General features: G+C 41.4%; 7 protein-coding genes and 1 long non-coding RNA gene across 10 annotated transcripts; 5 read left to right on the forward strand and 3 right to left on the reverse strand.

Moving 5' to 3' along the window:
• Window positions 1–1,218: 1,218 nt before the first annotated feature.
• On the reverse strand, window positions 1,219–6,141 carry dusp6 (dual specificity phosphatase 6). Its single transcript, XM_034686650.1, has 3 exons — window positions 5,122–6,141; window positions 4,331–4,765; window positions 1,219–2,900 (listed from the first exon to the last, which is right to left on the reverse strand). Exons 1-3 carry the CDS (start codon window positions 5,522–5,524, stop codon window positions 2,587–2,589), a joined length of 1,152 nt encoding a protein of 383 aa, XP_034542541.1. The 5' UTR covers window positions 5,525–6,141; the 3' UTR covers window positions 1,219–2,586.
• A 25,632-nt stretch (window positions 6,142–31,773) lies between these two features.
• LOC117814910 lies at window positions 31,774–38,462 on the forward strand. Its single transcript, XR_004631666.1, has 3 exons — window positions 31,774–31,831; window positions 31,986–32,123; window positions 38,363–38,462. It is a non-coding gene; the product is annotated as an uncharacterized LOC117814910 (long non-coding RNA).
• Window positions 38,463–58,530: 20,068 nt separating this feature from the next.
• poc1b (POC1 centriolar protein B) lies at window positions 58,531–135,868 on the reverse strand. The gene is made up of 12 exons (XM_034684758.1): window positions 135,577–135,868; window positions 134,982–135,066; window positions 133,067–133,238; window positions 132,738–132,917; window positions 131,360–131,467; window positions 131,096–131,211; window positions 130,816–130,949; window positions 130,649–130,717; window positions 130,353–130,505; window positions 130,001–130,078; window positions 62,223–62,525; window positions 58,531–58,748 (listed from the first exon to the last, which is right to left on the reverse strand). Exons 1-12 carry the CDS (start codon window positions 135,589–135,591, stop codon window positions 58,590–58,592), a joined length of 1,572 nt encoding a protein of 523 aa, XP_034540649.1. The 5' UTR covers window positions 135,592–135,868; the 3' UTR covers window positions 58,531–58,589.
• Window positions 135,869–137,545: 1,677 nt separating this feature from the next.
• Window positions 137,546–145,750, forward strand: cep41 (centrosomal protein 41). Its single transcript, XM_034686246.1, has 11 exons — window positions 137,546–137,669; window positions 137,934–137,997; window positions 138,089–138,136; window positions 138,792–138,853; window positions 139,107–139,170; window positions 139,316–139,460; window positions 141,413–141,579; window positions 141,664–141,731; window positions 141,828–141,942; window positions 143,092–143,310; window positions 144,401–145,750. Exons 1-11 carry the CDS (start codon window positions 137,637–137,639, stop codon window positions 144,526–144,528), a joined length of 1,113 nt encoding a protein of 370 aa, XP_034542137.1. The 5' UTR covers window positions 137,546–137,636; the 3' UTR covers window positions 144,529–145,750.
• A 2,647-nt stretch (window positions 145,751–148,397) lies between these two features.
• On the reverse strand, window positions 148,398–157,294 carry LOC117814424 (carboxypeptidase A1-like). Of its 2 annotated transcripts, none has more exons than XM_034685739.1 (12): window positions 154,993–155,097; window positions 154,806–154,889; window positions 153,286–153,367; window positions 153,050–153,184; window positions 152,784–152,888; window positions 151,912–152,013; window positions 151,714–151,815; window positions 151,476–151,586; window positions 150,466–150,556; window positions 149,894–150,093; window positions 149,637–149,721; window positions 148,398–148,725 (listed from the first exon to the last, which is right to left on the reverse strand). In XM_034685739.1, exons 2-12 carry the CDS (start codon window positions 154,871–154,873, stop codon window positions 148,538–148,540), a joined length of 1,269 nt encoding a protein of 422 aa, XP_034541630.1. In that variant the 5' UTR covers window positions 154,874–154,889; window positions 154,993–155,097; the 3' UTR covers window positions 148,398–148,537. The 2 variants fall into 2 exon arrangements, with proteins under 2 accessions (XP_034541630.1, XP_034541629.1); XM_034685738.1 differs by lacking the exon at window positions 154,993–155,097 and adding an exon at window positions 157,191–157,294 and having other exon boundaries at window positions 148,529–148,725.
• A 6,145-nt stretch (window positions 157,295–163,439) lies between these two features.
• On the forward strand, window positions 163,440–183,240 carry tes (testis derived transcript (3 LIM domains)). The gene is made up of 8 exons (XM_034686591.1): window positions 163,440–163,644; window positions 170,711–170,796; window positions 173,187–173,889; window positions 174,559–174,856; window positions 175,205–175,632; window positions 179,377–179,592; window positions 179,737–179,895; window positions 182,441–183,240. The coding sequence occupies exons 1-8, from the start codon at window positions 163,618–163,620 to the stop codon at window positions 182,630–182,632; spliced, it is 2,109 nt and encodes a 702-aa protein (XP_034542482.1). The 5' UTR covers window positions 163,440–163,617; the 3' UTR covers window positions 182,633–183,240.
• A 1,508-nt stretch (window positions 183,241–184,748) lies between these two features.
• Window positions 184,749–267,613, forward strand: cav2 (caveolin 2). Of its 2 annotated transcripts, XM_034684764.1 has the most exons (5): window positions 184,749–184,799; window positions 259,014–259,176; window positions 260,950–261,785; window positions 262,031–262,218; window positions 265,529–267,613. In XM_034684764.1, the coding sequence occupies exons 3-5, from the start codon at window positions 261,636–261,638 to the stop codon at window positions 265,680–265,682; spliced, it is 492 nt and encodes a 163-aa protein (XP_034540655.1). In that variant the 5' UTR covers window positions 184,749–184,799; window positions 259,014–259,176; window positions 260,950–261,635; the 3' UTR covers window positions 265,683–267,613. The 2 variants fall into 2 exon arrangements, with proteins under 2 accessions (XP_034540655.1, XP_034540656.1); XM_034684765.1 differs by lacking the exons at window positions 184,749–184,799; window positions 259,014–259,176 and having other exon boundaries at window positions 260,819–261,785.
• A 4,143-nt stretch (window positions 267,614–271,756) lies between these two features.
• On the forward strand, window positions 271,757–284,862 carry cav1 (caveolin 1). The gene is made up of 3 exons (XM_034686523.1): window positions 271,757–272,084; window positions 273,006–273,173; window positions 282,763–284,862. The coding sequence occupies exons 1-3, from the start codon at window positions 272,049–272,051 to the stop codon at window positions 283,102–283,104; spliced, it is 546 nt and encodes a 181-aa protein (XP_034542414.1). The 5' UTR covers window positions 271,757–272,048; the 3' UTR covers window positions 283,105–284,862.
• Window positions 284,863–288,358: the final 3,496 nt, after the last annotated feature.

Raw genomic sequence — 288,358 nt, forward strand, 5'->3', positions numbered from 1 at the left:
AGCATGTATTATACTTGATATTTAGTTGAGTTGTACTTGTCCCTGTCTCATTTTCCTTTATAAAACACTAAATAATGTTGTTTTGTCCATGTTGTCGATATGTATTGATTATGTGTGATGAACCTGCTCCTGGAGGTTGAGCACTTGCTGCTTGTTTTGACTCACTCTCGCTCTTTACTTCAAATTACGGATTTCACTCCATGACAAGCATCCACACGCCGCACACATCAAACACAAAGCAGACAAAAGAGCCGAGGGTGACTCAGTCAGAGAAGATCCCTAATTAGAATCAAGTGACGCCCATTCATTTATTGACTTAGTCTTGTCTTCTTGAGATGGGTTTGAATTTCTATCTTGTTATGCATCTAATTTCCTTCATTTCTTTGTCTTATACTGATATGAGTCAAGTTCTATTTTTAAAGAACTCCATCTTTGTGTTTACGTCCTCTCTGACTCTATCCATTTACTTTACTGCATGTAAAGCACTTTGGGCTTTGTTAATTTAAGTTTAATATATCCGGTCACAGACACACACACTCTTTGCTTTGTTTGTGGGAATGTTGTTGAAGAGCAGGCAGGCCTCCGCCGAGCTGTGAAGCGAGTTGCTGCAAGCGTGTGAACCCAACGCTCCTCCTTCCCTCTCCTGCACTGTGAGTTTATCTCCTCGCGGGCCTTTAGGTCTTTGCAGGTACACTCTGCTCCCGCCCGCTCTCTCTCAAATAACACCAGATCTGGGTACTTTCAGTTCCCTTTGATGGCTGCACACAGTGGCCCCGCCTTCAGGAAGCGCCAGAGGGATTGTTTGTGTGAACCCAAAGCCCTCGCCACAAAGCAGCACCTGGAAAAACCAGTCGAGGCTGTTTACAGCGTGACCGGAATCACTTTGTACCTGTTGAGTAGCATTTTGCAGCTTGTGAATGATTGTTGCAGAGAACAGAATGTGCACTACGTTTTGTTATACAAGCATCATGGGACAGGGCATGCTAATTCTGAACTGGAAGTTTTTAAGTGGGAGATGTGTGGAGCGCTGCAGTAAATGAATAGTGAGAGCTCTGTGAACAAGCCTTGTGATTCACGGCAACTTTTTGTTTGTCGTGACTCGGCCGGCTGGTTCGCTGTACTGCGGGTGAGGAGACACTTACATAAACCTGTTACTGAGGACAGAGACACAACACCAGCAATTATGTCAATGGAAAAACAAGCAAGGAGAACAGGAAGTGTAGACAAAATAGCAATTTATTAATAACTTATCTTTTCTTTACATTCGTAAGAGAGGAGTGTAGAGTGGGGTTGGCAGAGGTTACCAAGATGGTGTCCTCTGGAAAGAGGCCTTCTCTGTGGATGGGTAACACTTTTTCCTCTCTCTCATCTTGACAAATAAAAACTGCATTTTGCAGAATTTTCCCTGAAGAGGTGAGAAGAACTGAGACTTCTCTTTTCTCTCCACATGTCGGAGACTTTTCACCCTTGTGCACAGAACAAGATTACTTCACATTAGCCTTCAGAGACCCAGACAAAGACATGTTGGCCATTCTGACTCAAACATGCATAGTGCCAAAATGAAAATTACTCAAGGTTTGGTTGGCTTGTTGTGTGATTATTTAAAAAAAAAATCTCTGGGTGGCTGTTGTTTGAATTTCTCTGGAGGCTAATGCACAAAAACCTTCTGAGGGTAAAAGTAAGGCAAACAACCAAGGTGACTTTGATTCGTGAGGGGGCGGGGGGGTGCAAAAACAAGGCCTTCGGCTGAATTCACACGTAAAGCGATTATCAAATATATTACACATTACACATTTTTGCACAATTCTTCCAAAGCCTACTTGATTTTTGGCATAATTATCTTAAACATACTGATCAATATGTTGTTTGTTTTGCTTACATAAAAGTAGAATATGAAACAAAGAATCTTCAGTACCCACTTGTTGCAAAGGGTGTATATATAGAGCAAGGCTTTTACTGTATTGTCTCTTTATATTAAGATGTATATACACAATGTATAAATGTTTGAAAAGACTCCACAAATGTAAAATCGAGTCCAGTATATAGTGTGCCACTTAAAGCTGGGGTGCTTTAACCCCACACAGGCAAGTCTTCACAGAAGACGAAGCAGACGATGCATCTTGACGTCTCGGGGTGAACGAGTTGCCGGACCCCAAAACCGACCATACAAAAGGGTTTTAGGTCTGTCCAGTTCGAACAGTCATTTCTCTTTGGCACACCAGCCCAGGAGCTTTGAAGCAAAACAGCTAGCTGTCCGACTTTGACTTTCCTCTGATAGAGCAGATAAAAAAAGAGACAAATGACCCCCAGGAGTCCAACGGTTATATAAGATTGAAGTAAGTATCTGCATTCTTTAAATGCCTCTCTTTGTCTTTTCTGTCTCTCCTCATTTATTCAAAAAGCAGCTGCGTCTCGGCCCAAACTGCTTCGGCCCTCCAGTCACCACGCTCAGCACTAGTCGCCTCAAACCTTCTGCATCAGTGCCATCTTGCCAGACGACAGAAAAAAGAGAAACTTTTTGCAGGTTTTTCCAAACAGGAGGTGCATAAACCTCCAGTTAAAGTAGAGGGGGAGTTTGTGCGGTCCTCACGTGGACTCCAGGGGGTCCAGCTGGAAGACATTGTGGTTCGTTGGGGTGGTGAAGTAAAGCGGCTGGCTGGGGGTTGCTATGCGATTGTCACATGGGCTCTTCAGGCCCAGAGTGCGCTCAAAGTCTAGGAGCTGACCCATGAAGTTGAAGTTGGGTGAGATGTTGGACTTCTTCATTTTGACGATGTCGTAGGCGTCGTTCATGGACAGGTTGAGCTTCTGCATGAGGTACGCCACTGTTACCGTCACAGAGCGGCTGATGCCGGCAAGACAGTGGACCAGGACGCCGCACTTCTGACCTCTAGCTTCATCTGGTGGAGGAGAAAAGGAAGGGAAATGTTAGAGATCTCTTTTTACAGTACACAACACTTTAAGAGCAAGACATTAGTCATCACTTTAAAGCTGCAACTGACATTTTAATAACTTTAGTTTTGCCTCTTTTGTCCAACAAACAGTCCTGAATCCCTGTAAACATTTAATAGTCTGCTATTTTCTTCTGCTCTTCACCACAAACTGTCATGCTCAAATGTTTGGAAGGAAGTCAAGAGCTGCTCAGGAGGTTTGTTTACACATTTTAGACGGACCGGCGCTTCTTTTCACAGAACCAGAACAAAGCTTGAGATAAACATCTGTGACATTTAAGACTAGCTGTGTTGGACTTTGGAGCTGATCCAGGGAAGAGAAGAGCATCGGAAGTTATTATCCCGGCTATCTCCCAGGCGCGTCAGTCAACAAACAGGGGGCTGCAGCGGTAGTGCACACAAACAGAGCCGACATTCTTTTAGTTTTTTTGGCCTGGAGTAGCCGGCTGGGAAATTGACTATTACGGTCTATTAAACCATTCTTCCGCTCGCTAGGGTTACTCCGACAATGGTGCCATTTGGGCGTGTAAACGTAGGAGTCATGAGGGCAACCCTGTCAAGGCGAACAGGATGTCAACAGGGCCTGTAAATGGCTCCTTTTGTACTGTGGAGTGGAGGGATAGAGGAGAGGGGGGGCAATGCCATGTCCTAGATTACTTTCAATGCCACTTCCTTCCTGTTGCGCTCGAATTACCGCCCTCCCCTTGTTCACTCTCCCCCGTTCTCCTGTTTCAACGTCGCCCTTTGTGCTGCAATTACACAAGCCCCGGGACAAGAGATAGGCCAGGATGTCTTCCATTGAAGTCATGGCCTTTTGTACAAACACACACACACAGTGCATTTTAGCCCGTGCACCATTAGAGGCAGGCTTGTGTTGCTCTGACTTGCACACAATGGCCCTAATCTGCCTGTTCTGTGTCCCTGCCTGAGTGACTGATAAGATCACAGCCAGAGACACCTCATCTAATCTCAATTGCACAATAAGACCATAAGAACTTCCTGGCAGTGACAAGACATATCACGTTAATAAGATTATGTCCCCCTACTATCACCTGCAGACCCTCCGCTTTGTCTGCTGATGTTCAAAACAATCACTCAAGGTCGTCAGAGAGATAAGTTTGGTAAATAATGAAGAGGATTGTCAAGCTGGTTCCTTCCTCTGGAAGAATTGTCTTTCTGTTTTTCACAGTCAAATAAATCTGGAGCTGTTTGTCAGACAATATTTGAAATCTCTAAGATACATAAATGATCCAAAAACATTTATTTGCCTTTAGCCAATTGAGAAATAGTCAGAATTTGCAGCTTTAACAGTGAAATGGAATAAAAAAAAGCCAAAGGCCTGAGGTAAAAGTATAGTCAAGAGAGTTTCATCTGCTTACCTATGAAGCTGATGGCCTCTGGGAAGAACTGGGACAGATTCTGGCTCCAGTGATCCGAGATGGGGATCTGCTTGTACTTGAACTCCCCCGCGTTCTCAAAGAGGTTAGGCAGGTTGGGAGTCACGTTGAGGATGTACTTGATGCCGTACTCCTCCAGCACGTCCAGGTTGGTGGAGTCCTTGGCGCAGCCCAGGTACAGGTGCGGAAGGATCTCCACCGGGAAGGAGGGCTGCGGGTTGGACAGCGGGCTCCCATCAGAGTCTGTGGCACTGCTCGGGTCCCGGTCTATGTCAGACTCGATATCCGAGGAGTCGGAGCTGATGCGCAGCCCGCCGAGGCCCAGCACCTGCGCTGTAGGGGAGCTGCTGTTGGAGGAGCCGTCGAGGTTTGTCTCGCACATAGAGGGGTATTCGGCTTGGAATTTACTGAAACCACCTGGAAAATGCAACAAAAAACACATGAGTCCAATGCATGTGTGTGTGTGTGTGAGATGCACAAACAAATCCATCTTGTTATTCTTAGACTGATATAGCTGCTTGTTTTTAGCTTCACTGCTGCTAATATGCGCTTTGATCACAGCTCTGCTTATTGATAAAATTAATAAATAAATAAATAAATGACATAAACATGGAAATCAAAATTGTTATGACAGCTGTAGAAACTACATGTAGCCTACCACCCTGATAATAAACCTTATAATATATTAAAGCGCCTCCCTCTGTCTCTGCAGCAGTCTGCGCGTGTGAATGAGCAGCAGGGCCCCCCTAAAAATGTGAATGAACCTCGCTCACCCTCCAGATAATAGGCCCTGTAGCCTTCGTCCTTCATCCTCCTCAGCAGCAGCCCCAGCACCGATCCCCCGTCCACATTCTCGTTCCACTCCCGGCTGTACTCATCATACAGCACGATGGTGTCCGTCTTGCACCTCCGCACGAACTTCTCCCTGTCCTCCCCGTCTGAGAGGAGAGACTTCACGGGCAGGTTTCCCTTCTTCAGCCTGCGGAGCATGAGGCTCGGGATGGCCACGTTGATGGCCGTCTCGACATGCGAGGACTCGTACAGCTCCTGGGCCCGGCAGTCCATCACCAGCAGGCCATCCCTGCGCGTCTCCAGCTGCTCCCGGAGCCAGCCTACCGTCTTGCTGATCGCCATTACCGAGTCGAGCTGGACGACGGGCTTGAGCTTGTCGAGCATTTATGCGCAAGAGTTGGGAAAGCTGATTTGGAAAAGAGAGGGTTTAAGAGAGTGTTCCCTGGCTGCAGCGCGTTGGAGGCGAGCAACCCAAAAAAATCAGAGTGGGATTTCTTCTATGTAGTCCTCTGCTTGGAGGGCCAAAAAGGTAGAAAGTGAAAAACAGATGATATAGATTCTCACTCCAGATGTGCGCAAATGTCCAGTGCGTATTTGACGCAAGGTGGATTATTAGAAAACGCGCGTCTCCTTGAAAGATTCCCTGACTGCGGGTTTCCTACTCAGGCAGTCATTCATGCATCTGTCCGGAGAGAGCTCGTGTTATTTATCAATGAGTCACACCGACCCTGCAACGACTGAAACGACTGCTCCGACGCTTCCTCTATACTGGAAAAAACACGGTTCCAAACGCGCTCCTGACTCCTTTCCTGGAGATCACAGGTGAAACAGGAGGTGCAAAAGAGGGTTCCTGTGGATGTGAATCAAGCAGGGGTTGTTTTTGAGTCTCTTCGTGCCTGCTGGATGTCTCTTGTTCCTCCCCTCTTGTCTGTGTTTGTGTGTCTGCCTCTCTGCAGGCTCTGGCTGTATGTGCTCTCTGCGGCGCCAGGCAGCTGAATGGCTACAAACCGGGAGGCGTCTCATTGGATACATTATGTCGGGCGGGCCAATCAGAGGAGCCCGAGCGGCGGTCGCCTTGGAAACGGGGGCCGGATGGAGCGGCCCCGTGTTGATGAATTGTTAATGAGTTTGTCATTCACAAAAACGGAGAGGAATTTCCGCTCCGGATCAAGTGAGTGCAAACAAACAGAAGAACTGCAGGGAGAAGGAAGGAAGGGAGGGAGGGGAGGGGAGGGGAAGGGGAGGGGGAGAGTGGCCTTTACTTACTCTGAGAGAGAGGGGGCAGAATAAGGGGCGATAATAATAAAGACCTGTAATAGCAATAGCAATAGCAATTTTATTTATAATGAACATTTCATTACAAAAAAGTTTAATGTGCTTTACATGGAGAATAAAAGAATAGAATAAATAAAAAACAGAAAAACAATAGATACATGAGACACAGCAATCAAAACAAACAGCTGCACATGCATCCAGTCACAACAGTCATTAAATCATTATATCAGCTTGAGAAAATAAATACATTTTGAGTTTTGTTTTAAAAGTGGAGACAGTTGTTATAGACCTGAGGTCAGCAGGCAGTTTGTTCCAAAAAGATGGACCACAGTAACTAAAGGCCCCTTCACCGGACTTTGATTTGACTCTGGGTACATTTAAAAGACTTCCACCTGCTGACCTAAGGTTCCTGGTCGGGTTATACACTGTGAGCAAGTCAGAGATGAACTGGGGAGCTGAACCATTGAGTGCTTTATCGACTAATAATAGGATTTTGAAGGCAAATCATGTGCTGTAAGTTATTCATTTATTGGACTTTCTGAAAGTTAGAGCACAAGACACATAAAGGGTTGTAAAAAATATTCATCAGCTGACAATCAGAATTAGAACTACTTTATTTATCAGGGGGGAATTCAGTTTTTACAGTATGCTCTTATATTAATAGAAAGACGGAATAAAAGAAGATAAAATAAATAGAATAGAATAATAATTATGTACAGAAGCGCAGCATAGTTAGAATTGGCTATGTACACAAGAGCTGGGAATGAAAGTGATATACAAGGATTTTAAAGTGTTAAAGTGGAAATGTATTGCACGGTTACTGATATAATACAGTTAGTTAAACATAAAGTTAGATATCACATTACACTTCTTGTTTTTATTTATCTAACATTTCATTTTACAAGGAAAGTCTCATTAAGATGATTAATGTATTTTACAAGATCTGCAGATCTTACATTTTAACATCTACAACAGCAAACAATCACAAACACAGGTCAACATGTGCTGGGTCACAAAACAGAAAGTCATCAGTCAAAGTACTTGCAACCTGATGCATCTTCCTCAGTCTTCTTTCAATAACACGAGTCCCTCAGACCTGAATCTAAGCTGCAGGAGCCGGGTACCTGAAACTCCTTTTCCCCATTTCAAGACGCACCCTGGGAACAGAAAGCAACCATAAGTCTTGTTATTGGGTCACAGCGCGAAAGACTGTTGCTTCTGGTGTTTTACAAATGAATGCAATTAAATAAATAAGAGGGAGGCAAGTTAAGAATTATCTTATAAGTAAGGATATGCCAGAGGTGGACAGTGCAGATAAAGCCTGATCAACGCAGAAGTATAAGAGAGTGTAGTCATTGAGAAGATGCATGAAATACAGCTAACACATGCACATGACAAGCTCAGCAAATGTATGCTGTATCACTTTGTCCACTGGGGGTGCCACATTTTACATAAACAGACAGTCTCACACTGGAGCTTTAAAGAAGATATTACATGACAGAAAGTCTCACGAGGTCTTCCGGTGACATAACATCAGCAGTTTTTCCCCCTCAAAGTGCAGACATCCTGCTGAGACAGAAACTCTTGTTTTTTCTGGCCTCCATCCTGAAAGGTCAGAGGTCAGCCAAACAAGTGGTGCCAGATCTGTCCTTGTCTCAGAGACAACTTCAGATTTCAGGAGATAATAGCTGAGACAGTTTCTCAGAAAATCCTTCCACTGAAACACAGGAATGTTTTGTCTGTTTGTCACCATAACTTAATGTCATCATGACTCTCTAGATTTGATTTAGACATTTTAGTACAGGATGTTTTGAAGCAACTAATTTCCTAGTTGCTTAAAGAACAATATAAATTCTGACTAACCAAGTAGTTCGAAGGTAAGAAAACATCTAGAAACAGTCAAAATGTATCTTCACTAATTAGATTTCTATCACTGAGTCTGCAGGTAAACAATGTTACATTGGTTGCATAGTGTAGGTAACATTAGCAGAGCTAGCACCACCAGCCTTCAGTCCTCCTTGCGGATTGATGTCCATGCCTGGACATGCCTGTGATGATTATGCATTGCTCCCATCCAGTGTTGCCAACTCCTCAGTGAGGAAAGTAGTTATTGGCTGTCCTGAAAGTTGCTAGAAGTCGCTAAATGACGTCAATAATTAATTTGCATAATTTGACTTGTAATAGGCACTGCAGGAGAGACGTGTAACGTGGAGGGAGAGACAAAAAGAGGTTAAAAAACACTCTAAATATGTTTAAAACTACACTCTGGAGCCTACAACAAATCAAAGTGAAACATTACAATTTTGAACCATAACATTTTCAAGATGTTTATTGCATACCATCTACATAAGCAATCTGAATGGACCAATAAGAGATGGGATCAGCCAGCTGTGTTTTCGGACATGCATTATATATTTGCAGTCTGAATGCGGAGGGATGAACGCCTCCTGCTCTGAATGCAGCTAGGAGGGACTCACAGCAGCATCCACTGCTCCTTGTGAAGTGTAAGAACGATACATGCTTTCACGTCAGTCTCCAAAAGTCTCCATTAGCACCAGAAAAAGTTGCTAGATTTGTCCCTTTTTTTGAAAAAGAGTCACTAGAGGGGTCTGAAAAATCGCTAAATATAAGGACAAAGTCCCTAAGTTGGCAACACTGCTCCTGTCAAGTGGTTAAATGCCAGTTTAACCAGACACAGCCTACATTTTCACGATTTAAATACGAACAAAACAACAAACCACGCTGTGAGATGCAGTCTGTTGCTGTGCTTGTTTACATCGGGGTAGCAGAGCATTAAGCAGAGCTACAGCCTTGGCTCAAAGTGGGTGGCTGCGCTACAGCTTAGGCACAACACGTGAGCGATTTCAGGACTACATTAATAAAAATATCAATAATTAATTTACCAGACTAGTAATTCTGGTGCCGAGTAGCGAGGGTGATGCTGTTTATCTAGTACACACATATATCAGAGGCTGTAAGGCTAGCTGGTGTTCAGACATATCAGTCTCAGCGTTCTGGACTGTACACATTTAGAGATGATTGGTCCAAAGTTGTTAAATAAATATAAATTAATCATAATAAGAGACTTTATATAGTTTTGTACACATATCAAATTCAGCTGTCCCTTAAGGAAAATGATTGTCGATGAATAAATGCCGTTACTGTGCGCCTCTAAATGGAGAGCATCAGAAATAATTAGTTGAATAATAACACTGTTCTGTGTCCTTGTGAGCACACAGCAGCTCTGCAGCTATTTCTGTCCGTGCAGCCTTCACTGGACTGAAGAGGTTCATTTGTGTGGGTGCTGTGTGATGTGTCACCCTCTCTTTCTCGCACCAACATGCCTCACCAGACTAGAAACTAATCAGCCTGTTATTCCTGTAGCACACCTTTTGAAGCATTATCCTCAAATTCACTTTAACATTTGTCGTTCTGTCCTGCTTTTGAAAGTGTTGAAATGTTTCCTCATCAATGGACCCAGACTTTCGGCTTCTTCACACCCTCTTAACACGGACATCTTCAGGCCATACAGAGCTCTCATGGGCATTGATTGCTTCCTGTCAGCCATTAATCGCCTCTGCACCTTAACTGAATGCTTATGCACAGTCAACAAAGGGCCTGTTTCCATTCCCTGTTTGTGTTTTTATCCCAGCAGCAGCAGACTGTAAACACACACAAAGGCCTTTAATTGATGACCTGTTGATATAAAAGGTCTGTCACTTCATGTCCAGACTCTGGAGGTTTAATTAACTCGAGACTGAAGCACAGCAAACACCATCAGATTAACAGCAGATCAAACAGCATCCATGCCCATGTGGAAGTACAAGCAACTGGCTTTTTGACAGGTGTTCCATTATGATTAAGAGTTATAATCAAGCCTCTTACAAACAAGTTTAGAGAAGTTCATTTTGCCTGATTATGATCGGGGAACATCGCAATCTGATTGATGTTAGCCCTTGAACGTGCAAAGAAGTAGATAATGAAGCAAAACAAACATCTTCTATGAACTGTACGGCTCATGAAAGGCTCATTTAACTTTAGAGTTATGCTTAAACTCCAAAATTGTGTTTACATAGGAGTTTATTGTCTCAAGAAGCACAATATGTAGAGGTATGCATAAACAAAGGTATAAAAACAGCTTGAATATAACCCTTACTTTTGCAACCATAAGTCTTAAATGACAAATAAAAAAAATGCCCTACCTTCTAGGTTTATCAATCAATCAATCTTTATTTATACAGCACCAAATCACAACAACATTATCTGAAGACTCTTTACAAACAGAGCCGGTCTAGACTGTACTCTGTGTTCTGTATTAACAAAGACCCAACATCAAGACAGGATAAGATCCAGTCCCATCTTACAAACAGGACTCAGTCTGATCTCATCTTAATCCACCATGAGCAGAGCACTTTGCAGCATTTAGCAAGTTACAGTGGCAAGGAGAAACTTCCTTTAACAGGCAGAAACCTTGAGCAGAAACTAATTTTGGACAGACATCTGCTGAATTGGGGTTGGAAAGAGGGATAGAGGAGAATAAGAGAGACAGAGACAGATGAGACGGATAGTAGTTGTTGCAGCTGAAGTCTACGGCAGAGATCCAGAGCAAATCTACGAGACAAGGGAGCTCAGGGACTCCAGAAAGGCCTATGGTTGGCAAGGACAAACTTCCTTTAACAGGCAGAAACCTCAAGCAAGAGCAGACTCATGTCAGACACACATCTGCCTGAGTTTGGGTTGGAAATACAGTGCTGCATTCAAGTGCTCTTTCAAAGCTCATTGTTTTTAACTTGGTAGCTTTCATTCAAACTTCAAGAGCACTACGATGTAATATGTAGATAAAAATGTTGTTCTGAAAGTGCTTCAGAAAGTTCCAATTGCACAATGTTATTGAGCTGAAGTTGATATGCAATCTCTGGAGAGGTTTCTTATCGTCATCAGGACACGTTATCTGCCACTTTAAGTGTGTCATGATGTTCTTAAAAAGTCAAACAACACAACTTTCTCAGGGTTTTTCAGTGGATATTGTTGGGGACTTTCCAAATGCTAAGCTAATTTCAGGTTTTTTGAGTACAACACAATATGCATAGAGCTTTTGTACCTGTACACATCTACAGTAACACGTGATTCCTTCACTGCAGCAGCCTTCAATCTCAGACCATCATCCTGCACACGATATCCCAATCACAGTGAGTCTGGATTTCTTTCAGAACCTGCTGTGTCTGTTTCTGTCCAAATATAGGCGTGTTCTCACAGCGGCCTTATTTCTCTGCGTTCTGTCTGTCTCACACCTCGGACACCAACAGCTCTGTAATGAGATAGCATCGGTGTGCAGGAGGAGTTTATCAGTCAGCTGCCAACATCCTCTGACACACGCTGAGCAGACTCATCCGTACAGACTTTTTGCTTCACGCAGTCACACATTTTATGAAACTGAACGATCCCTTGTGCTGTTAAGGGCCGGTAACACAGTGGAGATGAGGTCTCAGTTTTTGTACGCTTTTAAACTCACACGTGTGGGAAAATAAAAGGGTTAGCACATCATGCGTTCGTCACATGCACATCTGAAACTGCTGTTCAACCCCCAACTCATTTGATGTTACTCTCCGGTGAAAACAGTCAAGTGAGCGTCATGTAACACCCTCAAAATGATGTGAACCTCACGCGGTGCACCATGGGTAGTGTATGTTCGGTGCTATTATGAATCCCCAAGAGAAAGTGTAACATGGAGAAGACAGGAAAGGGTGCTGGCAGCTGGGGAGAAGTCCTGATCCTGCTGAGCTCTCAGGCTACAACAATCACAGAAGAAATGTGTGTGAGTTCCTGCAGGGACGGAAAATTGTGTCTGTTGCATGAAGGGAAAGAATATGGAAGTATGTTTAATTCATTATCAAGGGTGTGTTTGGATTAATGGAAAAAAAAGGCCGACATAAACCTGTTTCCCTGTCTCCAATAAGAGTAAACCTGAATTTCCCTCTCCTTCTCTTTCACACACAGCAGACGACTTTGTCCCACTCGGCAGCAAGTCTCCTTCCACTGACTGTGAATGCGTGTGTGTGTCTGTGTGTGTGTGTTGCATCCCATCCAGTGTCTCCGTGTTGTGTTAGCATATGAAGCGTGTAGCAGCCCCGGCGTTTACATTGGCCCTTTGGCCCCTGTGGCACCCCGCCTCCCCCCCCTCCTCTCAGCATGGCAGCGGCCCCTGTGAAAGGAGCCAAGCTGTTTCTATTCAGCTTCAAATGAAATCCTGCTCCCTTTCACCAGCAGACTAACCCCCCCCCCCACACCTTCTCCGCCACCCCTCCTCCCTGCTGGTCGCCATTCTTCTCTTTCTTCCCCCTTTTTCTGCCCTTGGCCCCTTCTTTCCTGCCCCCCTCTCACCCTTTCTATTTTTTTTTACTTTTGCCTCTGTCTTTGTCCCTGAGCTCAGTCACCAGTCTCTGAACATGTACCAAATAAAAAAAAAACCCATCAGGAATCACTCATTTGTGATGAAACGTGGGGAAATGCTGCATGTCACAGATTTTAAACTCACTCTTATCAGCTTGGTGGAGGTGTCGGGAGTCATTGTGTCCTCACATTAATATGAAAACACTCATCACACATGGGGACGACTTGCTTCCTTTGCAGCACTTTCGGGTCATTATCAGGATGTCCCATGTCCCAACAAAGGAAAGGTAACCTTCATTCTTATAATGTGGCTTTCAAACAATAAATTATAGACTCACAGGCAGTGATATTTGATGGTGTCACTTTAAAGCTGCAGGGACAACTTTAATTGTGACTATTGCTTGAAAACACAGAATGAAGAGGGACGTGTAATGGCTCGTTTCCACCAAGCGGTCTAGTATGGATCACCACAGTTTGGTACGGTTCGATCGGTAACGCCTGATCCTGCTTGCGTTTCCACAGCCAACCATGCCCTACTTTGTGGGCGGCGTGTAAGCCGAAAGCTGATAGCCGCGTAAGCTACATAATAGCATGACGTCATGGCAGCGCGACACAATAATAAATGCAACAAAGAAGAAAAACGTGAGGAAAGTCTGCACCTCCATGGTCAACCATGGAACGCTGTTTCTTGAGCCCGAAGTCCACTGGAGATTTAAACATGGCGGGGTTATGTGTTGTTCTTTATTACCGCTGTTGCACGGGAAGTGACGATTGTTTCGACCAATCAACGGACTGCAGTGTTGTCTAGCTCCACCTTCTGGGGTCGGATCGGTATGTCTGGCACCCTCAACAGAAGGGTACCAAAAAGTGGGACGGTACGGCTCGGTAATTTGGGGACCTGTCCTGGTTTTAGTCGATGGAAACGCCACAAAATGCGTGCCGTACCGAGACAAACCGAACTGAATCGGGGCTTTGATGGACTCTAATGGAGTCTTCTTGGCTCAAGTGGACACTCAAAGAACAGCTTTTTTCTTTAAGTCTGTTTTTTGTACTTTAACTGATCAACCAAGGGTCACTGCTTGGTAGACAGATCTGAAACTACTCTTGTAAAGATTTATATGACTTCCATTTGGGTTGAAAGTGGTCTATTCAGCAAAGAGTTCCACCATTGTTTCTCTGTTACTGAAGAAATATCAGGCATTAAAATGAGTTTACATTTTCAAACTTTGCCATAAAGACTTCACTTTCAAATCAGTTTTCAAGCCTCTTGCTGACAAAGTCAAGGTCTTCCATTTAAATCTGATTTGGTCGTCATTTCTTTGTATTCTTCTCCCTGGAAAACCCCATGACTTTCCTCCCTTTGTTCCTCTCCATTCTTCCCCTTCAGCCCTACAGATATATTGGATTTCCCATGAGTTACTCTACCCGTCTGTTTGTGTGTTGTTTTGTTCATCCAAAAACCTCAAAGGGGTTTTCAGGCGACTAGGTTGTAGGACTTCACAGATCTGTCGTTGTGTCTCGGTTTTGTAGACTTTAAATGTTTTGTTGTCTTTTTCAATATTGTCACTCCTTTATCCCCACACATTAACAAGTCAGTCAGCTTGCATTTGCATATAAACTGACCCAACGACTGAAGATGAGTGAGTCAAATGAGCTTCAATTACCAGATGACTAAAAGCAGAGATTGGTGACACCTCTTCGTCACCTTCATTTATCCCTGCTGGGTAACAAACACGCGTTTGCATCTAAAGCTCCATTTTACCAAGAAGAGTTTCTGTTCTGCTCTTTTTTAAATCCCAGAAATAGCCAGTCCAGCATCTTTAAGTCTGTCATATTGTGTTAAAATTTAAAACCCTGGTAGGTACATGTGTTTCTTAAAGGTCAGCTGTGTTGGACTGTGCATACTTAAAGTGAAAGGGGTATTTTGAAGTCACGTTGAAGCAGTTTCATACTCTTAATCCCCGTTTTTAAAATAAACCCCCCCCTCCACTCCTCCAACCCCACCCTGTCCCCTCATTCAGCAGCTAATCTTGTCCTCCTCCTTGTTTCTTTGCCACCGGCTGCTCGTCTCAGACGGGGAAATCCTTTGTCCCCAAACAAAGGCTCACCACATGCACTAATCAGGTCTGGAGCTGGACCTGTCTGCATGTTTTTCTGTGATAATGTGCGCACATGACACAGATTCAGGAAGTGAGTATGACTTATCACGGAATTTATTGTGTGAGAACGACAGAAAGACAGACAGTGAGAGAGTGTCTGCAGACATCGCTGTGTTGCAAAATCCCAAAGTTAGCACATGATGCACGGGAAGTGTGTTTGTGTTTGTGCCCTGAAAGAGGAAGGTGGTTTTAGGCTTAAACAGTATGGCTCAACAAACTAATAGTGAGGCAAACAACTCTAAATTTAAACACCAGTGTCAACACTCCAAAAACTATGAGATGTCTCACAAGTTTGCTTCAGTGTCTTCTCATCTACACCAACATGAGATCAGTACGTGGATGATCTGAATGTGGAAGAACATGTGGGGGCCATTGATTGTAAATAAAGATGGACAACATTTGTGGCCTCCTCCTAATGTACAAAAATGAAGCCAAAATAACCCAGTTACAGGCGCTGACAACTTGCACTGGTGCCAAGGGATTGGCTAGTGGTTCAGTGGGATTGACGTCACACCCCAACTGCTAACCAAAACAATGTTTATCGGTTAGTAACGATAATGTTCAACAACACCGGTCAATCAATCTTTATTCATGTAGCGCCAAATCACAACAAAGTTATCTGAAGCCTTTTTCCAAACAGAGCCGGTCTAGATCGTATCCTATGTTATATTATTAACAAAGACCCAACATCAAGACAGGATAAGATCCAGTCCCATCTTACAGACAGGACTCAGTCTGATCTCATCTTAATCCACCATGAGCAGAGCACTTTGCAGCATTTAGCAAGTTACAGTGGCAAGGACAAACTTCCTTTAACAGGCAGAAACCTCCAGCAGGACCAGACTCATGTTAGACAGACACCTGCTGAGACCGTGTTGGAGAGAGGGATAGAGGGAGATGAAGAGAGAGAGAGAGATGATAGTGGAGAGATGGATAGTAGTAGTTGTAGCAGCTGGAGTCTGGCGCGTCCACAGCAGCAGAGATCCAGAGGAACCTACGGGACAAGGGAGCTCAGGGACTCCAGAAAGGTCTATGGTTAGTAACTTTAATGGGACAGGAAGAGTCAAAGTAAGTGACAGGGGGTTTGGGGTGAGACAGGATGCTAGTGTGTCAGTTCCCCCTTGCAGTCTAAGCCTATAGCAGCATAACTAAGAGCTGGTCCAAGCCTTCCTTTAACAGGCAGAAACCTCCAGCAGGACCAGATTTGTGTTAGACACACATCTGCTTCAACCTTTTCTTCTAGCTCATCCTCCTCTAGAGTTATATCTCAGTGTACACAGCACTGCAGAGGCCACATTTACCAACAGAGCTGCCAATCCCTGTGTAATAAAAATAAAACATTGAACCTAACTCATCAGATCTTCAGAAGCAGCTCCACCTCACATCAGTGCCTGGACAGAGTGATGCTATTTCTTGAGTTTTGGGATATAAATCAGTGCCTTGTTGATGTAACGCAGGTCAACATGCTGCAAAGATAGTAACAATGTAAGAGGAATGTCTACTGCTCTGAAGTCAAAAAGCAAAATGTCCATGCATCATGAAGACTGTGAAAACGGCTCTGGGCTTGAGCAGAGTTTGAGATTAGCAGAGACAAAACAGGCGAAGCTGTCAGGCTCCTGCTCACAGATAAAGACCGCATGCTTCCTCCTCTTATCACGCTGATTATATCTTTACAGAGGCAAGAAGGCTCACCAGAGCAACACCCACACAAGCACACACTCACAGGTGAACAGCACGCGATGCTTTTGACATCTCGTTCTGTACTGTACACGCTGTTCTCTGGTAAAAAACATTGTCCTCTGCGGTGACGAAGGCTGTGGGTTTCTGAAGGCTGACTCAGTTTTGGGAAGCTGTGGACAGCAGCTGCCTGTAAAGGAGTTTTTTCAGCTGATGTACACTACCCAGGCCAAAATATTTACTGGATGACCCAAAAAAAGTATCTATGTCAGTAAAATTGACAGCTTAGGGATAGAAAATTGACCTCAGTTGGATTCGCCCTGGAGTTTGTTTAACTTCTTAATATTTTGTTAAATTATAGTTTGATGTGAGTTTGTAAGAATTACGAACTGCTGACAGCATACTTGTTCCTGACATTGATTGGTAATAAGCTACTAACCTGGCTGCTTTCATGTAAACACACTCATAAGGCCTTTTCACATTAGGCACGATTGTTTCATACCTAGTAACATCATTCCTTGCACTTGCGTATGCACAGTCTGATACAGTATAGTGGCGATATGCACATAGCTTGTCTGCAAATCTGCCAAGAAGACAAGAGAAGAAGAAGCAACGATGGCAACTGGGTGGCATTTGTTCATGTTCTGTGTGGACAAAGGAGTCCATCTTGCTGCCATGGATGTTTTATTTTTGTAGACTTCCACAACAATCCTTTCACCGACCTTCCTACTTCAACATCTACCACATAAAAGGGTCTTGTGCTGCACGAATACAATGTTTTCTTAAACGAAATCGAATAGTTATAACTAAATATAGCAGCCTGCTTTCTTGTTTGAGTATGGGTGCTTTCACACCTCCCACGGACAGTGCTGGAGTACATGAGTCGTGCTTGAGACCACCTCTTCAAGCTGACTCTGGCACGGTTCCAGAGTCCTGTATGATTGTGTTCAAACGGATCAAATGAACCTGACTTTTGGGTCGAGTGTACTCGGATCAGGGCCCAGCTCCCTAATGTCAAACCACCAATAGAAACTCTGGGTTGATTTACTGAGTTGATAACCAAATTTTTGAGCGCCATCTCATTTGTTAGGTTAAGTTAAGCCTGGTAACTCAACTCAGCTCAACCTTATTTATGTATAGAACCTTTCATACATACAAGCATGCAGCCCAAAGTACTCCACAAAAGAATAGAGACAGAAAACAACCGAGATCGGAAAATAATAAAAGGCATAATCATAAAAAATACTTAAAAATAAAATAAAATCAATACAATAAAATTCATAAAATAAATTAGATAAGAAAGCAAAATTAAAAATCTGTTCAAGTTAAAAGGATACGATAAATACAAGAAATAAATAGATAAATAAATAATTTAAACAATAATAAATTAAAATAAATTAAAATTAAATTAAATTAAATAAGATAAGATAAGATAAGATAAGATAAGATAAGATAAAATGAAATGAAATGAAATGAAATGAAATGAAATGAAATGAAATGAAATAAAATAAAATAAAATAAAATAAAATAAAATAAAACAAAATAAAATAAAATAAAATAAAATAAAATAAAATAAAATAAAATAAAATAAATTAAAATAATAAAATAATAAAATAAAATAAAATAAAACAAAATAAAATAAAAAATAATAATAATGCAATCCAGGGCTTAAAAAAATTACTCCAAATTAAAAGCCTAATTATAAAGGTATATTTAGTTTAGGGAAGCAAAAGATACCCTAGGTACATCACCCTAAATTGTGTACTCTAATCAGTGTGAATGTGTTCTCATATCAGCTCACAGGACTTCTCAGGGAAATTTTACCAAAGGGCTGGCAGGAAAAAATCTGCATAATGTTGGGCTAAAAAAAATATGTATTTGTTGTTGCACATCCAGCCCACAAAGAGAGAAAAACTAAATGTATTCACTTGCTTAAATTTTTTATTTTTGTTGTTGGAGGAAGATGACGAGAATCACACTTCTGGATCGTTGGTTTAAATAACAAAAAAGCCCCAACACTGTTAAAGGCAGCTTTCCACATTTAAGCACTATTTTGCATGTAACTACACCAGACTCCTCTCTCAGTCTTCAGTGACATCCCGTCTCTGCTGCACTGTCAGCTGCCGTCTCCACCACCCATCCACCGCCCATTCACATGTTAATCACAGAACCATTCACACCTACATCGCCCGGGGGACTGAGGAGCGCACGGGGTGACACACACAATAATGCAGACATACACATGCAGAGACGCAGACAAGTAGGCGCTCATGTTTCCTGTGTTGCGCAAACTTGTCTTACTCTTCCATACACACTCATGCATGCACACCCGCTTACTTCCTGTGTTGTAAGTTGTTGTGTGTTTATTGTGAAATCAGGCTTGCTCACAAACATTGGTCCTAAATCTTTTCATTTGATAGTCTGCATGCTCTCAATGTTTTGATACTTCTAAGGTATTCAAATTTTGCACAGTGAAACAAAAGAAATGTACAAGGTGTCAGTTTGTTAACCCAAAACTTAGTTTTGTACTTTTATAAATAGTTAGAATACAAGCATGTTTGGCTGCATTTAAAGAGTCAGAATGGCACTCAAGCTTCCAGGGGGGTTCCCTGCAGCTGTTTCGTGACAGCCCCAGACACACACACTGACACACACCCAGGCCTGAGCTGTTTGAAGACAATGGCGGCTCCAGTGTTATCAACAGCCCCATCATTCGCTGGCTCTGCTCTGCATCGCCTCACTGCTGTCCTGCTTCTGTCTGAGTGTGCGTGTGTGTGACGTGAGTAGCTGGGGATTGTGTAGAGGGCTGGTCAGCTTTCAGTAAATGTGTGTGTGTGTCTGTGTGTGTGTGAGGATTTCCCCTTCACTGGTTGTCCATCTCCCTCAGCCTTTGGCCCATTTCTGTCACTCCACATTCACACATACAGATACTAAAAAGGCTGATGCACTCTCCCCTCACACTCCTCTAGCTCCGGTGCAGTTTAGCACTCTTCTCACCGTTTTAACATCAGCGTAGATTTGACTGTGGTTTTCTGACGTTTCATGAAGAAGCAAAAGTAGGCCAGTCACATTGTTTACTTCAATCTGACTAACTTTATACCAAAGCTTTACATGTTGTGAAGAAGATATCATGCAGGATTTTACCTTTCTGAACCCAACATCATCTTTTAAAACCCTTCTTAAAACACATTTTTACAGACTTGCTTTTATGTGACTTCATCCTTCTAACCACTTCTACTTCTATTGTATTATTATTTTTAGTTTTTAGCCAAAATAATCAATTATTTTAAATTTTATTTTTATTATTCATTCATCATTTTAATTTTTCACTTTTTCTAATTTTACCAGTGTGATGTTGTCCTCTCATGCGCCCTCTTATTTTTATTGTTTTTATTTCTTATTTTATTTGTGTATTATTATATTGCATCTTAATAACTGTACAGCACTTTAGTCAACTGAGGTTGTTTTTAAATGTGCTTTATAAATAAAGCTTGACATGACTCATTCTGGAAACCTCTTTTATTGTCGTTTTAATGCTTTTATTTCCTTTCCATTTTTATTTATTTTATTCATTTATCCTTGAAAAACCTCTAAAACAATGATTTATCGGTCTCGTGTCACACCACTTCATTCTGTTTAATTTAAGTGTACTCTTTTTAACCTCACATTGTAAAGTTATTTATAAAGTTATTATTATTTAGCCTTTAATCATGTCTGCTGCTTCTTCTGCCACATACAAGAAATGAAAATCTGCCAAAATAGAATATAAAAAGATATCATTACATCGTCTGCATATTGAATGATGCATATAAAATGTATAATGCATGGCTCCCAATTGGGGCCCTTGTTTGTACAAGATTTAGATAGAACAGTGCTGCATGTGTGTACATGTCTGAGTGAGTGTAAGTTATATAATGCATGATTTCACCTTGCAAGACATGTCTAAAGCCAACATCATCAACCTTTAATGCTTTCTACATCTTGTGCTACACACAGAAAATAGAAATGAGACAAAACAAAATATAAAAGGATATAATCACATCATCTGCATATTGAATGATACGTACTATATGCATCATGTATGGGTCCCATTTGAGGCCTTTCTTGGTGTACACATAGAACAGTGCTGCATGTGTGTTCACGCCTGAGTGAGTGGAAGTCTTTTCTCCTGCTGTGTGTTTACACATCCTGCCTCTCGTGCTTCTGCAGCGTTGTGAAATCTCACACAGAGACAGCAATCTTATGCCCTTGTGGAGTGCAATGTGTAAGTGATGGGAGAAGTTTGGCTCAGTGCTGTTGAGGAATTCTTTCGTGTAAATGGCTTTTATAAACTTTGAGGGGCCAGTTGGAAGAGACATGATAATAAACTAAATTCTAAAGGTAATAGGTCCAAGAGATGTGAAACTAAATATGACATGCTGCAGTTCTTGTATGTGAGGGTGTAACTATTACGACACTATGATCTGAGAGAATGTACTTATGTGCTGTTATGTCTTTGCACCACTATCACAGCATGTTAGAGTTTTCTTTTGAGGAGTTGATGCAGGTCGCTGAAGATGTAGATTCATTACAATTTGTGAATAGATCTGGTTGATGTGCAGAAGAGGCTCACTCAACTTTGCATTTCCATTCATATATTGTGTTGTTTGTAACTGGGTTGATATGGCCTTGCCACTGTGTCATTCTGTGTGCTCCTGCTGAAATAAAATAGTTTCACCTTGTAGGACAATAAAGATAACCTGGATCTGAATCTTATCTGAGCATGTCGTGTTAATGTTCTACTGACGGTTTAAGTGGACAGTAGAGCAGAGCCGTTGCCCTGCACTTGCCTCCGCTGTGGTCTAAAGTGAAAACAGGAAGCATCAGCTGAAGGGCGTCCTTTGAGAGCAGGTCTGCAAACAAACACACTCACTGGAAACAGACGAGAACAAACATGAAGAAAACAGGAAACACAAACGGGGAGGGGACGGAGAGAGTTTCACAATGTTGAGCTGTGAAAGTGTGTTATGTAGGGAAATGTTGTGTGGTGTGTTTCCTTTCCTTTTTCTGAACACTATTTTAGAAGAAAGTGATGATAGAAAAGAGCAAAACAGGAAAAGAGGAAAAGATAGAGGGGAAATGTGGTCAGGGGATACACTTGAGAGAGAAAATAGAGTATGAAACTGAGAGACAATTTGTCCATATAAGGTTTTCTATCAAGCACAGGGTTACCTATTTGTCTTTTAGAAAAACATCTTTGACATTCTTTGCAAGCAGCTGGGAAGGAAGCAGGGATGTTTCACTTTCTGAACAGCTGTGCAGACGACAGTAAGTGGACTCAACGTGCAGCCAACAGTCAAAACAAGACAAAGGACGTGTTTACACTTGCTGAAGATGCTCTGTCGGATTATGTCTCTGCTTTGTATATTTAGTAACTGGATCTAACTATTGACTTAACTATTTACTCTGGAAATTCTCAGACATTTACCTCGAAGGCAGCGAGGTTCATATAAGAGACACGCTTTCACACCATAAATATGTTACTGAGTCACTTCCCATCTATATCATCTGTTGTTATTAAGACACACTTAAACCCCTTCATTTCAAGATAATTACAAGAAAAGTTCTAACTTCTTTGGAGTCACACCCCTGACGCAAGCCAGAGTGAAGCCTTGGTGTCTTACTATCTGCTGTTGAACTGAGACTTACTTGAAATATAAACAAAGAGTGTAACAACTCAAGGAATAACAGGGTTTACTTTTCAGACCTTAATGCTGCATGGAAAAAAAAGTCTTGGCTGGAGGTAATTTAATGCCAAACGCTGGCTTCAACAGAATTACAAAAAAGTTAGCATCTGTCCCCAGAAGTAAGCATCTTTATCAGACAACGACAGGAGATAATAGCCGATGGGTATTGAGATAGGCATCAGGACAACAACTTTATCAAGTACTACCATCAGTCTGGTGTCCACTTGAGGATGGACGGAAAAGCCAGGAACTCCTTGTTACAGCCCATAATGACATGGTCTGGTTTTACAAGAGAATAAACATATTTACAGCCTGATACGAAAACTGTTTTTGTCTCTTGACTTCATTTCTTAAATCTTACAAACTGAGCAGGGGGAATTTATTAGTCATTCACAAGGTGGCTACTAGGCTGCGACCTCAACTCCACCTCGTTGCTGTCTTCTAGCTGAAAGTTAGTTGGAGTCAATATTTCCAATACAGTGTCTGTCATCTTTCAATTCATCACACCACTTCAGAAACTAGCCGGGCAACACTGAGACTATGTTCATGTCTATGGTTTCACCTGATCCGTTTTATCCTCACTTATAAACAAGACCCAGAGATAATTGACCTCCTTCGCTTGGGGCAAAGACCCACTCCCTACCCAGAGGGAGCGATCAACTGGCGGCTGTTATACTGGTCCATTTTGGTGAAGAGGGAGCTTAGTCTGGAAGGTAAAGCCTTTAATTTACCAGTCGATCTGCATTCCAACCCTCACCTATGGTCATGAGCTTTGGGTAATGACTGAAAGAATGAGATTGTGAATACACATGGCCGAAATCAATCAATAAATCAATCTTTCAAATCACAATGAACGTTATCTCAAGACTACAAACAGAGCAGGTCAAGACCGTACTCTGTGTTGTATTATTAACAAAGACCCAACGTCAAGACAGGATAAGATCCAGTCCCATCTTACAGACAGGACTCAGTCTGATCTCATCTTAATCCACCAGAGCGGCAAGGACAAACTTCCTTTAACAGGCAGAAACCTTGAGCAGGACCAGACTCATGTTAGACAGCCATTTGCCTCGACTAAATTGGGGTTGTAAAGAGGGATAGAAGAGATTAAGGGAGATAGAGAGAGATGATAGTGATGAGACGGATAGTGGTAGTTGTAGCAGCTGGAGTCTGGTACGTCAACAGCAGCAGGCCGTCTACGGCAGCAACTTAGAGGAACCTACGAGACAAGGGAGCTCAGGGACTTCAGATAGGTCTAGGGTTAGTAACTTTAATGGGACAGGGAGATAAACGAGTTCCCTCTGAAGAATGACTGAGCTTAGCCTTAGAGACATGGTTTTGGCCAGAAAGAGGGATAAAAACATAGTGAAACACTCTGTATACACAACTGAGTAGTCTATTGTCTTCTTGTAATAAACTGACTTGATGTGACTTCTTGTTTTCCTCACTAATGAGGCATTCTACACCTACTCAACAAGTGCTGGCAAACAGCAGATGATGGAACAACAAGTGGAAATCTGCAGACTCAAATGCATTACAGCCAGACAACAAGGGTGTGTTCATCCATTAGACTTCAGCCAACACAAAGTGTCATTGTATCATTGTAATCTAAACTGCTGCATAAACAAGGTACACGCAGCAACACTCAGCGTCATCCCACACCGCAACCACAATGTGATGTAATTGAATTTGTCTCATCACTTCCTGATAAACATCCAGGAAACATTTAACACAGGAACACTTGAGTGAGGAGGTATGCAGCCCTGATAGCTTAGTAAGTTTATGACGTCCTGTTTATGTTTTATAGCAGTGTCTTGGAAGAAAACAAGATGGATGTTAAACAACAGGCGATTAAATTACTGGTAGGACAGGACGTGGATGAAGTAGGAAACTGGATTAGAGAGAGTAGGGAAGGACATTCAGCGAAGGGCCAGGCCTCGGTACATTTAACAATGGAGCTAAACCAGCGCCCTCTTGCCAAAGTTATTTATTCATAGGTCTACATGGTTGCAACAGTCATGAGAGTTTCCAGGTTTCTGATCAGACTTTCTGGAAGTGTTAAAAACTGCAGTACCTTGAGTGTCCACTTGAGGCTGGCTCAAGAAGTACCGGAAACCACATATACACCAATTCAAAAATGCAGATCTTTACAGCTGAAATAAACATGTTTACAGCCTGGTACCAAAAATGAGTTCAGTCTGAATAGATCATCAAGATCAAGAGCAATCAAGATTACCAGTTTTCCATAATGAGAGGCACAGCTGACTTGATTGACAGGTGGGAACACTGTAGCTGTTGGCGAGGAGGCTCAAAGCCCGCCTCTTTACCTCACACTATCTCGACAGAAGTTAGTTCAGTCAGCTTTTCCAATATGGCACCTGCCAACGATTGGCTTCAAAACAGCGCTTCAGAAACAGATGGGTGACGTCACTGATACTATGTCCATTTATTACACATTCTAAGAGTGTCACACACTTTAACCATCTGACTCTTTCCTTCTGTGGAAATAATTGTTTTTGCTGCCTCTTTAAACTGCCACAGATTTCAGACAAACTTCAGAGCAAACTGTGGTTTACTTGAGAAGCAAAGGTGGGGGCAGTTGATCAAAAGCTAAACATCGTTAACAAAGACATCACCTTCGATATTCGATAATCCATTAATTCTGTTCCAAGCTAATGGAAGTTAATGTTAAATTGTAATGCGTGGCAAAACTGAACGTATGCTAATATCGAACCCATCACCTCCTCATCACCTACAAAGCCCTACATAATCTAGCTCCCTCCTACCTCACCGACCTTCTGCAGCCATATAATCCCTCCCGCAACCTCTGCTCCACCAATGCCAACCTCCTCACCCCTCTCACCAAACCCAAGCACCGAACCTGGGGGGACAGGGCCTTCTCTGTCAGTGCCCCCACCCTCTGGAACTCTCTCCCCCAACACCCCAGATTCTCCCCCTCACTCACCAAATTCAAATCCAGACTCAAAACCCACCTATTTACAAAGGCTTTTAAACTATAATTGATTGATTTTATTTGTTTTTTTGTTTTTTGTTTTTGTTTTTGTTTTTGTTTTTGTTTTGTTTTGTTTGTTTTGTTTGGTTTTGTTGTGTTTTGCTGCTTTGCTTTCCCTTGCTTTTTTGCACTGTTTTCTTTTGCTTTTCTATTGTACAATTTATTTTCCTGTAAAGTGTCTTGGAGAAACTTTTAAAGGTGACATATCAAGCTTTTTTTATCAATATATATTGGTCTAAGAGGTCCCCAAAACATGTCTTTAAAGTTTATGCTCAAAAAAACACTTTGAAATCAGATTTTGGTCTCTCTGTATACAGGGCGTGCTAAGATCACTAGGCCAAGAGCACCCAACACACACAATCTATGTGTCTGTTACGGTAGTAACTGTCAGAAAAAGCGATCACAGAGCCGTTAATTCACACCGTGACAATAGATATGTTGGACAAGCTTATAATTAAATTATTTACTTATAACAAAGTAAATTCAATATGGTAAAAACTGCCTTAAAAGCAGCCGAAGATGGAGATTTAACTGGTGTGACAGTGAAAGCCTTTTTTTTATTAAATAGATGCATTTTAAAGGTGACATATCACACTTTTTTCATCAATATATATTGGTCTAAGAGGTCCCCAAAACATGTCTTTAAAGTTTATGCTCAAAAAAACACTTTGAAATCAGATTTTGGTCTACCTGAAAAGTCCTCTTCTTCAGTCCTCCTCAGAACACTCTGTTTTCTCTCTGGCCACGCCCCCTCAGGAAGTGGATGTGCCCACGGCTCTCCAGCACGTTGATCTAATGTTTACATGTTGGCTGAATATACACGGCTGTTCAGAGATCACATTACTTCATCTGATCCAGAATCGGATCCAGAATCGGATCCTGACGGAGAGGCGCCTGTAGCAGGACCTTCCTGAAGGATTGATCATAGATTTAGTGTTTCTTGTTGTTTTATTTATCAGTATGTCGACGTGTGTCTTGGTACACAGCTACGAACATATAGCTATGTGGCTATGCTAACTAGCGCTAGCACTTATCAATGATAAATACAAATCATCCACTAGATCTTCAAATCTGCAGACGTGGGGAGTAAAACCGACCTTTGTGTTTATTAAGACAGCCTACCACTAGCATGCCTCCCTCCTAAGCTCCTTGTTAGCACACATTTGTGCAGGTAATGAAAAACGGAGGGGGGATTCAATATTATTTTATACAGTCTATGGGCTGAACAAGCTCCGAGCTCTGACTCCGTGACAGACCGGATATTGTTGTTACGTAACAAAAACACGGAAGTCTGAAACGGCTCGTTTCACACACATTTACAGAAAGGTGGAGAAATCAAAACAGGGGCAGAATGGATTTTTTTCATTCTCGGGGGGTTTGTAGACATGCCAGGGACACATATTTCAGGTAGAGAACCATTAAAAAGTCCATTTTGCATGATATGTCACCTTTAAAAGTGCTCTTATAAATAAAATGTATTATTATTAAACTTAACATAACCACAAGTGTCAGCTTCAAAAAACACAAGAAACTGTTCTGCTGTAGATTGTACCAACTTAAGGGATCGTCGTTGTTCATTGGTAAGTTTTGGTTAGTGGAAGGAGTGTCTCCATTAGTCAGATCGCTTCTGTGCGTGTCTTAGCTAAAAAATACGTCACCTGCACAATATGTCAGCAACATTTGCAGCAGTACTTTTGCTTCATTCTATACAATGGGAGGAGATGGATGCGTGTTGTCCATATTTATGGACAATCAATGATGTGAACACACGAAATAGGATTGCACTATCGTAGGATATTTTGGATTGCAGCCATAAAAATCGAGGGAAGTTTCACCTTTTCAAAGCCAAGAATGAATCTTGTATGAGAAAATATATGAAGGCATTACAGCTTGTATATTGGGAGCATTAGCTGATTTAATCTCAACATTGAGGAGCCTGTTTAAAGAGAATCTGAGGACATCTGTATTTGTTAAGTAACAGACCTTTCAGATTAGATACAGTTCGTATATAAACAGCTACTTAGGTATTATTTACATGCTGACGTCTTCGAGGAAGTTCTTTAGGACAAAAAAGTGTCTGTACAGAGAGTCCGAACAAAAGACAACAAACTCCTCGTGATAGCAGATGATGAGGTCTGAGCTTGATGCATTCCGGCGCCGCGTGGCCTCCCTCAGCCTCAATAACATCCCTGCAGTCTTCACAACAGCAACCACAAGTCAGGAAATGAGCTGAGACCAACAAGTTCAGGCAAGACCCCTCGCTCCTCGACAGCTGTTTCTGTCCCACACGCAGACACACACAGATATCCTGGCATGTTCTGGAGCTTCCCATGCAAGTCAGGCTGAAAAGTATGGGAGGAATGCGGTAAACACTGGGAAAGGAAGGAGGCCCTGAAGCAGCGTGGGTAATGACTGGGCTGGGGATGATGGGATGGCGGGCAGGATGAGGGCCATTATGCGGTTGTTTGTTGCTGATTTGCTGGTTGTTTTGTGACCTTAAGTGAAGTGGCCCCTGTAATCAGGATGCTGTAGCAGTTATTACTATGAGTATCTGGTTAGTGGGACCAACCAGAGGAGGAAGACCTGCCATGTAGCATTTGGCTTTCCCAAACCATGAATCAGGTACATCCAGCTTTCATTTCTCAGCTTGTAAAAGAGCTTGTGACAATGATTAAGAAAAAAACACAACTTCATCTCTATCTGTCCAATTAGGTGTGAAAAGTACTTCCATTGGTTACCAATGTTTTCTGTGCATTAGGAGCTGTATACGCAGAAACATATTCAATAGGAGATGGTACAGTACCACCATTCCTGTATCCGGAAGTGACGTTTTGAGCGTCTGAAACCATGTTCCAGAGTGGAACCTTTAGAAACGCACCCTTTCTGTTGCTGTGTAAACTGGCAAATGGTGACCTAACACCACTCTGTTGAAGACCGTCTTTAATGTGTGCATCTGACGTCCATTAGTGGTGTTTAATTGTAAAAGTTATAGCGCCAACTAATACCAGCATGCATACTTAGTCACTTTTTGCGGATTTGAGCGCACATGGATTTTTTTTCACAATGTTTTCATTTAATGTGGATCTTTTTAAAACGCCAAAGAAAGACTTAACTGTTCTAAATGGGGCTTTTCTCATGTAAACAAGGCTTTAGCTACAGAATCTGTTGTTTGGTGGACAGAGTTGGTTGCCTGGAAGAACAACGGGCTATTACAGCTTGGTTTGACATCTCTGCATTCAGTTTTTATATTGCAACTATCAACAAAACTATGCTACTAACAGCAAAGATGGTCTCCCAAAATGAGTGCAAAGGATAACTTTATTTCACTGTGTTTTGGCTGACTGGATGAACAGCCACATTTATTCCTTGAAACAAAGCATAGCGAGGCTGGTGCAGTGTATTTTTTGCATAAATTGGAATGTGGTAACTACAGGAAATGCAAGATGAAGTACAGATTTTTCATGGTCAGTATTACCATTTATTAAACCACATTTTATTTAACATCTGCATACAATTTGGCCAAAAGAGCCTTACAATCAGTTTTTGCAAAATGGCAATATGGCCTAAAGTAAGTCTTTCTTTGAGCACAGGAACAGGATGTCACTTTGAATCTTAATTTTGCAAGAGAAAATTATGTTTTACATAAGTGTGTCCAGAAGTGTTGGTGCAATTTGGGTGAAGTTGCCTCCTATTCCAACATGTATGCACAAAGTGAAAACTGGTTGTTGGAAATTGATTAAGCAGCGATAAGAACAAAGTAAGGCAAACTAACTTCCAGACTTATGGGCAGACTGCATCACAGCATGATTGAGCTATCTCAGTACATCCATGAAATCACCCTTTGACTGTACACTAAACTGTGTGGTGTACAGTCGAGGGTTGATAACGGCTGTTTCATGGTGCAATTGGAACATTTCTTGCAAGTTCAGAATTTAAGATGGACAAATATATACGTAGGCTGAGTCTACTTCAGCTGAGTACCAATTTACTGTGGAAAAAAGTCAAATTCAACTTGAAACACTGTGTTGTTTTCGGATGTTCTTGCCGTGTAATTGTACTCCACAGTTATCCATTACGGAGATCTAACGCAGAGTGAATCAACTCTGGCTGAAGCTTTACCTTATGATTTAATCTGAATCTCTGGTATGTCCGATGTGTACTTGTATAACTCGGAGTTCCTCTCTCCATCCCAAGCTTTGCATTCCTCTCACATCTCATGTTTAACCAACATGAGAGTGATGTTTAAGTCTGTGTACTATTTACACAACTCTCTGAAGTGTGCTGGGTGCTTTGTAAATGTTTGTAAAAGGTAAAGAGTCCGGTTTGCACAGCAAAACAAGAACTGACTGCTTGACTTGACCCCACAACCCCCTCCAGTGTAGCATAGCTGTGGGCCACCCAGGCTGTCACTCACTCACACCACCCACACAGTGGGTCACCATTGTTCAGATGTCTGGAGTCAGTCCAGGAGAACAGGCCTTGCTCTACTCCATCCCCTTTGGAACAATTAGTGCAAGGGATGACCTTTGACCGACTGAGCGGCAGGGAAGAAATTAGCTTCAAGGAACTCTGAGGGACTTAAGCCAGGAGTCTTACACGCTTCTGAAGACAAACAATAACTTGGGTTTTTGGGCAGAGTAGTTAATTTGCTTCAGCTAAGAGGACGCGGTCTCCATTTAGCTGTTCAAAAGTTGAGATCAAAGATTCAAAGATAATCCAACATTTGCAGTGGGAGCCGCTGAACTTTGGTGCAACGTGCTTGAGGAAATCCTGTTACAAAAGATTGAAAGTCCTCCAGACAATGTGTATTGCCCCTTTTTTTTTGTTGGGACTTTGTTATTGTTTTTCTCCTCTAAGTGATGCAATACAAGCATTAGTTGAAGCACATGCATTCCTTTTTCCAATACTTAAGTTGATAGATGTTTGCGCTCTTCAGAATGCATTTTCCCTAGCAGATGTTGATAGTTCAAGAGAAGGAGCTTCATTCACAAAGTGCCAGATGTAACAGTCGGACGTAAAGCTGTGAGCTCACCTGACTGCAAAGTAACCCGTCTTTTTGTCACCATTATCTTTGGATCTAGGTTAAATGACACCATGTAAACGTCATGTGTTCCGATCGACTGACAGCAGGTTTCCTTTCAGCGTCGTAGCAGCTGTGACTGTGACACAGAGACAGTGAGCAGACTGCTGCTTTACACTCAGAGTTGAAAGCTGTTATAGCCAAATGCCCGAGATGCAGAGATTACCACTGTCACTGCTGGGCAACCTGGGCCACCAACTGTCACCACTTGTAGCCACATCGAACACACAAGCCAGGCCGGCACGTGGGCACAAACACACAAATACATGAACGGTCCAAAAAAAGAAAACATGCTGTTATTGTCTGTGTGTACATCCAGCCCTCTTTGCACTCAATTATTCATTCTGATCCATAAACAGCCCTTCTTTACAGTCATCCATACGTCATATTCATCTATCCAAGGGCACACGTGCATTCCCCTCCCCTCCCTCCACTCATTTTTCGGCACACACATATTTCCGTTCCCACAGAGGATGAAAGGCAAAATACCCCTAATCCTTGGCGTTGGCACACCATATCCACCCCCACCGGTGGTATTAAGGATTTGAACCAGACCAGAGTCGGCAACGCTGGACTACTCTCCCCTTCACATATCCCTATCCGACCTGACTCCCATTGCTGCCACAACTCTTCCAATCCCATCAGCCCTGCACAGGGCCAGCTGCCCACAGGTCTCGTGCATGGTTGCAGTGTCTTAAAGGATCTCCGTGCCGCTAATGCCACTTAATCACAAAGCGCTTCATCCGAAGAAGGCTCAGCGCTGACGGTGCCTCCCTAGAGATCAAACGTCACCGTCCCACGGCCGGCTGCTCACTGACTGGCCCTTCGCCTGCTTGGCTCACTACAGTAGACTGCCAAGACTAGAGGGGTGGGGGTTACTGTACCACAGCCAGAGATGACTGTATGGGATACAGGAGGCAGCCAGAAGGAAAGAGAGCAAAGCTGGACTGAGGGCTGATGGGATGGGATGATGAGGAGATCAGGTGTCAAGCTGCCTGCTTTCTGAGTTACTGCTTTTCTAAGAGAAACATTACTGTGTACAAAGTATTTCCACGTTTTCTACAGACATGTGATCCAAAGACAAAAATGATTCATTCACAAAATTACTGTCCCTTAAAATCTGTATCAACATGGATACTTTCGGCGCACAGTAATCTCTTGGAGAATTAAAGCTTGTCTCCAGATTTATGGGTCAAGGCTGGGTGGACTGTTGTCATGGAAAGTACCAGGATGTAGCTGATGATCATTTACCTTTAGCATATGAGTGTAGACTTAAGAATGGATCAGAGTCACAGCCAAGCCGTCACTGAATGCCAAAGAGTTGATCCATACCATATGTCATCATGGAGGAGTAATTGGAAACCAACATAAGTGAGTTATCTTATCTTAGTTACAGTTAAACTACAACCATCAGTGAACCATGTGGTGACTCGTATGTTTTCAGGTAATTGTTTGGCAGTGTTGCATTGAATGCAACGTCATGCACCTGGTCCCATTTAACTCTTTCACATAAATCTTTTATCAGACGGACTTGATTAATCCCACGTCCCAGGCTCTGGCTCAACGTCTTGGCCCTGCCCCTCACTGCTGCATGGGGAAGGGGTCCCACTTCTTTCTGGAATAAAGGGGCAATACTCATCTGGCCCTACAGATGACCCTTAAAGTAAGTTCTCAGTAACATAGATGTGAAGGGATGGTAACTGGTCCATTATAACACTAATTCATGAAAATGGAAGGGCGTGATGGCACAACAACTGTGTCTGATGATTATTAGTGACTGACAGTACAGTTATTTCCATTTGTTGAAGCCACTGTGATGAGTTTTTGGCTGGTTATGAGACAGGCTGAAATCCTTTGGATGCCTCTACCTGACCTACAAACACAAATGAGACCATCAGTGACAAGACTGACAATTTGTATGTTGTAATTTTTGATACCTAAAACAGCTTGGGGTAGGTGTCAAACAACAAGCTCTAAGAATGCAGAAGAAACAGACTTTTCACATCATATTTCACATTTAATTGAGAAAGTATGACTTCCATGTGTACTAAACAAGATCAGCAATGAGACCAGGGGTACAACTTTGTCCTCAGAGGTCGCCAAAGCTGACCTCAACTGAAAGAGCCTCACAGGAGTTTTAAATACTTGATTCTTGGTCCAAACTCAAAACAATGGTGGTTCATTCTCAACAGGAAAAGTGATGCCAGGGACAACTTGATCACACACGACGTACAAAATCAAGCTACAGAAAGAAGTTCCAGCACATTGCTCTTCTACCTGTTGACACTGTGGCAGAAACATCTCAGGCTGGTCTTGGGAGTCTGGGAATAGTGACAGCACAGATGCTAGAGCAGCCTGAGGAGCTACTGGGCCCCAACCATCTCTGATAGGAAGCAACATCCTGTCCTGCAATCCAGGCAATGATAGCAGAGTTGCTGAGAGCATATTTAAGTCACCAAGCACTACAAAGTAACTTAAACCAAGCAAGGGGTCAACATCCTGCTCACCCTATGGGATAACTTGTGATGTAACGTTCCTGAGCCCCTTCTCCTTTAAACTCTTTTCTGACTGGCTCCTAGGAATAAGGTTTCCTGAGGAGTCTGGGTTCAGGTCTTCTCTTTGCAATTCATTTTGTTTCTGTGTTAGTTTTTCCCACCAACGCTCACTGACTGACACCGCTCAGTGAGTGAGGTAACATTCAAGAAAAGTTTTGGGCTGGGTACACACAGTGACTGAAGCATACCGAAGTTGTTTAGTATTCACTGCTGATGCCTATCATTATTATTTTGTCTGTTTATGAGCCTCATGTGAACAAACAGTTCTGTGCCTCTTGCTTAAAAGTGCTGAATCCTTATTGTTTATGAGAAAAACTTCACTTCCTGCCTTCCTGGCGCCTGATCATGGCTCAGCCACAACACAGGCCTCTTTCCCATTTCCCTTCTCTGTTCAGGAAGACCGGCTGTGAGGTCAGGAGGTCACAGCCTGTTTAGCAAAGAGGGACAGTACACGGGGAGACATGGACAGGCACAGACTGTTGGGTATAATAGGACTGGAGGCTTATCAAAGGAGAAACTGAAGAAACTAGTCCCTCAAAATTCATCCTGTGAATACATTCTGATACACGGTACAGCCACTATTTGTGTATCAGGACTTCTTACCAGCTGTCAGTACCATTTCCTGTCCTCTGCATATTAGAGATCCAAAATGCACCTATAATATGGTGCAATACTTCACCTTTACATCCTTTTGCAGGCATTTCATGACGTTCACTTGTCTGTTTTCACTAGAGAGTAACAACAACTTAACTTTAACTTGCAAGTCTCTTCAGTGATGGATAATCTGAGGGAATAGAAGACTAAGGCTGTTTTTGAAGCTGCATACTATACTAGCAGTACTTACTGATTTGGCCAAAATTCAGTATGTAGTATGTGAAAAAGAACAAAATCTGCAGTATGCCAAAACTCCCCGGATGTCCACTGATTCAGGAAATTTCACAGTATGCATCGGACCAGTCTCTCTGCATACTGTTTCCCACAATGCACAGCGATCGTTCAACTTTTTATTTTTTCTTCTTTTTTGATGGGGGGAACTCAGTTTTACTCCGCTACTGTGGTAACACCACCAATTTGTTAAAATTGATAGAAATCTATGTCAAAGAGAACTCTGAGTTTCAAGGGAAAAGAAGGGAGGAGGAGGAGGAGGAGGAGGAGGAGGAGGAGGAGGAGGAGGAGGAGGAGGGAAATGCTTCAGGCAGAGTATTTGAAGAGTTCATTTGCAAAAACAGATAATTCTGGGGTTTTTTTGTTTTGTTTTTTTGTTTTTGGCCTTTTTGCCTTTATTTTATAGGACAGCTGAAGAGAGACAGGAAATGTGGGGAGTAGAGAGCGGGGGAAGACATGCAGGAGATGGTCGACAGGCCGGGAATCGAACCGGCGACCCCTGCGACGAGGACTGTAGCCTCTGCATGTGGGGCGCTTAGACCGCTAGGCCACCAGCGCCCCAGATAACTCAGTTTTTATACATTTTTAAAAAAAAAATGTTTCTTGATGATATAGATTCCTAATAAAGTTACATTTTCAAGATATCTCTGATTAGTAAAATCATTTTGACTTAGTCAAAGCCACTTAACATCAGTTGATTGATCATACCAAAAGCTAGTATTAGAAAAATGTGTTTTTTGAAACATTTTTTTTTTTATTTTTCAAAAGTGAGTTAACTGTTTTTGCAAATGAACTCTTCTGTGTAGTAACATGCATGTAATTCAGATTCAGATTCAGATTCAGATTCAGGAAGGGCAATTCATTCATAGCTTACCATACAACAACCATACAACATCTAACATATACAACACATCCATCATATATACATGCTACAAGTCATGCACCGGGTCTGTACACGGGACTAGAGGGTCTGTGGAGGACAGCATAAGTAATAAATGTAATAAATAAATAACAGTAAAATATGACAACGTTTAAAAGACATTATAATCTCTTGTCATACCAATGTTATTTAAAATGACTAGAAAGACTGCCGTCTGAGTTTAAAAGCCTGATAGCAGACGGGATAAAAGACTTTGAATACCGGTTAGTTCTCCTCACGGGTGCATAAAAACGGCGAGCTGAAGGCATAAGTACAAACTTGGTACGAAGGACATGTAAGGGCTGGCCGATAATGTTTTTCACTTTCTTCAGCGCCTGGTTCTCCCAGAGGGAACACAAGTCTCTCTGTTTAACTCCTGTGATCTTGGAGCAAACTTTTACAATGCTCTGCAGGCTGTTCTTCTTTTTGATAGGTAAGCCCTCGAAACAGCAGACAAAAGAAAAGGTTAAAAGGCTTTCAATAAAAGAACAATAAAAGTTACTTAAAATCCTCTTACTGACATTAAAAGAGTTCAACTTCCTCAGCAGGTAGTTGTAATACATCAAAGTACACAAGATACTTTTAATAATAGAAAGTATCGGTATGGATATCGATGATTCTGGCCTTGTGTTACTTGGTATCAGATTGAAACCATAATGTGTGGTACCTAGTAGTATGCAGTAGGTACTGCCTACTACATTCGTAGGTAGTATGTAACAGGCCATTTTCGAAAACAGCCTAATAATGCTTTATGAATGATTTTCTGATACTGGCCACATCATTCTCATGCCAAAGAGTGAATAAGATGAGTACCAGCACTTATATTTTCCATTTTGAGCACTGGACAAAACAATAATCTGTCCTTCTTGGTTTTGTTCCTGTGCTTTGACGATCAGAACATCCTGATTAAAATTTGTCGTGTCTGGAGTAAAGTCAATCTGGAGAAAGTCAGAGAGTTCACAGAGGATAAAACCGCCTGATGAAAATAAGATTTCCTGGTAATAAAGTGACCAGCTAAAGCAGGGGGGGAGAAAACAGTTGTGCTGGGAATCAGAGAGGAAGACACTTTATCAAATCAATCAATCTCCTGAAGAGGGATTCCCCTTCATTGGTCACGGTATTGATGGCTATTCAAACGGGTGGAATCCGCCTTGTGCCATCAATTGCCGATTGATCTCTGGTCCAGTGGGACTTCTTTGATGTAGAGAACAAAGGGTTCCTATTGGGTTACACAGGTCACGATTGATGATGCGTGAAATCAAGGCCTCAGAGGGGAAAACAGGGGAAGACGCTCATCTTCCCATGGGAAGATCACCATGTCTCCAGAACATGCCTTTCTGAGAAATCACTCTGGAAAACCGTTTACGTCTAAAGAGGTAGACAAAGAGATAAAAGTTAACTTAAAAGCAGGACTCCAGGTTCTTCTGTTTTATGCAAAGAGAGCTGCAGAGAGGTTGGATGATGGCATGCCTTGAAGTCACTAGATGTACGGCCTCTTACCTTTTGAGTGAATGTGTAATTCTATTCATCAAATCTTGGAGACATTTTTGACAAACAGGGCCGTCTCATCGGAGGCCTTTGGCTACTCTTCTCACTTTCTTTCGTCTATCATCTCCTTCCTCTCTTCCCTCCCCTCCCTTTCTGCAGTCTGGGGATAGACTCGCTGACAGATGGACCTAGGACATCCGGACGCTGGAGTTTGGATGGCGGAAAGAGTGCAGATGAGGGAAAGAGGAGGGCGAGAAGGGTTGATCTGTAAGGGAGGGGGGGCCAAAAGAAAGCCAACAACAGCACAGGCTGCCAGAAACAAAGTGTTTCTTCTCGCCGGTGGGGATGAGATGTCTGATTCCAGGAATGGAGGCATGATGAAGTGGAGGAGGGAGGAGAGGAAAGAGAGGGTGCAAGTGGGGGGGGGGCAGTGTGTTGGCTTGAGCTCCTCAACACCTGGTGGGGATTATAGGGAGCAGGATGGGTAGGCGTCTGGGGGGGGGTTAAAGTTGTTGGCAAGTCTCTTGACAAGAGGTAGGAGTGGATATTGAGGAAGTAGCTATTCCAAAAACACTCAAGAAGCAGGGTTATGAAGAGGATACAGTGAGCCGTGAGGTTATTGTTCTCAAAGATTTCATCGCAAGTCGTCATTGAAGGATGAGGCGGATGTTTGACTGCTCCTCCTGTCTTAGGCTGACAAATCTATGTTGGCTGAAGCGTCTGTTCTTTTAGTTGTGTCTGTAGTTTTTTATAAAACTTCTATTAAACAAGGCTAAATGCAGGACTTTCTTGGAACTGTGTATGGTTTATTGCAAACTTGGTGCTTTGGTATATTTGGCAGACATGTTTTAGAATCACAATCAGAATCAGAATCAGCTTTATTGGCCAGGTATGCTTGAACACACAAGGAATTTGACTTAGGTAGACTGTGCTCTCTTTGTACAAGGCAATCAATGAAAGAACAATACTTGGTCAGATTATTTTATCACCCAGTATTAAATACTTTGTTCTGATTGGTCCAAACCAGAGATTGTATGGAACAAAGACGTGATTGGTTTCTGAAGCAGAGTTTTGAAGTTTATTGATGACAGTTTTGGAAATGCTGACCCCATTGGCATCTCTTTTTTTTCCACTCATTGCAACAATTCAGGACTTATTTTGACTTGCACTGCCTTGACCTGGGACATCTATCTAGACTTCTAATAATAAACATCCATCCATCCATCCATCCATCCATTACCTTGACCACTTATCCCATTAGGGGTCACGGGGGGCTGGAGCCTATCCCAGCTGGCTACGGGCGGAAGGCAGGGTACACCCTGGACAGGTCGCCAACCTATCACAGGGCTCTAATAATAAACATGAAATAAATATGGCTAATTTCAAGTCGGTGAGATATTTCCTTATTAGAAATTAGACAAAAAACACAAGCTTAGTTTGAAGTTTTTGCAGTGTTGACGTGGACTATAGAGTTTAAGTCCTTTTGTCACAATGCATCTCCAATAATTTAATTTGGATAGACATGTTTCTGTGTATTTGTTTGAAATATATAAATCTAGTGGTAGCTGTAATTATTGCACACATTCTGATCTACCAAGAATACTTGATGGGTTTGTATCTAACTAAAACATCTGCTTGGGGGTAGGTGTCCAACAACAAGGTCTAAATGCTGAAGAAAAAGCTTTGTTATACACATTTCACAACAGATATTCAACATTTGACTGAGAAAGCAAGACCCGCAGGTGTACAAAACAAGATCAGCAATGAGATCAGGGGTTTGTATCTAACTTCAGTGAAACTAAACAGACTCTGACATGAACAGTACAATAAAACTGCTACCTCAAAATTTGCACATTCAATTGCACTATTACAAAACAACTCAATGAATCTATTCCTCACATATGCACAATATTTATATTTTTATATGTATTATTGTTGTCTTCTTATTTTAATTGTGTGTTCTTATTGTGGATTTATACGGGACCTGAGAAACAAAATTTCCTTCCATCTCATGACAGCTTGTGATTAAAAACCTTGAATCCTTGAATCCTATAGTGACTTCGACAGGGGCCCGGTTTGGAGAAGATGAAGGTTTTTTTGTTGGGAGAAGAGACTGGAAGATTGGAAGTGACTCTTCCGTCGTGGCATTCAGTGAAAAGGTCAACAAACCATTAGAGTGATGAGAAGAAGCGAGCTGTGTCTGTGTCATTAAAGCCTTGCTTATTAAAGTCTTTCCCCCTGAGCATGATTATTTGTCAGTGTGCATTCAGGTGTGTGTTTTTAAACTTCCTGCTGTCGCTCTGTGTTACTAAAAAGATGCTTTTATCCAGAGGCACAGTGGGGTGTTTCCCAGCGTTATCTGATATTATAGTGACTTGCTGTGAGCTGTGATGTTAAGATGAGGTGTAGTAGGAGAGAATCCCTTACAGTCTGTCTGTCTGTCTGCAGACACCCCCGCTTGAACCAAGTCAACATTGTGTTACACATGGCACACTCCTGTTTCCTGCTCTTTTTTAATCTTTTTAATTGGAGGGTTCACATCCACATGGACCTTTCCAAACACACAGCTAATTGCACGGAGGAAATGACAGCTGCATTCATGGTTATGGCAGTGATGCACAGAAGGCTTGGTAACAAATGTAGACCCACAAAAAAGCATCCCTCTCCTTTTTAGCTCTACCAAAACATACATATATCATGGTGAGGTGTAGAAAGTAACGTCAGGGAAAGACTACAGTGAGAAAAGTGACGGTATGTAAGAGTGGAAACAGTATCAGGGAGATCAGCAGGTAAGGTTATTAGTGAAAGCGCTTCACAAACAGCAGAATGAAAGCAGGCAGGTGTCCTTTCAATCCAATCAGTGACGGTAAGGAGGATGGAGGGATAAGAGAAGGTGAAAGAAACGAGGGATCAGGGCAGCGTGGTGGCAGGAGACACTACAGTCACGTACAGGGAAGTGGGCTACAACACAGGTGCATTGTGGGAGCTGACCCAGAGGCTGAAGGGAGGACTTTAGCTTAGCTTGAAGGACTAGAATGGAAGAACTGAGCTGCAACATCCATTCAGGTTTATGTACAGCCACAGAGTGTTGTTTTATGACATAATAAGCCAATATAAACTGTATATATCATTATTTAAGTAGCTAACACCCATACTCAAACTATTATATGTACACAGTTTGTATTGAATCAATACAAACAATGTTTTTGCAATAAAAATGTATCTGTTTGCAGTGTGTGAGACAGAATGAGTTGCTTAAATTATCACCTTATCACATTCAAATCAGCCGTTTTATCACCTTTGAGCTCATCATTTTGGATTTTGTGCCTTCAAAGAAATGCACAAGATGCCAAACACAGGAACTGGGTCAATAAAACCACATAAAACAGTGAATACTAGTCTTGAATAGTCTGCTATCCTGTGTTTTATCTCATGTAGTGTGTCATAGTAAGCGAAAATCAAGGCCACAACTTGGCCCCCTTCTGAAAGAAAGAGTAGCATGTTGGATTTTTCTCTCTGCCTTCTACAGCGTGTTCCATCACACCAGTGAGGTTGACCATGACCAACATAGAGCGCTCTTCATGCTCAAAAGTCACAGGCATAGACGAACAAAAGAGCAAAGCACAGGAAGAATTATAAAGTGGGTGCTGTGATATGGAAGTAGGAGACTGTGCCTTTTTGATGAGTCATAGAGGGTCGACTATGACTGAGCGGAAGAAGAGAAACATTGGTGGGAAATGTTAGACACACTTCAGGAACCTGGTGAGTAAGTGCAGTTAACATTTTAGATGTCGTGGAGCCAAGCCCCTCTGCTTTCCAATGTCAACACATCAGTCATGAGGAAGTGGGTCGGGATGTGATGACTGGTTGGGTACCGCCGTGTAGTCTGACTGATAAATAAAACAACAAGAAACACTAAATCTGTGACCAATCCTTCAGAAAGGTCCTGCTACAGGCGCCTCTCCGTCAGGATCAGATTCTGGATCAGATTCAGAGGGTTGAAGTAACGCGGGTCTGTGAGCAGCCGTGTATATTCAGCCAACATGTAAACATTAGATCAACGTGCTGGAGAGCCAAGGCCACATCCACTTCTTGAGGGGGCGTGGTCAGAGAGAAAACAGAGTGTTCTGAGGAGGACTGAAGAAGAGGACTTTTCAGGCAGACCAAAATCTGATTTCAAAGTGTTTTTTTGAGCATAAACTTTAAAGACATGTTTTGGGGACCTCTTAGACCAATATATATTGATGAAAAAAGTGTGATATGTCACCTTTAAAATGCATCTATTTAATAAAAAAAAAGGCTTTCACTGTCACACCAGTTAAATCTCCATCTTCGGCTGCTTTTAAGGCAGTTTTTACCATATTGAATTTACTTTGTTATAAGTAAATAATTTAATTATAAGCTTGTCCAACATATCTATTGTCACGGTGTGAATTAACGGCTCTGTGATCGCTTTTTCTGACAGTTACTACCGTAACAGACACATAGATTGTGTGTGTTGGGTGCTCTTGGCCTAGTGATCTTAGCACGCCCTGTATACAGAGGCTATAGTCCTTGTCTTCCCACACTCTCTACTCCCACCCTTTCCTGTCTATCTTCAGCAGTCCTATCAATAAAGGTAAAAAAGGCCTCAAAAAATATAACTTTTAAAAAAAGGATTGTGTGGTCTGACCTCGGCATGAGTGGTTTTGTGTTTCAAACAAAGTTGTCGGTCATTTCATGAGCCACCTTTTCATTATTTTTCTCAAAACACATTTAACTTTTGAAAATAAAACTTAAAGCATCAGACCGTTTTTTAATATTTAGGTTTCCGCATTGGATTGACAATGTTACCTTAGCATTTTTTGAGTACAGAGAAAGCAGTTTTAAAATGTATTTAATCAATAAAAAAAAGGCTTTCACTTTCACCCCATTTAAATCCCTTTTTAGGCCACTATTAAGAAAGTTTTTTACCTATTAAACGTATTTTATTATAAGTTAATAATTTAATAATCTAGTCACGGTGTAAATGTACGGCTCTGTGATCGCTTTATCTGACATACTGACTATTGTAACAGATGAATAGATTGTGTGTGTGAGGTGCTCTTGGCCTAGTGGTCTTAGCGCGCCCTATATACAGAGGCTATAGTCCTTGTCTTCCCACACTCTCTATTCCCACCGTTTCCTGTTTATCTTCAGCTGTCCTATCAATAAAGGCAAAAAAGCCCCCAAAAATATAACTTTAAAAAAAGGTTAATTGGTGGTCTGACCCCAGCATAACTGGTTTTGTGTTTCAAACGAAGTTGTCATTTCATGAGTCACCTTTTTGTTCAATTTGTAAAAACACATTCAACTTTTGATTTTTTTTAAAGGCATCAGATCATTTTTGTCTATTATTTAAGTGCAGAGAAACATGTTTTTTGAAAGAATCTATTTATAAAAAAGGCTTTCAATGTCACATCAGTTAAGAGCGATTTTAGGCTGCTTTTAAGAAAGTTGTTACCATATCAAACTTACAGTTCTGCTCATAAGTTTACATACCCTGGCAGAATTTATGTTTTCTTGGCCAATTTTTCAGAGAATATGAATGATGACACAAACATTTTTCTTTTCACTCATGGTTAGTGGTTGGGTGACGCAATTTATTATCAAACAACTGTGTTGTCATTTGCGTAGTAATGGCTTTCTTCCGGTGACTCGACCATGCAGTCCATTTTTCTTCAAGTGCCTCCTTATTGTGCATCTTGAAACAGCCACACCACTTTTTCTCAGAGAGTTGTGTATTTCAGCTGAAGTTATTTGTGGGTTTTTCTTTGCATCCCGAAATTTTTTCCTGGCAGTTGTTGCTGAAATTTTAGTTGGTCTACCTGACTGTGGTTCGGTTTCGACAGAATCCCTCATTTTCCACTTCTTAATTAGTGTCTGAACACTGCTGATTAGCATTCCCAAGTCCTTGGATACATCTTTATATCCCTTTCCTCTTTAATACAGTTCAGTTACCTTTTCCAGAAGATCCTTTGACAATTATTTTGCTTTCCCCATGACTCAGAATCCAGAAGCATCAGTGCAGCACTGCATTAAACATGCAAGGGTCTGCAAATCACTGAGCTTTTAGATACACACACTGATTACAAGCAAACAGATCACAGGTGAGGATGGTGGCCTGTAATAGCCATTCAAACCTGTTTGTGTCAACTTGTGTGCATCAGGCCAAAGTAACCAGGGTATGTAAACTTTTGATCAGGGTCATTTGGGTAGTTTCTGTTGTCATTATGATGTAAAAAGAGTAAACGCAGTTGTTTGACAATAAATGGCTTCACCCAACCACTAACCATGAGTGGAAAAAAAGTTTTTCTCTTATCATTCATATTCTCTGAAAAATGGCCAACAAATTCTGGCACGGTATGTAAACTTATGAGCACAACTGTATATTATTATAAGTGTGTTCCTTCTTGTGTAACTTCCATTAATAGTGCGCTTTTTACGAATATCAAAGACTCTTTCTCCTTTTTACTGCCCTTCATTTTATGATTTCATGACGCATGTAGACTATGTGGCAAATGTTTCATTTTCAGCAGGTTTTTGCACTTTCACACACCGATTTAAGAAACTGAATCCCTGACCTGCAGGTAAAGCAGAGGAGTGTGAAAAAAACAAACATTACCGGCTGTGACCAGGATGAGTGATCTCTTCCTATCCACACCTTGGAGGCGGACCACTCAGGGACACACTGTGACAGCCGGCTTAGAGAAAAAACCATTAACCAGGAGAGGATCCTTGAGTCTGGAGCCAAACACATGACTGAGCAGACACATGGGGGCCCGACGAGAGAGAGAGGGAGGAAGAGGTTGAGGAGAAAGCAGCGAGGGGACAGAGGGACGGAGATGATCCAAGTGGCACAGTTACTCACATGAGGAGAGAGACAGTGTCGCCCGTACAGGATCTGTCACGTCGTCTGTCCATCACACAGCAGAGGGCAATATTAATGTGGGAGGTCTGTTGTTGATGGCCAGACACAAGCTCAGGCAAACAGTTTTTTCAGTGGACCAGTTTATCACATCACTGGTCCGGACCACAGAACACGTTCCTGTAAAAACAAGCAGTCTGCTTCCAGCATGCAGTGTGTGTGAGATTATCAATGGAAAGCTGGTGAGCATGTTTACCTGACTGAGTAAGCCTCTTATCACCACTGCCAAGTGAGAGAAAATCCTCCAGGAAATCTTTAATCAACACTTTGTCTTGATATTTTCATTGTTGCTTGATCTCTTTGTTTTTTGGATCGATGGATTTCAGTGAGAGGAGAGCTAGAGATGTGAATTTAGCAGAGAGAAAACTCAATATCTTAATCATTAAAGCAAACAACAGAACTATAGAAGTTTGCTTTTCTGATAGAGTCATTAGAGGACACCCAAATGCCCTAAATATTACAGAATGATGTGTTTACAGACAGTTATTATGAAGCGAAAACTTCTATCAGGTTCATAAAATGGTTTGAAAAATGTAGGTCATTGTACATAAAACAGCAACATTAAGTCTCATGTTGTGTGAAAAAGGGAAAGTGTGTGAATCTATGTGTTGATTGTGTGAAAGGTATTGAGGATGTGCCAGACACATCAGCCACCCACAATCCAGGTGGCACTTCCTGTAAATCTGTGTTCCTCTGAATCAGCTGGAGCCAAAACACACACTTCTTCTGTTTAAACTATAAAATCAAAACACAGTATGAGCTCCTCTGGCTTTAATTATGATCAAGATACATCATACATTGTTTCTGATTCCAAATGAACACTCTTCATCATTACAGACCTTGAATGAAGGCAATATGTTGAGTCAAATGAAAAACAGGCACAAACTTTAAATACTAATGGAAACAATGGTTAACTAGAGTCAGTTTCACACATGCACTGCACCCAATATTTACAATTTGTACAGGCACTCCTGCATATTTCCTGATGTTGAACAGTGTTATCCTTTGAAGGTGTATCAGTGCAGCATGTATTAAATCTAAAAGTCAAGATCAAAAAGAACATTTCATTATCTTTATTTGACTCCCAAATTAAGACACGGGTAAGGATGGTTTAACGTTGAAAATATGGACTTAAAAACATACTCTATTAATTATGATAAAAGCCGTTTTAAAATGCCAAATGTTTGAAATCTAAACATGCAATTAATCAAGATTAACTCTGGAAATTCTGTGATTAATAGGGATTTAAAAAAAATAAAGAATAAAGACAAGGCTTCGAGGTGTGTAGGAGAGAAGGTGTATTGGTATGTGCTACATGTGTAAGAGATAAACTCTGATGCCACTGACATCGTCTGGAATTCACGTGTAAATGGGTTAGGATTGTCAGTCAATCAATCGTGAGTTGTATAGCGCCAAATCATGACCTAGTTTTCTCAAGACGCTTTTCCAAACAGAGCAGGTCTAGACTGTTCTCTGTTATATTATAAACAAAGACCCAACATCAAGACAGGAGAAAATCCAGTCCCATCTTACAGGCAGGACTCAGTCTGATCTCATCTTAATCCACCATGACCAGAGCACTTTGCAGCATTAACAAGTTACAGTGGCAAGGTCAAACTTCCTTTAACAGGCAGAAACCTCCAGCAGGACCAGACTCATGTTAGACACACATCTGCTGAGACTGAGGTGGGGTTGGAAAGAGGGATAGAGGAGATAGACAATGGCATCCTGAATCATTTTATATGTTTATATGTTTGTATGTTTAATATAAATTCAAGATATCATCAGTTATTTGATTGATTAGCTTAGATCCTGTCTTCTTATTGTTGTTATTGTGTGTTGCCATTGTAGTTGTGTTTCTTAAGAAAGGTGAGGTCCTTCTGTGTAAGTCTGGTGGCTTCTTGACCTCTCCTGATACACCTTTCTTATTTCTTTTATATACGAGATCTGATGCAATCTTATGTGTGCAAATAAATACATAAATAATATAGAAATAAAGAGACAAACAAACAATAATAAAAAAACACAAAAAAATAAAGAAATAAATAAAAAAGAAAGACAGAAATAAAAAATAAATACAGAAAAAAAATGAAATAAAATAATAAAATAAAGAAACAAAGAAACAAAAACAGTAAAAAAAAAAGAAAGAAATAATTAAGAAAGAAAAAATAATAATAATATACATAAATAAATGATAAAATAACAAAATACAGAAATAAATGAAATAAAAAAATATATGAAAGGAAGAAATGAATACATACAAATAAATAAATAAATAAATATAGCTCCAAAGACTTTAGATCTAAACCTTGTATATGTTTAAGACCTAAGGTGGAAGGCTTTTCTTGAATGATTTAACTATGGATTAAACATGAATGCATCTAAGTAATACGTCTCTCGTCAAAATCTGTAAATAATAATAGACAAAAAATGTTTGCTTGACCACCGAAGCTCCTTTAGCACTTCCTGTTGAAGATGGCGCTGGTACACCTTATATGTAGCCTTTTAGGTGGAGTTCTTAAATGTTGAGAGAGAAAAAACATCACATTTATTTTGTTAAAGGAAACAATAATACAAGGAATTGGAGCTTCAAGATTTTTCAGTCTAACAGGACTTACCAAACAGGTTGTGGACGGCCAGGAAGGAAGGATGTATGATCCACTAAGGTCACCTCTGACCCAAATGGCTCCGGACCAAAACACACCAATATGCCAGGAAGTGCTCCACTTCCTTATCAGAGGAACAGAGAGCGTTCCCACGTTTGGTCCCTGTCCTGGAGAAAGAGGAACCAGATAAAACAACTGAAAATGGAGCCATGTCGGAAGCTGGCCAGTGTTTATGGGAAGGGAGGCGGACAGATTTGTTTTGTAGTTTCTGGAAAAGAGTCATAAGGTGGTTTGACTTTCTCAGTTTTAGTCCTTAAGTGTTATGAAATCATGGCATGAGAAGTTTTGCTTTCAAAGCTTTGTTAAGAGCGTCTTTCACCTAAAAATGCACAATATTCAGTGTGCAGCTGTGCAAGTCTGATTTTCAAGCTGTATTGTTGTTGGCCTGAATCTGAAAGTGAGAGTTCCGGATACACATATTTGAAATGATGGTTGTTTTCCACCAGATTTGTCTTTGAATGATGCCAATGAAGCGCTCTGAGGTAGTTGAGATAGCTGTTTGCTCTCTGTGGAGGCATGCACCGTTTGCTGACTGAGCAGAAAGGAAAGCAGCATCCAGGAAACATTTCATGGTCACAAGACGCGTTATGTAAATATCTTCAACAAAGGATCATAAGAAGGAAAAGGCATCCAGTGCTTAATGCAGGTAATGACTTTTTCCTAGAAAACCAACAAGGATTTAACAAAGAGCACGCTTTGTGGCTCACTGGGGTGTAAGTCGGTTATGGACATTAGCTGGTTATATGACATGGAAGTAGAACTATTCAGAGTTCAGTACACAGTGTGTCCAGGATACAGGAAGTCTGAGGAGAAACAAATAAGGTTTTATTGGCCCACAAAGGAAGGGAAGAGGGTGAACCTGCAGCCAGAGGCCTTGTGTACATGCATCCCTCTGTTTCCTGTGAGTGAAAGAGAGGAACAGGAAGGCTGAAAGAGACACAGACAGATAGAAAATCAACTCAGGGATCAAATGACAACAAACAGATCAGGCAGGAGCGAGGTTCCCTTTGAACCTTCCCCGGTGCGGAAGTCAGCTTTTTTTCCCCCCTGTCCTCGCTCTCTCTTTCCCCTCACTTTTTTTTTTTTTTTTCATCCACCGACCCACTCCCCCTCTTTCCACCGGAGATGAGCTTTCAACACGCTAAGCCTTTTAAAAACAGACCACGAGTGTTTAAGCTGAGACCAGTCTGCAAAGATGTCCCAACATGCTACACTGCAGAAGGCTAACACAGCTCAGGGCCGCGTGTGCCTGAAAACATGTGCTTCCTCTGGCTGAGTGACCATCAACTGTTGTCATTGTTTCAGGAGTCACTCTGGGGGATGTGCAGCATGCATTGTTGACTATTAAAAGGTGCATCATGACTGTTGTTAGTCTGGAAGTTCACAACAAGGAGTTATTGATTGTGTTATGAGTTGATCTTCAGTTTAGTTTCATGCCTTGGTTCCTCCCTGTGTTTATTCTGTTATAAGCTCTCCTATGTCATCCTTGTGTTATTAGTGATCCATGTCTTGTGTTGTTGTCCTTTGTGTATCTTCTTGTGTTTCTTAGTTTAGTGTTTCCTGTTTCAATTTGTAGACCTTGGTCCCTGTGTTTCCAGTTTAGTCTTACTTCCTGTTCTTGTGTGTTTCCCTCCTTTTTTGATTAACCTCATTAGTTTCACCTGTGTCCTGTGTTTCCACACCTGTGTTAATTACTCTGTGTATTCAGTTCCTCTGTTTCCCTTGTCCTGTGTTGAATCATTGTATGTCTCTCCTGTGTTCTCTGTGTGTCAGTCTTCCTTGTGTTCCTTCTGTTATTTTGGACTTTTTGGATTTAGTTCTTTAGACATTTAAGTAGATATGTTTATAGAAGGTTTATAGAACCTTTCTATTTTAAAATCTGCACTTGGGTCCTCCAGACTTTCCCCCCAACATGACAGATTGATCCCTTCTGCAGGCACCCATCAGTGTTTCAAATGTTGCAATAAATGTTGCATGTAGTTTCATCTAGTGGAAAACAACAACTTAAGTATTTTAACTATATAATCCACACACAGTATGAGCTCCTCTGGCTTTAATCACAATAAAGATACATCACATTTCTGAAAAGAATACACTTCACATGTGTTTTTAACTCCTTGTTAAAGTCCTTGTTTCTGATTCCAAATGAACAGTCCTCATCATTACAGACGCCGAAGAAATGTAATATGTAGTTCTATGAAAAACAGACACAAACTTACCTATTTACAATTTGTACGTGCACTGCTGCATATTTCCTAATGTGTGACAGTGTAATTATTTAAAATAATATAGTATTTTTGACAGAATAACAGTTTGAAGCTACCTCTAAGTCTTGGTTTCAGACCACACTGGTGCAGCAGTGCAGCATTTATTTGAATATTAAATGTAAAAGTCAAAATCAAAAAGTATGTTTCATTTCTTTCATTAAAGGTGACATATCACGCTTTTTTCATCAATATATATTGGTCTAAGAGGTCCCCAAAACATGTCTTTAAAGTTTATGCTCAAAAAAACACTTTGAAATCAGATTTTGGCATGCCTGAAAAGCCCTCTTCTTCAGTCCTCCTCAGAACACTCTGTTTTCCCTCTGACCACGCCCCCTCAGGAAGTGGATGTGCCTCGGCTGTCGAGCACGTTGATCTAATGTTTACATGTTGGCTGAATATACACGGCTGCTCAGAGATCACGTTACTTCAACCCTCTGAATCTGATCCAGAATCTGATCCTGACGGAGAGGCGCCTGTAGCAGGACCTTTCTGAAGGATTGGTCACAGATTTAGTGTTTCTTGTTGTTTTATTTATCAGTATGTAGACGTGTGTCTTGGTACACAGCTACGAACCATGTAGCTATGTGGCTATGCTAACTAGAGCTAGCACTTATCCATGATAAATAAAAATCATCCACTAGATCTTCAAATCTGCAGACGTGGGGAGTAAAACAGACCTCTGCCAGAAAGGCAGCGGGACCTTTTCTGAAGGATTGGTCACAGATTCTGTGTTTCTTGTTGTTTTAATTGTCAGTATGTCGACGTGTGTCTTGGTACACAGCTACAGCTACAGCTACAGCTATGAACATGTAGCTATGTGGCTATGCTAATTAGCTCTAGCACTTATCCATGACAAATAAAAAACATCCACTAGATCTTCAAATCTGCAGACGTGGGGAGTAAAACCGACCTCTGCCAGAAAGGCAGCGGGACCTTTTCTGAAGGATTGGTCACAGATTCTGTGTTTCTTGTTGTTTTATTTGTCAGTATGTCGACGTGTGTCTTGGTACACAGCTACAGCTACGACATGTAGTTATGTAGCTATGCTAACTAGCGCTAGCACTTATCCATGATAAATAAAAATCATCCACCAGATCTTCAAATCTGCAGACGTGGGGAGTAAAACCGACCTTTGTGTTTATTAAGACAGCCTACAACTAGCATGCCTCCCTCCTAAGCTCCTTGTTAGCACACATTTGTGCAGGGAATGAAAAACGGAGGAGGGATTCAGTATTATTTTATACAGTCTATGGGCTGAACGAGCTCCGAGCTCTGACTCCGTGACAGACTGGATATTGTTGTTACGTAACAAAAACACGGAAGTCTGAAACAACTCGTTTTAGACACATTTACAGAAAGGTGGAGAAATCAGAACAGGGGCAGAATGGATTTTTTTCATTCTCGGGGGGTTTGTAGACATGCCAGGGACACATATTTCAGGTAGAGAACCATTAAAAAGTCAATTTTGCATGATATGTCACCTTTAATATTTACCAAACTTTGAGCTTTTACCTACAAAACTGAGCTTCCACACTTAACCATCACGTACAGCAGTGTGAAAGCAATTCAACATAATTTCTGACAAGTACTTGGATGTGGCTCAAAGTTCACTGTGGGAAATGTAAATCACACATTTGGTCACAGTTTTGTTTTGCACAGCGGGTCAACGCTCGGATACAAAAATACAGAGCTCTCTGTGTAGAAAAAAGACCGAACCTGTGCACATTTGTCACCTGTTTGGAAAACAGGGGTTTTATTATACCGGATCAGCAGTAAGGACTTTAACTGCCAATCATGTCAAAATGAAAACATGTTTGTTTTTTTATGAGCGAGGCAACGGAAGCAGGCTGTTAAACCCTTCTGGCAAACAGACGGCTTTTTATCCAGCTGAGTAAAAGTCAAACAGAGGTGCAGAAAACAAACAGAGGAGCCACTAGTTGAACAGTGTGCAGGTTTCAATATTTACCTGCCCCCTTCTGCACCTATTTGAACAGGTGTCACTGTGTGTGAGGAGATGTGCACATTAGATAACCTACAATCAATTACTGCTCAGGCCACATCCTGACTTCACAGATACACTCACTGTAACTCAATAGGCGTGGGTGCAGGGTCTTCCTCCCCTCCTGCTCGTCTTCCCTCTCTCCTTCTTTCTCTCTCTCCACTCCCTGCTCCTTTGTCCCTGGCCTCCGTTTATCGCATCATCCCCTGAAGGGGGTTAAGGGGGAATTTCCAAAAAGATAATCCTCCTGTTTTTCAGAGACAGGCAGGAAGCAGCAGAAAAGAGAGAAGAGGAGGAGGAGAGGAGACTGTTGATTCAAGAGGGAGCTCAAGATAATGTTTACCTTCCGTCTTGTGCCGGCTATGAGCCAACAGTTTTACCATGTGGGGTAAAACGACGCTTTAAATGTTTGTTGTTGTTTTTTTAAGACTGATTTCTGTAAAATAATCGTGCAAAAGAAGTAAGAAAACAGAATTTTCTTCATTTCAAGCAGAAAACTTCTAAAACAGACTGAAGAACCACAGGTGGACTGACACTCTAGTGACACGTGGACACATAAACTCCATTTAAGTTACAAGCTCTTAAAAGAGAGGAAGACTGTTAAACTGTAAACCTGTAAACCTCCCTCATTGTTGTCTGTTAAGGCCGGTTCACCCAAATAAACAGTGTTGGGACAGCAGGCCTCACTCTCCAACTAAACTTAGGAATAAATGATGTCTTAAAACCTCGTCATGCAGTTTTAAGAAGATCCACATTCATAAAATTTCTGCTCTTGGCTAAGAATAAAAAATCTACAAACACTCAGTGGTTAGGTGAGACTTGCACGGCTATAAACTATGGAAGTATAAAATAAAGTGTTTGTTTAATTCGGTTGAACGGATGCTTTAATAGAACATCTGACAGAGACTACAATTCAGAAGAAAGTCACAACTTTCGTTCTACATTTCTTCATCATCATCATTTTATTAATTTAATGTTTTATATTGATTTTAATGTAGTTTCTTTATTATATGTATTTAATTTATTTTTATTTTTTTCCTGCTATTTTAGTGCCTTTATTTATCTTCAACTTTTTTGACCCTTTTTTAAAATGTATTTTAACTATTTATTTTTTTAATCTTAATGTTATCAGATCAGAATCAGAAATACTTTATTTATCCTGGGAGGTAAATTTGGTCATTACAGAGCTCTTATAAAAAGCATGTAAGAAAGTCAAAATATCAATAGAAGAAGGAATAAAATAAAACAAAATAAAATAAAGTTAGATTAAATTAAATTAAAATAAAATATAACAATAAAGGATACAGAAGCGCAGAATAGGGAATAAGGAATAAAGAGATATATATATAAAAATGTTAACATGGTAAGGAAATTGCACACTGTACATATTATCTTGTTGCTTTATCTTATTTTTAATTACATATATTTTGTTGTTGGTGGTGTGCATTGATCTTGTTTTTAATCGCTTTAAATCACTTCACATTCCATGTGATTTGTACAAAAGGTGCTTTATAAATAAAGTTTAATTGATTGATCAAAATTCCAACACATCAGCTGAAGACAGAAAGTGTCTTTTACCAGTGAATATCTGGTAAAAGGTCATTATCAGTTATTGTTAACTAGCTTCCTTATACTTTCTTATCCCCTGGCTGTGTTAAGTCAAGTCAAGTCAACTTTATTTATAAAGCACATTTAAAAACAACCAGTGTTGGCCAAAGTGCTTTACAAGGTAAAAAGTAAAAATGACATGAAGACAACAATAAACAACAACATAACAGGATGTTAATGTCCTCTTCACAAGGAGAAGGCCAAAGAGAAGAGATGTGTCTTCAACAAAGATTTAAAACTTTCAACAGTTGGCGCCGATCTTAATTGGAGTGGCAAGCCATTCCAGAGCTCGGGGGCTGCGGCTGCAAAGGCTCGGTCTCCCCGGGTTTTAAGGCGACTTTTAGGCACATCCAGGAGCAGCTGGTTTGTTGACCTCAGTGCTCGGGTTGGGTTGTGAGCATGGAGAAGATCAGCCAAGTAGGATGGAGCCAATCCATTTAGGGCCTTGTACGTTAAAAGTGCAACTTGAAAATCAATCCCGTGACGGACTGGGAGCCAGTGGAGAGCACGCAGCACAGGTGTGATGTGCTCCCTCTTTTTTCTGCCAGTCAGGAGGCGAGCTGCCGCATTTTGTACAAGCTGCAGGCGCTGAATAGACGCCATGTCTAAGCCCACATACAAAGAATTACAATAATCAAGCCTAGCCGTAATAAAGGCATGTACAACTCTCTCTAGATCCCTATAGGGAGATATGCCTTCACCTGAGTCTCAGCTGGAAGAAGCTGGACTGAACCACAGAAGAGATTTGTTTCCCAAATTTGAAGGCACTGTCAAAATGAACTCCAAGGCTCTTTACAGAGGAGTGAACATTTGCTGCGAGAGGGCAGAGAGTGCTCCCATCGAACTGTTGGGGCTGTCCAAATACAATGACCTCAGTCTTTTCCTCATTCAGGTGCAGAAAATTTAGGCTCAGCCATAACTTTACATCTTTCAAAAAGTTGAACAAGGACTGCAGGGAATACTTGATTCTGATTGGTCCAAACCCAGAAACAACTGTGATCAATTCTCAACAACAAAAGCGACATTAGGGACAACCTAATCACACGTCATATCAAATCAATCTGCAGAAAGGATCCCGGCACATTTCACCTCTGCCTGTTGACACTGTGGCAAAAATGTCCACTTCACATCAGGCTCCTGCTCACCCTGTTGGGATTCTAATTTGCAGGACCACCAGCTTATTATATCATCTAACACCTAACACTGACACACGTGTGAGGGTTGCACTTCCATCGCCTGTAAACTCAAGGACAAACATATAAACACAAACACACGCAGTTCAGCAGTTAACTCAGAGCATGGGCTCAACCGGTGGCCAGAACTCCTTCCTCAATATCAACAGGAAGCCCCTCCTCCAGGAAGCCATTAACAGCTTATGGGATCATGTTCACAACACATAAAAGACACACACAGACACACACACATAGGAGTTTACACCATGCTGTTGTGTGTTCACTGCAAAGCGAGGCCTGTGTGCACTTAATGAGGCTGAAGTGGAAGTCAGGCTGGAAATTGCTCGTTAAATGTTTGCTCGTGACTTTGGGTGCTGCGCTTGTACACAAAAGGTTTTACAGCCCAGTTTGTTTGTCTCTTCTTGTGTTTCCACTTTTGTCTGGAGCCTGCAGGGTGTGTTATCTGCAAAGTGAGGTCACTCTTTAATTTCTTGAAGGAGTCATATAAGTTCAGCTTTACAGCAAGTGTCCACATGCAGTCATATGCCCAACATAAGAAAGGAAAGACTTTGTAGACGTCTTTAGGCATTTATTCACAGACTATAAGGGTGGGATCACTTGATGTCTTCGTAGTTACAGGGGAATAATTAGATTACTGTGTAGATTATATCGCATTGTGCTTCTGGTGACAATTTCAAAGAAGAAAATAATGATGCAGAATCAGAAGAAGTGTGTTTGTGAGCATGGTTATGTTTCCCTTCATTCTAACTTTGAAATACCAACTGCACAGACACCACAACCTATTAATCTGTGTTCATTTTTTTCTTCATATTCAGACATTGCTTGCAGCTCGTGTGTGTGCAGTGGTTACGCCCATTATGGCGTCCTCTGCATAGCAATCACACATGCACTGCACTCCTGAAAACTGCCTTAGTAGGCTGCATGCGTGAATGTAGAGGGGCACATTTTTCACCTAGGCTGTAAGCAGACTTTTTCCTACAAGCCCAAGTCTGAGTGAGACTGTGTGGATGCAGCCAGTAAAGGCACAAAAACCTGAAGACACTTGACTTGAACTTGCAAAAGTGACCTCAAAATTATACTCTTAACAGCCTTGCTTATCCATACATCACAGATCTCCTGTAATTTTATGTTCAACCATGCTCACTGAGGTCCTCGAATGCTTCCCTTTTAAATGTGTCTCACACAAGCACTGGCCTGAGAGCTTTCTGTTTTGCCCCTTAACTCTGAACTCTCTGCCTCTGGACATTAAAACGGCGAGCTCTCTGGGGGGTTTAAAAGTAAACTTAAGACTTATCTTTGTAATCTAATTTTTAACTTGGAGTAATTTATTTTTAGCCCTGGACTGCATTATTATAATCATTGTTTTAACATTTATTTATTTTATTTATTCATTTATTTGTATTATATCTATTTATTTAGCTTAATTGCTTACTTACTTGCTTATTTGCTTTCTTACTTTCTTACTTGCTAGTTTGTTTGCTTGCTTAATTACTAACTTATTTATTTATCTATTTATTTCTTGTATTTATCTTATCTTCTTAACTTTAACTGATTTTTAATTTTGCTTTCTACACTTATTTATATTATTATATTTACTGTATTGATTTTATTCTATTTTTTAACTATTTTTTGTATGCACATGTCTTTTAGTATTTTACCATCTCTGTTGTTTTCTGTCTCTCTTTTCTTTTGTGAATCACTTTGGGCTGCATGCTTGTATGTATGAAAGGTGCTTTATAAATAAAGTTGAGTTGAGTTATGACACACTCTAAGGGGGTGAAAATACTTGAAGAGTTGTTTGATGTAGGATCCGAATTAGACAATCGTAATTTAATGATGTTCAGTGTATTTCATATTTTCAGACTTTTCTTTCTTCTGAATACTTTGAGACAACTTTGGATATCAGTCGTTGTATCGATCTCAGCTTAAGACTTTGAAGAAAGTGTGACATGTACAGAAGTTTCACAATGAATGAGTTAGCTGGCCTTGAGTCAAGCTAAGCTCTGAATGTTAATTTCATCATGTGGTCTTCTCTGCTGAGGGACATATCTTGTCTTTCTATGACAAAAGACATCCTGTATGACTGGTTAACAAGGTCTATTGGGAGAAAAGACAGTGGGACATGAAGCCACATTTACTTCTGGAAGGTTTTCCACATGCAACAGAAAAATATCAGCTAATAAAACAAAACCTGAAACAGGCCTTGGGATGAAGTCTTTCCGTCGTATAAAGGACATTTTGGTAAAATTATACTGTACATATAAAGCTAAATTTAAGGCTTGGATTATGTCCTTGTGTTTTATTAGTCTCTGTACTTATAAAACTGTCAATATGAGAATATTCCATGTATTAAAAAAAACTGTGTGGAAAGAAGACGGATGTGAAAACAGCTGGATGAGTTGTCCTGAAGTTCTTTTTGTTTCTTGGAAATCTGTTTTAGCACTTTACCCTTTGATGCCATCTCTCCCTTTAATGTCTTCTGAACCTCAAGGTCTCCAGTAGAACCGGTCCCCTCTCTGCTCAGGCGGGCACATCTTTATGTAACTGTTGGAGAAAAAAAAAAAGAGGCAGGAGGAGGAAAACCAGTAAAGCCAGAGAGGAAGTGAAGGATGTGGTGTGGAGAGCAAACAGCAGCCAGCGGAGAGCTCCCTCTTTGTGTGGCTTTTTTACTGCTTCCTCCCGACCCAGCCGCATCGCTCACCACATGTCCGCCGCTGGAAAAACATCAACAGCTACAGTCTCCACGCTGGGCGGTAGCAAGACAAAACATTTCACAGAGAACGAGAGGCACAATGACACGTATCACATGAACAAGGTTTACAAGATAACACCCTGGAGCTACACGGCTTTTCGGAAACCAGTGACACCCTGAAATGTGATGATTACAAACGACAAAATGATTTAGGAAAATTACAAGTTAAGAGGGTAGTCGAGTCAATAATGTCACAGTACTTGGAATTAAACTGCAATATTGCTCTGACCTTCAATGATCATTTAAAGACACTAAATCAACAAGATTTCATTACATAGCCTGACTTTATACTCAATGTGTTGCAAACACTTAAACTGACTTCAAAGTGACTTAAACAGCCAATCAAATGGGTTAAAGGCATGTGAATGTGTAATTTTGTGAATTAAAAACACAACTGCTGATTTGACCTTTGACTCCAGAAATTGATCAAGCACCTTGCCTTATGTTGCCTTTTATAGTTCTAATAGCATGCAAGAGAAATTGTATTTTAGGTGTCAAAAGTCAAGTGCAGATGATGTCGTCCTATTGGCTTCATCGAACAGTGACCTCCAGCTCGCACTGGGACGGTTTGCAGCTGAGTGTGAAGCAGCGGGGATGGGGATCAGCACCTCCAAGTCTGAGGTTATGGTGCTCAGTCGGAAAAGGGTGGCTTGCCCTCTCCGGGTCGGAGGGGAGTCTTTGCCCCAGGCGGAGGAGTTTAAGTATCTCGGGGTCTTGTTCACAAGTGAGGGGAAAAGGGAGCGGGAGATTGACAGACGGATCGGGGCGGCATCTGCGGTGATGTGGGCGCTGTACCGGTCTGTCGTGGTGAAGAGAGAGCTGAGCCAGAAGGCAAAGCTCTCAATTTACCGGTCAATCTACGTTCCAACCCTCACCTATGGTCACGAGCTGTGGGTAGTGACCGAAAGAACGAGATCGCAAATACAAGCGGCCGAAATTAGCTTTCTCCGCAGGGTGGTTGGGCTCAGCCTTAGAGACCGGGTCAGGAGCTCAGACATCTGGGAGAGGATCAAAGTAGAGCCGCTGCTCCTCCGGATCGAGAGGAGCCAGATGAGGTGGTTCGGGCATCTGGTTAGGATGCCTCCCGGGCGTCTCCCTGGGGAGGTGTTTCGGGCATGTCCGACTGGGAGGAGGCCACGGGGAAGGCCCAGGACACGCTGGCGAGACTATGTCTGGGAGCGCCTCAGTATCCTCCCAGAAGAGCTGGTGGAAGTGGCTGGGGAGAGGAGTGTCTGGGCTTCCCTGCTGAGGCTGCTGCCCCCGCGACCCGGACCCGGGTAAGCAGAAGAAGATGGATGGATGGATGGAAAAGTCAAGTTGACTTTCGTGACTGTAGAATCTAAAATCACCAAATCAATAGATGCAGATAACAGAGCACAAGTGGGATCACTTCAGTGGCTACATTAATAACATAGCCTTCAAAATTCTGTTTCTTATTTCCTTTTTAACACTTGCTTGATGAACTTCGTCAGTTATATACCAAATAGGGATGGGCAAAGATTTTCAAATATTCAAATATTTATTCACTTTGTAAAAATCAAAGTTACTTTGAATATTTTCTCATTTTAAAAGTACAATTTTTCATCGTTTCACCGGTGCCTGGTTGTAATACAGTATTCCCACCAGGCGGTGGCTACAGAGCGTCTTAAAGCTGTTTGCTAATCGCAGTAAGTAACAAAAGAAGAAGAATGTTAACTGCATTAAATAGCAAAAGAAGAAGAAAACATTAGCGACAGTCGCAGTGATTTTCTCTGTTTCTGAATCTCACACTACTACACACGTATTTCCAGAGACTGAGCATGGCTGTAAAATGTAAGTATACACACCACGCTGCATCACAGAAACACAGACATAAAGATTGAGACAGATGCTGACAGAGACCGCTACTAACACCACCTCGTCCTACAGGTGTGTGTGTGTGTGTGTGGGGGGGGGTAATTATTTGAATAATCGTCAAATAGATGCTAACAATTATCGAAGAGTGTTTTGGCTTGAAATGCCCATCCCTACTCCGCAGACCAACAAAGAACACCTGTCTCATGAAAAAGAAGGACGCTTATAAGTGCCCCTTTGCTGGACAGACAGACAGACAGACACGTCTAATGACATCAGTGAAACATACTGTGGTATATTATTTATTCATATAAATCTGTTTCATATGATGTGTATCTGAGGCGTTATAAAGCACATCGTTGTTTTAAAAGTCCAACAAAAGACGCAAAGATATAATAATAGAAGAGTGCAAATGCATCCGACTGCTAAAACACATCAGCTAACACACACAGGTACACATGTAAACACACATATACACACACACACCATACACACACACATACAGAGGTCATACAACAGACATGCACCATCTGTTTTCATAGCTGCAGCTGTCTCTATTGGATGTAACACCCATAACAAGAACACACACTCACACACACACACACACAGGCAAGTGTCTCAGCCAGACTGAGTATGGCTTTACAGCTGGAAATCTTTAAGAGGTGGAGAAAGACATGGAGAAAAGATGATGGTTGCACACACACACACACACACACACACACACACACACACACACACACACACACACACACACACACACACACACACACACACACACACACACACACACACACACACACACACACACACACACACACACTCAAAGCTCTGCCCAAATCCTAATTAGCCTGCTGACCCTGAGAGAGACCACCTTGGTGGACATAGAAAACCCCAGACAGAAACACACGTGTGCATGAAAACACACACACACACACACACACACACACACACACACACTCTTTGGATTGAAGCAGTATAATTGTCCATCCTGCAGCGTTAGGAAGGGGCGAAGTCGTCCTCATGTGGAATCTTCAGGTGATCCATCCGTCTCCTCGCTCTCCGTCCTCCGCCTCTCCCCCGAGGACCGAACGTCTTTGAGGATCTGGGATTGGTTGAGGAGACACTCCTTCAGCTTGTCCTCAGTCAGGGTGAGACGCTCCTCCAGCACCGAGACAGTCTGTGTTGTTTGAGGGAAGGGAGGGCGGGAGAGAAATTATAAAGCAGACAGAATAATTATTGAAGAAGAAAATCAGAAGATCACTGAGAGCCTTGAAATCAATCCTGGTGCCATTACGTAAAAACACATTAAAGCTGACGAGAGACAGAAAGGCTTTTTAAGTTCAGGGTGTTTTCAGGACAGCGAACTGTAGGCCTTGATCCTGGGATTGGTGAAACAGTGTCAAATCTACCAAAAGAGTCACAGCCTTTCCTTTTTATCAACTATTTTAAGTGTCAAGAAGTTTTAAAGTACTTTTCTAGAAGTAGATAATGCCACTTTCTCATAAATACAGACAGAGCACAATCACCCAAAACAAGAGAGGGAAACAATTCATCACACTCCATTGCCTTGGATTGTTTGAAGGTGCCTTCTTGTCACTTTTGTCTGCAGGCAAACAACAGAAAAATGCCTTTCAGCTGCTGTGTGGAGTGATGCACGGTAAACAGCGTAAACAAGGAGTGCATCTCTGTAACCGTCCAAACAGAGAGGGTAAATATTTGGTAGGTGTATAAAGGAAACAGGTGATGAGATGAGAGGTCTGCAGAAAGGCTGGGACAACTGTGGGACTGTTGAGGTTGAAGATGAGCCTTTTCTACTTTAGGTCTGGGTGTTAATACAGTAATGAATATGATATATGACAATCATAGGCTGTTCAAAGGGATCAATAATTATTCACAAGGTAAAGAGAAGGACGCTGGGGCAGAATGACAACACTGCGTCGTTCAAAATAGCTTTCATTGTTTTGTTTGGCAGACAATAAATCATCCCTGACAAGCTGAAATTCTGTGTTTGAGCTTCCTACAGGCATTTCGAAGCGTTTCATTTCTTGTTTGCATAAATTTGGTGCCGATTGTTTTCCCTTTCTGTGGTCGCTGCTTTCAGAATTTTGACACATTCTGTTTTCAAACCAAAGACATTCAGCAGCAAATCGGTGCGATCTCGTCTTTGTCTGCAGACGGTTTTTCTCATATATATGCACAGGGAGCTCAAAATGTACGTCTTTGTCTGCTGCGTTTTAAAGCATTTATTCATGTTTACTAAGATGAAGGTAAAAACACAAGATGTGGAAGAGGAAAACGTTGAGACAGGGCTTCTGTTCTGGTTTAAACTCTGTGCCTTATGTCTTGTTTTGCACTGTTACTCTTTGTAAACAAGATACCTTGAATTTTATGTATTTGATCATTTCTAATTCCCGACTACTGTAATGTCATAGTCGTTTAAATGGAAATTTCAATTCTGACAAACCGATGAGCCTACATGTTTAGAGACAGGAGAAAAAGCAAACCATATGTATTAACAGAGCCGAACACAGGAACACAAAGTCTGCAGGGTGAGCGATGTCAAATTGGTTTGCATAAAGTGGCTAACATTAGCAGAGCTAGCTCCTCCAGCTTCTGATCTTCCTTGCAGGTAAACGTCACAACTTACGTACAACTTTACTGACAAACCGTCCTGTGCTGAAAGAAGTAATCTGTCATCTGTGCTTGTTTACAGCTGGGTAGTAGAGCATTTAACCACAGCAGTAACCATTAATCATAGATGCAGCCCCAGCTAATGCGGCAATAGCTCAGTCCATAGGGACTTGGCTTGGTCGCTGGTTTGAGTCCCGGTATGGACAAAGTTTGGTAAGTGGACTGGTGGCGGGAGAGGTGCTGGTTCACTTGACTGGGCACTGCCGAAGTGCCCTTGAGCAAGGCACCGAACACCCAACTGCTCGGGGTGCGCTGGTTGATGGCAGCATCCTCACTCTGACATCTCTCCCTAAGCATGTTCACTGTTTGTATGTATATACCAAAAAAAGAAAACTGTATGTGTAGCATGTCCAAAAATAGCATGAGTGAAAAAATTGAATTTCCCCCCTGGGGGTTAATAAAGTACCTTTCTTCTTTTTCTTTCTAATGGCAGGAGGCTGTGCTACAGATAAGGATCCAGACTACAGCTACTACTACTGCTACTACCACTTAGCGCCGCTCGAGTGGCTGCTTGTTGCAGCAGCTCTCTCTTTGTTGTTCTTTTTCATATCTGTTTAGTTCTCTTTGTATTTGGAGCCTGTCATGACTTTTAATGACTCATTTGTTGGCCATGGACACCAAACTGGCTACGTTTGCAGTGGTGTTTTTACTATTTTTGTTGCTGTGTGTGTCAGGAGATCCTAGTGTAACCATGGTTGCATTGTTTACATACAAGCTCAGCTGTTAGCAGCCCGTAGCATGTCGATGCTAAACAATGCTAGGCCTGATGTTCCCTGCGAAATGAGGAGAAGGAGGCAAGGATGACGTGCTGGTACTGAGGTGCAAGTTAAAAAAGTTGACATTGACCTGTCCTTCCACCCACCGTTATGGGGAATGTAAGATCTATCTACGATAAGGTGGACGAGCTAACCCAGCACCAGAGTAGCATCATGCTAACAGAGCTAACACCGGACACGAACGCCACATTTGAAGGATTTCACCTGCTGTGGGCGGACAGGATACAGGAGAGCGAGACTGAACTAACTGGTGAAGAAGGCCAGCTCAGTCCTGGACCCTGTGGAGGTGGTGGCTGACAGGAGAATTATGGCCAAGCTGTCGTCTTTGATGAACATTTCTTTTCTATATATATTCTTGTACTGTACACCTTCTTGTTTGCTGCTGTAACTCCATGAATTTCCCGTTGTAGGACGAATAAAGGAGTATCTTATCTTATCCGTCTCTTTCCAACACGGTCTCAGCAGATGTGTGTGTCTGGTTCTGCTCAAGGTTTCTGACTGTTAAAGGAAGTTTGTCCTTGCCACTGTAACTTGCAAGGCAAGGCAAGGCAGCTTTATTTGTATAGCGTATTTCATACACAACTTGCGATCAACTTGAGATCAGACTGAGTCCTGTCTGTAAGATGGGACTGGATCTTATCCGGTCTTGATGTTGGCTCTTGGTTAATAATAGAACATAGAGTACGGTCTAGACCTGCTCTGTTTGGAAAGAGTCTTCAGATGAAGTTTGTTGTGATTTTAGGCTATATAAATAAAGATTGATTGATTGCTCTAAAAGTCAGGAGACACTGAATAAAACATGAAGACAGTAGGGAAGAAAAAATAAAATTTCAACTGATAACATAAATCCTCTTGTCATAAAAACATCCATATACAGCTCCTTGAATAGGCTCTTGGTTTGAAATGTGTCATGTACATAAAGCTTCTTTGTCTCTGTTCAGCTGCTGGTGACACCTGTTCTATCAGGTGCATGTGGGGCCAGGTAAACCATCAAATCCTCTGTCTGTGTCTACAGTTCTTTTATGAAAAAGATTAGTTATCTGCTTCAACGAATGGTTCCACTGAAAAATGTATTCATGGATCTGAAGAAGGATTATTTGCTTGCAGTCGCATCCTGTCACTGTTATGAAGTTGAGACAGATGTTGTCTCAGTTAGTCGGTTTGGGTCTTAACTATCTACTAACCTGTGTGAGAATATCCAGCTGCTGAACGATGTGGCGCAGGGTAGATTCCAGACACGACGGATGACCAGACAGCACTTCCAGCGGTTGCGTCTGCCCTCTCTCCTGCTCCTCCTCATCCTCCTCCTCTCTCCTTCCCCTCCCTCCCCTGCGTCTCCCGGAGGTTGCACCTGGCTGATACACGCTTTCCTCCTCCATCCATCCTTCCTCTGCTGACGTAGCCGCGTGACTTGCTGGCAAACCATTCGAGTGTTGACTGTTGGTGGCGGTCTGCATGAGCGCCGAGTGTGTCCGACTGTTGAAGAGCTGGAGAGCGGAGAGAGAAAACAAGATCGATCAACCGGCTGGATGAGCTGCAGGGCATTGTGAGCTCCTACAATTGTGCAGGTGTGATCTTTGACTAAAGTCCTTCTCTAAGGGCTGCCATGGATTCTGTCCTCGTCAAATGTCAAGGTCACACTCCGTCAAATCTCCAATGTGACATGACGGCATTTAACTAAGGATGCGGCAATGAAAGAAGGAGGCATTTAAAATAATATCCCATAAAAGTGCTCCTTGGTGCACAGCTGGCTTTAACACCTCTCTGTAAACATACATGAAGCAAACCTGCATCACTGTCCTGTTTGAAATGCACATGGATCAAAGTGGGAGGGAGAAGAATGCAAAGGTGTAGTAACCGTTCTGGATGAAACCGCCATGGTGATGCAAAACACTGCAGGGTTAGCCCTCCTGGTGCATTGTTGTGTGCAGAAGGCCTTGAGCCTGTTCTTACTTGGCAGACTGAAGGAGGTGGATGACTCACACGGCTGATTTACTGACTTAACGGCTAGCTTTATGAACGACTGACTAACTTGCTGGATAAACATAAGTTCAGGAGGTTATTATGAATCCAAGGCCCGTTGAGCTAAAGCCACAGAGAAAAACAGGGAACATTTGATCTCCTCTTGAAAAAGATTTTCCTTTTATGAGTAAGTGAGGACACGAGGCAGGGAGACTGAACACAAAGAAAGAACATGGTGTTAAGTTTGTCCAGGGACACATTCTCCTCATTTACCATATTTCCAGGCAGAGACAACTGAGTGTGACTTTTTTTTTTACAGTTTCTCACAACACTTTCTGAAATTCAAGATAATGACTGAAGAACTCTGAACAAGAACTTTGTCTGACTACACTGATAGTTTACTTTATTGCCAACTTCTATGGCAATAAAGTCAAGTCATAACAAACCGTGTCTTATGGATTCATATGCACTTTTTATGATAAACAGATTAAAGCTGGGGTTGGTAGTCTCGGAAAACCAGCATGAATTTGAATGTAGCATTTCCCTATGACTCCGTCTAACCCCTCCCCTCCTCCCTGGGAGCTCCTCCAAAACGATGCCCCCCCCTGCTCACATGCACGAGCGCCGCTGATTCTCGACCATATGATGGTGACTGACTCAAAACCGGTCCTCACCAAAACATTATCATAGTGAAAGTTAAAAACACAAACAAACATGGCTGCTGTTAGCACTCACAACTATCATGCTAGCATTATCCAGTTGTCCTGGTGACACGATATCAGGAGAAAAGTTATAACACATTTAATACTGTAACAGCTCTACTGTTTGTTAAACGTGTTCAGTGTAGATGTTCTTAATTCCTACAGTGTTGACGGTCAGTGAAGGCATCAGGAGAGGTGTAGAGTGTGCGAGTGGGAGAGAGGAGAGACAAGAGGAGAAGTTTTTCATTCATTCAAACATTGATTGTTGCTTTGTTGGTTGGCGTGATCACGGCCGACAGTGACCGGTTATTAAAACTCAACGTGTTCACGAATCGGCTCGTCATCACTACAGCGTCCGGACGGACGCTACAATAAATATATATTTTCTGTAGGACTTACTGAACGTCATTAATTATTCTGCTTGTTGGTGAGAGCTTTTTAGACTCTGATCCGGACTACAGTCCTGAGCAAAGCACCTCTTCAGGTCAGAGGGGACAGGCCCGAGGACGAGCGAGAGGGGCAGTAAATAGAGTCAGGGGAAGTAGAGGCAGGAGACGGGGACTCGGAGGAGTGCACGCCGGGGAAATGTACGCGCAGGAGGAGGGCAGAACGGCTGGACGGGATATGATTGGTTTAAAATTTGGGGAGCCAAAAAACGGTGATTGGTTAGTGTTTTCCCAGGTTTACTCCGGCTGTAGATAGCAGCTTTTCTTCGCTCTTTTTTAAGAACACATTATGTAATGATTGCCATCAGGACATAAAGATCATTTTAACCAGTATAACAAAAAGTGTATCTAAATCTGATTACCAACCCCAGCTTTAACAGATAAGGTATTAACTGAATTTAACAGGCATCATTGAAATCAGCACACAGCCCCACCAGAGTGTTGGAGCTCTGGACATCAAAGTGTTGAGCTCTCTGAAAACTAAAGCTACACCTATGGCTTTAAATTTGGAGTCATTTCTACATTATTATTATTATACTCAGTGTTTTAACAAAATGTATTTATTGATTAAGTTATCTATGTATTTCTTATATCTATCTTATCTTTTTAACTTTCATTACATTTTAATTTGGGGATCACAGCGAGAAGGTTACTGGTTGTAGTCCCCAGTCGGGCAGGTGCCTTTCTGTGTGGAGTTTGCATGTTCTCCCCCTGCATGCGTGGGTTCTCTCCGGGCAGTCCAGCTTCCTCACAGTCCAAAAACATGCACAACAGGTTAATTGACCACTCTGAATTGCCCATAGGTGGGAGTGTGTGCGTGAATGGTAGTCTGTCTCTCCATGTTTGCCCTGTGATAGGTTGGCGACCTGTCCAGTGTGTACCCTGCCTTCTGCCCGATGTCAGCTGGGATAGGCTCCAGCCCCCAGTGACCTTGAACAGGATAAGCAGTCAAGATAACGGATGGATGAATTTAAATTTTGCTTTCTAATTTTACTTATTTTATTGATTTGACTATATTTTTTTATATGATCACCATCTCCTTTCCTGTTTTAGTCTTTTATTATTTACCCATCTCTGTTATCTTTTGTGAAGCACTTTGGGCTGCATGCTTGTACGTAAGAAAGGTGCTATATAAATAAAGTTGAGTAGGGTTGAGTTGGAGAGACACTGTTTCATCATGAATCTATTCTTGTCAGTGAATTTACCTGTTTTGAGTAGTGGACTTTTGAATAGAGAGGATCTCTTTGGATAATTGGCTCTTAATAAACATATTAATCGATGAATACTGAAATCAACCTTTCCTAAAACATGCTGAGCAAAAGGAAACAAGCTAGTGTCAGCTCAGCTAACAGCCTCTCCTATGCACTGAGACAACGATTTTAAACATGAGTTAAAGTATTTTCTCAACTTGTTTTAGAAATTGGAGGCCTCTGCTCACACGTCTTGTTACTGATGATGAAAAACAAAGGCTTTGAAAGAGGATTTGTGTCACGCCGTTGTTATTGTGTTGTTCTTTTTACCACAATTCAGCTAAAAACCAAGAGTACAGAGATTTTGGTGACAAAATGTGAGCCAACTAAAGATGTTCTCAATTTTTGGGGGGTATAATCGACTTGCAGTATGGTACAACGGGGGATTAGGACCACGTTAGGAATAAAAAAAATGGACCTCAAGAATAAAGTTGTAACTTTACATTAATAAAGTCATAAAATTATGGGAATAAAATCAGTTTTACAAGAATAAAGCCATAAGACATAAAGTCATGTATTAATGAGGATAAACTGATCCAAACTGACATAAAAACTCTGAGCACAGACTTTGACACTCTGAACAGCTGAACCAGATCAGCGCCGAGACGCCACTCTGTAACAGCAACAAGTGAAGAAAAGTTGGGAATCCGCCCAAAATAATAGCAGGGTCTTATGTGAAGGTGGAGGGCGGCAGGTGGTGTATGGAGAAAAGAAGCAGAGGGAGGGGAAATAAATGAGGGATGTGTCAGGAGGATGGAGGAGGAAGGAAGAGGAGGGTGAAGAGGAGGAGGGTGTCACACATTCCTGGCCTAATGCATGGAGCAATCGATTCCGGCTTGCTTCCTGCACACTGTCCTCACTTCAAAGAGAGCATGGAGGGAGGCAGGAGAGGAAGGAGGGATGGCAGGAGGAGGAGGAGGAGAGGTGGAGTATATGAGTGTGTGTGTGTGTGTGTAAAGAAAGACAGGGGAGGGAGGGTTACGCTTAATTCCTGGGTAGAGGTGAACAAAGCTGTCAGTGTGTGGCTGGCCAGTCTCTCTTTTTGCTATCTCTGTTCATTGCTCTCTTTATTTTCTTCTCTCTTTATCCCTCCACTTTGCTCCTCCTCGGCGACATCTGGCCAACATCTGCTCAGCTCATTTACACTCGACAGACACAGACCTCCATCCCTCTGCATCCCCTCCACTCCAGGAAGTTTGGGTGCAATCAGGCATAAGCAGGAAGGATTGAGTGTCAAATGCATGCAAAAACACCAGCTTTGCAGAGCACATAAAAACACACACAGGGTAGTTTACCTTGAATCACTGCAAGACTTTGTTGAATACTGGATTCTGATTGGACTAAAGCTGTAGCATTCTAGAATCATGTCTTAAAGAGAGAGCTCTCTTTTTTAAAGTGGGGTCGTATGAGGTGCTGGTGAATAGTGAGTGATTCACCCAGAGGGGATGAAAGGTAGCTACTGCCATCATGAGTGGGATCTTTCTGAATCAGAGGATACCAGCGGCTCACATGCAGCCGCAGACTGCATCACTCAGCATCCAGAGTTCCCTGCTTTAATGAACGCTGCTGTTTTACCAACTTTCTTCAATTTTTTTAGAAGTTATGTTTTTTATTGCATAATGACACAACCCATGGTCCGTATGATATGTTTGCCTTATCAAAATACACTGTTCTAGCTTTGCAAGTAGGGGAGACTGACCTGAAATAAACTCATGGTAATGTGCAGACTTCAAATTACCATAAAATCCTGAGTATAATATATAAGCTGGCATGTCAGAAGCAAGCGGCAACTTCTGGTCTCAAAATATGAAGCCCGTGCGGAAGTGCTAAAAACTGCAGTTCATGGAGCGTCCACTTGAGGCTGGCTGCAGAAACACCGGAAACCACATACACACCCATTCAAAGAAGACGATCTTTACAGCAATAATAAACATTGCATGTTACCTTGGGATGCTACCTTCGTGTTTATCATCCATGCTAGTTTGGTCCTCTGGAGCACAACACACAAGATCCACTAATTGGCTTACTCTCCAGGTACCTAGAGTGAATTCAGAGCTGGGAAAGCCTGCTTTTGTTGTTTTTTTTTGCACCATCTGCATGGAACTCCCTTCAAAGCACTTAAAAAATGAATGCATCGGTTTCTTTTAGTCAGTTTAAATAAATAGTTTAAAACTTTTTAACCTCTGATTGCACCTGTTTTAACTGAATTTGTGTTAACATTACTTTTTTAATGGTTTTAACATTACTTTTTAATTGTTGTCTGTTTTTAATTGATCATCATTCTTTTAAGGTCTTACCTTTTCATGCATTTTAATGTTTCTTTTATATGCTCAACGTCATTGTAAATGAGGGCTTTGCTCTCCATGATTTTCGTGTTTAAATAAAGACAACTATTATGTTTACAGCCTGGTACAAAAAACGGTTAAGGTCTGAATAGCTCATTTCTCTATCAGCACACACTGTACGGGGGGGGTAAATTTTTTTATTACTCAAAGATATTCAATTTACAAGTTGTGCCCAAATAAGAATATAGCTGACTTGATTGACAGGTGGGCACCCTGTAGTTACAAGCAAAAAGGCCAAAGGTCATCTCTTTACCTCACACTAGCTTGGACGAAGTTAGGTTGTGTTCAGCATTCCAATATGGCACCCACCAACGATTGGCTTCAAAACAGCGCTCAGGAACAGATGGGTGACATCACGGATACTCCGTCCATTTTTTATACAGTCTATGATAAGAAGCAGTCTCTGTGTGCAAGACACAGCAGAGAACAGGGCAAATACTGCTAGCTGAATGGCAGTGTATCTGTTTTTTAATAGACAAGTTGACAACTAAGCATCAAATATAAGTAGCTACAACATCTGGCATGCTATTCAGAAATAAGAAGCAGAGGCAAGATGCAACTAGTAGCTCTACACACTGTCAGGGAAACAGAAGAGCATGTTAAATCCTGAGAAAGTTGACTTAAACAGATGTACGTCATGTTATTGATGACAAATCAGATAGAAGCTCCAGAAGGATGCTTTGTTTGCAATCTAAAAATAAGTCTTAAAGGAGGATAACACGTATAGCCTGCTACCTTAAACAGAAACCTCAGTGTTATAATCTCTGATAAGCTATGTGGAATGTCAGGGGTCACGGCTCGCTGTAACCACGGCCAGTGGTGACGGGAATGTGGTGATGGCGTTCTGCCAGCGAGGGTCTTATGTGCGATGGGAGAGGAGTGGGTGGTCAGGCTTGGGTGGCAGAGCAGAAAGTATCCACTGGAATAATAAGAGTGACGTGACAGTGAATCACTCACAATGAGCATGTTGTCTGTAAGTGATGTTGGAATTTAAGGACTGTTGAATATTTAGTCAGATACCAGACGTGTGTGGAGTTGAATGGATCATTATCAGGTCAGAGAGAGAGCAGGAAGTGGAATATGTGTGTTAAAATGAATGAATACGCTTTGTGTTTTTACTTTTAACAATACACACTGCAGAATAATGGATAATAGTGCATTACATGACATTGCTATATCTTTATTCAATACTACCTCATGGCTGTGTTATGTGCTTGCCCCTTGCATTCCTCTTCTTCTCTATTCATCTGTTATCTCCCTCTCAGGTGCTGCTGCTCAAGTGATAAGAGGTAAACCCCACCCCATTTATTCAACCCATTCATTTAAGGGAGGTTCAGGCTCTCCCACAATTGGAAGCTTTCCCTCCTATCCTTTATCTTTATTAATTCCTTTGAAAATGGAGGTCTGGTAGTCCAGCTTGCTTTGGTTGCAAACTGCAGAGGAGGGACATACAGCCTCTCTCACGGCTGGCTCCCACTTACCCCATCTTCCTCCTTGAATGTGTTGCTGGACACAATATTGACCTCCTTGATGGTACGCTAATCATCCTATGTAAAGTGAGAGAGGGATGATGAATAGAGCCACATGACTGCGGCAGGTTTACCCAACATGTCCGTGTCATCTGAAGAAGAGCCCGTGTTAAAATGTTAACGGTGGCTGTGATGTTTACGATCAAAAGGATCCTCAAGAGAAAACAGATCAAAAAGCAGCCCTCCTTCAATTTCTAAATCAAATCACAGATGTCTGATCAAAAACATGATTACCATCAGCTCCAGAATTAGCTTCCCCTTGCTCTCTCTTGGCAGGAAACCTCACACACTGTGACCCTCACATAAAGGAGCTGTTTGATCTTAATTGAAGGGCCTCTCTGATGTCGTGCCTTCCCTCTCCACCTCCTCTGCTCTGCTCTACCTGACATCCATACTCATCTTCAAAAAAGTACGACCTGATCTTTATACTGAGCACTGAGAAACAGGCCGTTCTTTTTAACCGTTCTTACTAAAAAGCTGCAAAAAGTAATTAACAAAGTAAAGCCAAATTATTTAGAGCTCCCTCTGCAGACTGGCTGCAGTATCGGTCATAAATCCCGCCTCCTCCATATTAACAGATGGGACATGGGTGAAAGCAATAAATCTAAATGCATGTCCAAGAAACTTTTCTCTGTCACGTTATCTCTCACTATAGTTAGTCCTTACCAGCTGACTTATGTCAAAGTGTTCATTTAATTAATTACTTGATGCTATAAAAAGCAGGTACAAAGCTATATGACTGACAGCTCTGTTGACTTGTGTCTCCTTGTGCACCAGATGAGCAGAGGACTGTCAAGAGAAGACACGAGAAATACTAACATGTGCTTTAGTGAACTTTCCACAAATGTGTGTGCGTGTGTCAAACTGATAAAAGAATCTGTCACATTGCAACTTTGCCAACTGTACCAACCAGAAAGATGTTAGCTGTTCAATCACTTAGTTTATGCATGTTTTAGTTAGCAGAGATCCTGTCACTGTTGTGCAGACATAGCATGAGATGTCGATGCCTGTACAGCTTACAATGGAGGAGTTTCATGCAGAAGACGGAATAGTCTTTCAAGATGAGTTGTGAACTACGTGGATATCTCACAACCAGGGTGGGATTTTAGGACAAAATACAAGTGTGCATGTGTGACTTTTGATGTTTGTACAACAACCATAATGGAGGACGCCAAAAAAAATTCAAAAAAAGTTGTTGAATATAACTCATTAAGGCTTAAAGCTGGGGTTGGTAATCAGATTTAGATACACTTTTTGTCATACTGGTTAAAATGATCTTTATGTCCTGATGGCAATCAATACATGATGTGTTCTTAAAAAAGAGCGAAGAAAAGCTGCTATCTACAGCCGGAGTAAACCTGGGAAAACACTAACCAATCACTGTTTTTTGGCTCCCCAAATTTTAAACCAATCAAATCCCGCCCAGACGTTCTGCCCTCCTCCTGCGCGTACATTTCCCCGGCATGCACTCCTCCGAGTCCCCGTCTCCTGCCTCTACTTCCCCTGACTCTATTTACTGCCCCTCTCGCTCGACCTCGGGCCTGTCCCCTCTGACCTGATGAGATGCTTTGCTCAGGACTGTAGTCCGGATCAGAGTCTAAAAAGCTCTCACCAACAAGCAGAATAATTAATGACGTTCAGTAAGTCCTACAGAAAATATATATTTATTGTAGCGTCCGTCCGGACGCTGTAGTGATGACGAGCCGATTCGTGAACACGTTTAGTTTTAATAACCGGTCACTGTCGGCCGTGATCACGCCAACCAACAAAACAACAATCAATGTTTGAATGAATGAAAAACTTCTCCTCTCCTCTCTCCCACTCGCACACTCTACACCTCTCCTGATGCCTTCACTGACCGTCAACACTGTAGGAATTAAGAATATCTACACTGAACACGTTTAACAAACAGTAGAGTTGTTACAGTATTATATATGTGTTATAACTTTTCTCCTGATATCGTTTCACCGGTACAACTGGATAATGCTAGCATGATAGTTGTGAGTGCTAACAGCAGCCATGTTTGTTTGTGTTTTTAACTTTCACGATGATAATGTTTTGGTGAGGACCGGTTTTTAATCAGTCACGATCGTATGGTCGAGAATCAGCGGCGCTCGTGCATGTGAGCGGGGGGGCCTCTCTGAGGGAGGAGGGGAGGGGTTAGACGGAGTCATGAGGAAAAGCTACATTCAAATTCATGCCGGTTTTCCGAGACTACCAACCCTAGCTTTAAATAGAAGTACAAGGAGGAATCAAAAAGGAGCACACAGGTAATGTGAGAGTAAAAGCCCAACGATGGTTAAAGGCTTTAAGGTCAATGACTTCCAGCACTGTCAACAAATGATTGATGACGGTATCGCCACTTGAATAAAGGCAAGACCAACATATTATTATCTTGAAATTCTTATTGAGTCTGGTTCTGCTCAAGGTTTCTGCCTGTTAAATGGACGTTTTTCCTTGCCACTGTAACTTGCTTAATACTGCAAGGTGCTCTGCTCATAGTGGATTAAGATAAGATAAGATCGAGTCCTGTCTGTAAGAGGGGACTGGATCTTACCCTGTCTTGATGTTCGGACTTTGTTAATAATGTAACACAGAGTATGGTCTAGACCTTCTCTGTTTGTAAAGAGTCTTCAGATAATGTTTGTTGTGATTTGGCGCTATATAAATAAAGATTGATTGATTGACTGATGGCTTTGAAAACCCTTGTTTCAGCTTCTGTCTCCTTAAACTAGGATGAAATTCAGGTGAGATGTGGATGCATGTGACAAGGTGATCATGGCATCTGGATTGGGTTCTTATTTTTTCTCTCTCTCTCTCTAAAGAGATATACAAGAGCAACATTTGGCCAGTGACTTCAGTTTTCATCGGTAAATTGTTCATTTGGAAATTTTGGAAAGAGTCTTCAGATAACGTTTGTTGTGATTTGGCGCTATACAAATAAGGTTGATTGTTTGATGATTATTTTATTGTTAAACTAAACTTCACATTGCATCCCTTCATTAATCAAATTGATGAATCTAATTCTGGAGGTTCTCACTACTCTCAAATTCTGCATAACCAACAACATACATGCAACCTTCTTTAAGTGTAAAATACCTCTATGCTATATATTTCTCACTTATGGTCAGGCTTACTTTCTGAGTGTCACCAAAAAGCTCAAACATTAATAGTAAATTTAAATCCACTGGGCGACCACAGCTCATCAGATGGTCCGTCACATTGGTCAGAGCTTCCTGTCTGCTGGAGGAGAGACAGATGGACTCTGAAGCCTCATGGTGTTTAATATTCAAACTGCCTGCCCCTCATGATGCCCAGCACTGACTGTGTTTACCATAATGCCACCAATATCATCGTCAGTACTTAAAGAGAGAGCGTGACAGCGCTAACTCTTTGAAGTGGTACTTCTGGAATAATCTATGTGACATGGGGTTAATAGATAAATTCAAAAGGAAATTATAAACAGAGAAGCCTTTGGCAAATAGAGCTGCTCAAGGCTAGTGCAGGCTGTTTTCAATAACAGTTCCTGCTTAAAAGTTATGCACTAACGTTTTCATATAACCCACACAATCATGAGTCAATATTACCAGCTGGAGACCATATAGTGTGCTGCGTAGGCAGACAGGGACGATGTGTCGGTCAGAAAATCAAAAATTACAGGTTGAGACATCTTTGAACCCATGATGGGACGTTTCCTAGTTTAAACAATATAGTTTTTATTCCTAAACCTTTATGACAATACAATAGGTAGTCATATGAAAGTATAAGGTGAAGTTAATTTAACGTTTGATTTTCAAACAGAGTATATACGAGTGTATGTTGACCAGTGAGACTTATTACACTATTTTTACACTATTCTTGAATGGTTTTGAGGAATCAGCTACTAATGCCTCTGAGCAGCAAGAAGGCGAAACATCTGGTGGTCTGAATATTTGATATATTTTCATTAGCTCTTGTAGAAGGGCTGATTTTTTTCATCACTGTGACTAGTAAAAGGATGGGCTAAGCCACCAGGATACCCCTTATATCACTGAAAATGTGATCTGACTGATTTTTAATTCAACAGCATAGAAACAATAATATACTAAGGCTCTGGTGAATATTAAGAATTCACTTGACATATTGTCCTTCTGATAGCTATGTTTGTAGCTTAACACGATTTAGAGTATAAAAAAATTCTGTACTTATCTCAGAGTCTTTGAAAACCCTAATTTCAGCTACTGTCTCTTTAAGGCACTTTAAAGCACTCCAGAACAAAGCACTCCGGAACGCAGCACTACGCAATGCAACTCTCTGGAACTCAGCACACTGGAAACTTAGCACTCCAGAACCCTCCTGGAATGTAAGTTAAGTGTTAGATGTATTATACCCTTTTAAGGAGATTCACCAATTTGTGATGTCACAGATTGAGCAAATCTCGTGTGACTCTCTTAGTTCTCCTGTGACCTTTTGAATAAGCTGTTCAGAGGGACCTGCAGTCTCATCTGGGGGTCACTCAAACACATGTTTGTCTAACAATTTGAAACCATGTCCACATTTAGTTTTGACCTCCAACACTTCCACTTGATATTTTTTTGCTAAATATGAGAATAGCATATTCTTCTTCTTGTTCTTCTCCTCCTCCTCCTCCTCCTCCTCCTTCTTCTTCTTCTCCTCCTCCTTCTTCTTCTTCTCCTCCTCCTCCTTCTTCTTCTTCTTCTTCTTCTTCTTCTTCTTCTTCTTCTTCTTCTTCTTCTTCTTCTTCTTCTTCTTCTTCTTCTTCTTCTTCTCCTCCTCCTCCTCCTCCTCCTCCTCCTCCTCCTCCTCCTCCTCCTCCTCCTCCTCCTCCACCGGCTCCTACTCCTCCTACTCCTCCTCCTCCTGCTTCTTCTCCTCCTGCTTCTTCTTCTTCTTCTTCTTCTTCTTCTTCTTCTTCTTCTTCTTCTTCTTCTTCTTCTTCTTCTTCTTCTTCTTCTTCTTCTCATCCTGCTCCTTCTTCTTCTTCTTCTTCTTCTTCTCATCCTCCTCCTGCTTCTTCTTCTTCTTCTTCTTCTTCTTCTTCTTCTTCTTCTTCTTCTTCTTCTTCTTCTTCTTCTTCTTCTTCTTCTTCTTCTTCTTCTTCTTCTTCTTCTTCGTTTATTTTTATTTCATGCTAGTCAAGTTTCCTGAACGTGGGAGTTTCTGCTTTCTGCTTTTTCAATCATCTCTTTGTGTTCCTTGTTTTTGCACCAAAACAAAGACAAATATCTTGTAATTGAATTCTGTTATAAATCTGATTCAGATCAAAAAATCTGGAATGCTTTTCTTATTCAACACAACCCACAACCCCACAGACATCCATGCTCGATGACACTGTGTCGCTGTAACATTTCTCTGATATAAACCGTGAGTACAAAAACTAATAAGCAGAGCTGACACTCTCACACATACATGCAGTTTGATTAGTTACACTTTCAGCAGAGTAGCATAAACGCTTCAAACACTCAGCCTAACAGATCTGTGGGTGGTTCGCTTTGTTGCTTGATGTGGTTCACACAGGCCCCCCCAGACTCTTAGCAACTTTCAAGCCCCATTTGTGAACGAAGTGATAAAAAAAACGCTGCTCTCCTTCTTTTTTTGGGCCTTTTATCCAATATGTCGTACTAACATGGCACCATGACTTTCAAAAAGTGACTTATCAATGTGAGAGAATCTCTTGAAAAATTAAGAGTGTTGGTGAGAAAGCTTGGTGCATCTGATATCTGATACTGGCTGCTTTAGGTTTGAATTTTTAGATGAGAGTCAGTTTGATTAAATACATATTCAACGTATCATGTAACTCTGCATGCAACACATTAAAACGACATTCTTCTAAAGATACAAATTAATCATTAGGATGCTTTTTAGGGAAAAAATGTCAAACTCGATTATACTTGGACACAACTTTCTTTCAAACTTTTGCATAACTCCACTATGAAACTATTAAATAACTTAATTTCCTCCATTAAATAGTTTGTGTGGTCCTGTGATGGTACAGAGGGGGAGGTTTCCTGATCACAGGATGCCATGTAACGCCGTTAATAAAGCCTGTTCCATGGAGGGAGGAAATCCTTGTTAAAAAATCAAAGGATGCGTTAACCGTCCCTGACCCTCCGTCCTGCTCTCACTTTTCTATTTTTGACGACAACACACACACAAAGAAAATGGCTGCCCCCTGGACACACATACTGCTGGCTGCCATCTGTGCCAAAACACGAACACACACACACGAAGAGTTAAACGCTCAGCAATTACCACCACACACCCACAATCAACTCACAAGCTGGAGTCGCTCTCCAGGCTCCTTGATCCTCCCTTGACTATTAGCAGCAGTCAGAGAGCTCTCTAAAGTGCAGTGACAAATGATGCCAGGTGCTGTGCTGGTGCGGGGTGCTGTTGAAGGTACCTGTGAGATAAGGAAACAGTATCCAGGGTCGCCAGTTTGGCTGATTCTTTCATGTGTGTGAAATCTCACCAGACATCAAACTCTGGTTGTAAAAAAGATCCCTGCTGGCATTTCTACAAGACACATCACCATCATCACCCTGACTCCCCCCAGCTGCTTACAAAGAGATGTCCAAGTCCAAACAGTCAGCACTACAAACTGCTGCACAGATGTGGAACAGAACCTAAAACCATCCCTTCAGGCAACATGGCTGCAAGTCATTACAAGAAAATTGCAGTCAAGTTGAGAATTAAGCTGTAGATTAAGGCTGATGTTGAGACCCTCTGAAGTCCTGAATGGTGTTGCAGGAGGGCCAAAACAGAGACTGGGGTAAGAAGCAGAAAATCAGGGTTGTTGTGCAAAAAGGTTTGACAGTGATCAACAATCCCTGCAAGGTAGTGCATCATAATAAACAGAAGGCATCTGAAACAGTGGAGCTGTCTTAGTGTCATCAATTAAACACCAATATTCATTACAACAGTACACTGTGTCACTTCTCTGTAAAGTGAGTGTGCCCCTCATGGGCGAGGCCAGCTGAAGGAGAGACATGGGGGCCAGAGCAAAGACCTACAAATGGAGGTCAACTTATCAGACAACTGAGGAAGAGTTATGTTGCCTTTTAGACAACAGTTATCAGTAGAGCAGAGACTTAAAACAACTTTCATACAGACAGAAAACATGGTGTCATTGAGGGTATTTTTAAAGGTGGCGAGTACAAAAAGTCTTAAATTGTCTGTGTGAGTATAAAACTGAATAACTGACCCAATTGACTTGTCATCCCTCCTATGGCCTGCAGATTATTTTAATTCTAATGGTTTTTAAATCCCAATGTAGGACGAGCTTTATTTAAAACACGTGACCATTTTTAGTTCTTTTTAAATGTGATGATTTAATTTGAAAGATATTGTAAACGTGATTCTATTCAAAAGGGGTTAAAAATGACAATTAACCCTGTTTTAATGTATGAGTTTGTAATATATATTTTTCTTATTAAAAGAGTTTTCTTTATAAAAAAAACAAAAAACAAGAATTTGTCCTCAAAAAGTATTTTTCTATAAATTAGTGTTAAAAACAGGAGGCTGTCTTATAATCAAGGTGGTCAGATTCTGACCAAAATTGTAATTAAAACAGCTCCCTTAGCTATAGTGAGGCTTAAGGGGGCTCCTAGAAAAGTTTGCTAACATTATCAATCAATCAAATCACTTAAGCTTTATTCATATAGCACCTTTCTTATGTCTCAAATGCAATTGTTAGTATTTTGCAGCTATTAAAAACAAGAAAAAGTAAAATATAAGGACAGAACATGGGACAAATGAAAACAGACATGGAAGAAGTAGAAGTAGAACTAATGCACACCAATAAAACAAATCATATGTAAGTAAATAGTAAAATAAAAGAGTGGCACACAAGTTAAAGCATAACAAGGCCTCAAAATCACTAGCTAGACTCTTCTCTTCTGTTGCCCCTAAATGGTGGAATGAATTGGCCAACTCCATTCGATCTGCAGAGTCCCTCTCTACTTTCAAAAGACAGCTAAAGACCCAGCTCTTTAGGAAGCACTATGCACTTAGCTAGACTGTTCTCCACTGTTGTCCCCAGTGGCAGATCATGTCTTCCAGCTACAGTTGACTCACACTGTCCTGCTCTACTCTGGGAATCTGTGTTCAGGTCTGGAGTAACCCAGCACTTGGTACTTTGGTCATTATTGTGGTGAGGTTAATTGTTGATGATGATAATGGAAGGTCTTAAATTGGTTGGTTGCTTCATTGTACATGTTCCTTATTTCGAAAAAAAAAATAAAAAAAATTCTTCTTTACTTTTGTGCATTGCCTTTACACTGCTTGGCAGTACCTGCACCCAAATTGACTTGAAGCACTTTGTTACCCGTACTGATCTTGTTTCCTCTTGTCTAGATCTTTGCTTGTGTTGTTCTTGTTCTCGTATGTACGTCGCTTTGGATAAAAGTGTCTGCTAAATGACATTGTAACATTGTAACATAAAAAACACAAATAATTAAGATAATTATACTACAAATAAACATTACCACTAATGGATAACATCCTCTATTTGGTTGAGTAGCTTTAAAAATGCTGGGGAAGTGATTTAAAGAACCAAGTAAAGCTTCCTGTAGCAGTACCAGCTCTACTTGCAGTCTAGTTATTAGGTGCTTGTGAAACAAGGAGCAGAAAGTGTAGAGTTTGCTGTAAAAGCAGCAGCAGGAAACAAAGTAAGTGGCCTGCTAGATGTACTAAAAGCAGCAGCAGCAGCAGCAGTACTCTATGTTCAGGCGGACTGCTAAAAATGGAAACAAATATACAAGGAAACCTGCCTCCAATGTGGTCATGACCAGAACACACACAACATCCTCCGCCTGTGACCTCTAACCTCAGTCAGGTGGAGGGTAGAACTGGCGAGAGATCAGAAGCGTCTGAAGGTTGCTTCCTGTCGGCTTTGCCAAGACGCCACATCAGAGGATTCATTCTCCATTCATCTCTGTCACACCTAATTGTCATGTACCCAGGTGCTCCATCCACACCCACACTATTGCACTGTAGCTGCATTACCAAAACACACACACACTGCTGAGGATGTTCTCACCCACATAGAGAAGAGCTGGTGATCACACAGACGCATGAAAACAAACACACAGATACAAGAAGTGTGATTTAGCTGCAGCCACTGATCTGATGGTGCAGGGTCTTTGTCAGAAATGTAGTAACATTGATGTTTTTTTAAAAAAAGCTTGAGCTGACAGACGAGCAGGAAACCGAGAGGAGGTTCATGTGGCATGGAGGAAGTTGATACATCCTCTTTATTTCTCACTCTTCCTCCCTCTCTCCTATCTGTCTGTCTCTGACATCCGTACAGCAGCCGCCCACACGCTGAGACGAAAATATCCTGCTCAGCAGCGGATTGCCATTAAATACAGTGTGTTTTCTGACTGCATCGCACACACACACACCAATGGAGACAGTAAACACCTCGGCCATGGGTGATGGAAGAGAAGCAGCAATGACCTGCATGGTTTCATGTCAGCTGAGCCGAATATGAAAGGGACTGGTGTTCACACACACGGAAACACACAATCAGAAGATAAAAGCACCTTTAAATAAGAATGTACCCCTGAAAACACACACATGCACACACACACACACACACCATATAACACAAAAGGACCGTTCAAGTGCAAATACTGCCACACTAACACACACATGGACTCTCAGAGGCTCATTCTGCATCTTCTCTTGTAATGACCGAACTGGTAAACTACAAGACTGACACCACCGCATTCACACGTCTGTACAGAAACACACAAAACAACACCCCACACACCCACACACCCCTAGAATTGTGTGCTTCTCACATTCTGCAGAAATACATGCAAGTATGCATCACACCGACAATAATTCCCCCATTCATTCAAATTCTATTGAATGAATGGAGCCAATCACTCATCACAAACGCTTCTCACTTTGAATTTTTACATAACATGAGCCCATGTTTGTTCTGCTATTGTCTCGCAGTGTCAGCGTTTGTTTGATAAGTTATGCATAATTACCACTTCTGGATGGAAGGTGTGGGTTCATTTTCATCCAGACTGGCAGTATTTCTTAAAATGTGAAAAAAAACTGACAGTGGAGGGAGAAAAAAATGAGATGTTGGGGAAAGGAGAGTGTTTTATAATATAATGGACGATTCCTTCCATTGCAAAGACATCCATCAGTTTATTTTCATCCATCTATCTAGGATCTGGTCGCTGTTGACAGCAGGATAGGCAAGTTATGGTTCAGACGTTCCTCTCCAAATCAAATCTCCTAAATCATGCAGGAGGGATTACATATCTGAACAAATTTGGAAACACCTTGGGATCCACTGGAGGAGGTGGAAACTTGCAAAGCTTGCTGCAAATGCAACCATGCCACAGATAACAGAGAGGACATGGATGGATTGAACATTGGCTGTTATAATGCATGTCCTGCACAAAGCAATCAATCTATTTAAAAACATACAAAGTAGTAAGAGAGGAAACTGTATTTACATATCAGCAAATGTCTCAAACTGGAGCTTTATAGAGACATCCGTCGCGTTAAGTCATGCAAACACATAAATTGCCATCTGGGGTGATTTTGTGGTTTTGCAGCAGTATGTCTTAACTCATAAAAAGTATTCCCCCAACACATTTAACTCATCCACAATGCCAGAGTTGTGTTTCTAATGACAAGTGAATTTCTTTTTTTTTAAGCTATAAGTTTTTGGGCATTTGTTTTCTGCCTTTATTTGATAGGACAGCTGAAGAGCTATGAGGCTGACAATAACCTGCAGGTTTTATCAACAGTATTTAAATCCTCAAGTCAAATTTAAGTGCTTCATTTAAACAGTGACCATTGTTAGTTATATTTTAATGTGATGAGTTAATTTTAAAACATATTGTAAATGTGATTTCATTAAAAAAATGGGTTAAAAATGACCATTTACCCTGTTTTAATTTTTGAGTTTGTATTAACTTTTTAAACTAAAACAGTTTTCTTTATCAAAAAAACAAAAACAACAACATTTGGTCCTCAAATTTATTTTTCTTGTTGTTTTTTTTTTTTTTTTTTTATTCCCTTCTTTTATTTGTTTTTCTTACTTTATTTATGTATACTCTGTCTTAAGCGAAGAGATGTAGGGGAAGTTAATAGTTTTCTGTGAGTGTTTTGCACTCATAAATATGAAAGTAATAAAAATCATATTGAAACAATATATTTTCTATAAATTCATCTTTAAAAGTGGGGCTTAGCATTAGTGAGGCTTAAAGCTGGGGTTGGTAATCAGATTTAGATACACTTTTTGTCATACTGGTTAAAATGATCTTTATGTCCTGATGGCAATCAATACATGATGTGTTCCTAAAAAAGAGTGAAAAAAAACTGCTATCTACAGCCGGAGTAAACCTGGGAAAACACTAACCAATCACCGTTTTTTGGCTCCCCAAATTTTAAACCAATCAAATCCCGTCCTGCTGTTCTGCCCTCCTCCTGCGCGTACATTTCCCCGGCGTGCACTCCTCCGAGTCCCTGTCTCCTGCCTCTACTTCCCCTGACTCTACTGACTGCCCCTCTCGCTCGTCCTCGGGCCTGTCCCCTCTGACCTGATGAGGTGCTTTGCTCAGGACTGTAGTCCGGATCAGAGTCTAAAAAGCTCTCACCAACAAGCAGAATAATTAATGACGTTCAGTAAGTCCTACAGAAAATATATATTTATTGTAGCGTCCGTCCGGACGCTGTAGTGATGACGAGCCGATTCGTGAACACGTTGAGTTTTAATAACCGGTCACTGTCGGCCGTGATCACGATAACCAACAAAACAACAATCAATGTTTGAATGAATGAAGAACTTCTCCTCTCCTCTCTCCCACTAGCACACTCTACACCTCTCCTGATGCCTTCACTGACCGTCAACACTGTAGGAATTAAGAACATCTACACTGAACACGTTTAACAAACAGTAGAGCTGTTACAGTGTTATACATGTGTTATAACTTTTCTCCTGATATCGTGTCACCGGGACAACTGGATAACGCTAGCATGACAGTTGTGAGTACTAACAGCAGCCATGTTTGTTTGTGTTTTTAACTTTCACTATGATAATGTTTTGGTGAGGACCGGTTTTGAATCAGTCATGATCATATGGTCGAGAATCAGCGGCGCTCGTGCATGTGAGCGGGGGGGCGTCGTTTTGGAGGAGCTCCGAGGGAGGAGGGGAGGGGTTAGACCAGGGGCGTCAAACTCATTTCAGTTCAGGGGCCACATACAGCCCGAGTTGATCTGAAGTGGGCCGGACCAGTAAAATCAGAACATAATATATAAATTACAACAACTCTAAATTGTTCCCTTTGTTTTATTGCTAAAAAAGTACATTCTTAAAATGTTCACATTTAATGAACTATCTTTCTATAAAAACAGCTGTTGTATTTTTTGCAATGATGAGTCTCATCGTGGGGCAGAATATTTTACTCTTTAAGCCCTGAAACCTGCTGCAAACACACCAAACACACACGTTACCCATTCACCTGACACAGTGTGTAATGTTTACTGCAAAAGAACAGATAGATTATAATAATGAAGAAGGTAAAGTTGACTATTTTGGACCCCTCTGCTACAGCATGAACAGTTTGCTTGCTGGACAGTGTTGTATGCAGGGGTCCAAAAAAAAGACAATGATTTCCACTGGATTATGCAAACTGCAAATATTTCCTCATTTTGAGAAAAAAGGTCTCGGAGCGCCGTTCAGGTACCCCCTGTGAGCCGTTTGATTAAAGACAAATTTGAAATATTAGTTATCTTTACTGAAAAATTGCAGTTTATGACTTCTCTGTAATTTTTTACCTTTGCAAAGTCACCCCTTGGGCCGGATTGGAACCTCTGGCGGGCCTGTTTTGGCCCGCGGGCCGTATGTTTGACACCCCTGGGTTAGACGGAGTCATGAGGAAAAGCTACATTCAAATTCATGCTGGTTTTCCGAGACCACCAACCTTAGCTTTAAGGGGGCTACTAGAAAAGCTTGCTAACATTATCAATCGATCAAATCACTCAAGCTTTCTTCATATAGCACCTTTCAAATGTCTCAAATGCAATAATTAGTATTTTACAGCTATTGAAAACAAGAAAAAGCTAAATATAAGGACAAAACATGGGACAAATGAAAACAGACATAGAAGAAGTAGAAGTAGAACTAATGCACACCAACAGTAACAAAGTATATGTAATTAAGTGAAGAGAGAGACAGGAAATGTGGAGGGTAGAAAGCGGGGGAAGACATGCAGCAAATGGTAGAGGTCAAGTTGAACCCGCGACCGCTGCAACAAGGACTATAGCCTCTGTATATTGGGTGCAGGCCTATATCGATAGGCCTACAGCACCCCTGACAAGTGAGTTTCCATTACTGTGGTCCAATCAAATGCTCTAGAGATGCATGATTGAGATGTGATTGATTTCTACTTTTGTGTTGGCTGTATTTTTGGAAACAAGAAACTTACAGATACAACAATACAGATTTCAGTATAAATGAAAAAGTCTTGGAGGAATTACAAAAAAAGAAACTGCAAGAGACAGAAAAGGGAAGACGGCTGTACATTAATGTACATGAACAGGATGGGTGAGTTAGCGTCTGTCTCCGGATACCACCATGACTGACCATGACTCACAGCCTGGCACTGCTTAGTGTAGCTCCCAGAGAGACGGGTGAAGAGAGGTCATAAAGGCATGCAGAGAGGACAACAGGGGAGCAAGATCGTTTACCCAATTAATGTTTTCCTCTTATCTTAGACCAACATGTTCAATCAGAAGGAATGATGATGGCAAAGGTGTGTGGGACCCTCCAAACAGCTCTTTCACACATTTCACAGTCATTTTAAATGAATTATGAGCTTTCAAACGGATATAGGTTTAAGGTTGAGGTGCCAAGGTAATCTCAATGTTCTGTTAGCAAAAATCCAACTTCAAATGGAGCCAGAGTTGGTGGAGACCAAAACAAAGCTAAAAGGAGAGTCAATATGAGATTCACATTCATCAGCTAAATCAGAAACATGACTCTGGATGAACAGTGTCAACTGAGTGTAGTGTTGCCTTCAAGTGGCAACAAACTCAACCAAACCAGCTTTAAATATTTCATTATTAAAGTCTCAGAAGATTATGTGGGAGGATACTGAAGCAGACAAGATATTTAGAGATTCTAAAAAGGGCCTGCAGGACCCAAGCCCTTGACCTCTCTGGGTTTCAATTTGACTGGATGCAAAAAAAAAAAGCTTACCAATTGGCATGCTTTTGCTAATGTGCAAAAAACGTCCATCTATGAAGCTCATTTTTCTGCTGTGATACCTGGGACATTCATTGCTGTATCAAATTCTGCTCAACTTCTCTCCTTGTCAGTTTGATTGTGTTTGTTTTACAGGATACAAGTTGGTCCTCCATTTCCAACATCTGTTTAAGTTTATGCTTCATGTGTATCGAGTCAACATGCCAGCGTTTGTTGCATTTCCATCTTCAGTCTGCTTGCTTCCTGACTGGCTATCGCTTCGTGCACATGACACACGGAGCGTGTGCTCAGCTTTCCTCAGATTTCCTTTCACACAACGGGATATCTCAAAGGATATCCTGGACATCCTAAGATACAGGATATTTCTATCTATATTTTGATATCTCAATCTCCTGTCCCCTATCACCAAGTCCAAGCACCGCACCTTGGGGGACAGAGCCTTTGCCATTGCTGCCCCAATTCTCTGGAACTCTCTCCTTCCACACATTCTCAACTCTGACTCACTGCAATCATTTAAAAACCACCTCAAGACCTTCCTGTTCAAAAAAGCAAACAATAGATAACCTCTATACTCCCACCTCACCTCTGTCTTTGTTCTGTTCTGTTTTATTTATTTGCTTTCTTTTTATTTTAATTTTTCTGTAAAGAGACTTTGAATTAAAGCGCTATACAGATCATATCAATTATTATTATTATTATTTCAAATCTGTGTGGCCACGGTCTTCTTCAAGGGGATGTAAAATCCCTCTTAGCCCACTTCACACCACGGAAAAAACTGGCATGATAATATTTGGAACCATGAAAAAATAAGGGACTTTACTGAATTATCAGAAGGGGGAATGATGCACAAAATCTGCCTAGTTGTCTTTTTTTTCAAATGTTTTTTAACCAGGCTGAGAAACATATAAAGTTAAACAGTATTTTCAGTTCTAATATAGCAGCAATTTCAAATAGTGCATAAAAGTTTTAGTCTATTCTATTGAGGCTTAATGGATAGAACGCAGCTCTTACACTGATAGGGTTACAGGTTCCCACTCATGCTAAAAATGAATGCACTGTTAACACTGGAGGGCTTCGGTTGAAAGCATCCTCCAAAAAAAGCTTGTTCAGTGTTCAGTGATTATGGTCGAGCACTTGCAGTGTTGGCTTGGAAACAGGCTTTGTTTGCTTTGATCGTTTTCGGACCACCTTCTCTTCATTCGCCACTTCGGGTCTGAAGACGCCTTCAGTTTATCTGCTCCTCTTCCAGGGGGATGAGTCACGCTGGAGCGCGTCGTGATCTGGACCACTGCCTGTTATAAAGACCTAATTATCACCAGTTGTCTGGCTTAAAAACAACAACAACACATTTGTGGTTGTGATGAAGGGATTACAAACCCTTGATAAGATCAATTCATGGCATGATGTAAGGAGGAGTTTCAGAACGGCTGCAAATGTCCAACTATGGAGATTCAATTTGTGGAAGTGTTTTTCTGTGCCAGTTTAGACTTCATATAAGAGAGAGAGTCAAAGTCATAATCTTATGCAGCACAGATTGTGACGGGAAGCAAATTGACAGATGAAGTCTGCAGACGGTGGAATGAATCTGTAGTCAGATTTCCATAAGTCAACCAGGTGTGGATGCAATAAGTCAAGCTCTCCTGCTGTTGTTAAAAAAGCATCTGACTTTAACCTGGTGTAACCAGTTTAAGTGGACTCTCCATCCGCTTATGTAACAACACTTTGCCGAAGATGAGTCATTGTCATGGGACAAGGAGGTTAAGCTTCCTGCAGCTTTGATGAAAACACTGATAGCTATTTTGCAGTGCAGCTGAAAACTTACAAACACAAGGATATGGAGCCATGATGCACATGGACACATGCACAGGGGAATACTTGTTCATACGCACAACACACCAGCACATGCTTACTGGTACTCACAAGTACATCAAGAAGCAGCAGAACAGACAACATTCAAGGATGTCACTGTTGTGCTGCTTCGAGTTAAAAGAACAGTCATTCTTATCGCCTGATTTGAAAGACTTGGCCAAAGGTTTTTTTTGGTTATAGAAGCAGTTTACTCTGTCAATGAAGTGCAATCTTCAGTATTAGTGCAATGAAGCATGTTGTGATTAGCTGGTCCTCATTTTGTTTCCTGAGTTCCTGAGTTGGAGGCAAACGTGAAGAAGTGTTGCACTGATAGCTGCTGGTTAGGCCATATCCCCTATTGACAGCCTGAGAGTAAGGTCAGTTAGAGGTGTAGTGGTTGTGAAAAAGGGTGGAGTAGAGACACACACGCACAGCAGGAAGGAAGAAGTGAGACTTAATCAGCTAACAAACAGGATCCTGAACCTTCCTACATGTTTGTGTTGAGGTGTGGACTTGTTTGAAAGTTCTTTAAAGCATAACCGCTGTTGCGCAATCAGGAAACAACGTCTTAATTCTTTATTTGACTGCTTTGTTTATTTACCTGTGCTCCCTCTGTTAACTTAATCTGTATGTCAATCCACCACTGCTGATATCTCTCTCTTCTTCTCCCTCTTTTGTGCTTGCATCAGGTAAAAAATTCTAGTGTAGACTTTTTTTTGTATTTCCATAAACTTTGGTGCTTTTTAAAATTATTGCAAGTAAAATAAAAGACATTTTATATTCTTAAAGCACATTGTATTAAGGACTTGGAGGTAATTTAGGGCGGCAACTAGCCAATTATTTCATTTTGATTAAAGGTGACATATCACGCTTTTTTCATCGATATATATTGGTCTAAGAGGTCCCCAAAACATGTCTTTAAAGTTTATGCTCAAAAAAACACTTTGAAATCAGATTTTGGCATGCCTGAAAAGCCCTCTTCTTCAGTCCTCCTCAGAACACTCTGTTTTCTCTCTGACCACGCCCCCTCCGGAAGTGGATGTGCCTCGGCTGTCCAGCACGTTGATCTAATGTTTACATATTGGCTGAATATACACGGCTGCTCAGAGATCACATTACTTCAACCCTCTGAATCTGATCCAGAATCTGATCCTGACGGAGAGGCGCCTGTAGCAGGACCTTTCTGAACGATTGGTCATAGATTTAGTGTTTCTTGTTGTTTTATTTATCAGTATGTAGACGTGTGTCTTGGTACACAGCTACGAACATGTAGCTATGTGGCTAAGCTAACTAGCGCTAGCACTTATCCATGATAAATAAAAATCATCCACTAGATCTTCAAATCTGCAGACGTGGGGAGTAAAACCGACCTCTGCCAGAAAGGCAGCGGGATCTTTTCTGAAGGATTGGTCACAGATTCTGTGTTTCTTGTTGTTTTATTTGTCAGTATGTTGACGTGTGTCTTGGTACACAGCTACAGCTACGACATGTAGCTATGTAGCTATGCTAACTAGCACTAGCACTTATCCATTATAAATAAAAATCATCCACTAGATCTTCAAATCTGCAGACGTGGGGAGTAAAACCGACCTTTGTGTTTATTAAGACAGCCTACAACTAGCATGCCTCCCTCCTAAGCTCCTTGTTAGCAAACATTTGTGCAGGTAATAAAAAACGGGGGAGGGATTCAGTATTATTTTATACAGTCTATGGGCTGAACAAGCTCCGAGCTCTGACTCCGTGACAGACCTGATATTGCTGTTACGTAACAAAAACACGGAAGTCTGAAACGGCTCATTTCAGCACACATTTACAGAAAGGTGGAGAAATCAGAACAGGGGCAGAATGGATTCTTTTCATTCTCGGGGGGTTTGTAGACATGCCAGGGACACATATTTCATTATTTTTATCCAAAACTCATAAATCATTGTTTATTGTTTTATTCTCACAGAAGAGAAAATAACTACAAATGTGAAAAAAAGGAAACAGAAAAAAGAAAATAGTTGGCAATCTACTTCACAGATTATATTCATTTTTGTATCTGTAATTTAAACTATGCAAGGTCTCACAATGTTTGTCAGGTCTAAGTTATAGATTAAATATTCAGAGACTGCTTGCTGATTGCAAATACTGAAAGAATAAAAAAATAGAAAATGTGAGAGTTAAAGTTAATTCTTAGTTTTACCATATTACACATTCTACATCCATGGAGGCAACATCAAAGATGGAGATGCCTTTGTGATAACAAAATGCATCAATAAAAATTGTAAAACTTTGTTAAACTGCAAGCAGAAGCTACAGAGGGATACTTAGATACTAGTTTTATTATTCCAAGTTAATCTTTGTCTTCACTATTTTACATTCCTCTTCAGCATGAGTAATAACAAGTCTTTTTCACAGCAATCTAACATTTAAAAATATTATTGTTAAAGATGAACATGCATGCTGTGTTTGCACACTTGCATGTATGTTTTTGAAAGAACACGAAGGTCATTCATGTACCAGTGAGGGGTAGGCGGGCAGGCTGTGGCGGAAATAAGCAAGCGTGTGTGGCAGTATGGCTGTATTACATGAGAGCAGGAAGCTATTAACATGGCATTACCAGACCAACAAGGGGCAGGAAATTAAATTTGGCTGCCTCTGAGGAGGTTATGTCCCAGCCCTCCCTCTTGGAGGGTAATTGATTATTATGGTTTTCCACAGCTTCTGTTATATATGTTTTCCACTCCAACATATCCACACATGGAAGAAGGATCATCTCTCAGAATTGTACAATCTTTTTCCATTCTTTATAAAAAAAAAAAATGAGCAACTTGTCCGTGATAAAGCTCGACAGACATGAGCTTCACTTGATGACAAGTTTAAAAAGTGTGACTGGAGAAATACACTACCAGTCAAAAGTTTGGAAACACCTTCTCATTCAAGGGTTTGTATTTATTTTAATTATTTGAAACACTGTAGATTAATACTGAAGACATCAAAACTATGAAAGAACATATATGGAAATATTTAATTTTAAAAAAGTGTTCAACAAAGCAGAATATGTTTTATATTTTAGATTCTGTAAAGTAGCCCCCTTTTTCCTTCATGACAGCTTTGCACACTCTTGGTATTCTCTCAGTCTGCTTCGTGAAGTGGTCTCCTGGAATGGTTTCTAATTAACATGAGCCTTGTCAAGAGTTCATTTGTAGAATGACTTGCCTTCTTAATGTGTTTGAGACCATCAGTTGTGTTGTTCAGAGGTAGGGTTAGCACTCAATGGATAGCTCAATTTAACTACTGTTGTAATCCAGATTATGGTAAAACCAGATTATTTCATAGTTTTGATGTCTTCAGTATTAATCTACAATGTGGAAAATAATTAAAATAAATAAAAACCATTGAATGAGAAGGTGTGTCCAAGCTTTTGACTGGTAGTGTATGTGACATTCTGTTATGTTGTGTTTAAGGACATCAGTTTAAAATGAAAGGGCGGTATTCAGGGTTAATTGAATTTACAGTATTGGCTATGTTTGATTTTAACCTTGAGCAAAGACACAGAAGTCTTTAATGCTTACCTCAAAACTGAAGAGTAAGGATGTTGACTGAACGAATGAATCACCCTCGCTAGGTTCACCAGGTTTAATGATCGGTGAAATAAATTATCAATATTTTTTTATTAGTGAAGGCCTGAAATACCGCTCCTACTGCTGTCAGTATGACAGTATCCTGCAGGACTCTTAGGACGCATAGAGGCAGAGGAGGCATAGAGCTACGAGGGAGGAGAGCTGGTACAAGAAGAAAGAGGTTTATGAAGAGGAGATAGAAGCTGTGTCTCTCCTCTCTCATCATGGGCAACGTGAGATCTCTGGCTGATAAGATGGACGGGCTAACAGGACTAACCAGGAGTCAGACAGAGTTTCAGGAGTGTAGCATGGTGTGCTTCACGGAAGCATGGCTGCATCTGGATATTCCCAACCACAACATCTCCATTGACGGCTTCCAGACTGTCCGGGCAGACCAGGATAGCACTGAGAGCGCTGTGGGCCCCTGACCATATTATCTGCACAGGGAGATCTCACATGTCATACTGGTAGCTGTTTACATCCCCCCCTCTGCCAACCCGACTACGGCGTCCATCGTTCTCAACGCTGCCATAGCCAGACTCCAGACAGACCCCCAGTAAATTGAAAACTCTATAACCATTGAGTAAATTCTGAAGGAGTGGCATTTCCTGTGGTGGAGCAGACATTGTTAGAGCAATAAAACAACTTCTCTGCTGAAATCATATTTAAGATTAATTTACATAATAATCTTCTGTCTACCTTTGAAAACATTTAAAGCTGCAATTATGCAGCTCCAGCAAAGGTCAGGCAACGGTTTACATTGTTCCTCCTTAAATGACGGCGACTATTACCTGACAGAGAGCTTGTTGATTAAAAACAATGCTCAAATCCTGTCACGACTTTTCTCAAGAGGACAAAGAAAATCACAACCCACGCTCAATCAAATTATGACAATGCAAGAAAAGAGCACTGAAATGTCTATACCAAGCATGGTGAAGGTTTTATGTTAGATTAGATTTACAGAGTCACGGTCTCTACAAGGGAAATAGAGCAGTTCTAAATGTCTTTGGAAATGTGGTTTAATGATACTGTTAATCTTAGATCATAACTGTATCTTCCCTGCAGCAATATTGAAGACATCAGACAGACATGCGTGAAGAGACTGAGATAAAGGGGGGGAAAGTAAGCCAGTCGTTCACCAAGAGTATGGTTAAAGGTGACATATCACGCTTTTTTCATCAATATATATTGGTCTAAGAGGTCCCCAAAACATGTCTTTAAAGTTTATGCTCAAAAAAACACTTTGAAATCAGATTTTGGTCTGCCTGAAAAGCCCTCTTCTTTTTCTTGTTGTTTTATTTATCAGTATGTAGACGTGTGTCTTGGTACACAGCTACGAACATGTAGCTATGTGGCTATGCTAACTAGCGCTAGCACTTATCCATGATAAATAAAAATCATCCACTAGATCTTCAAATCTGCAGATGTGGGGAGTAAAACCGACCTCTGCCAGAAAGGCAGCGGAATCTTTTCTGAAGGATTGGTCACAGATTCTGTGTTTCTTGTTGTTTTATTTGTCAGTATGTCGACGTGTGTCTTGGTACACAGCTACAGATATGACATGTAGCTATGTAGCTATGCTAACTAGCGCTAGCACTTATCCATGATAAATAAAAATCATCCACTAGATCTTCAAATCTGCAGACGTGGGGAGTAAAACCGACCTCTGTGTTTATTAAGACAGCCTACAACTAGCATGCCTCCCTCCTAAGCTCCTTGTTAGCACACATTTGTGCAGATAATGAAAAACGGAGGGGGGATTCAGTATTAATTTATACAGTCTATGGGCTGAACGAGCTCCGAGCTCTGACTCCGTGACAGACCGGATATTGTTGTTACGTAACAAAAACACGGAAGTCTGAAACGGCTCGTTTCACACACATTTACAGAAAGGTGGAGAAATCAAAACAGGGGCGGAATGGATTCTTTTCATTCTCGGGGGGTTTGTAGACATGCCAGGGAAACATATTTCAGGTAGAGAACCATTAAAAAGTCCATTTTGCATGATATGTCACCTTTAAGGTGACAAAATCATGCCTCCCTGAGAAGACTGTATTTCCCTCTCCAAACACCCACAAAGCAAATACACTCCTCCAGAGGGGAGGTGTGCTTTGGATGCACACATTCACTAAAATCCACAGTCACACCTGGCACAACCGTGTACACTATTACATGATCACACCCATGCAAATACACCCACAGGAGCTTCCAGCCGTTGTCCTGATGCTGTTAATTGTGTTCACAGGGAGGTACAGACTCTCTGTTTTATGTGTTTAACATAAACCAGTTTTATTATTTCCCAGCTTCCCCTCACCTGTTACATTGGACTGTTGCCATGGCAAACACAAATTGCCTCTGCCTCCAGTATGTCTTAATTTCAGCCAGGTTCAGTCTCTGGTAGTCTGGATGCTCATTAGCTGTCAGTTTGTTGTTGAAAATGTAAAACCAGGCAGCCTCCTCTACCTCGAATGATAACCCAGATTCTTCTGGATCAGAGGTCAGACTCATTAAACGAATCAAAAAGTCGCCCTGAAAGGATGAAAAGCCAAACAATTTATCACACTCCATCCAATTTTAAGAATTTTCACCTGAACAGGAGATTAAGACTGCAGCCAGCATCCAGATAATGAGTACACACTGCATATTGTGCCTGAACAACACCAAGTGGCAAGTTCAGAGTCTGTGTTTGTAGGCTCAAAATAATACTTGAATGTGCACAGAAAAGTGCACTGGTTTCAGCCATAGATATCATTGTCTGACTGATATTTATGAATATTAAACTGCATTATTCTATACATCATAACAGAGATTATATTTAACTCTAGCCTGTAACTGTTTTAGATGTATCTAGAAAATGAATGGTGGGGCACCAGCTTGGCTTTAAGTTGTGTGCCCCGTGTACAAGGCTGTGGTCCTGCAGGCACAACACTCCCCGCCCTTTCTTACGATTTCCCCCTCCTTCCAGTGTCCTGTCCTCTTTAAATAAAGGCACAAAAGCCTAAAGTATAAACTTCAGGAAATACAATGGGGACATCGGCCTCGCGAGCACAGGCATCAGCCCATCCCTGTTGTTTCAAAATGCCATTAGTCGGCAGTCTATCTCTAGTCTGTTCCCTTTTTTGGGGGAAAATTCTCCTCATTATGCTGCTATAGGCTTAGACTGCCTGGGGAACTGACACACCGACAGACTGGGATCCTATCTCACCCCTCTCCTCCCCATCATTTCCTTTGAGTCTTCCTGTCCCATTAAAGTTACTAACCATAGACCTTTCTGGAGTCCCTGAGCTCCCTTGTCTCGTAGGTTTGCTCTGGCCTGCTTCTGTGGACGTGCCAGACTCCAGCGGCAACAACTACTACTATCCGTCTCACCACTATCATCTCTCTCTCTTCCTCTATCCCTCTTTCCAACCCCAACTTGGTCTCAGCAGATCTCTGTCTAACATGAGTCTGGTCCTGCTAAAGGTTTCTGCCTGTTAATTTAAGAGTTTTAACTCAGATACAGAACAATTTGTATTCTCAGCTCCTATTCCAAACTTCAGTAAATTGTGTAGAGTATGGCAAAGTAGTGTATCGTGACTCATGTATCATGATACATATTGTATTTTGAGGTCTATATCAATACCAAGGCCTGGTCGAAAAGTGGTTAAAGTGGATGAAAACAGATCTTCTGTACTGAATACCTCCAACAAGAGCTTCAGATGGCAATTCCACTTGTCACATCAAACAATAAAAGCACAGTTATGGTCCAGAGCTGGAGCCAACAATGCTAAAAACACCATAGCTTACTAAAAATGAAGTCATCTCTAATTCTCTTGAGCCCTTTTTAGCTGTTTTAACAATCTTTACTTACAAACTCCTTTTGAGAGTGAAAATCCTCTTTTCTTTTGCAACTGCTCCTCAGGGAGGTCAGAGGTCAGGGTCAGCAGCAGAACAGTACGGCTGGAATAATCAGTGGTTTTGCTCAAGGACACTTTTGCAGGATGTTTACTGTCACAGGAACTTAAACACGAAACATAGTTCACATGTTAGCAGCAGATTTAATCAGTGTTGAACATGTGGAGGAGATTTAAAAGCGACCTTTCTTCCAAAACATGAACTCCAGTAAATGAAGTCATCAACCCAGACACTGCAGAACAGGGTTATTTTTTCCCTGTGTTGTAACTTTCAGTTCCTCTTTTTCTCTGACTCTTATCTTTGTACATCCAATGAGTCAGTCAGCAAATCTGCTTCCTTGTATTTCATCAGGACCTTATTTTTCACCCCCTCTGTTCTACTACACTTCCCTTTTGTTCCTTCCACTTCTCTCTGTTACGTGCCAAGTGGCATGGGCTCTTTGGCTTGTTATCTGATTCCCTGTGTGAATGGGTATGCCCTACTATACAAGTTTGATAATCACCGATGTAGGACACCTCTGGCTGAACAGCCCAGTTACAAAATGGGCAGGCTGTGATTAAAGGATGTCGGTCATTGTCATCGCAACAAAGTAAAACCATAATTAGAAAGCCGCAAAATCCCTGTCTGCTGTGACTCACTGCAACACACTCAAAGACAAGTCTGAGGTTCCTGAGCTTTGTGTCACTTAGGTAATGTACTGTTGACTTTTTATGTTCTCATAGTGATGTAGAACAATGGCTTTGGTTATTTTAAGTTATGTTCACCTGTGTTGATTTTGTTAATGAAAATTATGACGATAAATGTTCGTCAACGACCCATTTTTTCATGACGAAAACAAGACTATGATGAGCTAAACTGCATCACTGATAATAAAAACTCTGATGAACATATGTTTAGTTTTTGTTGACGAGACGATAACTTCAGTGGCGGACCGTCGGACATTAAAGGTGACATATCATGCAAAATTGACTTTTTAATGGTTCTCTACCTGAAATATGTGTCCCTGGCATGTCTACAAACCCCCCGAGAATAAAAAAAAATCCATTCTGCCCCTGTTTTGATTTCTCCACCTTTCTGTAAATGTGTCTAAAACGAGCCGTTTCAGACTTCAGTGTTTTTGTTACGTAACAACAATATCCGGTCTGTCACAGAGTCAGAGCTCGGGGGTTGTTCAGCCCATAGACTGTATAAAATAATACTGAATCCCCTCCTCCGTTTTTCATTACCTGCACAAATGTGTGCTAACAAGGAGCTTAGGAGGGAGGCATGCTAGTTGTAGGCTGTCTTAATAAACACAAAGGTCGGTTTTACTCCCCACGTCTGCAGATTTGAAGATCTAGTGGATGATTTTTATTTATCATGGATAAGTGCTAGCGCTAGTTAGCATAGCTACATAGCTACATTTCGTAGCTGTGTACCCAGACACACGTCAACATACTGACAAATAAAACAACAAGAAACACAGAATCTGTGACCAATCCTTCAGAAAGGTCCTGCTGCCTTTCTGGCAGAGGTCGGTTTTACTCCCCACATCTGCAGATTTGAAGATCTAGTGGATGATTTTTATTTGTCATGGATAAGTGCTAGCGCTAGTTAGCATAGCCACATAGCTACATGTTGGTAGCTGTAGCTGTAGCTGTGTACCAAGACACACGTCGACATACTGACAAATAAAACAACAAGAAACACTAAATCTGTGACCAATCCTTCAGAAAGGTCCTGCTACAGGCGCCTCTCCGTCAGGATCAGATTCTGGATCAGATTCAGAGGGTTGAAGTAACGTGATCTCTGAGCAGCCGTGTATATTCAGCCAACATGTAAACATTAGATCAACGTGCTGGACAGCCGAGGCACATCCACTTCCTGAGGGGGCGTGGTCAGAGAGAAAACAGAGTGTTTCCAATATATATTGATGAAAAAAGCGTGATATGTCACCTTTAAGAATTTATATTTTCCATCGCTATGCGTCTAATCTTTAGAAATAAAAGCGATGCATTCCTGTGACAGGCTGAGTTATTATCTGAGGGGCGCAGTGTTAGCTTGGTCTCTACCTGCAGCAGGTGTGCTTTATGAACCAGCTCTTCCCACCTCTATGCATCTGTCTCAGTTTCATTGAGAATTTTTACCCCCCGGTGTGCGTCAGTGACAAAGACACAACTGGGGGACGTCTGTTTACTATTTGACGTTTGCAGTTTTTGCTGCTATTACCTTAAAAAGCTCTGCATCTACAGCTTGATTTGTTCCAGTTTGGTGAAGCATCAGACACATTTAGTAAGTTTTGATCAACTCCTTGTCATCAGAGACAAGTCACTGCCACTGCAGGTGCATTCAGGGACCGTCGTAAAAGTACAATACAGCCCTTATATTGTGTTCATGGCATTTTTATTTGAATAAAGATAATTAAAATATCTTCATAGTGGTCACATCAAGAATATTTTCTTTTCACTTTTTTTGCAGAGACAGACTGAATCATTTAACTTGAGATATTACACAAAAGTGTTATAAGAGTGAAATATTAACTGTTTGAACACTTGGTGCAACCCTGATACTGATATCTGATCGACTGCATGAATTATTTTAAAGAGCGAAAATGTTTTTGGCAAAAATCTATAAAGGGCTTTATATAATTATATTGTAAATGTGCAGGTGATTCTGTATTTATCAACCTCTACAGGTATATAATTATGCACAGGTATGCACCTTGTTTTCCCAGTCTCATTGCTGTGTTTTTTCTTTTCTCCATTTAAATAACAAATTTAAAAATGTAAACTTGTATGCAAATTACAATGTCATTGAATTTTGCTCAATAAACAGAACTGGCTAAAAAAAAAAAACTATAAAGGGCTGAAAAGACTAAAATGTGACTAAAACTAACCGGCATTTTCGTCTAAAGACTAAGACTAAATCTAAAATAGCTGCCAAAATTAACAATCATGTTCACAAAGAAATTCAACAGAATCTAGGTGGTTTCATTCAAAAGGGAACTATCAATTTTCTGATATTACGCAGAACATTAGCTTAAAGGTACAACTACAACTCAAGCAGTTTAGTGTCAATGTTACGCTTATAGCTTTAGTATGACACTCAATAACACTGAACTGATTGATATATCCAGTACAGGTCCCTGAGAAGAGTCTCCTGTCAGAGAGCAAATGAGGGTTTCACTGAGAAGTTCACCAACTCATATCCCAACCTGAGGTTTTTTTCATCACTTTCTTTCCCACCAAAGTCTCAAGTGGAGGCGAATCCTTTCACAGTGAGGAAGTGAATGAGCTTCATTGTGGCTTTGCATGGGATTAGCCCATTTTAAAGCCCCTTAGTAAGATTTACCCACATTATTCACATTTTAATGGACATTCCCACCCACACATACACATGATGCCTAAAAATCAAAATCCGTGGTAATGAATAAGGCTGCGGGAGGCTTAATGCAAGGGGGGACATTTCAGGGTTCATTGACCTCACTCACTGTTGTGCACATACAATGAGAGTATTGACAGGATAACAAATATAGGCATTGTACCTGTGTGGAAGAGCTCACATGAACACTCATAATTATGTTGATTTGAAACAGAAATATCACACATTTGAAACAAGTCTTAACATCATGTTTCAATCTGGCAAAACACACCATATATAACTGGTTGAGGTGACCAGCCCTTGGGTGGGATGCCCATTTACACCCTGGACACAAGTCCTTCTGCTACAGATCATTCTACAGCCAATGGATGCACTCTGACCAGAGCAGGACCCGGTAAACTTGGCCTCTTAAAACAAGCAGAAAAAGTACAACGCAGCTACCCTCAGTGCAATCTCTTCCTTTGTTCTTGACAATGACCTGCTGCATTCAAACAGTAGTGAATTTGGATACAGGATTTGTATTTTCAGTGATATTGATACCATAATCAAGCCTCCTTAAAGATCTGAGTCTTTGTGGACCTGACCTGACCTGACCTTGAACACATCACAATGTAACATTATGTCAGCTTGCTTACTATGCCGACTGACTTTAATCCTGATTTCAGAGTAGGTTTCAACATTGGATTACTATTTTTAATTTACAGGACTTGTGACAAAGTATGAGTGGGATTACTACGGCTGCTTTGAGTGGAGGAGGAGGATGACTACAGAATCCTGCAGCAGCAGCTGGAGTTGACAGTCAAAGGTACTGCATTCAACAAGTGGCAGAGGATGCAGTGGCCTCCATCTGGCCAATTGTTGAGTGCAATGCTGAATGATTTGATTAGAAAAAATGGATGCCAGACCTAATGCTCAGTAAAGAGATTGTTTACAGTATAAACAAGGTATTTGAGATTAAATGTTTAGGATAAATGAGGAATAAGATATGCTTTTTGGTCTATATCGCCATGCCATAATAGATAAGCTCAAACATCATCGATTTTCTGGTTTGTGGTAAAGCATGTTTCATGTCTGGTTCAACTGATTGGGACATTTGAGTTCTCACAAGCAGGTCCTTTGGGTAGCATCCCAACCATAGACTGTATAAAAAAATGGACGTAGCATCCGTGACGTCACCCATCTGTTCCTGGGCGCTGTTTTGAAGCCAATCGTCAGCAGATGCCATATTGAAAATGCTAACTCAACCTAGCCTAACCAACTTAGCCTTTTCGCCAACAGCTACAGGACGCCCGCCTGTCAATCAAGTCAGGCATGCCCTTATTTGGGCAAAACTTGTAATTTTAATATTTTCAAAGATAACGAGTTGAAAAAAAATCAACCCCTGTTCAGTGTGTGCCAATAGAGAAATGAGCTATTCAGACCTTGATCCCAACAGGCTTGGGAATTTACTGCACCTGTTAAAGGGGCTACAAAGGCTTCACTCACTGTAATGGGATTGTTGTAGTTTTGTACACCATGTTGGCTTGGCGACAGTCAGCCATGCAGAACCAGTGACGAGAAGAAATGTCCCCTTTGCATTCCCCATTACATCAATGAAGACTATGAATGGTACATAATCATCCACTTCATGAATACTTGTCCAGTATTCATTTTCTTTGCACGATGGTGATTAAACACTGGCTGAATGACAAAGTTGCTGCACTCATTTAATGAATTGAGTTTGCCCCCCAGCTCAATCGCTGCTGTGTTGTTGGTATGTTGAAGTACAATCCTGATTTAATTAGCAGCTTTTCTCTCCCGTATGACAGCAGAAGCAGCACCAGATTAAAGTGTAACAGTTAATGATGTCGCAATTTGCCGAAAGTTATCTTTATGTATCTATTGTGTGCCTGACAATGAGATACTGGGCATGAAAAATTAAATGTCAACAACAATCCACAGACAGCTCTAATAGCCTCCAGCCCCCCTCCAAAATGCCAACCTGCGGGAAACACTGATAGCAGGAGGCTAAATGAATGACAAGAAAGGCCAAGCTGATTGGAAGAGAGGGGCCTTTCAGAGAAGAAGCAGCTATAGCAGTGCAGCATCAAAGGGGGCACTGGAAGAGAGAGAGCAGGGAGGGTTACGGGGCTGATTGGCAGCTGGAGCAGTGGGGGGGTTAGAGGTCATGCTGTGCCTTTGCCCTTCAGTGTACGGGCAGGAGGGAGAAGAGAGAGCTGCCCTGGGCCCCGGCAGCCACAGGTGGGCTTTGTGGTCTGCCATCATGGGTCCTGTAGCACCAAGCTGCTTCTCAGCCCGCTATCAGAGGAACAAACAACACGCAGGCTTATCTGTCCATGTGTGCGTCCACATATTACCATATGCATATGTGCATGTGTGCATCCTCACAAAATAAAAAATATTGCTTCACATTTTTGTGTGGATGTTCAATATGATGATCATGCATCAGAGCTGTGGCGGGTTATGACAGCACGCCTACATTTGCAAATCAGGTTTATAAGCCTTTTCAGATATTGCATTTGTGAAGTCCTGCATCCATATGTAATTAATCATTTTCCCTTTCCTCCAGCTGTTACACGTTTTCAGAGCTTTAATGCTCATTATGTGTCTGAGAGAAGCTTTTTTCTGCATCATCTCCTTAAAAACATCCCATTCTGGCGGCAGCTTCGAGGTCAGATTAGACCTCAGCTTGAAGGGCTAATATAGACTGACTTCTACTGCTTAGACTTTGCACATCAAACGATGGGATGCACGAGGTCTACGACAGATTCTCTGTGAAAAGGAGGTACCATGTAGAGAGTCTGCATGCATGTGGGCTTAAAATCAGAGAAAGCAAGAGTTTACAAAGGGCACACTAAAAAAAAAAAACAAGAGTACAGGAGCTGTGCAGGCATTTGGGGTTCTGCACATTTATGAGTTATGGTAATGATTCATGAACAATCAAAAGCATGTGACCTCAAATAATTTCCGGCTAACCTTTAAGCCGCAGATCTCAGTTTGCACAAAGCGCCTCATTTGGGATGTTTGAATTCTTTCTGATTAATTTGTCTGTAGTTTGAAAGAAGTCGTGTCTGGACAATGGTAAGCCTGTATAGTGTGCACTTCACAAGATTACCAAAAACAAAGAGATTAGCAATTTAATGGCACACCAAGGCTGACTAATCCAAATGGCAAAGCCAAGTTCAGCTCATTTATCTGAGCAGACCATTTTGCCACCAATCAGAGCGAGACTCCAGGAAAAGAAAGAAAATGCATACAGTTATCACTCAGAATTAATTATGATGTTTTAATGTGTTATTCAAAAGTACAGGCGAGGTCAGGGTTGCAGAGATGATCATTAAGGTGAGCTTGAACAAAGCTGGAAGTGGGAGTCGGAGGTGGGTGCCTCAGAGGTAGAGGACTATTTTCTTTTAATTGCTGGCGACATGATGAGATGAGCTGGCTTGAGAGGCCTTTTTAAGTAACCCCAGTGACTCTCCTGCGCTCACCCACCTCCTCTTTCAACAAACTCAGGTTTCTATGTGGGTGTCCAGGTTTCAGAACACAAGAGATAGTTACATCAGATTCTGTGTGTTGCTGATATATCTCATTTATTTGTGCCTTGAAGGCCCGGACATCAGGGTGCCCAGGTGACTCTGAGTTTGCCTGGTGCTCAGAGTTGGCACTTTCAAATTAAATTACTTGCTGCTTCAAGAGGTCTAAAGTAGGGCTGCACAATAAAGTATATCATCATCATGATTTGGATGTGCAAAATAAACCCACTGCAAAAGATCTTGTAAATATTTTACCTTCAATTCAGGTGAAGCCCCAGCTTACCACTAGCTCTGCAAAAGATCAATGGTGGCAATGTCATGGCAACTTGGAGATTAGCAAGCATTATGGGTGAGGATGAAGAGAAGCAAATGTGGTGGACAATGACATTAGCTTTTCCAATATTTGACTTATTTCAGAGACATGAGTGACAACATGTTTAATAAATGTAACACAGCAGAAAGACAGAGGTCCTTTCAGGTTACGTCTCCCAACACTTCAACTGTTTTATTAGAGCCCGAGCACCGCTGGTGGCGAAGGCCCTATTGTAACCCTAAAGGGTTTCATATTATAGGAGATGCAGTTTTGGACCCCTGAAGGTTAATGAAAGCGCAAGTATTTTTGCACACTCATCGGGTCGGGTGAAAATTGCAAGTTATTATAGGTCTTGCAAAAAAAAATTCTGTAGCGCCCCCTAGAGGTAAAAATAACACCCTACGCATCGAGATTTTTGAGCTACATGCATGAAAAATCTTACACATATTTATGGCATCAGGACGCACAAAAAAGTCAGTGGCACCCATATTCAAGACTCAACAGGAAGAGCGCCACCTAGCTTTGAACATGAAAAAATGGGCCAAAATGGGTCCGTGCAAGGGTGCATACTTTTGCTAATCTCTCCTAGAGCTTTTCTCCGATTCAGTCCAAACTAGGCACATTCTATAGTAAACCCATTGACGATTATTACAAAGTAAAGGCATTCCGTTCAGACGAAAGATGTGGGCGTGGCAGACTTTGGGGCGGGGCATCAAAAAAAACATCGGAAAGTGGATTTTTGTGACTTTAAAATGCACGTAATTTCACCTCATCCAACACACTCCTCATTCCTGGGAAAAATTGCGACATTTTATGGGTTTCGCAAAAAAAGTCGAAAAAATTTGCTCACTAGCGCCCCCTACAGTTTTCAAAAACCCCTCCCCATAGGGGTTATTTTGAGCTACATGCTTGAAGAATTTTATGCATATTCATGGCATCAGGACGCACAAAAAAGCCTCTTGCACCTTTATCCCAAACTCAACAGGAAGAGCGCCACCTAGCTTTGAACATGAAAAACGAGGCCAAAATAAGGGTGCATACTTTCGCTATTAACTTCTAGAGCTTTTCTCTGATTCAGTCCAAACCAAGGGCAACCTATAGTAAACACCTTGATGAGAAAAAAATATCAGAACAAATTTTGATCAGACAAAAAATGTGGGCGTGGCAGGCGTTGAGGCGGGGCATCAAACGCACATACAGCTTTGAATGTGAAGAATGACGCCCAAATAAGGGTGCATACTTTTGAGAGCTCCTCCTAGAGTTTTTCTCTGATTCAGTCCAAACAAGGCACATTCTATAGCAGACATATTGACAATTAAATTATTGTTAAAGGAATTCTGCTCAGACTAAAATTGTGGGCGTGGCACACTGTCAAGTTTTGAGGTTTTCTTGGCAATCTGCCAAAAACTTGGAACATTTGCACCACCTGAGGCAGTATATACTCTCAGATTTGCTTTCGCATCATGTGGTGGCAAATATCAGGCGACGGTTTACATGTGGCGGCGGCGCGCGTAGGCGGCAGCTGCGGGTGTGCGAGGGCCCGTTCATCGCCGCTTGCGGCTTTAATTATAATTATAATTATTCATCTTTAAATCTCATGTAGACATATTGTCAAACATCTGAGAGCATGGCATCATTGAAGCAGTGCTGGGACTTAATCAATACTGAAGCATTTCAAAATGAATCAGACTTAGGGCTGTCACAACATCACATTTTCACCTCATCATTATAGGGACCAAAAAAACATTAAATCACAATATTATTACAATATGTTTGGAAAATGTAGGGAAATAACAATCAGTCACATTAAGGAAAGACAAGACAAGGATTGAGCATCCCAGGCCATGTGACAGAAACTTCTTCAGTAGAGATTGCCTCAAAACGATCGTTTTTGATGCTTTTATTCTGACATTTTTACTGTCTTTATTTCCTGTGTTGTAAAAACATGCTTTTATTTTGAAATAAAAATGTGCTACTATTGAAAGTCACAACACAGAATAAACAGAGCTATAAGAGCGGCCAGGAACTATAAACGTTCTATGTATAAGCACCTCCCAAAGAGGCACAAGCTCTTACGTTGTTTGTGGATTCACAATCATTTTGGAACATCAAGTTTAAAATTGTCTGACCATTTTTCAAAGGGCTGTTCAAGCTTCGTAGCTAGTTGCTACTCCTGCTTCTTCTCTGCCTCTGTGATGGGAAAAATACAGACATGGAAGTATCTTATTCCTGTGCCGACTAGGATTTAGTAAGTCACACACACACAGACTTTCTGGGATTTGTATGTGTTCATATGGCTGAGGAGGAAAGCAGGGAGTGAGAGGTCCAGAAGGTGACCACGAAGGGAGAGGTTGTAAAAAGCTCTCTGGTTTGTCTCACAGCTCTTTGGGTTTGTTTAAGGATGAGGTCATCTCATACTCTGAAGACAATAAATACCATGCTGAATCTTCACTCTGGGTCAGTTGTGCAGACCGCTTTGCAAAGCTCACTGACGGCCTAAACAAAGCTCACAAAGACAAACCCTTGTTGTTTGAGTCTTTCATTTTCAGATTTCCATCACTCCTTTGTTCTATGGCAGGTGGAAACCAGTATAAAGAGCCATCACTGCCCCTTTCTGTGAATCAATTATGTACACGGTAAAATGATAAGCCTTCATTGACGGTCATCGTCAGTACTGTACATTGCTGCAGACCTAATCTAACCATCCAGATAACTGTTAGCTGAACTGGAGTCATAGTGGTGTTATTGTGGTCCCAGCCACCGCACCCACATGCATGCAAACTACCAGAATATATGGGCATACAATTGTGTACACAGATGCTAAGGTATGATCTGGGTCTGCATTAGTTCCTAAGGAATGTCAAGTTTTATCGAGTTGGAGAGTTCAACAGGACATGTGATGATGGTGTGTGCTCTCTAGCACCGCCTGAAATGTGCGCTGGTGTGTTTGTGTTGGTGGGGGAAGTAACACCACAGTCATCTATGTCACATTGTATTCATTATTATCTTAAGGATGGACCGATGCATATAAATGCTTTGAAGAAGACTTTGCAGAGGAGGGAAAAGACTCCAGCTGTAGGAGAGGCAATCTTCTGAGATTTCCATGAAACATTTTCAGGACAAGGAAAGCGTTTCAAACAGTAGAGCCCTTCTCGTCATTTACATCGTACCACCTCCACAAGGGTGAGGGGTTAACGTCAAACAAGCCGAGCCTTCAAGCCCACTCAGTCCTGAAACAGGTGGATCAACAGACTGTCAAGTGTTTCCTCCTGGGCACTTCTGAACACCAAGGCTTTTGTGCTCCTTGAGTATCGAAATAACAGCGAAAACATGGTCCACTGTGAAGGCAGCAACTTCCTACTGCTTCTGACCAAAGACAGGGAGAGGATTCGAACGTGTCGTCAAGAGAATTACAGAAAACAGCTACTTGTGTGTGTACTGTAGAAGCAGCATTTAGCTTACAGCTCGTGAAGCTGTCTAAGTTTCCTTTATAAGACTTTGGCTTGGGCTTCTGATGAGGATACGTCCCCGATGCCTCCTTTTGGAGGTTTTCCAGCAATGTACACCAGAGCTGGGACCCTGTGGTGGATCCAGTTTGAGGTGGAAAACATTGCTGAGTAGAGAAACTTCTGTAACCCCTTTTATAAAGTCCACTTCCATAATGACCTGGCCTTGGATAAGCTGAAGAGGATTTGATAAACTGTCCAATAATGACAGTGCTGAAGAAATCTCTCAAGAAATGATGCAAAGATCTCTTAGGTATATCCTAATCAAGCAAATTTTCCATCCCAACCAAAGATGACCCAAGGCGGATTTATATACAGACACATACATGGTGAACACAGATAAAGGAAGAAGTTTTTTATCTTAGAGATAGAAAATGCCACAGCCTTACATTTGCTTAAAGGTGACATATCATGCAAAATGGACTTTTTAGTGGTTCTCTACCTGAAATATGTGTCCCTGTCTACAAACCCCCCGAGAATGAAAAAAATCCATTCTGCCCCTGTTTTGATTTCTCCACCTTTCTGTAAATGTGTGTGAAACGAGCCGTTTCAGACTTCAGTGTTTTTTTTACGTAACAACATATCCGGTCTGTCACGGAGTCAGAGCTCGGAGCTTGTTCAGCCCATAGACTGTATAAAATAATACTGAATCCCCCCTCCGTTTTTCATTACCTGCACAAATGTGTGCTAACAAGGAGCTTAGGAGGGAGGCATGCTAGTTGTAGGCTGCCTTAATAAACACAAAGGTCGGTTTTACTCCCCACGTCTGCAGATTTGAAGATCTAGTGGATGATTTTTATTTATTATGGATAAGTGCTAGAGCTAGTTAGCATAGCTACATAGCTACATGTCGTAGCTGTAGCTGTGTACCAAGACACACGTCTACATACTGACAAATAAAACAACAAGAAACACAGAATCTGTGACCAATCCTTCAGAAAAGGTCCCACTGCCTTTCTGGTAGAGGTCGGTTTTACTCCCCACGTCTGCAGATTTGAAGATCTAGTGGTGGATTTTTATTTGTCATGGATAAGTGCTAGCGCTAATTAGCATAGCCACATAGCTACATGTTCGTAGCTGTGTACCAAGACACACGTCGACATACTGATAAATAAAACAACAAGAAACACTAAATCTGTGACCAATCCTTCAGAAAGGTCCTGCTACAGGCGCCTCTCCGTCAGGATCAGATTCTGGATCAGATTCAGAGGGTTGAAGTAACGTGATCTCTGAGCAGCCGTGTATATTCAGCCAACATGTAAACACTAGATCAACGTGCTGGACAGCCGAGGCACAACCACTTCCGGAGGGGGCGTGGTCAGAGGGAAAACAGAGTGTTCTGAGGAGGACTGAAGAAGAGGGTTTTTCAGGCATGCCAAAATCTGATTTTAAAGTGTTTTTTTTAGCATAAACTTTAAAGACATGTTTTGGGGACCTCTTAGACCAATATATTGATGAAAAAAGCTTGATATGTCACCTTTAAGTTTTAGCCAGGGACAAAACTTTTACAAATGCATGTATGGCCACATTTGTACAAACCGGAAAGGATCCAAATCTTTTCAATCGCTCTACCTTTAGAATCTGCTTTCTGATAGTCTGAAAGCTCCTGAAGACCCTACTACAGTCTTTAGATCTTAATGTCTTTGTTCAAAAACATTAAGGCCCCTGTCCTGAGTGGTTTAGGAACTGTCTTAATTCAAGGGGAAAGTTGGAGCGCTTGCATTATTAACTCCTAATTCAATTGATGCATTGCGTGTGCATGCGCTAGGTTTCTTATCAATTGCCCTCACATGAGCCATTCCTAGCATAGCTCCGTCTGTGTGACACTAGTTTACTGAATCTGTCTTATCACAGGCCGTGATTTGCAGCTCAGGCCGAGGCCTTTGAAGTGGTGCAGCTCATTCATCAGAGCAGCAAAGGGACTTTCTAAGAAGAACTGAGGGAAATAAATGGGTGACTTATTTTCATTAGGCTCACTTAAGCGCTCAAATATAGCTGGTCACATGGGAGCCGTCTGCACAAAGGTGGTATGTGGACACTTTAAAGAAGAAGACGGCGGTGGGTCAGATTTAGAATATTTATCTTTAAATATTCAGTTCTGACTCATAGTTCAGTAGTTTCATGGTAATGATGTGTAACTGAAGAAATAATTCTGGGGATGTCACACATCCACTTCTAGAAACTTCATTATCCTGAATTAACCTCCAGTTTCAGATCATTGCAATAACGACAGAGAGGAACATGTAATATGAAAGGCCATCACTGTTTACTTATAGAGAGTCAGAAATTTCAATTTGAACTCTAAAACATCTCCAACATACATCTTGAGTTTTACTCTGACATCTTTACCACGTCAGTTTCAAAGGATTCTTCAGCAAGAAGTGAATTCTTGTAAGAAGAAAAACCTGATCCATGCTCCATGAACAAACTGTAAAGCCAAATTCTGAACATTGGGGCCAGGTACTTACACATCAAACAGCCTCCTCTGTTGTTCCCATTACTTTTTACTTTCTTTTAAACGTGACATATCACACTTTTTTCATCAATATATATTGGTCTAAGAGGTCCCCAAAACATGTCTTTAAAGTTTATGCTCAAAAAAACACTTTAAAATCAGATTTTGGTCTGCCTGAAAAGCCCTCTTCTTCAGTCCTCCTCAGAACGGTCTGTTTTCTCTCTGACCACGCCCCCTCAGGAAGTGGATGTGCCTCGGCTGTCCAGCACGTTGATCTAATGTTTACATGTTGGCTGAATATACACGGCTGCTCAGAGATCACGTTACTTCAACCCTCTGAATCTGATCCAGAATCTGATCCTGACGGAGAGGCGCCTGTAGCAGGACCTTTCTGAACCATTGGTCACAGATTTAGTGTTTCTTGTTGTTTTATTTATCAGTATGTCGACGTGTCTTGGTACACAGCTTCGAACATGTAGCTATGTGGCTATGCTAACTAGCGCTAGCACTTATCCATGATAAATAAAAATCATCCACTAGATCTTCAAATCTGCAGACGTGGGGAGTAAAACCGACCTCTGCCAGAAAGGCAGCGGGACCTTTTCTGAAGGATTGGTCACAGATTCTGTGTTTCTTGTTGTTTTATTTGTCAGTATGTCGACGTGTGTCTTGGTACACAGCTACAGCTATGACATGTAGCTATGTGGCTATGCTAACTAGCGCTAGCACTTATCCATGACAAATAAAAATCATCCACTAGATCTTCAAATCTGCAGACGTGGGGAGTAAAACCGACCTTTGTGTTTATTAAGACAGCCTACAACTAGCATGCCTCCCTCCTAAGCTCCTTGTTAGCATACATTTGTGCAGGTAATGAAAAACGGAGGAGGGATTCAGTATTATTTTATACAGTCTCATCATCTTATTCCAGTGATTTTCATGGATTACCTCTCAGCATTTTAATATTCACATTCTGGTGAGTTTAATTTCCTATCTTGAGTTTTGACATCTTATTTTACCTCCAGTGTTTCCTTATTAAGATATCATGCATTTCCTCACTTAGTCAGCAACTTCTTTTTTTTTTTCTTTTTTTAATATCATGTTCTTATCTTCCTTTTTATCTATTTTGTATTTATTCTATTCTATTACTTCCATTATTATTTTTATGTGCAGCACTTTGTCTTAGAATATTATTGTATGAAAAGAGCTCTACAAATAAAGTCCGAATGATCGATTGATTGATTTATAGGCCAAACATTCAACATTCTTTATCAACATGCATCAACAGAGATCACATCCCTTGTGAGTCCCCATCTTTGACAAATAATTCAGATCAGTATTTAAGTTTTAAGAAGCAGACCCACTAAATGAGGGCCCCTTTGTTTCTGGGGAATTAAATTCCACTCAACTGGGGCAACACAAACAGCTCTCATGCTATAAATCATGCACTTCCACAATTAGTGCATCTTCTTTCCAATAACAAGGCCTTCATGTCTGAACTGTCAGACAATCCTGATGTAACAGGAAGCCAAGCGTAACGCAGCCCATTCACAAGTTGTGCTGTTCTTCTGAGCGACAGTTACATAACGCTGTGCAGCCAGAGAGAGTAAATACTTAAACGACTGCCTACAATACACATGAGTGGAGGAAGAAGAGCCAGAACACTGACTCTGACATTTTAAAAGTACTTATTTCTGTCTTTGTGTCTTTAGAAACTTGGACATCGGCTAAAATTGGTGCGCTCTAAAAAGTTCTCCCGCCCCATGGAAGATTATTGATGTCATCATTTGATAAAAAACAAAACAATCAAGAAGGATTTCTTTTATAAGAACCACATTGAAGGCTTACATGTATGTAGGACAGGAGGAAATGTATCTTTCCTTGTAATCTAGACACATATCAAACCAAAGGCATGACTCATATCCACCTGGAGATTCCTATCAGCTCATGAGAAGAAGAAGTAGAGAGATGGACAAAAAGCACACATGGTGATTTAAAATGTAATTCAAATGAAGTACTTTTTCATTCCTCAACCATTAGAGTTGAATATAAAAGCACAAAAGTAAGAACAAAATCATCTTAATAGGTCCGAAAATGCACTGAAGGAACTATTAACCTCTTTAAGGTAACTGCTCACATGGTTGAGCCGGTCATAGCTTTGTTAGACTCACATAACTTTACCAGAAATTCAAGGCAACATCCCTAATATCTCTTTCTAACTTCCAGGAAAAAGTACAAAATGACGCCAAGACATCTATTTGGTATTTGATGTGTCATAAAAGCTGCATCATGTCTATGCCTGTGTCACTCAATGGAAGTAAGGGGCTCTTACAGGAAAATGGCAGGTATAAGGGAGATTAGAATGAGCTGCATTGCCACACAAATACCTGCTAATCAGCTTCAGCACTTAAAGCTAATACCAAAAAGACTGCAAAGTACCTGTGGGAAACTCATTCGCCATTCAGAATAAGCCCACTGCTAATTGCTAATTGTTTCCCTGTAAGACAATGTGAGCTCAAGGCTAGCCCTGATCCCCCTCTCAGACTATGCTAGCAAACCAACCTCTCCCACGTTCCAACACATACCGGGCTGACTGCCAGCGCAAAATACTTAAGCGTCTTTCCCCAAGAGCATTGCAACTGAAACTTGAGTCAAACAATAATATTGCAACAAAAAGCTGTTAGAACTCTAAACCAAATAATATGAAAACATGCAGTGGAAGCCATAATCACAGATTTTTGGCATGAGAATAACATTCTTTGCAAGCCAAGGATATATCTGATTATGAAATTATTTTCTCACAAGATAAACACGTTTCTGCAAGTGGCCAAAAATGTGTACAATAGCTAGCTTGGAGAGCTCTCGCAGACACAGATGTAGTTTTTCTCATAACAGTTGCCTGTTCCTCACCACATATTACTTGATTGTACTGACGTGGGGAGTAAAACTGACCTTTGTGTTTATTAAGACAGCCTACAACTAGCATGCCTCCCTCCAAAGCTCCTTGTTACCACACATTTGTGCAGGTAATGAAAAACGGAGGGGGGAGTATTATTTTATACAGTCTATGGGCTGAACAAGCTCCGAGCTCTGACTCCGTGATAGACCGGATATTGTTGTTACGTAACAAAAACACGGAAGTCTGAAACGGCTCGTTTCACACACATTTACAGAAAGGTGTAGAAATCAAAACAGGGGCAGAATGGATTTTTTTCATTCTTGGGGGGTTTGTAGACATGCCAGGGACACATATTTCAGGTAGAGAACCATTAAAAAGTCCATTTTGCATGATATGTCACCTTTAAACGACTTGACAGATATGAACCTTGGATCTCCTTAGTGCAACCAAACATCTACACAGCTTTAGTATAAACTTGAAATCAAACTGGTTTGATGTAGACACTGCACCATAACTTGAGGAGCAGCAGGCGGCTGCTGGTGGCTTTGATTTGCAGTGTAAGTCTGTTTCTTCAAGTAGTGCTTTGAATTCAAATCACTCCACGGATCTCACCTCTTGTGTTTCTCCCAGAAATATTAAATCCAGCCATTGTCTTTTTCTCTTTTCAATGCTGGTTCATTGTGAAGTGCCTGTATTGTTTTCAGAGCACCCCCAGGTCTTTCACTTCTGTATTTGAATTGGCTTGCAGGTTTAGAGAAAATGTTTGAGTGATTGTACAGCTGTCAGAAACTGAAAATGTGCATAGAGGAAACTGAAGACTGTGGGAGGGATTGTTGATCGTCTGAGACCGTCCTTGAACTCATTGCCCTATTTGATCCTGCAGCAAAACCATGTTCCGGTGTAATTCTACATATGTGAAACGGAAATGGGAGGTAGTTTATGAGGTAAGACTTAAGCAGATAAAGTAAAGAGATATAAAGAAAGAAGATTAGATTTGGAAAAGGAAGAGGAAGCGAGTGGATACATCAAACAATAAAATCCCATTAAAGCCATCCATCAGTGCAGCTGTGGTCAGAGGTGGGGGATCCAGTTATCCCTCTCCAGGGAACAGAGAGATGAATGACTTCCTAACAGGTGGACTATGAGCTTAACATGAGGGGGTGGCAGTGAGAGGAGGTGAGGTTTAACCTGGGACTGAGGCGGTGTTCGGTTACAGCTGCACCTCCGGAGCGAAACCCTGACCCCGTGGCTTTCTCCACTCACAGGAAATGGATTTGTTTTCGGAGACCTTTCCCACTAATCCTCCCTTCACTCACATACGTAAGGGTGTGTAGACACAAGTAAGAAGGCTCACACACACACTGACTTCACATGTTTGTAAGGAAGAAAAAAGAAAACTTCACAGATGCTTACTTCAGAAAGAAAAATGCCACACACATTCGTGTGCATGAAGCATGGATTCAGGAGTTTCATAAATAACAGACATCTGTAGTTGAGCTCTTCCACAAACAGCTCAAACACAGATTAAGAGAATAATAAGTCGGTGCCTCTCCCTTTGGCAAACAAACGAGACAGACACGATTTTCTAAACCCACCACCCTGCTCCAAAAGGCTCAGAAATCCATATCTGGCTGCAATGAAAGTCTCACTCAAGGAATAGTTCATTCTAAGCCAACCTTTGCCCCAGTCACTAAAGGTCTTGGAGGAAGAGGTCTCTCAATTGGAGGAAAAAAAAACATATAAAAAATGATTCTGCAAAATCAATAATTTCAGTTTAGTACCGCAAGCCTGGATGAACTGTGCAGAAATAAGCCTGGCCGGCAACAGAGCCATGAGGCGTCTGATCTGCCTACGCGGTTCACCGGGCCACATCCTCTCTGCCTCCACTCGGGGAGAAAATAGCATCAGCGAGCAACACTGCCAGATATTGAGGTAGCCTGTTATTTCCACAGGCACAAAAACACACCAGTGGTATCATTAGATTTCTGTAGCAGCAGTCGCCTACTGCAGTTGAAGGAACATAACACAGAGAGTTGAATCTTTGGACTTATTATCCATCTTTAGAACAGTATAAGGTCAATAAGAGACAATCTACAGGCGTCTTTTAGTCTTCGCATGACAATCTAATAGGGAAGCAATAATCCTAATGAGAGCACCTGAGTAGACTGCAACTGAAATCCCCTGTGTGTTCTCATCCAGTCAGGAATCAGCAAGAGATGTCAACCAGCAGTGGAATGCTGGGTTTCAAACATTGAGCTGAACAGTCAGGGAAGAAAATCAGCTGTTTTCTTGACTCATTGTCAACAAGGATCACCAAATAATGACTTTAAGACAGCACCCCTTAGTCACTGCATTGCATCTGTTTCAAGGTGCCCTAAATCGTCTGTTTTCTATCTTCCTTAGTTTTCTTAAAAAGGTGCCTTTCAGCATCTGCTCTATTTGTTTGTGGTGGAGTCTCTTTTAGGTGCCCTTCATGTACTGTGTCCTTCCTTTCTTCGGTGTGTTTTGATCACTTTTAAAGTACCCTTTCAGATTGTTCAGTTTTATTCTAAGCATACTTTTAGGTCAGTTTATTTTGATGTCCATTTGTTAATTCTGTTGGGTCTGTTTTAAGGTACCCTTTAGTGTCTGTTTTCTTACTTCCTGACACATGTTTGAGGTTCTTTTTTGGGTACCCTTCAGCATCTGTTTTCTTCATTTGTAACACGTGCTATAGGGTTTCTTTAAGGTACCCTTCATGTACTGTTTCCTTCCCTTCTTTAGGTGCTGTTAGATCTGTTTTAAGGTACCCTTTCAGATTCTGCTTTTTTATTTTAAGCACATTGAAGGTCAGTTTGGGGTGCCCATGTGATGCCTATGAAAAGTATATTTTGGTGTCAATTTGTTACTTTGGTTAGGACTGTTTTAAGGTACCCTTTAGTTTCTGTTTATTACTTTCTGACACATGTAACCTTCAGCATCTGTTTTCTTCCTTTGTAACACAATTACAGATGTGTTTTTAAGGCCCCCTTTTTCAGTGCCCTTTCGTCCCTGAACTACATCTGTTTCAAGGTGCCCTTTAATTGTCTGTTTTCTATCTTCCTAACCTGTGGTTAGTTTTCTTAAAAAGTTGCCTTTCAGCATCTTCTCTTTTTGGTTGTAACATGTGGGAGTGTCTTTTTAAGGTACCCTTCATGTACTGTTTCCTTCCCTTCTTAGGTGAGGTTTGATCCTTTATAAGGTACCCTTCATGTACTGTTTCCTTCCCTTCTAAGGTGCTGTTAGATCTGTTTTAAGGTACCCTTTCAGATTCTGCTTTTTTATTTTAAGCACATTTAAGGCCAGTTTGGGTCGCCCATGTGATGCCTATGAAAAGTATATTTTGGTGTCAATGTATTACTTTGGTTAGGACTGTTTTAAGGTACCCTTTAGTGTCTGTACTCTTACTTCCTGAAACATGTAACCTTCAGCATCTGTTGTCTTCCTTACTACCACAGTTACAGATTTGTTTTTAAGATCCCTTTAAAACACTTTTCTTTTTCAGTGCCCCTTCGTCCCTGAACTACATCTGTTTCAAGGTACCCCTTAATTGTCTGTTTTCTATCTTCGTAACCCGTGGTTAGTTTTCTTAATAAGTTGCCTTTCAGCATCTGCTCTTTTTGGTTGTAACATGTGGGAGGGTCTTTTTAAGGTACCCTTCATGTACTGTTTCTTTCCCTTCTTAGGTGAGGTTTGATCCTTTATAAGGTACCCTTCCAGATTCTGCTTTTTTATTTTGAGCACATTTTTAGATACATTTTAGGGTACCTTTGGGATGAATATTAAAAAGTATATTTTGGTGTCCATTTTTCAAATGTGTTACTTTGGTCAGTTCTGTTTGAAGGTACCATTAGGTGTCTATTTCCTTCCTTTCTAACACAGTGACAGGTCTGCTTTTAAGGTCTCTTTAATCTAGTTTTCTTTTTCAATGCCCCTTCTTTGTTGCACTGCATCTGTTTCAAGGTGCCCTTATTTGTCTGTTTTCTATCTTCCAGACTTCTGGTTAGTTTTCCAAAAAAAAGGGGTGCATTTCAGCCTCTGCTCTTTTCATTTGTAACATGTGGTAGAGTCCCTTTAAGGTACCCATTTTATGCCTTTTCAGAGGTATATGTTGTTATCCATTTCTTAAATGTGTTACCTTACTTAGGTCTGTTCTAAAGTACCCTTTAGAGTCTGTTTTCTTACTTCCTGATACACGCTTGAGGTCTGTTTTAAGGCACCCTTCATCATCTGTTGTCTTCCTTTCTAACACAGTTACAGATCTGTTTTTAAGGTCTCTTTAATCCTGTTTTCTCTTTCCTCTAATGCATGTTTTACTGTTTGTTTACTTCATTTTCGAACGCATACAGTAGTTGTGAATGTCTTCAGGCACCCTCTAGTGTCTGTCTTCTTTCTAACACACAGTAAATGTGCATCAGTCTATGTTTGAACCATCTCTCACAATCCCCATCCCAAGCAGACATCACCTGTCTCTCTATTCCATCAGCTCACTTCAAACAGGACGGACAACCTGAGTGCTGCTCTGAGAGTTTAATGATGCTGATTTTGACAGGATATTCTCTGCATCTGTGTTTGTATTTGATGACTTGTGAATGAAAAGAGAAGAACAGTACAATGCCAAACATCTGACAGTTTATTGTCACCCATAAGGCAAATCTAAAAATCATATAACACGTGGAATATGTTTTTTTCTTTAGCACATTTGAAAGAACGAATGTGAAGCCTGTTACGTTTTATCAGAAGAGTAGCTTTGTTGGACATGTCATGGTCATCTTACTTTGTTCATGAGGAAGGATGTTCATCCTGCAGACAATAAATACATAGAAACTGCTTCATGTAGTTTTCACAGCCTTCACTGAAGCGTGAATGCCTGACAGTGAGGAGGGAAAACAAACTGAACGACAACAAGAGCAGAGTTTCAAAAAGCACGCAGGGATCTTTGGATAACATGATCACAAGTGGAAGGCAGGAGCACCATGAATGTTTTTGCTCCTTGTTTTCTCTCCCTGCCTCATAATCAAATCTTACGTCTCTTTTTTTCTTATCTTATCAGACTTCTATTTTCATCTTCCTCCCCAGCCTCATCCTATTTCTTCAGGCAGGGATAACGACAAGCTGGGAAGTAAACACAACACATCATCATTTGCCTTTCAGGTGTCCTGGTACCTGTTATAGACCTTCCTGGCTATTTTTAGTCTCCCTGCATGGACCGACTGTCAGCACGTTCTCGGTAAAGGCCCCTGAGGATATGAGCGGTACCCTTGAGAGAGCACACTCAGAGAGCAGGGGGTGGGATGTAAGGATGGTGGAGGCGGCATGAGGAGGAGGGAAGCCCTTGGGTTACGCAGGAATAATACGTGTTTGAAAGGAAAAACAAATAGCTTTAATATTGCATGCTCATTACTAACATTACATGTATGCAGTTAAGTGTCTATTACTTGCAGATGATATGAATTTGCCCACCACATTGGGTCCAAAGTATCAGGGGTAAGACTGGATGCAAGTGAAAAAATTACCACCAAAAACTGAACTCACTGACCATATGTTCTTTTTTGTATATTTCTTTAGAGAGAGAGAAAAAACAAGGTCCTAATCCAAATTTCATTATCCCCTTGTCACATGTATCCACATCTCACCTGAGTTTCATCTTAGTTTAAGGAGACAGAAGCTGAAACAAGGGGTTTCAAAGCCATCAGCCTGAGATAAATAAAGTTATTTCAATTAATCAATCTTTGTTTGTATAGCGCCAAATTACAACAAACGTTATCTCAAAACTCTTTCCAAACAGAGCAGGTCTAGACCGTACTAGACCGACAGGATAAGATCCAGTCCCATCTTACAGACAGCACTCATTCTGATCTCATCTTAATCCACCATGAGCAGAGCACTTTGAAGAATTTAGCAAGCTAGAGTGGCAAGGACAAACTTCCTTCAACAGGCAGAAACCTCCAGCAGGACCAGACTCATGTTAGACACACATCTGCTGAGACTGAGTTGGGGTTGGAAAGAGGGATAGAGGAAGATGCAGAAAGAGAGAGATGGACAGAAACAAGTAACAATGACAACATCAACGTCACAGGCAGAAACCTCCAGCAGGACCAGACTCATGTTAGACAGACATCTGCCTATGTTACAAAACAACTGATATTTCAAGGTTTTGGTAAAAGGCAGACGAGCACGGGCAGCTAGTTGAAGGTCCGTAGAGTAAACATGTTTTTGAGTGTACCTATCTCGTCAATGCAGCACCACAAAACCGTAAGTTTGAGGCTGAGTTCTCTTTATCAACAACCACCTTGTTCCAAGGAAAAACTTCCTTTAACAGGCAGAAACCTTGAGCAGGACCAGACTCATGTTAGACACACATCTGCAGAGACTGAGTTGGGGTTGGAAAGAGGGATAGAGGAAGATGCAGAAAGTGAGAGATGGACAGTTTGACAATATCAATGTCATAGGCAGAAACCTCAAGCAGAACCAGACTCATATTAGACACACATCTGTCTATGTTGCAAAACAACTGGTAATTTAAGGTTTCGGTAAAAGGTAAATGAGCACGGGCAGCTAGTTGAAGGTCCGTGGAGTAAACATGTTTTTGAGTGTACCTATCTCGTCAATGCAGCACCACAAAACCGTAAGTTTGAGGCTGAGTTCTCTATATCAACAACCACCTTGTTCCAAGGAAAAACTTCCTTTAACAGGCAGAAACCTTGAGCAGGACTAGACTCATGTTAGACACACATCTGCAGAGACTGAGTTGGGGGTGGAAAGAGGGATAGAAGAAAGAGAGAGATGGACAGTTTGACAACATTAACGTCATAGGCAGATACCTCGAGCAGGACCAGACTCATGTTAGAGAGCCATCTGCCTATGTTAGAAAAGGATTGGTAATTTAAGGTTTTGATAAAAGGTGGTCAAGCACAGGGAGCTAGTTGAAGGTCCGTACAGTAAAGATGTTTTTGAGTGTATCTAACATGTCAATGCAGTGCCACAAAACCCTGAGTTTTAGGCTGAGTTCTCAGTAGCAACAACCAACTTGTTCCAAGGAAAATCTTCCTTTATCAGGCAAAAACCTTGAGCAGGACCATACTCATGTTAGACAGCCATCTGCTGAGACCGTGTCGGGATTAGAAAGAGGTATAGAGGAAGATGCAGAAAGAGAGAGACAGGTAACAATGACAACATCAACGTCATATTTGAGCTGGAAAGCGACTGCAGAGATAACAGAGGGACATTACCCCCTCTTTAAGTGTCCTGCTACTGATATTTCTCCCACCCTGTAACATCCTGCCAGAAACCTCTGGGGCCTTTTTAATATTTTGGTGCATATTCTATGTAGACTGTGTCTTTGAAAATGCAGAAGTAGCAGTTCTCACTCAGGGTGGCAAGCACAGGTCTGCCATCATACAGGCCGTCTCTACAATACTGCAGGTAACTGGAACAATCGTTGCTTATTTGTGTGGTGTAAAAAAATGGCACTTACTGTATGCAATGTTAGATAGATTTTCAGAGATGACAAAGCAATTACAGAAATACTGTACCCTCTTTTCCTGATGCTTACATTGACAAAGTGCCCTGCCTGGCCCTTTAAGAAACCAGCTGCATCCTTTAGGTGCGTGTTGCATAAGGTATAGATGAAAGAGAGGAGTTAGAGGAGGGGAGAAAGGGGGAGGGACAAGAAGGTTGAGAGAGGTGAGGCAAGGGAGAGCATGGGAATGTGAAGAGAGAATCCTCTTGAATAAATGATAAGGTTTGCCCTCCTCTTGTATTTTTGATGAGGAAGATCAGGTTTTTGAACACTTGCATCCAGCGCCAAGAAGACCGGAGCCACCGCGGGGAGTCTCACAGCAGAACGCTACGGGATGAACAACGTGTCCAGAGTCGGCTTTTCACGTTGACTCCGCTGTCTCTGTGGCGGTGGTTTGGGCAGGAGGTGTCATGTTATGCTTTACTTATGCAAGGTTGCATCAAATATACAGCTGCACTGAGCATTTCCTGCCCATTGAAAGAGAAGAACTCACATGCCGGATGTAGTCTCTGTGAGAAGAAAGATCAATCTACTCCTCCAGGAGACACCTGACAGAACTCATCTCTTGATCTCTGGTTTACACAGTTCCTTTCACCTGTCAAACTTGACTTCCTACTTCAGCTCTTGTGTGCTGGGCTGGTAGTTAGCCAGTGTAGCATTTCAATGAAGAGCGCTCGAACAAAAGGCGTACGGTCTTTAAGCAGTAAGTTTGGCCGAAACCTTACTCTGGTGACTCAACCTTTGTCATGCAAAATCATCTGTCAACACATTCTACTGCCTGATCAGACACCTGTAAGTGTAGCAAGTATTTATACATAGAATACTATACCATAGACTGTATAATATAGGACATAGTAGCAGTGATGTCACCCATCTGTGTTTTAAGGAGTTGTTTTGAAGCCAATTGTCGGCGGGAGCCATATTAAAAATGCTGCAGTCAACCTAACTACTGTCCAGCTAGTGTGAGGTAAAGAGGCAGGCCATAAGCCTCCTAGCTAACAGCTACAGTGTTCCCGCCTGTCAATCAAGTCAGCTGTGGCTCTCATTATGCAAAACTCGCAATCTTAACATCTTCGAAACTGCTGCGTTATAAAAAAATCCAACCCCCGTACAGTGTGTGCCAATCAAGTAATGAGATATTCAGACTAAACAGTTTTTTGAACCAGGCTGTAAACATGTTTATTTCTGCTGTAAAGATCGGCTTTTTTGAATGGGTCTGTGTGTGGTTGTCAAGTGGCCGCTTGAAGAACTGCAGTTTTTAACACTTCTGCATTGGTTTCAGGACGCATAGAGGCAGAGGAGGCATAGAGCTACGAGGGAGGAGAGCTGGTATAAGAAGACGGAGGTTTATGGAGAGGAGGTAGAAGCCGTGTCTCTCCTCTCTCATCATGGGCAACGTGAGATCTCTGGCTAATAAAATGGACGAGCTAACAGGACTAGCCAGGAGTCAGACTGAGTTTCAGGAATGTAGCATGTTGTGCTTCACGGAAACGTGGTTGCATCAGGATATTCCCAACCACAACGTCTCCATTGACGGCTTCCAGACTGTCAGGGAAGACCGGGATAGCAGCGAGAGCACTGTGGGCCTCCGACCATATTATCTGCACAGGGAGATCTCACACGTCATACTGGTAGCTGTTTACACCCCCCCCTCTGCCAACCCGACTACAGCGTCCAACGCTCTCAACGCTGCCATAGCCAAACTCCAGACAGACCATCAGAGTTCCCTCTTCCTGATCTCTGGGGACTTCAACCATATTTTCTACATAGCTTATTATTGTATTTGAATAACTATTGTGTATAGAGCAAGTATTTCTGATTCTGATTCTGATACTAACCCCTGAAGTCCCAGTGACGTGGGATAAGCACTCATCATTGAAAAGGCTTTTAACAGGCATAGATTTATTTACAGGAGGTCTCCTGCACCCCTGAACATTGGACCAGGTGTTTAAAACTTGAGATAAGACTGAATGAAGATGATTCATGCTCAAAACAAGTGTCTCTACAACATTTCCTTGGACTAACGTGAAATGAATCTGCTTCAAACACACTTGTGATATGAAAACTGATTCATGGTATTTAGGCTCTGTATTAATCGTTCCATGTTTCATAGAGTTTTTCTCAAGCAGCAACTGCCTGTGTTAAAGCTGCTGTGAGGAACTTTTGTTTTGTATCGATTCTGGCGCCCCCTTGTGGACAAAGAGATGCCTCTTATCTCTTGTCCTAAACATGCAAAAGTAGTGTTTTTAACAAAAAACTCATCCTGTTGTCTTTTGACAGTCAACTTTATCAGGCAATGTGATTATTTTCCATGAAAACGGTCAAAGAAAGGCTGTTTCTGAAGCAAGATGTCCATCATCTGGTCTGACACCTACCCCCTCACGACGGTTTCAGGCATTAAAAATAACAACAGAGAAGGTATCAGTATTGCTGCTGATGGTCTTGTTTGCTATTGAAGGTCATAAAGAGGCATCAGTATCATTTTCAGTCTGTTTCTCAGCCAGTTCAAAACTCCTCACAGGGCCTTTAAACAAATGAAGCCAATGTGAAAGTGCAAGAAACTGTAGTTCCTCTAGTGTCCACTTGAGGCAAATTGCAGAAGCCAAGGAATCCCCATTAGGTCACATGATTTAATGTCAGCTTTTACAGCAAAACCAAACATGTAGCCTGGATCATTTATTTCTATTACACACTGTATGGGAGGTAAATATTTCAAGAACATTTGCAAGAAAGAAATATATGACGATATAGAAAAATACCACTTAATTGTATAATAATAAATCATTTTGTCCACCTGCCACTGTGGCTTATGGGTTCAAAAACCCACCAACTACTCATTATGTTTACCACACACTTTCTTTAAACCAACAACATTGTGTAATGACATCTATCATAATAAACAAGGCTTGTAGTATTCAAGCGCTATCTTGAATTTGAACATTAATTGTCCATGAGAGTAATTGTGAGTCCAGCAGTGAATGGAAGACCACAGTAGGAATGAATGAGTCTGCGTTCACTGAGTGTGTGTGCTCGAGTGTAACAGTGTACGTCTGTGAGTGTGGGCATGTGTGTGTATGTGTAAGTGTGAGGGTGTTATGCAGCCTCTGGGAGTCCTTGTCCTGGTGGAAAGTGAATCCCCTCCCCTGCCCCCCCAGAGCTGTTACTATCTTTAGCTCGTTTCCGCCGTGTCTTGTCACTCGTGTTCTCCTCTGCAGCACTTAAATCTGGTATCTAAACCTCCGGGCCATCCAATATCCTGTACTTCCCCTGAACAGGAAGCTAGAGAGGACTGTGTGAAGGAGAGGGGGGGTGGGGGGGGGGCATAGGCATGAACACACTGCGATACCACAAAAATGCATGGCTTTGTAACTTTGTATGTTCACTGCTGAGCAATGCACCTGATCACTATGAGGATGGCAGAGTGCAGTCAATTTCACACGTCACATATTTCGCTCTCTTTCATGCTCGATGGAAGGAAACTAAACAGAAAAACAACAAACACACAAACACACACACACACAGGACAGCACACACAGAGGTGTGTGACAGGAGACCTGTCAGCAGAGAACACCTTGTCTAGTCAAACTGGCGTCACAGCTAACGTCTGCAGGGACACAAGAGATGCAGCAAGTAACCAAATCTGCTCGTCTGCTATCTAATCACCTCTTACACACATGCATGCACGCACACACACACACACACACACACACACACACACACACACACACACACACACACACACACACACACACACACACACACACACACACACACACACACACACACACACACACACACACACACACACACACACACACACGCGTGCAATGCAAAATCTTTTATCAGGAGAACTTTTAATTCAGTAGGTAACTAACCTTAACTGAACTAGCTTGAAACCTGCCCCTTTGTAGAACTCAGAACCTGCTCCCTATTCATGAATGCACTAATGTGCAGATTACAGTCCTTATAAAGACAGGCACACCACGCACAAACAGACACACACAGACACATTAGAGCGCTCGGCTGTCTTGCTTGGCCTCATTTCACGCTTGCCATTCTTCATGTGTTTCACAGCTGACTTGATGTCTGCTCGGTGGGATGGGTTTGACACTCTGCATGCCTTCGCCTACCCTCTGCTGCCACTCATCTGAGAAGCCCAGAGACTGCAACGCTTTTTGAAGAGACAACCAATCACACAGTTAAACATTAAAAGCATGAAAATGAAACAGAGTGCTTGATTTGAGGTTTGAAAGAAGTCACAAAGGGCTGCAAGTTCATGTCAGGCTAACTGAGAGCACCTAAAGGGCACAGTGGCTCAGTCTTTAGGGGACCTGGCTTGGGAGTCAGAGTAGTTTACCGGTGCCGTTCACTTCTTGGACACTGCCAATGTGTTTTGAGCAAAGCACTGAACCCCCCGTTTACACGAGGCACTCCATGTGCAGCTCTCTCACTCTGACATCTCTCTGTGAGTGCACGTCCACAGGATCCTGTTTGTGCATGCATATGTGCATAACATAAAGACTATTTCAATCTGATGCTGTCCGGAGGCACCTCAACGTGGGCTCCCTGAAACTGAAATGCAAGAAATAAAAATAAAAGTGATGCTTTTGCAAATCTCTGTTTTGCACAACAGTTTCTAAAAATAGCACAAAACATGTCAGTGGTCAAGGACACACACAGCAGCAGTTATGGCCGTCTGTGTTTTTTTTTTTTACATACGTCACTTTGGGGCTACTCGTGTGTCTGTCAAAGCTCTGTCAGAGCACCACCCTGGGCCTCTGTGTGCTCTGTAATGACATAGTGTTTGCTGATAACACTCCATTCAGAAGCACTGAGCCCTGCCAGTGCCTCTAGCTCACTGCAGAGCTGAATGGTTGATGAAGAGGGAGAGAGAGAGAGAGAGAGAGAGAGAGAGGGAGAGAGAGAGAGAGAGAGAGAGAGAGAGAGAGAGAGAGAGAGAGAGAGAGGACAAAGCCACAGCTGATGCCACATGAGTGTCTTCATGTCTTCAATGACATCACCTTCCTGAGCAGTGTGTAGACATGTTTGTTTTCAATCATACCTCAAAGAAATCTGAACTACATGACACTGCAAAGATTGTATAACACAAGACTTCCACCAGATCCAAGTCCAGTCCATCTCTGATCCGCTGCGGTCCGGCTCCGTGCTCTCTCGTCCGTCAACACCCACTGGTTGCGTTTTCGGAACGCAGCACAAAGCAGGACCGCCGGACAGCTGGAGTCATGTGACCAAGGTTCACCCAAGGTAATTACTGAATCAAGGATTCTCCTCCTCCTCTCCTCATCCATGTTGTCTTTATGGTCCTCTGAAAAACCTCAGACCCGTTGACTCCAGGCCTGCCTCCACTCAAAAATGACATGTTGTTGTCATAGTTAAGTTAACCCTACTGTTATGTTGCGGGTCAAATTGACCCATTCTAAAGTTCAAAAATGTAAAAAAAAACAAAAAACAGTTAAAAGTAATTTTCGCTATGAAACTTCCTCTGCTTGGCTTAATTAGTGTGAAAAACCTATAAAATGAAAATGGTTCATTTCACACATTTGCAACCCCTCCTGCATGTTTTTATCACATTCTGATCCTGGGTCAATTTGACCCAGCAGTCAAAGGGGAGGCGAAAAGTGGTCAGAAGTGTCAAATACTAATCGTTTTTTTGCAACTATGTGACATATTTCACCCGAATCACTTTCGGACCAGATCCGGTGCTGTGGAGACGGACCGAGCACGGATCTGATAGAATTTGGCCGTAAGATGTGCTAAGGGAGGAAAAGAAGGGACAAAGTAAAGTTCTGCATAAGTGATGTCAGGAGAGGCCACTGAATGAGGTACAGAAAGGTCATCAACGGGAGCAGGAAGTAACTGTGAGTGCAGGAACATCCCCATCAAGCCACCCACGTACCCCCTTGGGCCGTTTGCATCTCCCGTCCCTTCCCTCGTTTCGTTTCCGCCCACATTCAGACCCATTAAGGCAATGGGGGGGAAACACGGTGCAGAGGCGGGAAGGGAAAGCTCTTAGAGGACATCAGCAACAAGGAGGTACAAAGGAGGAAATGACTAGAGGGGGGAACCGAGGAGGAGAGGAGAGCACCTCAGTGATGGGAACACAAGCTGACAGGAGGAGTAGCACTGGGGGGCACCACGCTCTGAACCGAGCTAAACAGGAATGACTCTCACACGCACATTCACACTCCAAAACTCAGTGACTCATGTGTGCAAATAAACAGACCCCCGGTACATGCAAACACACACACAACTTTGCACATTTTGCACATGTCTGACATGCACAAACATGCATGCTTGTTCACTCGTTCACAAACATTCACACAGAAGACATGAGGAGCTGCAGAAAGCAATGCAAAGAGAAGGATTTGCATGAATGAACGAGGAGCTTCGTGTGTGCATTTTTAAATTTGGTGCATTTCATTTGTCTGTAGCTGGAAACAGTGAGTAGGCATGTGCAAACCCAGCTTTCATGTTTCTATTTTCAGCAAGTCTAAAAATGATGTTTATGTATTAAATGTGTGTGACACCCGGGTACAGCGAGTTAGTCAGTGAGTTAAACAGGCAGGCACAGCTCCAGCTAGTCTATTATTAGAGCTGCGGCTGCTGCGGCGGCTGCTGCTGTTCCCTGGAACGGGCCCCCCTCGAGGGCCAGTGCACCGGCACGTGGATTCCTCCTCCTCCCCCCCCCCACCCATCTCTCTGATCTCTATTCCTCCCCATTTCTCACTCTCACTCTCTCTCTCTCTCTCTCTCTCTCTCTCTCGCTCTGATCTCTCAGGGGTCTTTCCATTCAGGCGTGCTCGGCTGATTCATGCGGGGAGCGAGGACGAGCTCCTCCTAAAAGAGGAGAAAAGGAGGGAGACGCAGAGAGCTGCATCTGAGAGAGACTCTGCAGTTCTCTGCACATGTTCAGAGGCTGAATGAACAAGGGCATGACAATGTGCAGAACAAGGACGCTGTAATATTATGTGATCATCTGAAAACTCCTCTCAGTTTCTTGTTTTTTCTTATCTAAAATGCAGAATCTCTCTGCTGCAGTTTCACCTTCTTTGCAGAATATTGAGGCTGCACACTTCCCTAAAATAGGCACATTAACATTTCTTATTTAGACATGCATTACACCCACTGAGGCTTTCAAGAACAGTGATTTGTTTTGTATGAAAGGATGCATTAAATGAATTCACACAGTCATTAAATGTGTATTCGTCCGTATTTGCTCTCTGCAGTCCGTTTATTTACCTTCCTGCGTTTGATATTTTACTGGAAATGACGCTTAACTTCAAATCTCTCCATCACAGACGCAACGTGAGTGAAAACTACTCCCTTCCTCTTCCCATTCATCGACGTGCTTCCATGTTAACATCAGAACATTTCACGTTATGAATGGCTGTTCTGCAGCCCTGTGTTTACAGGAGTCCTGAACCAGAACTACTTATCTGACTTGGCCATCCTGACTCTAAATGACTTCCACTTGGCTTGGTCCATTCATGGCTTTTCCTCCCACACAGCCGCCAAAGGCACAGAAGGAGACACTAAGAGAAATAGGGCAGCAAGCTACAAAAACATTACTGGAGCCAGAGTTCACGTCCACTGTTTTCTCAATTATTTTCTTGGTTGGAAAATGAAGACGGGAAGTATTAAAATGTGAAACTTTTGTAGCAAAGACAGCAAAACAAAGAAAACAGTTTTCCTGTTTGCCCCTGAACTGTGCAAGGAACACAAAAAACCTCAGAGCAACTTTGATGTTAGTTTAAAAAGAGTCACAACACAAAAGACGAACACTGTACAACATTACAAAAAGAAACTACGCCTCAATGTAGCAGCCATGAATGAATGAATGATTTGAAAAGTGTTTTTTGTTTCTACCTTTGAGGTTTAGGGTAGGTTATAGTTTGTATTTTTTTGTGGTGTTATTTTTGTTGGTGTTCATGATATGGTTTATTGTGTGGTCACGTTCATTATGTAAATAGTAGGGATGGGCATCTCAAGCCAAAATACTATTCAATAATGCTGTATGCCGGATGTTTATGCTTCTGTTTATAGTTTAACTCTCAGTAGAGTCCAGTAATCATGCTGTGTGTTGTTTCACACAACCATCTCTGAAAAACTCACACAACAGATCCATCTGTCTTAAGCCCAATGTCACATTATGAGTCTTTGTTAATGCTGCATTTGTGATTCCTCTTCATTCCTCACTTGAGGTAGGTTCCAGTGATTGGAGAGCTACTGCCTGATGTGAGCAGGTGACCAGCTTTAAAAAAAAAAGCTGCAGGAAAATGGCCGGCCCTCTGTTCTGTTCTGTTTTGTGACCCGAGGCTGGGAGAAGAGTCTTCGTACTTATGATGTTAATTTTTTAACCCAACAGATTGTGTGTTTCCCTAAATATGCATGGCTGAATAAAATTTGAGGCTACACTGCAAGGACAAAAGCCTGGTTGCAAGTTTTTTTGTTGTTTCTACTCACACTGCCTGCTTCCCACAGTATAACATCATCTTCAGTTCACCAAATGTCACATGGACATGTAGTGTTACCCTCAAACTTCCAACCTAAAGTTGTTGCACAGGCGAGTGTAATCTCTGAAGACAGCCATAAAAACACACAAACCTCCCCGTGTTTCAGTGATATGAACTAATACAGCATGTCTATAACGGTGGATCAAGGGTGACTTAACGCATGAAGAGCTTTGGTTGGTTGTCATTTTCTTTGCCCGTTCAAGCCTGCCTTTTTTTGTAGCTCGTTTTTTGTCTTGGTAAAAAAGTAAAATAAAATTGAAGTTGTGAACTGAACACTGACAGAACCTATTTTTTAACTGGAATCCCAATTAAGATGTGATTTTACCACTTCTTACTGGTACTATAGCATAGTAGTAACATAGTATAACACATCTGTGTGCAACAGTTTCTTATGTGTATGTTTCGCACCACTGTCCATTTCTTACTCAAGCAGTATAGGGAAGCAACATTATCACATACCCTCGGTGTGATTTGGGCAAGCATGTTTTTGGACTGTGGGAGGAATCCTGAGAGAGCCCACGCATGCACAGGGAGAACATGCAAACTCCACACAGATAGACTCCTGCCCAGCCTGGGGTTCAAACCAGTAACCTTCTTGCTGTGAGGCAACAGCCAACCACTGTACCAGCTGTTTGACCATATATATATATATATATATATATATATATATATATATATGTTATTTATTTATTTATTTGTTTGGGTAAGAAAAAATACACATGGATAAATTGAAAAAAGCCACCCATTGCTGGTGTCATAGTGTTTATAGTAGATGCTGATTTACTACTCCCATGGCAAGACAGGCTTATGTGAGAATAAAGATTGAAACAGTAAGTTACAGGAGAAATGAAGAGGTGAATTGATTAGAATATGAAATAATAAAAGATGCATTTAGTGGAGACAGGATTGAACAGGATATTTTATACATATATATATATATATATATATATATATATATATATATATATATATATATATATATATATATATATATGTGTGTGTGTGTGTGTGTGTGTGTGTGTGTTTTTTATTTACTTAATTGTTTGGGTAAGAAACAATACACATGGATAAACTGAAAACAGCCACCCAATGCATGTTAATTTTTTAACCCAACAGACTGTGTGTTTCCCTAAATATGCCTGGCTGAATAAAATGTGAGGCTACACTGCAAGGACAAAAGCCTGGTTGCAAGTTTTTTTTGTTGTTTCCACTCACAGTGCCTGCTTCCCACAGTATAACACCATCTTCAGTTCACCAAATGTCACATGAACATGTACTGTTACACTGAAACTTCTATCCTAAAGTTTGGCACCTGTCTAGCAGAGTGTAATCTCTGAAGACAGCCATAAAAACACACAAACCTCCCTGTGTTTCAGTGATATGAACTAATAAAGCATGTCTATAACAGTGGATCAAGGCTGACTCAACACATGCAGAGCTTTGGTTGGTGGAAAAAGTCAAGCCAAAATACTGTTCGATAATCATTGCTATCTATTCCACAATATTTGAATAATCACCCCCCTCACACACACTTGTCCCAACCGCGTTAAAGCTAGGGTTGGTAGTCCCAGAAAACTAGCATGAACCTGAATATAGCATTTCCTCAGGACTCCGTCTAACCCCATCCTTGCTACATCTGGATTATCTCCCTAACATTAAACATGAAAAGCTCAGGCTCTGGTTGTGTCTGAGTTGCCCGTCTGATTCAGAGGATTTGGTTTTAAAACAGACATTATCTTTGAATGCTGCTTTCAAAGTCCAATTTGCAACACTTCCTCAATCACAGAGATAGAACCGATGATCGTCACCTGCACCTGACAGATTTTTTGGACGTCATTTACAGAGCAATCTTCTTATGATTCATAGTTGTGATTGTTTTATGGTGCAAAGCTGGAGTAATGGCTGAGGTACATCACTGCAGTTTATTCTTAACTAATTATAATCACTTCACTTCACTAAATCATGATTGAGGGGTTTCAAATGGTCTAAAGGGGAGCAGACTTACACATGTGCATGTATCTTCTCTTCATCTAACTTTATTTTGTGACCCACTGTGTGATCTTTTAAAGCCCTGTGACTCTTTCTCTACATCAGCAGGGGGCACCAGCTGCATGCAACTTCTTTTGGAAGCTCTGTTAAGACAGACAGCTAATCCAACTCTCACTGCTCAGTAACCACACTTGTTAGCTGTGATATTTTAATGAATGCATTTTTAGAATCCAATGAAAACATTCAGATGATTTGGGGTGCCAGTTTTGTTTGGTGGTCAAATCTTGGAAGAAGGCGATTCTGGCCTGCGCCTCCGCTTCATGTCTCTCCCTGTATCCGATCCTCTTAATGAAGCCACTAATAGACTTAAAAATAATCTAAGTCTTTCACTTTCATATTGTTTTGTTAAACCTGCATACACATTCACCTCATGATTCTACAGGACACGTTTATCCAGGATCAGCAGTTGTGGGGTAAGCGGATAGCGCTAATACACATCCAGGATTTCACCTTGCAACATATCGTGAACTTGGCTGCAGCTCAAGTTCAAGGCCGGGTCACTGCCCTGCAGCCCGAGATCAATCCTGCTGAGCAACAGTAAAAAACTACAGAGGGGAGTGATCCGGAAAACACAACGTGCAGAGGAAATGCAGAAAACACTCAGGTGGAAAAGCTGGAGGAATAGCTTTGTTTTAGTGAAGTGTGTATTTCACTGCAGCACAGATACAGACTGCTGTGGATGTTTAGAATATACGTTGTGACAAAGTTCAGAAGCCACAGACGATTAAAGAGACATGGTTTGAGTTCAAGTTCTTACCGATTATAATACAGTTTAATATACACAATATAGGAGTGGATATAACCTCTGCATTGTCCTGATGGGCTGACACTCTCTGAGAGTCTTTCTGAATGTTATGTTCGACAATAACAAACACAAATTATACAGTAAGACAGACGAGTGTGGCTCTCTCTATCCATCATCTATACCTCTCTTCCCATTAGAGGACCTGGGGCCAATCCCAGTAGAGGTGGGGTTCACCCTGAACAGGTCAGCAGCCTATCACAGGGCTTACAGACACAAACATCCATTCATGCACACTCACACCTACGGGCAAATTAGAGCCACCAATTATCTTAACAAGCATGTTTTTGGACTGTGGGAGGAAGCCTGAGAGAGCCCACGTGTGCAAAGGGAGAACATGCAAACTCAACACAGATAGACTCCTGCCCAGCCTGGGGTTCAAACCAGTAACCTTCTTGCTGTGAGGCAACAGCCAACCACTGTACCACTGTGCAGCACGGTGGGCTGCACAGTGCTGCTCTTTGCAGGCATCAAAGAGTCTGAGACAAATGAGCTGCTGGCCTGTAAGCCAGGAGTCAGGGCTGGAACAGGGAGGGGAGCTTTCAAGCAGTCTGCACTGCCACCTGGTGGTCATGGGGACACTTCCTAAAATAGACTGGTCATAACAAAATAACAGGCACGTGTTTTCGGTTTCATCCTTAAAAAAGGAGCAATCTGATTTTTTTTTAGCAAGGAGCACCTGGATGTTTATGCTTCTGTTTCGAGTTTAACTTTCAGTAGAGTCCAGTAATCATGCTGTGTGTTGTTTTAGACAACCATCTCTTCAAAACTCACACAACAGATCCATCTGTCTTAAGCCCAATGCCACGTTATGAGTCTTTGTTAATGCTGTATTTGTGTCAAGAGGAAGATGCACATTCCTCTTGATTCCTCTTCATTCCTCACCTGAGGTAGGTTCCAGTGATTGGAGCTACTGCCTTATGTGAGCAGGTGACCAGCTTTAAAAAAAAAGCTGCAGGAAAATGGTCCTCTGTTCTGTTTTGTGACCCAAGGCTGGGAGAAGAGTCTTCGTACTTATGATGTTAATTTTTTCTCCAATTTTTTTTGTTATCACAGGGAACCCATCAGACTGTGTGTTTCCCTAAATATGCCTGGCTGAATAAAATTTGAGCATATACTGCAAGGACAAAAGCCTGGTTGGTTGCAAGTTTTTCTTTTTGGTTTCCACTCACACTGCCTGCTTCCCACAGTATAACATTATCTTCAGTTCACCAAATGTCACATGGACATGTAGTGTTACCCTCAAACTTCCAACCTAAAGTTGTTGCACAGGCGAGTGTAATCTCTGAAGACAGCCATAAAAACACACAAACCTCCCCGTGTTTCAGTGATATGAACTAATACAGCATGTCTATAACGGTGGATCAAGTATGACTTAACGCATGAAGAGCTTTGGTTGGTTGTCATTTTCTTTGCCCCTTCAAGCCTGCCTGTTATTTGTAGCTCGTTTTTTGTCTTGGTAAAAAAGTAAAATAAAATTGAAGTTGTGAACTGAACACTGACAGAACCTGTTTTTTAACTGGAATCCCAATTAAGATGTGATTTTACCACTACTTACTGGTACTATAGCATAGTAGTAACATAGTATAACACATCTGTGTGCAACAGTTTCTTATGTGTATGTTTCGCACCACTGTCCAGTTCTTACTCAAGCAGTATAGGGAAGCAACATTATCACATACCCTCGGTGTGATTTGGGCAAGCATGTTTTTGGACTGTGGGAGGAAGCCTGAGAGAGCCCACGCATGCACAGGGAGAACATGCAAACTCCACACAGATAGACTCCTGCCCAGCCTGGGGTTCAAACCAGTAACCTTCTTACTGTGAGGCAACAGCCAACCACTGTACTAGCTGTTTGACTGAAAACAGCCACCCATTGCAGGTGTCATTGTGTTTATAGTAGATGCTGATTTACTACTCCCATGCCAAGACAGGCTTATGTGAGAATAAAGATTGAAACAGTAAGTTACAGGAGAAATGAAGAGGTGAATTGATTAGAATATGAAATAATAAAAGATGCATTTAGTGGAGACAGGATTGAACAGGATGTGACGGCTCTCTTAAAAGCGCTCAAGTTTTCAATGAGTTTAAAGAGATCAGATAGAGAGATCAAGGATTTTTACTCCTCACAGAGAAAGTTGTCTGAGCTTACCGTGTTGCTGTACGCAGCTTGGCCCAGCTCTATGACACGAGGATCTGTGGACTGTGTGTCTGCAACTGTTGGACTGATCTGTGAAATGAAAGAAAGGGAAGACGCTTTATTCTCCACTTTTCATATTTTTTTACTTTTATTCTGAATGCTGATTTTGATTTTTCTTTATTTTAGTGAACTCACCTAATATTCAATCATTTTGTGTTTCTATGCTTGTGCAAAAAATATTTCTTATTATTAATTTATTATAATAATTATTATTATCTTGATTTTCCTCCTGGACTTGTGAAATCTTCCAGTTGTGGATGATGCTGCAGATGTTTTAGTTCGTACCAATCCATCCCTGACTGACCTGTATTGCTCTGGGCTGTGGGTGGTGAAGGTGTGGTCCTCTGGGGTGGATGTCAGCCACGTGGGGCAGTGGATCAGGGGTGGACCTCCGGCTGTGCTGCTGCAGGACTTCCTGGTAAGATTTGGTGTCAAAGTTTGTCCTCCACATCAGCACCTGGTGGAGTGAGGGATCAGAACGACTTCACTGACACACATTTTTTAGATTTCATGACACAGACAGTCAACATAGAACATTTAGGTTTAGAGTTATTGAGAGAACGGGAACACAGGGTCATTCTTTAGACAAATAACACCAACCTGACAGTCGACTCCCCCCGAGGCAAAGAGGTCTCCAGTCCTGGAGAATGCTACAGTGATTACAGCGCCCTGAAACACAAAGCACAACAAGTCAGGACTCACAAAATCACAGTCTGATAATATATTGTCTATTTCTAATCCGGAGTGTGTGGGGTGTAGTGCTTCACCTTGTGTCCATGCAGGGTGTAGATGAGGCGTCCCTCCAGCAGGTCCAGGATCTTCACGGTGCTGTCACTGGAGCCACTGATCAGGTAGTTGCTGGACGGGTGGAAGGAAAAGCTGTTGATCCCTGAACTGTGGACTGAATCACCAGGTAGAAAAGAAGGTCAGACACTGACACTCACACGAAGGCAGAGACAGCAAAACATCTGAGGGGGTTTAACACAAGGGGTTTGACTTTTCTAAATACATATATGATGTAATTGTGTCTGTGACGTCTTCAGATACCTTGATACTGCTGAATCAGCTTGTTGGTCCGTAGATCCCAGATCTTCAGTGAGCTGTCAGCTCCTGAGGATGCTATGCAGGTTCCATTGGAGTTGAAATCAACAAACGTTGCTGATCTGGAAGAGCAGTGAGAAGTTAAACCATGCATCAGTTAAGCAGTCTGGTGTGTAAATCTAACAAAACAATGCCATCTACTGTATGTGAGAGGGATAGCAGTGACTACCAAGCTGCTTTCTATCAGTTCTAAGATGTTGTAGGACTCACCCTCCAGAGTCAGTGAAACAGTTGATGCAGTGTTTGGTGGACGTGTCCCACAGTCGGACCGTGCGGTCGTCCCCACAGGAAGCTATGAGCCGCCCGTCTGGAGAAAATCTGTATTAAGAAAAGACATCACATGCTTGTTAAACCAAGAGAGGAACTTTTTAGTACTTTTATAATTGAGACTCTTACAGTTCAGCAGCCAAATCTGATAATGAGATTTAATTTCCTCATATCTTAAAGTGACTAACAATGGTTAGAGTATCCATAAGGCAACTGGACTGGTAGCTGCCTTACGGACCAAGCTTTGAATTACCATGACCTGGATGACTAGAACCTCCACAGACAATGGTTAGAGTACCGAATGTTAGGAGCTATGTATTGTTCAGTTCAGTTTGGGATTTTTTGAGGACTTTTATTTTTATTTTTATTAATATTAATAATAATTGTATTATTACATGTATTATTATTATTTATTATCATTATCATTTATTATCATTATAATCATTATTATTTGTATTAATTATTGGTATTATCATTATTATTATCACTATTATTATTATTATTATTATTATTATTATTATTATTATTATTATTATTATTATCATTATTATTTATTATCATTATCATCATTATTATTTGTATTAATTATTGTTATTATCATTTTTATTATCACTGTTATTATTATTATTATTATTATCATTATTATCATTATTATTTATTATCATTATTATCATTATTATTTGTATTAATTATTATTATTATTATTATTATTATTATTATCATTATTATTTGTATTAATTATTATTATTATTATTATTATTTTTATTATTATTATTTTTATTATCATTATTATTTATTATCATTATTATCATTATTATTTGTATTAATTATTGTTATTATGATTATTGTTGTTATTATCATTATTATTATCACTATTATTATTATTATTGCTATTTGTTGTTGTTGATATTATTATTATTATTATTATTATTATTATTATTATTATTATTTCTATTGTTGGAGTAAAAATCTATCTGGCAAGGGAAGCAGCCCTCTGAGTATCTATGCATAGTGCATAATGCAGAATGAGGCAATATTAATGCATTCACCTAAAAGAAGTTCCAGTTAAAAAATTCTTCAAATTAACCTACATAATTATAAATTCAAATAAGCTCATCTAAAATCATTATTGGTCATTAAAAAAAACATTATATTTGTTAAAGAAAGTGGTAGTAAAAGTAAGTTTCTTTATCTCTACTCTGCAAAATGACCTCATTCCAGAATGTTCAGAATCTAGAATGTTGTTCTGAAACTTTCTAGATTACCTCTCAGATCCTCTCACACACAAACACACTACAGCGTCACGGGTCAGAGAGGCTACCTGGCACAGCGCACCCAGTTTGTGTGCTGGGTGAGAGAGTAAACGAAGCACTGCCGCTGAACGCTCCACACTTTGACGGACTTGTCGTCGGAGGCGGTCACCAGCCTGTGTCCATCCTGAGAGAAGGCGACACTTCTTACGGCGGCTGTGTGAGCTTTGAACACCGTCGACTCTCCTTTCCTGGGACACACAGACACATCAGAGCAGATAAAACCGATTCAGAATAAAGCATGCAACAATCATGTATAGTCTCAGTCTGTTTGTATGCGTCTATGAGTCAATAAAGAAACAGCCCCTGATGAAAGTGTGAAAAAAGGATGTGAGCCTACATTGAAGGTGTCCACAGCCTGACTGTTCTGTCTTTGGAGGAAGAGGCCACGAGGTTACCGAAGGGAGAGAACTGCACTGATGTGATGGCATCTTGGTGGCCAACATAGCGGAAAGCTCTCGCCTTTGGAGCCAGATTCCAGATCATGAGGCTTTTATCCGCTGACCCAGAGGCTACAGAGAGACAACAAAGGAGGCATGTAGATTAAAAAAACATGAGACAGCAGAGATTTCCTGTAGTGGAATAGTGATGTTTAATTATCAGTATTTAGAGAGGATATGAGTGAATGAAGTTAGCACAGTAAGGCTTCACTGAAACAGCTGTTGGAGAAACTTCTACAGAGTAAGGACGAATGTGGAGGTCTACTTGAGTCTTATGACTACTTCTTCAGTGGAAGGAGTGTTTCTGTTTTGTTGGTGTGTGTGTGTGTGTGTGTGTGTGTGTGTGTGTGTGTGTGTGTGTGTGTGTGTGTGTGCGTGCGTGCGTGCGTGCGTGCGTGCGTGCGTGCGTGCGTGCGTGCGTGCGTGCGTGTGTGCGTGTGTGTGTGTGTGCGCGTGTGTGCGTGTGTTTCTGTTTTGTTAGTGTGTGTGTGTGTATCTTTTTTTTTGGTTTGTGTGTGTGTGTTTCTGTTTTATTGGTGTGTGCGTGTTTCTGTTTTGATGGTGTGTGTGTGTGTGTGTGTGTGTGTGTGTGTGTGTGTGTGTGTGTGTCTCTGTTCTTTGGTGTGTGTGTGTTTCTGTTTTGTTGGTGTGTGTGTGTTTCTGTTTTGATGGTGTGTGTGTGTTTCTGTTTCATTGGTGCGTGTGGTTCTGTTTCATTGGTGTGTGTGTGGTTCTGTTTTGATGGTGTGTGTGTCTGGTTCTGTTTCATTGGTGTGTGTGTGGTTCTGTTTTGTTTGTGTGTGTGTGTTTCTGTTTTGATGGTGTGTGTGTGTGTGTGTGTGTGTGTGTGTGTGTGTGTTTCTGTTTTGTTGGTGTGTGTGTGTTTCTGTTTTGATGGTGTGTGTGTGTTTCTGTTTCATTGGTGCGTGTGGTTCTGTTTCATTGGTGTGTGTGTGGTTCTGTTTTGATGGTGTGTGTGTCTGGTTCTGTTTCATTGGTGTGTGTGTGTTTCTGTTTTGTTGGTGTGTGTGGTTCTGTTTTGATGGTGTGTGTGTGTTTCTGTTTTGTTGGTGTGTGTGTGTGTGTGTGAGTGTGTGTGTGTGTGTGTGTGTGTGTGTGTTTCTGTTTCATTGTTTTGTGTGTGTGTGTGTGTGTGTGTGTGTGTGTGTGTGTGTGTGTGTGTGTGTGTGTGTGTGTGTGTGTGTGTGTGTGTGTGTGTGTGTTTTATTGGTGTGTTTTTCTGTTATGTTGGTGTGTGTTTTGTCAGTGTGTGTTTAAGTTTTGTTGCTTCATGTTTATTTGGTTCAGTTCGGGACATATCTCTTGATTATGCTGAACTTTAATTCGCTAACTTGCACTTTAGTATAACTTCTATATGCTCTTGTGATGTATTGTTGTTTCATTGTCATGATTTTATGATGTGCTGTTTCCACATGTTATTTATCTTGATCATTTGTTATGAACTCTTTGACCTGCCGGGGACTATGGATGAAAATTAGCCTTATAGTTAGCTCTGGCATATTTACATTGATGGGACGCTGAAATGTTCATTAATATGCACTGTCCCTTTAAATAAATAAATAAATAAACCATCTGTTTTATACTGTCAGTGTGCAATGTGACAGCATGTTTGCAGTCACTTCCTGCACATGCATCTCGCACATAAAGTTGTTTGATCACAAAATAAAGAGCCCAGAAGTGTCTGATTTTCTTAAATAAAATAGTCACAGCACATCAGTTTAACTTTTCTCTGATTTCATGATCACATCTAACAAGTTCCTACAAATTTGATCTTGCAGGGGGAGCAGAAATTACCCAGTTGTTTGCGGTTTGGATTGAAGTCAGTGCAGGTGACAGCATCTTTGTGCCCTTTGAAGTGTCGCTCGAGGGTTGGATCCTCCTGCAAAGACAATATATAGTAAGTCAGACTCAGGAACAACCAAGGAAGTTTTGACATTTTTATGCAAGATGTATAGTTTGCAGAAAAAAGTGTGAAAAGAAATGTAATGTAAATGTATATTCATGCAAAAAGTCAGCACTGAGACTCTGCTGCATGCTTGTGTGTGCATTCAATTGAGCTCTTATTTTGAAAGTGTGACCAAACTTTAGCTCCTCTAGCTGAGGATGACAGATGTGTTTGTAATATAAGAAATGACAAGAGGGATTGTCTGCCAGTGCAAAAACAAGGCTAAAGAATATAATGCACCATCAAGTGATCTACTATGTCGTAAAGACTTCACAGAGAGGACCCTGAATGTTTCTGACAGCCCCACTCAACAAATCCAATTAGTGCTGCTGCAGCTAACAAACTCGCCGACTCAGCGACCACTCACACCAGTCTACATTGTCATACTACACACACACTTCCATGCACCAGCCTTTACTAAAGTACTGCACAATAAAATCTTACCAAAACAGACGCCATCTGGTAAAAGAGCCAATGTTGTCAAAGGGAAAGTTGATCCGTGTTTCTGCTCATGGCTGTCAAACTGTGCGCCTTCTGCAACTCAGACCAGATCTATCGAGCTCAGATCATGCATGCTCCATAAGACAGTCCAAAGCTTTGTTGATGTTTGATTACATGGTCTCTCAGTGAGAACTCAGTTGTTTGCTTGCGTAAGAAGTCGAATCAGAGTCGCTACTCCAAAAGCTACACAGATGAACACAGCTATCTACATGAGGAAGAGCTCTGCAGCAAGGGAGAGTACTGCTGCGTTCACGAGCCACATGAAATCAAGTAAATTAGACAATCTAGAACGGAAATATGAGTAAAAACAACATAATAGCCTATTTCTTTGCTAGATTCAACCTGTAAATAAGAATTATAGCTTACTGTAAAATGCAGAGTTAATCAAAGCTTTTCTTCACATCAGTGTTGTTTTTTAATTTACAGGGAGAAGTCATCTGCTGAATACTCACGACTACCAGTCAAAAGTTTGGAAACACCTTCTCATTCAAGGGTTTGTATTTATTTTAATTATTTGAAACAATGTAGATTAATACCAAAGACATCAAAACTATAAAAGAACATATATGGAATTATTTAATTTACAAAAAAGTGTTAAACAAAGCAGAATATGTTTTATATTTTAGATTCTGTAAAGTAGCCCCCTTTTTCCTTCATGACAGCTTTGCACACTCTTGGTATTCTCTCAGTCTACTTCATGAAGTGGTCTCCTGGAATGGTTTCTAATTAACATGAGCCTTGTCAAGAGTTCATTTGTAGAATGACTTGCCTTCTTAATGTGTTTGAGACCATCAGTTGTGTTGTTCAGAGGTAGGGTTAGTACACAATGGATAGCCCTATTTGACTACTGTTGTAATCCAGATTATGGCCAAACCATATTATTTCATAGTGTTGATGTCTTCAGTATTAATCTACAATGTTGAAAATAATTAAGATAAATGAAACCCATTGAATGAGAAGATGTGTCCAAACTTTTGACAGGTAGTGTATATTATTTATTTGTTTATTTGGGATTGATACAATATACATAGACAAACTGTATATACATATTTTTTTTTTAAAAACAGCTAAACATTTTATATAAATCTGACATTTAGTAACAATAATAGAGTGTTTAGATGTCTCCATACGCAAAAAAAAAAGAGTCATGATTAGGGTTTTTTTTAATGAAATTTGTATTGTTATTACTGAAGAAGATTAGGGCCACTGAAAACAAAATTACATATTTTTTATTGCAATTCTCAGAATTCTGACTTTAATCTAAGAATTCTGACTTTTTTCTCAGAATTCTGACTTTAATCCACTGAGGGAAAAAAATAAGGTCCAATATATTTTTATTATTGTGATTTGGCGCTATACAAATAAAGATTGATTGATTGATTGATTGATTGATTGATTGATTGATTGATTGATTGATTGATTGATTGATTGATTGACTTTAATCTCAGAATTCTGACTTTTTTTCTCAGAATTCTGACTTTAATCCACTGGAGAAAAAAATTTGAGATCCAATATGTTTTATTATTATTATTATTATTATTATTATTATTATTATTATTATTATTATTATTATTATTATTATTCTGAGAAAAAAGTCAGAATTCTTACTTTTTTCTCATAATTCTGACTTTAATCCACTGGGGAAAAAAAATTAAGGTGCAATATAATTTATTATTATTATTATTGTTCTGTAATACAAAAACAAAAACATTAAAAAAATATATATTGGACATTAATCTATTTTTTTTCAGTGGCCCTAATCCTCTTCTATATGTTCCCGCTAACTGAAATCATAATTTCCATGAGCCCCTGAATGCAGCACAACAGTAAGGTGGAGCGTCTTCCGCTGCTAAGCAACTAGCTCGCCATATCATATGAAACTGCTCTGACGGGGACTTGACGCAGTACCGGCGTCTCTGATTGGTCCGTGAAACTGAAGCAGCGAATCAGCATCCAGATTGTTAAACCAGGAATTCAATGTTATTATTTCAGTTTGAAAAAAGATGTCGCTGACCCGGGGCATCGGCAGTGTGGAGGTAAATATGATTAAACCACAGCAGTGTTTACATATTTAAAACAGGGGACTTGTGTCTCTGTGTGTTTATCATTATGTTCACTTTGAATTCAGCTTTAGAAACAAACACAGACCTGCTAATACAAAGTAAGCTAGCTAGTTAGCCACAGTCAGTGTGAAGTTACCATATCAACGACAATACACCTGTATGTGCAACACTAGCTCTTATCAGAATCTCACATCTCCCATCTAAACTTCACAATCTGTTGTTTCTCTTTCTTTCTAGTACATGAGAAAAAGGATACCCAGAAATGCAAAGTATGAACACGTTAAAACAAGACTGGACACAGGTAAGCTGTTCACTAACAGATGAACACTAATGTTATAAAGTAGTGACATAAAACAATGACTGCTTTTTAACTTTGAACAATCACTTCACAGGATGCAGTTTCACAAAGTATATGGAAAGACTGGAGGAGATCAAGAAAAGTGAGTACCTCTTTTGAGGAGAAATCAGACCTGGCAGGGTTGGAGAGGTACTCTTGGTACACTTGATACATTCCCCCACAATGATCTCAGATTATATAGGATCATAAACTGGAAGAAAACCATATAATGAGACATTACAGGGTCTGATTGACTCACATAAATCCATAAAGGCAGATTAATGTGATTGTGAAGAGTAATAAGAGTCTATTATATATCTAAATTCCATTGTAACATTGTATATGTCTAAATTGTATTCTAGCTTTATTTATCTATTTTTATTTTTACTTATCTTTATTTCATTTTATTTAACTTATTGAAACTTCTTCTTGATTGTACTTATGTCTGGGTTGCTGTAACAACTGAATCCCCTTGTTCTGTCACCAATAATCCCTTTGTGTGGCTGGACACAGATTGGGACATACTTTTCAGCTGCCAGCAGAGTAAAAGTGTAAACTTGAAAGGAATTAATACACAGTGGATTATCAATAGCACAAATAAAACAGTCTAAATAGCCAGATTGAGGTGTATAGATGGAAGCTTTGGCTGATGGTAGTGAGGAAACAGACAGAGTGGAGCTTAGCTTATGTAAAGCCTACAAAGAGGGTGACATCACATGCTTAAATCCTAGTTCTAATTTCTCTTCTCCTTCCTTCAGATTACAGATATAGAAAAGATGAAATCTTCAAGCGGTTGAAGGTGACAACATTTGCACAACTGGTAAGTGTTCATGTTCAGCTCCTGGCTGTACTGTGATATCCTTCAAAGCTGACACTGAGAGAAGTTTAGACACATTTAGAGAGCTTGATATTGTCAGATTAATGGTTTGATTAGCTCTGGATTATATTTGCTTGGTGTGTATCCTTCATTGACAGGCATCAGGATACTATTCTTTTTGCACCTTTACTCGCAAATTATCTTAATTTTTCTTCTAAGCATCTTTGGTTTCCAAACCTTTTTTCTTCTTCACCAGATTCTTCAAGTAGCCTCCATATCAGAGCTGACAGAGAGTGAAGCCGATTCACACGTACCAGAAGGTAACGTAGCAAAAGGCTTCCTTGCTCCTCCAAGTAACACTGTGACATTCTATTTATCTCCAAAACGATGTCTCCAAATGTGTCACTGACATCACATTGCTGTATACGCTGACATGAATAAAAATGACGATCTGTGGATTTGTAGATGGTGTGTCCGTGGTATCCGATGCAGACCTGGAGGATCTGTCTGAACGCACCAACGGCTCCCCGCAGGCGTCACCGCTTTCAGATCACCAGGATGCAGGAGACAGCAAGGAAATCTGCTACACTGCCAGGTCAACATTACTAAGGTACTGTGCAGCTCTGGACCCTGTAAACACTGAACAGCTTCACCTCTACACATCCAGTATGCATAATTATGAGGGTGAATACTGTCAGTGGACTTAGATGAAGGCAACTCACCTGAAACAAAACCACATTTCTGACCCTGTCTGAATAATCTGATGACACAAACAAAACACTGGGAAGACTCATCATCAGCCAAGATTGCTTCCAGACACCTTCAGTCACACCCATCAGCAAACCTTCACACCTGTAACCTTACACCCACCACATCTCAATCAGCACTGGAACATACTGTGCTTCTATTTCTTGTCCCTAAAGACATCTCCCTGCCCCACGCCCCCCAAACTCCTCACAATAACCCCCTCAATTTAGTCTTAGCGTCTCTTCCTCACACCTGCGTCCTCTCCCCCTCCAGCTTGAACATGAACCCCAGGAGTGTAACTCTATCTGTGAGCTCTCCAGGGGGGCCACAGAACTGGGCCTCTGTAATGACAGAGCTCTGAGTTTACCCTCACCTTGTGGAGGACAGGTAGACGGAGAAATAGGGCAATGTTGCTGCAAGGGGGAAAGTGGTGAGCCTCTGCTGTTAAAGGTTGGATCAGCTCCAAATGCACATTTGATGCAGACCAAGTTACACCTTGATCGGAATGGAACGGATGGAAATTGTCCAGATTAACTCTTATAATAATAATAACTTTATTTATATAGCACCTTTTAAAACAAATGCTTTGACAAACAAAGCTTGGTTTGAATAACAAAGTAAACATTTTAACAGACAGGGAGGAGGAAATTTAACAATGCAAAACAGAATACAACGTGAGGTTAAAAAGAATACACCTAAATTAAACAGAATGAAGTGGTGGAACAATAGGCCAGTAAATCATTGTTGTGAGTTTTTTTAAGGATAGATAGATAAATACAATAAATAAATAAAAATGAATAAGTAAATAAAAGCATTAAATGGACAATAAAAGAGGTTTTCAGAGTAAGAGGACATCACATGGGGAAAATTAGAAAAAGTGAAAAGGATAAATTAGGAACATTAAAATAATAAATGAAAAAATAAAACAATGAATGATCAAATACAATTTAAAACAATTAATTAGTTGGACAAAAGGTAGAAATAATAATAAAATTGAAGTAAAAGCGGTTAAAAGGATGAAGTCACATAAAAGCAAGTCTGTAAAAATGGGTTTTAAGAAGAGGTTTAAAAGGCGTCACTGACTCTGCGAGCTTTATCTCCTCAGGGAGGTTGTTTCAAAGTCGAGAAGCTTGATCCCCTTTGCATTTGAGCCTCGACTTTGGAACAACCAAAAATGTCCCACCTGAGGATCTTGACTGCTTTCAGGATCAACCCTGGTCTTTACTGAATCATCACTGAGTGTACTAGAATTGCATAAAAGTCACAGGAGAAGAAGAAGGAGAGCTCCCAAATTATTCAACATTAAAAATATGAGTACCTCCAGCCAGGAGGTATCAATATATATCAGAATTTGGGATTGTTCAAAAAGTTTAATCCACTTTTAAATCAGTGCATAATGTGGACCAACCTTCATTAGACTAGCTATAAAGTAGAAATACCTTTATTCATTGTTTTAAAACAGTTTGGAGTCAACAACAATTATTTATTTATTTATTTATTTAGAACAAAGTTTATTTATTACTTTTTCTAATACAACAATAATAATTCACAGTGATGACACGTGCTGATTAATAGAAATCTCCCATCCAAGGTACATTTAGAGGGAAAACAACTCAATATAAAAAGATAAATATTAGGAGTATAATAAATAAAGTAAAATAAATACACACATACAATAAAAAAGGACAATAAGAACAAATTGAATCCTTATTCATATGGTTCAAATCAGATACAGAGAGATGTGGAGAACTGTTTGACTGTCACAGATAAAGATCAACAACATTAAATCAAATGTGCATCTTTTGACCCTTTCAGTGTTATTAGCGGTGTCGGAGAGCTGAACCTCGACAGGAACAATCAGAAGAAGGAAAGTGAGCCTGTGTTCAGCTGTGAGTCAGCTGACAGGCCGTACCCAGACTGCCCGTACCTGCTGCTGGACGTCCGAGACCGCGACTTATACGACTGCTGCCACATCATCAGCGGTGTGTACAAGAACATGAAGAACATTTAGCTTCCATTGGTCAAGATATAAACTGTAGTTTCATTCATCTTTCTCTCTCCTACAGCACACAGTTTACCCATCTCCATGATGTCTCGGACCATGAACCCCTACACTAAAGACGTGCTGGAATATGTATCCTTCAACACAAACATTTTTCTGTTTGTTTGTTTCTTAATGCAGCTACAACTTATGTTTGAATTATCTGAACTTAACCCTTAAACTGTGCAGAAAAACGCAGCAGGGAAAATCATCATCGTGTATGACGAGGACGAGAGAATAGCCAGCCAGGCAGCCACCACCATGTGTGAACGAGGGTTTGAGAATCTGTTCATGTTGTCTGGAGGTGAGGGAGCACTCTAAGTCCTTCACAAGTGATTCAATGGGTTCCATCCTGAGGGAGCATGGCATCTCCTTTCATTGTTATGCTGACGACAGTCAAATATATGTGCCTTTAAAAAAGAGTAATGCTTCCTCCCTCGCACCACTTCTGGCATGTCTTGAGGACACCAAAGCCTGGATGGCTTTTAACTTTTTAAATTTCAATGAAAAGAAAACAGAAGTGATGGTGTTTGGTCCCAGGGGCCCATGTGAACCTCCTGTTGACTTGGGCCCTTTGGCAGATTATTTGAGGCCAACAGTCTCAAACTTGGGTTTTAAGATGGACAGTGATTTTAAATTGGATCGTCAAATTAGCTCTGTAGTGAAGTCCAGCTTTTTTCAGCTTAGGCAGCTGGCAAAGTGAAGCCTTTTCTTGCACAGCAGCACTTTGAGACAGTAATCCATGCTTTTATTACTTCTCGGTTGGATTACTGTAACGCACTTTATATTGGAGTTAGTCAGTCCTCCCTCGCACGTCTCCAGTTGGTGCAAAATGCAGCCGCTCGCCTCTTAACTGGAGTACGTAAGAGGGAGCACATTACTCTGATCCTGGCCTCCCTCCACTGGCTACCTGTGCACTTCAGAGTCCATTTTAAGATTCCGTTATTTGTATTTAAATCTTTAAATGGTCTGGCCCCGCCTTACCTCTCTGAGCTCCTTCACCCCTACCTTCCTGCTCGGTGCCTCAGGTCAGCTGATCTGCTGCTCCTGGAGGTACCGAGGGCAAAACGGAAGCTGAGAGGGGACAGAGCTTTTTCTGTTGCTGCTCCAAAATTATGGAATGAGCTTCCCCTCCACATTAGACAAGCCTCCTCACTGTCCATTTTTAAAACTCATCTTAAAACCCACTTTTATTCCTTGGCTTTCAACCCTGCATGAGACTCTGCTCCTGTTTTAGTGTTTTATGGCTTGATTTTATTTATTGTTTTATTGTTTTTATTGTTTTATTATCCTGTGGTTTAATTGTTTTTATGCCTGCGTTGTTTGTCTATTTATGTACAGCTCTTTGTTCCGGCTGTGGTCGTTTTAAAGTGCTTTACAAATAAAGTTGAGTTGAGTTGAGTAAATCTGTTGTACGGGTTATAATGCAACTTTGCTGCCTTCCCTCTTCTAGGTCTCAAAGTAATCGCTCAGAAATTTCCAGGAGGCATGACCACAGGTTCCATCCCCACATCCTGCTTGTCCTCTCCGACGTCCCTGAGTAGGAAAAAGAGCTCCGTGCAGCCGCAGCAGACGGTGCAGGCTGCAGAGAAGAGGTGGAGGTTTACATCAGATGAGCTGAACAAGATCCAGGAGCAGCTGGAGGAGGTTCTCATCCCCAGTAACACCAGCAGTAAGAACACACTCCTTACAGACCTTTAGTCGGCACTAGAACATGTGTTTGTGTGACTCTTTAGATAAGCTGCATTTAAAAACAGCAACCTTCTGTGGACCATTGTGTGATCCTTGGCAAAAAGGTTTATTGTTCTTCTAGCTCAAGATGATCTACACACATCTCTTATGGGTCAGGATGTACAATTCAGCACAAAGGTGAACTGGATTGTATGCTTGAGCTGCCATGCTGTGCACTAAGACTGTGCTAAAAATACATTTGAATTGCACAGATGATCCCAAAATCTTCCAAACTATCAAGTTTTCCAACAAATAAACCAGTGATTGAAAGAGTTATGGACTATCCATCCATCTTCCTCCGCTTATCCGTGTCCGGGTCGCGGGGGCAGCAGTCTCAGCAGAGAAGCCCAGACACTCCTCTCCCCGGCCACTTCCACCAGCTCTTCTGGGAGGATACCGAGGCGTACCCAGGCCAGCTGAGAGATTTAATCACGCCAGTGTGTCCTGGGTCTTCCCCGTGGCCTCCTCCCAGACGGACATGCCCGAAACAGCTCCCCAGGGAGACGTCCGGGATGCATCCTGACTAGATGCCCGAACCACCTCATCTGGCTCCTCTCGATCCGGAGGAGCAGCGGCTCTACTCTGAGCCTCTCCCGGATGTCTGAGCTCCTGACCCTCTCTCTAAGGCTAAGCCCAGACACCCTGCTGGTGCTCATTTGGGCCGCTTGTATTTGCAATCTTATTCTTTCGGTCACTACCCACAGCTCGTGACCACATGTGAGGGTTGGAACATAGATTGACCGGTAAATCAAGAGCTTTGCCTTCTGGCTCAGCTCTCTCTTCACCACCTCACTTGTGAACTTAAACTCCTCCGACCTGGAGTAGGTTATAGACAAGTCTTACATCAAAAGATAGGGCCCCAGTGTCTCAAAGTGGCTCATCCCACCTGACTGAGTCTCTAGGAGTGTCTATTTTCTGGCAGATTGAAGTCATGGATCAGAATTTAAGACCATTGAATTAACCTGCACCAAGAAAAGATGATCATATAATGTTTCTTTTTAAGCTCTCAGTAATATTTGTCTTCATTGCAGGCCGCATGTCCAGCCGCATGTCCACCAGCAGCTCCCAGTCCAAAGCATCCAGCGCTCAGAGTCGACAGAGCTCCTGCACGAGTGGAAGGGACAGCGCCAGAGTTCAGAGCAGCAGACCCTGGAAATAACACCCAACACACACACACAACCTGCTTCAACTACACAGATAAAAACATGCAAACATACCTCCAGTAAAAAGTCCAGTTATTTCAGGTCACATGTCTCCTCTGTTTAAGTGCTCTCATCCTGAAACAAAACCCTCCTTGAAACAGGGTTTACACAGACCCATGTACATGCACTAATGTCTTCTAAGCGCTTTCCTTCAACTTTAATTCAGTATGTCCTCTTAAACAGATCCTGAATGTGGAGAGAAACAAGCCTTAACTTTTAAAGAAGATTATTAAAATGGACACAAATCATAAAATAATTATAATTCTAGACTCGAGGGGGTTCCAGACTTTAGCCTCTCTGGAGTTTCAGGTCAGACTGCAACTTTTTCACATTTCACTTTATTTTAAAATATATTTAATAACAATGTGAATTTGAATGTTTGCACACTGCATCATCTGTGAACCTGAAAAGTGATAGATCCATTTGCACTCAGCTTAATTCTTTGATAACACTCATCACATTCATTTTCCTTTAATCAGGCAATGAACATTAGAAATAAACGCCCATTCATTTTCCCATCCATAGATATGTCCGTATACACTCCTCAGCTAAGTGACATCCCCTAAAGACCGGCATTTCTGTTCCATTAGGTGTACGACTGAATAACTGAATGTTGATATGACATGAAGGATATGTAATTTATATGATTGAAACGCTCAGTCTAACAGAGCTGGTTATGTAGTCATGTAAGATAAAGAAAAGCTGGAGTGTATTTTAAAAGTCTCTTCACATCCCCATGATGTCTTACTGTGACTTCTGCACCATCAGCCTAAGTGTGCAAATTCTTTTTGGTCCCTTCACGCTGTTACTTGATTTCCTTTGTGTGTGCATGAGTTCACTGACTTGTTGAAGCCTTCACACAGACAGATTATAATTACCACAGAGTCACTGAAGAAGAAGGGAAAGGGTCATTTCGTTACCTCTGTTACAAAATGACCAACAGCACTTGAGTACCGATGGTTGCATTTTTTTAATCAGTATTTCTAATGTGTGGCCTTTTGTTGTAGCGTGGTTGTGATTCGTTGCATGGTTTTTTTGAAGTGCATATATTTAAATGATGGACCCATCAGCAGGCCTTGTTTGTGACTTGTTTTCACCATCAGTCTTATCTCACACTAATGATCTGATGATCACATGGTTTTGTTTGTAAATGAATGTTGAATAAAGAGTATGATTGTATGATGTATCCCGGTTTTTTCTTTGACTTAACAACAGCTGTGAGCACATTCAGGGGACGGCCCTGGTAGCTCTGACCAATCACGATCTTGCTGGCGAGGTTGGGGTTCTCAGCCACCATCATGTCCTGGAAACTAGATCTAGACAAGAAGCATGCAGGCCTATAGAGATAACTTTGACAGAATATAAAACGATGACTGAATGATTTATTCTCCTGGAATTTTTTGTTAAACCTTCCTGAGTTTTCTCTCATTTAGAGAGGGGTGGATAAATTAAATCATGCATGCTGTTTGCACCTTCAAGACAGATCAGAGTTTCTTTTTTCTTTTGCATCAAGAACTGCTTGTAGAGTATCTAAAAAGCATGCACACTTTAGCAGAGAGAGTGGCAATATGAGATTATAATAGAAAGCTCTGTGAGAAGTTTAATCTGGTAACCCCTTTAGATTAAATTTTAAATTTTCTTGAATGAAGACTACGTTTCCCATGAGCACCATCACCCTCTGTCAGATGTGGCTCTTTCCAAAGCCTGCATTTGATGAAAGAACCAATGAATGGGATACAGATCAAGAGAGTACTTCTCTTTGTTCAAGACTATTAAAAGCTTTAAATAGCTAAATAGCTTCCTTGGGGTCACCCCTTTCAACACATCCAACCATTGTGAAATGTTTACTGAATATATATAAAGATGTACATTTGTGATGATGTGTGTGAATAAACTAAACTAACTAACTCAGACAACTTTTTTGCAGGATGCAGAGATGATTTGGAGCAATGTGAAATTATTAACTGTAACATAACAACAACTAAACTTTGTAAGCTCTGATTTATTATCATTTGTTAGCTTAAAACAGGTGAGCAGACGTACTGGTTTAACATTAACCGTCACCGCCCCAGTGCATGATGTGCACTCCAATGTCCCAGTACATGAAATAGCATAAATGTGCACACGGTTTAACTCTCCCTGTACTCAAAGAGCAGAGAAGCATTCACACACCAGAATAACATTTAACCATCAATCACTAACCAACTGATACCGGCCTTTCCCCCCCTGGACACAATCACAAAAACCCAGCATTAAGAAATAACCAATCTTGTTGCTGAAGACTTAATTTTACTACGTCGTTCATGGAGAGGCATCAGTATTAGATTGAGGCTATTTTAGAATCAGTTAAAAATTCCTCACTGTAGCTTTAAAGGTGACATATCATGCAAAACTGACTTTTTAATGGTTCTCTACCTGAAATATGTTTCCCTGGCATGTCTACAAACCCCCCGAGAATGAAAAAAATCCATTCTGCCCCTGTTCTGATTTCTCCACCTTTCTGTAAATGTGTGTGAAACGAGCCGTTTCAGACTTCCGTGTTTTTGTTGCGTAACAACAATATCCGGTCTGTCACGGAGTCAGAGCTCGGAGCTTGTTCAGCCCATAGACTGTATAAAATAATACTGAATCCCTCCTCCGTTTTTCATTACCTGCACAAATGTGTGCTAACAAGGAGCTTAGGAGGGAGGCATGCTAGTTGTAGGCTGTCTTAATAAACACAAAGGTCGGTTTTACTCCCCACGTCTGCAGATTTGAAGATCTAGTGGATGATTTTTATTTGTCATGGATAAGTGCTAGCGCTAATTAGCATAGCCACATAGCTACATGTTCATAGCTGTAGCTGTAGCTGTAACTGTAGCTGTGTACCAAGACACGCGTCTACATACTGACAAATAAAACAACAAGAAACACTAAATCTGTGACCAATCCTTCATAAAAGGTCCTGCTGCCTTTCTGGCAGAGGTCGGTTTTACTCCCCACGCCTGCAGATTTGAAGATCTAGTGGATGATTTTTATTTATCATGGATAAGTGCTAGCACTAGTTAGCATAGCCACATAGCTACATGTTCGTAGCTGTGTACCAAGACACACGTCGACATACTGATAAATAAAACAACAAGAAACACTAAATCTATGACCAATCGTTCAGAAAGGTCCTGCTACAGGCGCCTCTCCGTCAGGATCAGATTCTGGATCAGATTCAGAGGGTTGAAGTAACGCGATCTCTGAGCAGCCGTGTATATTCAGCCAACATGTAAACATTAGATCAACGTGCTGGAGAGCAGAGGCACATCCACTTCCGGAGGGGGCGTGGTCAGAGGGAAAACAGAGTGTTCTGAGGAGGACTGAAGAAAAGGACTTTTCAGGCATGCCAAAATCTGATTTCAAAGTGTTTTTTTGAGCATAAACTTTAAAGACATGTTTTGGGGACCTCTTAGACCAATATGTATTGATGCAAAAAGCGTGATATGTCACCTTTAAGATCAAACCACTACATCAAAGGTTCACTGACGCCACACACACATTTTAATTGCCTCTTTATATTCAGGGTTAAAAAGGGTTTCTAGGTTAGTCTATACTTTTTATAACTCTGTTATAGTGTGTCATCCTGGTAAAATATCCCTCCATACGGAGACTTTAAGCGCAAAAGACTTCCTGATTTAACTAAAGTCGACTAAAAAAGAGTGTATGTCTCTTTAAAGCAGATCGATTTGATTAATAATAGTACTGTAGTAGTGGTTCAAAGGATCTGGAAACATGCAGATCATGCGTTTAAGTGTTTCAAACATTCAGATTGAAAGATTTGAAATGACAAACAAAAGGAAACTGTTCTCCAGTGTGTTCTTTTATTTGTCTGTTTGTGGTCTAATACATCCAATAAGTCATGATGATGATGATGAAGGTGATGTTAGTTTGAAAGAAATAGTTTGGAGGTGTCATTCCTTTTATTCTTACACACACAGATTAGTAGGGGTTCTTGAAGGTGTGGTCCATGATGGCCATCAGAGCCAGCCAGGTCTCTGTGGCGGTGGGGATGATCTGATTGGCTGGCAGGATGAATCCATAGCGACCGGTATCCCTCAGCTCGAAGGTGTAGGAGTACTTGATGCCCTCATCGTAGGTCCAGTCGACGGTGCTGCCACTAGCCTGGTCTGTGGTTTCAAGAGGAATTTAGTCTTATCATATCAAATATCAACTGACAGTCTCAGATGGATTCCAATGATTTATGTTGAATTTAAAAACAATATTTGGAAGTGAAATATTTCTGACTTTGGCATCCTCCGGTGTCGATATGAAAGAAGGTGCATATCCAGCTGGTTAGTGGGTTAACTACCAAACCTCATTATATACTGTATATAAGCAATCAATGACCCCTTATAGTGTATCTACAAACTGTGGCCAATGGAGAAATTGATTTAACATGCATGCATTATGCATTCTGACTAATTCCCAGCAGGGAAAAAGTCTAACTATTTGTAATTAGAGCCAAAAATTGCCCAATTTCTTTCTTGATTCAGAATGTTCCTACTGAACTTTAGGTCTCTGTCACTAGTTTTAAGTCACCATCCGTACAGAATCATGTTCATTTAGTTATTTATGATTCTACTTGGTTGGACCTTAGGGAGTGGATACTTTGTTATTAACAGGTTAAGAGGCAACACAACACAAGACCCCTCTCATCCAACTACAATAAACTCTGGTGACAAAAGACAGGATGACCACCAAAATGCCAAACCTGAGGCTTCCAGTCAGTGGTCCACAAACCAATGACTTCTCATGTCTGTTTTTAGACTGAGAGGATGTTTAAGAAACTACATACAACATGTTTTAAAGGAGCTAAAATATATAGGAAAGCTTTCTGTGTCACTTTTTCAATTAAAGAATTATCTGAAAACTGAACAGTAATACTGAAAGTTGCTGTTGACATAGATAAATACAATTCTATTTAGCTGTTTAGTTTTAAACTTATTTCTTCCTCTGTACACATGTGAGTACAAAGAATAATGTTTCTTGATGACAAAGTGAAAATAAAACAATATAAAAGTAGAGTGGTGAAACTTACAGATGGTGTTGATGATGCTGCCGTATCTGTAGCGAGTACCGTACAGAGTGGCCAGGTCAGTGATAGCCGTCTTGGCCAGGTTGTGCTGTAAGAGGTCACAATCATGGTCACGTCACCTCTGAACATATTCTCTATTATATATCTACATTTCAAACCTTGAAATAAAAATTGAATGAGCCAAATGAAAAGATCTTTCATCTGTTTCCCTGTTTGGTCTCATGTTGCCGTCATGAAAGGCAAAAGGATTGTTATTTTACCAGCTCAGCCTGGTCCTTGGCGGGAGTCCTGGTGTAGCCGTAGGGGTACAGGAGCATCTGGGAGTAGGCATGGATGGAGACGAAGGCCTTGATGTTCCCGTGGGACTTCACAAAGTCCACAATGGACTTGACCTCGGACTCAGAGTGAGCTCTGGGTCCACGGTAGGTCTCTGAGCAGGGGTTGTTACTGGCACCAGGTGCTACAGAGGGATGGCAAGAGGGAAAGTGCAACATTTTCAACACTTGATTCCATAGAAATACTCATGTTTAAAGTGTCTCTATTAAAAACAATGCCATACATTAATATGTTGTATGCTCTGTCATAGGAAACCCTGTTTAAAGGCCCTGTATGTGGAGACTCTGGCACCATCTAGTGGTGGTATCATTAATGACACTGGCAGATTGTTAAACTCATCCAGCAGTTTTTAGAAGTACAAATAAAAAGTACAAATCAGTAAGAGTTTTTGTTCAAAACAACAGCATTTCAACAATAAATTTGGAGTTTCAAAGAAAAGTATCAAGAAGCATATTTCCTTGAACATTCATTTTCAGCTACAGGATAAAAGCATTACCTCCAAAGCCAGCATCCCAGTTCCTGTTGGGGTCAACTCCCACACAGCTAGATCCGGGGTTGGGCTTCCTGGTCTTACGCCACATACGGTTCTGGAAACATCAGAGTAACTCATTCACATTCATGTGACAGGTTCAAAGCCACCTTCCCTCTTATTATAAGTCACTCTTCATTTATTTTAGCAGGATTTCTTTGAATGAGACAAAACACAAACTCAAATAAACATTATTCGATCTGTTCTATCGCCCAAAAAGTCTCAGCAAAGTTGCATTTTGTTTGTCCGTACACATCGTTGTTTAGCAGATGTTACATTTGAACCTGAAATATTCTGGTGATCTATCCAATTCTGGATATATTCATATTCTTTTTTTTTTTTAAAGTTATATTTTTGGGGCTTTTTGCCTTTATTCTATAGGACAGCTGAAGAGAGACAGGAAGTGTGGGGAGTGGAGAGCGGGGGAAGACATGCAGGAGATGGTCGACCGTCCGGGGATCGAACCGTCGACCCCTGCGATGAGGACTGTAGCCTCTGTATGTGGGGCGCTTAGACCGCTAGGCCACCAGCGACCCCAATATATATTCATATTCTGAGTAAGTATCACAGCATGCAGATGTTTTGTAGAAGACAAGTTATGTTGGAGTCATACAACGCTATCTCTATGAGCAAATATCTGAACAGCAGGAAATCTGGTATAAATAGAGAAGAAAATGCTGCCAGAAGTTCTGTTTTTAATGCAAAGAGCTATTGATCAGCTATTTGTTTAAGGGGGGCTTGGATGTATGCAGGAAAAAACAATCTATGGAGGTGCAAAAGAGGCCAAACCAACTGGTCTATCCAAGAACCCAAGCTGTGGCTGACTGAGATTGAGTCTAAGTAAACTCTATGCTAAGATATCAGCTTATGGATTCATAAACACATCTGGTCGTACATGTTGCCTCTCAGCTACAAGCACAATAAAGGAAGTCTGGACCCTGATGTTCATTATCTGTTATCTGGATGTAGAGACTCACGCCGTTGTGGGTGTAGTAAAAACCATCAGGGTTGGTCACGATCTCCAGGAAGATGTCCATGTTGTTGAGGATGGCAGTGAGAGCAGGGTCAGTTCCATAGGCAGTCACAATCTACCAATAAGAAGAGTTGAAAGACAATTATTCAGAGCATCACATAGGAGGTCAGACACTGCAAAGACAATGAGGTAAAAGAGAGAGAGAGAGAGAGAGAGAGAGAGAGAGAGAGTCAACAAAGCACCTTCTTGGCGAACCAGGTACCGCTGGCCTGGGTGACCCACTCTCTGGAGTGGATTCCAGTGTCGAGCCAGATGGCGGGGCGGTTAGATCCTCCGGTGCTGAACTAGGACACAGGAAAGAGAAAGATGAGTCAAGCAAAGCCACACATGAAGAAGAGATGAATAAACATACCTTTAATAAAAAGGCTCGTTATATTTACCTTGAGCACATTCAGGGGACGGCCCTGGTAGCTCTGACCAATCACGATCTTGCTGACAAGGTTGGGGTTCTCAGCCACCAGCATGTCCTGGAAACTGTAGATCTAGACAAGAAGCATACAGGTCTTATTTAATTAAGGATCGCAGACCGGCAGCCAACAAGTACCTCAACATCCAAAGGGCTTTAGCTTTGGTGGATACTGAAGCAAAAACCTAGGGGTTAGGGGACGCGGTAGGGAAAGACTTTGGTGAGCACTGACTCTTTGTAGATCTTGTCACTCTTCCCCAGAAGTTGAAATTTAGAATGAACATTATTAGCTTTGATTAGGAGGTGGCTAAAAGAGCATGATCAAATGAATGATGAGTATGGAGCCACTGCTCCTCGCCAAACGGAGCCAGTTGTGTTGGTTATAGCATCGGATCAAGAATCCTACTGAGCATGATACCAAGGAATTAATCTGGACACGAGGAAATCTCAAGCCTCATGCAGCTCAGCAAAGCCTCAAGATGCTCCAGGTGGAGATGGAAAACATCTCTGGCAGTGTTGAACTACCTGCCACCATGATCCAGCTTCATAAAATTGGGTAAAAATGAAGGTGGGCTTCTAAATTTGGGATGCATATGCTACTAAAATGGACAGGGTATAAGTACCTTCTGAATTTGTACTATTTGCTGTGATATTGCCACAACTGAGGAAAACCTTAAACACTTAACTTTCAATACAAATCCAAACAGGTATTTAAAATCTTGAGTTCCCCACAAGTAAAATAAATTGGTCTTCCTTGTTAAAAAAATAAATCAAACATAATCTAAACATCCATTTAAAACATCTGTAGTAACATTAAAGTGATACAGGCTGAGTGTTGGTCCTCACCTCATCAATGGTGTGGTACCTGGAGTAGTCAAAGCTGTCAGTGTTTCTTGGCTGAGCGTCACGAGCAGCAGACTCCATCTGCTCCTTCTCCACATCCAACAAAGCCTGCAGAAGACAGATTATTCATATTTGAGCTAAGAAGTCAACGCATTCTTTCAAATCCACAGATAGAGGGAGCCAAAGTAAAGCTGAAACATCTCTAAGATATAAAAATCACATGCAGTGAATTCAGGTTTGGTTCTCCAGACTTGTTCTTGGTCTCTTACCTGCAGATCCTTAATCATGACGGAGTAATCAATTTCCTGAGACTCCAGGTAAATCTTGACGGACTGCAGGCTCTCGAAAGGAACTCTGATGTCCACTGGAGTGTCAACATCGGTCACTCCCCTCCAGATGTCCAGCTGAAATAAAACATCAATATCATACAGATACCAAAGTAGAGAAAATGTGTCATTTTACATAAGTTCTGTGAGAATTTTCAATGCATGGAAATTTCAATTACATCAAAATGGATCATGTCCTCCAGGTCCTTGATAAGAGCCAGCTGGGCTTCATCCTTTGCAACGATGCGAAGCACCTGCTGCCTGCAAAGAGAGAAGCATGATTCTTCATATCCTTTTACACAAGATCCCAAACCAAGAGAGACATTGGTACATATAGAATGAAGTAAGATCAGTCAGGTCTAGCTGATGCAGAAGTTGTACAGAGATAACACAGTGATCTGATCATACATAGTTCTATTAGGGGAAAGCCTGGATTTGGGGTTTATCCTCTGTTTTAGTTTGCTATAAGTTGACGTGTGTAACACTTTGTGGCCAAACACGGAACCAAGGTCAACTTAAATTTAATTTCTCACTTTATGTTTATTAGTGAAATGGTTACATTACACAGACAAATGATGACCACATTTCAGAATATGTGATGGGTGTAGATTATTAAAGATTGCTGCATGTTTTACCATGCTTCTGTTTAAATCAGACTTCAATCAATCAGACTTTATTTATAAAGCACTTTTCATACAATTACATTGTAACACAAAGTGCTGTATATTAAAACAAATTAAAATAGAATATTTAAAAAAAAAGAAAGATATATAAAAATAAAAATAAAAAGACCTCCCCATCCTAATCCTAACCCCAGCCCCGACTCCAAACCCAACCCACAATCCTAAGGTTAAGAACACAATATATGCAACAATAATAATAATAACAATGAAAATAAAACAAATAAATAAATGAAAAAATAAAGAAGGAGCTGAAAAAACTGAGGAATCGCTCTCATGATATATTAATGAGGAAACACTGGAGGTAAAATAAGATGTTAAAAGTCAACACAGGAAATTAATCTCACCAAAATAAAATACATTTCTAAGATAATAAAACCCTAAAATATTAAATCATTCAAAGAAAATACGATGATATACACAAAATAGATAAATAAATAAAATAAAATTGACTTAAATTTGATAAATAAATAAATAAACAAATAAATGTGAAATAAAACTGTTATGAGAATAAAACTCAGTTAAAAGCAAGACTAAAAAGGTAGGTCTTGAGTTTGTTTTCAATCTTTACTGATTGAGCTCTTTGTGAATGTCTGACACCAAACAAAATTTGATAATAGGTATAAAAAGTGAGCGAGAAGAGAGTTGGGAATTAAAGGTCAAGAGAGTAGTCAAATAATGACAGTGTAATGATTGATGCAAGAGAGTCTCTCAAAAAGGGCAAATTAAAAAGTAGATTACAAAAATCCATGTCTGAGATTTTACAGTGGATGGACTTTTTTGAAAGCTTTGAATATTATTTCAAAGCTTCTCAATCTTTGCAGTTGCATTGCCACAGAGGTAGAAATAACATGAAAAAATGATCTGCACAGCTGGACAAGCTCAGCTATAAAGAATGCACAGTGCTGTGTTTTTGATTGCACTACTTGTGGATTCATCATTATTTCATATTTATGCACACACCTTCATATAAACCACTTTTCACTGAGCGTAGTAAGAGGCTGTGGCGGACCACTTACCCCTCAAAAGTCTCCTTGCCGAGAACGGCCACAAACAGCGCGGTGAGTGCGAGCAGCCCCCTCATCATGACCAACAGTGTGAACCTGGCAGGATGGAACACATGCATTTATAACCCAGTGTGAAAGCTCACATGACCAAAACCACAACCCTTGCTTAAGGTGAGAGAGGTGTGTCAACGGCTGGTACCTTTCCCAGAGAGATACCAGACCAGAAGTTACACCATGCACTCAGATGTTTTTGTCATATGTGTTGTTTTTGAAGGAAAAGGAAGACAGCTCAAGGTCTGCTGGGTTTTTATTCTTCAGATCTGCATACAAAGAAGGATCAAGAGGAGGCCCATTTACACTACTTTATAACTCCTTACAGATATAACCTTACTACTCTTAATAATCTGTTCACAAGTTATTCAAAAGTGCAACTTAACTGCAAAAACTCAAAATCTTACCAAGTGAAATCTCATTTTTAGTCAAAATCCCACTTGACTTAAGATAAATTTACTGAACAAGTAACGTTTTAACAAGATAGAGGGACTTCTTTTAAGACAATGCATCTTAAATGTCTTGTTAAGTCAAACAATCTTGAAATGATCTTGTTTTGAGTTGTAATTTAGAAGAAACAAGGTTTATTTTACATTTCATACATTTTTCAAGCTGAGATCTTATTTGTAGAAGACGGATAATCTTGATTTAAGACAAACCCTTTACTTGATTTAAGTTAATGCATTTTATTGGATAATCTATCAGAAAACAGCTCCATTGATAAAAGAAAGAAAGAAAGAAAATACATTATATATCTCAAAATGCTCAAATTAAATTTTGTGATCTTATTTCAAGTACAAGATGTTCTTAAACCTAGAGAAGTGCCGCTATAATACAACTCAAATTAAGGTGAGTATATCTCAAATGAAGATGTTGACATGAAATGTATTAGTGCAAAAGTCTTATTTTTAGTGAAAAATTACTAATTGTTAGCATTCCTGGCTTATTCTGAGACACTAAGCTTTAAAATACTGGTACTGGTATTGAATATTGCTTAAGTTTTCCCTGCTAATTCTAAGACCACAGTTTTCTAAATATTACATCTTATTTTAAGAAATCTTACAAAGCAAGATTGTTCCATTGGAAGATTTTTTTGCATATTTCAAGGTAAAAGTAAAAATACGGGGGGGTTTCTTATTTTTGGAGGGGCATTTTTTCCAGTGTTGACACAATGAGCTAACTACCTGTCTGAATTCCTTAACAAATTAGCTCACAAGAGTTAGCTACCCAAAATAATAAGCTAATTGATAGCATTAGCTACCTGTTGCCTGACAGAGTGAGCTACCTCAACTGACAGAAACACTACCTTTCATGACAGACTGTGTTACCTGAAAGACTAAGCTAGCTGGAAGGATATGCTAGTTGACAAAATTAGCTTCCTGACCAAATGACCTCTTACCTGACAGAATGAGCTACGTGGCAAAATGAGCTACCTCCGAAATCCAACAAATCACACAAACTTGTTGAATTTTTTGTTTCATTTTACCAGATACTGCTGGATTTTCTGACTTTTGTTGCGTGTAATCTGACATTAGCTCCCCCATGCTTTCATATCACTATTTCTTGTGTTATTGTTGTGCATGTAACTAAAGGGTGAATAAGGAAAAAGCAACACTTGGACACAGTAGGTCATACTGTACAGTCAGCTGGTAACAAGTGCTGTTCTTAACTTTGTTTATAGCTCATGGAAGTATATATTTGCTTCACAGGAAGCTGCAGCCATCTTCTGTTTGTTTCAGCTTCCTCTTTGTTTCTATTGGGGCAAGAATTAGCAACGAGCTAAATTTAAACCAGCTGCTGGGATACAGAACATCCCCTGTGAACTGTGAAGATAACATGTAAGCAGAAAAACACCAGACGGGGGGCAACTTCAGATGTCAGCGCGCAAGAATTCACATCTGGTGCTTTCACAAGGTTTCACTGCAAAATGAGATCCACCAAAACATGTGATACCAACACTGAGACAGAGGAGTGCATGAAAGTAACACACAGTATGAACATGAAGAGCTGACTTTGACTTCTAAAACACTAATATTTAACCAGGTATTGTATCTGAAAATGTTTGAATAGTGAAGAATAAACATAAGATAACATTTTCTGCATATTTATATGATGCACTAACTTACTTCCTCATAGATATATATATGAATACTAACCACAAATATAAGAATAAGGTATTTTAGAACAAGTTTATACTATAGAGAGGTAAAGATCCTCCACATTCATTCATTCATTCCCCAGAATCTGCAGGTTTGTTATGTAACCCGGCTGATAAAGTAAAGAGGCAGACACAGAGGCAGGTGTGGAAAACACCTGTTGGACAGTTTCTGATTCACAGTGACTTACAGCAAAGCTGGCAGAGTTTTCATCCCCATCCATGTGTCCTGCTGGAGTGTTCATGAGAAAGACACTGAGCTCCTGCATGCATCAATGAAATGCATGAAACAAAGGCATGTACAAACTATGCTTTGCCACAGTGAAGCAGCATTTAGGAGGTGAGTGACTGTAACTTCCTTATTTTGATGCAGACTCTTCTGCTGAAAGATGCAGGCAAGAAATACACACTTAGGCTGTATATGAAAGCTTGAGGTACATTTTTACTTAACTCTCTCTGCTGATGGTGTCAAATATGGCCCAGCCTTCAACTGACCACAGTTATGCTTTAAAGCTGCAAACCACAGCTTTTACTCATTAAAGCTACGGAGAAATCTCCATTAACCATTTAGGAAAGTATTTGATTGTGTTGTTGTTGCTGCTGCTGCTGTTGTTAAGCAATAAAATGGCATGTAATTGTATTAATTACTGAAGTAATGAGGTTTGAAACCACGGATAAAACAAGCTGTGGAAGTGTAGTGTGTGTTGGCATGTGATCAGCACATATAGTCTCTGTTGTGAAGAAACCTACCTACAGACAACACCCATGAATTACAGGAAGTTAACATGTGACTGATACTATCTGTATCTCCCTGCAAGATCTTTAAGCTGTCCCAAGAAGTCCTCCAGCAGTCGATTCCTAAGAAGGCGTTTCTTCACAAACACAAGCTTACTAAGTCTAAGATATTCCTCAGAAGTTGATTGCCTCTAAGATACATCCTCAGATGCACTGGGACACATCATCAGTTATGTTCCTGAGGTCATCGGGTTTCTCAGGTCTCTCAACATCACACACCCTCGCTCAGGTGACCCAGCCTGGGTTGATTAGACCCCTGGCTTGTGTCCCAGCAGCACTTGCCCACGGCTCACTCCTCCTGAGCCACAGCCATCTGGAGGCCCTTTCCGCTGCCTCCACGGCAGACTTGTTGGCTTTCCTCATGGCAGCCCCAGTGATCCCAAGTAGTGTGTAGACCCTACACAGTGACTGACCAGCAAATCCTCTGCACCCCACTTCAATGGGCTAGCGAGTCTTCCTTCCATCCCTCTCTCCTACACTGCTCCACCAGCTCCTAGTACAGTCCTCCCAGGGCACTGTCAGCTCTATCAGGAGCACTTGCTTTGAGGCAGTTGAAGTATACCATAAATGTAATGATCTGTGACTTTAGTAAACTAGCCAGTAGAATTACATTGTATTACACAGCTCTTCATCATAAATATGTACAAGTTTTTCTGTCTCTCCATCATGTAACCAGGCTGTTTGTGTGAAAAATGTAAAATCTGAATAATGTCAAGACTGCCTGATTAAGGGAGCTTCATCAGCAGCTGTCCAACATCTTAATCCATCTATTACACACACCGAGTTACCAATGCAGTAATAGCAGCTACACAGCATGGCAGAGCAGCCACATTTGATTCCCAGATTCTTCTATATAGACACACTAGAGGCAACTCAAAACATATTTATTTTCTCAAGCGTATGAATGATATGATGACCAGAGGTGGGTAGTAACGAGTTACATTTACTCCGTTACATGTACTTGAGTAGTTTTTTCAAAAAATGGTACTTCTGAGAGTATTTGTTTTGCAGAGTACTTTTTACTCCTACTCAAGTACATTTGTGTTAAAAAATATGTACTTTTACTTCGTTACATTGGGCTGTCCAGTCGCTACTTTTACCGTTCCTTTTTTTCTACATTTTATATGTTTTATACTCAGCCGATCTCTCACGCAGCTCCTTCTGATCCAGAGCTATAAATAGCCTCAACACTGAATGAACGGAGAAGTAGCTCCGCCCCCGCCTCCACCTACAGCTGGGGAGAGAGGCTGCGTAATACCTGCGTCCCCTTTGGAGGAACATGTTTACCCTGTACCCAACATCCAGACTCTCTCATAACTTCTAAATGACGAGGAGAAACAGTCACATTATGCGCTGCTTACTTTGTCTATACGGTGGAAATCTTGAGCTTATAGAACAATTAAATCTTAAAAACATGTCATGGTGAGTTATCAGTTAGGTAAGCTAATGATCATACAGGGTAATATTAAATCTTAAAAGCATGTTATAGTTAGTTATCAGTTAGGTAAGCTAATGATCATACTAGTTAATATTAAATCTTAAAAACATGTTATAGTTAGTTATCAGTTAGGTAAGCTAAGGATCATACTAGTTAATATTAAATCTTAAAAGCATGTCATGGTGAGGTACAGTTAGGTAAGCTTAGGATCATACTGGTTAACATAAAATCTTAAAAGCATGTTAGAAATGTTGGAAAGTAATCTAAAGTAACTTATAAGAGCAGTAAGGTAGCATGCTAATAAAAACAGCTGCTTCTGAAGCCCAACAGTCACCTCAGAGAGATTCTTCAGGACTGAGTTCATGGCCTTTTTAAACACTTCCAAGTTGTTTTAGTATTTTCAAGTTATGTTTTTAGTAAGATGTACTGAAAATAAGTTAAAGGTTAAAAAAGAAAGTTTGGAAGGCATAGATATATGTTTTATTGTAATGTTGGAGTATTAATGTTCTGGAGTTCTGATGACATCTTAGACAGTTTGAAGTTCTAGCTTGTTTTAAAAAATGAAAGCGGTTACATTAGTTTGTGCACATTGCAGCTTCTCTTTCTTTAATGTTTGAAAGTAAACCATGCCTAACAGCATTCATTTTGGCATTTTCCTATTTATGTCACTTTATTAAAGGCAGTGTGCACTTCACATTGTTATTAGCATTTCCAATACAGTACAATTTTATATATGATACTACTCACAAGTTACTCATTACTTGAGTAGTTTTTTTTTAGGTACTTATTTACTCTTACTCAAGTACTTATTTCTATGAGTACTCTTACTTCTACTTGAGTAACATCATTAGAAAGTAACAGTACTTTTACTTGAGTACTGTTTCGGTTTACTCTACCCACCTCTGATGATGACTGATGTGACTGGATGCATGTGCAGCAACACTTGCTGTTTGTTTGAGTGCTGTGTCTGATGTATGTTTGGTGTAGCTATTGTTTTTCTCTTTTTATTTATTCTATTTATTTATTTTTAAAATGTTTTTATGTTTATAATTCTCCATGTAAAGCACATTGAGCTTACGTGGAATGAAATGTGCTTTATGAATAATATTTCTATTGCTATTGCTACTAGTTAAAGATAACCTGGGAAGTGGAGGATGAAGTGAAGGTGGTCTTAATGGTCATCTTAGTGCTATATTTGATCACTGCAGGAAATCAAGTCCTCTAAATATACTTACTTAAATATAAAGAACACTCCATAGTGATCAATCAATATGTGCAGACAAAAAAACACATTAAGACAGTAAAAAAAAAATGTAACTTTGGTCAATTTAGGAAGGGATATGAGTTGTAATAAATGAAGGCATCATTGTAGGAAGTGTGATGAATAAAGCAGCAGGTTAATTTTTCAGGTTTGGTCTTGGGTGCCACCTACAGTCAGGAGCAAGAGCAAGAGAGTCAGCTGACCGACATGTGTGAGAGGAAAAAAACCTTAATCATGATTACTGAATTGTTTGTATGGCAACCTCCACCATGCTGTGCAGATAGATAATATACCATAAGTGTAATTATTTCTAAACATACAATTTTACCTTTATGCTTTTGTAAACTACTTTCTGATTGCAAAGAGCGAAGGTCAGGTGATGGTAATTCACCCTGTCTGCAGGCTTATGATTTGTGAATCATGCTTAGAAGTAGGGCCTAGTCTTATAAACCAACATGGTCTTGTTCCGGCTCACGTGAGTTGACATCATTGCCTCTCTTTTAAAGCAGAGACTTTATGCCTTATGTCATATCAGCTGCACAACATATGGTGAGTCTGTTTTGAACTTTGTTTTCCTCAGGAGAAATGACGACATCTCTAGCGATGAGGAAAACAGCTGTGTGAACATTTTCAAAGGATGCAAGACGACGGGATATTTAGTGTTTTAGATGTTTATAGCAGACAAAGTATCAAACATCACATTGAAGCAGAGTGTGGCTGAGAGACAGCATCCACATCACACCCATCAAACCCACACCCCTGACAGATAACACCCTCTGACCTGTCAGGGTGTCACAGTGTTGTTTCCTGTGAAGAGGCCAGCAGCAGTTCACAGGGGAAGTGACTAACCGCATTGTTTCCTGTCACCAAGGCAATGTGTGGCTGTTTGACAGGCTGTTTAGCACAAATAGGGGAGTGTTAGATTATAAATAAAAATAGAAACAGCTGTGGTGTGTGTGGTATGTCTTTCACATATGTGGTTTTACATACAAAAGAGTGTTGTTTGAAACGAGAGCACATTTCAACATATTTATAAACACTTTTAGTTTAATTTTGTCCCTAAAAACTGACTCAAATCTAACTTTTATTATAATAAATGATAAATGATAAATGATATCATATTTGGTTCAGCTCCACAGCAGGTTGAACATGTCAAATCACTGCTATATCCTTTGTTATGACAAGATGACGCCCATTCTGCTCTCTGATTGGTTGTCTCGCACTGTAGGGCCCACATTCTCTATTCCTATTGGTCGGTGTGAGAATCTATCAAAGCGGAAGTGCCGCCTCGAATATCAATGAAAAGTAAACGGGACCTCCAGAGTGAAAGCGACGTGAGGCTGGAGAGAGACCACAAGGATTCACCGGAATAAGAAGACATTTAATCCACAAAATAAAACACGTAAATTTAAAAGACTGAAATACAAAACTGCTCTTTTAAAAATGTTCTATTTATTTATTTATTTATTTATTTATTTATTTATTTATTTATTTATTTATTTATTTATTTATTTATTTATTTATTTATTTATTTATTTATTTATTTATTTATTATTTTTTATTTATTTTATTTTATTTTAACCTGCGGCTGTATTTATTTGGCTGCCAACTGCTTCTGCATAATATTAGATTCCAATATTTTACAATGACTTCCTCAAATTAATGAACTATTTTTTGTTGTATTAACAAATCTACGTCCATCAATAGGCCAGATTTTTAAAAATAATTAATTTGTCATTCTTAGGGCTTTGATTTCTAACATTTGGCAACTGTATGGAGATTTTTTTTTTCAAAACATTTAAAACCTGAGCACTCTTAGTGAATATTAATGTGGTAAATATCAGATTTCATACATTTTATAGGCCTATAAATTAAAAGCATCCATTGCAATCCTAATGGGACAACAAAAATAGGCCATCCCTACTTGCTTATTTCTAAAAAAAAATAGCCTAGAATTTCATTTGGGCATTTCCTCATGCAAAAATTATGATTATATTACATCAATCAATCAAGCTTTATTTATATTGCACCTTTCATTCAAATCTAATGTGATTCAAAATGCTGTATAGCGATTTAAATAATAATCATAATAATAATAATAAAATGAGAAAAAAAATCGAATATATCATGACAAAACATATCACTAAACATAAAGCAGAAATGGATAGAAGAGTAGAGACTAAGTAGAGACTGATGCACACCAATTGCAATAAAATGTATAAATAAGCAACAAGGGGAAATAGATAAGAAATAAGTAAATAAAAGATAAAACATGACTAGTTTAGACAAAAAAAGTAAACATAAAAGTCTAAGATAAATAGATGTACTACAATAGCAATACACATTGTAATAAGATAACAAATATTGAAACGTTAAGAGTTGTTTATAAAATGTTAACATTAATGGCACACAATTGGCTATAAATAAGCCAATCATTCCCGTCTGTTCATCTTACCCTAGCTTTCTATCCAATCATTCTCTTTTTTAATTTTCAAAAACATGTATGCTTGAATATATTTGTCTTTGTTTGTTAGCTTAATACCATGACTCCCATGTTTGTCATTATCTATGATTCAAAATCACAAACTGGTTGTAAACTTCTCCTATTTGAATCACACTGTGTTTTTCATACTATTTACTATGTATTTATTTTATTGTATCTTATTTTATAATCACTGTATCATTCTTACTATTATTATTATATATTATTTGTATTTTATTATATTTTATTTTGTTTTATATTCACATTATCAATATTACTATTATTATTATTGTAATTATTATATTTTATTTTATTTTATTTTATTTTAATATATTTGAATTTAAATTCACCTTATCATTATTACTATTATAATTATTTTATTTTATTTTATTTCAATTGTAAGGTGCGAGGGAAAGTTATTTTATTTTGAAAGGTCTGACCGGAAACCACTCTCTTCACTCTGTTGAGCTTGACGTTTTGCGGAGCAGGAGCAGGACATCCGAGGAGTGAGCCCTAAAGGAACCTGCTTCATTGTTGCTTCTTGTTCTCTCTGGATCAGTTTCTGTGTTTGTCAGATTCTATATCAGCGGCTCTTCTGTTCGCCTCGTCTGGACCTTGGATCCTGCACTGACAGACTCAAACATGGAGATAGAGAAGGAAATAAAGAAGGTAAGCTTTCTCTGGACTCTGGGTCTCAGACTGACCGGGGAACGCCCTGAAAAGGTGTGCTCTGCACGGGGCAGGTGGCGAGAAAAGTTACAATATCATAGAGAGACCTTTTCTGTGCGTGTCTGCCTTCACTTTGAGGACTTTCAGAGTCTTTTATTCTGCTTTTAATTGATTAAAGGGATTTTTTACTTCCCTTTTCGCCCAGAAGCAGCGCTGAGAACCCAAAGCCAAACTGTGTTTGAAATATTCCCACTTCAGTGTCATCCTTCTATTTAAGAGAAACCACAAACTCTTTATCAATTAAGTGATTATCTACAAGAACAGTGAAACACATCTCAAAATTCGGCCATGATATTTTGCTTGAGTCAGTTTGTATATTTATATTATTGATGTTTCAGTGTTGGTGCACATTGATCTACACTATGGGTTCCCAAACTGGGGGTCGGGACCCCCTGGGGGGTCGCCAGACGCTAATTGGGGGTCACAAGATTTTTTTTTTTTTTTCAAAGTTTTGATAATTTTTTTTAATTTGATGACTTTATGTCGAACATTTAAAAGTAAAAATACAATTAAAAAAAGAAGGAAAGAAGAAAGAGTTATACAAACATACAAGAATTTTTTTTTAAAAAGAAACAGTTTTACAAAAGAAACAAAATCAGTATTAGCAAGCAGTGAAACAATTTACTTTACATGTGCGAAAAGGAGTAGGAAGAAGTTAAAACTTATCTAATCCTACCCCTCTATTCACTATTTTCTGCCATTATCCGAGTGCAATCCCACACGTCAAATCTTCAGATATTATCCTCATAGTTACAATAACAAACAAAAGTAAACCCCTTGTGATTCTCAGCACTAGTCTTCCTCCTTGTACCTTATGAAATCATTTCTTTATGCTTCTTCTTGAATTGAATTATGTTCAGACATTGATGTAGCTCCATATTGAGACTGTTCCACAGTTTCATTCAACGGTTTGTATTTATTTTAATTATTTGAAACAATGTAGATTAATACTGAAGACATCAAAACTATGAAAGAACATATATGGAATTATTTAATTTTTAAAAAAGTGTTAAACAAAGCAGAATATGTTTTATATTATAGATTCTGTAAAGTAGCCCCCTTTTTCCTTCATGACAGCTTTGCACACTCTTGGTATTCTCTCAGTCTGCTTCATGAAGTGGTCTCCTGGAATGGTTTCTAATTAACATGAGCCTTGTCAAGAGTTCATTTGTAGAATGACTTGCCTTCTTAATGTGTTTGTGACCATCAGTTGTGTTGTTCAGAGGTAGGGTTTGACTACTAATGTAATCTATATTATAACAAAACCAGATTATTTCATAGTTTTAAAGTCTTCAGTATTAATCTACAATGTTGAAAATAATTAAAATGAATAAAAACCATTGAATGAGAAGGTGTGTCCAAACTTGTGACTGGTAGTGTATCTGTTAGGGAAGTAGGGAGAGTCTGTGTTTGGAAATATGGATTACACTCAGGATTGGAATCAGTATCATGTTGTATAACTTGCCTAATAGAATCAGACTAACAGCTTAGACTGCAAATTTACCCAGTCTACTATGAGACTGAACATGTCCATGTGTCTCCTGATAGTATAGAATAGACTGCACAGTGTATATGCATGTTCTCTCATAGAGGATGAGGGGTGAGGCAGATGCACATAATTCCAGGACATATGTTGCATAGGATTGGGTTTCTTGCATTCCTTGCATTCCTTCTGCTCCGTCTACTTATAACCCGTGGATTATTCACTTTTGCATAAAACAGTTTCTGTTGGCTCTGAAAACAACTGAGTGCAAGAGGTGAACATGATTTTATAGGTTTATTGACTTCATGTTATGCACACTAACATCATTGTCTGCAGATTAGGTTTAAAGACAATGTCTGACTTGTTCAAATTGCACTTCTATGATCACATATGTCTAATTCTAGATGAATCAAAGCCCAAATAGCTTGCAATCTGTCATTTGCGTGGGGTCCTTTTCAGTTGTTGCAATGTGGATTACTTCCATAGAGTTAGTATGAAGTGAGGCTGCAGCATCAGTCACTAAATAAGCTGTATTGTTAGAATTTCATCACTTTTGCCTTCATGCAAGTGCACAAGTTCATTTAAATTGACAGTGTTTGCAGATAAGAGTGGAGCAGGATCACCAACTGAGAAGCTATGCTTGTAAGAAAAATATATCACCATCATTACTTCAGCTCCATTAAAGCACAGAAAACACAATCACACAGTACAGACAATGAGCTGATGCTGTAAAGTGGGTCTGAGCAGCTGGGTGACCCAGACAGACCCGCTCTGACATCTGCTTCTAATCCCCGGAGGAGATAAGTCGTCAGCGGCTGCAGGGTCTCTGTCGCAGCGACTCCAGGGTCTCTGTCGCAGCGACTCCCGGTCACAAGGAGTGTTTCAGTCACCGAGAGTTTTTCTGTAATTACTGTCAAAGTCTAACTGCGCTTTTCAAGAAAAGCAACCTCTGTGTTTTGGTCATATTATGCTCAATTAAGCTCATGCAGTCCCCCACAATGAAAGACCCGGCTGAGGTAATAAGTTATGACTGTGAGCACACTGTGTTCAGGCCGGCAGATCGTCTGTGATCACTGGGATTCTGCTCACTTTCAGATGTTTCAGCTGATGGGACTCTGAGGCGCTGATCTCATTTTGAGTCATGTTCTTCTCTAAACATCTGAACGGTCGTTAAAGTTACAGAAACAAGAGTTCAGAGGAACGAATGCAACAGAGAGGAGTGATGTAATAGAAATTAGAAGAAGAAGAGAGAGGAGTTAAATGAGGTAATAGTTGTTTGTGTTAGTGACAGCGCTACATTTGAGCCTCTTTTCTCTTGCCCATCAGTCGGCCTGTCTCTTTCTTGTAACTGTGATGAGCAACAGAGAGGTGATGTCATCAAATCTGTCAAAAACATCCAGAAAGAGCAAGAAATGAATCAATCAGAACGACGCCAGAGTCTCTTGAGATATCTTTATCACCATACAAGAATATGTCATACACTTTATGAAACAAATATCTGACAAAATGGTCTTTTGGATTAATTTGTAATGTTTTATTACTCAAAGGGTCAAAGGTAGGGATTCGGGGCGCTGGTGGCCTAGTGGTCTAAGTGTCCCACATATAGAGGCTATTGTCATCGTTGCAGAGGTTGCCGGTTTGACTCCCGGCCGGTCGACCATTCACTGCATGTGTTCCCCCACTCTCTACTTCCCACATTTCCTGTCCCCCTTCAGCTGTCCTGTCAATAAAGGCAAAAAAGCTCAAAAATATAATAAATAAATAAAAAAAAGGTAGGGATGTAAATTTCAAGTATTTGCCGTGATCATTCTTGGAAATGTTAACAATCAATTATCGATTATGAGCCTGCTCCACACATTGATATTCAGCGCGTTTAACATTTTGAACACCTCAATATGATCCGTTGCTATTAGGGATGACCACAATTAATCGATTGTCGATTAATTGATTGATAAGAAATTACTCGAAACACGCATTTTTGTTATCAATTTTCCGTCACGTGGAACAAACATCATGTGGTCTCATATTACACTCATCTATCAGGGAGGTGTTTTAAGTTTAAAGCATGTTTGGATGTGTATCAGCTGTTATCAGCGGCTGCGGCTGCGCGTCAGGTCTCCCCGTGCGCTTTTTTAAAAGAGGATCAATACAAAACTGCTGCCAACAATGACACAGACACGAAGGTTCACAACTATAAACAGGACATTTCCCACCTTTGGATACGAAGGCAACAGACAGGTGGGAAATTCAGGTACGCTATGTTTGCAGACCAGCAACATCAGAGCCGTCTGAGCTTTTCTGCAGCTGGACTGATTATGACCCGGTTGCTCTCCCGGCTGACACCTGATTGAATACACGTTTATTTTCCTCAATAAGAACGAGTAGACAGAAAACTGGACACTGGGAGTCTAAAGTAATTTTCTGTTAGTAGTCTCAGCCTTCACTTTATAAGATTATGTCCGCGTAGAATATTTTTATGAGCCTGATCGTTGATAATCTGCGTGTCAAACATATACCCGTATTCAATCCTGTTATTTATTTGCATTTTGTTGCTGTAGAAAATATCATTTAGGGGGAAAACAACGTATTTGGCATTGTTTTTGACGTAAGAATAATAATGTTTTTGTTTTTTTATCAATTAATCGATAATTGATCGTTAACATTTCCAAAAATCGATCACGGAGAATACTTAAAATGTACATCCCTAGTTGCTATTCACTACTGTCAGTCATAGACATTGTGTCATGAAAGAAAATTTGATTCAGGGGAAAAAACACATTTGGCATTGTTTTGACATGGAAAACAGTCAAAAAAGTGAAGGCTCAGACTACAACATGTGGATTTACTGCAACAAGGGAACTGACCAGAACATATTTTAGACTCACAGTGTCCAGATTTCTGTCAACTCGTTCTTATTGAGAACGACATCTGGACATGGCCAATCGTCTGTGGGAGCCATATTGGAAATGTTGAACTCAACCTAACTTCTGTCAAGCTAGAGTGAGGTAAAGAGGCAGGTGTTGAGCCTCCTAGCCAACAGCTACAGTGTAAATCAAGTCAGCTATGCCTCTCATATTGGAAAACTCATAATCTTAATATCTTTGAAATTGCAGTGTTATGAAAAAATCCACCCCCTGTACAGTGTGTGCCCATTGAGAAATGAGCTATCCAGGCTGTAAACATGTTTATTTCTGCTGTAAAGATCGGCTTTTTTGAATTGGTGTGTATGTAGTTTCCGGTACTTCCGGAGCCAGCCTCAAGTGGACACTTGAGAAACTGCATTTTTTAACACTTACACTTTGGCTTCAATTCTGGCTTCTATCTTCCCTTTCTTTAATCCCTAACATGCCTGTCTTATATGCTGACACTGGAGGGTCTACAGTCACAGGCTCTGCAGAGACACAGAGGAGGTCGCACCACAAACACTCTCACAGGAGGAACATAATATCAGAGGACGTCTATCTCTCTCTCTCTCTGTTTACTATAATTTCACTCGTTTGTTTATTTTGGGAAAATTACATCTTTAAAGTACTCTCAATGACCCTCATTGACCACAGTTACTCTGTCTCCCTGTGGGAAACAGATGGATGGATGCTTGACTTTTACTGGAGGCATAAACTAGTTCATCATCTTCACCTCGCCCTGATACTGAGGTGAAGGAAGTCTTATTAGGAGGAGGAGTGTGATATTACATTGCACAATATGTAGTGTTGTGAAAAAGCTGCTGCAGTGTCATGTAAGGAAGTGCAACTTGATTCTAAGTTCACATAAAGAAAGTAGTTTTAAATGGGACTGGCAGACTTAAACGCAGCTGCAGGAACTGTGCTGCTCTACATCTGAACTGAAACATTAAAGACTCTTGATGTAAATAAAAAAGAAACCTTAATAACAGGGAAGTTTCAGAGTCAAATGTCTGATGTGTTTCAGATGTCGCAGGAACAATCTGTCTGAGCTCTGATGGTCTGCTGAAGCTTAAAAGGCTCAGTCACTCCTGTCATTACAGCCGCCCCCCCCTCTCTGCTGCTGCTGCACCAAAGTGACTCATGTTGTGACTCACAGGCCTGAACAGCACACTCTATGTCTGAACAGAGTCTCAGCTGAGTTTGTCACTGGAAATTATCAGCCTGGTTAGTTATACTGTAATACAAAGTCACTGATCAGACACAAACTGAGTGACCTTTAGTGGATGCGACTGATCCGTCGTTCTCTCTGCGTCTGAAATCAACATTTACACTTCCTCAAACAGCTGAAGCACCGATCGCTTGGGTTGATTCAAATCTTAGCACACAGCTGTTGCTTCTGTTTATCTGATCTGCCTTCAAGTTAAACAACACATAGTTTGAAACTGAAAGATCACAAACTTTAAAGGAGAGGATTTGCAGAGTCCTATTTTAACTTCAGATATCATACAAAGATAGGAAGGTGTCTAACTTCCTTGGTGCACGTATGTCTCCTCTTGATCAAATAAAGTGTATCAACACTACCCTTCATAACCAGATTTCCCTCTCACTACACCCCTCTCCCTCCCTCTCTGCTCCTATAAGCACCGCCCACAAACAGATCGTAGTGCACGCTCAATCAGGACGATGTAGGAGGACCAATCAGGAGAGTGGCTCTGATTGGTCAGAGCTGATGGGAGCAATTGGAATTTATAGATTGCTGGATACAGAGGCAGAGGAATAAACAGAGATCTCGCCATAATCTCAAAATACCTCATTATTAGGCTGTTGATGAGTGTTGACTTTTTTTTGCCAAAGACAGCACAAAATAAGTACAGTTTTTTTTTTTTACCCCAATCCAACCAACTGCAGCTTTAAATGATAAAAAAGACAGCATTATTAGAAACATGCAGAAGCATATTAGAAGGGAGTGTTGTGTTCCAGTTTTAAATAAATTTCTGCATTGAAGTAATCATCTTCTAACATTTGTTCTAAAAGCTAGCTCAACGATTTCAACATCCTCTTTATCCTGCAGACCGCAGAGTATAAGACTCTAAAGTTACACACACAGCTTGGCTGAGATCCGCCGCTGTGCTCGCCACTTTAATCATGAAAATAAATCAGAGTGAAGACGTCATTCTTAACGGCTCCCACGAGGAGAGCCTCGCTGCTTGGCGAGCTTTAATGGACAGGGAAATATTGTCGTCTTGGCTCGGCCGGTTAAAAACAGGAGTCACTGTCTGCATTCCTCGGCAGTGAGAGTCTTTCTGGTCAAAAACATCCTCTGACAAAAGAGCCGCCTGCTGGGATCCCACAAAGCTTTCAACATCATTGACCAGATGCCCTTATATGGTCATACACAGCAGTAATGGCTTCAGGCTGAGAGGGGTATTGTTTGACTCTGAGGGTAAGGAGAGGGACAAATGTGCAGATGATAAGAGAGACTTGAGAAAGGTTAAATATGTGATTGAAATTTGGGGAATTCATTATTTAAAAATGTGCTGCAAGTTTTCAAAATGTCAGTGTTTAAGCCATCAAACTGATCCATGCAGCAGCTGTAACCTCTCGTGTTTTGTTTTCACAGATGACCCTCGGACACGAGTTCGGCGCCGGAGCGGCCTGCTTGAAATGTGGAGACAAGTGTGAAGGCTTTGAGCTGCACTTCTGGAGGTGGGTACAGCTTCTGTCAAGCAGGGTCCCCTTCCACATGGGGGCCGCCATCTTTCACCGCCATGTTTCTACAGTAGCACAGATTGGACAAACTTTTTACAACCGTGTGCGTATCTGTATTTTGGACGCCAGTGTTATTTGCCAGGTTGAAAGATGAAGATGAAGAAGGAGGGAGTGGGAGTGGAAATAATTTGTATTGCAAGGAGTCTTTGATGGTAAAAACTAGACAAGTAAAGGATCATACTTATCATGCATCAGGAGCTTCTTGTCCTCAAAGGCCACCGTGGCTTCACTGATGGGAGGGGTGAGCAAGGGAGCGTCTCAATCTCGACTCTGAGCTCTAGATATCACTAAATAGTCCCTTTTCTACGTACTGTACCTTTAAAGCAAGAAGACTTGAGACTCACAAATACATCAGTTATGTTGGTTTGTGCTATATTCTATGTATTTTTAATCTATTTTTTTGCTCATTGCACTTTTATACCATGCAGTTTTTAGTTTTGATCTTAAAAAAGACAATAAAGAGATGTAATCAAGAGTAAAAAAGAAAGAAGGATGATAAGTAAGTAAGTAAGTAAGTAAGTAAGTAAATTTTATTTAGCATAGCACCTTTCACAGAATAAAATCACAAAGTGCTTCACAGGAAAATATCCAACACATTAAAAGAAACAGACAATAGCATAAATAGAACATTAGTCTGAACACAGTGAGTCGAAGGCCTGTTTAAATAAATGTGTCTTCACAAGTTTTTTAAAGGCGACAACAGATATAGCAGAACGGACATTTACAGGAAGAGCGTTCCACAATGTCGGTGCCACAACTTCAAAAGCACGGTCACCTTTTGTTCTTAAGCGCGCTCGAGGGACAACCGGCAAGCCCTGGTCAGAAGACCTGAGTGGCCTACTGGTAAGGTAGGGGTGGAGCAGGTCGACGATGTATTCAGGAGCCTGACCATGCAGAGCTCTATACACGAAAACGAGAACTTTAAAATGAATCCTAAATTTAACTGGAAGCCAATGTAGGGAAGCTAGAATCGGAGTGATGTGGGTTGTCCGGCTGGACTTGGTCAACAGCCTTGCAGCAGCGTTCTGGACTAATTGAAGACGATGGAGGGACGATTTACTGAGGCAGGTGAAAAGTGAGTTACAATAGTCCAGTCGGGATGAAACAAAAGCGTGTATGATCATTTCCAGTTCGGGATGTGACACAACAGACCTGAGTTTGGCAATGTTTCGTAAATGGAAGAAGCATAACCGGGACAACTGTTTTATGTGGTGATCAAAGTACATGGACTGATCGAATATAACTCCAAGATTTCTGAGTTTAGACTGGACAGCAGAGGAGAGGGAACCAATACACTGAGCAACCCTGGAAGCTATAGTATCGGAACCAACAATAAGGACCTCTGTCTTGTCAGCGTTTAGCTGCAGGAAGTTGTCAGACATCCAGTCCTTAATGGCAGTCAGACAATCAAGCAAAACTATCAGCTTGTCTGTGTCATCAGGCCTAAAAGACACATACAGCTGGATGTCATCAGCGTAACAATGGTAAGAAATACCTTTGAATTTACTGATAATGTGACTCAAGGGCAGCAAATACAAGGCAATAAAACATGAGGACATTAAGAATGCACCTCAGACATGAGCTTCTAATAAATAGGAATAGGAATACAAACAGCAGCAACATTAAGGTCTTGCATCATATCACATTTCCTCACATGCACACTTTACAAAGCTTCTCCTGAGCTTCACTCTGCAGAGGAAGATCTTTGGAGCAGCCACATGAAGCATGAGGGTCATGCTGAAGCACGCCTGCATCGTAAATGATGTCAGAGTTACTCAACAGATATGAGCAGGTTGTGTTGAGGCTTGTGCAAAGAGAAGGTTTTTTGAGTCTCACACCCTGAGTGTTGTATCAGTTCAGCATCGTAACAAAGTTGATTGTGATTGTTGAAAATGTGAAGGAATGCAGAATTAAATTACATCCATACCCTCTGCCGGTTTGGTGAAACCATTAAAAACATGTATTATATCTGTTCCGCATCATTTATAATCATTCTTTAACATTTACATATTAAAAGTGAGGTGCCCTGGGGCGCTGGTGGCCTAACGGTCTAAGCGCCCCACATACAAAGGCTATGGTCCTCATCGCAGAGGTCGCAGGTTCGATTCCAGCCTTGACCATTTACTGCATGTCCTCCCCATCTCTCTGCTCCCCACATTTCCTGTCTCTCTTCAGCTGTCCTATCCATAAAGGCAAAATGCCCAAAAAATATAACTTTAAAAAAGAAGTGAGGTGCCCAGTTTCAATATTTTCCCTCCACATTGAAAAACTTTTCACCTATATGAGACTTTTATAAGAACTGTAAATGTTCCTCTTCTCCTCTGCAGAAAGATCTGCAGGAACTGTAAATGTGGCCTCACAGAGCACAACGTGCAGATGAACTCGGAGGAGAACAAGAAGGTGGGGAAGCTGTTCGAAGACACGAAGTACACAGGCCTCATCGCCAAGCTGAAGAAGGACGGCCTCCCCAGCTACAAGGGCAACATGGTGACCATCACTCTGCCCAGTGCTTCCACCGCCTACGCTGTACCACCAAGCTTTTCCTCCACAGTAGTGCCCCCCTCTGCAGCAGCTGGTTCTGTGCTGCCTGCTGGAGCTGCTGCAGGTTCAGCGCCCAACAGGGGTCAGGGTGCAGGTCAGGCTGCAGGTATGGCTCCAGGTCAGGCTCCAGGTCAGTTTCCAGGTCGGGCTCCAGGTCAGGCTGCAGGTGTGGCTCCAGGGCAATTTCCAGGTCGAGCTCCAGGTCGAGCTCCAGTTCCGGCTCCAGGTCAGGCTCCAGGTCAGGCTCCAGGTCTGGCTCCAGGTCAGGCTCCAGGTCAGGCTCCAGGTCAGGCTCAAAGTCAGGCTGCAGGTCAGGCTCCAGGTCGGGCTCCTGGTCAACCTCTACCAGCAGGTGTCACACCCCTCAAAGCCAACAGAGTGCCGGTTTCTGTCAGCTCCACATCAGTCAACGCTGTCCAAGTCCCCAAAGACGTGCCAATGACGTCCGTCACCTATGATTGGGCGCCACCTGTAGCCAATAAGTACATGGTAAGAGTTCATACTACTTATAAAGTTATTGTGAGAGTAAAAGTAGAAATAATGTAAACATTTGAGTAATTTATGAAGCAACATTTCCACAAGCTGTTTCTAAAAAAGGGATGATTTGCTTCTTTTGTTTTTATTTGTATAAGTTGAATATTTGAGGTTTTTACAAAGCCAGACAAAACTAGATATTCAGACAGACTTAGGGTCAGGGAACGTATCTGTTCTGTTCCCTCTGAGCAGCTCCATGAAGAAGTTAATCTCTTATAAGGAACTGTGGAGCTTCATATAAAAGCTTGGGCCACAAAAAATCCCAATGAATGCCAACCTATTTCAAGAATGTAACCTAAAAAGTGATATGACCATAAATGAGGATTAAAAGGAAGGAGAGATATTTTATGCTAACTACTTTTCTTATCTCCTGTTTGGACTGTGGTTCTGGAAGTCTTGTATCCTCATGTTTAGTCTAGCATTGCTTCTCTATCTTTGTTTTTCAACTCTGTCCAACAACAATCCCCTTCTTTTAGAAGATTACTCACAGAAATTCAAACAACTCATCTCCCTGATTGGTCCTTGGCATCTCTCTGTGTACTTTCCCATCTCTGTCCTTCACAGAGTCTGTCCTCAACACTTTACAGGTTGACAGTTTCCTCTTTCTTTCACCTCTGACTCCAGGCGGTGCGTTACATCGAGCTGCTCCCTCCGGAGAAACGTCCTGTCGCTGGTTCAGCAGGAGCTGCTTACCGCCGGCAGCAGATGGCCTGCCAGCTGCCTGAGCACGACCAGGACCCGTCCAAGTGCCACGAGCTGACCCCCGCTGAGGTCAAACAAATGCAGCAGTTCGTCCGCAAGTACAAGGACGAGGCCCTGGGGGTGGGAGATGTCATGCTGCCAGAAGAAATGGCTCTGATCCGGGCACAAGGGCAGGGTGGAGTTACCGCTGGGGCTGGAGGGGCAGGGCTTGGACCTGGAGGTGGTGTTGGGGTTGGTGGTGGAGCTGGAGGAGCAGGGTATGGACCTGGGGGTGGTGTTGGGGTTGGTGGTGGAGCTGGAGGAGCAGGGTATGGACCTGGGGGTGGTGTTGGTGCTGGTGGTGTAGCTGGAGGGGCTGGGTTTGGACCTGGGGGTGGTGTTGGTGCTGGTGGTGTAGCTGGAGGGGCAGGGTTTGGACCTGGGGGTGGTGTTGGTGCTGGCGGTGGAGCTGGAGGGACTGGGTCTGGAGCTGGGGGAGGTTTTGCATCTTGTGGTGGAGTTGGGACAGGGGCTGCAGGCCCTGGTTTTGGGTCGATGGCTGGGGCAGGAGTTGGCGCTGGCGGTGGAGCTGGAGGGACTGGGTCTGGAGCTGGGGCAGGTTTTGCATCTTGTGGTGGAGTTGGGACAGGGGCTGCAGGCCCTGGTTTTGGGTCGATGGCTGGGGCAGGAGTTGGCGCTGGCTTTGGACCTGGAGCAGGAGGCAGGGGAACTGGAGCTGGAGCTGGCATGGGCACTGGGGTTGGAGCTGGTGGTAGCAGAAATGGGGTTGGGGCTGGAACTGGGGCTGGTGGAGTAGGTGTTGGAGGAGTATGTCATGGAGCAGTGGATGTTGGAGCAGGTGGTATTGGAGCTGGTGGTGCCGGATCATTCTCAGGTCCTGGAATCGGAGCATCTGCTGGTTATGGGCCAGCAGGGGGAGCCATGGGTACCACTGCTACAGCTGGAGCGATGGGCGTCCCTGGAGCTCAACAAGCTGGACTACCTCAACAGAGCTTTGTGAGTTCAATCAATCAATCTTTATTAATATAGGACCAAATCCCAACAAACGTTATCTGAAGACTGTCCAAACAGAGCAGGTCTAGACCGTACTCTATGTTCTATTATTAACAAAGACCCAACATCAAGACAGGATAAGATCTAGTCCCATCTTACAGAGAGGACTCAGTCTGATCTCATCTTAATCCACCATGAGCAGAGCACGTTGCAGCATTTAGCAAGTTACAGTGGCAAGGACAAACTTCCTTTAACAGGCAGAAACCTCCAGCAGGACCAGACTCATGTTAGACACACATCTGCTGAGACCGTGTTGGAGAGAGGGATAGAGGGAGATGAAGAGAGAGAGATGATGGTTGTCATCAGCCTTACTGTAATATTTTCTATGGAGTATTTCACTCCACTTTTAATGAAAGGGTAGCTGTGTGTGTGTGCAGTTAATAACCAAAGATGTAGTTTAAAAGTTCCACCCATGAAGAAGGAAAAGGCGATGCCTCCATTTCTTTTCCACCCACTCACTCCAGTGTGATTATCTGTGGAAATGTGCTTCACCAACATAACACGCCTGACAAACAGTCTTGTCCTGGATTCAGTTGATAGAAGAGTGGAAGTGTTGACACAGACACTCCCTCAGTGAGCAGACTGAGCTCAGGCTCCTGTAAAAAGGTCGGTCTTGAGTTTGCTTTTCAAAATGTTGATGCTCTGTGCAGCCCTCAGATCTTCAGGTAGGGTGTTCCACAGGCGTGGGCCAAGATGATAAAAAGCTGCCTCACCGCGGGTCCATTAAAAGTCCACTACCTGAAGACCTGAGGGCTCTCACTGGATCATATGATAAAAGCAAATCTGATAAATAAGAAGTAGCAAGACCATTAAGAGATTTAAAAAACTACAATGCAAGGGAAGAGTGTGCAACCTGATTAGACAGTGAAAGTAAATATAAAGATGTGCTTTATTTTGATGTCAGTGATACTTTAAAAACAGTTACAAGTCTGTGCATGACTCTGATGTTGTGAAAAACTGTGTAAGGCCAAGATAAGCCACTAGATGGAGACACAGACTTAGCCTTCTCTGCACATGATGTCAAATACTGATCTAAATATGTGTCATGAGTCACTGCTCCTGCTTTTCAAATCTCATCATTTCCATGTGCACAGCTCACTCTCTCTGTACGAGCTCTCACAGTTGAATCCTGCTTTACTTCAGCTGTGACTCATGTGCTAAAAAGGCTCTGGAGATTGAAACAAGATGCAGCAGAAGTTATGCAAGATTAATGAGGATATAAGCTACAGGATTCCCTTCTCACTGTATTTCCTCTGTGACACTCTTCATCCATCCTTCCCTGTGATTCGTCAAGGTAATCATGACTGCTCAGTATCAAGCTCAGACGGACAGTGTCTTTATAATTGCTTATCTCTAAATGAACGGCACTAGCATTGGTCAGTGTGTTCCTCTGATTTGTAAAGTTACATTCCAGACATTTCAAGCAGTAAATTGTGCCATTTTTCTAAGATCTAAGGGAAAAATTCCAATGTTCCCTCATAAAATGACCCATTTCTCAGATGAAAGGAGGTCCACTCCACTTTGAACAGGACTCAAAGAGAAGGTCATTGTGTGAGACATTTGAAAAGTCCTGGAAGTACATCATCATTCTTTGTTATGACTGAAGGGGATGAAAGAGATCTTTGTGGGCAGGATGCAACTAACACAATATTAGTTTACCTACATTGTTGATTAAATGTGTCATCCATTAAATTCATGCATTGAGTCATAAATATGAGAAGCAAATAACAGTTTAGCTGATAAAGAGAACAAACTTGAGCGGAAACAAGTTTTGGATTAAATTGTTAAAATGCCCAAAAAATGCAGAAACACTTTTGATAACAAAAAGATCTATTAAGATCAATAAACTTGAACTCCAGGATCTTAGTTGGCTGCTTTACTTTTATACAATTTAATACATTCCCCTGTGGAAGCTTTGATGCAGATCAACTCTTCAAACTCCCTAAAAAGTCCATCAGACGACTGCAGCTCATACAGAATGCTGCTGCTCGAGTCCTAACAAGGGCCAAAAAAGTAGACCGCATCACTTCAATTCTTAGATCTCTACACTGGCTTCCTGTCTGTCAGAGAATAGACTTTAAACTCCTGCTGATGGTTTATAAAGCCCTGAATGGTTCAGGCCCAAAATACATTGCTGATCTGCTACTACTTTATGAACCACCTGGACCTCTGAGGTCATCAGGTACTGATCTGCTTTCAGTCCCAAGAGTCAGAACGAAACATGGTGAAGCAGCGTTTAGTCATTATGCACCACATATCTGGAACACACTCCCTGAAAGCTGTAGGTCCGCTCCAACTCTCACCTCTTTTAAATCAAAGATTAAGACTTTTTTATTTGCCACTGCCTTCCTATCTTAGCTCATTTTAACTCACTTTAAATGCAAATTTTAAATTAAGTTTTAATATATTTCTAATTATCCTATGTTTTATTTTATTTGTCATTTTAATTGTGTTCTTTTATGCCTGTCTGAATGTCTCCAATGCTTTTTATGTTTTAATGTAAAGCACATTGAGTTGCCCTTGTGTGTGAAATGTGCTATACAAATAAAGCTGCCTTGCCATCAAAAGTCAGGGCTCTGGCCTAGTGGTCTAAGCACCCCACCTAAAGAGGCTATTGTCCTCGTCGCAGCTATCCTGTCAATAAAGGCAAAAAAGCCCAAAAATATGACTTAAAAAAAAAAAACTCTTCAAAAGTCACAAATCAGCCTCCAACCTTCATCCTAACCACCTTTCCTTTAAGACAATTACAAAGTCCGCCTACTATCACCTTAAGAATATATCAAGGATTAAAGGACTTATGTCTCAGCAGGATGCAGAAAAACTCATCCATGCATTTATCTTTAGCAGACTAGACTACTGTAACGGGGTCTTTACAGGACTCCCTAAAAAGTCCATCAGACGGCTGCAGCTCATACAGAATGCTGCTGCTCGAGTCCTAACAAGGACCAACAAAGTAGACCGCATCACTCCAGTCCTTAGATCCCTACACTGGCTTCCTGTCTGTCAGAGAATAGACTTTAAAATCCTGCTGATGGTTTATAAAGCCCTGAATGATTTAGGCCCAAAATACATTGCTGATCTGCTGCTACTGTATGAACCATCTGGACCTCTGAGGTCATCAGGTACTGGTCTGCTTTCAGTCCCTAGAGTCAGAACGAGACATGGTGAAGCAGCGATTAGTCATTATGCACCACATATCTGGAACACACTCCCTGAAAGCTGCAGGTCTGCTCCAACTCTCACCTCTTTTAAATCAAAGACTAAGACTTTTTTATTTACCTCTGCCTTCCTATTTTAGCTTATTTTAACTCACTTTAAATGCAAATTTCAAATTAAGTTTTAATATATTTCTAATATATGTTTTATTTTATATGTCATTTTAATTATGTTCTTTTATGCCTGTCTGAATGTCTCCAATGCTTTTAATGTTTTAATGTAAAGCACATTGAGTTGCCCTTGTGTGTGAAATGCGCTATACAAATAAAGCTGCCTTGCCATCAAAAGTCAGGGCGCTGGCCTAGTGGTCTAAGCGCCCCACGGAAAGAGGCTATAGTCCTCGTCGCAGCTATCCTGTCAATAAAGGCAAAAAAGCCCAAAAATATAACTTAAAAAAAAAAACTCTTCAAAAGTCACAAATCAGCCTCCACCTTCATCCTAACCACCTTTCCTTCCTCCTCTTCTTCTCAGACCTGCCAACACTGCCAGCAGCCGATGGGTCGGGGCGAGCCAGCCGTGTACGCTGAGCGCGCCGGATATGACAAGCTGTGGCACCCAGCGTGCTTCGTGTGTTGTACCTGCAGCGAGCTGCTGGTGGACATGATCTACTTCTGGAAGAAAGGAAAGCTGTACTGCGGACGCCACTATGGAGACAGTGAGAAGCCACGCTGTGGAGGCTGTGATGAGGTAAAAGAGGGAGGGAACATTTAAAGTGTTGTGTGTTGTAACTTTTAAGTCTTCTTTTGAATGTTAATAGCGCCATAAGTAATGTGTGACTTTGGAAGCTAAATGGAAGCAATATTCAATCTTCATTTGAATGTGTGTCCACAGCTGATCTTCAGTAATGAGTACACGCAGGCCGAGGGACAGAACTGGCATCTGAAGCACTTCTGCTGTTTTGACTGTGACTGCATCCTGGCCGGAGAGACGTACGTCATGGAGAATGACAAGCCGGTCTGCAAGCCGTGCTACATGAAGAACTACGCAGCGGTGAGACAGGCCTTCTTTCTCTGGGCTTCTGTTTGTTTAAATGCCTGACATTTCAGTGTTTCTTTGTTTACACTGTTCTGCAAACCCAAGTTTAGGCAGCTGGTGTCATCCGGTGCACTCCTCCGAATGAGAGTCAACCCCCAACTCCAGCAATGAGAGCAATGTGTTTACATTTTTAACACATTGACTCATGTGGATTTAAATATGTCTGGATTTAGCTGTTGATCTACTTCTACATATTGGATCCTGGTGGTATTATCCAAAAGAAAATTCTAGCTGTGGTTGTGCAGATAATTATGTTGTTATCCGATGAATCGTGAACACTGACCGCCCAAAGTCAAGAATGTGAAGCACTCAGCATGTGTTTGCATGATGTGTCCAACACAATCCCCTGCAAAGCCTCTGGCTTTATGCAACTTGATACTTTCCTTCACTTCTGACTCTGACAGCAAGAACTCTGCTTCCTTCATTCATTTATTCAAGTCATTAAAGATGGACATTAGACTGAGTTATACACCTCAAAGTAAAGATTTGATTTAGGGAATATATCCTGCGCCACTTGAAGTTAAGTGCTCAGTAAATCTAGCATATCAAGATCATATCCATAGGTATATCATAACTAACATATCTACAACAGCTATGCACAGTCATTAAATGAGTCTCTCTCTCCTAGTGTTTGCAGAAGGTGCAGGGGGAGTATTTGAATTATCAGCTGATAGTAACTCATGACTATTGAGTAGTATTTATTATTGAAATGCCCTTACCTATTGTATATGCATGCATCCTCATCCACTTTGCAGACCTCTAACTAAGTGTTTCATGCATTTCTTTGCTTCAACTCACAAATCCCTCACTCACCTTTGCATCCTTTATTATTTCTATTTAGAAAGGGATACTGGGAAAACTTCCATCTTACCTCTGTACCCCTCTATTTCAGCTTTACTTGGTACCAGTCACAAACTTACAAACTTAATTTGTTCCTCTTCACTGCACCCTGAGTTTTGACCATAGACTTGTCTGTGAGGGTTCTCAGTCATCCAGGTCATGGTAATTCAAAGCTTGATCCGTAAGGCAACTGGACTGGTAGAAATTCTTGAGGACGTTTCACCTCTCCTCCGAAAGGCTTCTACAGTTCTGACCAGACTGGGGAAGAGCTAGAAAATATAAGCCTCTAACAGTTAGGGGTGCAACGGATCAAAAAACTCATGGTTCGGATCAGGTCACGGTTTTAAGTCACGGATCGGATCATTTTTCGGATCCTCCATTTATTTTGTAAAACACTTGTAAACTTTTGCCCATTACATAAAAACAGCATTCAACTCAAAATGTACTGCATGTGCAAAGCACCCTATCTGTGGGCCCAGTCCTGCCTCATCCACTGCATTTCATAGCATGACAAGTGAAGGAGCAGAGGAACCTCAAAAGTTTCACTCCATTCTTCTTTCAATCACTGATTTTCACCGTCCACTTTTCTTTGAGATGCAAACTGAACACGCAGTTTTCGTGCATTCTAGAGTCCTACAGCTGGCAAAGTGCCAATATGCAAACTGCTCCATAAACAAAAGTGAAAGTTAAAAATTGCACTCGCAGCATTGGACTCCAAGTGACCCAGTAACAGCCTGTTTGCGTATTGTTGACATGGAGACAAGTCCTGGTAAACACGAGGTGACCCGACCAAAACACAGAGTGAAGGAATAACAGTTCGGGAGCCACAAATAGGCGGCCGGATGTGGCCCGCGGGCCGCGTATTGACGGCCTCTGGTCTACTGGGTGCGCAATGGAATTTCATAACGTGGCTCAAGCACATTCGGCAAGTCCCTCTGCTCCTTCACTTGCCATGACTACCGCTGCGCTTGATGAGTGAGTGTGGATTACACATGCGGTCATCACGTGAACATGCACAACTTTTTTCATCAACCGATCCGCGGACCACGTCTGTGCCGAACCGTGGAGAGGCATCCGTATGGATCACGGATCAACGGTGATCCGTTGCACCACTACTAACAGTCGTGGGTGTGTCCAGGTAGTCACAAAGGGTCCCCCGTACAGTGTGTGCCGATAGATAAATGAGTTACTCTTTTTTGAATGGGTGTGTATGTTGTTTCTGGTGTTTCTGCAGCCAGCCTCTAGTGGATGCTCAATGAACTGCAGTTTTTAGCACTTCTGCATGGGCTTCATATTTTAAGAACAGAGGTAGCCACTTGGTTTTGACAGATATTGGGTCGGTGTCTAGGTGCCTCCCAAACTACCAGCCCAATTTCCATACTCTGGAACTTCAACTGGTGATCCTTCAGTACCCAAGCCAAGTCCCTACAGACTGAGCTACTGCTGCATCTGTATATTTGAGGACAATGGGATGTTTCATATGTTTGTACTTGATGTCTTTTCATAACTGTCTCATCTAAGTTAACAAAAAGGAGATCAAATACAAAAACAACAACAGATGAAATACCAGTAGGAAGATGAAGGGAGGAAAACACTGATGTAAAATCCAGTAGGAAGACAGCTTTGTGACTTGATATCATTATTTCCCCTGTCGTCACAGAAATGCTCGTCCTGCCAGAAAGCGGTGGAGCCAGAGGATCAGCGGGTTTCCTACGGCGAGCATCACTGGCACGCTGCGCCCGACTGCTTCAAATGCTCCGGCTGCGCCAAGTGCCTGGTGGGCCAGCGCTTCATGGCGGTGCAGAACCACCTCTTCTGCTCCGTGGAATGCAAGAAGAAAATCATGGCTTAGATGGCCAAAGTACGCCCTCCATCTTCTCCACAACCACATGTGAAACCAGGACGGACTGAGCCTCGACTAGAACCAGAGCAGTGGAACAAACACACTGTTGAAGCTGCGGAGATGAGGATGTCTGATACCTTTAATAAAGAGACATACAGTAATAATGAGGCCATTAGCATTTGGTGCTCTCTGTCAGTGATTCTAATCTGACACCTGAGCTTCTGCCTTCCAGTCTGCCTTATAATGTGTCTTTTTTTTTAACAAGAACATTATGTTGCTTTTCTTGCACTGTATTTTCTTACTGAAGAGATTAAATTTTGTATTGTTTTTTGGAAAAAATCCAGTAACTTTGCCTTAAAACTCCTTTTCCTTCATGGTGCTTGTTTGGTTGTATTGTTAATTTAATCTGCCCCCTGATCATGCTTCCTTTAAAAGTTGAACTACTGATCTTTACTCTCTGTGCAGCAGCAGGATCATCAATATTAGCTGGATGTAGGGGGTGATATCTTCCCAGTGCACTGCATTTCAGATCAAATTATTGCACTACTCTCAAACATTTTTATCATTGATCTAAGGAATTTAACTTCATGCATAAAGGTGGAGTGTTTGGAAGTAAAGCAGCTCCCATGAGCATCAGCGTCTTGTATCTGTTAGTCAAAGAAATGCATAGTAGTATTTACAGTCAAAGTATTTGTATGAGTAAAACCCTCCATTATAGACCACCAGTCAGAGGTTTAAGATGTACCTCTATAGAAACAAGTGATGGAATAAAGATGAGTGCATGTTAGGTACTGTATTTCTAAAGTCTTCCCTCGTGTGTTTGTACACTACCAGTCAAAAGTTTGGAAACACCTTCTCTTTCAAGGGTTTGTATTTATTTTAATTATTTGAAACACTGTAGATTAATACTGAAGACATCAAAACTATGAAAGAACATATATGGAATTATTTAATTCACAAAAAAGATTTAGATTCTGTAAAGTAGCCCCCTTTTTCCTTCATGACAGCTTTGCACACTCTTGGTATTCTCTCAGTCTGCTTCATGAAGTGGTCTCCTGGAATGGTTTCTAATTAACATGAGCCTTGTCAAGAGTTCATTTGTAGAATGACTTGCCTTCTTAATGTGTTTGAGACCATCAGTTGTGTTGTTCAGAGGTAGGGTTAGTACACAATGGATAGCCCTATTTGACTACTGTTGTAATCCAGATTATGGTAAAACCAGATTATTTCATAGTTTTGATGTCTTCAGTATTAATCTACAATGTTGAAAATAATTAAATTAAATAAAAACCATTGAATGAGAAGGTGTCAACAAAGTTTTCACTGGCAGTGTATAAGTAGATGAACAAAGTGCACCAAAATGGGATTTCTCATGCATGTGGGTTAAAATTAGATTATCTAATAAGTCTTATATTCTCTCAAATGTCCAGCAGCTCTGTTAAATTTGATTGTACTACTGTTTGTCTCAGGACCACAAATGCTTCTATATGTTGAGTCATTCAAGTAATTATTGCAATAATGATAAGATATAGGATTTAGTGTGAATACGTACCTTCATTACATGCAGAAAATGCATACTCCCCTCTGTAATGACTTAGAGTCATAAGAGTGCATTTTTTATCAAAGTGAGCCTCTTTGGTCTTCCAGTGTGATCCTGATGGATTGAATTTGATGTAAAGCAATAATTGCAGGTTTGTCACGGTACCACAGAAACACTGGAAATTGCAGCACATCAGTGTCAACTTGTTCTTGTTGTGCCCTGTACTTTCATTCCAAGCAATAAACTGCACTTTCTATGTGTTTTTATGCCAGTAGTCGTTTCTGTTATTAACTCCTGCAGCATCAGTTAGCCTCTGATACAGAATAAAACAGAATTTAAGCCAGCAGCTAGATAAAGCACCAATAAAAAGGGGGGTCAACTACTCCTGAATAAGCTGTGTGTGTTTAGACAGCATAGTATACACTTATTTAGTGAACACTGTCAGTCTTATAGGTATAATGTGCAGGATTTAGGGGCAGACTCAACAGTATCAGCTAACCCTCCCTTCAGAATCACTATTCATGGCTGTGATACCCCCTAAAATCTCAAGAGGTCTCTGTGGAGCCAGGGTTCAGTTTGTCCATTCTGGGCTCCAGTAGGAACATGGAGGTGAGAAGAGGAAAACCTTATTCCCAGGTAAAGCAAACACAACTCTTCTTTTAAAGTTATTGACTAAGTTGTGAACAAATTATGTTTCTGTCATCAGATCCTCCTAAATCCTTTACAAAGGTCCTGTTATTGTAGCTAAAGGTTAGTGGTTGATGTAACATCACAGCTAATCACATGTTCATGGTGTCCAATCGTGCAAAAATTAACAGAACAACGCACACAATGCATCACAAACTCACTGAAATAATCCAGTTTACCATTCCTGTTGGCCTGAATGCAAAATCAGAGACTGCTTGAGTTAAACTCAGTCACTGTTTTCAGTTACACCTCTGCTTTTTCTATAATGATGTGCATTAGTCCCTATGGGTGCTTCAGTGTGGTGACCTCCAGTTATTCCAAACCTGACTAGATAGCTCAATGCATAAATCTTCCTATCTTAATTCTAAGGACTTAATGACTAAAAGAGGATGTTTGTGAAAAGCCAAGATTTAAAGAAGTGAAAAAAGAGAATGTGCTGTATTGAAATGCAAAGGAAGCTACCATGAGCCCTGCGTCTTACAAGTCAAAAAAACATTGATAGTTTAAGATTTTGGTGTGGTTCATCAGCTTTCAAGGGTTTCCATGCTACCCCTCTGGATATGTCCCTGATTCCAATGCATATGTATTAAATGCAGAGTTCCAAAAACACCACACGTCTTACTATAAGCGGTAACATAGATGCATCACATCAATTGGCATGCTTGACTTGTGCTGTTTTGAATCCTTAAGCTACTGTTTTCCATCCTTCAAGCAATTCACGCAATGAGCCAGGATGGATGTATGAGAAAAAATGTGAACATTAAAGCTCAATGTTTTGAAGACAGAAAATGTCCCAATGGTTTTCATACTTCATGCAATGTTCTATGTTCTTTAGAGCAGTTGTTCTCTAAGTGGGGTCCTGGGATCCCTGGGGGTCCGTGAAATAATTTAAGGGTTCGTGTTCGGATTAGGGTTAGGATTAGGATTAGGGTTCGTGTTCGGATTAGGGTTAGGGTTAGGATTAGGATTAGGGTTAGGGTTAGGATTAGGGTTAGGGTTGGATTAGGGTTAGGGTTAGGGTTAGGGTTAGGATTAGGGTTAGGGTTAGGATAAGGGTAAGGGTTAGGGTTAGGGTTGTGATTAGGGTTAGGATTAGGGTTAGGGTTAGGATTAGGGTTAGGGTTGTGAATAGGGTTAGGATTAGGGTTAGGGTTAGGGTTAGGGTTGTAATTAGGGTAAGGATTGGGATTAGGGTTAGGGTTAGGATAAGGGTTAGGGTTAGGGTTGTGATTAGGGTTAGGATAAGGGTTAGGGTTAGGATTAGGGTTAGGGTTGTGAATAGGGTTAGGGTTAGGATTAGGGTTAGGGTTGGATTAGGGTTAGGGTTGTAATTAGGGTAAGGATTGGGGTTAGGGTTAGGATTAGGATTAGGGTTAGGATTAGGGTTAGGATTAGGGTTAGGGTTAAGATTAGGGTTAGGGTTAAGATTAGGGTTAGGGTTAGGGTTGTAATTAGGGTTAGGGTTAGGGTTAGGATTAGGGTTAGGGTTAGGATTAGGGTTAGGGTTAGGATTAGGGTTAGGATTAGGGTTGTAATTAGGGTTAGGGTTAGGGTTAGGATTAGGGTTAGGGTTAAGATTAGGGTTAGGGTTAGGGTTAGGATTAGGGTTAGGATTAGGGTTAGGGTTAAGATTAGGGTTAGGGTTAAGATTAGGGTTAGGGTTAGGGTTGTAATTAGGGTTAGGGTTAGGATTAGGGTTAGGGTTAGGATTAGGGTTAGGATTAGGGTTAGGGTTAGGGTTGTAATTAGGGTTAGGGTTAGGATTAGGGTTAGGGTTAGGATTAGGGTTAGGATTAGGGTTAGGGTTAAGATTAGGGTTAGGGTTAGGATTAGGGTTAGGGTTAGGGTTAGGATTAGGGTTAGAGTTAGGATTAGGGTTAGGATTAGGGTTAGGGTTAGGGTTAAGATTAGGGTTAGGGTTAGGGTTAAGATTAGGGTTAGGGTTAGGATTAGGGTTAGGGTTAGGGTTAGAGTTGTAATTAGGGTTAGGGTTGTAATTAGGGTTAGGGTTAGGATTAGGATTAGGGTTAGGATTAGGGTTAGGGTTAAGATTAGGGTTAGGGTTAGGGTTAGGATTAGGATTAGGGTTAGGATTAGGGTTAGGGTTAAGATTAGGGTTAGGGTTAGGGTTAGGGTTAGGATTAGGGTTAGGGTTAAGATTAGGGTTAGGGTTAGGATTAGGATTAGGGTTAGGATTAGGGTTAGGGTTAAGATTAGGGTTAGGGTTAGGGTTAGGATTAGGATTAGGATTAGGGTTAGGATTAGGGTTAGGGTTAAGATTAGGGTTAGGGTTAGGGTTAGGGTTAGGATTAGGGTTAGGGTTTAGATTAGGGTTAGGATTAGGGTTAGGGTTAGGGTTAGGGTTAGGATTAGGGTTAGGGTTAGGGTTAGGGTTAAGATTAGGGTTAGGGTTAGGGTTAGGATTAGGGTTAGGGTTATGATTAGGGTTAGGGTTAGGGTTAGGGTTAGGGTTAGGATTAGGGTTAGGGTTAGGATTAGGGTTAGGGTTAGGGTTAGGGTTAGAACCAGACCTAAACTTAAGCAAACAGAACCAGAACCAAACTAAAGCAAACAGAACCAGAACCAAACTCAAGAAACCAGAACCGAACCCAAACCGAACCCAAACCGAACCCTAACTGAACCCAAACCGAACCCAAACCGAACCAGAACCGAACCAAAACCAAACTCAAGCAAACAGAACCAGAACCAAACTCAAGAAACCAGAACCAAAACCCAAACCGAACCTGAACCGAACCGGAACCGAACCAGAACCGAACCTGAACCGAATCCGAACCTAACCTGACCCGAACCTGAACCGAACCTGAACCGAACCTGAACCGAACCAGAACCGAACCAGAACCGAACCAGAACCGAACCCGAACCGAACCCGAACCGAACCAGAACCGAACCGAACCTGACCCAAACCGAACCTGAACCGAACCCGAACCGAACCCGAACCGAACCCGAACCGAACCAGAACCAGAACCGAACCAGAACCAAACCGGAACCGAACTCAAGCAAACCGAACCAGAACCGAACCAGAACCGATTAGGGTTAGGATTAGGGTTAGGATTAGGGTTAGGGTTAAGATTAGGGTTAGGGTTAGGATTAGGGTTAGGGTTAGGGTTAGGATTAGGGTTAGAGTTAGGATTAGGGTTAGGGTTAGGATTAGGGTTAGGGTTAAGATTAGGGTTAGGGTTAGGGTTAAGATTAGGATTAGGGTTAGGATTAGGGTTAGGGTTAGGATTAGGGTTAGGATTAGGGTTAGGGTTGTAATTAGGGTTAGGGTTAGGGTTAGGATTAGGGTTAGGGTTAGGGTTAGGATTAGGGTTAGGATTAGGGTTAGGGTTAAGATTAGGGTTAGGGTTAGGGTTAGGATTAGGATTAGGGTTAGGATTAGGGTTAGGGTTAAGATTAGGGTTAGGGTTAGGGTTAGGGTTAGGATTAGGGTTAGGGTTTAGATTAGGGTTAGGATTAGGGTTAGGGTTAGGGTTAGGGTTAGGATTAGGGTTAGGGTTAGGGTTAAGATTAGGGTTAGGGTTAGGGTTAGGATTAGGGTTAGGGTTAGGATTAGGGTTAGGGTTAGGGTTAGGATTAGGGTTAGGGTTAGGTGAGGGGAAGCGAACCTGTCCCCCGTAACGGGGGGCAGGAGGTGCACGGTCCTTCCCCCAAGGTGCCCCACCCCACCCGCCCCAAGTCGGCCGGGGCCGGTATGGTGGTGGTCTACGGTCATCGTGGTCAGTACGGTACTGGGGGCGACCCCCCCTCTTCCCATACCGTACTTCCTGCCACTCACCATGAGCCGAGCTCATGGTGACGCTTTTATCGTTTTTAAACTATATAATTTTTTTGTCTTTTTTGTTATTTTTTATATTTTTTAATATATTTTTTATTATTTTATTATTTTTTTATTTTTTTAGTGTTTTTCTGAACTTTTTATCAAAAAATGAAATCCAAAATAAAATAATGCAATTAAAATTAAATTGCAAGAGTTTTTAAACAAAATTAAATTCCCTAAAACTAAATTAATTTATGCCCATGCGCAACGTTTCGACCCCTTGGGTCTTCTTCAGGCCAGGGCATAAAGTACTAAAATGAATGCAGGCAAAAATGGAGCAGTTCTCCTATAAAAGGCCAGAGCAAAAGTGAGAAAGGCTCTCCCTTTCCTTTTAATTTATAGGCCTTTCTAAAAAGGCAAATGCAACACAAGTTTATTTTATGCATTAACCAACTTGCTTTAACCCAGTAATGTTAACCCCATAGTTGCCAACTGTTTTTAATTTCTATTACTATAATGAATTAATGAAATAAATACATTAATTATTTATAAGCTATTTTTAAAGACTATTAATATATGGACATAACTTAAATTAATTTATATATTTGTTTATTATATTTAAAATTATTAGTTAATATCAAATTTAGTATTGGGGGTGGGGTTAGGGTTAGGGTTAGGGTAAGGGTTAGGGTTAGGGTTAGGAAAGGTTGGGGTTAGGAAAGGTTAGGGTTAGGGTTAGGGTTAAGGTTAGGGTTAGGGTTAGGGTTAGGAAAGGTTAGGGTTAGGGTTAGGGTTAGGGTTAGGGTTAAGGTTAGGGTTAGGGTTAGGGTTAGGGTTAGGAAAGGTTGGGGTTAGGAAAGGTTAGGGTTTTTTAGGGTTAGGGTTAGGGTTAAGGTTAGGGTTAGGGTTAGGAAAGGTTAGGGTTAGGGTTAGGGTTAAGGTTAGGGTTAGGGTTAGGAAAGGTTAGGGTTAGGGTTAAGGTTAGGGTTAGGGTTAGGAAAGGTTAGGGTTAGGGTTAAGGTTAGGGTTAGGGTTAGGAAAGGTTCGGGTTAGGGTTAGGGTTAGGGTTAGTAGGGTTAGGAAAGGTTCGGGTTAGGGTTAGGGTTAGGGTTAGGGTTAGGAAATTAGGGTTAGGGTTAGGGTTAAGATTAGGGTTAGGGTTAGGATTAGGGTTAGGGTTAGGGTTAGAGTTGTAATTAGGGTTAGGGTTGTAATTAGGGTTAGGGTTAGGGTTAGGATTAGGGTTAGGGTTAGGGTTAGGATTAGGGTTAGGATTAGGGTTAGGGTTAAGATTAGGGTTAGGGTTAGGGTTAGGATTAGGATTAGGGTTAGGATTAGGGTTAGGGTTAAGATTAGGGTTAGGGTTAGGGTTAGGGTTAGGGTTAGGATTAGGGTTAGGGTTTAGATTAGGGTTAGGATTAGGGTTAGGGTTAGGGTTAGGATTAGGGTTAGGGTTAGGGTTAGGGTTAGGGTTAAGATTAGGGTTAGGGTTAGGGTTAGGATTAGGGTTAGGGTTATGATTAGGGTTAGGGTTAGGGTTAGGATTAGGGTTAGGGTTAGGGTTAGGGTTAGGATTAGGGTTAGGGTTAGGATTAGGGTTAGGGTTAGGGTTAGGGTTAGAACCAGACCTAAACTTAAGCAAACAGAACCAGAACCAAACTAAAGCAAACAGAACCAGAACCAAACTCAAGAAACCAGAACCGAACCCAAACCGAACCCAAACCGAACCCTAACTGAACCCAAACCGAACCCAAACCGAACCAGAACCGAACCAAAACCAAACTCAAGCAAACAGAACCAGAACCAAACTCAAGAAACCAGAACCAAAACCCAAACCGAACCTGAACCGAACCGGAACCGAACCTGAACCGAATCCGAACCTAACCTGACCCGAACCTGAACCGAACCTGAACCGAACCTGAACCGAACCTGAACCGAACCAGAACCGAACCCGAACCGAACCCGAACCGAACCAGAACCGAACCGAACCTGACCCAAACCGAACCTGAACCGAACCCGAACCGAACCCGAACCGAACCCGAACCGAACCCGAACCGAACCAGAACCAGAACCGAACCAGAACCAAACCGGAACCGAACTCAAGCAAACCGAACCAGAACCGAACCAGAACCGATTAGGGTTAGGATTAGGGTTAGGATTAGGGTTAGGGTTAAGATTAGGGTTAGGGTTAGGATTAGGGTTAGGGTTAGGGTTAGGATTAGGGTTAGAGTTAGGATTAGGGTTAGGGTTAGGATTAGGGTTAGGGTTAAGATTAGGGTTAGGGTTAGGGTTAAGATTAGGATTAGGGTTAGGATTAGGGTTAGGGTTAGGATTAGGGTTAGGATTAGGGTTAGGGTTGTAATTAGGGTTAGGGTTAGGGTTAGGATTGGGGTTAGGGTTAGGGTTAGGATTAGGGTTAGGATTAGGGTTAGGGTTAAGATTAGGGTTAGGGTTAGGGTTAGGATTAGGATTAGGGTTAGGATTAGGGTTAGGGTTAAGATTAGGGTTAGGGTTAGGGTTAGGGTTAGGGTTAGGATTAGGGTTAGGGTTTAGATTAGGGTTAGGATTAGGGTTAGGGTTAGGGTTAGGGTTAGGATTAGGGTTAGGGTTAGGGTTAGGGTTAAGATTAGGGTTAGGGTTAGGGTTAGGATTAGGGTTAGGGTTAGGATTAGGGTTAGGGTTAGGGTTAGGATTAGGGTTAGGGTTAGGGTTAGGGTTAGGATTAGGGTTAGGGTTAGGATTAGGGTTAGGGTTAGGGTTAGGGTTAGAACCAGACCTAAACTTAAGCAAACAGAACCTGAACCAAACTAAAGCAAACAGAACCAGAACCAAACTCAAGAAACCAGAACCGAACCCAAACCGAACCCAAACCGAACCCTAACTGAACCCAAACCGAACCCAAACCGAACCAGAACCGAACCAAAACCAAACTCAAGCAAACAGAACCAGAACCAAACTCAAGAAACCAGAACCAAAACCCAAACCGAACCTGAACCGAACCAGAACCGAACCAGAACCGAACCTGAACCGAATCCGAACCTAACCTGACCCGAACCTGAACCGAACCTGAACCGAACCTGAACCGAACCTGAACCGAACCAGAACCGAACCCGAACCGAACCAGAACCGAACCGAACCTGACCCAAACCGAACCTGAACCCAACCCGAACCGAACCCGAACCGAACCAGAACCAGAACCGAACCAGAACCAAACCGGAACCGAACTCAAGCAAACCGAACCAGAACCGAACCAGAACCGAATCAGGACCGAACCAGATTCGAACTCAAGCAAACAGAACCAGAACCAAACTCAAGAAAACCCAACCAGAACCAAACTTAAGCAAACAGAACCAGAACCAACTCAAACAAACAGAACAAGAACCAAACTGGAGCAAACATTTTTAATGTCCTCAGGTTGGCATTGAGAAAAATCAGATGCCTCAGCTTGGATGGGCTGATCCAATTTCTCCTTTCAGTGAGTATTTGCCCGGTCTTCGAGAAGACTCTCTTGGAAGGAACAGATGAAGCCAGGATACACAGCCTCCCCTCCATCACCTGTATCCTATATCCTCACATGTGATTGGCTGCATGGCCGCCATGCTGACCAATCAAAACAAAGTTCTGCTGTGAGCTCTCTCTCGATGCGAGCCGGCTCTTCTGATTCACTATAAAGCATTGACTCTCAGAGCTGCAGCTTTTGATCATGACACATCACTAATGTGCTTAATCTGTGTTACAATTATGAGGGGGTCCTTGGAACATTTTCTCACCTGTAAGGAGTCCCTGGTTCCAAAAGGTTTGAGAACCCCTGCTTTTGAGGCAGAACATACTGTAGTCAAAAGAAATGCAGGAAATGTTTTTGGTTTCCTGCCTTAGTGATGAACCTTACCATTTCTGTTTGCATAACATTTTGGGATGATAGACTTTAATTCATTGTTGTTTTTAAAGCAAACTTCTTCCACAGGTCAACTCAAAGTTTTTTACTGTCAAACAAAGAGATACAATGAGTTTGAGTTTGAGTTTGCAGACAAATCTGAAAACTAATCTTGCACCAATTGTTCCAACACACACATGCATGCCCAGGATACATGTCATAAACATCAATATCAAACAAATGGGTGTACAAATATTCCATCATGTTTAGCCTTAAAATACCATAAGCTATATTTTATAGGTTAAACATGTTGTTTGCCCTGACTTCAGCACAGAAACACTGTAAGCATAAAGCATTCACCTCCTCTGATTAATAGCCCAGCTCAGGGTGAGTCCTCTTTGACGTATCAGCTGTTCCACTTGGATGGGAACTCTGAGGCAGAACCAGTCCTGATGGAAAAACCACCTCCAAGGGGCTCGTGTTTTCATTCACTGTGTGGAAACTGTGGACAATTCAAGGAAGCTCCATCTCCTAGAAGCCCCATTGTCTGAAGTGGCACTTGGCCCAAAGCATCTCTGCTATTTCCCCTCTTTCAACCAGAACTGTACCAGACCTGATGTGACCGAGTCACCTGGCGAGCTCCAGGATCACTCGGTTGTAACCTCTCTAACCTCAAACAGCCTGTGTCCCTGCTTTAGTTGAAAGTGTCAGAAATTCCTTTCTGTACATTTCTGTCATCACAGGAACTCAGAGCCTTTTTGTCAGTAAGTCTCTGAGAATCAAACCTTTGTGTTCTCTGAGTACAAAGATGTGGACATGGTTTGAAACTCTGGGTGGGGTCCTCCTCTTGTAATACTGTGCGCTTGTTGGAATTTGCATGGGATTTTTTTCAGACTTGAATTTGCATTGTGCTGCAGTTCAGCACAGGGATTTGCATTGTGATTCATTTCTAGATGGAATATGCATCATGTTCACATTTATCTTCTTCATGAAGAAAGGGAGCTGAGACATTGAAGTGCTGATTTCTCTGTGGTGTGTCTCACTGATACTGATATGTAGTAGAGAACTGACAGTCATGGATGATAGACATAAGCAGCATTCTCTGCCTTTAAGTACCATCTGAATTTAAACAACCACTACAGTTGTATTAGAAACAGGTAACACCAATGAGTACTTTAGATGGGCATTGGGAAAGAGACATTTTAGTGTACTTTGAATTGTTTAGCCAAAGAAGAAGTACTGTAAAAATTTGTAATATAAGTTGCACCATGTTTTTTGGGGCTCTTTCAGTGGGTAAGGCTTTAAACTGTGCTCCTGCATTAAGATTGTGTTCTGCAAAGTGCAGTTTCTATGCAGATGTGTAGCTCTGCCTAGTATGGTCTGTTATCGCCACCTGAGCTCAGCCTACAGTCTCGTCAAAGGTAGTGAGCCACAAATGGACTCACTGCCTGCAACCAGTTCACCTAGACCCTCACCACCCCCTTCCACTGGTCACTTATTGTCTTAAATACAGGACTTTTCAGTCACACCAGAACTCCACAAGGTCTAGTTTCTTAACAGTATACAACTATTTCTGTAAATGCATGATTATGACCTAATGAGGGTGAAAAGCTTTAAAAAATGACCCAACTAGACTGGTCCACTTTGCTGTGTATCCAGTATGCTTTGCACTTTGAAGCAAAAGCACCATAACAGAACCTCTCTGCATTTTATACTGGTGTATTGTGAGGGTTTGATATGTGGTGGTTGGGTCACTCTATCAATAAGAAACAGCAGGATTGAGACAGATAACTTTGTCAGGAGCACTTTACTGTAGCCACACTGGATCGGCATAAGATCAACACTTCCTTGTCACTCAATAACATATCACAGATCCAACCAATCAGAGGCTAGACTGACCGAGCTCCAGGTAAATGTCATGAGAACCACATACTATAAGTACACTCAATGTTTTGGTCCCAACTACAAGATGCTGTAGAAATAATCCTAAAATCATAAATACACAAATGATAATTTTAGGAAACGTTTATGTAAATAGGTCACCGTATAAATAATGTAAACATATTTGAACCTTAACTCAAATTACAAACTGACTTTCCTATTAAAGCTTACACTGGTATACTGGTTGCACTGGTGTATAGAATGCAGCTCACTTTCTTGATGACATAGGAGGTATTACAAGAGTGTCTTATACACTGTATTTTAGGGTAATTAGATTCTGGTGCAAAGAGTGCTGCCTGTGGCTATTTTTAAACAATTTTTGGCTCACTTCACCTTGGCCACAAACACTTAATGTAATATTTACAGCATGGATCATAACAGAAGTTGATTCCCCAAGAGAATTCCCTGGCTCTGATCAGGGAAATAACCAGTCTTCGTTTAGAGGTATGGGCTGCCTGGTGCCTGGAGATGTTTCTGAGTTAGGGGCTATGCCACACAACGCCATGCCCTGGACAATCTGCTGGATGGATTGCAATGACACAGAGTAATCATTTCATATGGTTATAAAAAAAACCTGGCAATGGGCCAACAGAACAACATGGAGTTGAGTGGTGCACAGTGGGGGTAGTTCCAGGACGCTGTCTCTACTGTCAAGCCCCTGAGCCCGATGCCAGATGCGATAACACAATCGTATTTTTGCATACACAGTAGATTCTTCCCCGGGATTTGAATTATCATGCAGTCTGGTTTATTAGGACAAAATTTTCTTGGTGTCCAGAAGGATACTTTGCAACAAGCTCCATGTCTGACAACATCTGTGTCGTGCAGCTGTACAATGACTGCTCACTTTTCTCGTGTGATGCCAGATATGTTCAAACTTTGTCCCAAAACAAGTGTGAGAGTTTATCCGTCTCAGTGGAGTCTGTGTAGAAAGTCTCTTGCTCTCAGTGTCATAAATCACAGCCATAAATGAATGAATGGGGTGCAGCCTCTACACAAACTGTATCCAATGTATAAACAGTGAGTCAGAGTCACACGCAGAGAGCCGGGAGATTAAATCAAGATGAGATTTTGTTAGTTATTTGGAATTTCCACAGCCTTCAGCTACAGTGAGACAGAGTGGAGACACCACATCAAACACGGCAGACAAGCCTGTGTCAGGCCTTTATTCTTACATTACAATGTTTTAACAGAGTGCCATTTGTAGCAGACTTTGTTAAAAGCAACTATAAATCCTTGTATTCAGTGTAAGTCCTAATAAGACATTGTGTTACTTGTTATGAAGAGCTGAAAAGATCACTTTTTATGTGTAGACTAATAAAGCATTCTTTGATTTAGTGCAGTAGGGCAACAATTATATCTTCATTCACTTAAAGCATGATGGTATGAGGCTATTATGGATTTTATTTGATACAGCAATAGGACGGTTTACTCACGCAAAACAAACACTGGGACCTCTTTAGCACTAGGCTTCATAATTTGCCTTAAAGTTAAGATTCTGTTCATAAATATCTGAAGGATTAATGTGTAATATGTGTTGTCAGTCTCCAGAGCAATGGATGATAAGACACTCCCAAAGAGGCCGGGTAGCAACACCTGAACATCATCTCAAATCACATTCCTTAGGTCCCGCCCTGCATCCAAAATCAGAAGCAGTCATTAAACGTTATAAAAAAGCTCCAGCTGCAAAAAAAGGAGAACAAACCGTACAGAGGCCGAGTCAGGACACCCTGACAACAAACCCACAACACCAGAAGTGAAGATCGGAGTGAAGGCATGCAGAGAGATGTCTGAAATCACTCTGATAAGAGCAGAACAGAGAGCTTCAGATGGATGAATAATGACACACTGGAATATTAAAGAAGGTTCTGAACTTATAGTAAGGGTTTAGTAGCTGTCTGACTTCACAGTGGAGTACATTCCACACCTGAGTTATGAGTAGGGTTATGATTAGGGTTAAAATAGAACCAGAACCAACTCAAGCAAAAAGAACCAGAACCAAATTCAAGCAAACAGAACCAGAACCAAATTCAAGTAAACAGAACCAGAACAAAGTCAAGCAAATAGAACCAGAACCAAACTCAAGCTAACAGAACCAGAACAAAGTCAAGCAAACAGAACCAGAACCAAATTCAAGCAAACAGAACCAGAACCAAATTCAAGTAAACAGAACCAGAACAAAGTCAAGCAAATAGAACCACAACCAACTCAAGTAAACAGAACAAGAATCAAACTCAAGCTAACAGAACCGGAACCAAACTCAAGCAAACAGAACCAGAATCAAACTAAAAAAAAACAGAACCAGAACCAAAATCAAGCAAACAGAACCAGAACAAAGTCAAGCAAACAGAACCAGAACCAGAACCAAACTCAAGCAAACAGAAACAGAACCAAACTCAAGCAAACAGAACCAGAACCATCTCTAGCAAACAGAACCAGAACTAAAATCAAGCAAACAGAACCAGAACCAACTCAAGCAAACAGAACCAGAACCAACTCAAGTAAACAGAACAAGAATCAAACTCAAGCTAACAGAACCGGAACCAAACTCAAGCAAACAGAACCAGAACTAACTCAAGCTAACAGAACCAGAACAAAGTCAAGCAAACAGAACCAGAACCAAACTCAAGCAAACAGAACCAGAATCAAACTCAAGCTAACAGAACCAGAACCAAGTCAAGCAAACAGAACTAGAACCAAACTCAAGCTAACAGAACCAGAACCAAGTCAAGCAAACAGAACCAGAACCAAACTCAAGCAAACAGAACCAGAATCAAACTCAAGCTAACAGAACCAGAACCAAGTCAAGCAAACAGAACTAGAAGCAAACAGAACCAGAACCAACTCAAGCAAAAAGAACCAGAATCAAACTCAAGCTAACAGAACCAGAACCAAGTCAAGCAAACAGAACCAGAACCAACTCAAGTAAACAGAACAAGAATCAAACTCAAGCTAACAGAACCGGAACCAAACTCAAGCAAACAGAACCAGAACCAACTCGAGCAAACAGAACCAGAACCAAACTAAAGCAAGAGAAGACTCTCTTGGAAGGAACAGATGAAGCCACAATACACAGCCTCCCCTTCATCACCTGTATCCTATACTCCACATGTGAACATTCAAACTGATACCAATACGTCAGATACCTATAACAGTACCAGCTCTACCGCGACCCTGAACGGAATAGGAGGTAAACATGATGGACGGACGGACGGACGGATGGATGGATGGATGGATGGATGGATGGATGGATGGATGGATGGATGGGCCTGACCCTAACTTGGATTCAGATTTTGGTAATGGAGACTCAGCCTTGACTTACATTCTCTTTTGGTGACTTCAACACTGATGACTGGAGACTCTAGACTACAACACTGCAGATATTGGTGAGTGCACCAACCAGTATACCAGGAACCGCTTAATAACGTGGAAAGGAGAAACCTTCAGTCAAGCAGGAATCCAAACACCTGTGCTTCTACTGCCAGCTTTCTGAAACTCTGATAACTCACCACCCACATTCCTCCTGAGAGGGAGCAGGCAGCGAGCAGGAGGGATTCACTTTTATGGAATTTCATTATAGAGGAAGTCTGCATGGCGTTACAGGCTGGGATCCAACCAACAGGAGCGATCATGTTCAATGATACAGTCAGACGAGCCGTGAGCATGGGTGGCTTTACTCCTCATCTCACTCAGAGTCACTGCTGTACTTTTCCAGAACTGTGAAGGATGATTCCCACTCATCTTTACAAGGTTAAAGGGTCAGGTCACCAAAAACACAAAGGTGAAATATGCTCACATATCTTGATGATGTAGACATGCGTATGGTTCTGATGCAGGAGAAAGTGGAGTCTTCTGTTTGTGGGAGAATATAACCACAGCATGTACAAGGGCGTATCAGTGATACACATGCAATAGTGGAAAACACTATTCGTGCAGGTCAGGATCAGTAAAGAGTGCAAAGCCGCAAACTGTGCAACCAGAACCTCATCATCTTGACTGGATAACTGCCAGCTGCATTGACACATCCTTCTGTGGACATCTTGCAGACTTGGCACTAATGGGCTGTCTAATGAGTCTGCTCAAAGTTACAGTCAGTGGTTGTGAACAGATGCATTCTCACATGCAGCCTGCTGCTGTTCCAGCGGAGGATACACAGAGTCCAGTCTGCAGAGTTTCACTCATCTGCACTGGGTCACTACATGACAGCTAATGGGAAAAGCATTCCTACGTGCCTGTGATGCACAGGACTCATCGGTGCTCATATGACAGAAGTTTTACTGAAGGCTGCAGAGAGATGGGAGCTGACTGAAAAGGCCTGGCTGTAGATATTCCAAACCTTTAAACCTTCTCATCCCTGTTTTATCAGAACACTGTGATCCAAAAGTGCTTTGACGTGAGTTACTGCTACCAGGTGTAACTTTCTGCAGCTCTGACCTCTGTCTCAATACCCTGAGACACTACTGAATGGATTAAGGTGCAGATACCTGTTAGTCTGTGGATCATGTGGCATCCACATTTTAACTTTCTTCTTCATCCTCTGTCCAAAAAACGAGGCAAATAGAACATCCTGATCCCGGTTATTACACCATGATCTTTCTCTGACACTACCTGTTAATAAGGCTGGCAAGTTTTGATACTATGAAGTCTCTGCAAACAAAGGTAACCCCCTTAAATGCAGCATAAAGACAGGAATAAAGAAGGAAAATTGGGGGTAAAGGTATGACAAAGATACAAACAGTGTTGGGAGGTCAATCGCCCCTCCCTTGTGTCCTCATGTCTGATAAAACACTGCAGGTGTGTCCTCTTAGAGGCCTTTGTAGTAGATAAAACATTATAAAATGCCCTCTGGATGCGCTTCCAGTGGATATAGTGTAATAACATTCCCCCTCAGGTGCCCTTTCATAGATATTCCCTGCAGCAGAATGCAGGGAGGTAAGTGATGCTCAAGATTTTTATGTGCAGGTCAGTGCATTATTTCAAGCAGCAAAGAGACCAAAAATACACAGATACTCAAAGCATGACTCACACTATGTGCCACAGGGTTTTATTTAACGTTCAGAACCCTAACTCTTCAGTTTAACGCACAGGTTCTTGCTCTGGTCCAGCAAAGAAGACTTTGGTAAGGTGTGGTTGTCTCCAGTAGGAGTCACTCTTCCCTGCAGACATGTGCTTTAATAATCAGAGCTCAGGCTTGGACTAAGCAGGCTTTTAAAGTCTGCAGGAAGACTTTGAGGGTTTACAGTCTGCTGCCTGACAGTGTGGAGCACCTGTTGAACAAATGTCGAACAGATTTCCATCTTTACAGCTCTCGCTATAATCCTGCCTGCCCAGATGTTCCTTCTTCTTCTTCTTCTTCTTCTCCTCACTGAGAGCTTTCAGTTTGTCTGCGTCCAGTTTGAGGTACAGAAATATTTTCATCGCTCACATTTCAGAAAAAGACACATGTGATATCAGCTTGGGAAGGGAGATAGCTCCTCTGTTGCTCATTGTTTGTTGGCATTCATTAATTAGTCAGCACCCTTGATTGAGGAATTCAGACTGTGCTTGTTGCCAGGAGTCTGATGTTGCCATAGCAGTGTGGACAGGCCCAGGCATCTTGATTGTGTTTACTTGTAGAGGAGTAGATTATTGGTTAGAGAACATTCAGTCACTGAGGGTTGTTATATTCGATCCCTGCAGCAGCTACTTCAAGTCAAGTCATGTTTAAGTGTGTAAAACTAAACACTGATCAAATATGATGTCTCATTGGGCCTTACAGGGACATACTTAGTAAAAAGTACCCACATAGCAAGCTAACCTGGTGGGCTACTGCAACCAAAGTGTGTTGTGTTGGATATCTGTAGGTCTGTGCACATGGACACAATATATTCTTCCATTATGCACAACTAGTTTCCAAAATGTGTGGCTTTTAGTAGATAGTTTGATGCCTAAACTTAACCAAACTGCAACTGCTTCTTATTTTAACAACTTCAGGCTAAAGCAGTGAGTCTAGCTGACTTGTGGTTTCACCTGGAGGCAGTGTTCTTGATCAAAGAAAAAACTATCTAGCAGAGAAAGCCCCAAAGGAATCATTAGCTACCACCACACTTGTTAAATACACATATGAGAACACATGATGGCTCCCGCACGTCCTCAGTGTTGGTTTGGTGTGTCCGCCATCCATGTCCTGATAAATGAAATGCAAGGTCTGTTAATCAATCATCAATCAATCTTTATTTCTATAGCACCATATCACAACAAAAGGTATCTCAAGATGCATTACAAACAGAGCAGGTCTAGAACGTACTCTGTTATATTATCAACAAAGACCCAACATCAAAACAGGATAAGATCCAGTCCCATCTTACAGACAGGACTCAGTCTGATCTCATCTTAATCCACCATGAGCAGAGCACTTTGCAGCATTTAGCAAGTTACAGTGGCAAGGACAAACTTCCTTTAACAGGCAGAAACCTCCAGCAGGACCAGACTCATGTTAGACACACATCTGTGAGACAGAGTTGGGGTTGGGGTTGGAGGGAGGGATAGAGGAGATTAAGAGAGAGAGAGAGAGAGAGAGAGAGATGATGATAATGGTGACGTGTAGTATCCACATAAACTGTTGTCGACAATAACAGATCCTCACTTCTTCTACTCGTACTTTATTGACCGTAACCTGCTTCATAATGGATTTAGTGTTTCATGATCCCTGTTGACATTTCATGATAAGCTCCTCAGGTAATGACTGTCTTACAGATGGCAGTATTTGTTTCAGTTAAGCTGCAATATGATCTATTTACATTATACATCTATTTACCACTAGCATGTTGTAAAGAGGGTTGTGAGAGGGTTGTAAAGTCCTGGGTGCATTATGGATGATACTCACTGTATCAATTATTAATACTTAGCAGTTCTCATGTCTTTATCAACAGGATGATTAAGAGTGGAATTAAAGACCTGCTGCACTTGTGAACTAGGGATGGGCATTATTTGAATAATCATCAAATAGATGCCAATGGTTATCGAATAGTATTTCGGCTTCAAATGCACATCCCTATATTGAATGTGTCTAAAGATACCTGCAGAAACAGCATAATTAAAGCTAAAACAACAGGTCATATAATCAGATATACTGCTTTAATTGATCTATCACCAGCAGCAGTATTTTCCACATAAGAAGACACATTACAGTCCATGTGCATTGTGTCCAAATGTTCTGTGATATCAAGAATAGAACTGCAAATGTGGAAATCTTCTACCCTTTAGTGACTGCTTTGTCCCGGCTGCTAACACCACAGCCAAACTTTTCATTAGTAGTTTCCCTTTCCTCCCATTGTCAGCCTCACTCTTCCTCTTTTCAGTGCCGTATGTGTGGAAAAGGCCACAATCAAGGTTATGGAGCTCAGTGAAGCAGTATGAAAAGATGATGGTGATCAAATTAAAGTTTAGTTTGCAGAACTTTGACGTTTCGTTCAACAACAGTTGTCTTTCATAAATGTCACTGTAGATTTTACGTTATTTTTTTGAAAGCTCTCTTGTAACAAAGGGACCAGTATTTGGCCTTGAACGCATCATTACTTTACGTGCATGACTCACTCAAACCATTTACACATCCAGTGTCCTCACTTCCCCCCAACTCTGGATTCGACTTTTTCCAATGCAGCTGTCCCACTAAGTAAATAGTGTTTTATCAGAGAGCCTTTAAAGCATTGTTCTGAGCTCTCTCTTAAAATCTGAGTCTGTCTCTGTAATATTTAACATTTCACCTGAGCACTAACTGTGTAATTATAGTGAAGAAGTAAACAGAGTTAATGGAAAGAAGGTATGATAATTACATCTGACAAGCAAGGACCAAAGACGAAAAGTTAGGCAATGCATTTCTCCTTCTTTTAGAATTACAAGCATGCACATAACACAGTGATACTTAACACAGTGAACAGAGAGGTTTTCTTCCAGCTTGTCTTATGCTTTACCAGAATCATGCTCCCTGAAGCTGAAGCCAGAATGTTTAGCACTCCCCCTGCTGGCTGCCTGCTGTATTGGTCCTAAAGCCGCCTGGCACATGGGTCAAACTAGAAAATTGAAATACATGTCAAATACATTTTATTAGCTTTTATCTACACACTGTTTTTCCCTGAGCAGGTGCAACAAGAGAGTGAAGGCACTACAGACATGAGTCAAGATGTACACACACAACTGTACACACACAGAGTCCTTAGAAGAGACACAATCTGACATTTATGGTCAGTGATAAAGAGGTCCTGTTTTTGCATGCAAGGATACACATATGTGTGTGTGTGAGTGTGTGTTGGTGTTAAAGCTGGTTGGACTTGTCTCTTGTTACATCTGGCTTTAATGAGGGGATTCCACTGCTGTGCCAGGCAGAGCAGAAGAGAGCAGTGAAAAATAATGCACATACACACACACACACACACACACACACACACACACACACACACACACACAAAGAAGAGACTCTTAACTCATGACATGGAACAGCGCTCTGATTCTTAAGAAGTGTATGTGTATGTGTGTGTGTGTGTGTGTGGGAGTCTAAGCTGACATACCGATGTCTTCCCTTAAGCTAACATGTATTGACTCACTGACCCCCATGTATATGAGATCTTGACCTTTTTGACATCATTTAAGAAGAATTACCTCCTCATTATCGTATATCTCCACCAACCAGTCTGTTTGTATTTAACATTCATCAGTGTTTCCATCACTGACAGTCTCACTCTCATATATAACCAATATGTTGAAGAGAACCCTAAAAACAAAACACCACTGGACTAGGCCTTTATTGAAAGGAGAGGTGGCACCATCATCATTCATATCAATGTCCTTCCCTGATAATGATGTTGTTGTGACAGCCAAGTCACAACAACATCTCTTCTGAGGAAGACTCCAGAAAGTGTGGTTGAAACATGTCAAGGTGAAAATAAATCACGCTGGTGTAGTGACAAGAACTGTTTCATGATTATAAGGAGAAGGCAGTCTGCAGGAAGTGGAAGAGACCTGTGCAGGTGTGCTTTGTTTCCCCTCTGAGCCAAGCCTGCTCAGGTGTGTTTCATTACTGGCAAAACTCTCTCTGAGGCTCCACCCACAGCTCGACCATTTTTCTTTTGCATGTGTTTTTCTGAATTTGCATTATTCATATATTCCCAGCGTGTTTGTTGAAGCAGCTGCCATTTTTATCCCATCTTGATTTTGGTGATTTACCAGTCAGGGTCTGTGAGGCAGAAACCCTCTCTACTTTTAAGATTAGGCTTCAAACTTTCCTTTTTGATAAAGCTTATAGTTAGAGCTGGCTCAGGCTTGGACCAGCTCTTAGTTATGCTGCCATAGGCTTAGACTGCTGGGGGAACTGGCGCACTGACACACTGGGATCCTATCTCACCCCCTTCCCCCATCCCCCTCATCACTTACTTTAACTCTGCCTGTCCCATTAAAGTTACTAACCATAGACCTTTCTGGAGTCCCTGAGCTCCCTTGTCTTGTAGGTTCCTCTGAGCTGCCACTGCGGACGTTCCAGATTCCAGCTGATACGGACGTGCTGGACTCCAGCGGCAACAGCTTCTACTACTCGTCTCATCACTGTCACCGCTCCCTCTATCTCTTACTCTCCTCTATCCCTCTTTCCACACCCAACTCGGTCAAGGCAGATGGCTGTCTAACATGAGTCTGGTCCTGCTGGAGGTTTCTGCCTGTTAAAGGAAGTTTGTCCTCACCACTGTAACTTGCTAAATGCTGCAAAGTGCAATGCTCATGGTGGATTAAGGTGGGGTCAGACTGAGTCTTACCCTGTCTTGGTGTTGGGTCTCTGTTCATAATTTGACAGAGTACGGTCTAGACCTGCTCTGTTTGTAAAAGCATCTTGAGATAACGTTTGTTGTGATTTGGTGCTATACAAATAAAGATTGATTGATTGATTGATTGATTGATTGATTGATTGATTGATTGATTGATTGATTGATTGATTGATTGATTGATTGATTGATTGATTGATTCACTCACTTGCAGCACAGTTCTGGATTTCTGGATTTACAGCACCTGACAAAGATCATGTGGGCTGTTGCAGATCAGTTAGCCTCGTTGGCCCCCGTAGAAATAGGACAGGGCTGTGCTTTGATAGGGTAGGTGTTGGTGCAATTTTGGTGCAAGTATCTGGATGATATCAGGATTCAGAGATTTGAGCTCTACTCAAAAATGCTCACAACGTTGTAATGCCAGTTTCTTTCCTTCTAATGTTTTGAAACCCCTCCTGTGCATGTTTTCAGAGATCTGCAGACCTTTGAGATAATCCAACCCAGATTCCCAAAATAATTATCATGAATCCATGGCTACCTATCATCGTCTACGCATGGAGCATGTTTTCACTGGATCCAATCAGTCACTGGAGTCAGTCATCCTCTCAGAGGAAGCTTTTCATTCCACATTTACACTCCCATACACATATTTAATCTCATATTCCCTCCACCCTTATTTGTTCCCATTAACCTTTTCACACACACTCACTCCTCCTTCCACCACTCATCATGCTCCCATAACTCCCTCCATACAGTATAAAATAAATACATGTCCTCTCCTGTACTGCAGCCAGATAAGAAGTCCTCCCCAGAGTTTTGGCAAGCACCAGGAACAGAGTTTAAGAGCCTGTAAATGTTGGAGGCAGGAATGTGAGGCAGCCTTGTATGGTCATAAGAATTGACTGCTGGTTCTTTTTTTATACTACTTAAGTCCTTTTTTCCCTGAGAGGATCTAGGCTGGCTTTGATACACTTTAACAGAGGAGTGCTGGAGGAGGATAGAGGCAGGGAGATAGAGGAGAAGGTGAAGGTAAAGAAGGGTTCCCTGACCATTCCTGTCAAGGCCTGAAGATTGGGTAAAGGAAATGTGACATGGAAGTACGGCAATCTTAATTTTTAATATGAGAAAGTCTGATTTTGTGATTAAGGCTTGCTGAATGTGTCAAAGTAGAGATTCCATTTTATAGATTACTTGTTGGATAAACTTAAACCTGTTCCTGAATCACGCCAAGGAAACTGGTCCACAAGTCCAGCGAACCAATCCTTCCATCCTTTTCTGTACTTATCTGGGACCAGGTCACAGTGGCAGCCGGCAAAGCAAATTAATCCAGTGGACCAATCTCCCCTCAGTAACATTCAAGCTCCTCTTGGGGCGTCCTGAAGTGTTCCCAGGCCAGATGAGATTAATAATCCCTCCAGGGTAGCTCTGGCTCTCCGTCAGAGTCTCCCAGTCAGATGTCTGAACTATCTGTACTAGCTTCTCTTGATGAAAAGAGCAGCTCCTCTTCAAATGACCTTCAGAAGTCCAACTCCTTCCCTTCACATTCATTTCTATCATTACCCAAAGCTCATGATCATAAGTGACGTAAATCGAAAGCTTTGCTCATCTGGTTCAGTTCCCTTTTCACTACAACAGTCTGGTTCATCACATGCTTCGCAGCTCAATCTGCACCAATAAATCTGTCAATCTTACAAACCTTTTTTCCCTCAATCATGAACCAGATCCTGGAAAAACCAAAACTCCTTTGCTTGAGGTGAGACATTCTCTCCATACAGAAGGAGCAGCCCAAGATTTTCTGGCAGAGAACCATGGCTTCTGACTTGGAGGGGCTGGCTCTCATCCCAACTGCTTCTCACTAAGTAAGCTGCAAGCTACAGTGATGAAGCATGATGGAGTAGAATCTGTCTGCAGAGCTGGAGGCTGTAGATTGAGGACTGGAACCACAATTGTAAGACCATTGTTTGAGACGGCATCATATAGTGGTCACCCAGATCCTAACTGCAACAACTTCAGGGTCCTATAGGTCAGTCCCAGAACTGCGGTCCTGCAACTGAAGCTTCTGACTCTGCAGACCAATACAACTGAAATGAAGCAAATGCATAAGTGCAAAAGCTGCAGTTCCTTGAGTGTCCACAAGGTTGGCTGCAAAGCCATGTAATCCCCATTTGGTGCCATGTTTAAATGCCCATTTTGACAGCAGTAACATGTTAACAGTCTAGTATGAGAAACCATTTTTATTTGTGCATAAGGTACAAGATGTGAATTTTTTGTACCTCTTGGATTTTGATTTATAGAAGGCTAAAAGTCATGCATGTTAACTAGGGGTGCAGCCTAGTTGACAGACATTTGAGCACCTTGTAGTTGTTTGCTAGGAGGCAAAAAGCCTGCCTCAACTTTGCCTGTTTCTAGTTGACTGAAAGTTAAGTTGACTCAGAATTTTCTAATGTGGCAACCATAAAAGTTGTACCTCATAACGCCTTTCAGAAACAAATGTGTGACATCCTGAGGCTACATACAGTCTATGTTTCACACTCAGCTGTAAACCACCCTTTGCCTGCTGGAGGTCCCAGCTTGATGAAGCCAACAGAACCTCATCATCTGCATAAAGCAGCATTTCTCACAAGCAGGATTAGTGACAAGAGTCAACCTTGGCAGAGGCCAACACCCAGTAGGAATGTGTTTGTCCTTGTGCCTCAGATGCTGATAAAGCTCTCACTTTTGTTTTGCCAGGGGTGGATTGTTCTTAGGAAGGACCCTGTTTACTCATATTTCCACAGTATTTTCCACATGATGCCTAAAGGACATGATCATAGGTCTTATCTAAGTCCACCAAACACATGTAGACTGGAAGAACAAACTACTTTGCATGGCTAAAAAGTTGGTTCACTGTATTACCACCAGGAGGGAATCTACATTGTCCCCTTTGTATCTAAGTGTACTCCAGTCAGGAGCCTCTGAAGCGTGTAGGAGAACTATTGAAGCTGCCATGAGTTAGAAGTAAAGAGCTTGTTGGAATCAAACTTATTCATTAGCTATAGCATTTTCACATCCCCAACTGCTCTCCTGTTCTCTGAACCAAAGTCTTCACATGCTTCATGGACCCTCCCACAGATCAGTGAGTAGCTGCTGCTTCTGGTTGGAGGCCAGAGCCTTATAACCCGGGGTATGTGCAGTATGTGTGTGCAGCACGCTGGGTGGTTAGGAGGGTGTGATGTTTACAGATCTGTCCAGGATCAGTTCTCTTTCACTCTCCTCCCTCTCTGCTTTCACTCTCTCTCTCTATTCAGTGTTTACCCTCTTACATTGTCTTGCTGTCAGATTAGGAGCAGTTTTAATCCCTTTGCTCTTTACTTTAACTTTAATCATGAGAACTACTTACCAAACTTTGACGGTGGCTGAATCCAACAAGTCTAAAGGATTCAAATAATGTGTTGTGAGACACAGTGCAAACAACTAGATATCAAAACAAAGAAAACAGCTGAATTATTAAATACTGTAGTTCTTCAGGTGGCCACTGAAGGCACGTTCCAAAAGTGAGCAAGTACATAAGGCACTCAGTATTAAAGCTTCTGTGAGGAACTTTGAGGGTGTGATGATTTGGCGCCCCCTGTGGACAAAGCAGGACTTTTAAATTGTGTTGATTTGATTGTGTACAGCACATATCTAAGAAGTTTTACCAAGAACTTACCCTTCTTTATTTTTAATGTATCACTGAAAATCTATCATTATATCTGGGAAAAAAAAGGAGAATAACTTTTATAAACGTAAATTGCAAGCAGTGATGAAACACTTCCTGAAGTGTGTACAAAATGTTGAAATATGTTGAAGAAAGTTGTTATGCTTGTACATTTTTTTAACTTTGTATTTGTTACAGAGTGTTGAGTGTACATGCCATATACTGTTTATTACAATGGACACCATAAGTCTTCTCTGAATGTGAAGCCAAGAGATTTAGAGCTCCCCCTGCTGACTGGCTGCAGTATCGGTCACAAGCTCCGCCTCCCTCATGTTGACAGATGGAGCATGGGTCACACTATGAAGTTACAATAAACGTTAAATAAATGTTTCTGTAATGTGGTTTCTGTCTTTAAAATTAGTTTGTACCACACTGATGTATGTCCAAGTGTTCATTTTTCTGAGAACATTAGTTCTGATTAGTTATTTCATTGTATAAAGATGGTTGATTGACAGCTCTGTTGATAAATGCATCTCCTCGAGTGTTCTGTACTGGATTAGCAAAGTAGATAAAGAGAAAACATTTTGTCAGCGACAATTGAGGCCCATCTCACAATGGGTGGAAATTAAGGCATGTTGTCCATTCTGTATACAGTCAATGGTCTGTACATTGCTTTAAACTGTAACCTTGGAAGCTGTGAATCACTGTTGAATGAAATAATCACGAGGACACAAAATTATGAGGAGCAAACTTTCTTTAATTTTTCCACACACTCGCAGAAATTCCATGACAGAGCAGAAAGATCTGACGTCCAACTTGGCCCTGCTTTCACCTTGTGACCTTTGACCCTTGACAACACCCACCTTCTTTGCCGCTGGTTGGTGCCAAAATCCACACCTCTCCTGTTTGAGTGAGGTAACGTTTCCATGAACTGCCCGGCACGGTTGGCTTTGATGGATTGCTTAAGGAAACTCACGCACACACTTACACTACGAAGGAAAACAAACGATTCACTCAGTCATCGAGGATTTGTTTGAGTTTGGAGAGAAATGTAGACGGAGATAAGAAGGCACACGGTAGATCATACTCTTATCTCTTTCAGCCCTTAAAGAAAACTCTCAGAGTTCTTATTATTTTACACATGCCTGTACCTGTGTTTGTTTCCCTGACGTGAGCACAGGCTGCTGAACTGTTTGATGACAGTATGGCTGAAATGATCGCCTTCTTTTATTGCTTATCTCAATGGCTGAGCTGAGACACAAATGTCAAGGTCTCACTCGCTCTGTGTGTTGTTTTTGGTAAATTGATTGTTGTCACTGCACATGTTGGACTCTCCTTTCATAGATCATATCAAAAACTCACAGACCTGAACTTTGACTCTCTGTTGACACTGTTTGGATGTCACAGCTCATCTTTTCCTTACTATAGCAAAAGTCAGTTCGACTTGTGATCAGTGTTGGACAAGCTACTGAAAACTAGTGATCAGTTACTTGTTACTACTTCTACTAGTACAGAGTTATTGCTTTCTGAAAGTAATAAGTCACCTTGGAAAAAAACTTCATAGTGTCACATCTTTTTGCCTCAGTGCTCTTATAATTATACCCTTCCTCTCGTCTAACAGGCATGTAACCTCAAAACACACGTGCTTCTTTCATATTTGTGATACATTTTAATTTAATTTGATTTATTCTTAATTTAACATTTACACCAAAGATATTGAAAATATTAAATTATAAAATATGTTAAAAACAGCATACTTTGTTTAACTCAATGCGTTTCTATTATAGATAGATAGATAGATCTTTATTTGTCCTTAATAAGGAGATTTGTTGCCACCGTCTGTACAGGAATACATGTATGAACACAATAACCATAAACATCCACCCAGCCTCACAGCAATGGTGCACCACATCCCACAAATATACACACCAGACACATATGCACACACTGGGCACATATAAAACACACCGAACACATATGAACACACTGGACACATATAAACACACCGGACACATTACAGTGGCATTCTGTTTAGCAGTGCTATGGCCGATGGGACGAAGCTTCTGCCAAACCGGGCTCGCCTACAGTAAGGGGATCTGTATTATCATTATTATCTTGATAAAAACAATATACAATAGGTATAACACAACATATTTTTCTAACAACTAATCTTGAAAAGATTTAAAAAAATATATTTCTACATTATGCAGGAAATCCTGTTCCATCCCAGCACACATTTTAAACCTCTGTGTTCTATTAATTGCATTATTGGAGCATTTTTTGTCCTCTCACTCATGACCACACAACAGAACCAATAATATTTAATTTAACTTTTTCTAGTAGAAAAAAGTAATAACAAATTTAATATTTATTTATTTATTTTTAAAATATTTTTCTCTAAGACTGTTGGCCATGGTAGCTACTCAAATATGTTTTGTGATGTGCCATAGTAGTGTAAAGCAGGGGTTCCCAAAGTGTGGGTCAGGACCCCCTGGGGGGTTGCAAGACACAAATGGGGGGTTGTGAGATGTCTTCTACAATTTTTTTTTCTTAATTATCTAAAAAAAGCACATTTTACCCATTAAATTAAAAATGTTTGACAAAAATAGTAGCTTAACTTGAAATAAAACATTGAGATTAGAAAAGGTAATGAGTTTTCTGCCTTTCTTTTTGCCAGATGACTCCTGAGTTTAGGGTTAGTGAAGAGTTAATTATCAAAAGCATCAGTAGCAGCAGGTTAATTCATAACGGCACAGGAAACACAGCCGCATGCTCATATAGGGAGGCTCATTTTCTGCAGACTAGATAAATGAAGCCACATTAAATCACTTTGAGGGACAGTGGGGGTCGCAAGTCTTTGGCACCTGTATTTTGGGGGTCATGAGCTGAAACGTTTGGGATCCACTGGTGTAACGGAAAGCTTTGGAATTTTTTACAAAAACCATAACCAAAGATAACAGAACAAGTGCATGTAGATGTAATTCACAGAATTATGACCAAGACAAATAACACATCATCAATCCACACAAGTGAGATTTACATTAAGGTTCTGCACTTGTTTTCCACAGCTCCCATTCTTTGCATGCCTCTCGTGTTTACACTGTGTCGTACATTTCCATGTGATGAGCTCCGACTGTCTGTTTCTACATCTGGTCCAACCTGCTCTGCATCATCTGTCAGTGCTGTAATCCCAAACACCAGCTTCCTTTTGAATAACTCTCATACTCAAGAGGTGAAGGAAGGGCGTAAGTGCTCTCCCTGCATGATGTAAAGCCGAGTATGATCTTTGGCTTCTCAGCAGAGAGGTATCACTAATCAAGAGTATATTTTTCTTTTTGGATTAAGAAATAAAACCTGATGTCAGAGATCGTACGCTCGGGCCAAGCATTTGAGAAAATTGTGGGTTAATCCTTAAGGGTGTGCTGAGACTTGGCCTGCTTTGATCTCTCTGGCAGCACTTATTTTTCTGATACAGGTGAGACATATCAAAAGCTTTCTCTTGGCACCTCTTGTATCCTTCCTCTCGTTCTTTGTGAGTTAGGTAATCACCGGGACACATTCAGGCTTGATGGGCAGAACTGATCTTGTCTGTTCTTTTTAGTTTTGTCTGCCGCATAACTTTCCTCAAGGCATCGAGAGTACGGCACAGACAACAGCTTCAAGTATTCATTCAGTAAGAATGCAAACAAGGAAGATAGGCCACACTTTGATTCTATTCAGAGTTTTAAAGCTGTGTAATCTTCTCTTATGAATCGCTGAGCATGAATGTGAACAGGTAAAACCTTTTGTATCATGAGAACATATTTTGAGTTCCCAGCTTTCAATCCTCTTCTCTTCCAGTAGCTTTCTCAAGATAATGCAACACAAGTACGATTGACGATCCATTATGGAAAGTATTGATAACATTAAAATTATTTCATTCTCATTAAACAGATATTTCTTTCCCCTAAGGGCTTGTGCCACTGAAAGAGTTTTTTGCACTGACAATACTCATGACTCCAATTTTAGAGCACTTCTCACGATGCTCACTGTTTCTAGGTTAGCTTAGTTGTCCCACAGCTCTTCTGCTTCCCTTTGCAGTGACCGTTAAGCTTCAAATTTGCTTTCATTCAGCTGCATTTTAAAACAACAACATTAAAACAACTGATTGAAATCAAACTTAGCATTTGGAGCAGCTCTAGATCTGGAAATGAGTTTCTTCCTTGCAATTTTTGCCAAAAAAAGTTGATATCAAAAGTCCCACCCCTTCTTGATTTTTAGTCAGTAATAAAGGATTCACACTGATGAGTTTGCAATGTATTAAAAGTTGAATTGTTTCAAACTGAGAATGTTTTGAGCACAGCTACAAAAATAGCTGTCATTGAGGGTGATTGAGATGGTTTTAATTGCTGAGAGCACAGTGACCGCTGTTAGTGGACACAGGCCCTAACTCATAAAAATACAGTAGCGTCATCAGTGCCCCAGCACTTCAAAATACAAAGCTATAGATTCCCCCTCCAGTGACATTCTGCACACTATTATCTGGCTTCATGTTTTAATGTGACCCTTAAGTGAGTTAATGTTCTATACAGAGCATGATAAGTCTGAATGGAGCTATGGAATTCTCTAAAAAGCAGAGGCTTGAACCAGAAGGACCAGGGTGTGCAGTCGATGCAAGACAGTATTAATGAATACAATCCCCAACCATAATTCTCCTTCCTCTTACATTATGAAGTATTTCTGCTAATGTTTTGAGACCCAAATACAAACCATTTATGACTGTTTCACAGTAAAATGTGAAGCTTAACGGAGCATGCTCTATTTAGAAAGTCTGATCAAACATTTTTAATTCATTATACCAGATGGTGCATATTTAATTTACTAACTTAATCCTGGAGCCCTGCAGTTTATAAAGTGTAGCTAAGAAGTATGTTGACTGCCTTTGATGGAGTTTTACACTTTAGGCTTGTTTAGACACAATGCACATTAATACAGTTGATTAATGGTTCATAATGAACTTATTAGGATGCTTCACTTTGTATTTTCAGCATGATGCTTGAACACTAGCAGCATGAACAGTCAGACAAGCTTCAGCTAAGTTCTTCAGTATAAAAGTTAGGACAGATTTTCTCTTATAAGTGAAATGTAATTAGTATAAACGTTGTGAGTGACTAAGTTCTGTGGTTGTGTTCTAATGAGGTTTAAATATTCAATGGATGGTTTTAATAACCATTCCTGACCGCTGCCTGTGTTTTCACTTCAACATGTGGTCAGAATAATTGGATTAAAATGGAACTTTGTTTAAAAAGGTTAAAGTTTTGGTCAAGACTGAATGTGAAATAAAACAAATACCACCTACACAAATAAGATCCAGGTTGTAAAAGCAAAACTTTCCTTTGTGTCCTTGATCGCCAAAGTATTTTGCAAAGATTTCCTCTTTCTAAACAGATCTCACTCATTTTGACAAATTGCTTCTCATGTTGATCTGGAGCCCAGACCTGCAGTAAGGTGACCCAGGCAGGCTCCTGTTCTGACTGGGTCATGTGTTTCCAGCCGTCCAGACAGGCGGTCAGACGGCGGTGCGAGGCCTGTTACAACATCCCAGTGTCCCTGAAAACATGCAAACAGGCAACTATTGAGCCAACCTGCACACTTTCCACACTGTCATGGACTGATTCATGTCAAAGTGGGGCTCCCGCTCCATGATTGGACTCAATTAAAGCCACTGAGGCGTGAAAGCAAAGCCCAGGTTGGAGAATGGAAATCCCATGTGTACATGTATGTCATAGTTTTTGTATACTTGTTGAGTTATGGCTCTTTCCTTTAGAGAAAATGTTTCCCCCCTCAAATAACCATTCTTACTTTACACACATTCATTTGGTAACTTTGCTTAATAAATATCTGTTGTTAGAGTAATTTAACACATTATGCATTAAAAAAAAGTTCAGTAATCTCTCTAACTCTCTCTGAAAGGTGTTCCCCAGATGTACTCATCAATGCTTATGATACAGAATCTCATCAGTAGGAATTTAACACCCCCGCCATGCCACATGGTTGCCCCCTACCACCTCCCCCTGTCTCCTTGTGGTACATCCTTCTTCAGGGATGGTCTGTTCAGATTATGCACGTACTAACATATCACTATCAGTAGGTGGACAGCTGTGGTGATGATGTGAAGCAGCTGTTGTTTAAAAGTGTGGACTAATGAGCGGATACCTCTGCTGCTTCATGTATGAGTTATAGTCCATACTGTACTGACACACTGAGGGTGTTTGGCAACCAGAAGTACTAGAAATAAATCTTAAACATTGTGTTTATTCTTCACCTTCACATTATAATGAGCAGCAGATGGGTTGGATATGGTGAAGGGTATTTAGGATGATGAGGAAGACAGTAAAGAGGTAGACTTTCTGAGCTAGCTGCACTTACACTGTAAGTAATAACTGTGGGCTGAAAGCAATGGCCAAATTCCACCAGGTCCGTGTCTGGTGTACAGTATAGGATCTGATAGGTTTATATTCTAGTCAATGTGTTAACTTCCACTGGATCCACTCCGTTTGCGTTCTGGCTTTGTCTCTGATCCCTCAGAGCCCTCCAGATCAGATACGTAAGACTTCTATTTTTGCTGGATGCCGGAGCACGACGCATCAATCTCAACAGAGCAGATGAAGCAGGACAGGAAGTCAGGCACCAAAACAACATTAAACATCCGGTTAATTTTCAGAATAAAACACTCTGTGTTATCACCAGATCGTATTTCACTTAACTACAACAACAAACAGTCATGATGAGCGGAGCCAGGCCTGGAGTCAACAGGTCAGAGGTTTTCAGAGGACCAGAAAGACAACATGGATGAGGAGAGGAGGAGGATATTCATTAATGCAGTAATTACTGCAGGAAAACCTTGGGTCACATGACTCCAGCTGTCCTGCGGTCCTGCTCTGTGCTGCAGTGTGAAAACGCAACTGGTGGGTGTTGACGGACAAGAGAGCACGGAGCCAGACCGCAGCAGATCGGAGACAGACCGGACAAAGATCTGGTGGAAGTCCCGGGTAAGAATATCTGGCTAACCTCAGGTAAACGTTTGCTAAAAGTAACAGGCAGCTGCTAGCTAGTAGGAGGTTTTGCCGACATCGGAGAGTAAGTAACGGATGATTTCTGTGATTCGTTCATGGTGACTGTTCTAAAGCTTTTGAATACTTTTGATTTGCTCACAATCAAGGTGCTAACACAGCCCATTTTTGAACGTGCATACCAATTTTTTACAGTAGATACGTGATGTAGTGGAAGATTACTAGAAAGCACTTTTCCCCATCTCTGTTGTACATGTTCGTGTGCTGGTGAAAGTTTGGCCTTGGGTATAGCTGTGGGAAAGTATACTGTGTCTCACGCTCTCAAGACAGGTGCACCCATACATGGGCTGGATCATTTAACTCTTTCCATGTTGTTTTTCCTATTTTGTATATAATATCTATGCACATTCTCCATTTGGTCACTCACCTTCTACAGACCTGATGCTCTGTTGAATGTTTGACCTTTCGCATGAGAAGTAAATAATTGAAAGAGAAGCTCTGCTGTTCAAGACAGTCTGTATTACAGTGGACCAAGGCATTTGTACATTTCCAATATTTTTACATAGGTAACAGGAAATTACATTATTTTGACCTTCAGTAATTAGCAGGGGCAGCAGATGAAATCCCTGGCTGCTTATAACTGATACTGGAGACGCTGTTCTGGAAAATCTGAATTGAAGGGCCCCTCCTCAGTGTTTTTCCCATGGTGATGGTTAGTTATTAGCTCTACAGTAAAGCCCTTGCAATTCCTCTTCTAGCAGGACACATGAACAGGACTCTCACTGTTTCTGTGTGGCTTTTGGAAGAATACACTCGGCCCCTCTTGGGGCAATAAATCGTATCTGCTCACAATGTGCGGCTCCATGGAGCTGTGGGTGGAATTGAGGCTTGTCGCGGTCACAGAGGCCGTGCATGCTTGAGACTCTCGTCTCTTCCAACTGTGAGCTCACTCTCTGTGTTAGTATGTGCGGATTCGCAGGGGGAAATTGTGCGTAGCCTACATGTCTTTGTACCTGTTGCATCCTGAATGTGAGCATGACTGTGTGTGTAAAAATTCTACCTATTATGACACTGTGTTTTTTCTTCCACACCCACAACTGCAACCTTTCCAGATGAACCGAGCAGCCTGCATTAGTTAAAGACGTCTCCCCTCACATTATCTCTCCTCCTTTGTTTTATCTGTTTATACTTCCACCAGTTTAGGGCATACTCTGCATTCCACATCGTGAGGTTCGTGTCAGGTGCGTTTGCTCATCTAACATGGAAAGTTTACTCTGTCTCTCAGCCGCTCCGCTGACCCCCATCCATTAACCCCCAGAGGAGTCCTCTCATGTGTATAATATGTTATAACTCAGCAAAGATGAATGACAAACAGCAGCTTCAGAACATATATTATCAATAAGAGCATTCTATTCATTGTATTATCTTGATTTGGTGAGGTACCTTGACATTTTTATAACACCTTTGAAACAGAAAGTGTAGCTCTACAAATGTTCCTCTGTTACCAGAAGAAAAGGGAGAATGAATCAAGACATTCAACACAAGAAGAAGAAGAAGAAGAAGAAGAAGAAGAAGAAGAAGAAGAAGAAGAAGAAGAAGAAGAAGAAGAAGAAGAAGAAGAAGAAGAAGAAGAAGAAGAAGAAGATGTGACATTAAGGTCATGTGGAAACTTCTTTGAGGATTTTATTTTTGTTGATTTTGGCGCCCCCTGTGGACAAAAGTAGTACATCTTCACTCTTTGCAGATTTAAGGCTGGTGTATACTTCTGTATCGCTCCTACGCAGCAGGGGCTGACGCAGACATGAGCACTAAATACTTCTGGGTCAATGTGTCCATGACGCGCAGCAATACTCCGCCAAAATGCTTGAGGGCAGTGTGGTCTCTCTGATAGTCCGGTCGCCTGTTTCCGGGCCTGCTACGATCTCTGTTTACTTTTCCACAGCCATTCAGAGTGTGTTATGTTAATTTAGAGCTGATACATGTTACTGTTTATCATACAAACATGATTACAGGGAAGAATAGATGAGATGAAATACACGGCTGATGTGCGGCCAATTAGCAAGGATCCTGGAAGTGCTGTACATGCGGGAAATACAATATTCCAGAGCCGACCAATCCCAGGGCTTGCGTTCTGATTTGATTTGATGTATAGTTACATTTTGGAGGAGGTGGGCATCAGCTACGTGCGTAGGCTATGCCGTCGATTCGATGCAGAAGTACAAATCAGGCTTTAGTCCTGCAAACTAATCCTGCTCTCTGTAGATGATCACTTGTAACACTCTTTGTGAGTCCTTGCTGTAAAAATTATAATCAACACCTTTTCTGACACTGACCCTGAGGGTGCGGTCACAGACATATACAGCTATATCAAACTTTTTAATGACCATCATTTAATCTAATCTGTGCGGTTACATTAGTGAATATTAGAGTTTGTCTCCACACCTTTTTATTTCCAAAGTGAGCCAAGATTTTTGGAATCTGCCCAGTTTTTTCTGTCAAGCAGTCAAATCCACTCCCCTTATTCCACTCCAGTAGTTGGTTGTGATATTGCTTCCTCTTAAGCTGGTTTTCCAACCACTATTAAATGCTCGAAGAACGGGAAGTCCACTCCCTACTCACTGTAAGAGGACTGTCACAAAATTTGCATGTGTTTGGGGAAATTATCTAACCCGGTAACACAGCAGAAAAGGAAATAGCAGGATGAACTGGCCCTAACAGTGCAACAGGATTTTATTACCTTTAAAAAGCATCCTTATACCCTGATTCATATAAAAAAAAAAGAAACACATCTTAACTTCTGGTTTAACTTATGGTAGCAGAAAGGCAATGCCTTTTATTTCCAATCCCCTGCATTTATGCATAAGAGGAAACAGACCCAGCGATGGAAACCTCTAAATTAACTCCAGACTTCAGATCGTTAGCAGTGCAGGAACATTTGGTGAATGAGCAGGTCATTCAGGGACAGCAGGCCATACTTTGATCATAAGCAGAACAAGATTAACCCCATAAGTGAACTAATTAGAAACCTAGGCTGATCTGGGCCTGAAGCCAGCTACCTCACCAACGAGAGAGAGCGAGAAGACGTGGACCACATATATATACGCCATGATTCTTTATTATGGACTGCCTTCTCCGTCTTGTTTTTAACCCTGGTTTTCCCAAAGATAGTGATTCTACTGTAAAGCCCTTGAGGCAATTGTTTATTTACCAGCCAGCTGCTAACTAGAAGACTGTAATGTTGAGCTTGATGTTAGCAGTTGTGTCAAACTTTAGATCAGAGCTGTAACAGTTAAAGAAAAATGTGTGAAAGACTATTCAGGGCTGCAGTAGCTTAGTCTGTACACAGACTTGGCTTGAGGACCAGAGGAGCTGTAGTTCAAGTCTTGGTGCGTGCCAAAGTATGAAGATTGGACTGGATGCTGGAGACGTGCCAGTTTACTGCCAAGGTGTCCTTGAGCAAGACACTGCAGTCCCCTCACTTTGGCAGGTCTCCATCAGTGCATGTCTATAGGATTCAGTTTGTGCATGTGTGTGTGTTTCTGGCCTTTGTGTGTGCAGCAGGGTTATGTTGCAGTTTTTAATTAGACAACTTTATTGCTGTGATTTAGAGAGTGGTGACAGTTAAAACAAAGCATATAAGTATACTGCCATCCATACTTGACAGGTCATACAAAAAATCCTTTTTTTGGCAGATTCATCCTCGGGGAGAAATAATGGAAAACCTTAAAACCATTGTAGCTCGATGTGTTAAATATCAAGTCTCCCAGGTTCTTTTGCAAAGTTGTAAACATAGACAGTTTCCCAATGAACAGTCAACATCAACAAACAGTCCACAAGCAATCACCCCAAGTCCCTTCAGATATAGATTTGGGTTCACCTCCCAATGTACTGTAGACACAGTTTTCCAACAATGACAAACAGTGAAGTGATTGGTTAGGCACTTGGAACTGAGAAGAGTCTGCTTTCTCAAGCTATCTTTCTTACATCTGCACTTATCTTCTTATATTCCATTTGTGCAACCAAGTTCAGGACCTTAATGGGTTCCAGGACAATCTGTCAGAAAGAGTGAATGACTATTCTGCTATTTCAGCAAATGTGTCTTGCCCCTCTGTGACGGCTAGTGTTGAAATTGCCATAGATACTTCAGACTTTGCACGGGTGTGTTCAGACATTTTTAACTTGGGTGGCCCATCTTGGGCACTGACATATTCAGGGATGGTAGGTGTTTACTAAGCTAATATCATTGAAGTATTAAGCAGTTTCCAACTTTAAAAAGAAACAGAACAGAGTGCTGAAAAATGTATTTACTTAGTGTTGCGGCAACACTGTCCAGAGTATGGGGTGTGGCTGTCGAGCTACAGGTGGGCGGACCTTCCTGGTCACGTGACCAATTTATCAATCAGACGGTGACGCTGTGGTCTTGATTAGCTCAGGCAGACACCTGCTAGAGAGGCGAGAAGAAAGAGACGCCATTGTCAGAAGCCGTTGAAAGACATTCTTGCAAAGTTTTCCCCTTTTCCCTTTGAGTTTTGTCGTGTGTTATATATGTCAACTTAAACATGAACTGTCATCCGAAACCCTGAGGGGTAACGAGAAGGAAGCAGCGTGAGCTGGTCCCGGAGCCGTGAACGGTGTTCTGGAAAGAAGTCGGCACAGGTAAGGTCCGCCTTTTCCCTTTGCCTTTTGCTCGACAGCCACCTGATTCCTTCTTTAGTATGGCACGGGCAACCAACGCTTGGATGCCCTAGACCGAGCTCGTGCCAGGGTTGTGTTGCCGTGACATTAGCCTGATTCTTTAAGGATGTCAAAATGTTTTTCTAAAGTCATAATTTAAAATACTTTCAATGAAAGTAAAGAGAATTGTAAAGAAAAGCGACAAGGAGCCATATTGTAACACAAACAAAAAAGCTGATTAAGATATAAGTCCTGCCTCTGACAAGGCAAATCGTCAATCATAGCATAGGACTTTGTGGTGGCACCTGGGAGGCCAGTCCGTTTCTGAGGGGGGGCAGTACCACCGCTGGCCGCATCCCTGTACACACCCCTGGGTCTTTGGACTTGGTTGGAATACACATTGTCTAACTAAGATAATTTTTTGGATCATACTTGTGCATCAGCAATTTGAACCTTCCACATATCATATTTTCTCTATTTCACTGAGGGGAAAATCCATGAAATAAGGAAAAAGATGAGTCTAACTTTTACGAAATGAACCAAATAACCCTGCAGGGAGGGAGCCTAAAACAAAAGGTATGTTTAAGTTACATGTACAGAATCTCTCAGAGGAAACCCGGCATGACTTTAGCTATGTCATAAGGAAACGCATTGTTCTGCAATGACTGTTTTCAGGCACAAGGAAACCCTATCCAATCACAGCAGCCGTTTCTCTGGCTTTCCATGACACAGCTTCCCCTGTCAGCTCAGAGGAAAAAGCACACAGTGTGGTTTACGCCCTCTGGGATCATTTCCCTCATCGTGTTCTGATATTTCCCCTCTTGATTAACTTGCTTAAGAAAATCATTAGGGGTAGTCCTTGCCAAGCCTTTTTCTACTGTACCCCCCACCTCTTGTCTTCCCCACCCCCCAGTAGGGACAATGCACGGAAGCAGCCAGCTGAGGCCTATTTGGGAAACAGGAGAACATTCTCTGGGGTATCGTTTTCACATCCAGAGCTCCAAAACATGCCGTCATATCCTCACTGCTACCAGACGGCATACAATACTCTGACACGGGACACTGTGAGCCAGAGGAACAGGGCGTGTGTCGGCATGACCGGGCTCATGGACAGATTTACACACATCAACTGAAGCCCCATTAGCAGAGCAACGTTCCACTAACAGTCAGAGGAAATCCCTGCTCCAAACCCCTACGTGTCCAGCTTCAAAAAATATGTTACAACGCAGCACTCGCCCATCTGGACTGCACCACGTGGCTGTAGGGGAGTCCTCTGACATGCAGGGATGCTGACGTTCCCATTTGTCAAACAACTGCCTCCACTAGATTTTTCTTTCCACGGGGTTCCCTTCTTACATCATCTACTGTCACTCATTTGAATTCTATTGTGTGGATGTGTGAGAGTGTGAATATGTGAGTGTAGGGCCTTTTGAATGCACGTCTTTGTACGTTTCAGAGTGAGAGTGTGTGAGTGTGTGTGTGTGTGTGTGTCGGCATGTGTATGCCTCTGTGTGTGTGTGTGTGTGTTTGTGGTGAGAGGCTTTGGAAGGAATTTCTTGGGATGATAGGGTTTCCCTGTCAGGCTTTTGACAAACTCCCCTACATCCCACGGAATTCCCTCACATGTGGCAGACGACATCGCCAATCTTCCAACTCAGGCCTTTTCCTGCTGAATTCCTGATACACACAGGTCCTGCATTCTTTCCATCTGGTCTGACTGTCCGCTGGAGAGTGAAATATTTCACAAAACAATGACCACAAAATACAAAACTGTCATGCCGTGCACATTTGACCGAGCTGTGTTCCAAAAGTTTGGACAATTGAAATAACCAAATCCACGGTTGATGGGGAATTGTTAGTTGCTAGGTGGTTTGTGTCTTCTTGGCTCTCTATATTTTAATGAAAGCTCAAAGCTTCATCTCACTGTGTGCCATCTTTCTGTGTCAGTAAAGCTGAAGACCAGTATCACAGAGAGAGACATTCTTAATGGCTAGTTTTCTGGAGTAGCATACATGTGTAGTTCCACAATTAATGGAGCATTGACTGTAATATGGACGGTGCACGATTAACAAATCTTAATACGGTCATGTTTCATATGTGAATGCACATCAATCAATCAATCTGTATTTATACAGCGCCAAATCACAACAAACGTTATCCTCAGACTCTTTCCAAACAGCAGGTCTAGACCGTACTCTATGTTCTCTTATTAACAAAGACCCAACATCAAGACAGGATAAGATCCAGTCCCATCTTGCAGACAGGACTCAGTCTGATCTCATCTTAATCCACCATGAGCAGAGCACTTTGCAGCATTTAGCAAGTTACAGTGGCAAGGACAAACTTCCTTTAACAGGCAGAAACCTCCAGCAGGACCAGACTCATGTTAGACACACATCTGCTGAGACCGTGTTGGGGTTGGAAAGAAGGATAGAGGAGATGAAAAGAGAGAGATGATAGTACTGAGAAGGATAGTAGTAGTCTTAGCACATTAGGTGTGCAGAAACGAATATCAGTAAAGCCACCCTGTTAAAGAAAACAGTTTAATTTGAGTTTTTGATTGCTATTTGTCTATAGCCTTGCTCAGAAACAAAGCACGAGGACAGAATACATTGATACAAACAACTTCTTTTTGCAAACTACTCACCAGTTAGTGATGGTTCCAACTCGCATTGTACTTTTAAAAAGGTAGCTTTCCTTCTGGATATTTGGCAAAAGTTATCCTACTTAAAAATTATAATAATGATCATACATGTATTTATATAGCACCTTTAAAAATGTGGGAGTTTACAGACAAGAAAAATATACAATGTCTTAGTCTCTCCTCTTCTTCTTCCCCTGTCTCCCTAACTGTCTAACTGGTCCTAAGTGGTGAAGACACAAAAGAACTAAATCAGAACCCTAACCCAAAATTATATACAACATAAAGACCCAGCTACATATGGACGTGCCAGTGCTACAGCTACTACTATCCATCTCACCACTATCATCTCTCTCTCTCTCTTCATCTCCCTCTATCCCTCTCTCCAACACGGTCTCAGCAGATGTGTGTCTAACATGAGTCTGGTCCTGCTGGAGGTTTCTGCCTGTTAAAGGAAGTTTGTCCTTGCCACTGTAACTTGCTAAATGCTGCAAAGTGCTCTGCTCATGGTGGATTAAGATGAGATCAGACTGAGTCCTATCTCTAAGATGGGACTCAGTACGGTCTAGACCTGCTCTGTTTTTAAAGAGTCTTCAGATAACATTGTTGTGATTTGGCTCTGGACACACTGTCTGGTTTGGATTCAAGTAAACTGAGTAGTTTCTAAGAACCTGAAGCTATTTGCTGATGAGTTTAGTTTAAATTTAGAACTAATATTTTGTAATCTTAAAAAAAAACCTTGAAGCTTCTGATTCTCTGCACATTTTTCCAGAATACATTTGCTTGCAAGATTAAGGATTTCCCTCCAAAGTTTCTTTTAGCTCTGGTTCTTCCCCAGAGTTTGCACACCGCCACTATGTTGCTGGTCTCTCTCTGGTCTACAACTGTCACATCATTTTTCCACCAAACATGTTCTCTTCGTAATAAACCACTCTTTAAAATACATTCAAGGCCAGTTTAAACTAAGCGTATAAAAACGGGCTTGTCATTTGCTCTCTCTGTGGAGCTCCTTTCCTCCCTCTGATGTCTTATTTTGGAACACAACTTTCCCCGTCTGGCGCGAATCGGCCATGTTGTCCCAGAGCCCGGTACAGTATCCAAACCCGCAGCAACCAGCAGGAGGGGGAGTGAGGGAGAAAGAGTCAGTCATCCCAAACTTATGTAACTTTTTGTCAAGGCAACCTAGTTTTGTCATAGCAACTCGCGCCAACAGTTACAACTAGAGGAAAAAGGAGGAAACACCGGTGTTGACAGGAAAGGATCCTTAGCTGTATTCGTGACAGAGGAGGAGGTTCGTCATCTGTAGAGTATTCTGACTGGTGCTTTGTGGTTTAACAGTGGTTGTATAAATATGTGAGTGGGTGGGTGGGTGTGGGTGTGTGTGTGTGTGGGGGGGGGGGGGGGGGGGGGGGGGGGTCGCATTGCTTGATGACTTCTCTTGAATGAATAAACTTTGCAGTTATTTGTCGAGTGTTTTTGGACTACAGTTTTGCGTGTTTATCACACACCGTCTGTCTTCATGCATGCTCGAACAGACTTGCCATTTATTGGTCGCTCTTGTGCCTTTAAGTGTGTGAGAGGTTATAAAAGCTGAGTTTGGATCAAGTGTGGCCTCGTGGTCGGATGGCGTGCTGAGTGAGGAAACCCAGTTGGCATCAGAAGAGAAAAGAAATGCCAAAGATGGCCGCTGCGGGATGCCGGATTCAAACGCGCTTCCAGTAAGCAGCATCTATGTTGCCTTCCCGGCTCTAACAAAGTGATATTTAAACTCATGCAGCCAGAGTTTTGTTCCCTAAATAGGCTCCAGCTAGATTAGATAGATCATCTAAAAGCTAGTTTTTCTCTCAAGCAAACTTGCAGACATTGGTACTACTCCAAGAATCATGAAATTATTCATCTTTACCGATACACTCTGAAATCAGTATACCATAAAGTCTTTATTTCATACCATCCCTAAGGTTTCCTCCTTTGTTGAAGGACGTGAGTGCGTGCACACTCTGAGAAAACACATACTGTACTGGCCGGCTACACAAAAAGGAAGAAGGGAACTCTGTTTTTCAAAGGCAAGACTGAGTCACTGGGAACTGAGGAACACCAGAGAGGAAAAATGCACCTCTTACTTCACCGCTTAGGACCAGTTAGACAGTTAGGGAGACAGGAGAGACTAAGACACTGTTAGCAAAGATAAACAGATTTTAAAAATAAGGTCAGAGTGAAGGACAGATGTGAGAAAGGCAACAAAAAGAGGAAGATGAGAAGAAGAAGAAGGAGGAGGGGAGCCACAGAAGCAAAAAAGAGGACCTTCCAGACATTCGTTCGATGATGTCATTGTGTTTACTCATCTTTAGTTTGATTTCCTGGAGCAACATCTGACTGTACTTACTGAGAATAGTGAGTAATGGGAGTTTTGAGAGCTGATCTGTGGCCGAAGGTGACCTAAAGGCTTATTAATTACAGTAATATTTGGTGTTTAAGACGCACTTTAAATACCATTTTTGACATCTAAGAAGTGATCCACGTCCTGAACACTGGTGCGACTATTATACCAGTAAAAAATGCAGAGAAAGGGAAATTGTGTTGCAATATATTATCCAGAAGATGGTGCTCGAAGAAGCTGCTGAAGCATGCTGGATACATAATGAGGAAGACGAGCTGAGCGGTTCCTGATCAAGCTTTTAAAGAAAACGTGGGTATCCTTATAGTAAATAAACCTTTGGTCATGTGCATTGGGTCAGTTAACCACAAACACTATTTCTACTGAGCTCACCTACTGCACAAGTAGCTAGCAGCATAGCTTCAACAGATGGAATTACAAAGAGATTCACAGCTGCACGAAACTGCACATTGTGGAAAGCAAGGGAAGTCTTCACACAGGATGAGGGCATCCCAAAAACTCAGTTGGACTTACGGTATATGCCCGATATTATGGAAACTAAAATAGCTATCACTACAAAAAAATATCTTGTCAAACTTGATTCTTTTGCACACATCAGGAGCAGAAGAACAAAGGACGGAGTTACAAAACAAAGAAGATGACTTAAAATAACTTGAGACGGCTGTATTTCTGAGGGGGCAATGAAGTCTTTCAGTATTTGCTTCTATGCACTAGCTAGCACAGACATATAGTGTATAGGAAACCTTATTTTAGCTCACAAACTATGTATAGCTAGTGCAAACCCTGATGTGTTGCTAATAAGTGCATTCAGTTTCATTCAGTCAAAGAGCCCACGCCCCTAATTGGACTTCCACCAGATCAATTTCCGTTCTGTCTGCGATCCACTGTGGTCCAGTTCCATGCTGTCTCATCCATCAACACGGGCTGCGTTTTCAGAACAGAGCAAGGGGCAGGACCGCTGGACTCTGACGTGCCGGATCAGACATGCAACTGGAATGCAACGGAGCAGAGCCAGTGGAAGTTAACACATTGACAAGAATAGAAACCTATCAACTCTGGTGCCGTGACAGATGAGACAGAGACCGGACGCACACGGATCTGGTGGAATTTGGCCTAAAGGATGCATAACTTAGCATCAAAAATAACATTTCAATAAATGCATTGTTCAACAAATCTACCCCTTGTACAGTTTTCATGGATGTTTTGAGCTACAGAGCCAGTCATTTTTTTTAATAACAGGTTTTAAACATGTTTCATGCTGCTGTAATGTGTGGCATTTTAACATGGAGCCTGATGGGGGATGACTCACTGCTGGATATAGCCTCAAGTGGTCAGTCGATGAACTTCAGTTTGACACTTCCTCATTGGCTTCATTTTAATCCAAGGCAGTTGCTGATTGGTTGTCATGCCAAAAACAATGATAACAACAGGTAGCTGATAAAATCTATGTTACAGGATACATATCAGATTACAGAGCAGAGTGAATAAGGCAAAAGAATCATAGTACACGTTTGTTTCTCACACTGTGTCCTGATAACAAAGGCCTTCAGAGTTAACCAGATCACAAAGGCAGGCAGTGTGTGTGCATTTGTCTTTCATTCTCTGAATGTGTGCGAGTGATTGTGTCTGTGTGTGTTTTTGTGTGTTTTATTATTGTATCCAAGGCAAAGCTAGCCGTCTCTAAGTTTCCATCCTCCTCCTCCTCCTCCTCCTTTTCCTCCTCCTTCTTTGGAGCAGCAATTTCCTGAACCGAGGCCAGGAAACTCTGCGTCGTTCTGCTGGGCTGAGAGGCACAGAGGATTGTGGTAAGGGGGGGGGGAGAGATGGGTAAGGATTTTATACAGTAGGCACTTCAATAGAGTTTATATCTAAGTGCCTACAGGGTGTGTATAGAGAGGAAAGCAGGGGGAGATAAAATAAAGAGGAAGAGAAACAGGAGTGTGACGAGACACAAGTGGGTGAGAAACGTTGGGGAAGGGCGATGAGAGGAAATGCAGAGGTGACGGGGTTGGAGAGAAGAGTAATGAGGCTTAAAATGACAGAAGAACAAAAGAACTGCAGAGAGAGAGACGGTTAATGAAGAACAGACTGACAGAGAATGGACATTGATGATTGAGACCACCTGAGCCCCCTATCCCACACTCACACCTCAGATAAATGAGGAAGGTTGCCTTATATGACCACCCATGATTTAGTACAACTACATCTATGTTATGCATCACTCATTGGTTTACAATAGATCACCAGGGTGTGTCCTGGTATCTCCCCTGGTAAGACTGATGACTCTGCATCAAAGCTTTTATTGGCCCCCTTCTCTATTTGTATTGCCAAACAAGCTGGTGATGTGTATAGCAACTCAACCAACAACTTCCCGTTAGATCTTGTGCACTAAAACTGAAGCTCTGTGCTGCTTTCAGCTCTTCAAAGAACACTTATCACTTCCACACTCCTAAAAGGCGGGTTATAAAGACGTCTACCGCTTCTACAGCTGCTGTTCCTCAGCCTGACCTCTGACCCTGAGTTTTCCTGCAGGGATCAATTAAAGAATGTCGACCGGAGACCTGAGGGTCTGAGATAACGGCTCTAATTTCATGTTCAGCTGCACAAAGAAAACAAATCTTACACACTTCCTGGTTGTAATTAATTAGCCATGGCTCGACCACTTGTGTTGCTTATTCAAGATCTTTTGGCTGATGTGCACGCAGATACACGCACACTCAACTCTACATCCCCCCCCCCCCCCCCCCCCCCTCCTTTCCATTTGCTTGTTATCTAGCTTACACCACTTCCTGAGTGGCTGTTGAGGAAACCTTGTCTCACTCTGGCACAATGTTGATATCCCTGGCACAGCGTGATGCAGCGTGTGTGTGTGCGTATATATCTGTGCGTGTATGTGTGTGTGTGAGTTTTCAAGAGCAAGACAGACTGAAAGAGAAAGAGGAGAGTTGAGATTCCTGAGGAGTGTTATCATCTGAGGCTCAGCGTGTTTGAAACTGAGCTGTAGCTAATTATCTCTGCTCGGTGTTGATGCTAACCTGCAGCTGTTACTGAGACAATGGAGGACTGGCATTGGTTTAAAATGATGAGTGGATGATTGCTCATGAGAGATCTGTGACAAATTTCTGTGCCTTTTGTTAACATGGTATGTATATTTCAAATGTAGGATTGTAAATCTCCACAATACCCATAAATATCCCAAAGTCAGTCTATTAATTTAGGGATGTATCATTAAATGTAGAGCGTCCATCTAAGCCTGGCGGTGGTCGCCATTGTTGTAGTTCTTGAGTCCAGGACTTGGCTTGGACTTGGACTTGAGTGTTGACTTCATTCAAACTCAGTAGATGGAGGGGAGGACTCAGGGGCGTGTGTTCCCCTGCATGTGAGTACATGTGCTCTTTTATTCAGCAACAGTTCCTGCCAGGAACTCTAAAGAGATGACTCGAATCATCCATCCATTATCTTGACCGCTTATCCCGTTAGGGGTCACGGGGGGCTGGAGCCCATCCCAGCTGGCTTCGGGCGGAAGGCAGGGTACACCCAGGACAGGTCGCCAACCTATCACAGGGCTAACACAGAGAGACAGACAGCCATTCATGCACACACACAAACCTAAGGGCAATTTAGAGTGATCAATCAACCTGAGCATGTTTTTGGATTGTGGGAGGAAGCCAGAGTACCCGGAGAGAACCCACGCATGCACCGGGAGAACATGCAAACTCCACACAGAAAGGCACCCGCCCGGCCGGGGATTCGAACCAGGAACCTTGTAGCTGTGAGGCAACAGCGCTACCCACTGCACCACCGTGCAGCCCGACTCGTATCATGTGTTTTGCTTTTGAAAATTCTAGAGCAAATTCAAACAAAAGCAGCTCAACAGACATCTTACTGCACCAAGAACAGTCAGTAAGAAGCTACAGTCACTTGGACTGTTACTGGAAGCAAGCCGCTTGTTACCATCAGCCTCTTATGTGACTCAACCACCAGGTCAAAGATGTTTGGCTAGTTCTAATCCAGATAAATATCAGGTGGGGTACAGGTGTCTTTGAGTTTATTAGACACCTGCAGAATCAATGAGTGTGGCATTCAATCAAGACAGGTGTGTCTGTCTGTGTGTGGCTGATTGGCCCTGATTGAGGCCAGGTGTGAGTAGTTTATAAATACCCTAGAGTTTCATTGCTTTGTGCTGCCTCATTGTCTCACCTTCAGAGATAGTGAGAGGTTCCCTCTGTGAGTATGAACTATCAAAGTGTGTCTCTGTATGAATTGAAATAGTATCTTTTTCTGCAGGTTTGACGACAGTTTCTAATTTCTATAAAACATAGGTTGGTTGTTGTTGGGCCCATTTTCCCCCAACCCTTCTCTGTTCACCCTTTAAGCCCCTTGGGCTGTCCTAAGGAGTTTTTTCAGGGTCTCCTTGAAAGTTTGCTTTCTGGTCAACTGCAGCAGTGGTGGTTTAGTTTGCCTTACCCAAGTTTTGTTTTGGTTGTTTCTTGCTCAATATTGTTCCCTCTCCTTTTTGATGTCTTGCTATAATGATTTTTCCTCTAGGATAACTTGCAGAACCCTCTCCCAGTCCTCAATTGTGTCCCAGTCCCCCGCTCCCTGACACATTAATGCCTTAAATCTCTAGACTGGATCTGTCAGAATTTAATGTTAATAAATGAAAATGAGTGAATACATTTTTATGTTTGGTCACCCAACTACAAGATTGGGGCCCTCTAGTCCAGACAGGGACCTCCTCTTCTTGCTCCTCTGTGTTTTTTTGTCTGGGGAATTGGCCTTCTTGATAGCAGTGTCCTCAGTGGGGCAGCCAGACATGATTGGATGGATGCTGATGGGCCCAAAGTTTCTTTAAAAAAGTTTAAAATGTTGCAAAAGTGGTTGAAATTGAAGCAGGAGAACCAATCACATTCATGGAGAATCTTGGTTTTACATGTAGTATCATTAGTTGCTGACTACATGCATGAAAACTGCAGATCAGGTCTTCTTTATAATGCTCCATATAAATTCTCTGGATGCTTAAAAACAAACCAATAAAAATGAAGAACTCTAAATGCGAGACATTCTCACAGCTGTTTATCCTGTGATGTGGAATGCCTAAAATATGGAGGAAAATAATCAATTTCCACCAAAAAATCTGGTTGGACCGTCTTCTAAACCTGATTGAAGTCTTTGGATGTGAAGCAGAGTGTTTTCATCCAGTCTGCCCAGAATATGACAGATAATGTTTATTCTCCCAGCCTCGCCTGATCCCACGAGGAGCCCAGATTTCTTTCTTTCTTTCTTTCTTTCTTTCTTTCTTTTTTACAGTTTCGACCTTTTGGGTTAAATGTGAAACCTAATTTGAGACAAGTGCAGTCATGAGTCTAAAAATAGCTGACACTCAAAATACACTCTCTCACACTCGGGTTTGAAGGAGAATGTCAGAGTCCATGTGCAGCATGTCTGCCGGAGTTAATTTCTGTATGACGAACCCATGAAGAATGTCCTCTATAAAAGGAGCAGAGTGTTTTAGTTTGCTGCTGTTTTAAATCTGCAGTTATCCTCTTGATGATGAATGACTACAAACAAAACAATCAATGTTTGAGGAAGGAAATGAATGCCTGAAGTCAGCTTTTGGCTCAGATGCACACAAACACACATGTAAACACAGAAAGTGTCAACATAGACTAACAATTGCATGTACAATTTGCAGTTACTAGCTTCTCTGTCAGGACAAATGGCTACATAGCATCAGTCTGACAGTTTGGAGGTGTTACAAGGCTCAAGTAAACACTGAACACAGCAGGGATAAACAGCATGGACAACAAAGCTGTAACACGACAAGAGCCTGGCTTCTGTGCTGAGCAGAAGGTTTTCTTTTTCCATTTTTAAATCCTTTATCATCGAAAACTTTACCACCGTGGTGCAACTTCAGGTCAGTTTGAAGAGTAGGGGTCTATGAACAGAGGATGCATGTCTGTCCCAACATTTTCTGTCTCTCTCAAGCTTTCCAATCAAAAATGAATGCAAAAAAGTCCCCAAATATAATCATTAAAAACTTTACTGGCATCAAGTACTTCATACCATGCACTTGAAAACAACTGCTGTATCACTTTATTGTTGGCTGCCCTCCCTGACAGTTCAATAACAGCATCTTAATCTGGAATGAAAATACCCTGCATCAGATTTATTAAGTTATACTGTTTTGTCACCAGAAATAAATGGACTCTGAATTAGAGCCAATAATTCTCTGGGCAGTGCTCTTGATAATGAAAACTCACTGAAATGAGCTGAGCCAAAACTTAAACCTATAAACTTATCTCTTCAGTCCTATCAGTTTTGTATCAGGACGTACCCCGCATGAGTCTTTATTTTGGCAGAAACTCTGTCTTAAAATGTTCTTTGCCAAATGGCACAGAGTCAAAACTGTCTCTCTAAAACTCAAAACTCAGTATGGCAGTCTTGTCCAAAGCCTTGCTAGAGTTTCTAACATGCAGTCCATACGAAGTGCTGCAAATAAAACCTCAGGAGTAACCATCAGCAGTTCCTGCAGACCTGCTTGTACACCTTCTGTAAGGCACAGTGAACTGCAGAGGAAGGTATCAATCCTGTAGCATCTACACCCTCGTCCCGCCTCCAGCTCTCATCAGCCAATGAAGCCTGACCTACTGACACCAATCCCAATTAACTCTCAGCCCAGAGACAAACTTTACTCAGTCTCCATCATTACAGTGTGTTATATGTGTGTTGGCTGCAGTTTTAAGAGGTGGAATGTAGTGATTTTGAGAATAGTTGTGTGTGCTGTCGTGACTCTCTAGTTGAAACTAATGACACAGTTTATTACAGTTATTATGTAGAACAGCTTGCAGTGTTATTCATCCTCAGTTTTGCAAAATGTCCAAATATACTAGTTAGAGGACACACACTGCAGCAGGCGTTTTGCATTTTGTGTTTGGTATATTTGCCTAGAGTGCTGTTTAGTAGCATGGTGCTTTGCAATTTAAAGGGTCAATATGGCAGTCTGGTCCAAAGCCTTGCTAGAGTTTCTAACATGCAGTCCATACGAAGTGCTGCAAATAAAACCTCAGGAGTAACCATCAGCAGTTCCTGCAGACCTGCTTGTACGCCTTCTGTAAGGCACAGTGAACTGCAGAGGAAGGTATCAATCCTGTAGCATCTACACCCTCGTCCCGCCTCCAGCTCTCATCAGCCAATGAAGCCTGACCTACTGACACCAATCCCAATTAACTCTCAGCCCAGAGACAAACTTTACTCCATCATTACAGTGTGTTATATGTGTGTTGGCTGCAGTTTTAAGAGGTGGAATGTAGTGATTTTGAGAATAGTTGTGTGTGCTGTCATGACTCTCTAGTTGAAACTAATGACACAGTTTATTACAGTTATTATGTAGAACAGCTTGCAGTGTTATTCATCCTCAGATTTGCAAAATGTCAAAAAAAATACTAGTTAGAGGACACACACTGCAGCAGGCGTTTTGCATTTTGTGTTTGGTATATTTGCCTAGAGTGCTGTCTAGTAGCATGGTGCTTTGCAATTTAAAGGGTCAATATGGCAGTCTGGTCCAAAGCCTTGCTAGAGTTTCTAACATGCAGTCCATACGAAGTGCTGCAAATAAAACCTCAGGAGTAACCATCAGCAGTTCCTGCAGACCTGCTTGTACGCCTTCTGTAAGGCACAGTGAACTGCAGAGGAAGGTTTCAATACTGTAGCATATACACCCTCGTCCCGCCTCCAGCTCTCATCAGCCAATGAAGCCTGACCTACTGACACCAATCCCAATTAACTCTCAGCCCAGAGATAAACTTTACTCCATCATTACAGTGTGTTATATGTGTGTTGGCTGCAGTTTTAAGAGGTGGAATGTAGTGATTTGGAGAATAGTTGTGTGTGCTGTCATGACTCTCTGGTTGAAACTAATGACACAGTTTATTACAGTTATTATGTAGAACAGCTTGCAGTGTTATTCATCCTCAGATTTGCAAAATGTCCAAATATACTAGTTAGAGGACACACACTGCAGCAGACGTTTTGCATTTTGTGTTTGGTATATTTGCCTAGAGTGCTGTCTAGTAGCATGGTGCTTTGCAATTTAAAGGGTCAATATGGCAGTCTGGTCCAAAGCCTTGCTAGAGTTTCTAACATGCAGTCCATACGAAGTGCTGCAAATAAAACCTCAGGAGTAACCATTAGCAGTTCCTGCAGACCTGCTTGTACGCCTTCTGTAAAGCACAGTGAACTGCAGAGGAAGGTATCAATCCTGTAGCATCTACACCCTCGTCCCGCCTCCAGCTCTCATCAGCCAATGAAGCCTTACCTACTGACACCAATCCCAATTAACTCTCAGCCCAGAGACAAACTTTACTCAGTCTCCATCATTACAGTGTGTTATATGTGTGTTGGCTGCAGTTTTAAGAGGTGGAATGTAGTGATTTTGAGAATAGTTGTGTGTGCTGTCATGACTCTCTAGTTGAAACTAATGACGCAGTTTATTACAGTTATTATGTAGAACAGCTTGCAGTGTTATTCATCCTCTGATTTGCAAAATGTCCAAATATACTAGTTAGAGGACACACACTGCAGCAGGCGTTTTGCATTTTGTTTTTGGTATATTTGCCTAGAGTGCTGTTTAGTAGCATGGTGCTTTGCAATTTAAAGGGTGGCATTATTCAGTGAGCGTGTAATGTAAATAAATGACATGTGATTCCTTCACACCCAAAAGGTTCAACACAGTCAGCCCAAGTTCATAGGGTGAAGCAGCTGTCCTTGATATAATCAGTATCAGAATCAGAATCAGAATCAGCTTTATTGGTCAGGTATGCTTGAACACACAAGGAATTTGACTCAAGTAAACTGTGCTCTCTTTGTACAAGGCATAAGAATAAGAATAAGACCTACAAATAAAAAATGAAATAAAAATATAATAATAACATCAGCTATGAATAGAAAAAAACAACAAATAGGCTTGACTAATATGTACAGGCTAAAATAATATGGTAAAGTGCAGTGGTGAGTTAAAGAGGTAGTTTTTACATTATAAAAATAGTAGTTAAATAATACAAAAAATAGAAATATGGAATTCTGCTTGGAGAATTGTTGCATTGTGTATTTACAGAGAGTATTGATCCAACAGGTATGACACTGTTAGGGTTTAGTGTTCATCAGAGTGACAGCCTGGGGGAAGAAACTGTTCTTATGGCGGGTTGTTTTGGCGCACAGTGATCTGTAGCGCCTGCCGGAGGGGAGGAGTTTGAAGAATTTGTGTCCAGGGTGTCAGCGGTGATGCTACCTGCCCGTTTCCTGGCCCGGGACTGGCACAAGTCCTGGATGGGGGGCAGGTCTACACCGATGATTTTTTCTGCAGTCCTTATAGTCCGTTGCAGTCTGTGTTTGTGTAGTTTGGTTGCAGATCCAAACCAGACAGTGATGGAGGTGCACAGAACAGACTGGAAAGGAATATATAATGCTTATATATTATATAGAATGACTTTTTAATCAATATGTTTTAATTATTTTCCAGGCAGTAACACGGGTAGGATTTTCTAAATGAATTCTATATTTTTGTATTTCTACATGTTATATTTTTGATTTTTTTTTTAGCTTCTAATCTTATATTTTGTTGTTTTTAATTCATACATTTTTTTTAATTTCCCTTCCTTTCCATTTCCTTTGTCTTCCTCACATTTCTCTTTCATTGTCTTTTAGTTTCTTTCTTTTAAAGCATTTTGTAGTCCTGTTTTGAAAAGTTCTTAATTATAATAACTTTATTTATTTATTTATTAATTTATTATGAGGACCTGACCTGTACTCGACTCAGATTGTTCCTGGTCTTGAATAATGAGGACTTTAGACTCTGAGAAAACAGGGTTTGGTGACTTGACAACAACCCTGATTTGTTTTCTGCAGTTATTGGATTTTTATATTTGGTTAGGTCAACGTGAAGCATACTTTTGAAAGGCCTGTTTGTATTTGATCAGTAGTTCAGCTGCATAAATCACTTGGTGTTGTGGATTTCAGAGTCTGGTGGAATAGTTCACACCCCACACAAATATGACAAGCCTTTAACAACCAAACCCAATCCCCAATCCTCATCCAAACCCTTACCTAACTTTATATCTGGCTGAACACTCACAAGGTGCTCTAAAACTTCTGGCTTTTCTTACAGCAGCACTCAAACACATGTAGGGATAAACTCTTCTTTAAAGTCTTTAAAGGAAACACATGCTTTCATTCTGAACAGGTTACTCTCCTTCCCTCTCCTCTTCTCTCCTACTCTCTATGACTCTGTCTGGTTTCCTCCACCAGAGGTGCTGATTCCATCACATTCAGACCTCTGACAGTCCCTCTCTCTGCCTCCTGATAAACTCACACTATGGAAAGAGAGACGATTTTACCACAGGAGTAAATCCTCGGACTCATATTTTATACTTCATGTCATTACATACAGATTTGATTTTTCCCAGCTGCTGTGTGTGTGTGGTATAAAAGTGGTTTTCTTCTATTTATGGAGATTGTGGCTATAGTTTCCAGGGTAGACCACGATGATGTCAGTTTGAACCTATATTGAGCTAATGTATATTGTGCATGGGAGTGTGGGGGGATTTTTGTACAGCTCAGGGTGTTTCTTTAAGTTTCAAACCTGGCATTGTCAGGTATCATCATCATCACAAGAAATTTTAGTTGTCGATACAAAGTGAGATGAAAGCTCAGAAAATAGTTCGGCAAAGATTTGTTGCCCACTGAGAAAGAACATCTTGACCTGTCCTATTTCGATAAACTGGAATCACCTTTGTATTTTATTACCCAGCTGTTTTTGTTTGAGGTTGTTTTTCACTATTGACATGAGCTGGAGGACGCAAACCAGTGTGGATGAGTTTAATGATCACCTGGCTGTCGCTCATTACAAAGGATGTTCTGAAGTTTCCAACGAAACAAACATGCAAATTTGCTTTCAATCACAACTTAGTCTAAAGCTAAGAAAACACTGCTGTGGTTGGTCCCACACTGTGGATCAGTCTGCCTCTAAATATCAGGACTGCACAGAACATTGAGTTTTAAATCATTACATAAAACACACCTTGTTGCCTTGACTTTCAATACCTGTTGAGTGAGACATCCCAACATTTTACTTTGCTTTTATTTATTGTGGCTATTTTATTGTGTTATCTATTTGTTTTTTTAACATCTATTGTTTTTTTACATTTTATGAAAAAAAGGGAATAAAGATACAAAAAAAATAAGTAATATAAATTGTAATGGAATTGGAATTCACAGTCAATATCTATTGTTTTTAACTAATACCTGTTTTTATTGATATTGTGTTTTTAAGCTTATACAGCACTATGGTCAACAGCAGTTCTTTTAAAATGTGCTATATAAATTAACTTTGACTTGACTTGACTCAGAAAAAGGTCAAAATTGAGCACAATATACTCAACACAGCATCACAAAGTCTGTCGGTAAACAATGTCATATTGGTTTGCTGAGTGTGGCTAACATCAGCAGAGCTAGCACCACCAGCTTTCAGTCCTCCTTGAAGGTTAACGTCAATTGGTTTCTGTTTAACCAGACAGAACCTCCATCTGTCATCTGTGCGTGTTTACATCTGGGTAGTAGAGCATCAGCTACAGCCCTGGCTTGTGGTGGGTGGTTGCACCAGTCGAGTGGTTATATGCCAGTTTAACCAGACACGGCCTAAAATGCAACTTGATCTCTCTTTTCTAAATCAAAATACTGACAAACCGCGTCACGCTACAAGACGCCATGTTTCATCTGTATTGGTTTACATCCAGAAATTAGAGCATGATGACAGCACCCATTCATCAGAGCTACAGCCCTAGATCATGGTGGGTTGCTGCACTCTTACAGCCTTAAAGCAAGAGGAACAGGGTGCATGAAATGAATAATTTAAACAAAAGTAAAGGGAATATCAGTGCCGAATTTAAAAACCTGTTATTAGACAGAGCTTCTGGATGATCTGCCACCACAAATCTGCCTCTTTCTTTGTCTATTATGATGAACAGATGATACACTCCAGCACTCAAACTGCTACAACAAGCCTCTCCTCCAGGTTAATGCTTCAGTTTATTTGTGGTCTTTAGAAAGTGTCATTGACAGAGTCAGGGCCTTTAATTCACTTACACTTACATTTTCCATACCTGTAGTAATCTGCATGTTCAGCTCAAACAGTCTCTAAATAGCAGCCTGTGCTGCAGTTACACTCTTTGAAAATCCTCTGTGTAAATGACCCCGCCCAGTCTACCACTCCCAAAGTGAGTTTAACTTCACTCCCTTCCTCCCTTCTTTACTTCTCTCTCTCTCTTTAGCAGTCAGCACTTCTCTGCCAACCTGTCTGCACAGTTCTGTTAAATAACCCATGTCCTAAGGCAATGATTTTTCCACTTATGAAGCTCAACCGCTGTGTCATTCCCCCATTCAAAACCTCTGAAACATGCAGCACAACAAAGCTGTGTGCCACTGCTTCCAGTAAGGCTGCGGAGGGGGGAGGAGGAGAGGATAACAGCATATGAATCCTTCCTGATCTCAGCTTCATCCTGTCTTTTCTCCTCATCCAGTGTTTCTCTCTCTCACCTGACTGAAGCAGAGTTGTAACACAGTTTTTGTTAAGATACCAGGGCCCTGACTTTTGTATATTTACTGTGTTAATCCTCATGTCAGATGAACTTCATACAAGTCTCTCTGCTATCTGATAATGCCATCACTGAAAATGGAGCTTGTACTGGATTGAATGGACTGTCTCCCCTGAATTTCCACGGAAGATATATCATCACTGAGTCTTTTGTCATTCCCGATATTACAGCCTTGTTTGTCTTCCCTGTCATGGATGAACTTGCTGGAACTTGAGTATATCTCCAGTATTGCTCATTTGGAAACAACTCCTTATCTTTTCCTGTTGTATTAACTCTCTCTGTGTCTCCAGACACCTTGTACACCCCTGGCCAGCTGCTCCCCTACAGCAACAGATATCTCTTCTCGTCCTCCTCCTTCTTTTCCTCCTGCGAGGAGTCACCGGGTGTGGCCTTTGAACTGTGAGCCGAGCCCGTCCTCCCACCCGAGCTGCAGGTTGTGTTAACAGAGGATTCTGATGTTAGCCGCTCTCTCTTTTACTCCTGTTTTTCCCTGAATGCTCCTCGGCTTACATGCTTGTAATAATGAGACTCAAAAGGTCAGGACCACGCCCTCTAACACAAAGGCTGGATGACTGAAAGGTGGAACGCTTTCTGTGTGCTTACATGTTTTATTTCATCCATTTGGACTTAAAGAATGATCAGATTGCACATTAAAAGTGCAGTTTCAGTGTATTTAAGTTGTCAGAAATCAAAGCTCTGAACTTTAGCTTTTATGTGAGTCTGCGCTATTCCACAGTTAAATTACGGCTGCAGGTGGAAATAGCAAAATCTAACTGAGAGGGCATGTTATTTTTGGGAAGCATGCAATTAATAGCTGAGGCTGCAAAAGAAAAACAAAAAACTAACAGAATCATAAACTCTAATTTTTTAAATGTACTTATTATAGAGCTCAGCATCGACACTGATTACTTGAATTAATTCAATTGCAATTCACCAGGTCCTTATTCAATATATTTTCTGATTCTATTTGATACTGATTTCAGTCACTATCAATTTTGTTTCTATATGAAAGAGATTATCAGAGAAGTAATGCTGTTTATGATAAGAGGAACCTTTTAACTGAGTGCATTATCAAAATATTAAGGTTTACATTAAGAATTGACCTCAAAGTCTTTAAAGAAAGACTTATTGTGCCACGAGCTGGTCTCAGGCTGGAGCAACCACTCTAAAACCATTATACACCCTCTACAAACAGTCACTGAAAACTCTAGATAAAAAACCAAGGAAGTACCACCACTGTAAAATCATTACGAAATATAACTTAATGACCCTTGACAGTTTTTTTTGTTATGTAGATATGTGTCTGATATATAAATTAATTAATGATCAGGCCCCACCACCACTTAAACAATGTGTGTTACTCTGCAGGAACAATCTTAGGGAGACCAGGGCATCAACAAGAGGAGACTGTTCAGCTAAACGTAGGAATACTGCATTTGGACAATCTGCATTTTCAGTCAGAGCAGCAGGAAAATGGAACTCAATCCCGACCCACATTAGAGACTGTACAAACCTCAGTGTTTTTAAAAGTAAACTGAAATTATGGCTCAAGGAAAAACAATCATGTGATCATCTGAATGCATCAAATTAGAGACAATGAAATGTAATTTTAAATGTGTTGTTATTAGTGATGGACTGTGTTGAGTAGTCTATGTATTGTTTTAAATGCTAGTATGTTTTATTTATTTATTTTTTCGTTTGTATTGTACATTTGTTAACATCTTCCTGCCCAGGGACCACAGATGAAAATTAGCTTATAGCTAACTCTGGCTTGACAGTTTTTGTTTTGCATGGCCCCTGTCAAATAAACTAATAAATAAAGTGCTGTTTTTAAGCATGATGACCAACACACTACAGTAGTCAAAAAGTAGAATATTGCTAAGTCCTACATTGACTTTAAAGCTTATCAATATTCTACTTTTTAGTGTTCATTTAAAAAGCAACAAAGTATGCTTTTCACTCTTTCTTTCATATATTAAGTCCTTGCAGCAACTTATATATCAGGGCACAAACTCGGTCCGTCTAACATGAGTCTGGTCCTGCTGGAGGTTTCTGCCTGTTAAAGGAAGTTTGTCCTTGCCACTGTAACTTGCTAAATGCTGCAAAGTGCTCTGCTCATGGTGGATTAAGATGAGATCAGACTGAGTCCTGTCTGTAAGATGGGACTTGATCTTATCCTGTCTTGATGTTGGGTCTTTGTTAATGATAGAACACAGAGTACAGTCTAGACCTGCTCTGTTTGGAAAGAGTCTTCAGATAATGTTTGTTGTGATTTGGTGCTATATAAATAAAGATTGATGGATTGTCTGAGCACTAGGACATGCCAAACCTTAACAGACAACATAAAAGTGATAAAAGTTTTAGGGCTTTCGTCCCAATACAGTTTTTGGTTTTGGCAGAAGCCAGACCTCAATTTGAGCGCTCTTCTTGCTGGTCTTTCTCAAGTTATGAAAGTTGTCTCATGGCACTTCCTATATCCCTTCAGTAGTGACCATTGAGTCTGTTTTAAAATGCTCTGCCCTGTTCAAGGACTGTAATATCCGTACATGGGGTGCATGATTTAACCGCTAAGCTCATTTTCTTTTACTCTAAGAAAAGTCCCTTCCTAAAAGTAAGACTGAAATTGAGTCCAAATGGCAGCAGATTCAGTTTAAACATGGTACCACACTGTTCAGATCTGGTCTTCATCTTGTCTCTGTTGACGAAGAAGGCAAAGCAAACTGCCACACTCGGTCGGGGGGCTGAACCGTGCATGCCAGATGAGGCTGTAATGAGAGAGTGAATTGAGTTTTCCTGCTCTAGAAGTGGAGTGGAGTGCTTGTTTGTGGAACAAGGTGGAAAGAAAATGGGAGGGAGGGGGGGTTGACTCCCTAAAAATATCGTCCAGTAGGTGTTTTGTCTGAAGGGTGTGTGTGTGTGTGTGAGTGGAGGGAGCAGGAAAAGGCAGAGAGAAGGTAACAGAGTAGGCAGTGTCTGGGCTTGAAGAGAGAGTGAGTGAGAGAGGAACTGAAAGTGAGCGAGTGAGAAATCAGGCGTAATTACAGACAAACGGCAAGTGAGGACGGTTTTAGCGAGGGAACTCCGTGGACTGGGGAGAGGACGGGAGAGGGAGGGAGGGAGGGAGGGAGGGAGGGAGGGAGGGAGGGAGGGGAGACCGTGTGTGTGTGACTCAGAGAAGGGATGTTTGTTTGCTGGCCTTGTGGTTGCTGCCCAACATGGCAACCGCCTGCTCGCAGCATAGCAACCACTCCTTCCACTCATCCACCACGGGGAGATTCCTCTGCATAACGTATCATTTTGAAGAAATGGGAACCAGATACTTTGTCCTTATCGTCAGTGTTACCAGGGCAACAAGCTTGGCTTCCCAGGACACACAAATGTACTAAACACAGAAAACATAGTGACAGACAAAAGTAACCAAAGTGTAACCTGTCCAGACCTGGTGTATTGTGTTGTTTGGTGCTAATGCTGCCAGACTCCAGCTGCTACATCTACTACTATCCATCTCACCACTGTCATCTCTCTCTCTCACCACTATCATCCCTCTTTCCAACCCCAACTAAGTTTCAGCAGAAAAGAAAAGTTAGTAAAAATTTATTTTTGGTGCAACAAACACAGAATCTCTGTATTGTTGTGACGTCCAAGGTCAGGGCTGGTTGGAGCCCAATGGAGCATGCAATGGCTGAAACATGGAAAACAAACAACTTTAATTATTGTCATAAGTATTAGTTTTGAAGATATTAAGGTTACAAGTTTTGCATAATTAAGGGTACAGCTTACTTAAGTGACAGGCAAGAACACTGTAGCTCTTATCAAAGGACGCTAAAGGCCCGTCTCAACTCCACCTCTCTGCCTCTTGTAAGTTCTTCCCAAAGTTAAGCTGTCAGCATTTCCAATTTGGTGACCACCATCAAGAGACTACATCCATGTTTTATTCATTCTATAGTTGGGTTTCGATTTTTTGCACTAGACACAATGTTATTGTGCTGAAAGAAAGGATGAGTGCTCAGTGAAGAAACCCACCCCACTTTGCCCTCCACTGACAAGTTTAGTACCCTACCCCATAGCTCCTGATGTCCTTCAAAGCCTGAGATAGAAAGGACAGCAAGAGCCATCAGCACATCACTGAAGTTATCAAGTGTGCTCATCCCTGGGGCGCTGGTGGCCTAGCGGTGTAAGCGCCCCACATACAGAGGCTACAGTCCTGGTCGCAGGGGTCACAGGTTCGATTCCGACCATTTCCTGCATGTCTTCCCCCACTCGCTGCTCCCCACATTTCCTGTCTCTCTTCAGCTGTACTATCTAATTAAAGCAAAAGGCCAAAAATGTAACTTTAAAAAAAAAAAGTGTGCTCCTCCCTTCACTGCTGTTTCCTTTAGCTCTGCCCATGACACCTCAGAGAGGCTAAAGAGTTAACTCTGGCGTCCCAGAACAACCCCCTTCCATGCCAGCTCCCACGATCCATCATATCCACCAGCAGAACACCCCAATTTAATAACCCAAACCAAACATACCACTATCATCTCTCTCTCTCTCTCTCTCTCTCTCTCTCTCTCTCTCTTCGTCTCCCGCTATCCCTCTTTCCAAGCCCATTCAATCTCAGCAGATGTGTGTCTAACATGAGTCTGGTCCTGCTGGAGGTTTCTGCCTGTTAAAGGAAGTTTGTCCTTGCCACTGTAACTTGCTAAATGCTGCAAAGTGCTCTGCTCATGGTGGATTAAGATGACATCAGACTGAATCCGTCTCCCCCCCATTCCCAAGATATTGGTACTGAGGTTGCTTTGGACCCAGTTCACTGCTCCCTGTCACCACTCTGTCAGACACTTTTTGCGTAAGAGTTTAAATAACTTGAGAAAAACAACAGGGGAAGACAGCTCTGACTGAGATTTGTGACCACCATAAACAACTGGCCATGTCTCCTTTCCAGCAAACTGTCATGACTTTGATTCACCATTAAAAACTGACTGATGGCGTAACCGCTGTAAAACCTTACGATGAATGGCTGGCATCATGAAAGTTTTAGGAATGAGAAATCAGTATTTACGTCTGATTCCCTTGGAAAGATTTTATTTTTCAGATTGCTGTTTCACTGGATCAAACTTTCACCTCAGTGTTTTCCTCAGGATGTGAAGTGTTGATGGAAGTGTATAGCAAAGTCAAGAGCACATAGAGGTATAAGGTGGAATTAAGCTTCACTGCCATCGATGTACTTCCACTTCAAAGACCTTCTTGTATTTTTCTCAACATCAAACTTTACAGACCTGAAGGGTGAGAGTAGAACACCTGATTACAGTGAGAGCAGTGTGTTGATACATGGCTGCTGTGTCCTGCTGTGACCTCCATCAGAGTGTTTTCCTCAGAGGGTGAAGAGATGTCACAAGTGAGACGTATCTGGAGGAAGAGGTGAAATCAAAAACAACAACACAGATCCAGGAAGTTTGATCTATTTTCCCAAACTTTAAGGCCTTACTCCCAGAGGAAAATTTTACTTTCTCAAGGCTTTCTCTTCTAAGTCTCCGGAGACAAAATTGAGATTCTCACTTCAGCCTCATTCAAGTTTCAAATTGTTCTCATTAGTTTCTCCTAAAATTCACTAGGAGAAATAGTTGAGACCATGACATGAGTCTTATTTGAGACTTAAATGAGAGATCTCATTAATGGCTCATTTTCTTCTCTTTTTTTAAATATATTTTGGGGCTTTTTGCCTTTATTTGACAGGACAGCTGAAGAGAGACAGGAAATGTTGGGAGTAGTGAGCGGGGTAAGACATGCAGGAAATGGTCGATCGGCCGGGAATCAAACTGGCAACCCCTGTGACGAGGACTGTAGCCTCTGTATGTGGGGCACCTAGACCGCTAGGCCACCAGTGCCCAAAAGAGTCCATCCCTTTAATTGTAATAATCTGGATAAATCTGGTCAGTCCTTTTGCGGCCCATATTTTAAATAAATGGTCTGTCATACCTGGTATGAAATCTCTATCTTTTGCAGTTTCTCTCAAATCCACTAAATCTTTGTGAAGTTGTTTTGTTCCAAACAGACTTGTAAAGGAAGGACCATATTGTGAAATCAAAGAAGAGATCATTTCACATCTAAATAGCTGATCTTGAAGTGGTTCAAATGTTTTAATGAGAATTGTAAGTTTGTGGACAATTACATTGAAATGTAAATTTTTGCAGGGCACTATAAATGTTCATGAAAAGATGAGCTCAGGCTCTTTCTTTGCTCCATCTGAGCTCAGCTTGAGACACAAAAACGGATGAGGTTAGATTGAGACAACTTAGAGAGCTCCCTGATTTCTCCACCTGAGCTCAAAAGGAGTCACAACAATTGAGAAATACCTGAGAATCATTTCAGATTCTGACCAGATCTCCTTTTGAACTGAAAGGTAGACTAAGCTGGGACTTTTTGAAACTTCTTTCTGGAGGCAAGAATGAGAAATAGGAGACATAAGCTGTAGTCTCATTTTGCTTTCAATCAGATCTCATTGTTGTCTAGGAGACATAAATAAAACACTTTTGAGATCTCCTCTCTAAATTTATTTTCCTATGGTCTTCCCCTGGTTTTTAATATCTGTAGGAACTGTAACCTGTTTATAACTCACTGAATGCTCCTTTAAAGGTGTTTGGATCAATGCCACTGAGATAAACTCCTCCATGTGGATTGACTGCATGACTTCAAAGTGTCTCTACCATCCAAAAATTGAAGTACAGAGGATAAGTGTGTGCAGACAGCTCCAGACAATGCAGTGCTATATTTGTAAAAGTAAACTGGACCCCATGCTCTGTCTTGAGGGCGAAACCGGGCCACAAAGTAGCATCATTAAAACCCGAGATTTCTGCCCTGACGTGTTAAAAGACAGCTTTGTGCCGTTTTTGAAATCTGTCCAGCGGTGGCCATTTTGTGTGAAAGCATCATTCACGTCCCGGGTTTAGATTTCTGTGGAAAACTACTAGGGAGGCAATGTGTGTGTGCGTGTGTGTGCGTGTGTGTGTCAGCAAGCCAGTGTGTCTATTGGCTCGTAGCTTCTCCAGCTCACCACACCCTCCATGTGTGTGTCAGGTGTGGAAGTACCTCAGGAATGAGAATAACTCAGCACACTGAGAGCAGGGAACCTGACACAGTCGATGAAGAATGTGTGTTTAAAGCTTTATCTGCAGAGTTATTGATCCTCTCTGATCGTACACTGGTCAATATCTACGACACAGAGGAGAGTTCAGTCAGCATTTGTGAAGGCTTATCTTCAGGTGTGTTCACTCAGTAAGGCACTGTGATCCCTCGGTTATCAATGTAACAGGAGATTGTCACACAGACACTGATGTGTGTTGTGTTTAGCTTGAATTTGGGAAACAGAGAACTTTGGTGTCACTAATTCAAAAGGCTGATATTCAGATTTCTCAATTCAACGTGAGGGTCTTGACTTTTGGCAGTCTTGGCTCACAAGACAGCTAAATTAGGACCCCACATGGTTTACATTTCATTCGTAAAATTTGATCTGTAATTATTTCATTACTTGTGCTTTTTTTTCTCCAATTGTTGCTTAAATTTTCTAACAAAGCTGCCAAGGTTCAGACTTAACATGAGGTGAACTTGTGTTGTCCCTCTGTAGTTCCTTTGATTTACAAGAAAGTCATCAAGGCTTTCTGCTCAGTCCTTTTCACTCGGGAGATTTATTTCTCAGTCTTCTCTTGAAGTCTTTGTGAAACCAGATGTCAGTGTTCACATGTTTTAGCCCAAACTATCATCTATTCCTGCACCTTACAAGTTCTAGCCTAGATCAGCATCTCATCTGGGCTCTGCCTCCCCTGTCTTCTTATATCTAGCTGCAGACTCTTCTTGATGGGTGGTAGGTATCAATGTTGTCACTACCTGGAGCTTGCATGTTCGCAACCTGGGTCTGTTGAACATGGCAGTACTGTATCAATCCATCTACTGTATATCTATATAGCACCAAATCACAACAAACGTGATCTCAACACTCTTTCCAAACAGAGCAGGGCTAGACCGTACTCTATGTTCCATTATTAACAAAGACCCAACATCAAGACCGGATAAGATTCAGTCTGATCTCATCTTAATCCCCCATGAGCAGAGCATTTTGCAGCATTTAGAAAGTTACAGCAGCAAGGACAAACTTCCTTTAACAGGCAGAAACCTCCAGCAGGACCAGACTCATGTTAGACACACATCTGCAGAGACCGTGTTGGAGTTGGAAAGAGGGAGATGAAGAGAGAGAGAGAGATGATAGTGGTATGTCTGGGTTGGGTTGTTAAATTGGGGCGTTCTGCTGGTGGATATGAGGGACAGTGGGAGCTGGCATGGAGAGGGGTTACTCTGGGACGCCATTGTGAGGTGTCATGGGCCTACAAACATCAGTGAAGGGATGAACCCACTTAATAACCCCAGTGATGTGCTGGCTCTCGCTGCCCATCTGTCCTTTCTATCTCAGGCTTTTGAGGGACATGAGAAGCCATGTGGTAGGCTACTAAATTATCAGTACAGGGCATAGTGGGATGGGTTTCTTCACTGAGCACTCATCCTTTCTCTCAGCACATACTTTACCTAACCATAGACAGAATCACACATTGATGTAGTCCCTATTGGTTTCTTATGCGCAGTTCTGAAGCCTATCCATGGTGGTCGCCATATTGGAAATGCTGACTCAACATAACTTTTGGGACAACCTAACAAGAGGCAGAGAGGTGGAGTTAAGGCAGCCTTTATCGTCCTTTGCTAACAGCTACAGTGTGCCCGCCTGTCAGTCAAGTCAGCCATGCCCTTAATTATGCAGAACCCATAGTCTTCATATATTCAAAACTAATTAGTTATGAATTCCCATTGCTGAATATGTTTTTCTATGTTTGTGTGAGAAACCTGTCCAGGATGTTTCCATGTTTTGTTTAGCCAATGCATGCTCCATTGGGCTCCAATCAACCCTGACCTTAGACAGTACATCAATAAAGAGATTCTGTGTTTGTTGTCACCAAAAATAAATTCTTACTTCCTTTTATTTTATGTTCCTCTTTAATATTCCACTATAGCCAATAAATCAAGAGTAAACAACCACACAGCACGCACATGATGAGCAGGATGACAACACATCTGTCAGGAAAATAATTCTGATGCGTCTGCTATTTTTATCGGTTGCATAGTTGCACAAATCTTGTTTTTGCCAAGTAAAAGCCAAGCCCTCACATTCCTCTGCCTGCTGGAGGGTGATGGAGCATACAGGGCTGAAAAAAAAGAGAGGAAGAAAGAGAGAGAGAGAAAAAGAACACATCTTTAAACAGTTATTCAGGCCTTCCAGTTAGAGCTGCTGTGGTTTGGGATGTGTGGGCTGGTGCAGATGTGTGTGTGTGTGTGAGTGTCTTGCTGGGGATGTGCTGATTCTCATGGAGGAGCTGGGTGTGTCAGGCCCAGCCCATATTTGTGTCAGCATGAGTAAGGCTTTATGGTGAGAAGAAGAAGTGGGAACCTCCTGAGCGATGGGGCTTATGTTAAACACATGGAATCTTTACTGTGGCAATAATATTATTAGATATGATTTGATTTATTACTGTGTCAACTTTATTCACACTGGATTCATCTGTGTCTGGATGGAGTTGTAACATTTTTGGTGCATAATTTCAGTGTTTCCTGTTTTATTTTGAATTACTCGTTCCTTCAGTCTCTGGTTTAGTTTTACTTCCTGCCCTTGTGTGCTTCCCTCCTGTTGGATTCCTCCATTAGTTTCTCTTATGTCTTTTTTTCACCTGTCGTCATTACCCTTTGTGTATTTATGATGCCTTCAAATGGAACTCATAAAGTTGTGAAGTCGTGGGAATGTGTGGCTTCTCTTTGCTTTATAATTGGAAATGCTAATATTGCTATTTTTTCCATATGTGCTGAAATGCCATATGGCGGTATAAATCAAAAGACAACAAGCTTAACAATCTAGATTAACACTTGCAATGGCTCCCCTTTGTCCTGTACGCGGCTAACGTTGATAAAACCATGTTGTACAAGCTGCACTCTCGCTTATTTCGCTCCTCTAACTACAGACCGTATCAGTTACATAATAATGTAATGTATTTGAGTGAAACTGGAGTCCATGGGCTCCACCATCTCTGTCACAACTCATGAACTTGATGCTTTCAGAAAAATTTAAGTTACGAAGTTGTGAGTACGTTAAGAAGGGGTCGTTCATGTGGTCATTTCTCGACCCCATTTGAAGGCACCATTAGTCTCTGTGTTTTCTCCCTACTGTGTCAGTTCATTGAGTCTTTCTCAAGCAGCAACCTCCAGTCTTACAATATGAAGCCCATGCAGAAGTGTTAAAGACTGCAGTTCATCGAGCGTCCAAGAAACAGTTTAAGTCTGAGTAGCTAATTTCTCTATCAGCACACACTGGAAGGGGGTGAATTTTTGAACAGTGAACTCTGTATTTTCAAAGATATTAAACATACAAGTTTTGCCCAAATAAAGACATGACTTACTTGATTGACAGGCAGGCACCCTGTAGCTGTTAGCTAAAGGGCTAAAGGCCTGCCTCTTTACCTCACTGTAGCTTGGAGGAAGTTAGGTTGTGTTCAGCATTTCCAATTTGGCACCCGCCGACGATTGGCTTCAAAACAGCGCTTCAGGAACAGATGGGTGAGGTCACAGATACTATGTTTTTTATACAGTCTCTGGTGTTTCTCCTGAGTCTTGCTGTGTCTTCTGCCACTTTGGATTTTTGTATTAAATACGTTTTGTTTGGTTTTGGCTTTTGTTTCTGAAACCCTTTATTTTTAGCCTGCATTTTGGTTCCATTTCATACGTTTTGCTTCAAAACATGACATTTCTGCCCTGATCTTACATTAAACAAGCGCAACAGTGCACCATTCACCGACATATCTGTCACTATTAAAGGGTCAAATTGAACCGCCTACATATCTCTCAAATGTGGTGTTCCTCAAGGCTCTGTCTTTGGTCTCCTCCTGTTTTATATTATTAAGAAATGGAGCAGGTTTCATAATTTGGCAACACAGGAGCATCACTTCAATCTTTTAAACGTTGTGAATTGGTCCAGGCTACCTCTCAACGGCTTGATTTTGTCAGTGTTTGTGCCACACTAGATAAAATGGGAACATCAGAGCTGGTGCAGTTTAACCTTTGGTAAAGTGCAGCCAACAGTGAAGAAACTTGGCACCATTTCACTTCGTCTGGTTGTGAAAATCAGCAGCTGCATCACTGAGTGACTTAACAAACAATTTCACTTTTGACCCAAGTTCCAAAAAAAGTTAGTCTGTGCTGTATCTGTCTGGAGATGAAGCCTGACATCAAGACAAGATGGCAGTTTTATGAGAAAACAAGTCAGGGCATAGTTTGAAGCATGATGAACTTAGGTCATAAGATGAGATCTGAGACAAGTATGCATTACATTCTGACAAAGCTGGAAAATACTTTGATATAATTAAAATATTTGTAATTCAACGTGGGTGGTTCTACTCTGCACAAATACTTGTTGGCTAACCAAAGTGCACTCATGCAAGATATTTAACTTTGGCTGTTGATCTTGCATTGAAGTATTTTACTTAGACATTATACTTTTGCACTTCCAAGACAAAGGAGATTTCATCACCTCAATGGACGCCATTTTTTTAATCTTATGTTTGGGGAAATGTTGTCGTCTGATGACTCCAAATGATCAACACGTCAGATTTAATTACAAGAAAGGGGATACTATCGCCAACACTGCTACTCTGTTATTTTCATTCCTCAATGGCGATCTCATAAACAGCCATAAAAAAAAACTTCCAATTGTTCTGCTCTTGCTGACACAACACTAGAAACATTGTACCGGTGTGGCACTGTGCATGACTCGACAGCTGCTCCACATACCTTCCAATGCTGTCATCCTCCACGTGATAAGCAGCCACTAAATTACTTTCAAGGAGGGAGAAAAACATCAGTGTCTCTCACCTGGATGGAGCCAAGCACTCATCACTTGAGAGAGTAATTCTTTGTGTGCCATCCATGAGAGGAAATTACATCCCTTTGGCACGAGGCGTGAAATCTCTATCTGTCCCAGGATGACAGGGTGTTACCCAAAGATTAGAGGGAATGCAACACAAATGATGCTGTTGCTATTTTGTCTTTGCTGAGTAGTGACTGTGTAGTTTCACTGAATACTAGCATAACAATTTGAACAAGTCATGAATGCTCATTTCCCCCTTGGGGTCTTTGTAGTTTGGAGTGTTGTTTTTTCACTTGAGTAGGAAAATGCTGTGGCACATGCACACAATGCTCTTTTTAAGTGTGAGGTAATGTTTTCCATTTTGTGAGGTTAAAAAGCCCTTCAGGGTGATGACAGCAGAGGATAGTTTGTGGGTTATGCTCCCAACCCAGAGGCTGGCATACTTAGAGAGCTATTCAAATGTTTTCCTGCTGACAGGTAAGGGATCAAAGCTACAATGATGACTTTGTATTGTGCTGATTGATTAATAGTGTCATTCATAGCTCCACACGCTGCTTTGAATGGGTTTCTAAATCAAGACATTAGATTACACTTTCTCATTGAATCCTTGGAAAAGTCTTTGTTGTAACCGAGACACGTGGCTGACATTGTTGTGTGTTTTTATACCAGTGGGTGGGTGAATGGCTTGGTAATTAAAACACCATAACTCCATCTGGGGATGTTGTGATTATGCAAACGTGGAGATTTCTCTTGATTCTTTGTGTAACCTTGGTGAGGTTTCTTGAATTGTGCTGCTCATGGAGGAATATGCACTAAAAGGTATTTCACTAGCAAGGACCACGCCACACAAGGATATAACATGTAATGAATTAGTGCATAGTGTACCCAGCAGAAGGAGACTCAGGATGGGGGTTCCATCTCAGCGTTATCCTGCCAGAGCTGATCTTGACCCAGGTTGAACCTGGAAGTAGACAGGGCATAGAAGGAGCGAGCACAAGATGAATAGGCCTCTCTACCCCTCTAGAACTCTACGCTCCCAACATGCAGGCTTGCTAGTTGTACCTAAAATCTCTAAAAGTAGTATGGGAGGTAGAACCTTCAGTTATTCCTTTGGAATCATGTACCAGTCAGGGTCCGGGAGGCAGGCACCCTCTCTACTTTTAAGAGTAGGCTTAAAACTTTCCTTTTTGATAAAGCTTATAGTTAGAGCTGGATCAGGCTTGGACCAGCTTTAGTCATGCTGCTATAGGCCTAGACTGCCGGGGGAACTGGCACACTGACACACTGGGATCCTAGCTCACCCCCTTCCCCCCAACCCTTTCATCACTTACTTTAACTCTCCCTGTCCCATTAAAGTTACTAACCATAGACCTTTCTGGAGTCCCTGGGCTCCATTGTCTCGTAGATTCCTCTGAGCTGCCGTAGACGTCCTCCTGCTGCGGACGATCTGGACTCCAGCTGATACGGACGTTCTGGACTCCAGCGGCAACAGCTTCTACGACTCGTCTCATCACTATCACTTCTCTCTCTTACTCCCCTCTATCTGTCTTTCCAGACCCAACTCGGTCAAGGCATGATGGCTGTCTAACATAAGTCTGGTTCTGCTGGAGGTTTCTGCCTGTTAAAAGGAAGTTTTTCCTCACCACTGTAACTAGCTAAATACTGCGATGTGCAATGCTCATGATGGATTAAGGTGGGGTCAGACTGAGTCTTACCCTGTCTTGAAGTTGGGTCTCTGTTCATAATTTGACATAGAATGGTCTAGACCTCCTATGTTTGTAAAAGCGTCTTGAGATAACGTTTGTTGTGATTTGGCGCTATACAAATAAAGATTGATGGATTGATTGATTGATTGGAGAGGATAAGAAAATAGGTTAAGTGCAGTAGAGTAAGGTGAGGGAGGGTTGGTTCATATAAGAGAAAATGAAATATTCCATGAGGCTCGACAAAGACTTTTCATAAAATAAAGAGTCCCTTTCTGAATTACATTAAAGAAAAAAATCACCTGCCTGCAGTTCCAAGTGATTAGCTTCTGCCCTCTTAGTTCAGAAATATTGTAACCTTACTCAGTCATCACAGGACTCCAGGCACCTAAAATTACAATGCCTAGATGTTTTTTTGTTTGTTTCTTTTTAATTTTTTCTTCTATGTCCAATATTTTTTCTTTTACAGGGGTAGTTTATCTTAATGTAAATTGCATATTTCACATTGTTGATGATTGATTCCAACCTCCAAAATGTCTCGTTTTTGTGTATGCATTTTACGGAAGAGGATTAGGGCCACTGGAAAAAACAAATTAAGGTCAAATTTTTTTTTAATTAACATTATTTTGGGAAAAAAGTAAGGATTCTGAGATTCAAGTCAGAATTCTGGGATTAAAGTCAGAATTCTGACTTTTTTCTCATAATAATAATAATAATAATAATAATAATAATAATAATAATAATAATAAAATGTTGACCTTAATTTTTCTTTTTTCTTTGGTGGCCCTTATCCTCTTCTGTAGCATTTATCTGTTTGTATCTTAAAAAAAAAAAAAAAAAGTAGATAAATGTTTTTCTTTTACTGAACTGCAAAGTAGAACACATGCATGCAAGATGAAGCCAATGTGGGAGTGCAAAATCTGCATTGATGTATGATTTCTGCGTTGTGATTCAATGCAAAGCGATGCTAACCAATTCAAACTGTTGACCCCAGGAGAGTTGGACAACTTCTACTTCTGCTCCAACGTTCACAGCTTAAACAAACACACCAAACTCTCAGCTTAAAAGGCCTTGGGTCTGATTAAAAAAGTACTCTGCAAAACAGTTTCAAATGTAAAAATGTGCAACAAGATGCATCCTAACACCCTGATTGACATATGATTCTGGCCTTTTGTAGACCTTTACTTGTTTCTGCACTACAACCATTAAAAACCAGTTACTCTGCAGGCAGGGAGACACACATTTCCAGCTCCATGCTCACATCCTGTGTGACAGGAACACACCTGCAGCTTTATCAGAATCTAATGCAGAAGGAAAACGCTCCCATCAGCTTTTATGATGTTTGTTTTGTACCCGTCATGGCAGCAGATGGTCCTGCTGTCTTCCAACAAAACAATAGGAAATGATGTCACTGAGAGCTGACGAGCACTGAGAGGACCTGTGTGAAAGCAGCTGTTTGTCTGAATTGAAAATGTCTGTAAAGGTGAAGTTTAATGGGCAGAGGAAAAGCCTGTGTTATCACCCTTACTGTATAAAGGTCACATCTAAACGCTCACAGCTGTTACACTCAGAGCAGAGCGGAGCGACAGGTGACACTGAAGTTTACAGAAGGCGTCCAACTTATTGCCCGACAGATTCGGGCTATTTTGGAAAATGGTTTGAGGGGCTCTCAAGCTTGTTGTGAAATTTTTCCACTGCCAAGAACAAATGTGACAGTCAGAGCCTCAGTATGCCGGGGCCTGTCAGGACATTCCTCCCTCTCAAACCGACATCCCTCTTTTCCCCCTCTCATCCCTCCATCCATCCACCAAACTGAAGGCTGAGCAGGAACGGAGGTGCAGATACCTGTGAACCTTAAAAGCACTGTGGGGAGTATTTGACTGATTCTGAAATAGTGTCACTCCAAAGTGAGGCCTCTTCATGACCTACAAGTGACAAGGTTATTTCTTTATACGGAATTTCAGCGCCTGTGTTCAGGTTGGATTGTCAGTGAAAAAACTGGGTCGATTTTCAGCACTCAACCTGAAGTGTCCCTGTTTTGAGCTCTGCTGGTAAAGTTTGTCAGAGAGAAGTAAGCATGAGGAGTTTTTCTTTGACATATGTTTTGTCCTCATGGCTGATACTGGAGCAGGGAGTATTGTTTCAGATGCAGAAACTCTATAACCAGGGCTTTGCTAGCTAAAAGAGCTAAACGTCTATGAACAGGATTTAATGTTTATGCTAGTGTGTGAGTGTTTAACTGCTCTGTGAGGATTAAAGAGTTAAACCATGTGCATATTTACAGTATTCAGACATTTATTGGGACACTGGAGCTCACATCATGACACCAGGGCTGTGATGGGTAACATTAACCCAGCACTTCTGCTCGACTTATGTAAGCTAACTAACTGTAATTAACATACAAAGTTTAGCTGTTGAAACGTTCCAGTTAATAATTTTACGTGGCTCCAAATCAATACATGACCTCATCACTCTGCATCCTGATAAAAGTTGTCTTGAATGGGCGCTGGTGGTCTTGCAGTCGAAGCGTCTCACGTATTGAGGCTATAGTCCTCGTCGCAGAGGTTGCCGGTTCGACTCCCAGCCGGTCGACCATTTGCTGCATGTCTTCCCCGTCTCTCTACTCCCCACATTTCCTGTTTCTTTTCAGCTGTCCTATCAATAAAAGCCCAAATACATAACTTACAAAAAAAAATTAAAAACCTTTTCTTGAACAAAGGAAAGTATTATGAGTGACGCAACAAACGCACGACTGCGGGTGATGGCGCTCATTGGAAATGTAGTCTTCATCCTGGATAAACCACAGATTTTATTCTAAGGGATCACCGGAATCCACACAACATGAAAACTCCTTACTGTGCCTTTAACCAGCTTTTTAATGCCACACATTTTTAAACTCCCAAATCATCATCAGTTTCATTTCAGTTTATGGAGGTAAGTTTGAAAGTTCTTATTCCTGCTGCACTGTGTGGTTATGATCAGTGCCTGGATGTTATTAAGCAACTCAGTCACATTTCAGCATGCACACACAGCAGGGTTGCGTTATGTCTTATGAAATAGCTTTTTATGCTAATTTGATTTAGTGCATCTAATTTGCAACATAAAACTATGCTTATGCCAGAAAAACAGTACAAGGGTTGTGATTTGCAGCTTTTTAAAACAGAATATATTCTGTTAAAGTTGTGTTGTGTGCTTTTTGTATTAAAACATGATGGTAAAACCGTAACTTTCATTCCCTGCAAATTCCTCCTTACTTGTTGCTTATTCAGACTTCCTCTGCCTCAACAAATACAAGCGTCCTCCTTCCTTAGGTTACTTTACCCGGAGGTGATGAGGGGGGCGTGTCTTTGTTGCATGATTGTGAGGAGTGTGTGAGGACAATAATATCAGCCCTAATGAAGAGGCTCAACCAGACAGGTTTACGATTGTAGTTATTGCTTGTGAACTTGCCAGGAAAAATAGCAAGTAAACGGAAGTTCCTTTCTTTTAATAAACTAAGCTCAAATTCTTTACAAATCAGGAGTTAACACAGGCCTGTGCATGTTATACTCCTGTGTGTGTAGATGCATCTGTGTGCAGTCTGCTTTATTCTCTATCATCCATCACAGCTGCATTGTCCCTTCAATATTTCCAAGATGTTAAAGTTAGTCTTTCTCTGATGTATACAAGGCTTTGCTTTGAGTTAGCTAGGGTCGCTTTCTTTATTTAATAGAGCAGCTACTCTGTGCCAGAAAGCAATATTCCTTATTACTGGAAAGAATTTTGAATGAGTCATTCAGAGACGACAACTGAAAGGAGAAAATAGCCCTCGGTTATGCCAGACATCAGATTGGGTCTGCCCGCCTTTTCTTGCACGAAAATCCCACCACACATTTCAGAGGCGCATTTGATGCATAAAGACTGCAAGGACGACAGATTCTTCTTCTAGCTGGAATCAAACCTGTGACCCTCTGGGGAAAGAGGAGTCAGTAACCTCCTGGAAAAAAAAGAGACTCCCCTGCCCAATCCTGAGCTGACAGAAATAAATACACAGAACGTAGCGCCCTGCAGACATTCACAAACAGAATCATGGCAGGATTTACGTTACGCAGACAACCTCACACAAACACTGAAGATAAATATACTGCAGGGCACATACATCAGGAGCGTGTGTGTTCCCACAGAGCATCACACAGGCTCTGCTTTTATATTTCCTTCTTTATGTGTAACCTTTGCAGCTCTGAGAGACAAACCTTCTTCTTAAAATAAAAGCCCTGAAGACAAATTGTAGCTGACGGTGGATTTATTTTTCAAAGTGTTGAGAATTTCAGCACAATCTGGGTCTCATTTATCAAGTGTTTTCTGGTTTGGCTCTAGCCTGAGTCAAGTCTATGATTTACTGTGGATAAAATCATCATGACGTAAATATTTTAGCAATGTAAATGGATATTCTATGATTAAATGAGAGCAACAAGTGATTTGCCTTCATGTTGAGGGATAAATAGACGCTTAAGATAACAGCAGATAACAGACAATTCAAAATATGTTCCAAGTTTGCAAGTTCTGTAAGAGCAGCTTTTTCTCTGTTGATCTTCTCCTTGTTATTTTGTTCCTTTTAGTTCCTTCAGATCAGATAAACTCAGCTCACTTTTACTACATCTGAGTGCTGGAATGCAAAAACACATCCTGACATAGAGAGTGAAGGAAAGTTAGGGTGTGTCCGTTAAGCAGACACGCCACTTAAAGTACAAGTACACCCGTCCCCCCTGATGTTCTTTAAGGTGATGTGTGTTACAGACCCCAGAGATGAGGGTCCTTTGGGTGTAACAGGAAATCTCAGTGTGTGCTGTGAGTGCGCTGATATGATTGTTCCCCCTGGAAACTCCTGGGATAATACGCATTTGTTCCCCATGAAGTCAGAGGAAACGTTCCAAGCCGCTTTGCATCGAGGCGCAAAGTCTCAGAGGAGTTCTGGCCGGGATGTCCTGGAATGTGGCCGTTTGGTGGATTAATTAAATATTAACATGCAGGACAGAGAGGCTCACAGGACAGAGAAAGGTCAGCAAGTGATGGAGCTTCAGGTGGAGCTGCAGCAGCAAGATACATTGTACCTCTGTATGTCTGGTCAATCAATCAATCAATCAATCTTTATTTGTATTGCGCCAAATCACAACAAACGTTATCTCAATACGCTTTTACAAACACAGGAGGTCTAGACCACTCTATGTTAAATTATGAACAGAGACCCAACTTCAAGACAGGGTAAGACTCAGTCTGACCCCACCTTAATCCATCATGAGCATTGCACATCGCAGTATTTAGCTAGTTACAGTGGTGAGGAAAAACTTCCTTTTAACAGGCAGAAACCTCAGGCAGAACCAGACTCATGTTAGACAGCCATCATGCCTCGACCAAGTTGGGTCTGGAAAGACAGATAGAGGGGAGTAAGAGAGAGAAGTGATAGTGATGAGACGAGTCGTAGAAGCTGTTGCAGCTGGAGTCCAGCACGTCTGTATCAGCTGTCCAGTGTGTGTCCAGATCGTCCACAGCAGGAGGACGTCTACGGCAGCTCAGAGGAATCTACGAGACAATGGAGCTCAGGGACTCCAGAAAGGTCTATGGTTAGTAACTTTAATGGGACAGGCAGAGTTAAAGTAAGTGATGAAGGGGTTGGGGGGAAGGGGGTGAGCTAGGATCCAAGTGTGTCAGTGCGCCAGTTCCGCCGGCAGTCTAGGCCTATAGCAGCATGACAAAAGCTGGTCCAAGCCTGATCCAGCTCTAACTATAAGCTTTATCAAAAAGGAAAGTTTTAAGTCTACTCTTAAAAGTAGAGAGGGTGTCTGCCTCCCGGACCCTGACTGGTAGATGATTCCAAAGGAGAGGGGCCTGATAACTGAAGGTTCTACCTCCCACACTACTTGGTGCATACTGCAGTTTTTCACAATAAAGAAGACTTTGACTTTGACTTTGGAAGGAAAATAAAAGTTGTGACACTCTCTCGCCTGACAACTGAATGCTCTGTGTTATCTTAACAGAAGTGTGAAAGTCAAGTTTCAGTAAAGCTATCTTAAACTTGAACGTATCTCTTAACAAACTTTCTCACCGCCTTCTTCCTGCCAAGACTACTTCTGATATTAAAAATCATTCTAGTGAGACGTCTGCACAAACCTCCGCCAACATTAATCAGTATACTGCTTAAAACAACACACTTGTGACACTTGACATTTCTGCAACAGCCCAAGTACAATTTCAAATCATGCAAACGCTGCAGATGTAGTCAGATAAAGCTCTTGGAGTCGGGGTTGTAATCAATGATACAGCAGGATTAATCCGTCTGCTCAGGAGAATGAAGCTGCTTTAAAAGAAACTAGAAAGTTGAAGTGCTCAGATCCTTTACTAAGGCTAATACAGGAGAGTAGATCTTAATTCAGTTGGAGTTAAGTGTTGTTAAGAGCTAAATGTGCAGAGAGTCTCAAACTACAACATATACCTTCTGAAGAAGAAGAGCCGATGTGACAGATTTATTGTTTTGTATTATTTTGACATCATGAACACTGACGGAGGAAAACGTGTCCATGTAAAACTATTCCCTTCATGTGCTCTATCAGATCATTCAGTTCAATGGTTTCAAATGATGGGTCACAGCCTTTTAAAGGTCACAAGGTCTTGGGATTATTCCTCATGACTGGTCAAAAAGAGACAAATATTCAATGAACATTCTGCTGGTTGCGGCTAAAAAGGCGTTAACCAGGAAATGGTTGTCACATGAGAGCCCAACTCTAAATGGATGGATGGATATTTACAATATGGAAAAGACTACAGCACTTGTTAATCACAAGTCAGAGCAATTCACTGCTAACTGGAGGAAATGGGTTAATTTTGTAACCCTCCATAGACCGGATTTTATTTTCAGAAAAGACTATAGTTTCCTTTTAGTTTCTGTTATGTTATTTAATTCCATTGGTATATATGTGCTTCTGGAAAGGTGATTTTAAAGCCTATGTTGGGAATGTAGAGATGATGTATATACCATGGAAATGTTTGATGCAAAATTTCAATAAAAAAAAAATTATAAAAAAAAAAGATTAAAGGTCACAAGATAAATCTGAGGGAGTGTGAGATGATAAACACGGTTTTAAAGAGGACTGATTCAGATTCTGATTCCCAATCTGTGATTATTTCCACAGTCTTGAAATGTTAAGGTCCAAAATTAAGAGTATTGAGTCTTTGGACCTGAAACCATCTGAGAAGTTTAAGGGAGAAATGGCTCCATGTTCAGACTGATCTGAGAAATGACAGAAACTCACACAAAAAAAAAAGACCAAAACATTGGCTGCATTTTCCACCAGACAAACGCAGGACTTTTCATCCCAGGGGATACTTCTGGAGGAATTATCCAGCTGAATGTGGTCTGCATTTCCACCGAGGTCTGAAGACATGTCGTGGAAAAGCCCATTAGACTACCATGGGTCTTAATCCAAAGTCCTTGTACTTTCAGAAAGTACTGCTACTTAATCCAGGACCATTTACAGGGTTGATTAAAACACTTGAAGTCTTGAGTCTCTGGTCCCTCTGCTTTTGAACCGTATCTTTTGACTTGAAATGCGAGGAGGTAACTGGGGTCATCCGTTTTCTTCATCTGGATGGACTCTGCACATCTGTCTCAATTTCCATATCGGTTTTGCAACAAGTTGCTGATCTATCCTGTTTGGGCCAAAGTTCTACAGACTGGTTGACCAACATCTGCATCCTTATAAGGCTCTGCCACTGACTCTTGTTATAATCTCATCACACCATTGGCATCCAGACTGTAACACAAACCAAAGGCAATAACTTCCTCTGCTGCTCTCTCTTTCACACACTCACATTCTCTCATGTCAACACCGTCCTCTGTCCCCGCCTCACCCTCAGGCCAGCCAGGTCTCCCCTCCCTCACTCTGTCCGAGCCGCTCTGTGTGTGTTAATCCTGGAGTATTGTGCTGTTGTGTTGTCGACCTGATCGCTCTGTTCTGACCGCTGTGTTTCTGCTTTGCTGTCCCTCACAGTCCTGACCTACTTTTTTTTTTGTCTCCCGCAGTGTGTCCAGGCCTCGGTGCCTAAACAAAAGAGGGGGTTGTTTACATGTTGCACATCAATGGGCAGGATGCTGAAGCTGCCACATCAACAAATGAGGTGCAAAGTGAAGAGGACTGCAGGCAGGTTGGCTGTTTGGAGGGATGACCATTTTGCAGAAACTATTGGTAACGTTAAAGATACATTCCTAATGTATGTGAACAAAAAATATGGGTGCAGATACCAAGCAGTCTTTATTATGGGAGTAGACATCAACAAGGACATCCTCTGTTGGTTTGTTGACAGCCTTTCCCAAATCATGAGTTCAACAATCCTGACTCCTATGCACTGGCTGCTACTAAGAATTTTTGTATGCCAACAAGCTAACTAGCTGCATCAGGTATTTGAGGTGCACCAAAACATGCTTATTTGAAGTTATACATACAAAGTAATAGCTCAATTTTACAAACCAGAAAAATATAGGGAAAACAACCAAAGGAATAATCAACTCATGGAAGTTCAATGACGGAGTTAGCTAGCAAAGAGCTGGCAGACAACTAGCCGCACCCGTCTGTCAATCAAGGCAACTGCACCCCAAATAATCTTCCCCCACTGTACCCTTCAGTTGCTACTGGTTGATTTTATTCTAGACTGCCATGACATGTCTGGTTTTGCTGCAAAGTTGGTCGTTTGAACATGACCTTTAGGGCTTTAACCCACTTTTGGACCCAGCCCCAAGTGGCCACATGCAGAATTACAGTTGTGGCACTTTCTCAATTTCTCAGCCCTGGAGGTCGATGTTTGTGAGGTTGTGTGAGAAAGACAAAACAGCTGAAAATGTAGTTTTTTTTACTCCTTACATCTTAAGATAAAGAGTATTCTCTTACAATTAGCTTAGCTTGTTACCCAATCTGACAATCAAGTTCAAAGGTGCAAAACATTTTCTTTAGTTTGGTTTGTTTGTTTGGCTCACAACCTCTTTTTTTCTTCCTTTTTTCTTCCAGTAATTATCAGTCAGCTAAAGTAAAATAAACAGTTCAATTTTGCATTACTACTTTTTCTTAAAAATGTGTTTACAACTTATTCCACTCTTCCAAACTACCTTAAGATGCAATTTACCTATTTTCACATGCAACAGAAATGGATTAGGTCTGGTATAGTCTATGCATTTTTATAAACAATTATCAGAAAGCACAACTACTTTTGTTGTAAGACCTTTTGGTCTGTACATTTTTTTCAGTCTTTCACTCTGACTTTCACAGTTTGCACTTTTCCCTCAAGAATATTTACTATTAAATAGCTACAGTGTTTTAAAGCTACTGTGAGGAGATTTTTAGCTGTTTGAGAAACAGACTGAGATTTGCATTGATGACTCTTTGTGGCGTACAAAAGCTATTGAATGTGTATAAAATGTTCTATGTGCCTTCATTTCTGTCCACTATAAGCTTTGAAGCCAAAAAAAAAACACCTACATGTGTGCTGTCGTATTGCGATGGTGCAGTTAAGGCATGCACAGAAGCGACCTGGGTGATAGAAGCTTTTGGTTTTACATTTTCCACAGCAAAGGTCCTCAACAAGTAAAAAGTTTGACTGTTAAAATATAGCAAGGTGATACATTGTGGTTAAAAAAAAAACTTACTCATGTAAATCAGCAAAAAAAGGTAAAAGGCACAGCTTTTGCCACAGGGGGCACCAAAATCAACACAAACCTATAGTTCCTCACTGCAGCTTTAAACCAAAGACACAACACACTTCTCTCTTTTAATTTAACAATGATTTTTTTACACTATGTACAGGATGCATGAAAATGTAGACCCACAGTCAACAAACTTTCTAAAACAGAACACTCCAAATATATGAAAACCAGGAACACTGGCACCTCAAAGCCCACTGGTGTTCTTAGTTTAACCTCCCTCTTAATACAATAATGATTTTCCATGTTTCTGAATATTCTGTTGCAGAGTGCGAGCGAGGTCAGACACTAACTCATCTCCATGTGAAAGGGGAGCTGCCTGAGGAAAAGCTTCTCTGTGGAGCTGCAGTTATGTTGGCTGCTGTGCTCAGAGCATGACAGCCAGAGAGTGATAAATCTACACACAGCCAAAATAAAGTTTGTGGTTCATCAACTCAACAGGTAGATAAGTGCTGTGTTCATCAACAGTTATTTATGGATACAAAGTGTTAAAATATAAACATGTATTTGTCTGTAACCCACAGCTCTGGGAGGGGATTATAGATATTTTCGTGACTCCAAGGTGAAGGCATTTCTAGTTTCCAAAGCATTTCTTAACTGAGCTAAATTCTTTCTTAATGCATTAGACCTAAAAGTCAAGCACACCCTCTGGTCCTGCAGTAAGATCATGCTTAATCACATGGCTGAAGAAGGGTTAGTGTGTTCAGCTGCTGAAACCCTGAGGGCTCTTGGGTCTTCCTGACTTGGGGGGGGCCTGTAAAGCTGCACAGTAGTATCAGTCATCAGTGAGCTCGCGCGCCCTGCTCTCGGGGAAGTGACTTTGAGCTTGTTGTGTCTCCTCGGCCCCACGCTGCGCTGCTTTCCATACGGGGCGGGGTGCCGAGCAGTCCCGGCGCACAGAGCAGAGCGCACCGTCACCAGCTGCTCTCCCTGCTCCGTCTGACAGCAAAAAACATGGGTTTGGAAAAGGAGAAGCTGGACACCAGCATCATTATGGACGAAGATGAGTTCAACAGATCCATAGAACCGATCCTGTCCAAGAAAGGGAAAGTTTACAAAGCGGAGCCGGACCGAGATCCAAACGATATCAACGCGCACTTGAAGGTAGAGCAGGAACACACACACACACAGCGGGTTTACTCCCTGAAACTGAAACTATACAAGTAAACTGTTCCCAGATTGTGTCATGTACTGTTTCAGAATACTGTAGCTTTATTGTTTTCACTTAACAACCTGTGAGAGTAGCAATCAGCAGTGTGAATACCTGGAAGTCGCTCCTTGTGCGTCACTCCATCACTATTACTATCACACAGCTCATTCCGTGTCCCTGTGTGTGTTTGATCTGACAGGTTGGCTTCGACGATGTCATCGCAGAGCCCATGTCCTCTCACAGCTTCGACAAAGTGTGGATAGGGAGCCACGCAGTCTTCGAGCTGGTTAAATTCATCTTCTACCGGCTGCTGAGCACGCTGCTGGCCGTGCCCATGGCGTTCATCCTCGGGGTGGTGTTCGGGGTGCTCAGCTGCATCCACATCTGGTAGGAAGAAGTTCATTTCGAGCTGCAGGATTCTGTTTTGAGATGATAAGTGAGACTGATTAAATCTGGCACAGTGCCAAACATTTCCAAAACAACATGTATGGAGTTTCATGTTCATGTTAGAGAGATGCATGGAGCTTAAATGGGGAATTATTTGGCATTTAAACCTATATAAGTACAGCCAGCACTCTAAAAAGATTGAATACCTCAAATCTAAACATATGGAGTTTAGACAAATAGATAAAAAGTATCATATTACTTTCATTTAGTGCTGCAAACACATTCAAACTTGCATTTAGGTGCATAAATATCCATTATAGGGATACAGTCATGCTTAGAATAGGAAGAAGAAAGAAAGAAACATACTTCATTAATCTCCAGGGGAGAAAATTCAATTTTTTCACTCGTGTTGTTTTTCAGTCATGCTACACGCACAGTTTTGTGGTATATATACATACAATCATGCACACACACATGCAGTGGACATGCACTTTGGGAGAGATGTCAGAGTGGGGATACTGCCATCAACCAGCGCACCCCAAGCAGTTGGGGGTTCGGTGCCTTGCTCAAGGGCATCTCTGCAATGCCCAGGCAAGTGAACCAGAATCTCTCCAGCCACCAGTCCACTTGCCAAGCTTCGTCCATACTGGGACTCGAGCTGGCGACCCTTCGGTTCCCAAGCCAAGCCCCTATGGGCTGAGCTACTGCCGCCCCATTTTCATTTAGTGCTGCAAACACATTCAAACTTGCATTTAGGTGCATAAATATCCAGTATAGGGATACAATCATGCTTAGAATAATATATAAGTATGATAAAATCTCTCAAAACTTGGTTTTGGGTGCCAAAAATACAGTTCACATTTCTGTGTGAACATATCAGGATCACTCCGGTGTGTGACTTTTCCTCAGGGGCTTCTACTAATTGGCAGCATACTTATTCTGGCCCTTTAGGCAAACATTGACACAAGTTATTTTTACAGTCAGCGTCACATTTAGAAGAAGTTTGAAACATTTTGTCAGCGTTTTTGTTTTTATACCTATATTTGGAGAGCTATGTCATGCATATGTCGGCTATGTGCGCCTGCAGCAAGTCGAACCAGGTGCCTCAGTTTTTGGAGTTAATCATGCAATGAATGCATATGTTCCACAACTCACAGAGTCCATTTATTAACACTTAATGGAACAAGATTTGAAGCGATGATGTAAGCGCTGTATGGAAAGTTAGGGGGAATGTTATGTTCCATTGGTAGTGGAAAATAAAAAAACGCCCCAAGCTCTTTTTCCCAGTTAGCTGCAGAGACACAAGCTTGTTTGCAGATCAGAGTGTGACATTCTTCAGATGAGAGCTGCAGAGTTACTCTAAAGTGACCTTTAACCCCAGGTGGGATCACAAGCTCTGGATGATGCCTTCAATGCAAGGAGGGGAGTCAGCGCAGGTATTCGTCAATAGAGGTACTCAGAGGTGACGCTGAGCTGGTCAATACATGAGGAATGTCAGGAAGGGAGATCACAGAGGGGTGCTGCTTCAAAGGAGAGCACAGTGTGTACAACTAGGTGCTGTATTTTTAGGTAACACAGTGGAGTGAAGGTCACAGGCTGGAGGAGAATAACAATGGTGCCGTTCTTTATGCATCTTTTTGATGGAAGATATGAACCACCTTACAGATACGACAATGACAGTCATTATTCCCAACACACAAATATCACAGGCCTGTTCTCTTTTACTGTTGAGAACTTATCGCCATCATTATTGGCTTTTCACCAGTTTGAACCCAGAGGTCTGAATGGTTGTTGAGTCAACAAGTGTGAAGACATTTTGCAGAAACATTGAAAGCATCAACACAGATGCAGCTCAAGAAACAGAGCAGCAACTGGCGTGACAGTATAGCAATTAAACGATGTTATGTACGTCCAAATTGGGAAGTGTTGAGTCAGCCTGAGTGTCATTGTAAGTCGAAACTGAAGCACAATCATGCCAGAGTTTTGCGTTAGTTTTCAAAGTGTAATGAAGCCAAGTAAAGATACAGTGTTGAAAGACACAGACAAGACTTGCCTTTCATGTAACACAAGCATCTCTTTTCTATTGTGTTCTCCATTTTTGTTGATGCTCCACACAACTTTAAAAAGTTGTGCGTATACATGCGTGATGCGCCCATTGTGAAATGATACAGCCCCATGGCGCTTGTTGGTTCCTTTTTTTAGTAGCTGGGAAACCTCTGATTCATCTCACACGAATAGACTTAGCATAGAACCCATTGGAGTTAGAAGATTTTAAGATCCTGGACCATAGACTGTAGAAAACAAGGAGGTAGTGTCAGTGACGTCATCCAAGAGGGGTTTTGAAGCCATATGTTGGTGGTCACCATATTGGAAATGCTTTCTCAATCTAACTTAACCTGGACATAAACAAAGACTTCATACAAACACATACAACCTGCTCACCTGTCAGTCAACTTAGCTGTCCCTCTTATTATTATAGATCTATGAATAACTATCCATCCTAATGTCTTCAAAATGGTAAATGGACTTGTACTTATATAGCGCTTTTCTAGTCTTTCTGACCACTCAAAGCGCTTTTACACTACTTGTCACATTCACCCATTCATACCCATTCACTCACTGATGGTAGAGGCTGCTACAGTAAGGGACCATCAGTGTTAGCAAATCTCATTCGTACACATTCACACACCTCTGAACAACAGAGGGAGCAATTTGGGGTTCAGTGTCTTGCTCAGGGACACTCCAGCATGTGACTGCCGGAGCTGGGATCGAACCGCCAACCTTCCGTTTGATAGACGACCGACTCTACCCACTGAGCCACAGCCGCTGGTTAAGTTACAATGGTCGTTATCTTTACTGGGCTGTAAAAATAGATATTTTCAAATGGGCGTTGATGGGATTCCTTGGCCTCTTGAGCAAACCTCAAGTAGACACTGGAGGAACTGCAGTTTTTAGCACTTGTGCATTTGCTTCATTCTCAATGCCAAAGGTTATGGCTTGGTTTCAACCCAATCTTGCCCAATTTAATAAGTGAAAATAAGGCCCACTGAAAATTCCTGGAGCTTAAAAATCCTGCAAATGTGATCATCTGTCTCCTCTAGAGATCACTTACCCGGTAGATTAAAAGTTTGGTGGGAACAAGGAGATATTAACCTCTGATAGCCAACAGTTTCTAATGCTGCAACTAGCATCCAGTTCAGTACAATGACCCTGCTGTAAAATATTCAAATATCACATCATACTTTTTATTGATTCAGAGAACAGAGAAAATAAACCCACTGATGTGAATATCCGTCTTTTTTCCTTCCAGGGTGGTGATGCCGCTGATCCAGTGCTTCCTGATGCTCTTACCTTCAGTGCGGGTGGTGTGGAGGAGTCTTACAGACATGTTCTTAACACCGCTCTTCCACAGTATGGGAAAAATCATGTCCTCTGTTCAAGTGAATACCAGCGAGAACTACTAGAGACACTCCTCTGTCCCCGTGGAGAAAGATATGTAGGATGGATTTCCATTAAGGAACAGAATATTCTCCTTTAGGAGGCGTGGATTTGACCATTTGCAGGAAAAAGACGTCTTGATAGCAGAGCTAAATTTGGGGAAAAGTGAAGGAATTAAACTTACATCTTTTATTTATCAGATATATTTCAACACTTACAGCAGTTAGATTAAACCCTTTAAACAAATATACCACATTTTAGCCTTGATTCCTTTTAACCTGCAAATTTACACATCCATGCAATCCAAGCGTTGGCTTTTGTTACTGACATCTTTATAAGAGGTGAAGGGTTTGATACCGTTTGGGACTTTATAAAAACATGTAATCCAGATTGGAGTTATTTGCTGATTGTGACCAAAATGAGTTCTTGTCATTCCAATACTCCGTGCTTGAGAGACGTAGAATCAATCGTTATTAATTCAGATGAACTCCTGACTTGCTGAGAGATGTAATATTTTTGCTTTTTTTATATATATAAACTGTATATATTGCAAAAACCTACAGGTAGAAGTTGAATGTAATGAATATAATATGAGCAGACAGTTTAGTAGACAGTATGACTATTAAATGCTAAGATGCAGCTTGTTGCACATTTCCAAGCTTCTGTATTTACTGTAACAGCTGTGTTGACTTCACAGTGCATCGGTAATAATATTGGGCATTTGCTTTTTTTTTATGGACCTAAGCTATATGAGATGTTTTCAAGTGATACTGAACTAAAGATTGAATATAATCAGACGGTTGGCTTTCTAATTTATGATTCTTAACGGCCAGGTCTTGACCGGTAAATACTGACATTCAGTGTTCTCTAACATGACGCGTACCACATTGTGTTCTGTGTTGAACATGCACATTTAATTTGGAGGTGCTTATTTTTGTCTACAGCTAATTGGTTGAGGGTTTGAAGGCTTTTACAGCCAGATAACAACATGAGTTTAACCTTTATGTGCAGTGAGGTTTTTATTCAGTTGAATTTAAGGTACAACTGTGCAGATATATCAGCTTTTCTTCTGTTTGCTCAAGTTTTTATAAGTGATAACCAACCCTTTGAAACATGTGCATTCAATGTGTTAGCAAGCAGTTGACTAATGTAACATCTTGCAGATATGAGTACCATTAGCTGTCAAAACATCAAGCTGTTTAAAGTTAAATGTGCTACTTTCATTAGCAGCTAGTTGCTTGCAGTAGTTTCTGAGAACAGCTGCCTGATGGGTCCTGAAACACAGTGTGTGGAGGCCGAACCATTTGTGGCATATGCTGTTAAACCAGCTAATGCAGAAGACCTGCAGCTTTGGCTCACATTCTGCATGAGTTTTGAGCTTATGTATCTCAACTAGGATGCATTTAAGCCCAAAACAGGGTTTTTGAAAGGCAGTTGATGAACCATATTGACCCAGATAGTCTGCTTGGATGGTAGTTAGAGTTAAGGATGTTTCAAACAGAGTACTTGACCAGAAGAAGATAGAACATGCTGCAGGTCAGATCTCTAAATCGCACTGCATGATGAGATGTCATGTTTTCAGCTGACAGCTAAAGGCACATGATCTGTCAGGTATTTTTCATCCTTTGACTGATGATAGACCGCTAACAACCCTGCAGCCAACATACTTACGATCAGTTCTTCTACACTCAGAGGAAATTCAACGTAGGCTTGTGCAATAGTGAAGGACAGGTGCGTAGTTAAAACTTTTTCTCTCCTTTCAGCCGTAGCCTGCAGCGATATCCAACCTCAGCTCAGCACAGTTATCCTTCAAAAGTCATCAACCCTTTTCTGAAAAAAAAAGCATAACCTGATCATTTTTAAGTGTTGCTTATTGTTGATATTCTCATTTTGTATCTTTTGCTTTAACATACCAAATGTGCTCTTCATGACCAGAATAAAGAGAGTTTTTCCTCAAGGTAATGTTTCTGTGTGTGGTTTCTCCTCTCAAAGAAGATGAGTGTGGTCGGGATAGCTGAGTGCCCGAGAGGTCTCATAAATCTCTTCACTGAGATTGCTGAGGCTCTTTCCAACACACAGCTGAGCTGTGGGTGGATGGAACATGACCTGAGGCTTCGCTCTGAGACCGGCAGGCCTGCACAGCATTTCCATCCCTGTTAGACTTTTTTTTTCTCTTAAAAGAATATAAATTCAAATGTTGTTGTTTTCAATTTACAGCACAAGTTATGGTCTGTACTCTTTCTGTGAAACACCAATGATAATGCAACTATTGAACTGCTTCAGTGCCCAGAAGCTCTACAAACTTGATATCATTATTAGTGGTTAACAGATCTGAGTGCACTGATGCATTTGTTCTGACTTGGACATCTCAGCCACAGCTGCTGGTTAGATACACAGCTGGCAGGACACACTGTCTGAGATGGCCATTTTCCCTCCAAACATAACCCCTCCTAGCTCGGGTGTTACCTGTTATTGACTGAAGTGATGCATTCTTAGCAGCACAGCTCTGCCAATCTCAGCCCTCTTGATGCCGAGAACACAGAGGCACAGACACTGAATGTTCTGCAGCTGACTCTGACCTTTGACCTCTGGCCTTCCTCCAGAACAGAGAGCAAACAGTACTCCCACAAGGACTCACAGCAGTAATGACGCTGCAACTGTTTCTGTATTACTGATACAACTATCAACACTGCTGCTGCTGTATATAGTAACACTGTCCCTGCTGTGCAAACACTATTGCAGCTGGGAATACAACTGCTGTTAAAACTACTGTCCATGCTGCTATTGGTACTATTTTGTTTCTGCAGCAACCTCACCTTTGTATTCTCTTTTTTTACTGTTACTGCTGTAGGTAACCACTTTACAATAATGCTGGCCTTATAAATGATCCATAATAGTTCATTCTTGATCTTATTAAAATGTTTTTAACACTTCAGGCATGAGACAAAAAGGGTGACCTGTGATGCATTATTTATCCATAGCCTATCAGCCAGCATGTACAGTCTGTAGCTACCTGTCAGCTTCATCAGGTATTTACAAACAAGTAGTCAAATAAATGTATTCAGCATGATACATTAAGGTTTGTGATTTGTGTTGCTCTTCATGTTGAGGTTTTCTTATCTGATCACAAATGTCAGTACCTCATTTATAAAATAAACAGGTAATAAGGAATAACTGTGGACTACATGGATGCATGATGTCAGTATTATAACTTCAATGACTTACAAAAAAATTACAAAAATTAATTAACTTTATTCTAATCCATGTATAGATAAACACTGTATAAGTATGGTCCAATTAAAGGTGTCACCCTGCTAGAGAAATGTTATTTATTATTATATTCTCCTGTAGCTGATGTTGTGATTCCTCAGGGTGATCGGATTGGGGTTAATAAGTGCTTCTTGTAGTTTTCACCTCCACTTCAAAACTTACTTGTATTGCTGCCACTTCTGCAACTGCATTATCCCTCTATTGTGTACAAGCTGTTGCCTTTTTTTTTTTTTTTCACAGATATGTTTATTGACGTTTTGTTAAATACAAACAACACAGAACCAGGACAGCACACAGACAGTGACATACAACAACAACAACAACAATAGTGGTACATATTACATTAGAATTTAAAGGATATAGAGAAGCGTATACAAATCAATATGTATAAAGTAAATAAATAATTAAGTAAATAGACAAATACAAAAATTAAATTAAATAAAAAAAACAAAAAAAACAAGGAAAAACAATCAAAAATAAATAAATTATTATTGGTCAGTCTGCCGCCGTCAACATCACTTTGAATATTGCCAAAAAGGTAGCCACCTAATCAGGGGTCTCAGAGAGGTCCAGCTCCTGCAAATACTCAAAGAACGAGTCCCACATCTTGTGAAATTCCCTCAGGGAGCCTCTAACTAAATGTCTGACTTTCTCCAACTTCACAAAGTGAAGAATGTCCCTTAACCACACTATATGGGAAGGAGGCGTGGGGGTCTTCCATTTAAGCATTATTAAGCGTCTGGCTAAAAGAGTGACGAAGGCGAGAAGAGAGTGGTGCTGTGGGTGGAGTTACACCAAACACTGCCATCATAGCATTTGGTTCAACTGATTTTCCAGTTACTGTCGATATTACATTAAAAATATTCTGCCAGTAGGAATCTAAAGCCGAGCAAGACCAGAACATATGACCATGGCTCGCCGGAGCCTGATGACACCTGTCGCAAATTGGGTCAACATCTTTGTAGATTTTAGATAGTTTAACCTTGGTGAAGTGGGAGCGGTGTATAATCTTGCACTGAATAAGTCCATGTTTGGCACAAATTGATGATTTGTGAACTTTATTAAGAGCATCCTCCCAAAGTTCCTCCGAAATACTCTCTCCCAGGTCCACCTCCCAACAGGAGGGGTTTAAGGAGACTAGCCGTAAAGAATGTATCTGGTTATAAATATGTGACATTAATCCTTTCAAAACAAGAACAGGTTTAAGGAATGAGTCCAATTCTGTGTCAATGGGTCGATCAGGAAATTGAGGGAATCTATTTTTGACAAAACTGCGGATTTGTAAATACCTGAAGAAGTGCTGCTTGGGTAGAGAAAATGTTTCAAGCTGTTGCCTTTTAATGCAGACTCTTCCTTTATTGCTGTCAGGGATTCCTGTTAGTCTCATGTTCAGCCTCAACATTAAGCTTGTGACAGTTACATCACATCCTGTGTGTTAGTTCAGTAAACACACACCTGACAAACGGTCACATGACTTCTATTGTGTGCAAATTACTGATATCAGCTGGTAGTTTTTTTAAGTGGTGTGTTGTTTTCTTTACTTTGTTTTTACATGGTGCTGTTGTGAATCCAGTCTTACCCATGATGTCACTGTACAGTATATGGTCAGTGTTATGCCAAGCAATGGGGTTTGTTTTGTTCTTACAGCTACCGGTTGCAGTAAGGGTCAAAAAGGTCCTTGACTGAGAGCAGCTCTGTAATCAGCTGTTTACAAACCTGTTCTGTCTCTGCTCTTACAAACACATTATCATGTTTTTGATAATCACATCATAAACCAAAAACTGCATCGCCATCAAGTTCTCACAGATCCTGTCCCAGCCTGGAGCTATAAACCCCTGACACTATATAAAGTGAGTTTTTTTTTCGCCTCCTGACATCTGACAACAAAGCCATGCTATTCATGGAGATAAATATATGTCTTTGAATGTGTAGGTCATGTTAATGTTCACCTTCAGATGAGTAACTGCAGGTATTTACCACCTCAGTAGGTCAAGAGACATTTTTGGAACAGTTTAATTTGGTTGTTTTGATGTCTTTCTACTAATATGTCCTTTAATATTATTAGTAAAGGAAGTCTTAACTATTAGTTTTAATAAATGTTGATCAAGGCATTCCTTTTCTCTCTTGAATAAAGCATGCATTTCCCATTAATACAACAATTAAATACAACTAATGGTGTGTTTCGGCCACAGAAGAAGAACTAAAACTAAGATGCTTCATGAGCCACCTCTGTAATACCATCTATAGATGCATCTAATCCACAAAAAGGATGTTACATGTGAAAGCCTAGCACTATCATGTGCCAACTAGTTTATTTCTGTGTTGCTTCTCCAAGCAAACAGCCAAGCCTGCTGGCCTGTGTCACTCCAAGGTGAGCTAATACAAGAATGCAAACAAACCAGAGTCACCAGCATGTGTTTGGAGAGTACCAGGAGTGTCAATCACCAAATCTGAGTCCATTTATTCCTTCTAACACTGGAAGGAACTTTATTCTGTAAGAGGGAGATGAAGCAATGACAGGCAGGGCTCTGTGTTTGAGAAAGGGGGAGGTGGTGAATCAGATCTGGCTTGTTCTGAGAAAAATCCAGGTTATTTATTTATTATTATTATTATTATTATTTTAAACTATGTTTTCATCTCTTGTACCCATAACAGCCACTCGAGTTGGTTTCCCTCAGGCTAAGGTATGGCAAGTATCCACACCTTGCCATCTCCAATTAACGCCCACATCTCTCTGAACAGAAAGCTCATTATACTCTGCCTTGATCCTTAAAAAAAAGTAATTCCACGCCAGTCAAAACACAGTTTTAGACTGAGACCGCGTCAGTCTCTTCTGCAGCCGGACAGGTTCCACTTGTGGCTCTCCCGTCCCCCTGCTCTCAGGTGACTCCCGGGCTGCAGAGACGCGCTCTGTGGCTTACGAGGAAACCCCGGAGGTTTCCCTCACAGCCCTGGCATTAAATTCTAGTCACGTTCAGAGAAGAGGGCAGGAATTAGATCACCACACAGGTCCCTGAGAAGAGCCCGAGTCCTCTCAGTTCGCCTCCACGCCGCCCACTTGGCTTCCTATATTATCTTCTTACTGTTTTCACCGCTCTAATCTGCTCTGACGTGAGGACAGCATGACAGGAGGACTCAAGGACGGCGAAACAGAGGAGGTACGGTATGGCTCTCATGTACTGGCTCTATTTTTGGGTTACAAGCTTTGAGCTGACCAGGCGCGGAGTTTTCTTCTCCGAGGGGAATATCAGCTCACTCAGGGAATCTGAATGTGATTTCAACTTGAGAGCGAAATGTCTCAGTCGTTATCTTTTTTTTTCTGGCACATAGTCATGAACGCTTCTCCCCACACACACTGAGGGAATGTGAAGGACCATTGAGTACACATTAGCATGTTGGTGTGAGATTGAACCTGCGTATACAGGGCAAGTTATTGGTTTTTTACGCATCAAGCGTGTTCGTGCGTAAAAGCGCAAAAGAGCGAACACACCACATTTTCTGGAGTAAATTATTAATATGTCGTGCACACATTAAATACAAACTAGATATATATAACATCGTTAGTATAACAGCAACAAACTGAAACGTTCTCGAACGACAGAGGAGGGTTTTGGGCGCCACAGGGGTCTTTACGCACCAAGTTTTTCGAACGATCAACAAGGAAACCCAGCTCATTTGTCTCCTTGCTTTACCCACATTCTCCTGTTTAACTAACAAGAACACATTAAGTTAATTACCAATATGTTTAATGTCAAAAGTCCTATATTACAGGTAGATGCGTAAAAATGTAATGTGTCCTTTTACGCATGTCTTAAAAATGTTGCCATGCTTTCAGACACATGTTGAATCAACTGTATGTCAGGTATGGGTATTACATTTCTACTCCGGGTGGTGAGGACCCCTTGCGGCTGGATCGAGGGGTGTGGTGCTTCACTTTCTATATTCACTTAAACCCATCCCTGTTTGTGGGGCAGGCTGGTAACTCAGAGCTCCAGTCTCTCTCCCTCTCAGCGCGCTGCACACTATCCCTCCTCCTCTTCACTCTCTTCCTTTTTTCTGCCTCCTCCGAATCCTGACAGGAGTTTCTGCACTCGCCGTTCATCCGAAAACAAGGGAACATATACAAACCTAACAACAAAGACATGGACAACGAAAGTCTGAACGAGAAAACGATGGAGGATCTCCACACCAAAGAGATTGACCTGGTGAACCGGGACCCCAAGCACATAAACGACGACGTTGTCAAGGTGAGTGAAACCTGTGAAGGCTGTTCACTTGTGAAGTCAAGCATGTGGCTGATGGTTTTACCTTATCTTTATTCTTGAGGCAGTTAAAACTATAACTTAATCAGAGTACCTGTTGCACAGTTTGAGCGTTTCCTTTAATCAGTGGAGCTTCAGGATGTTCAGTAAAAGCTAAGATAATCTGTGGAAACTGTGCGTAGCTGCAGGAGCTGTCACACTAGTGTGCGTGGATGTGTGCGTAAAACGCGCACAGTAGGTTTTTCGCACACTGTGGTACCAGGAGCGTTCCCCCTCGATAACTTTCCCCTATTAGGAAGAAGCTCTGCAGAGGTATTAAAGCTCATTGACGTGAGGCAATGTGAAGCATTTGAAATGTGTAAATATCTACACGTCTGCACAAGCAGTGGACTTGAAACCTTGAACATCCTCGCTCCAACAAAGGAAACATTACGAATTTCCTGTTGTTGGAACAGACATTTCCCACAGTCCTTGTTGCACACGCCTTGCTGTTTGGAAAGTAGAATTCTTTCCATAAGAGCACAGCCTGACCGCGTTAATACCGAGTGTTTATTTTGTTTAAGGAGTTAGCAGAAGGAGAGAGGTTGTAGCAGCAGCAGAGGAGTGGTGCGCTGGAAGCCACCTGACGCGTCTGGTTTGTAGCAGGGAGCAGCAGCTGGGAGTTTCTAGCCTCTTTTTTTCCAACGAGTATAGGGGTCAATCGGCTCAGTGCATGGGACAGCAGGGGTCAGCTCTTTGAAATGCCTGATCTCTGCCTTGTTAAAACAGGGAAACACCCAAGTAGCTGGTTAGTGTGAGGGGATATCCCTCACCACTCCCCATCTCCCCTCCTTTCTTTCCTCCCATTCTAGCCCCCCCCCCCCTTCAATCTCCTCCCCACCTCCTCCCCACATGCCTGTAATTGCGTCAGAGGAGCAAATACCCATGTGTTGCTTTTTATTGGCTGCTGTCAGATTCCAAATGATAACAGGCAGTCTGACATTATGGTTTGGGTTAATTGTTAAGATGATCTTTAGCAGACACCCTCTCCATGTTGACTTATTCCAAATGTGCTGCCTCTGCGGTAATGTGTTTAACCTAATTTAGCTGGCATGGTGGTGATCAAAAAAAGAGGCCAGTGTGTTACGAAAGTACTGAAATCTTCAAATCAAGACCGTATAACATTCATATGTATCATAAAACATTTGAGAACAACTTGTTCAAATACTTTAAATTGTTCCCATGTGACATGCTGCTTTTTATGACATGGGATGAATTCACAAAGTTGCTTGTTGTCCAGTAAAGAAGAATAATTTGATGCTCTGGAGTCTAAGAAACACAAAAATAGAGTTAATTATATCTTAAGTAACCCACAAGTCTGTCTTCTGATCCTGCTATAAAACGATTCCCCAAATCAAGTTTGAATGAATTGTTTTCTTTGAACCGGAGCGAAGAATGAGATTCCTAACTCTCTCTGCTCTCGTCAGAGTTCAGTAAGAAAGTGAACTTAAATCACTGCCTCTCATTTTTTTCTTCCTCTCCACTTCTTCAACTTCCCTCTGCTCTCCCTCCCAACTCCCCTTCATTGTGACCGTGAGTCAGAGTCTCCTTCCAGTCTGAGTCTGAGAATAGACTACAGCTTTATGATTGTCCCGCCTCTCTCTCTCTAATCAACTCAACAGACTGCTGGTGAAATTATCTGAAATCACATGAGGGTACACTGCAGAAATAAAAGAAAATTGATGGTAGGAACAGTTGAGGGACTTGAAGCATGTGACCAATTGCAGAGAAGTGGGCATATTTACTCATGTACTTAAGCTGAGCAGTTCAGTGTAATACTATTCTGCTCCAAACCAGCATGTGTGTTACTGCTGTAGACGTGAAGATTTTAAAAGCACATGATATGCATTCAAACATTCAAAAGTAAGCCAGCCAAAAGTTTATTCAGTAGTTTTAATGTTGTGCACCAAAGGTTAAAATGGTGCTTTCATAACAATGCATCACAAGAGATCATCAAATGTTTGCATTTGTCTCTATATAAGATTCTGTTGGAGTATTTGAAGTAGCTCCTGACACAACCAAGCTTAAAAGAATTCTGCAAAGTCATGAAATCATAGTGAACAGCACTTTGTGTTTATGCATCATTCAATTAATTTCAGTCAGAGGTTAGAACTGCAAATGGATGTGTTTCAATTTGGAGTGTAAGTCAAGATTCGAACAAGAAAGACTGATGTTGTAAAGCATTAATGTTTCCTAGCATGTCAGGGGGTGATAAATGGATCCATACTTTCTTCTAGTAGGCTTAGGCTTGTGTCCCATGCAAGACCAGCAGTCAATGTTGAATTATAACCAAAGTCGTGACTGTAAATTCCTTTACAGAAACCTCCATCTTTCTTCTTAATGCTACCAATTTGTTTTAATATCTTTACGAGACAGAACTGCAAACATTTTGTCACATTTAGGCAGCAATTATACTTGTTTAGGTCAAGGAAGTAACATAGATTGAGGGCTGTCATGCACTAGCTTGAGTCACATAATGCTGTGGAGCTGTATAAGCATGCTGCAAGCACAAAATGTACTGTCCATTGAAATATGTAGGTGCCCAAAAAGGCCAAATGTGTCCCCGTGTACATGATCGAATTACTCATTTTCACATGTCATTTCACAAACTTGTGCAGGGTTGAATTTTCTGACATGATAAGGAACACTTTTAGTTGATTTGAAGGTATTTTTAGGGTTCCAGATGTGCTCACTGCCTCCCTCTGGATGTGAGACCTGACTCTGATGAGCCTGTAGTCTCTACAGTGAGCCGTATACAGCGGCTCTGAGGTGTTCTGAGGTCACTGCAACAGCTCTGCCAAGTGGAAGCGTGTGTTCGGTGTGTTCCCAATGAAAAAGTACAAGCAGGGAATTCCTTCCAGCAATCCTCATTCTGCAATCCACCATGACCAAACACACCCCCACACACACACAGCACTCACAAACTTTTTTTGTGTGTGTGTGCAGATGTACTGTATGTATCGTACGTGGGCACACAGACTCACACACACGCATAGCATTCTTTAAATCTGAGGAATACAAGCTGTTTTCCTCTCACTGCTGCATCTGGCCTCAATCACCTGGCCACATCAAACAAGTTCCATTACTGACATACATGTGGAGTTTGTTCTGTAAAGAGAGATCTTTCCTCAGGAGAATCTGTGGCTCTTATACGACAGAGGGGAGGGGTCAGAGAAGTGGTGATGCCCCCACTGGAGACAATTTGTGAGAGGGAGTTGTAAGAAGTTTGAGTTCAGACAGCCAAAGACATGAACGTCAAATTAAGAGGAATGGAAAATTCCCTTAAGGTATTTAACACCTGTGATGTGTTGTTTTTACCCGGAAACCTTTATATGGGATGCTGGTCTGTTCAGATTTTATGTAATTCATCTGTAAAAACTTCTTACAAAAAGACAAAACACCCCCCTGCTGGTTCAAGGCATTTTGTGGTTGTGAAGCTCTCTCAGACTCGGAGCTGTGGGATTTGTTTTCCATCCAAATGTCATGCAAATATAAAACATTTGTGGGTTTATAGCTAAATCAATGAAAAACTGAGGGAGGCATCACACACACACACACAAAAACAAAACATTCAAGAATGATTTTTATTGCTTTTAATTGAGAAAACATGTAGCAACTTGTAATTACTCCAAGAAAGAATTAGGGTACATTTTACAGAGGGCCAATTTCAAGAATGTAAACAGTATAAATCATTGACGTAGCCTCAGAGACATCCTTCATTGGGGGCGGAAGCATAGACTGTATGAATAATGGACGTAGTATCCGTGACGTCACCCATCTGTTTCTGAAGAGCTGTTTTGAGGCCAATCGTCAGCGGGAGCCATATTGCTGCTGTGGAGCAAGTGTGACGTAAAGAGGCGGGCTTTGAGCCTCCTAGCCAACAGTTACAGTGTTCCCACCTGTCAATCAAGTCAGCTGTGCCTCTCATTGGAAAACTTGTAATCTCAATATCTTTGAAATTATCATGTTATCAATAAATTCACCCCCCGTACAGTGTGTGCCAAAAACATGTTTATTTCTGCTGTAAAGATCTGCTTCTTTGAATTGGTGTGTATGTGGTTTCTGGTACTTCCAGAGCCAGCCTCAAGTGGATCTTCAATGAACTGCAGTTTTTAGCACCTCCGAATTGGACTCAAATTTTCAGACTGAAGATTTCCACTTAGGCGGAAGAGGGGTTTGAAGCCAAAAAATGGCTGCCTTCAACTAACTCTAGGCTCTTCTCGAAACAAGCAAAGAGCTAGAGTTGAATCCTTAACCCTAACCTGACAGCTAGCCGCCTTGTCACTCAAATCAGCTACCCACTAATTATGCATAACTCTCAAAATGAATGAGTTATGCACAGTTAATACGGATTAAAACAAAATGAGACATGGAGACCAAAACAATTGTTTAGTACCAGGCTGTAAACATGCTAAAATATGCAGTTAAAGTCAGCATTTTGATATGGACTCTAATGGGGACTCATATGCATTTGGAACTAGCCTCAAGTGGACACTTGAGGTACTGCAGTCTTTTTGCACTTCTGCTTTTCCTTATATTTTCCACACCAAAGTTGCTGCTTGGTTAAGAATTTGTAAAAAGTCTCTTCTACTAACTAAAACTAAAGCTAACAGGCTGATGTGTTTAAGCTTTACTATGAGATATGAAAAACCTCATGTGGAACGTCATTGAGCCTGCAGTCTGTGTCGGTCGGTATTAACAACGTCACCCCTACCACTTTCCCTCGTGACTTTCCACCAAAGCCTGCAGACCAACTATTGTGTCCATTAATGTGCTCTTTAATCTGGTCTCCTCCTCCTCCAGAGATACACTGAGTCTGCTCGAGCAGAGATGACAGCCTGAAGTTAGGAGCTCTGAAAATAGCACATCCCCTTATTTACTCAATAGTACAGTTGCCACAGCGACTGGTCACATGCTGACCCCAAGACTTCATTGTTTCATATAAAAAATTTCTGGTTGGGCTGCCGAGGTCCTCCCACGCTTTGACCCATCAGCGCTGGGCTTCAACAGTGGAAGTACACTCAGTTTTGATCCTTTAATGCGTTTGATACTATGGATGTCCATATATGGGCATCATGAGTGACTCAGCGTGAAGGTCTCTGAGGTTCTTCTTTAAAAGCATACCTAATCAAATCAAAACTTCATGCTCTTGCTCGTTTAATATCATCACATGCTCAAACCACTCAGTATATTAAATTTCTGTGTGCCACTTTCTCCATCATGCTGCAAACTGAACAGTATTTTTTATTAATCTCCACCATCTTGCCGTGGTTGTGTTTGTGCCCTCCTGCAGAAAAGGCCCTCATTTACTCTCAATCAGAGTTGTGGAAACTGGACCAGAGTGGATCCACTTTAGAATTTGGAGCTGTGGAAAAACTAAATGGACGGCTCGCTGCTTTTGTGGCTGCAGTCAGTTTTTATTTTATAAGGCTGTTGTGAGCTCTGCCAGTTTGCGCTGTGTGAGAGGCTTTGTGCTGCAGCTTGGACTGAAAGAATTACACTTGGACGCTGCTGTTTGAAAGTATGATAGGAAAGGTAACTCCATGGCGAGTAGTCTGATCCAAAGTGAGACATGCAGGGTGAGGAAAGCATGATATCTTTCCTTCATTATCATCCTCTGGTGTGTTTGAAAGCCAGACCTCACTGTACTTTAAATACTTGTAGTTGTGACTTTAGGACAACAATGTATCTGTTTGGCATCTGGGGAGACTTTGACTCAGTGGTAGAGTCATCTCTCCATTCAAAGGTTGGTGGTTTGATCCCAGCTCCCATTGTGAACATGCCAGAGTTTCCTTGGGCAAGACACTGGACCCCAAATTGCTCCTGGTTGCATAACCAGCAGTGTGTGAATAGGATTAAGTAACACCAATAGCATCCCCTACCATCAGTGTATGAATGTGTGAATGGGATATGTAGTGTTAAAGCAATTTGAGGTTTCTGAGGACTAGAAAAGTGCTTTATATGAGCAGTACATGTGTTGTTTTATTGATGCAGGTGTAGAACTTATTCAGTCTGGTAGGTTTGGGTTCTTAAATCAATATTCTGCAAAATAAACTCAAAAGATTGACACTGAGAATGCATCCATCTGTCAGATGTAAAGCTGGATCCAAGAAAACTTTAGCGAATGGCATGAAAAAAGCTAGCCTGGCTCTCTCCTGCAAGACAACCATAGAAGAATGGTCCAGTTAGCTACAGCTGCAGAGCTGCTTGTTGCCATCCAGCACTGCTAGCTAACTTCTAGACTGTAATTCATATTAAACTAATAGATATGAGAGTGGCACCGGTATCCTTATTCAACCTAAGACAGAAAAGTTATGAGCACAACTATTTTACCATCAAGATAAGTTAGCCTCACTTATTGGTTCTTAAAAGTTAAATTAACTTCTTTTTCATTGACCTATAAAATGATGAGAATGAACACTTTTGACGTCTCTATCAGCTTGTGTAAACTGGCATCTCATCCTCCAAACAGTGGGCACACTCTCTTAAAGGGATAAAACACTTGGCTTTTCCATTTCACCGCCTCACCGTCACACTGGATCATATCTGCGTGACTTATGGGTATTGCACCCATTAGCCCTCGGTAGCCTGCCTGCTCTGTTAGCAGGACACAGTCTCCAAGTAACTAAGATAAATATTGACTCTGCACTCAGGAGCCTGTGCAGAGAATGAGAGAGAGAGAGAGAGAGAGAGAGAGAGAGGTAGAGAGTCTGTATTGTGTTTACAGAGACGCCACTTTTACCTTGGTTCCTTAAACGGCGCTGGCCTGGTCATGGATACTTACAGGAGTTGTTGCATGTAAAGGCTTGAAGGGATGTAAAAGCAGTGAAGTGTTCTCGTCTTAATGAAAGGTAAAGGTGGGGACCAGATGGGCGGTACATGGATGCTATCTTTGGATTTCCCCTTGTTGAGCTTTGCCTATTCTTCCTGTCATGGTGGCCATCACATGGTTACACTTACCGTCCAGTCTCCCTTCTGTTTATTCCTCCAAACCCTGAAAAGTGAATCAAACTGTTCCGGTGAACCTCAGAAAAGACAAAGTCATGGTGCCACACAGGGAGTGTTTATAACAGCAGATGTAAAAGCTTCCAGGATGTAGACTTAGCCTGGTAATTATTTAGATATCAAACAGTGACGCAGCATCGTTAAACCACCGAGAAGATGAAACTCTTACAGTGTTTTATGAGCTCCATCTGCTCTATCTGTGGTCATCATTAAACTTCAGAATACCTGAAAACTTGGACCGGTTGGTTTGTCCATTCTGGTCGAAACTCAGCCTCAGAAAGACGCCTGTTTAACGCATAATTTGAGTGTAATTCCTGCAACTGAGAGGTCACCTTTCTCTCTATCTGGAGACAGAATAGATTTGCAGAAAGCAAAGTGAAAGTGCAGATAGGAATGGTGTAAGTAGGGATCAGTGTTTCGGGCGTGGCCGGTGGTTGGTGGTTAGACTGTGTACCAGTCAGTGCAAGGGGAGATATAAATCCTGTCTGAAATCATTCCCCTCATCTCTGCAAGCTGGAACATCTAACAGGGAGTGAAGCAGCTGATTTATGAGTAAATAATGAGTCCAGATTAGATTGTCTATAAAGTTTATGTGGTGGATTCATTAGCACCATATCAGGGGCTCTTGTGAAATACTTCTGGCTGCAGATGAAAGTGTTAAAATCATCATGATGAGTCAAATTTGAATGTGGTGGGTGGTGACTGTCTCGTCAAACGGAGTAGAACAAGTGGATTTGAGTCTAAGTTTTAAGTTTGATACTTAAAACTTAGACCCTGGTTAGGGTGGATACTCAATTCTGATTCTTAAAGGTGACATATCATGCAAAATGGACTTTTGAATGGTTCTCTACCTGAAATATGTGTCCCTGGCATGTCTACAAACCTCCCGAGAATAAAAAAAATCCATTCTGCCCCTGTTCTGATTTCTACACCTTTCTGTAAATGTGTGTGAAACGAGCCGTTTCAGACTTCCGTGTTTTTGTTACATAACAACAATATCCGGTCTGTCACGGAGTCAGAGCTCGGAGCTTGTTCAGCCCATAGACTGTATAAAATAATACTGAATCCCCCCTCCGTTTTTCAGTACCTGCACAAATGTGTGCTAACAAGGAGCTTAGGAGGGAGGCATGCTAGTTGTAGGCTGTCTTAATAAACACAAAGGTCGGTTTTACTCCCCACGTCTGCAGATTTGAAGATCTAGTGGATGATTTTTATTTACCATGGATAAGTGCTAGCGCTAGTTAGCATAGCCACATAGCTACATGTTCGTAGCTGTGTACCAAGACACACGTCTACATACTGATAAATAAAACAACAAGAAACACTAAATCTGTGACCAATCCTTCAGAAAGGTCCTGCTACAGGCGCCTCTCCGTCAGGATCAGATTCTGGATCAGATTCAGAGGGTTGAAGTAACGTGATCTCTGAGCAGCCGTTTATATTCAGCCAACATGTAAACATTAGATCAACGTGCTGGACAGCCGAGGCACATCCACTTCCTGAGGGGGCGTGGTCAGAGAGAAAACAGAGTGTTCTGAGGAGGACTGAAGAAGAGGGCTTTTCAGGCAGACCAAAATCTGATTTCAAAGTGTTTTTTTGAGCATAAACTTTAAAGACATGCTTTGGGGACCTCTTAGACCAATATATATTGATGAAAAAAGCGTGATATGTCACCTTTAAGTAAGGGATGTCCCCTCTTTGAGGTAAATGTGCACATTGAACACTTCCTTTTCATCAGTCACATTTTTTTTCTGTGCAATTTCCCCCAAAACATGGACACCTTGAAGAACATTATCTGACTCATATCATGTTGTCTTTCTGTAAAAGGAAGATATAAGACCTTGCTTTGTCACATTTTTAAAGCTGCTGTAAGGAACTTTAAGTTTGTGAATATCCCAATATCAATGTGCTTCACCAGCAGTTACAAACTCCAACAACCTGCAACGCTGTTTACCAGGTGTTGCCTGAGGGTTTGACTAATACCTGGATAAGCCATTTCCGTCCAACTAAACTGGACCTGGCTATGACTTGTTGGTGCCAAAGAGCTAACATAATGGACTGAATATTCAAAGACAAAGCTAACTGGCTAACCAGCCGTGCCAGCGTCCCAAAATCGAAACCAAGTACTTGATTGATTGGTCATGTGCACTGTCTGTCTGCAGCCTTAGGTCACAAGTTGAATAGCAAACAGATGTGAGATGATGGAAGTGTTTAATTAACAAAGTATCCATGATCACAATAAGAAATGTATAATGCATGATTAACCAAAGTCTGATTTATGCTGTTGGTGTGATGCTTATGTGTCCATTAAATCCTGAAGTTGCAGACCCTTATAGTTTCTGCAAACACTGATGAAGCTGTGATAAAGCTGAAATTGTTTGTTGTGTTTAAGTAAAGGGTTGGGTTCATCAAATCATATTGTGCATGTTGTATGTAAGAGTCTAGAGATCTAAGACAGACTTCTAGTGTGTCTCCCAAAGGTGTTTTTTCTCTCATATATACTCATATTCTATTCTTCGTCCCTCCTCAGGTGGACTTTGAGGATGTCATCGCCGAGCCTGCAGGGACCTACAGCTTTGACGGCGTGTGGAAAGCTAGCTTCACCACCTTCACCGTCACCAAGTACTGGTGCTATCGCCTGCTGACGGCGCTGGTCGGCATCCCCCTGGCTCTGATCTGGGGTATCTTCTTCGCCATCCTGTCCTTCATCCACATCTGGGCCGTGGTGCCGTGCGTCAAGAGCTACCTGATCGAGATCCACTGCGTCAGCCGCGTCTACTCCATCTGCGTGCACACCTTCTGCGACCCGCTGTTCGAGGCCATGGGCAAGTGCTTCAGCAGCATCAGAATCCGCACCACCAAGGAGGTGTAGCATCCACAAAGCAGAGGAGGAGATGGGGGAGGATTCACGGAAAAAAGAGGGGAGGGAGAATGGGAGGGCTAGAGCCACACAGACGGAGGGAAAAGTCAGAACAGAAGAGAAGAAAAATATAAACTTCTGGAAAACAGAGAGGTGAGACTTTTCCAGAGCTGGGCGGGGCATGTTTGGAAGTTAGTGGGCGTGGTCACATGGCACCTGATCCCGCCTTTTTTCTCCAGCTGTTTTTCTCTCCAGTGTTGGTGTAACCCAATGGGTGGGCAGAGGAAATTCTAAGGGTCATTCTCCGGGGGTTTTTTTGTCATTGTTTGTGTTCTTTTTTTTTTTTTATGCAAATTTTGTCCATCAAGCTCCATTTCTGTTATTTTTTGCCACATGATGTAAAATCCCTCCATTCTTTCCATTTCTGTGGAGAGCTTCTCTCTTGTATTGATACATGTGAAGAGGGGATGTCAGGCCGTATCCCTGTCGTCCCTCACGCTTATTTGTGTTTGTGTATTTTGGAGCAGCTGGGCGGGGCAGGATGGTGCGATGCCGGGGTTTGGGGAAAGTCAAAGCAGAGAGAGAACGAGCGAGCGCTGCCAAATTCTGTCTGACTCAGCACAAACAAAACAACCCCGCAAGCCCACCAGCACAGCAGCAGCAGCAGCCGCAGCCCTCCCTTTGCCCCCCATGACCTCCAACCCAGCTAAACCAACCGGGCCAACCCTCTCCCCCTTTACCCGGCCTTTCCAGCAGTCTGACACACTGAACCTGCCCTCGTTCCTGCATGCACCTGCGCTGCCACGCCAGCAACTCGCCGTCCGCCACCGCCACCGCCCGCCACACAGCCTCAAGACACAGAAACCTGTCTGCGTCTCAGCTCAGCTTCTTTCTTCACCATTATTATAACACGAGTGTGTGACAGAGAATGTTAGCATTTGAATTCTCCCTTTTTTTTTTTTCTGATCATCTTTAGTGAAGCTCACTGCCTTTAATGCACATCACCGTAGTGGCTTAGTGAATGCTTTTTCATTTTCTACACTTTAAATATGAAGAACTTTTAAGGGGTCAACTTTAAAACTGTTGCTTTGAAATCCTTGATGTACTGTATGGGTGTTTATGCAGAGATTTCACAAGCTATGACCGCATTCCAGTGCACTAATCTATGGGATAGTATTGTTAGTGACAATCACTAATCCAGATCTCCTTTTCTGTCCTCTGAGCATGAGCAGTTCCTCTTCTACAAGCTTGTGTGGAGACTTTTCTTCAAGCTGTGGTACTTCCACAGGTTAATGCATTGGAATTTAGATAATGTGAGGTTGAATGCGTGACTTTAGATGCATTTTAATTTGTGATCTAGTCATCATTTTGCACCCTTCCCTTTCATTTTGTACCTCTTTTTTATTGCCCCTGACAAGTTTCTTTTGCAGCCCAGCTTACTGATCATGGACACGATGCAAATACGCATCAAAGTGACGCCTCCTACACCTGAGATGGGTGAAGGGAAGGCGTGGGAGGGGCTCCTAGCATGGGGTGGGTGAGGGTTGGGGGGGGGGTATTGTTTTATTGAGACACTAAGCTTGCTTTGACTCCGTCACCTTCAGTCTACCTGCTGTCTTCTCACAGGAATGGTCATTTTACAGCACCTGCTTTTTTTGAATTGAGTGTTTTGAAGCTCTAAAGGTGATATTTTTTATAAGAATTGTTTTTCTTTCCTTGCTTTTACTGTACAATACCACGCTGTGCACATTAAAATTTAATATAATCCATCGTGCATGTGTTTCTGTCTCATTATCGACCTTTTCTCGGGCATGTGCCTCTCCTTAAAGTCAAATGTTAACAGTAGATTTTTTGTCCCTTTTCTTTTTATTACTTGTGATACTGACTCATAGCAGATCTAATTATGTAATGACTCACTGCAGAGACTTTTCATCCGTGCTGTAGAAGCTGACTAGTTCAAGCCATTTGTGGAAAGAAAGAAAAAAAGCACAAGAATGAAGCTGAAAATAATTTCCAGCAGCAGTGCCCTTCAATCCCTCTCTAGTCTTTCTGAGTCAGTAAAGCTGAATGTAGTCCTTCCCTGCTCACATACTTCTTTTTTTTCCTTCCAAAAGCCTGGCACAACATTTCCATGGTTACTTGAAAAACAAATAAAAATACTGGGCAATGCTCTGGAGACCGGAGTCTAGTCTCTTGACTGTATTCAAGTTAATTTACAGCAAAAGCAGCCTCTTAATGAAGCAGCCCCGAGGCGAGCCTGGACTCTGTAAACTGAATAATTCAGCAGTAACATGTTGAGAATGAAGTGGATTTAACAATGGCTCATTGTTTTTATCTCACACAGGCTGATTTCCAAGGATGCGATTGATACAATAGAAGGCTGTCTCCAGGTTTATGTTTCAGTCCATGCTGCAGAAACTGGCACTGGATTTGTTTCTTTGTGTAATGTGTTAGCTTTAACAAAACAATACAGTCGCAAAAAGACCATAAATAAGTGGACACACAGCTATGACAACTATGTGCAATGGGAATATTTGAAACCTACTGCTTTTATCGCCTTCACTGGAACTGGATCTGCTGCCAGATGACAGAGCGGTCAGGCTCCAGGGTTTGTCAGGACGGTCTGGCAGTCGGTATTGGTATCCACTGTAAAGGTGTTAAATCAACTTGAAGTCAGGGCTCCATGCAGACCAGTCACCTACCTCCTCAAGAAGCTGGCAAAATAATGTCTGTGTGGATCTGTCTGTCTCCTTATTAGTTTCTAAAATATATTTGACATAGTTTTTCTGATTTCTCAGTTTAGATAGAGGAATGATCTGTCTGCAGAATTAAAATCATGGTATGTGACTATTTTTATATCCTTGCAGAGAAAGTCCTCAGTTCTAATGAACACTGATGCTGATGCAATTTTGATGTTGAAGGGGTTTTTAAGTCTATATTGGAAAGTGCCTCCAGAAGAGTAAAAATGTAAATGTGAATTAATTTAAATGTAATGACTTAAACAGCTGCAAGCAGATACTGAGCATGCAAAACCAAGCAGAGTGGGAGAATTCAAAATAGTGATGCAAAACAATTATTTTGTCGCATGAATATTATTCTTGGCTCAGATATAGAATGTTGATTTTAGAAAATTTGATGTGGCAGCAAATATACATTTTACAAGACTCCATTTGTATCTACTTTGGTGAAAAATGAGTGTTTTAAGACCTTAATAGCGGATTGGAGTTACTATCAGTACTTTGACATTGTTACAGCTCCACCTTGAGGGTAATTGGGGTCATGACATGTGCCTGAATAGTGGTGGAAATTTGCCACTCACCTGCCAATGTTTGTGCAGCAACTACTGTAAGACTTAAAAACTTTCAGAAGAAAAAGAAGGGAAGCAAATGTTAAAAAGACCCTGAGAGTAAGGACAGAGAGCATGCAAAATGCAGTCATGGTTGAAATGATTCGAGTAAAACATCTTGTGGAATCTTTTGAACACTCAGAAAACAAGCAAACAGAAGTAGGCCTCAGCAACAGCTACACATGCAGGCTAGAAACCACAACAGAGACCTCCTGTGCAGGATGTGAAAGGTCACGGCATGGAGTAAAAAACCTCCTCACTCCACAGGGAGGAGAGTTCCAGTTTTCCGTTGTACAGGACCAAAGCAGACCTAACAGGAGGATGAGAGAACACAGAGATGGGTCTGTAACCTCAGAGCGGAGGACAGGATTGGACAGTAGTGATGTGTGAGTGAAGGGCAGTGACCTGATACAACCAGGGTGAGAAGTTAGCACCAGCTGCTGCTCAATGCTCCTCTGTGTTCTGGTGCCTTGTCGGTCTGTTGCAGATGTAATGTGAGGATCCTCGTGTCTACAGAGAACCTGCCTGTTTGCTGAAATGATGAAATGAGGTTATGGAGGGGAGGATGCATGCAGGGCTTTGTTGTTTCAGTTGTTTACTCCCTTTGCAACCACTAATGGCTTTCTTTCATTGGCATATATTATTTTTGTTGGGACATCCTCACAACTGGAATAGAAGTTTTGAATGCACGTCATTAAATACCTGTAATGACAGTGAAAAAGCTTTATCAACACTGGTCTTATCCAGTACAGAGATTTTTGCAGGTTGTTGCTTCAGCTCTCTGAACAGGAATAGTTCCTGGGTTTGATCCTGTTCTCTCCTGTGTTTATATTTTCTCCTGGTTTGTGTTTGCTTGCCTGAAGCCGTCCACAGGTCAGGTGGATTATAGACTCCAAACCAACAATGATTGTTGATATCAGTGTCTGGAAATCTGGGCTGGGCTTGGAGCTGGGGTGAAAAGAGTGCTCTACTTACAAATGATTTTCATTTGGACAGTTTATTAAAGGAGCAGTGTGTAGAATTTAGTGTGTATCAAAACAGACTTTCTATCATAAGTATGTGTAAATGAGAGTATATTTAGCTAATTTTAGAAATCATTCAGTTTTTGTTAACTTAGAATGAGCTCCCCTTCCACGGAGCCTTCCACCTTACACCGCTATGTTTCTACAGTAGCACAGAACTGACAAACTATACGCCAATGCACGTTTTTTTAACCGAAAATGCGCTGATTGTAAACTTGATACATGGAGGATCATAATTGTAATTGATAACAGAAGCTTTTATTCCTTGACAGCTTCACAGACAGGAGGGTTGAGCACTACTGTTTTGCATTCCCATTTCTACACACTATACCTTTAAATGTCAGAGAACGGTTTTATACTGTCATCATATTTCTTAGAGCCCTAAACGAAATCTGCACATTTCATTTTTTGTCAAACCCAGTATATAAAACCAAAGAACTTTTAATTTACAAAGTACAAATTAGCAGATATGGTGCTACTGAACAAAATATAGAAATAACCAATTAATTATCAAGCTATTTTACAGCCATTGTTTTTTTGCATCAAATCTTTTTATTTTTATTTTTTAGAAAAATGATAAATAGTGTACATTGTAATCACTCTCGCAGTAGCAAGTATGGCTAAGCAGCCGCACACAAATTTAAGTAAGGATATTCATACATAAATGTACACACACTTAAAATAAAATCAAATAAATACATCAATAAATACATAGATAAATGAAATAAAGCAATATAAAATTGAAATAAATAAAAACCCACCCCAGAACAAACTGAGACCACCAGCTGCATCAATCCACAACACAGATCCTAAGAGAGGCTAGACCTGTTCTTTCAGTTTCTCAGCAAATGAAGCCCACATTGAATATTACAATATTTAAATGTGATCATCTGAGCTG

Source organism: Notolabrus celidotus, chromosome 6 (assembly GCF_009762535.1).
Source record: "Notolabrus celidotus isolate fNotCel1 chromosome 6, fNotCel1.pri, whole genome shotgun sequence".
In the NCBI taxonomy this organism is placed as follows: domain Eukaryota; kingdom Metazoa; phylum Chordata; class Actinopteri; order Labriformes; family Labridae; genus Notolabrus; species Notolabrus celidotus.

Coding starts and splice junctions, on each gene's coding strand:
- cep41 (XM_034686246.1), top strand. CDS start 137,637: ATGTCGCTGACCCGGGGCATCGGCAGTGTGGAG. Junction 138,854..139,106: donor TGACAACATTTGCACAACTG/GTAAGTGTTCAT, acceptor CTTCTTCACCAG/ATTCTTCAAGTAGCCTCCAT. Junction 143,311..144,400: donor CATCCCCAGTAACACCAGCA/GTAAGAACACAC, acceptor TCTTCATTGCAG/GCCGCATGTCCAGCCGCATG.
- poc1b (XM_034684758.1), bottom strand. Junction 130,950..131,095: donor GCTGATTCAGCAGTATCAAG/GTATCTGAAGAC, acceptor CTGGTGATTCAG/TCCACAGTTCAGGGATCAAC. Junction 130,506..130,648: donor CGGGGGGAGTCGACTGTCAG/GTTGGTGTTATT, acceptor TCACTCCACCAG/GTGCTGATGTGGAGGACAAA.
- tes (XM_034686591.1), top strand. CDS start 163,618: ATGGAGATAGAGAAGGAAATAAAGAAG. Junction 173,890..174,558: donor CTGTAGCCAATAAGTACATG/GTAAGAGTTCAT, acceptor CTCTGACTCCAG/GCGGTGCGTTACATCGAGCT. Junction 174,857..175,204: donor GGCAGGGCTTGGACCTGGAG/GTGGTGTTGGGG, acceptor CTGGCGGTGGAG/CTGGAGGGACTGGGTCTGGA.
- LOC117814424 (XM_034685738.1), bottom strand. CDS start 157,219: ATGGGGATGAAAACTCTGCCAGCTTTGCT. Junction 150,094..150,465: donor CTGGGATGCTGGCTTTGGAG/GTAATGCTTTTA, acceptor ATCCCTCTGTAG/CACCTGGTGCCAGTAACAAC. Junction 148,726..149,636: donor CAGCATCATCAACACCATCT/GTAAGTTTCACC, acceptor TTGAAACCACAG/ACCAGGCTAGTGGCAGCACC.
- cav2 (XM_034684764.1), top strand. CDS start 261,636: ATGGGTTTGGAAAAGGAGAAGCTGGACACCAGCATCATTATGGACGAA. Junction 261,786..262,030: donor ATATCAACGCGCACTTGAAG/GTAGAGCAGGAA, acceptor TTGATCTGACAG/GTTGGCTTCGACGATGTCAT. Junction 262,219..265,528: donor CTCAGCTGCATCCACATCTG/GTAGGAAGAAGT, acceptor TTTTCCTTCCAG/GGTGGTGATGCCGCTGATCC.
- cav1 (XM_034686523.1), top strand. CDS start 272,049: ATGACAGGAGGACTCAAGGACGGCGAAACAGAGGAG. Junction 272,085..273,005: donor AGGACGGCGAAACAGAGGAG/GTACGGTATGGC, acceptor GAATCCTGACAG/GAGTTTCTGCACTCGCCGTT. Junction 273,174..282,762: donor TAAACGACGACGTTGTCAAG/GTGAGTGAAACC, acceptor GTCCCTCCTCAG/GTGGACTTTGAGGATGTCAT.
- dusp6 (XM_034686650.1), bottom strand. CDS start 5,524: ATGCTCGACAAGCTCAAGCCCGTCGTCCAGCTCGACTCGGTAATGGCG. Junction 4,766..5,121: donor CAGGGCCTATTATCTGGAGG/GTGAGCGAGGTT, acceptor TGCATTTTCCAG/GTGGTTTCAGTAAATTCCAA. Junction 2,901..4,330: donor AGAGGCCATCAGCTTCATAG/GTAAGCAGATGA, acceptor CTCCTCCACCAG/ATGAAGCTAGAGGTCAGAAG.